At 41.4% G+C, this 288358-nt stretch overlaps 1 protein-coding gene across 1 annotated transcript; it reads left to right on the top strand.

Annotated features, from left to right (window-relative positions):
- The first annotated feature begins 96745 nt into the window (after positions 1–96745).
- Positions 96746–256454, top strand: UNC5D (unc-5 netrin receptor D). The gene is made up of 16 exons (XM_065398784.1): positions 96746–97007; positions 106032–106175; positions 117148–117251; positions 176048–176228; positions 177373–177540; positions 179615–179779; positions 190392–190424; positions 198980–199165; positions 203851–204228; positions 209083–209167; positions 232306–232474; positions 233803–234030; positions 237061–237210; positions 243763–243927; positions 248394–248572; positions 256250–256454. Exons 1-16 carry the CDS (start codon positions 96854–96856, stop codon positions 256452–256454), a joined length of 2694 nt encoding a protein of 897 aa, XP_065254856.1. The 5' UTR covers positions 96746–96853.
- The last annotated feature ends 31904 nt before the right edge of the window (positions 256455–288358 follow it).

The following is a 288358-nucleotide window of genomic DNA, read 5'->3' as shown; positions in this document are numbered from 1 at the left end:
CTCCTGGTCAAATTTTACATAGGCACACATCCATAGGGTTTTCACCATCCTGTAGCCCTTGACTGGATGAGTAAATTGCTGAGAACAAGATGATCATGAGTCTTTAGTCTACTCTTATTTTTCCTTGATTTACCTGAATTCACCTCTGCTTTGACGTGAGGATCTTCACATAAGCCCAACAGGCAGACAACTACCTCACAAAGCCCTGTTCCAGACAGCTGCCTTGGAAGCCTTTAAGCATTAGGGTAATCAAAGTCAATGGGAGTTTTTCCTAATGACTGATATTTTCTCCTTACAACACCCCTCTGCAAGCTTCTGGTGGTCTGAGGATTGAGTTTCTCTGTCCACTTGTGTCCTCTGTTGCGTAGCAAAGAGCTGCTTCTATACCATATTCTCCTCCTGAAACGATTTTTATGCTTCTCTCTCATAGGCCCTCTAGCAAAACAAAAGATGTGTGCTTAATTATTCTCAAAGTTATATGTTAAATATGGACGTTTAATCCTAAACAGAGATTTGAACTGAACACTTAAATGTTGGTTACTACTCCATGACATATGGCTACATTAAGATAAAGAAAAAATGTAGTTTATAGTAACAGATGGATTGGAACTATACTTGGATCTGTTGAATGTTTTTTTTTAATATTTAATTTACAATGAATCTTTAATATATCATTTAACTAAGTGTTCTGTCATATTCTCTTTAAATGTATGATGCCTTTTCAAAATAATTGTCTAGGAGATTTCATATGAATATTGAATGGTTAAAATTAAACAGTCATTGGGATATGAAAAAAAAGTAATTTCACTGAAATTTTATGCTTCACATACTTTGTGCAGTTTGGAATGTTGCATTTAAAAGAAAATCAGTTTTATTGTCTTTCCTGCATGCCAGAAAACAAAGAGTGAATAGAAACAACCCTAGTGACAATGCAAAGCACATGAAGCAATTATGGTACTGAAACATTTTTGTTTCTTAGCACTGAAGTCCAACAATATTTATCAAACATCATAAGATGACTCAGTCAGTAGTAGCTGTCACCTACATATATATATTTTGCGAAGAAGTCAGTTATCAAGCATTAAATCACCATTGTCAGTCGTGTCTGTAATGACTCCTGTGTAATTTCCACAGAATTACCTGCACTACACTTGTTAAAACATTTCATACAAAGTTTATTTTTAATTTCAAAAGACTATTAAAAAAGGAGAGAGAGAGACAGACAGTGAATGTGGCAATTATGCAGCTTTCTGATTTATACCCCACACTGCTTTGCCATTGGATTTATACATCTTAATCATGATTGTAACACCTGGGGCCCATTAATGCTGGAAGAGAGAAAAAAATTAAAGCTATAGTACCTGCTATAGGCAGGCCTCTGCTTATTAAACTCTGCATTCACTGTTCTATTCAATATACATCTCAAAGAAGCAGTGAAGGCCAGTACAGGAAATGTTGGGTTGCAGGTACCAATGTCCTTGACCTGTCTAGACCCAAATAAGAGCATAATTGTTTACATTTTGAGGAATTTATTAAGCAATTTAATTTTCTTTTAATTGAAAATTACAAAACATATTTTTAGATAAACAGGGTAGGGGACTCTTTTAAATGTCAAAAGGGAGGTGATAAATGAATCAAGTTAGAATCGAGAAATAAAAGAGGACGAGTTTAGGCCGACAGGTGTTCATACTAGTGTGTTACTTAGTTGCAAGTCTAGACATCATGGGAGTAAAACTCTGAGTGGCCAGTCTATGACAGTGCTCCCACCAATGCGAGTGCAATGGGATAATTCCTGAAAATGCCCCATTTAAAGAAGGCCTCAGCAGGGCCGGCGCAACCCATTAGGCGACCTAGGCGGTTGCCTAGGGCGCTACAATTTGGGGGGCGGCGAACGCAGCGGTATTTTGGCGGCGGGACCTTCCACTGCCTCTGTAGGGGGCAGCATTTCGGGGCGGGACCTTCCGCCGCCTAGGGCGGCAGAAAAGCTGGCGGCGCTCCTGGGCCTCAGTAGTTTTCTAACCTTGCTTAGGGGAGATTGGCGCTAACATTTGAGAATAAGTTGTTTAGAAAATTAGGTGCACTTCTGCACATGCTTACCTTGACTCAGATAAGACTTGCTGGATAATTTAGATGACACTTGGGGAGCTTCCTAAGTTAAGTGGCTGCTAGATGCGGAACGTGCCCCTCATGTTTTTCGCTGTATTGCCCTGGAAGAAATCTAACTGTTTTCAGAATTCAAATATATGCGGTCATTTACAGTTATTAGTATGTATAGAAGCCACAAGCAAAATTGTGCTAAACACTATATAAACACAAAATAAAAGGTAGTCCTATACCCTTCAGTGCTGACCGTCTAAGTACACAAAACAGACAAAGGATGCGAGGGGGAAAAACAAGGACAGAGAGGGAGAAGTGATTTGTTCAAGATCACACATCAGGTCAGTGGCAGAGATGGGAATAAAACCGAAGTGTGCTAAATCCCAGGCCTGGTCTACACCTGAAACTTAGTTTGACTTAGCTTCACCACTCAGGGCGTGTGAAAAATTCACCTCCCTGAGAAATGTATGTAAGCCGATTTAAGCTTCAACATAGACACTGCTAGGTAGATGAAGAATACTTCCATTGACCTAGTTAATGCCTCTCGAGGGGATGGATTTACTACAGTGAAGGAAAAAACCCTTCCATCACTGTAGCAAGTGTCTACGCTACAGCAGCAACAGTGCCACTGTAGCACTTTCAGTGTAGACATATCCCCAGTACAGCGCCCTATGCACTAGACTGCATTACCTCCCCATTGACTTCAGTGGGTCTAATCACATGTAAAATTCAGCACATCCATAAGTGTTTGCCCTATTGGGGCCTTTGTGTGTATCCCAGCCACTGCAACTGGAGTGGAAAAGCTTGTCAAAGGTATTTCTGAAACCATGAAATGACACATTATGGGTAGGGAGGAAGGAAGTAAAAATGACATTTTAAAAAAAAGCAGAATGATACGCTTTTAAAATTAAAGGGCTGAAGCAAATTAATCATTTTAGAACTGTCCACTGTTTAACTTACTGCAAATGGCTCTTTTTTTTAATCAAATAATTAAATTAAGAGAAAAAATGCCTTTCATCATAATAAACTGAACCACATAATCACTGTGTCTTAATACTGTGTCTACCAACCAAACACTCAGAGATTGACTTGACCAATTACTATAATCCTCCATATGGTGGCTGGACTTGTTGGGTGTCCTAGAAGTCATCCCTGCTCAAATTCAATCCAGGATCCTTCTGATTCAGGATCAGCAGCTATGTCCAGTGAAGGAAAAGTGCGCTTGTTGGTGCTGCATTGAATGCGCTGACATGCTGGGAACATTGCCTTCTGTTTAGTAAAAATGAGTGGCTCTTTCTTTAAGAAGCAATGTAGTGGCTCAGAGTTGTGCTTCTTTTTATGTCAACTTTATTTTTAACACAGATTTTTTCCTGTGTAACAAGCAACCTTGGGCCATGTCCCTGTAGGCTTCTCTGCACAGGCGCAGGTTTCTTCCAGTGGGGAGCAATTTGCAGAATCAGGGGCCTGATCTGCAGTTTTGTTGGTGTCAGCAAGCCCCTGTGGAAATTTTAACTAATATATCTAGTGTATTAAGACGACAAATTTAGGCAGCAGAGGGACACACCTCTGAGTTTTTTATCTTAGTTTCTGCTTTTTATATAGTAAGCCAGAGATGCATTTTGAGTTTCTGGACAGGCCCAAGAGCCAGGGAATGGAGAGAGCAGATAGGTAGATTTAAACAACTGTAGTTGTTCACCACTTGAATGTTTAAATCCTAGTTATCTCCTTGTATTGAGTCGAAACCTTTCCTCCCTTTTGTGTTATCACTATGAAAAATATAAAGATGAATCCATCAACACAGACACTTCCTTATCTCAGCTGAGCACTAGGGTTACCAGGATCAAGGCTGGCTTCACACTTTGGCATATTTTATTTTCTTTAGATTTTTCTTAAGGAAAAAGCAAACAAGGAAGTGACTGAGTGATTTAAAGCCTTTTTTTTTTTAAATCAAATCAAAACAAAACAAATGTACTTAGGTGGAGAGATTCTAAATGCTATTATGTGGAGTTTTACTATTAAGTTGGAAACTTAAGTGAGCACAAAGAACAATTAATTTGTAGAACTCATTGCTGTGAGATGTTGTGATGGGCAAAAATATAACTAGGTTCAAAAAAGAACCTAGATAAGTTCATGATGGTCCATCAGTAGCTATTAGCCAAGATGGTCAGGGATGCAACTCCATGCTGATGGTGACTCTAAACCTCTGACTGCCAGAAGCCGGGAAGGGAAGACAGCATGGTCACGCCAGCTTCCCTGTTCTGTACACCACCGATGAAGCTCTGGTAGTGGCCACTGTCGGAGACAGGGTACTGGGCTAGATGGACCATTGGTCTAACCCAGTATGGCCGTTCTTATATTATTAATATACCCCTGCATTCCCTACCCTGAAGTACGGTTTGCTAATTCATTTTGTACTTCTGTGCAAAGTGTTTCATAAAATGTGAATTCCAGTCACGATTCACTGTTTGCTCCAATTTTCCTCTGCTCCATTTGTCCTTCATACACTTTTCCTCCTCTTCCCCTCCACAGCTTCCATGTTCTCCTTTCTGAGCCTTTGTCTTTCCAGTTAGCTAATCCCCTTCTAACTAAACCCCAACCAAAAAAATAAAGATAAAAACAAATTGTGGCACTAATATGATGTCTGCAGGCCCTCATGTGGCTCACTTTGCTTCTGTTACATTCTTTCTCTTCCCTTCACTTCCCTGCCTTTGTCTTGTCTTATTAGACTGCAAACTCTTTGAGGCAGGTACTGTCTCTTACTACGTGTGCTGCACTGAGCCCAATGGGGGTCTGATCTTGGTTGGTCCTTAGGCACTCCTGTAAGAAACATAAAAAAATATACAAAAGGCATAAAGTTCAGATGCTATTAATCTTGGCCCCGTTGTCAAAAGTGGCTACTGATTTTGGATGCTTCTGATTTTAGGGGCCCAATTGAGAGACTTCGGATCTGATTTTTCAGAGCTGAGGAGCATCAACAACTCACTTTGAAATCAATAGTACCTGTGGAAGCACAGCTTCTCTGAAAATCAGAGTAATACAACATACAACATGGAATAGAGTCAACACAGAATGCCAGAATTCTGTAGGTTATACTCTCACCCAAACCTCTACAATAATGTAGGGGTTTTTTTTGCTTTGTTTTTGTTTTGTTTTTGCACTGAATCTACCTTGATAGGTAGCAAATATTTTGAAAGATGTATTTTGTAAGTCCAAGTTCAGATTTTTCCATGCATTAAAGTCTTTGTCTAAGGAGACCTATGGAGTTTTCGAACAGAAGCGTTCCAGAATCCAGATTACTATATCTGGGTCTCTTAGCTAATTATTATTATGGCTTTTCAGTTAAGACAACATCATTCAGTTTCTAGAAAATAACAGTACCACTCAGGTTAAAATAATATATAATCATAAAACAAAATGGTGATGCAGTTGGCTCTTGAGCTGTCACTTTAGTGTTTAAAAAAATGAAAAATAAGTGATGCTTGTTTGATTCACAAACTCTCGGATTAATGCTCTTCCACCTTCTCTCATGTGTGAGTCACAGCGCAGGTGCTGCATGTTGTTCAAAATGAAATGTGTCACTTGTGTGTGTAGGAGGGAGGACAGCAGGGAGGAGGTACAGTTACAGTAGAAAAAAGGACTGTTTTGTAAAGGAGTAATGCATTGGAATATAAGGTATAAACCAAAGCTTTTCAAGCACAAAAAAGATACCCACAAGGAACCATGCTGCACTGCCTGATGGTTAGAATGTAGAGAGAAGCAGATGCAGTTCATTCAGTCAGCTATCTGATCTTTTCTATATTGCATGGAATATAAAGGAAACAGTACAATCAGATTTATGTCCCTGGAGTTTGGGAGTTGTCTGAAATTTTGGTTTTAGAATTGTGTGTTGTTTTGTTTTGTTTTTTAAATAAGTTGTTTTCAGTGTTGTTGTAGCCATGTTAATCCCAGGATATTAGAGGGGCGAGGTGGGTGAGGTGATATCTGTTATTGGAACAACTTCTGTTGATGAAAAAGCCAAGCTTTTGACAGGTCTGAAGAAGAGTCTCTTTCACTAGGAGAAGCTGGTCCAAAAAAAGCTATCACCTCCCCCACCATGTGTCTTACATTTAAAAAAAAAGAGAAACAGTCAAACTTTTTCCTTATTGTACAATTCTTTTAAAAAAATCTTATATATTTTTTTTACAGTCTAGTTTTACTAGTTGGGATTGCATTTGGTTGCTCACGGGGCCAAATTCTCTGCTGCCATAATAACTCAGCTGATTTCAGTGGTTTTAAAAATGATTCCATTCTGAGCCTATGGGGAGTGAAGAGGCCCAGAATTGATAGTATAAAATGAGAGGCGTGGAAAAGGTCAGGAACAAGATGAGGTGAAAAGAGCCACCTAGGATAAGAGCGAGGGAGGAGCCAAGCAGGTGAACAGTTAGAAGTTTGGGAACCATTTCACTTCAGTTTGCCAGCAGATCAGGCCATTTGCTGCAGCTCCAGAAAGGAAAAACAGGTGTACCCTGCAGGTGGTGCATGGTTTTTAAGAAAACGTCCTCCATTTTAAGAGGTCTTTAAATCAGTTCCCCAAAGCTCTATTATTGTTCATGCCAGTATTCTGCCTCCCACCCCGCAGGTGATACTTGAGAAATGTCAAGGTATTTAAACATTGACTTCTTTGTTAACAGCATGCTTCTGGCATAGCACTGTTTAGCACAGGTGTTTCTGTAATTGTGATGCAGTGGGAAAATTCACGGTATGCAGTGATTCTCGCACTTTCCACCTGTATGAGGTGGTGGCAGGGGTAGAGTCAGCAAACCAGAATGTAAAATCAACGACAGCCACAGGCTTCTTCCTGCATCCCCCAAAGCTGCTTTGTCCAGCTGTGTTTCTGCATTGCTACAAATAATCAATCTTGAATTTTAAAAGGATTGAAACCACTTTATATTAAATTAGCTTTGAAAAAGGAACTCTCCTAGACCATCAGTTCTCAACCTGGGATTTGTGGCCACCCTGCCCTTCTCATATGGCTAAATGGAAAAGAGAGGGTGTCCCAAATAGATCTTGGCCACATGGTAGGGAAATGCCAGGGAAGTCCTGGTATGGCAAAGGTTCCAACCCTCTGACCTAAACTACACAATATAAAAATATATTGCCTTTCAGATGAGAGATAAAGCTGAAGTCCTGACCACATGTGCACATCCGTGGACCTGTGGACTTTGATGAATAGCTAAGAACTCTCATGTCCTGGGTAAATTCCAACTCAGGTACTCTCATTCTGGCCTCTAAATTTCCCACATGGTTTCAGTTGCCTATGCTGTTTGCTTTCTGCCATGCATTATAGCTGGGATATCATGCACATCCCTGACCCATCCTGTAGGCAGTTGTATTCCAGTAGTACTGTGGAGATTCATACATTTCAGTATACAAAGCACCCACAGTTGAAAAGAAGGTTGAATAATCTGGTTCTACTGGGAGAAAACCCCTTTAGAAAATACTGTGTCCCCCCATATGGGAATAACAATGACAAGGTATTCTCTGCTTCCTTCCCTCCCAGACCTCAATGGGGCTATGGTGTGATGTTGGATAAGACTCAAATGCATATAGATCGGGGTAGGCAACCTTTCAGAAGTGGTGTGCAGAGTCTTCATTTATTCACTCTAATTTAAGGTTTTGCGTGTTGGTAATGCATTTTAACGTTTTTAGAAGGTCTCTTTCTATAAGTCTATATTATATAACTAAACTATTGTATGTAAAGTAAACAAGGTTTTCAAAATGTTTGTTTAAGAAGCTTCATTTAAAATTAAATTAAAATGCAGATCTTACGCCACCAGCCTGCTCAGCTCGCTGCCAGCCTGGGGTTCTGTTCACCTAGGCCGGCAGCGGGCTGAGTAGGGCCTGCGTCCGGGACCCCAGATCTGGGGGTGGGTGTTTCAGGGGTCAGGGCAGAGGGCTGGGGGTGTGTGGGGGTGGGGGGGGTTCAGGGCAGAGGGCTGGGGGTATGGTGGTGCAGAGCAGAAGGCTGTGTGTGGGGGGGGGTTCAGGGCAGAGGGATGGGGCTGTGGGGGTGCAGGGCAGAAGGCTGGGTATGTATTGGGGTGTGGGGGGTTCAGGGCAGAAGGCTGGGTGTGTGTTGGGGTGTGGGGGGTTCAGGGCAGAGGGCTGGGGGTATGGGGGTGCAGAGCAGAGGGATGGGTGTGTGGGGGGTTCAGGGCAGAGGGCTGGCGGGTGTGGGGGGTGCAGGGCAGAAGGCTGGGTGTGGGGGGGTTCAGGGCAGAGGGATGGGGGTATGGGGGGTGCAGGGCAGAAGGCTGAGTGTGGGGGGGTTCAGGGCAGAGGGATGGATGTGTGGGGTTGGGGGGTTCAGGGAAGAGGGGTGGGGGGTGCAGGGCAGAAGGCTGGGGTGCTTGGCTCGTGGGGGTGCTCCCAGCCCCCTGCCCTGAGCGGCTCAAGGCAGGGGGCTGGGAGGGATATGCCCTGTTCCACCCTCTTCCCCCAGGCTCCATCCCTACCCTCTCTCTGCCTTCTCTATGGAGCTGCATGCACGCTGCTGCTCTTCCCCCTCCCCCTCCCCCTTGCTAGTGCCATCAGCTGATTGGCCAGGGAGGGAGAGGAGGCGGGGCAGGAAAGCACCACGCTGTGGGAAGAAGCGGGGGAGGGGGGAAGCTTGGCTGCCGCAGAACCAAGCTTCTGCCTCCTGCCCTGCAGGGGAGAGCGGTGGGCGGGGGGGCTGAGTGGGGCTGGGGGCCGGGACCGCGGCAGGGAGCTGCGTGCCACTCAGAATCGGCTCGCGTGCCATGTTTGGCATGCGTGCCGTAGGTTGCCGACCCCTGATATAGATCCTAAGGCAGCTGCTGTAGGACTGAGAAGTGACATGGTCAGGGATGCCCACTACCAGGACTAGCGGTGAGGACTGTAGAATTATGGTCCTGGAGCTCAACATACTGCTTGATCTGTAGGGTGAATTAGAAAAGTTCCTGCTCTTGATGTCATTGCAGCTTTAAACAAAAAATGCCACTCTTCCTACAGCACAGGTAGAATTGGAATGATAAGGCTTTAGAGTGTGTGTGTGTGCGCGCATGCACGTAAAGTATCTACCTGACAATCAGAGAAGCACCTTCTCACTAATGCCCTTAAAGTGTGCAAGTGTAAATGGGAAGCCTTATTAAGGGCCTTAGTGAGATGGTGTTTCTCTTGCTAACGTCAGGCCTACATTTCACTCTAGTGTTATAGCAGAAGTACGGGAGAATCTCTCTAACCCATACTATCCTGCACTGCAAATTTATAATCCATACAGCATGTTGGTGACATCCTCCACCTTTCTGTGAGTTATTAGTAGATGTAGCAGTGAGGCCTTGTGTTTACTGGTTTAGCAGACCTCCTGTTCTGCAGAAATAATGTAAAATACCCCAAAGTGCTAAATTCTCTTTCCATTTCTGCCCCCCTTCCAACAAACAAAACAAAAACCCAATTAAACAACCACTAAAGAGCAGACACTCCATCAGTCCACCAGGGGCCTTGCTGTGGTCAAGCTGGTGAAGTGGAAGGCACCTGGATATAGCGATTGCTTGAGAGTACAAACCCCTCAAATATATTGGATATTAGGAAAAACTTTTTTCACTAGGAGGGTGGTGAAGCACTGGAATGGGTTACCTAGGGAGGTGGTGGAATCTCCTTCCTTAGGTTTTTAAGGTCAGGCTTGACAAAGCCCTGGCTGGGATGATTTAGTTGGGGATTGGTCCTGCTTTGAATAGGGGGTTGGACTAGATGACGACCTGAGGTCCCTTCCAACCCTGATATTCTATTATTCTATTCTATGATTCTATATATACAGAGAGAGAAAATAGATCACATAAATAAAAAAAATACTAGTAAACCCAACCTACCATTGATGGTAGCGATCAGTCCATCTTGTGATACATCACGGCTGTTCTTTTTGCATGTATTCACTTACTGGGTAATTAGTAATGTCAGTAAAATTCTGCTGTAATTTGGTTCTGTACAGGCTCTATTTTGCTGTCTGTCTTCTTCAGAAGTTAGGTAAAAACAAGACCTTTTTTTGTTTTCTAGCTAATGCTATATGCATAGTATTATACACCATTCGATTACAAGGTATAGAGGCAAGGGATTAATTCTGAAGTGGCATCAGTGTGTCTATCTTTTCTGATGTCCTATCTGTAATAAGCAAAGTTTACACTGAGGACTATATATATCCGATATAAACGAGGGGCAGATTTACAGCTTCAAAAAAGGTTAGACTGTCCCTGACAAATGAAGCTCGCAAAGGCTCTGAAACAGTAATTTGCCAGCTCCTCTGTTGCATCTTGGGATACACACTTTTGTGATTTTAGTAGGGTGTTTAGCAGGATTATTGTGTGTGCTTAAGAATAATCTTTAATTAGATGGCATGTTGAAATCATTCTTCATGAAGAATGAAGTTGAAATGTAAGTAGCATTATGAAAAACCTTAAATACTAATTAACCCAGTATAACTATATCGGTATACAGATGGTCTTAATGTAGTTTAAGACTTACAGTAGCTGGCTTCTTTCTGTTTCTTCTGCAGCCCTCAGCTTACTCTGTCAATATCCTTCTCTTTAGAGCTGGTAATCCAGTGCTGTGAACTTCCTGAATGCAGTGTTGACTGAGACCACTGCATTCATTTTTCATTTGTAAACTAGGTCAGATTTTATTATAGTTGGTCAAAAAAGAAATGTCCATCAACTTGGTTTTTGTGACTGAATGAAACTGTTTTTCATCAGAAAACAAAAAGTTTCCTGCAGTTTTTGACCAAAATATTGTTTACAGTTGCTGGAAAGAAGAAAAAAATATGCTGTTTGGTTTTGACAAAAAGCCCAACATTTTAATTTTTCCGCAAAAGCCAGGTGTTCTGTGGCACAAAGTTCAGGTTATCTTTATTCTGGTTCACAGAGCTCAGAATTAACACTGTACCTTCATCCACCAGACACCAGCTGTGTTTCCTAACTAGACTCAACCCCCTGCCCAACAAACACCCATTAGTCTGCACAGATGCAAGTATCTTTAGCTGCTGACAACTTTACTGGTGCTCTTAACCCTCTACTGCGCCATGACTTAAAAATAAAAAATCGACAACCATTTTTAAGTGTATTCTTGCCCTCCACCTGTTATTTTGTTAAATAACTATATAAAATATTCTCCCTCCCACCCACTAGCATGCTATTTAAATATCTTTTAAAAAAGTAAAATATACTTTAAAAAAAAAAATCACAGGGAATCCCCTGCTCCCTCCACTCTCCAAAATTTCAACAAACAAAATGTGAAAGTCAAATAAAGGGCAAGGGACCCAGGAATATTGGAACTGTCCTACTTAATCAGACCACTGGTCCATCAAATCCAGTATCCCATCTTTGACAGCGGCCAGTACCAGCTGCTTCACAGGGAAGTGCAAGAATGGTTTTATGCTGCTGCCCATCACTACAATATCTGAGCACTTTTCACATAAAATCAGTAGCATTAATGAAGTTCCCAGTGGACCTCATGGAGTCCAACCTGGAGCAGGCAGTTATAGGATGACCTAGCCATGGGGAAAGTTTCCTCCTAACTCCTTTTAGAAGCTGGTGCAAACATGGAAGCAGAAAGTTGGTAGTCTTTCCAGAACTCTTTTGGTTGGTCTTTACTTTCCTCTTTTTTCCCCCTCCTCTTTTGTTTACTATTATAATTCTGGCTTGTCATAGTATCCACTGTATTGTCATATTATCCATAGAAATACCCAACCATTTTTTTTAAATCCTGCTAAGCTCTTGGCCTCAGTAATATCTTATGGCAATGAGTTCCACAGGCTAAATGTGTATTTGTACGGGGTGAAGGGAGGAAGTATTTCCTTTTATCAGTTTTAAATCTGCCTGCTGAACTTTGTGGGATGTTCTCTTGTTCTTGAATCATGAGATAGGGACACTAATGATCTTATTGTGCCAGATATAACACTATCCTGCAATGTCCTAGTTAAACTTTATTGTTTAATACCTTTGGGGTTCATTGTATTAAAAATGCAATTATTTATGTGTTATGAGATTGTATGTAACTTCTCTAGGAGGAGGGGGCATACTAATGTAATTCCTCTGGTTATCAGCCATTTGAAGCTTCACCCTGGGGAAGGGACCAGTTGTCTGGCTGATTACCTATTCAGTCTCTTCAAAGGTTCAGACTGGATTCCCTAAAGACCAGCAGAGAAACAAAGGACTTTGGGATAAATGCCTGAGTTTAATGACTCGGTGCCTTCGTTCTGATCCAGCAAAGGGACAGGACCTTGTTCTGGCCAAGGAGAGTGCTCCAGTCCTTTGGCAAGGGTTGGAAGGAGCCTTTGTGGAAATGGGTGTGTGTGTATGATCTTTGGTAAGTTTATATGCATGCATATAGGTTCTTTTAAGTGTGTAATATGCTTTCGCTGTAGTGCTTTTACCTTAAGAATAACATATGCTTGCCTAGAAAGAGCTATGTCATACCTTATAACTGTAGCAATTACACCCTGTACCATCTCTGAGGAAAGAAGAGAAGCAGGTCTGCTTCGGCAGACTGCCTTTTGCTGGGAATAACACAGTGAAGGCAGGGAACTGTTCATCTTGGAAATACCCCCAGGCAGGAGGAAGAGGTACCCGGGTCTCCACCCAAGAGAGGTGGCGCCCCAGGGAGGTGGAAGTCTGAGAGTGAGTGCTCTTGCTGGACCACTGAGGGGAAATATGGGTACAGTGGCCCTGGACAGTGACACTTGTGAAAATGCCCTGTTGGAATGAAAAAAAAAAAGGTGTTTAGTGTGCTACTTAAAAAGGGGATGAAGATAGAAGGCTATGTCTTCACTGCAAGAAAAAAAGTGTGTGTTTTTACACAGATATAGCTTTCTGGATGTAAAACCCTAGTAGAGACAAAGCACAGGTAGTTTGCACTTCAATATAGCTTGTTGAGCTTAACCTGGAGTTTACCTTGCCTAGCAACATTAAGGGGGGGGGGGGACCTATAGTGCCTTTTCACCACTAAGATTTTTACATCGAGATAGCTGTCTTCAGGGTAAAAACAGACTTTTTTTCCCCCTTCAATGAAGACCTAGCCATGGACTGGGACATGTGAGAGGAGAGAATGAGTGACGTGCCCTAGGGCCTGTCTACTTAAATGAGGTGTGGTTCTGAATCCCTGGTAGGCTGCTGAGATCTGACCAGGGCGGTGGTTTTCGGTGCTTACTAAAGAGCCTGTAATTGTTTTTATTTGCATTTTGATAGACGTTTTGCAGTTGGTTTCAATGGGTACAGGATCAGGGCTCAAATGTCCCCCGTTACTAAAAAGTGAGTCTCATTAAATCAAACAGTGACAAAGAAAAAAAGACAAACTTGAAAGCTTCTCTCACCAACAGATGTTGGCCCAATAAAAGCTATTACTTCACCCACCTTGTGTCACTACAGAAAAAAAGAGTAAAAGACAGAACAGTGGAATCTAGAGATGGAGAAGTCAGTGCCAGGCCTTTTCTCTTCCCAAGGCAGGGCAGGACTGTTCCCAAAAATGTATTCTCCAGCGCTTTGTCCAATTCTGCTTTAAATGACTCTAGCAATAGGCTATTGATTTTTCTTCCTGCTAAATTTCTTTTGATTTGCTTCTGCTTTCATAGTGCTCACAGGCTCATTGTGTCTTTTCATTGGGTATTGCTTGACCACTTGAATCTTGCTGTTTTGGAAGGGTAAAGCAGAATCAAGAAGGAAGTGATGGGATGGTTGCTTTGGCTGCTGTGTTTTTCTACCTCGCCATGCTGCAGAATAAAGTAGAGTGAATTCCTCATAGGGGATTATGCTCTTTTTGCCTTACATTGTTAAAATGAGAGATTTATAGAGTTGAAGGCCAGAAGGGACCACCAGACCATCTAGTCTGACCTCCTGTATATAACATGAGCCAGCATCCTCACACTAAACCCAAGGACCAAAATTAGACCAAGTATTACAGCCCTTAGGAGACTAAACTATTATGTGTCACAGGCAGAGAGTAGGATGGACTGTGGTGCACTGGTGCCCAAGGCCCCTGCAATGGCAGGGGAATGTTTAAGTGAGATATACCCAGATTATTCCAGCAAGTGACCCACACTTCATGCTGCAGAGGAAGGCGAACTCCCCCCCCCCCCCCTCCGGTGCACCCCCAGGGTCACTGCAAGTCTGACTTAGGGAAAAATTCCTTCCCAACCCACATATGGCTATCTGTTAGACCCTGAGCACATGAGCAAGAACCAGCCAGTTAAGCATGTGAAAGAGAGAATGTTCAGGGATTTCTCAGACTATCAGGCCACCCTGCCCAGTGACCCATCTCCGGCTGTGGCCCTCTCTGATGCTTCAGAGATAGGAGACCCAAAAAAACCACTCAAACCCTCACCAGAATACATTGGTGGGAAAAAATATAGGCCTGGAATCTACAATAATATCCCTGGAGGCCACTTGCGTGGATCGGATTGTGAGATTAAGGCTGTGGAATTTGCCAGGGCTTCCATTTAAAAAATGTATTTACATCTCCAGCTGAGTCACGCTCCCTATGTCCATTCTCAGCCAAATAGTTCTCAGGTGGCTGGAGCAAAGTGTGCTAATGGACACTAATGGTGTAATGGACTCTCAGGTGCTCATACCATTGTACATACAAAAAACTCTAAACCAAGCCCAAATCAACAACTCCACTGTCAATAAGAAAATTACAGTAAAAATACTAATTGTCCTACATGGAACTGATCCATATCCCATTGAAGTTAATAGAAATCTCTTCATTGACTCAGTAGGCTTTGGATCAGGTCCTGAATTCCCATTAACAGGAGATACTTCTGATTTTTCTCAGTTTTCATGAATTCTAATTGTCTCGATGGCAACAAATTTCACAATAATTTAAAGCATTTCACCGGGCACAAGCATGCTTCATAATTCGGGGATACATTATCCACAAGCTAATATGAAATATAACCCAAGTAAAAAAATAAAATAAATAGCAGCCTCTGTACATTAGAACCCAGAAATATGGAGGTAATTGTTTAAAAATAAATAAATATGCACTGTAAATTCCAGTTCCTGTTATGAATACCATATGTTTTAATTATAAAAGTGATACTTTGGCAAGAAACAGCAAGTGCAGTTACCAGCCCTGTGATAGGGAACACGTTGGCTCAGCAATGTTCATAGAGGCACATTTCCTAGGAAAGCACAAAGTCCCATATTCTACGGAGGAGAACCTATTTATGTGCAAATGTTGTTGCAAGGCATAAAACTCTACTTTACCAAAGAGCGCAAACTTGTAAATCCACTGGCTGCCTTTAAAAATGACTTACTGTGCGTGCTTAATAGCCAGACTGAGGAGTGATCTACTCAGTTAATTGTTTAGAAACCAAGATACTTTCATCAGGACAACTGACTGAGGATATTTTTTTTTTTTAAGATGAGGGGAGGAGATTAACATTTCAAAATAAATATCAACCTATTGCTGACAAAAATCCAGCGTCACTAGAGTTCTGGAGTTGTGACCTGTTTAGAATTTTATTTGGGGTTCCCTTGATTTATTTTGTTTGAGTAGCAAAGAAATAGAGAATATTGTGTTGAAAAGGATTCCGGTTTGTACTTCATCAAAGAGGGTGGGGCTGTTTTTGCATTAATTTTTTTTAAATCAGCAACTGAATGAGACCAGCAGGACTGAAAAGAAAAGAGACAAAGACAGTTCCAATCAGAAACATACCACCAATAGAGAGAGAGAGAGAGAGATGTCAGAAGTGCCTACTAAGCCTTTCTCCTCAAGTATTCTAGGACAACCTCAAATGTCAGAAAGTGCAGCAAACCTGGTACTTGCTGCTATGAAATGAATAGATTGAAAAATCGTGTGGGGATAATGTGAATACTAGGAGGGCTTGTGCAACTGAAGTAATCCCTGGCTAACAGGTCTGTGTTTTTACATCTCGAAATACAGTTTGAATTTTGTTCTCTATCAACCGATGATTTAAAAGAGTGTGTGGGTGAGGATGTTACCTTAAAAGAAATGGAACTCTATACAAAGTCCCATTGTGGCAGCTTGTGAAATAAGGGAATCCAATTCTGGCCCTACATTTTAGCAACAGTTTTGTGGGAATTTAAGCGATGCAACTTCTACCAACTTCAATGAGACTCGTGAGTCTGTTCACCATTATATTTCGCCCATCTTGTGCCAGTGAATCTGCATTGATTTCCGTGAAATTGCAATGATGTAAAACTGATGTAGCGGGCAAGAGACTCAGACCCAGTTTGTCTCAATCCCTTGGAAATGTAGGCCTCCAACATAACATTTGGAAAGGCATTTTCTCCTTTTCTCAATACTGTTTTTCTAGGATTTTAGTGTAACCTAACATTAGTGCTCCATTATTAGGCTAATTAAGAGCCAAATGTGAAGCTGTAGAGTATAGGAATTGGGTAGTATCTCTTTAAATAGTTGGTAAGGCATTTAGTGGGCTGGTCCCCAATCTTCCAAAATAGAAGGCTTATTAGAGGGCTTACAAACCATTTAAAGGGATATTACCCACTTCCTGTGCACTACACGCTTAATATTATAAAAAGAACGAAGACACAAGAGACGTACGTACTTTATCTGGTAAGCACTAGGTGAGTAGCCCCCCAATGACTTCAGTGGGACTACTCATGTGGGTAAGTGCTCATCAGGGAAAGTAAGGGCTGTATAACCTGGCCCTGAGAATAGTTCTGTATCCACTACATGGGTGAATTAGAAATGATGGTATATTTGAGAGTAGAAATAGCCTTCATCTCAAACAAAGAAAACTATTGTGAAGGTCCAATATAAGCTTAGATCAAGAGACGTGATGGTTAAATCTGCTGTGATGTACAAAATTCCACATACTAAAAGGAACATCTCACTTTTGCATCCAGCCAACCTATGCGATTTCCAGGACAGGTGGGACGAGGGACCATTTGTTAAGATTCCAGGGTATGAGAGGGAAGGTTTGCCAAAACACTCTTTCGTTGTTACTGTAGCTTCAATACACATGCAGGCAGGTTTCTGCCAGAGTTCTATGTCAGAGAGGAAATTGCATTCTGTCCAATATAGAATGTTTTATCCAGAGCATTCATGACTTCCTGAGGGTGGAAAATATTCCTTTAGTATTTTCTTGTTGCTATTTAAATAATGGATCCTAAATCCATGTTTAAATTTGGGGTAGCAATCATCAGTAAAGGGGAAATAAATACTCCTTTTATGGTGCACGGAGTCCGACTCCAACTTGAACTGCTTAGTAATTTCAGCTCCGTTCTGCTGCTGAGGAAATGAGAACCTGAAATCTACAAGGTAAAATGCATCATCTTTCATGAAATGTACAATTGATACTGAGCTGACAAAGTGCACTATATTATTAAATGGTTGATTTGCCTTGGCATTTCTTTAGTGCTGTGTGTGACGATCCTTAAGGGCCTTTCACACAGTGAGAAATGTATATTTGACAAGCTTGCTGTATAGCTACCTGTCCTGTAGCATGATTACAAATATATAGGGGACTTAATCTCTACCATTTAATCTCTCTGAATACACTGGAGAGGAGATCATGCTGGCATGAAAACAGACAAAAGAACTCATGGCTTCAGGCTGGGGGACTCTTATTTTTTTCTTCTTCATTTATATATTGACAAATGCAGTCCTCTAAATTTAAATAGCAATTTAGGTGAAAACTGCAGAGGCAGGGAACAGTAATGCACCATATCAGCAACACTGCAACCACAGTTAAACTCTGTAATGGCATGCTGGAAGTTATTGAGCTTTTTATCTGTCTGAGACCATGTTAGTGTTGTATCTAGGATAATCAGAAACAGAAGGAACTAAGAAAGATTAAAAAAGCCCATCAGCTATACCAGCTCTCCTTTTCCAGAAAAGACCCATTTTAAAGAGTAAGCAATGGCTGCAGCAGAGGGCAAACCAGGAGAGAGTCATTAAAACACAAGAACAAAAAGAGTTCTGAGCACACAAACCCCACAAGGAAAACAAAACCTTCAAGGTGTGGAAGCCAAATTAAACATAATAAGAGTAAAGGGGGAAAGTCAAGTAGTTCCTTTTGGTCAGTAAACAAACCTAGAGAGAATAGCTTTCCAATGTGTTGATGTTCTGGCAGTTCATTAATCCCAGTGAAATCTTTCTAAAGTTTCTGATGCGTGGATTCCATTTTCAAATATCTCATTAGCTGCTCTATGGATTAAACACTGATGTTCACTAGTGAAAACCCATGGCTATCGCTGATGGATATAATTGGGCTATAATGGATTTTAGCTGCTATTCTAATCTCACAAAAAAAAAAAATTGCATCAGACTGCTCTCTTCTCTCATTCTGAAGTGTTAAGAAGTTGAGTCCCACCAGAAAGAGAGAAGTCTTGAAAGATGTAACATCCTGTCCTTAGGGGCCTAATTTTGGGAGGTTCTGAGCACCTTCAGCTTTAATTGAAGTTGGTGGGCTCTGTAGGAGCTCACTATGTTTGAAAAATCAACCCTGTGCCTTTTTTTTTATTTCACTTAACTTCAGATCAGGGTGTGTACCCCTTAAGGTTCATTAGACGGATCAGCTACATTCTATAATATAAAATCACTTACAGAAAGGTTTGAGATGAAGAGTGCACAGTTACATTGGTTTCCCAGCAAGATTTATCCACTGCTAATACGACTTAATACATTAAGTCAACCAACCTAGGCCCCAGATGTGTAGACCCTCATACTAATGTGGAACCCCATTGGTCAGTGAACATTTGGGTGTGTATGCACAACCCTGATCATCTTGTATGCGTGTGTTGGTGGGTATTTGTGTCTCATGTGCTTTGTGACCTTGAGGAAAGTTAATTCTCCTCTATATGCCCCTGTTTTCCCTCCCTTTGTCTTGTCTGTTTAGGTTGTAAACTCTTTGGAGCGGAGACTGTGTGTCTTAGTGTAGCATCTGGCACAATGGGGCCCCCTATCACCTGTGGAACCTCTTGGTTGCTGCTGTAATATTACAAAATAATATTAATGAGATGGGCCTGGAGGATCTGAGTGCTCTCTCACCTGTCACTGTGAAATTCTGCACGGCTGTGGAGAATAGCATTGCAATAGCCTTGAAGTTTCTAAATGGCCATGGACCAACCATGTTTTACCCCTTTTTCTCTTACTGGCAGAGTTATTGCAAGCTGCTACCATTTTTCAATAGCCTTAATCGAAAACATGGGGAGAGCTGTGTGACCCTCAATGCCAGAGAATAGACAATGGATCCCACAATCCCAGCAATAAGGAGAACTTTGTAATCTTGCAGCATCTGACTGCCAAAGTGACCTTGAGCTAGTTGCAGCTCCTTGGTCAGCAGCCAGCCATGGCATCCCTTGTGCTACTTGCAAACAAGAATTAGGAAGCCTTGTTTCTGGAGTAAGAACAGGGTACCTCTAGCAAACCTTTTTTTTTTTTTTTTTTTTTTTTTTTTTTTTTAAATCTGCATTGTGGTGATGGGTGATGTGAAAATAATGCAAAGTTTCCAAATTGCTGTTCTGTTCATTGTATGCTAGTTGGGCCCAGGAGAGAATCCGCTATCTCCTTCAAATGATTATGCAAATATGACTAAGTATCTGAATACCTATTCCCACTTTTTATCCTCTGTAATCTAATGCCTCCCTTGACGCAATACTGTTTCAAATTATCTTCAGTGAGTAATGACTTGCATTTAGCATTTTATACCAAACTGTCATATAGATCATTTTGTGTAATACTTTACATAAATTAGGGATGCTCTCCTATGGCATGGACGCTGCTGCCGGTGTTTTTTTACAAGATTAAAAGTGCAAACAACACAAACCTGGTGTAATTTGGAAACAAACAAACACAATAAAATGGCAAACTTGGAGTCATGTATTACATGTTAGTTACAGTAAATTACAGTGCCATTAGTTGAGGCCATTCAGCGAGGCTATCCCTAAGCATAATTACTTTTCGCAATGTAAAATGCTAGCTCATAGTCATTACCTCTTTTAATGGCTGTTCAGTGGCCTATGTAGAATGGTTGATGGGTCTCTGGAAGCTAGTAGACTGGTGTCCTCATCTCAGAAATACATACGTTCGCATTACTTTCCTTGTTGGCTGACCCAGGAAAGAGGTGAAAGATTGAATGGGCCATGTTAAAGAACTTCCATTTTATTCCTATAGGAGGTCTCTGCAGGTCAAGGTGGAGGCATAGGGTGGAATGCTGTTTAGGGGGAGTTAGCATTGCTGCCACACTTTGTGTAGGAGCAGGCTGTGCTTATCCCTACTCATGGTCGTTAGCAGCTTACTCTGCAAGGAGCCCCATTCATTTAGGGAACTATTCAACAGGGGTAAGGATAGTAGAATCATTTGTCCCTCTGTATCATAAATAGAACCTAGCCTCTAGGCTATGTCATTCTGGCAACTTTCAAAACTGCACTTAAAATTAATTTTATGATTCCCCTTCACAAGAGAGTGTGAGTGAGATTATAATTAAATGGGAAAAACGATAAAAGGAAGTGCATCCGAAGAAGTGGGTTGTAGCCCACGAAAGCTTATGCTCTAATAAATTTGTTAGTCTCTAAGGTGCCACAAGTACTCCTGTTATTTTTGATAAAAGGAAAAATACTCAGTGTTTCCAGTTTGAGCCTGTTAATTTTTATAGCCTTTTATTTGCTTGAAATAGAAGATTTCCCCCCCGCCCCTTGTAGGATACATGTTAGATTGAGTGGTTGTGGGTTTGCTTTTTTTGTTTTGTTTTTCTTTATATGTGCTGTGGCACTGTGGGAGGAAGCAAGTCATGAATAATCAACATCTTGGGGAATGACCTATTGCATATGTTTACAACTCTGTTAATGAAGTCTTTGCACAGAATCAGTCACCAAAGCTGACACCATATTGTAGCATGATTCAGGGGAAGTGAACACTTTCTTATTCAGCATAAACTAGTGAATAAGAGTGCTGCTTCTCTTTCTTGTTTTTCTTTAAGCAAAGTTCAGGCTGTTCATAAAAACCTTCGCTACCTACTCGGAAAATTTTTCAGCGTTTTATGTCCAGCCTACAGATGCAGAACATGAAACAGATTCTTTGACATAAATAGAAGCAGGGCACTACAATAAAGGAATATTTTCTTGAAAGGAAGAATTATTAGAATAGGAAATAGTCTCCCGGGGGAGTGGTCGAAGCTCTTTAATCTATAAATGCAACTGAACAAAATGCTTGAATATACTTTAGTAAACAGTGATGCGTTTAGGAGTAAGTTCATCCCAGAGCAGAGGACCTATCCAAGGCCCTATATTAAGTGATGCATAAGTGATGCATAAAGAAGCTTGTAATAGGACTACACTTGGGTGGATTTCACCCATACAGAGTGGGATGGACAAGATGACTTAAGAGTAAAGTGTGACAAATAATTTTTTTTTTCAAGATTCATTGGCAGTTTTGAAAAGTTGAAAAAATAGTTTCAGGCCAAACTAAACTTTTCATTTTAATAAAATTGAAGAGTTTCAATGATGACCATTTAAAAAAATAAAATTAAATGAAATTTTGGAAAAAAAAAAAAAAAGAGGAGTCCGGTGGCACTATAAAGACTAACAGATTTATTTGGGCATAAGCTTTCATGGGTGGTAAACCCACTTTTTCAGATGCACGGAGTGAAAATTACAGAAACAGGTCCAAATAAATCTGTTAGTCTTTAAGGTGCCACCGGACTCCTCGTTGTTTTTGTGGATACAGACTAACATGGCTACCTCTCTGATATTTGAAAAAAAAAATTCATTTCAAACCAAAAAATCAAAATGTGGTGTTTGGAAAATATCAAAACAAAACATTTAGATTTTTTTTCCAAAATGCACAATTTGCCAAATTTAACATGAACTTGCAAAACATTACAGTAGTGCTGAATCTACATTTTTTCACTGGAAAAAATGGCTGAAAAATTTCACCCATCTCTACTTGATAGGTCTCTTCCATCTCAGATTTTCTTTAATTCTTGTCTCCAGTGTCCATATTTTCGTAGGTTTCATACTGTTGCATGGTTGATTAAAGCATGTGCATTCAGCTCATTTCGTGCTTCTCGTGATGTTCAATTTTCCAGCTTGACGTGATCACATTTCAAGTAAGTATCCTCCCTAACGCTTAAAGGTGTTGCATACATTAATAATCACTGATGAAGAAATTATTCACATGATGTGTTTAAATAGTAGATATGAAAAACAGAACCTTAGGAAAGAGTATATAGTTTGTAACTGAGATGTAAATCAGTGGTTCTAATTGTTTTTAATAATAGAAAAGGTGGAGAGGGTCTTCGCAGGAGAAAACTGTTGGGGGAATGTGACAGGGAGTAGTAGTTTGTTTTAAAGTTGGCATTAAGTAACAAGGTAAGTAATGTAGATCTGGTCAAAAAATAGTGGACATTTTAAATGGAAAACATTGATCAATGGTGTAAACAAAAATAATACCACCCAGCTCTTTTATAGCATTTTCCTTAATAGATCTCAAAGCACTTTATAAATAATGTTTTTTTGTTTGCTAAAGTTATTTTGAAATGTTATACTGCTCCTCTGTTTTCTGAGGAATAAGTCATTACAAATTCAGTTTTAAATCTTTTAACATTAAGCTTGTAGTAAAACACGTTTTCACACAAGCTGTTCACACACACGCACAGTTCGGATGGATGTCTCAGCAAATGGACATGTGCTAAAATGATCTGTTCATGCATAGCGTTGAATGGAGGTAGTCCAGTATATTACAAATAAAACTCTTCAAGTCCATATAGCTATACCAGCTGAGGTTCTGGTCCACATTATATTAGATTAGTCTCAAGATTTAACATTGAATGCATTCTCTATTCATAATTTTCTCAAGTCTCCATGGTCTAAAATGGCATAAAGTCACGTTTTAAATAGTTGCTTAATCTTATAATCCTCCTGAGACCCATTTTCATGGCAAAACACTGAAAAACTATTTTTTTAGTACTTCTGTCACATAACAAAATATATAGTTGATTGCTACATTCTGAACTGGAGAAAGTAAACCAAATGCTAGAGTGGCTGGAGTGTGTTGCATTCAGAAGCCTGCTATTTACAGTAGATATAGCATATGAAAAGTCCTAGTCCTCACTGTCTTCAGATATATTATCCCATGAATACCAGACTGATGATAAATGCTAAAAGTGGAACATTTTTTTGTCTGAAGAAACTTTTGATAGCAAAAGATCAATGTTTTTAATCCATAAGAAACCATAAAGACTTTGGTGATTTTATTCGAGGCTGGGTAAAGTGCTGAGTCTTCATGGTATATAGTGTGTTTGTTGGACTTTTGTATGCAAAAATGCTAATTTTTTCTTCAAACATAAACAGAGTGGAATTTAAATGAGCTCACAGTAAGTGCTGCACATACGATCTGTTGCTGTTGATATTGTAGGGAACTGGTTTGTTTCATTTCAATGTTCGTTTGGAAGTAAGGTCATCATAATGCAGCCAATGCTGACCAGAGAGTAACATGTACACACAGCAGACTGGAAGCTTTCCAGACCAGAATTTGGCATTCCTAGTTCTTTTAAACTAGCTGTTGACCTCGATCTTTTCAAGAATTGTACATTTGTTTGCAGACCATCACAACATGTTTACCCCTCAATAAATAATATGGCAACATGAAATAAGGGAAGAATATGCCAAGCAAATAACAGATCCTTACCCTGGAGAACTTGGCAAAGCACTACTTTGATTACAGTCTAAATACACTATAATTAATTGTCGACACAGTGCTCTGTGCTATTACATGACTCAGCAGACGCAGTCCCTGCCCCACAGAATTTACAATCTGGATGGCAGACAAAACAATGGAAACAATGTCCTGGGTATAGAATAGGTATAAAACAACATGATTATAACAAATGAGATGTGCTCATTTTAGCATCCTACTAGTTTGGCTTTTAGGGTAAATCTACAGTGCGGGGGGGGGGGGGGGGACCACGGCAGTGAGTCTGAGTGTGAATCAACTGATTTGGGCTTGCAGGTCTTGCACTAAAGAGCTAAAAATAGCAGTATCGACATTCATGCTTAGGCTGGAGCTTGGGTTCTGAGCCCTCCTGCTCCCTGCACCTCAGCAGGTTTTAGAGCCTGGGTTCCTGCTTGAGTGTGAACATCTACACTGCTATTTTTAGTCCCATAGCACGGGCCCCACAAGAACTGAGTCATTTGACTAAGCTCTGAGATTCAGTGCTGTGGGGTTGTTTTTGTTTTTATTTTGCAGCGTAGCTGTACTCTTAGATCATAGTTGGAAGGGAAGAGGAGCAGCCCGTGGCAAACATTAGTTGGGAGGATTCTAAACTCTGAATGGGTGGCAAAATGGCACAAAGATGGGAGATGGCAAAGGAGGACTCAAAAGGAATAGATAAAGTATTGATATACAGAGGGGGTGGAGGGTTGGACAAAACCAAGGCAGAAACTGGCTAGAACCAACTTCTGCGTGTGTGTAGCAGAATAAATTGCTCTGTTGTCAGAAAGGAAAGCTATGTCAAATGGTGAGAAACCTTCTTAATATTTAAGAAGCAGCCATCAGAAGCTATTAAAAAACCCTTTAAAATTCAACATGCAATGGCTCAAAAGCAAGTTCAAACAGTCAAAGACAACGGAAAATAGTCACATTCTAGGGGTACTGAAAAGTGGAGTTGTGTTTTAAAATGAAGACAGACGTTAGCAAAAAACAGGAAAGCAGGCTTGATTAAGGATATAGTGGACCTGGTTTTAAAATTAAAATCTATTCTGAATCTACTATTGTTAATCTTACTTCATGCTTAACTCAGAGTGGTTCCAGCATGAATCTTCTCCCTGAAGGAACTTATCTTCAAAACCGGTCCCCTGCTCAATGAAGAAAATGAGTCTGTCTCTGAGCAAATCTGGGATCATGGTTTGGGCTTTGGGATCCAATAGGGTCTGAATTTGCAGAGATGATGGTGTCCACACCCTTGCAGGCTCTGCTTACATCATTCTTAAATACTTGTAGCCTGACTTTGAAATAGGCTAAGCTACTGCAGCTTCCGATGACTTCAATGGCAGTTGCAGGTGCTCAGCCCCCACTTTGGAAAATTAGACCCCTGGTGCACTTGTTTGTTCAAATAAGGATATCCCAACTTAAAAACTTTTGTACCATCTACAGAAAGTCAATTAATGTTCTTATCTCGTGAGAGGTTTTAGTTACTGCTGTTAACTTTTCAAAGGAGAGATTGAGGTTGTCGTGTCTTTCACTAAGCATTTATGTGTAGTGTGTTAATAAAATTTTAATAAAGCCTATCAACAGTGAGTCCTGGTCTACACTACAGACCTATATCAGTATAACTACATTGCTCAGGGGTGAAAAATCCACATCCCTGCGCAATGTAGTTAGACCAGCCTAACCCCTCCCTTCCCCCCCCCCCCCCCCGGAGACAGCGCTAGATTGACAGGAGAGCTTCTCCCATTAACATAGCTCCCATCTCTTGGGGAGGTGGATTAATGACGCTGATGGGAGAAGATCTCCCATCGGCATAATAGCGTCTTCACTAAAGTGCTACAGTGGTGTAACTGTGCTGCTGTAGCTCTGCACGTGAAGACATGCCCTAGTAAATGCTCTCGTTTGCTACTTAGTTTCAATTAATAGTTGCATAGTGCGCTATTTCACACTCCACTTGGAAACACTAAACATTCATACATTGTTAGCTGGTTGGAAAATCGGGGGGGGGGGGGGGAGAGCAAAAAAGGCTTTTGTGAAATGTGTGGATGTAAGTAGTGCGAATTGTTCTAGTGTTGGATAACAAGGTCACTCTTTCCTGACTGATGCATGTGTATAGTTTTTTGTTTTGTTTTGTGTTTTTTATAAAGAAGAAGAAAACAAATGTAGAACTCCATTTTACTTAAGTGAGGTTAGGGAGTCCTGTGCCATAGATTTTTTTTTTATTATTTTATTTTTTATTTTTTAGTATCAGTCTTCTTAGAAGGGCTTACTCAGGTCACTTATATTGAGGATTTGGTATTCTTTTTAAGTAGGATTGATGTGAAGAAGAACCTTTGCCTGCACGATTGATTTTAGTTTCTCCGGCAAATCTGTTTGAAAATAGTTAGTGTGCAGAAAAACTATACAACATAGAATGGATGCATCAATACAGAATGCGTGTCTTATTTAGCTTGAAGTAAGGGGTCAATATAATATATACATAAGTCTCCCCCATGCTAAAAATTCCTTTTGTTTTACCTTATTAATGTTCTTTTCTGTATTTGTGTCCTGCAGTATTTGCCCATGTCAAGGGTACCATAAGATTGAACAGTGCAGCAGGATTTTTTTTTTTTTTAATTTTATTTTTTAGGAACAGTTTAAGGGTCAAACCAGAATGTTATACTTCAATTTTACTATAGCACAAACTACAAGAAGTAACCAATGGTTTTGTTGGCAATGAGATTGTCGGTGCAAAAGAGAATGGGCCAGCCTCTATATATAATAAGGACCAAATAGAGGGCGAAGTCTGAGAACAAGGGATACCAGAAACATAGCACAAACAATTTAAACAATTTTCCATAAGCTCAATTTCTTAATTCAACATTGGAGGTCCATTGTGTGGCAAAAGGCTTACTCCTACCAGATGCTGAGCACTTCGGTCCTGATCCACCAATGTACTTAAGCACATGCTTAATTTTAATCATACCAGTAGTTCCATCTGCTTAATGCTATGCATGTACTTAAGTGTTCTAATGGATAAAGACCAGGGTGTCAGCTCCTTGTAGGACTGAGTGCAAAATTCGGAAGTCTTTAAAACATAGTCAAAAAAGCTCTCATTGACTTAAAAAGTTGATGTTTGCCCATCATGAATAAGAATCTGTTGTTATTAATTTAATAAGGCCTTGTCCCTCAAAGTTCTAATGAAATCAGTGACACTGCTTGAGGAATTTGTGCCTTCCTTACTCATGCTGAATTAGTGCCAATCTGGCCTTTTATTAATATGAGAAGAGGAGCATATGACTTCACAGGGAAGGTAGGAGAAGCAAAAGAACAAGGTAGGGGGGTCTTACTATTATTAATTGGTAATAATTAATAATGAATACCTAGCTCTCGCAGAGTGCTCTTCATCAGCAGATTTCCAAGTGCTTTACAAAGAAGGTATGTATGATTATCTCCACTTTATGGATGGGGAAACTGAGGCACATATATGTTAACTGTATTGTGGTGATGCCTAGGAGCCCCAGTCATGGACCAGGACCTCACAGTGCTAGGCACTGTACAAACATAGAACTATGTTCATGTGGTCTCTTGAGAACCTGCTGCTGCTGCCTTTCAGAGGTATCAAGCACCAGTTGATTTGAAGTTGAGGTAGGGGTTGCTCAGCTGCTCTGAAAGTCAGGATGCTTGAGAGTAACAATGTATATTTTATAAGAGTCCTTGAAGTTGGCTTTTAGCAGGGTGTTAAGGGAGGTGTTGTGGCCCCAGGCTGTTGGGAAGGGAGCTCCAGGCAGAGGGGAAAATAAGAGAAACAGGTTAACGCAAGATATCCTGTTGTCCAAGCATACTTTCTCTTTAATGTATGTATTGCTTTTATTTTCCTTCTATTATTTCTGGCTCATTGCCTATGCTCAGTGTCCATAACAGTGAATTCAGAAATAATCTCAAGATGTTATTATGGCGACCCCTGCACATTCACTGTTTACTTACAGATCTCGCTGCCCCAAGGGAAGCAGTTTCTACTGGAGACTCTGCAGATATGTGAAACCACTGCTCGTATTTCATTCCAGTCCCTTCATGGGATGCCAGGAGCATTTATGATGCTTGAAAAATGCCATTGCATGCCCAAATTTGTACTAGTGAATATTAATAAAAGGCAATAATTCTCACATGCTTTCTCTCTTCCACACTCACTCTTTCTGTATTCCCCCCTTTCCTTAACTGTTATCCTGGGGATAGGAGGGGTTTTATTACCCACTGTGTCATTGCCAGGAGGTGATATTTCACAGCTATAGTATTATTGCCTTAAAATGTGACATTTAAGAAACAAACTGGAATAGCCCCGATGATTCTCTTAGTAGCGTCCATGTTTAGCTGTCCCTATTTAAATAGTTAGGTGGGCAGTGATAAAGCATATTACCTTTCCAAAAAAACTGCTGAAATACTGAGTATGTGATTTCTTGTTGGGAGGGCAGGGAGTAGGGAGAATAACAAATGTGTAGGTCACTGAGGGGAAAGAACATATTGGCCATACTTGGCCAGACTAATGGTCCATCTAGCCCAGTATCCTTTCTTCTGACAGTGGCCAATACCAGATGATTCAAAGGGAATGAACAGAACATGGGAATTAATCAAGTGATCCATCCCCTGTCCTCCAATCCCAGCATCTGACAGTCAGAGGCTTAGAGACACAGAGCATGAGGTCGCATCCCTGACCATCTTGGCTGGTAGACATTGACATTATCTAATTCTTTTTTGAACCCCATTATAGTTTCCCTAGCAATGAGTTCCTCAGGTTGGCTGTGCTTTGTATGAAGAAGTACTTCCTTTTGTTTGTTTTTAAACATGCTGCCTATTAATTTAATTGACTCCTGATTCTTGTGTTACATTAAGGGGTAAACAACACTTCCTTATTCACTTTCTTCACACCATTCTTAATTTTATAGGTCTCTATCATATCCCCCCTTAGTTGTTTCTTTTCCAAGCTGAACAGTCCCAGTCTTTTTAATCTCTGCTCATGTGGAAGCTGTTCCATACCCTTAATCATTTTTGTTGCCTTTCTCTGTACCTTTTCCATTTCTAATATATCTTTTATGAGATGAGGTGACCAGAACTGCACACAGTATTCAAGATCTAGGTACACTGTGGATTTATATAGTGGCATTATGATATGTACTGTCTTATTATCTATCCCTTTCCTAATGCACAAGGCAAAGAGGGTGGTTGTGTGGAACAGCAGGAGAGGAGGTTTTGAGGGAGGGAAAGAATCTTGCCTTATTTTAGGGGGAAAATGATTTAAATTTCATGTGCAGATGCTGAGCCCATATTGGAAAGTCAAACATGCATATTTTTCCAGTGGTGTGCTACTCTGTGGAAGAGGAAACTATGAATCCTGTTTAAGCGTAAGAAATACATAAAGGATGCACCAGTAAGTTAATACAGTGCCTCTTCCCTTGTGTTAGGCCTGAACTAATCATTAACATATAATAATAATTATTATTAATAATAATTAATAAAATATAGTCACTAGCAGCCCCATCTGAAATTGTATTCCTGTTGTGTTAGGCACTGCACAGATAGGTAAATGAGAGTCCTTGCCCCAAAGCACTTGTAATCTATATAGGCCAGGGTCAGAGAAAGGAAGCATTATTATCCCGGTTTTACAGATGTAGGATTTAGGCACAGAGAGATTAAGTGACTTGGCCAAGGTCATACAGAAAATCTCTAGCATGACTAAACTAAACTCTGGGCTTTAGGGTCCCCACAAAACCATGCTCTTCACAATTCTGAAAAACTCTGCTAGTGAAACCCATCAGCAATGTATTGAAACAGGCTTTTCTTGTGACCTGAGGCTTCTCTGCAGCCATCAAGTGTCTTCTACTTTTGAGCTCTGGCATTTCCCAGGAAAATCTCATGGACAAAAATAAATCAATCCTGTATCTCTGCAGATCAATTTACACCAAAGGGTTGAAGAGGAAGTCAGAGGAAAGAAAAAGAAAAGTGTGCTCATGTGACTGTTAGTTACTCTGTGGGGGAAGTCATGCAAAGATCGTAAGTAGCTGAGCAAATTTTTAGATAAAGTAGATGGGATGGAATGATTGCAGCAACCAATATTAACAGAAGAATCCTCCCTCCACCCCATGCTCCCTACCAAATATAACACACACTGCGGCAACAAATAGACTCATCAGTATTTACTTTCTAATCGCTACATTCTGTGAGCTGCAATGTTCATGTACAGTGAAAAGGTTGATTCACAATCAGCTCTTCAGCATCCTAAGTCATGCCAATTAAACTGCTCATCAAATTTCTTACCTGAGGAAATGTTTAATCTTAAATCTAATTAATAACCAGCTACTGACCTATTTCCCTATACCTTTTAAATTAGAAACTTACTGGATGGTTTTCTATTATTTAAGCAGGCCAAGATTTTCAAAAGTGACTAATGATTTTGCGTCCTGGAAAGGGGCCTGATTTTCAGAAAGGGCTGAGCACCTGCCTTATTAGGAGGAAGGATTACACAGGGATTAGGGTGCTAGCATGGGACTTGGAGAGACTTGGGGTCTGTTCCCTGCTCCACTACAGATTTCCTGCATGACCTTGGGCAAGTCAAATAGTCTCTTCTTGCCTCAGTTTTCCATCTGTAAAATGAGGATAATAGCACTGCCCAACCTCTCAGGAACAGTGTGAGAACAATACATTAAAGACTGAGACGTGCTCAGATCCTAGGTAATGGGGACCATATAAATACCTTAGCTAGATATTGAAATCTGGTGCCTCAAATTAAGGCAAAATCAGTAAAGGAAGCAAGATTTGTTTGATAATTAGATACCATCCCTCCCTCTGTTGTATCTGATAGGGATAAAGCTTCCACAGTAAAATGACATGGAATAATGTTAAGTGTTCTAATACTGTAGGGTTATTGTTATATTTAGCTGCGTTCCAGTTCACACTTTTGGGGGATTTATTTTTTTAAACCATTAAAAAAATTCTTTGGTACTCTTAGAAGTTTGGGTGAGGGGCTAGAAAGATCTCATTAGAGTTCGCTAAAGCAATTTTTTCCCTCCCCACTGATGCTTTTATGGCTTTTCCCAACGGTGCTTGACTGTGTGTATGTTTCATATATTGCATTGCTAAGCATAACTGGAGAGCATGTGAAAAAAATGAAACTCGGCTCAAAGTGCCCATAATTCCAGCTCATTTGTGAGTGATGAGTATGGAATCTGCAAGCACTATAAGAAAATGCAAAAGCAGATTTTTTTTTAAGATAATTTTCCCCCCAGTGTGGAAGTGTAATTCCAGAATGAAATATTGACAGGCTCATAATCTCCATAGATAATGTATACCATCTTATCTGTTTGGGTTTGTAGCTCAAAATACTGAATTTGTAGAGAAATTGTAGCTTGTTTCATCTGGACTCTAGAAGTGGGCTTCATAAAATGAATGATCAGTGAAACTCTGATAGAGCTAGTTCACTAAAAATAGTTGTGTAGTCATGGCAGCACAAGTGGCTAGCTGCCCCAAATAGGTGCCTAAAATCTCAGATGGGATTGTACTGGAGGCAGCTAGCCCCTCTTGCTGCTTGTGCTGCCACGGCTATACTTCTATATTTAGCACACTAGCTCAATCAGAGCTAGCACAGGTATATGTCCTTGAGCTGAAAATGACACCTTCAAGCTCCAGTGTACACGTAGCTTTAGGCAGAGAGAGAAATGAGGTAGAATCACCATAGGCTGACTTTCTATAGAAATGCTAGTCATGATGTTGTACCTACATGTACATGTGAGAGAAGCATTTCAGGATATAGAGTGAGGGGTCACAGAACTCAAGTTTTTCTCCATTTGTGTGTTTACTAACTTTAGAACTAAATTAACCCTGAAGTATTTTAACTGAACTGAAATAGTTTTTAAATAATTTCTTTTTTTCTTTTAAGCAAAAAAGTGTGTGTGTGTGTGTGTTAGAGCAGGTTGAAGAAAGGGGAAAATGCAAACATTTCAACTAATTTTTTCCTGATTTTTTGTGTGTTGAATTTTGACATCTTTATATTTTGAACAGCTCCGTCATTTCCATGGGCTGTTTTTATTTTATGGTACCAGTTTCGCTGAAATCAATTCAGACACAAATGGAATTTCTGGGGGGGAAGTTTTTCAATTGACACTGTCTTAGTAACTCGTAGGATCATTGTAACACTTGTACTGCCATAAACTGGGCTCTGTGGTAACAGCAAGATCAAAAAAGGTAGCTGTTCACAGTATTTATGTAGAAATCAGTGTAAATGTAGAATAGTTAATTTGCAGCAAGTTGTAGGACTAGGGAAAACACATCATAATGTCCACAATGTGTTCAAATTTGCCTCATCTTTAGAGTTCTGATTCAAAGCCCCCTGAAGTCGATGAAAAGATTCCCAGTGGCTTTAGATCAGGCCTGGTAAGAGGCTGGGCCACATGTCTTCATAAAGATCTTATAGCAAAGAGCCAAGACCTCATACAGCCATATTCCTGGTAGGGACTGGGAATCTACCCATCATCTTAGGGTTTTGACAATATTATCTGAGCACCTCCCAGATAAATTAGTTTGAAATAGTGCTGTATCTACTAGACTCGTTCACCAGGTGATGGGTTCTGTAGGAATAGTAATATTTAAGATTTAGCATAGCAGGAGAGGATATTAGGCATATTGTATTGTCCTTTGGAGAAAGCAGGGACAAGGTAAACCACCTTTCCATTCCTTAATGTACCTAACTTTGGAGAAGCAGTATGGTTAATTGATTGTCCAACTGTGCTATCTGAAGGCAAAGTAAGATGTAATCTATTCTACTCTACTCTGCATAAGTTCGTATACACTCCTCGTCACCATTGTATATGAGCACCTACCAGTAGTGCAATAATTGACTAACTGATAGAAGGCATTACAAGTGACAGATTTCTCATTATCTTCTGTGTGTGGTGTAGGGTTTTGTTTGGTTTTGTTTGTTTTAATTTGTACATGTGTGTTTACTGAGCCAGGAGAAAGCCTCTCACCTGTAGGGTCAGTCATGCTCTTTCTGCCCTTACTCTAGTATAGAATGCAAAGAGGAAATGCAGTTCTGTCGTGTGAAACAAATCCATCACAGTTTAATTTTCCAAAGTGAGAATATGCTGCAGCGGTTGGTTTTATTGCCTCCCCTCTCTAGCATAACTTGTGGCATGTTGGCACTTGACTGCCTTTGTGTAGACTTTGGGCACTATGACTAAGACTTCAGGGAGAAGGCTGGAGAGGCAGCTGTGACCTCAAATGCATAACATTAGTAAAAATAATACAGGTCATTTCATGCCAGAAAGCAGAAATCTGCAGATAGCATATGTCCAGCAGCTTTGCCATCCCCATCTCAAAATAAATTGGTGTTAAATGCACACAAGACGTCCATCATAATCACTCACTGTGCTAATAAAACTACTTATCAGCTGTGTATGTATTGTCTACAAGTAGTGTGTCTCATGCACAATGGGTCATATTTCTTGCAAAAGCTCAGCATCACACTTAAAACAATTGCATGTATTCACTAAAGGAGCCACCTGTATTTGGCAGCATCTTCCCTTATTTTTGCCTACAATTTTTTAAAAACTAAAACAGATTTTAAATAATGTCTTTCTCACCCCAGACTGCTTCCTTTCCTCCCTCCCTCTGTGACTGTTTTTTGGAGTCAGTCAGTGCTATTCTATCTGGGCATGCAGGGTTGACACTCCTTCCAACATACTGCAACTTCTTGAACCCTCCCTCTCTCCTTTTCTCACCACTCTATTGCCCCTCAGCATCACTGCAGGCTGCTGGTGACATTTAGAAGGTGCCGAACACCTTCAGCTACTATTTATTGCAATGGGATTGAAGGGACTTCAGTACTAAACAGATTCTGACCCTAAGGGAGTGATTGCTAGTAATTTCAGACTCTTATTTTGCAAAGATTATGCATGTGCTTAACTTTTGGTGCATGAGTAGTCCTATTCAACTCAAGAGAATTACTTGCATTGAAACTGGTACATGTGCATCAGTTTTTGCAAGGCCAGGGACTTGGGGTCACATTTTCAAGAGCCCAGCTCCCAATTAGGAACCTAAATAGGAACCCAGTTTTCCAAAGTACTCAGCACGTAGCACTTCCCATTGTGACCGTTGGAGTCAGATGTTCAAAAAGGCTCCCCACCCACCCATCAAGCTTGCCTGCAAATCTGGCCCTTTGTTTTGGTTCTGAAATGGGAGCTGAGCTACTTTCAAAAATCTGGCAGCAATCCCGGGTGCTGAGCATTTTGGAAAATCCAGTCTTTAGCGCACATGGCTTTTTGCTGCTTCATTCTCTTCCTATGGGGGAAAGGAATTAGATTTTATATCAGCAGGATAAAAACTCAATAAGCATGCACCATACAATACACATTACTTACAAAACTAGTCAATGAAAAAGCCCACTAGATGAGAAACCCCTACTTCATATAAGAATGGTCTCCATTGACTGCAGTTATAATCTCCCCCCCCTTCCCACCCGTTCTATTTAATGTGTGTGCACCTATTTCTTTTCCTGATATTTATTCTTAATTAAGTCTTTTCTTAAAAACAAAAAAGTGTGTGCCTTTCGGGGCTAAACTCAATTTAATTAACAATATATTCTGCCAGACTCTCAGATATTATTACACTTGTATTTCTTGCCTGCAAGACACACTCTTCTTATTTGTACAGTTAACAGACTAAATAAAACCATAAAAAGGGTAATATTTTTAACTCCAGAGTTTTGTTACCCCCACATGCACCTTTTAATGTTTGAAATTAAACAGCAGGGAGATTTAGGCTGAATGTTTCAAGGCCATTATAGTTAGCTATACCTCGGAGATCCATTCAGCACTTCAGTGCTAACAGAGCACTTAATCCACGTCATTGGAGAGACTCTGGGGTGTGCGCCCAACGGAAGGCATTTATTTACCAAATTAAAAGCACAGCAAGTAAAAGCCTGCGTTGTATTTAAGCACATTTTATCGACTCCTATTCTGTTGCTATTTACTAAATTTTTCACTGATGGAAGATGATGAATGAGCTGATTGCTTGGCTTTCCTAAAGGTGAAATGCATTTTCTCTGATTTATTCCTCTCACATTGACAAAACAGCTTTTGGTGTAATTGGAGACTATCCAACTACAGCTAGATTTGTAGAATTCAGGCAGATTCTCTCCTTTATTATACTCAAACAGGTTTAAATCACATAATGGAGATTCTGGCAGGTTTCAGATTCAGTGTCAAGTTCGACATCAATGCCAATATTACATCTAAATACACATAATATGAGTTGGAGTACTTGTGGCACCTTAGAGATTAACAAATTTGTTAGTCTCTAAGGTGCCACAAGTACTCCTGTTCTTTTTGCGGATACAGACTAACACGGCTGCTACTCTGAAACCTGTCATAATATGAGTTGTGTATATGTAGTTATATGCATTCTTGCTCTCTGCCTCCCCCCTCCCCGCCACATCCTGACTTAGTGCAAAGTAGCTTCACTGTAGTCAAGGTAGCAGATTTTCACCAGCCAAGGATATTTTCAATATGCTATGCTAATTTACGCCAGGTGAGGATGTGGCCTAGAGAGAGTGTGTGTGTATGTATATGCACACGAGTTGTATATCACATGGTGTGTGACTGTTTCTATTGTATTATATATAAATATATTTATGGTAATTGAATATTTGTATTAAGTATATATTCTAATAGTTTTTCAGTGGTTAATAAGTTACATTTAAAGGAGAAAAGTGAACTAGAGAATATGATAAATAGAAGTAAAGTAAGCACCAAGAACCCAAATCTGTGCTGAGCTCCCAATACCTGCAATGGGAGTTGAATGTGCTCGGGCAGCCCTCCATATTGTCAGGCACTTACTGGTTTTAGTCTCTACTAAAACAACTTTCTGGTAGAGCCATTTGCACGGTTCCTTTTGCAGTTTCTATTAGATATGATGGTATTCTTCAGTTTCTATCCTACAGTCATGCAGAGTTGCTGTGCACTGAAAAACAGTGAACAGGTTTCTTCCCAGATGTGGCTGCATTTCAGGGGCAGATGAAACTATCCCCTCCCAGTGTGTATTTCACAGCTATTGACTGAAGAATGAAGTGCCTCAGGGATGAAAGTTGTTATTTGTTGATGAGGTGGATGGTGTGATACTGGGTGTATGCATATAACTCTTATGGATAATCAGTGGGGTGGTGGTTTACATCCCTCTGATGGTTAGAAACCGATTTAGTTAAGCCGTTGTAGACACAACTGGAGGAGTAAATCTCCCACAATACAGTATGGACCCCCACTGCTGATTAAGAAACTGACTTGAGTTAAATTGATACATGGCACTCCTGAAATAAGAGTAGCCACACAAGGAGCTTGCAGCAACTAAAGCAATTTAGTTAAATCTGTCCCGTTTTCCTATGTAGACAAGACTTAAGACTTCATCTCTTCCATGTCTGGCCATTGATCTCCATATCTGCTTTAGATGTGCCTGTGAAAAGTCTTGGCAAAAAAGAGAATGAGATAAATAGTCTTGATAGTGGTGTGGCCTGGTGTTTGAGACATGTCTGTTTCATATAGATGTTTATAATATAGTTAATCCCATAAAACTTCTCCACCTCCAGTAGGTCCTCCCCATCTCTAATTTGTATTAAGTCATTTGTTCCACATTCCTCCCCATCCCCGAAATCCCTTGTGCCATGATCTGTCTTTTTCTAGGGTTCATCATGTTATATATGTCTTTTCAGACACCGTTGCTAGCTGAAAGGCTAAAATAGAGCTTTCTGACTTGAGAAATAAGTCTTCAAATCTTAGAACAGAAGTCCTTTCAATCACAGAGTGAGTGATAAACATATTCGATTAATAATATTGCTTTTCATAGGCAAGAAGGGAGAAATTGAGTCAAATTGCAGCTAGATAACAGGCCAATTTTAGCATCTTGCAAATATGAAAAGCCAGTATTGTTCATAGGATGTTTGCACATCATGTCTGAGTAATGCCCTGTCATCCTCATTGCTTGTCTTAAAAGAGATGGAGAACTTGTTTGTTCACATTTGGTAGGTATAGGGCTCAGTCAAGAAACCAGCTTGCTTTCATTTCCTAGCCCAAGGAATTGACCTCAGTATGTGTGCGTGTGTATGTATTGAGATATAAAGGTATGCTGCAGGTTGACTGAATCCAAGAGTATTTGTTATTTCTTTGAAATGGGCCTTGTGGGTGAATAGGCTAAATGCGTCAGCCAGTTGTTGTTAGGGCATGATTTCACCTAGTTGGTCAAGCGTTTACAAGTTGTTCCCCTCTCTGTGCAAAAACCTTAGCCTTATGACTTCTCTGTAAGGGCGGTAATGTTTAGCCCAGGGTTACGTGCAATGCATATCAGCTCGCTTTCCCTCAATTTGTTTCTCAGTTCATGGTGAAGATAATACGTAAAGTGGAGTTAAACTCCCTGAAGCAGCTCTGGGGTGCAGCATGTGCATCTTTCATATTGCTCATGATTTCAAGTTCTTCCATGCGAAAAAACAATTCATATTTTAGAATTGTACTATGTGCACAAATTTTACTATTAAAGCAGTATTTCCTAAGTCTCATGTAAATACATATTTTTAAAATGTCAATTACTTTGCCTTGGTGAAAAGAATCAAAGTATTTTTATGACTGACTTTCTATCTTTTAAGCCCTAGAACTTGGGACACTTCCAGAAACATATGGATGAAATTGAGAGTATTGATAATCCTGTGCTAAAAGGGTCCCATCATTTGTAGATTAATTAATTTAAAAAATCATAATTGATCATTTTAAATGGGTGGCTACATGTTCATAGCCTTAAAAAAAATCTCTTATTGAAAAGGTTCACTTGTTTTGAGCTGTATCTATTATCTTCTTGCTCTAAAATGGTATGTTTCTCTCTGTCTATATCTTTATATTTTGTTTGTTATTTATTTGTATTCCAGTTGGAGACACCAACCAAAATCAGGGCCCCATTGTGCTAGGTGATGTACATAGATGTACCAAGAGAAAGTCCCTGACTCAAAGAGTTTACAATATAAACAGACAACTCAAAGAGCGAGAGAAGAGAAATAGTATTATGCCCATCTTACAGATGAGGAGCCTGAGGCTCAGAAATATGGAGTGACTTGCCCAAGGTCACACACAGTTTGTGACAAAGCTATGGATTAAACAGAGATCTGAGTCCCTTAACCACAAGACCATCCCTGTCCGAAAGTAGTATCCTTTCTCCTGAAATAATTCAAAATGCTGTTGGTTTTAGGAAGTTCTGACAGTGGGGAAATTTCGGAAGCAAATATGCCTGTCATTAAACAGGAAAATCATATTAAATATGGATGCAAACTCTTTGAGATGCTAAAAGTTTTGTTTCGTCATTTAACAAACTTAATCTGGTGTTATGCACAAAAAAAGTCAGATCACAGACCACCAGTGGGATTTTTAAAAAATATATAGATTAGATAATTTATTTAAATATTTTTTCTGTGGTTCCATGATTATATCATGCAAATCTTGTCATTGTTTGAATGTGTGTTTTTAAAAATCATCAAGCTTCCCTCTTCCTGGCAGAGTGAAGAGAAAAAGAGAGATTGCATTATTGTTAATTCTTTTGGGAGGTACTATAATGATTGAGACCAAATAAGTAGGTAAATAGACAGATAAATAGTACATCAGGGGTTAGCCATCTGTCTCTGTCTTGGTGAGTCAGATGTCCATTGCAATAGATTTTTGTTTAGCAGCATCTGCTTATTAAAAGTAAGCCAAAAACAGTGTCTTCAAGACTTTTAGAAAAGTTCTTTTAGGATCAGGTTGCGTTTATAAGAGGGAAAAAGCCCTATGCACTCTTCTTTTCCTTTTAAAGGAGTGAAAATGCCTTTGGCTCAGGCAGAGTATAGATCCAGAGCAAAGGCTTTGTAAATTATTAATGAGACTATGGTGATCAGCATTTTTTTTTTCTGCTGTCAACTCCCAGTGTGAAATGTGTGAGTTGATATGGTCTTAGCATAACTAAACACCAGACATACACAAAATTGCTAAGAGCACTTAAGTATTGGGATAGTTTTCCCTGCTGTTATTGCAGCAATTCCTCAATTTCCTGATGTGTGGTCTAAGGTTCTGAGTTGGAACTCCCGGTGCAGTCCTGTTTGCTATATAACCGCGAGATCCTAATTTAGCTTTTGCGAGAGTTTATTTTAAATATACAGTATTCTGGAATTAAGAAAGTAAATGTCACTCTTCTTTTGGGCAGGGTGTCTGTATGCTGCCGTTTCGAACTGGAACAAGTTATACTTTTTATTTGCTGACTTCTCGATATGCTTAACATTACCCTGATTTCTTACTAATTTTTTTTTTAATCAGGGATTCACAGGGATTTGAGTGTGGAATCATTCAGAGACTAGCTGGGTTCTAAACACAGCCCCAGTGAGCAGTAGTTTGACAGGTGGGTTGGTCTGAGTGGTGATTCTGGTGCACTCCTTTTCTTCTGTTCTAGAATCACAGGAATGTAGGGTTGGAAGGGAATGAGTAGAGCGGGACAATTACCTCCCTTGTCTTACATACGACGCTCCAGTTAATACATCCCAGAATGATATTGGCTTTTTTCTCAACTGTGTCACATTGTTGTCTCATATTCAATTTGTAATTCACTATAACTCCCAGATCCTTTTCAGCAGTACTACCACCAAGCCACTTATTCCCAGTTTTTTAGTTGTGCATTTGATTTTTCCTTCCTAAGTGAAGTATTGTGCACTTATCTATATTAAATTTAATCTTGTTGAATTCAGACCAATTCTCCAATTTATCAAAGTTATTTTGAATTCTCATCCTGTCCTCCAAAGTGCTTGCACCCCCTCACAGCTTGGTGTCAGCTGAAAATTTTATAAGCATACTCTCCACTCCATTATCCAAATGATGAAAATACTGAATAGTACCCAGAGCCTCATTAGATACATTCCTTCCCCCACTTCCCCTTCCTCCATGTGGCAGTGAACCATTGATAACTGCTTTTTGAGTACAGACTTTCAAACCATGTTATAGTAATTTCATCACCGCATTTTCCTAGTGTGCTTAGGAGGATGTCATGTTACACGGTGTCAAAAGCCTCGTTTCTATTGCCTTCCCCCTCTTCTTGCTCCTCTCTTTCATGTGATCCTTTCCTCTCCCAATCTGCCATTGGTATGATGCACAGTGTCAGAATATCGCAATAAACAGACTAACAATAAACTTCTAGAGCCTTATCCAAAGTCCATTGAAATCAAATAAAATGCTCCCATTGACTTCAGTGGGTTTTGGAGCAGGCTCCTAGACCTGCCATGCGTACAGCCCACCAAACGGCTAAGCTTGGCAGCAGAAACCCCTTACCTAGAAAATGTGTGTCACCCCATAAATGTCAGAGTCTCTATCAGTCTGCAGAACAAGAGACCCAGATGCTTCTAATCCTGAGCAGAGAGCTGCTTATTAAATCCTTTAGACAGTAAGATTGTCTATTATTTTTAATGATGGCCGAGGACATGAATTTCAAAAGGAAGTCTTATCACAATCAAGGCTTAGCTTCTTTTCACACCTGAAACTACAAAGCACTAATGAAGAAGGGCAGCAAATAGGCTACTGCCTGGATTTAGTTAGATCTAATGTATTCCCTTTTTAAGTGCCTTTGTACTTTCTCTCAGGTCTTCCTTGTTTTCCACGTTATAGTCACCCTAGTGCCATGCTCAGAAATCTTAATACTGCAACTGTACAGAGAGACCCCCTTGCTACCAAAACTAGTTTTTATTATTCCTTGTTTTGGAGCAATGCTCGTTGGCTGGGCATTTCAAAGGAGCCTATAGGAGTTAGATTTCAGAGTAGCAGCCGTGTTAGTCTGTATCCGCAAAAAGAATAGGAGTACTTGTGGCACCTTAGAGACTAACAAATTTATTTGAGCATAAGCTTTTGTGGGCTACAGCCCACTTCTTCGGATGCATAGAATGGAACATATATTGAGGAGATATATATACACATACGAGCATGAAAAGGTGGGAGTTGTCTTACCAACTCTGAGAGGCCAATTAAGTAAGAGGGGAAAAAAAACCTTTTGAAGTGATAATCAAGATAGCCCAGTACAGATAGTTTGATAAGAAGTGTGAGAATACTTACATGGGGAGATAAATTCAATGTTTGTAATGGCTCAGCCATTCCCACTCCCTATTCAAGCCTAAGTTGATTGTATCTAGTTTGCATATCAATTCCAGCTCAGCAGTTTCTCGCTGGAGTCTGTTTTTGAAGCTTTTCTGTTGCAAAATTGCCACCCGCAGGTCTGTCATTGAATGTCCAGACAGGTTAAAGTGTTCCCCTACTGGTTTTTGAGTGTTATGATTCCTGATGTCAGATTTGTGTCCATTAATTCTTTTGCGTAGAGACTGTCCGGTTTGGCCAATGTACATGGCAGAGGGGCATTGCTGGCACATGATGGCATATATCCTATTGGTAGATGTGCAGGTGAACGAGCCCCTGATGGTATGGCTGATGTGATTAGGTCCTATGATGATGTCACATGAATAGATATGGGGACAGAGTTGGCATCGGGCTTTGTTGCAAGGATAGGTTCCTGGGTCAGTGTTTTTGTTCAGTGATGTGTGGTTGCTGGTGAGTATTTGCTTCAGGTTGGGGGGTTGTCTGTAAGCGAGGACAGGTCTGTCTCCCAAGATCTGTGAGAGAGAGGGATCATCTTTCAGGATAGGTTTTAGATCTTTGATGATGAGCTGGAGAGATTTTAGTTGGGGGCTGTAGCCCACGAAAGCTTATGCTCAAATAAATTTGTTAGTCTCTAAGGTGCCACAAGTACTCCTGTTCTTTTTATAGGAGTTAGTGACTCAACTGCATTTAAAATGAGAGTTGAGTAAGCAACTCCCTTGAAGTCCTTTACTGGTGTAGCTTGATCTATAGATTATGAATAAGAATTTCCAGTTATGACTTTAAGGGTAGATGGGTTCTTGTCCTCAGATCAGGCCCAGTATTGTTAAAATTATTCTGTAGTTGGGAACCCTGATGTGCACAGGTGCAACACTCAAACTATAGGAACTCTTTTGTATTGACAACTATATAATTTATTAATACATTTAGCAAAGTCACACACACTCTAATTCAGTAAGGTGGGTAGAGATAATACAGAAAGTACATCTGAACATCCATACTCACACCATCCCTTGCAGAATAACCTGAAATGTTAGCCATTATCTTCCTCATCACTGTCACCTTCCTCATCCTCACCAGTGGCAGTCATTCTGGGTCCTCCCAAGTGCTACATCTCTCTCTCCTACTACCCCAGGTTGGGATGCCACTTTTATAATATGTTACGCTGATGTTACCATCTCTAATGCATATTCAATAGGTGTTTCTCCCCTCTTTCTTATTTGTATTTCCTCCCCTTATCAATGTTAAGGTGTCCTTCTTCTATAGGTTAGTGTATTTATGATTTTAACTCATCATATACGTCAATTCATTGCCATGGCGCTCTTGCAGATGGATGATCCATCCAAAACCTTCCAGAAGCTGGTGTTAGTTCATGTTCTGTGGTTGGCTGATGTCATTATGGACCAAATTCCCCCCTACACTCTACTTCCAGTTCCCCAAAATGTATGGGTTACCTAAGTTTATCTATGCCAAGTTCATAGGCCTCAAGCCTCATGCTAACTGCTGAAGCCAATGTCTTACAGGTTACAAGCCTGTAGGTTCCTTGCATTACCTCTGACTATAATAAAGCAGAATATAATGCAAAGCAGTGACTATAATAGAGGTAAGATGGCCCACTGGGCTACACTGGTCAAGAAATATGTAACAGATCTCCTGAGCTCATCAGGTGTATCCAGAGTTCTGTGACTGTGAGAACTGATGCTACTTTATTTTTACTCTCTCTGAACACAAGCCTCATTCTGGTTTAATCTCCTATTTTAGAGTTGATCCAAAGCCCATTTAAGTCAACTAAAAAAACTCCCACTGACTTTCAGTTGAGTTCAGTGGACTTTGGATCAGCCCCTAACTCCCTTGAGTGCTGATAACCTAACCTACATCACAAATCCAGTCCATCTCTCCTGCAATAATCAATGCCTGTCCATCTATGCAAATACAGAGAAAATTGAGCTAAAGATGGAACTTTACTAAGTTTTTCTGTTATGGAAATCAGTGGAATTAAATTAGGAGGTAGATTGAAGTCTAGGTGTCATGTTTGAAGTGTTCATGGAGTGGCTGTTTCTGGAGAGGTTCCAGTTCTTTCTTTACTTCTGTTTTTGACTGTTTTTTTCTCTTCCTTTTGGGTGGGATGGTGGTAAGAGAGAATAGTTTCTAAGTGACAATTTTAATTGATAAAAGAACATATAGTAAATGCCAGGCTTCCAAATGGTGGTAATTAGCTTTAACTTTTGTCTACTGAGCGCAGAAACACCTATAATTTTAAAACAGAGCTTATGAAAAGGTCTGCGGGGGACACTTGGGTTAGCTGATCTACTTCACTGAAGCTTGCAACTAATAGGGAGTCTCATCTATTTTTGCTGCCTTTCCCTGTCCTGGTAATTCGGAAAATAGATATTTTTAGGAGCTATTTCTGGACACCTAGTTTTAAATGCACATTGTACCTCTGCTCTATGCTTGGAGCCAGATTCTGCTATGTTTGCTCACATTAAATAGTACCTTACTTCACAAGTAGTGCCACTGAAATCGATGGGACTATCTGCAAAATAAGGTACTACTCAATGTGAGTAGGTGGAAAAATTCTGGCCTTTATTGATTTATTCTTAATGACTAATATCTCAATTTTATGACCAGTAAAAGAAGAACCTAAAAAAAATGCAAATTAAAGATGAGTAATTGCCCTCCAAATGGTGTTTACCCATGAAGCACATGAACAAAATATAACGTCCAGCACTTGCAGTAGGCTCCAGTATCTTAGTGTCCTGTAAAAAGGCCACATTCCAGAACTGTGTTCATATAGAGGCCTATGTTTCAAAATCTTTTATATATTCTGGACAATCAGATACTATGTGCACAGTAGTAACATTGTAGTTCAGTATACTGGTGAAAATTCAGAAGCAGAGTGTAAGGTATTGGGGAGTCTAAGTGAATTGGTGTAAATTGTACATGTTTTCAGCCTCTCTCATCTTGAAAATTCAATCTACATTTTCAGCTGTAAGTATAAGGTGGTTGAACTCTCATTGGAGCAGGGTCAGATTTTTTATTCTGTGTTTGTACAGCACCTAGCACAATGGGGTACTGGTCCAAGCCAGGGGATCCTGGGTGCCACCATAATGCAAATAATAATGTTGTGATGGGGGGCCACATGGTCCAGATTTCAAAAGAGCTCAGCTGCTTTTTAGGTACCTAAAAATATGGGCCAGATTTTCTGTTCATTTGCTGGGTGTAAAGCTCTTCTGCAAACCTGGCTGTATAAGTATTTAAATATGATACTGTTGTCGGTATGGCTGTTTCCATATTTGTGTCATATATTTTGCATTAAGAGCCTGATCCAATGTCCATTGAGTTAACCTGCAAAGTTCTCATTATCTTCCTGCAGGATTAGATGCTAAAGTCCGGTGAACAGTCCCACATTGTAATCTGTTCTTCCATACTGTATGTTCAGTTTGTCTTTCATTGTACACGGTCCCTTTAACAACAGATGCCCTATCTTTGTCTGATTAGTATATGCCTTCTTTTCACTCCCTTCAGCTCTTCCTTCTTAAATTGAAAGGAGCAACTGCTTCCAACCAATGAGCAGGGTCAGCAGAGGACCAGTAGGCAGTGCAGCTATCCTTCCAAATAGACCAAAATAGACCCTTGTCCCACCCACACTTAGTTCCCAGTGTTTGCTGAATTCGAGTCTTGGTGCCATCTCACTATTATTGCATTAGATTTATTTATATTGAGCCATATCAGGAAAATAAGGTTCTAGACACTTTTTAGGGTGTTTATTATGATATAGAAACTAATCCTGCTTCACTTTAAGATTCTTCCGCTGATATTTCTTTCCTGGAGATTTGTCCCATGTTTTGTACCTTGGCAGACAGAGTTAGAGGTCATCAGATAGTACATTAATAGAAATAAAAATTTAGACAAAATATCCAGGGCAGGAATATGTGCTGATTCTTTAAATGATAGATGCATGAACTAGGGGAATGTCTCTAGATCAGCTTTGGGATTTTCATTGTGTCATCCCCATGACATCACTTTACCTGCTAATGAAAAGCATGGCAGGTGAGGCAGGACAAAAACCCAGCTGGGCATCAGCTGGAAGAGCTGTCAATATAATTGGCACCTTATCCATCAAAGTACTAGCTGAAAGTTGGTGTTTGTTACAGCTAATAAAGCACCATGTGTCTTAACGGTAGAGGAATTGAACTTAAACATCATGCTTGTGGAGTTCGGAAGAAATGGATCTGAATGCCATCCTCAGTAATTTTCTTTGACATGCTGGGGGGAAAAAATTTATAAAAATAGAAGGGTACCTGAAGTGTATTGCTCTTCTTTGCAGTGGAAGTGCAAAGGCTCACAAGACACACATGATCAAACTCACTAGTCCAGAAACCTTTTTACCAAACCCAATCCTCTCATTTTAAATAGGGGGAAAACAGGAATTCTATTGCATATCAAGTATGGTTCCCATCAGTTGCTTGCTGTAGTGCTACATGAAGCTACCTGGAACAGCAACAGCACAGATACCATCTGAAGTCTGCTCTGTATTGGGAACAAACTTCTGACTAAATCTGTCACAATCATTGGTATGTATTATTCATCAAATTATGGGAAGGGAATTCATTTCTTGCCAAACATCCTTACTACACTGTCAAACTGGGAGCATCTTGTTTCAAATCTGGACCTTCCTGTTGTGCTAATGAGGCTCCTGTTTTGATAGTTCATGTTAAGAATATTTGTAGCTTGATTTTGATAGTAGTGGACAATTTGCCTGTAACTGACAAATATTTGCATTAAAGCTGCCCACTAGATATTTCTTATTTCCATTGTGTTCTTTGGACAAGAACAACTAGAAAAAGAACATTTCATCAGACAAGGTAAAGCCTTTTGTCCTTCCCCTGAACAATGTGAAAGTGTGGTGTGAGAGAATGTCAACATCCAATCTCCTTCACATCCTTATGAGTCAGTGTGTCCTCCTTGGACACCTGAAAACTTTTTTTATTTATTTATTTTTCTCTGTCACTCGGAGCAAAAACACAACTGTCAGGCTAACTTATCAAGCAGCATTTCCTCATGGAGAAAAAGAAATAGAGGATGTTAATTGGGCAGTACAGCAGGAAGTTCTACTTTAGCTGAGTCCTATGCAAAAAATAGGAAAAGAGAAATATCCTTTTTTTAAAACAATCTGTCTCCAAGCTTGCTTAAGGGAGAGGTTAGATCGTCCCTTGGGATGTTGGCCTGACATTTTGAGAAATGCTGGAGTAGGATTATTCATGTTTCTTTACTCAAAAGAACCAATTTTCACATGGGGAAATGTTCTTGATCTCAAATCTTGCAAAGTGGTCTTTTGTTAACTTGTCTTCTCTGTAAAACTGTCTGTTCTATGGAAGACCAAAGTGCACAGTGCTTAGTCAATTTACTTGCAATCCCTAGGGTAGATAGGGTTTAAAATAATGAAATGCAGTTGATGACTGGCTAGACCGCAACACAAATTATTTTTGCAATTGTTGTTTTGGCGGTCGGTGTGTGTGTGTGTGTGTGTGTGTGTGTGTGTGTGTGTGTGTGTGTGTGTGTGTGTGTAAAAAATTGTGAGTGTTTAGCAATGAACTGGTTATACCACAGCCTACAACTTTACTTTTGCTCCTTAATGTTACAAAACCAATCAAACCTATATTCTACTATGCTACTTGAATAGTGACATATAGTGGCAAAAATGTGTGATACAGACGGGCCATATGTCAGGTTGTTAAAATTAACCATCTCCTTTCCTTTGTTTCTGCTGTATGGGAAGATGGGCTATAAGGGAGGAGAGGGGGTAGGAGGTTTTTGATGGATGATATGTCAACATGTGAGGCCTTATTCAATTATAGAAGAAATATTAGTAACCCACTTTAGTTCATAATTGGTACAGGTATTACCATCTAGCAAAAGTCAAAGAAGACTGACATGAACTAAACATCTAGTCCCAGCTTAGACATAATTTCACGTGACCGTTGTTGTCTCCAAATTGTTAAGCAGAACTCTCTCTTTTGGGGCAAATGTGAGTTTAAAACTGTAATAATTTATAACATTTCACCCAGTGTAAATGTGTGACTGTCAGAAGGCCATAGCTGAAGGAGTCTAGTTTGAACAAGGACGTCAAGAAATGATCCATGCACCAAGCAGCAATAGAATCTCATTTTTGGTAGGGGCAGGGGTCCTTAAATAATCATCTAGACATGCTATAGTTTGGGACCTCCGTCCCTTTGCTTTTTGCCTGTTATGGAAAATAACCACCACAGGGTGTAATAGACGATGAAACGGGTTACCTTCTGTAGGTGTTGAATAGGGCTCTATAGAAATTATGCTAGATATCCACCTCTGTTAAAATAGTCTAAAGGACCATATTGTCCCCTCCCATGTTAAAGCCTGTGAGATGAAACATTCTTCTGGAAATCCCCCAACATCATTGCATCTAGAAGGGGGCAGGGAGCAGCTCACCCTGCCACAAGTAAGGGTTTGCAGTCCTGTCACCTCCAGACCAGGCAGATTTCTGAGAGACCAGGGCCATCCAGATTGAGACCACATGTTCTGCACCAGGGTTGGCCCTGGTGGTGGTGCAGCTCCATTAGAGATGCATCACCAGCCTTTCCCTAACCCTCCCCCCTCTCCCAGCCTTAGCTGGGTTGGGACCTTTCTGGGTATTTCTTGTCCATATGTGACTTTGGTCATGCTGCTTGTTGATAAATTACTTCGTAGCCACTTGTGTTTACAGGATTTAAAAATATATTTGCCCATTGGAAAAACTGAAGTAATGGATCATTCCTGCTGGGCTTTTAATCTTTGAAGGATTTCCTTAATTTTTGTTCAGGGTTTAGTAACAGCTGTCAGGTATTGAAAAGAAAGGTGGGGGAAGGATCACAAAGGAAATTTTTTATTTGCTCAACCAATTAACTAGAGGGCACTACAGAAAGCTTATCATGTTTTGGTGCAGAAAACAGTGTATGAAGACTATAATAACATAAATGAATTAAAATGCCTTGCAGGTCTCTATACTAGTACAGTGTGCTAGTATATTTCACTATTTTAATTTTAGTTGCATGGAGGGTAGCATAGCAATTAATTCACAAAGAGGGAGTGAAAAGTTAACACATTGCTTCTTTTTAAATGCACCTTTCTCTCTCTCTCTCTCTCTCTCTCTCTCTCCCTTTTTCTGCCTTTCTATCTACAATGCCTTTCCCATTTTCTGTGTGTGCATTCTTTCCTCTCTTCATATTTAAGACTTAATTAATGCTCCCGGATCCAATAATGTTATCGTGATGCAACAGACCACAACCATGCTTTCTATGTTTTTCTTATTAATTGCACCTACATTCAGATAAGCACATATTGGATGGAGGCTGGAACATCCTTTTATGGCTATCCATTATAAATTTTGGGCTTTATATTGAAGCAGAAGCAGCCCCATGCAGTTATGTCTTTCAGTTTCAGTAAAGACATTAAAGTTGAAAATATTTATTTCACTTAATCATGTATCTGCAAAATACACCTACTTCCTATAGCCTAGTAAATTCCAAATATATTTGAATTAATCAGAACAGGTCAATAAAGCTACAGGATACATTGAACAGAAATAGTAGTAATAAACAGATTGATTTAATATCCTTGGCAAATACTGATAATAGGGTAAGTAAATATTGAGATGAGTCTCATAGTGTTTTAGGCCTCCAACCTTCCATCTCTCAATTGGTCATCCACTGTTAGCAAGAATCCGCAATTCCTTCAAAAGCTTCTATCTAAACTGGATGGAGGGGTCTGTCAGTGGGGAAAGGGTTCCATTATGGCTCACAGTCAGAAAAGGACATGCAATGGATCTGAGCTTTCAACTCCTTATTATATTGGTAATTATAATTAATAGTGGAGACCACAAGGATCATAATTAGGTTCTGTGTCCTTTGGGACATTAAGTAAGAAACTACCAGATGTTGCTGAGACCTGATTGTATTACGAGGATGTGTCTGGCAAGTCAATCTGTTTTGGAGAGTGTATGGTAAGATTTGTACCTGCAGCATGTTTCACAAGTACATTTTGGTGCACATAACTTGACATACTAATTTGTAACATTACTCCTTCTAGAGCATTTTTACTCATTTTGTTTTACTCTGTTGCCTAAGCTTTCCTTCCATGTTGTGTTTGAGTGTGTGAATTCATTGTTAACTCTGGAGGAAATGGGGGAATATATAAGCCATTTTTATAAGCTATTGCTCTTTGGGGTTTTCAGCTAGGATGCTGTTTCAGAATTAGAATGATTCTCATCTATGGAGTGGGATCTGGGTGCATGAATAATACTAAGGGCAATGCTGCTGCAGATAAATAATGACCAGTACATGGCATGTGGGTTAAGGAAGAGCTCCCCAGTCTACAATGCCATTGCAACAGTGAGTGGGAAGTAATGTTAACGCAGTACAAATACATTACAGAACCAGAGAGACTACAGCTTGTTATACAAAATTATGCTTGCTTCATGGTTACCTAGTCCCTCCTTCCTCCATTTGCATTTTTCATCCACCTGCTGCATTTTATCATAATCTTAGATTATAAAGTCTTTGAGGGTAGGGGTGGTTCTCTTCTTTTCAGCTATGTGCTTATCCAGTGTCAGCACGCTGGGATCCTGATTATTGACTGTACTAAAAATACCAATAAATAATAATATAAAATGCAAATATATCATTTGATTATTTAAATCACATGTGTATAGAGATAATCACAAAGAGAACGTTACTTATGTCCTTTAGAAACTTTTAGCATATACATGCCCAAGATCACAAAAACCTAAGATATATCAGGCAAGAAAGCAACATTTAAAAAAAAAAACAAGTGAAAGTTTATATTTTGTAAATTTTCCTTGCATCCAAAACTGCATCATTAAGTTACAGAGAGGTCATGTGCTGTAGTTAAAAACAGCAATAAGTGGAGTTCATGAGATGAAGATTCATTCAACTCAGAAAATGGTCCCTGCATCTTTGAGAAGTAGGTGTTAAGGATTTGTTTAAATAGAAGTTTCATTTTAGTAAACCGTTCACCATAGAGAGGAGGTCACTAGGTGCTTTCTTTGAATGGCTTCCAAGTATCTGGCTTTCTTAAAGAGACTAGGCCTGATTTACATTTACACTAGGGCCCTTTTACATCAGTCTGGCAGTGTAAAGGGGTCATACTGTAAATGAGAATCAGTATCTAAAACTCCATCAGCGCCACTCAATCAATGCTGAAGCAACTTTATCCCTCCTGGGTGATGAATGCATACAATTACATAAAAATAATGCACTTTTAGTAACTGAAGCTTCCTTTTATGAAATTGTCACTTTCTCCACCTCTACTAAACTGCATTCTTAGAAAATGCAGGAGATGGGGGGTGGGGGTGGGGTGGGAATAATAGATGGAGAGCTTATTTGTTTCTGTTCATTTTTGACACCCTGAGTCAGATGCCCAATTCTTGCGAAAATTAATACAAATTGGTTATCAAAATTTCTTAGACAGCTTTGAAAGTTTTGGCCTGTGTGTCATATTTCTATGGGAATTTCTTTTGTTAAAGTTTGACCCAAATTATGATTATGATTTCTACTAGGGTTCAGATTATAAACAGTCTATTAAGGGTTAATAAATGGTTAATCCGTTGTTATGGAGACCAAGTCAATAGGTTGCTTATATCCATGTTTTTTAATAATCTGTAACACTTTCTACTGGTATGCCTTTAACCATCTATACTACTACTGTCTGTAACATCTATTGAGCATCAGAATTTGCTGATTTGTCAAAATTGAAACATTTTGTGAAAGACTGTTCAATTTTGACAAAGATCTGTTGGACCTTTCCTGCCACCTTGCCTGCCTGGTGCCTCAACAGTCCAACAGCTGGGCCACTTGGGAACCCCAGGTCTTCCAGGGTCTGCATCTCTGGGACAGCCCACCAGACAGACTTTCCTGGAGCGAGCCAGGGCTCCATCCTCTTTCATGGAGAATTTCAAAATTTTTGTTCTTAGTTCTGAATCTGAAACCAAATTTTGAAATATTGAAATCCTCAGTGAAACAAAATGATCCTTTTCCTCACAGCTCTACTTACTATATATAAAGTTCGATCAGAATGATAAATACCTGCTGCTATACGGTACTTTATAGGAATTTAGAAATCTTGCATTGCCCTCTTCCTAATTTATTTCAGTCTAAATTGCATGCCATATAGTGTGGGCTGAATGTATTTCACTGGAATGTGTTAACACTGAATCTTTTGTATTTTTTTTTTTTTAAGTTTGAGATACCTGAGGAAGCAAAAGTCAACTACAGCATTCTTTAACTCAATTTTAATTAGATCGTTAGGGATTTAAGGCTCTGTTGCTCAAATTACACTGTGGCACCTCACTCTTGGCTATTGAGTTTATTTAAATTGCATTTCAAGCTATGCATTACAGCAGAGGTTTTAAGGAAACTATCAGCATGAAAATAAAGGGCATATCTTTGGAGAGCTTTGTCTCATTTTAGGCTGAGGGAATCTGACACTGATTTGCATAGCATCTCTGAGATCTAGATTTATATAGCAGTGAACTATCCATTGCCCTTAATATTGGGGAAAATCCTATACAATACCTTGCACATTTATCAAAATTGGCTATATCCCATGCAAGGACACTCGGGTGGAGTTTTAACTGTATAATCCATTTTATGGGTTGCTGTCTTTTGATGTCTATGGTTAGAAAGACAAATTAATAAAATCAAAGAATAGTTAACTTTTAAAGGCAATTAGTGATCTAGAGTCTGGTTTTTAGTGAAGCTATGGGTGCTTAGCACCTTTGCAAATGAGGCAGTTAGTTTTCATGTAAGATTTTATAGGTCCTACTATGGATACCAGGTAAATTTTATGGTAAAATGTTGGAAGACTAGTGACAAAGTTAAACTTAGAAGTTTAAATATTTCCATTTACAGAAAAATGTGCTGTGAAATGTCACACTAGCTATTCAGCTCTCTAGAATTACGTAGTGTAATGTTTATCATCATGCCTTTTAAATTCTAAAACAAATATTTTCTGCCTAATCATTAATGATCTATGCAAAATTTCTTTAGCACTTTGAACTGATATCATCACTCTATTGCCGGTGCTGGAACTAGACTGTCAGCCTATGTGTATGTACAATACTGAGTCCATTGTCCTTTTAAAACTTGTGCATTTTGTAAACCCTTTTCCCTCCTTTCAAATGGGAACCACTGGGTCTCATAATGTTGGTCACTTAGATTAGTTGGGCCCAATTAATTCTTGGCATCACAATATTGGCTTCAATGGACTTATGCCAGGAATGAATTTGGCCTCCTGCCTTTTGTTATATGAAGATTAAAGTTTTCTGTAATGAATTGATTAATTTAAGGGAGACTCTTTATCTATTTCTTCCAGAGGTTGCATTTGTCAGGATTGGATAGGTAAATAGTTGCCAGTCAGTGCCAGTGTGACCTGGGGGGAAAAAAACAAAAAACCCCTGAAAATAACTAATGCAGAGTCTATCTGTAGAAGACTCTTTCTGCTTAATCTCTTGATGAGGTGCCTCTCAGCAAATGCATAGTGGCTTTATGTGATTTCTGGCATGTAAAACTGTATATTTTCCAGGATGGAGCAAAAGGTGCAACAGAGCAGCATTTCCAATTAATAAATTGTGCTCAGGAATCTAAACTCCCAAAAGCTGGGGGAGTACAATGGAAATGTATAGTATAACTAGAGCCAATGTATAAGGTAGGTAGAAACAGGAAGAGTTCTCTCCCCACCCTTGCCAAGGAGGAGTGGGTGAACACTGTTTACCTAAGCCAGAGGTAGGAATGGGGAGCTTTCGTCTGCTTTTAGCAGAGGAATGGTAGCTGTGCTTTCCCTCCTTCCCAGTTCCTCTTTACTTTAACCCTTGATTATAGCCCATCCCATTTCAGCTACACATTTATTCATCTCCACAACTCAGGCGCTATTTTTAATTTACTCATATTTACTAAAACTACCAAAATATCAACTAGCACTCAAGTATTCTAAAGCCAAGACCCTCCTTGATCCCTACCACATGCCTACTCAACCCACCTGTTGAGAAAAAGCCAGGTTTTGTCATTGCAAAGTCATTGAAAGATCAAGGGCCAGATCCTCAGCTGGTGTAAATCAGTGCTGTTCCATTGAACTTAGTGGAGCTACGTCCATTTACACAAGCTTGGCCTTTACAGACGCCCCCCGACTTACGCAATCGTTCCGTTCCGGAAAGCCTTGCGTAACTCAAATTTTGCGTAAGTCGGAAACGTATACCTGTACGTTATGCAAAAATTTCCGCAACTCGAAAATCCTATTTCTGGCTTATGGAACTTTTTCCGTAAATGCGAATTTGCGTAAGTCGGGTCTTGTGTTACCCGGGGAGCGTCTGTACATGCCAAATGAAGAGAAAAATTCCACAATTAAACATGTCTCACTTAAACCACTATCCTGCTCACCAGACAGGGGTCATGTTAGCTTTCTCTTAAGTATGGATATTAAATCATGATATAGTATGTACTACTACTTCCTGTACTCAAATCCATGCAACTGTGTTTCTTTATAGCAAGGAATCACCCAAAGGAATTGCATCTATTTTAGTTTTGTATCACAATATAATGGGAGGTTGGGAAAGAATATGTGTAAATTATTTGTAAGCATGTGGCTATATCTCCTTTTTTCAGTCAAACTACCTGAAAGGATTAATTTAATTTTCTATATTCCTGAGAATAAATCTCCAGTTAGAGAGAGGTGTCAGTTGTTTTGTATTCTAATAGTCTGTAAGTGAGACATTGCTGTGGACTAGTGTCAGTGTGTTGCATTGAGAGACCTGACTTCAATTTATAGCATAATCATATATGGATAATAACTTAAGTGGATTGAGTTTCTTGATCTATGTATGTAATGAACTGAAAAAAAATTGAATTCAGTAATGGAGATATTGTGATCTGATGGTCCAACAATAACCTCTTGGGTTGTTTATTAAGATATTGTAACTCTCTGTTTTATCTCTTGCATGCACACCTTTAAAAAGCTAAACAGAAATGCAATATTGTTCCACCCTTACATGCTCGCTCATGTGTGCATGCGTAATCTCTCTCTCTCTCTCTCTCTCTCTCTCTCTCTCTCTCTCTCTCTCTGCATAGCTGGATACTGCTCAAAAAAGCTTGTCTTTTGTGCTTTTGGAGTTGAACTACCAAATATCCAGATACTAATGATTGAAATGCCATATACACTTTTTTTCCTGTACTATAATTTACTTTTGACAGTGACTGATTGATGTTCAAGTTTGATTCACAGCAAAGTTACTATATAAGGCATGTAAAGAAAATAAATGTGAAATGCCAACTTTTTAAATAGGTGCAATATTTTAGGTAATATCACAATTAGCATGTGGAGGCATAAGAGCTATTTCTGTGCACAATGAAGACTGTATTTAATAACGTTCTGTATACACCTGGGGAGTGAGGTCTAGCTTTTCCTGTTCCCACTTCCTGCAGCACTAGGGTTGCCAACTTTTTATTGGCACAAAACCAAATACCCTAGCCCTGCCCCTTCCCTGAGGCCCCCCTGCCCTGCCCCTTCCCCAAGTCCCCGCCACCCGCTCACTACATTCCCCATCCCTTGGGGGGAGCAGGAGGCTCCCATTGGCCGGTTCCTGGCCAATGGGAGTTCGGAGCCAGTGCTTGGGGCGAGGGCAGTGCGCGGAGTCCCATGGCCCCCCCGCCTAGGAGCCGGACCTGCTGGCCGCTTCCAGGGTGCAGCACGGTGCTCCCGGACAAGTAGGGACTAGCCTGCATTGGCTATGAAGCACCGCCCGGTCAGCGGTGCTGACTGGAGCAGCCAAGGTCCCTTTTCGACTGGGTGTTCTGGTCGAAAGCCGGACATCTGGTCACCCTATGCAGCACCTATTCACTGCAGCCTGTGTTGGGTGGGAGGGGTGGGATCGCTGCTTCATGTCGTGTCAGATGAAACCAATAAATTTGCGGGACTTTGATATAAACCCATATGTTACTCCAAGATTGTGCAATAAAACCTTCATTATCTTATTGAATCTCAGAATGAAAGTTTTGACTTAGCCAGGTTTGAGTTTTGAGTTGGTTTCAGTGGAAGATTTTACAACCTCAAGTTTCATTGCATTTTTTTCTACAATTCTAGTATGTGTTTTCTCTTATACATAATGCAAAGGGAAGAAATCTGCATTTAGGCCTTGATTCAAAAGAGCACTTAAGTACAGGCACTTGTGTTTTACTGAATTAGGTCCTTATCAGTTCTCTAGATTAGATAGTATAGAGATAAACTACTCAATTCAATCCCTATTTTATCAAATTCAGACACTTCTATTGGAAGATGTGTCTAAATCTCCCCTAGACTACTTAGAAAATCTCAACTTGGATCTCCATAGATAAACTTGGTCTTAAAAAGATTTTCTCCCTAAATTTGAGTGAATGCTAACATGCCTGTAGCATAAATATAGGCAATGTTGTCACAGCCATGTCAATCCCAGGATATTAGAGAGACAAAGGGGAGCTGGGTGGGGAGTGAGGTAATATATTTTATTGGACCAACTTCTGGTGGTGAGAGAGACAAGTTGTCACGCTACACAGAGCTTTCTTAGATTAACATAATTTTTGGCAAAGAGTCAACATGTTTTTTGTAAAGGAAAATCATGCCTCTCCAATCTACTAGAATTCTTTGAGGGGGTCAACAAGCATGTGGACAAGGGGGATCCAGTGGATATAGTGTACTTAGATTTTCAGAAAGCCTTTGACAAGGTCCCTCACCAAAGGCTCTTAAGCAAAGTAAGCTGTCATGGGATAAGAGGGAAGATCCTCTTATGGATTGGTAACTGGTTAAAAGACAGGAAACAAAGTGTAGGAAAAAATGGTCAGTTTTCAGAATGGAGAGAGGTAAATAGTGGTGTTCCCCAGGGGTCTGTACTGGGACCAGTCCTATTCAACATATTCATAAATGATCTGGAAAAAGGGGTAAACAGTGAGATGGCAAAATTTGCAGATGATACAAAACTGCTCAAGATAGTTAAGTACGTAGCAGACTATGAAGAGATATCAAAGCATCTCTCAAAACTGGGTGACCTGGCAACAAAATAGCAGATGAAATTCAGTGTTGATAAATGCAAAGTAATGCACATTGGAAAACATAATCCCAACTATACATATAAAATGGTGGGGTCTAAATTTGCTGTTGCCACTCAAGGAAGAGAACTTGGAGTCATTGTGGAGAGTTCTCTGAAAACATCCACTCAGTGTGCAGCGACAGTGAAAAAAGCCAACAGAATGTTGGGAATCAGTAAGAATGGGATAGATAATATGACAGAAAATATTATATTGCCTCTATATAAATCCATGGTACACCCACATCTTGAATAATGCGTGCAGGTGTGGTCGCCCCATCTCAGAAAAGATATACTGGAATTGGAAAAGATTCCGAAAAGGGCAACAAACATGATTAAGGATATGGAACGGCTGCCATATGAGGAGAAATTAATAAGACTGGGACTTTTCAGGTTGGAAAAGAGACAACTAAGGGGGGATATGATAGAGGTCTATAAAATCATGACTGGTGTGGAGAAAGTAAATAAGGACGTGTTATTTACTACTTCTCATAACACAAGAACTAGGGGTCACCAAATGAAATTAATAGACGGCAAATTTAAAACAAACAAAAGGAACTATTTTTTTTCACACAATGTCAACCTGTGGAATTCCTTGCCAGAGGATGGTGTGAAGGCCAAGACTATAACAGGGTTCAAAAATTAACTAGATATGTTCATGGAGGATAGGTCTATCAATGGCTATTAGCCAGGATGGGCAGGGATGGTGTCCCTAGCTTCTGTTTGCCAGAAGCTGGGAATGGGCGACGGGATGGATCACTTGATGATTCCCTGGTCTATTCATTCCCTCTGGGGCACCTGACACTGGCTACTGTCAGAAGACAGGATACTGGGGTCGATGGTCCTTTGGTCTGACGCAGTATGGCCTTTCTTATGTTCATAAGCATGATGGTAAAAATGCTCTGCATACCTTTTCTTTGCTGGTATCTGATGGAAGAATCTGTGTGTAAGACTTCTGTTAATGTTGGCAGTAGTTGTGTGTGCACTTTTCCTAGGGTAGAGGTTTACCCAATGTTTTTAAAAATTGCAAAATAAATTAAACATACTGAAATTTAACAGCCCCGTGTAGCTGTGTGTGTGTGTGTGTGTGTGTATATGTTGGGTTTTTAACACCGTTCCCAAAAGCACTATCAGCAATTGTACAGCATGCTTATTTCTTGGTTGCAAACAAAACAGAAACTATCTCTCTAGTCCAGTCTGAAGTAGAATGTGAATAACTCAGCAGTAAGCATCTCCTCCAGCGGTTGAATCAGCAGTTGGCCACATCAAAGCCTTCAACCTTAATCATGACAATTGATTTGTGAATTGATTTGGGGGAACCAGTTCTGCAGTTCATTCAAACTGATGGGCTCAGTAAATAAAATGCTAGTTTAGCTAAGAATAAGCACTGTACCGCAGGTGCAATTATGAACAGGGTATGACTCTATTATATTTATTATTGCCCTGTTGCATGAGCAAAACCATTTTGGTCCAAGGTATGATAAGCAGCTATGTTAAGTCAATAATTGTACTTAGGAGGAAATGTAGTTTACACTCATCATTGGTGGGCAAATTGGAGTCTTGGTTTACTGCAGGTTAGTTTCCCCCATGGAAGTTTCTCTCTTTGATACATTGTAGCACAGGTAATGGCAATTACATTCTTGCCAAGGAAGCAAGAGTAGCTAGATTTTGAGTCTCTCTCAAGCAGCACCAGTAGCCAGAGAAACATATAGTGCAGGTTTTCAGTACATTTCTACTCTTAAGAAATGAGGGGACTGCACTTTGGTGTGCTGTTGTAAATCAGAAATAACTCCATTGAAGTCAATAGTTACACAGATGTAAATGAGATAAGAATCAGGCCCATATATATTAGTAGGCTTATCACTTTCTGTAGCAAAGGCCTTGTCTACACTACGAGAGTACTTCGATTTTAGTTAATTCGACTATGTGGAATCGATATTACTAAGTCGAACGTGTGTGTCCACACTAAGGACAGTAATTCGACTTTGTGAGACTTTGTGAGTCCACACTAACGGGGCAAGCGTCGACATAGGAAGCGGTGCACTGTGGGCAGCTATCCCACAGTTCCCGCAGTCCCCCCTGCCCATTGGAATTCTGGGTCGAGCCCCAAATGCCTTCTGGGTAAAAAAATGTGTCGAGGGTGCTTTTGGGCGCCTGTCGTCATCCGTCCGTCACTCACGCCCTCCCTCCCTCCCTCCCTCCCTGAAAGCGCCGGCGGGAAATCAGTTCGCGCGCTTTTCTGATTACTGACAGCGCGGACGCCACAGCAGTGCGAGCATGGATCCCGCTGCGACCATCGCTGCAGTTGTGGCAGTTCTCAACGCCTCGCAGCTTCTCCTCCACCTGTACCAGAGGCAGCTGCAGATCAATCATGAGAGGAGGCTACGGCACCACCGTGACGGCATGAAGTCGGACACTAGCTCCGACCTCTCTGAGAACATGAGACCCAGCGCCCAGGACATCTCGCTGTCACTGGGTCTTGTTGATACTGTTGAACGGCGATTCTGGGCCCGTGAAACAAGCACGGAATGGTGGGACCGCATAGTGCTGCAGGTCTGGGATGAATCCCAGTGGCTGCGCAACTTTCGCATGCGGAAGGGGACTTTCCTCGAACTGTGTGAGTTGCTGTCCCCTGCCCTGAAGCGAAAGGACACCCGGATGCGGGCAGCCCTGACTGTCCAGAAGCGAGTGGCCATAGCCCTCTGGAAGCTCGCAACGCCAGACAGCTACCGGTCCGTCGCTAACCAGTTTGGTGTGGGCAAGTCTACCGTGGGGGTTGCTGTTATGCAAGTAGCCAGGGCAATCGTCAAGCTACTGCTATCTAAGGTAGTGACCCTGGGAAACGTGGAGCTCATCAGAGATGGCTTTGCCGAGATGGGATTCCCAAACTGCGGTGGGGCTATAGATGGGACTCACATCCCTATCCTGGGACTGGACCACCAGGCCAGCCAGTACATCAACCGGAAGGGCTACATTTCCATGGTGCTGCAAGCACTGGTGGACCATCGGGGACGTTTTACCAATATCTATGTTGGATGGCCTGGCAAGGTTCATGACGCTAGGGTGTTCAGGAACTCTGGTCTGTGTAGACGGCTGCAGGAAGGTCTTTACTTCCCGGACCACAAAGTAACTGTTGGGGATGTGGAGATGCCTACAGTCATCCTCGGGGACCCTGCATACCCGCTAATGCCCTGGCTCATGAAGCCCTACACTGGCGCACTGGACTCAGGGAAAGAACTATTCAACTACCGGCTCAGCAAGTGCAGAATGGTGGTGGAGTGTGCTTTTGGCCGTCTCAAGGGGAGATGGAGAAGCCTACTCACTCGCTGTGATCTCAGCGAGACCAATATCCCCATTGTGATAGCTGCTTGCTGTGTGCTCCACAATTTGTGTGAGAGCAAGGGGGAAACCTATATGTCGGGGTGGGAGGTTGAGGCAAATAGCCTGGCTTCTGATTACGTCCAGCCAGACAGCCGGGCGATTAGAAGATCCCAGCGGGACGCGCTGTGCATCAGGGAGGCTTTGAAAGCCAGGTTCCTGACTGAGCAGGGTCTCCAGTGACTTTTTACTTTGTGGACACAGATGCTGAACCTGCCCCCATTTCTTTACCCAGTTACTGTTGACTATCCTTCCAAGTTACATACCCCCTTCCCCACCTTCCCAACAAATAAAATCTGTTCCGTTTTGTTAATGAACAAGGTTCTCTTTTTTACTGTTTTCGCGGGAATGTTTTAAACCGGGGACGCAGACTGTGGCGGGGGGCGGGCTTAGTGTTTTGATGCAAATGATGCTTCTAAAGTCCGGGAATGACAGGCTCCGCAGTGCTGGATTGGTTGTTTCAACGCAGCCTGCCAGCAGTCCTGGGCGGGACTGCATGTATGTGTCGGCCAAGTGACTTTCTGGCAGGGGGCGGAGGGTAACAGATCCCCTGCTGCGTGACTCTGTGATCCAGGATAAGGACCGCGGCATAGGATCTCTAGCTGCCCTCCCCCGCCACAAAGTCACAGATCAACCCCCTCGCACCCCAGAACATGAAAACCGCCTCCCAGACTGACCAGGGTAACTGGTGACTGTACTGTGTATGTGTCCTGATGCTGGACCTGCCCCCGCCTCTGTAGCCTGCTACAGGTGACTGTCCTGTCCAAGTAACAAACCCCTTCCCCCCCTTCAGACAGAATCCCCTCCAAAAGACACTCTCGGAAACAGTACTTAACAGAAACAGATGTTTTATTATGAACCGCACATGAAAATGGGGGGGAGGAAACTTGGACGTGGGCTAGTGTGAGATGGGTAGGAAAGGACTTTTCAAACTTTGGAACGAGAGCCTTCCATTGCTGCAGCAGTGTGCAGGGGCCGACTGAAAGTTTTAACGGCCCTTGCCGCCCCTCCTTCTTTGTACTTTTGGTGAGGGGGGTGTGGGACTTGGTGGCGGGGGAGGGCGGTTAGAGATAGACAGCAGCAGGGCTCTGTCCTCCTGCCTCCGGTCTTGCAGAACATCCACTAGGCGCCGGAGCGTCTCCGTTTGCTCCCTCATTAGTCCAAGCAGGGTTTGAGTAGCCTGCTGGTCCTCCTGGCGCCACCTCTCCTCCCGTTCCATGACTGCTCTGTGCATTTGTGACAAGTTCTCCCTCCAATGTGTCGTCTGGGCTGCCTGCTCTCGTGAGCAGTCCATAAGTTCATAAAACATGTCTTCCCGCGTCTTTCTCTTCCTTCTTCTAATCTGCGCTAGCCTCTGGGAGTGTGATGCCAGGCTGGGTTGGGAGACAGTCGCAGATGTGTCTGTGGGAATGGGAAAAAGGGAGTAAATTCCTGAGACAGATAAATGAAGTTGCTAACAAAGAACATAGTCTTTCTCTGTGAACAACACCATGCACTGGACCTTTCACATGCGCACTCAGGACAAGGTCGAATTTTCGGCCTTCGCCTTCTGTGTCTGGGGTCCTGCAGTTGCGATCAGAGACGCGTTGCAGGACACCTCTACTTCTGCTGCAGGAAAACATGGTAAGCCGTAGACTTGTGGCAGCTTAAAAATGTAATAGTAGCACTGGGCTCCTTTCGCACTGAATGCAAGGCCACTCTCTGCTGGCAGCAATCAGGGAAGCATGAGCTCTGCCCCTGTCCCACCACCTCGCGGCTGTCCCCGGGAAAGATCCCTGTATGCTGCCCCTCTGCCGCCTCCACCGCGTGGCTGTAAAGCAGTCCCAGTACTAACATTCCCCTCCCTAATTTAAAGCAGGGCGTCATGTGTGACATTACACTCATGAGGATCTCGGAGACCGAGAGGGAAGGATGCTGCGTGAGACCATGCAGAGGCCAGGGCCGTATGCCGCCATGCTGTGCCGTGCACTGATCCCGGACTACCTGATGGACTCATGGCGTGGGAACATGTGTTACCACGGGGGACCGAACAAGATCGCCCTGCCGCGGAACCTCATGCGCATGCTGGAGCGGTACCTCCAGGAGAGCTATGCCGAGCTATCCCAGGAGGACTCTCTGTCCATTCCCGGGCACATTGACCGTCTTTTCATTTAAGTTCAGCATAAGGGACTACAGAGTGGAGCGTCCTGTGGTGGCCTAATCATGAATATCCGGACATTACTTGATTTTCTATACATAGTTAGGAGTAAATAGTTCACTAAGCCAACTAAATCATGAACAACAAATTACTAATATAGTTAATATTCCTGTTTTGTTATAAATAAAAGTTTCTATGTTTAAATGAGTGACTGAAAAGCCCATTCTTAACAATATAAATATTCCAGTTATGTTAAAATGAAATGTTTAGATGTTTAAAGCACTCACTGCTTGATCCTTCCCCTGATTCGGTGTCCGGGGTAACGGCTGTGGACGGTTGGTAGGGGATCTCGGTAAGGGTGATGAAGAGCTCCTGGCTGTCGGGGAAATCAGCGGTGCAAGCGCTGTCGACTGCCTCGTCCTCCTCATCTCCTTCCTCATCTTCCCCGTCACCTAACATTTCCGAGGAGGAACCGGCCGTGGACAATATCCCATCCTCGGAGTCCACGGTCACTGGTGGGGTAGTGGTGGCGGCCGCACCTAGGATGGAATGCAGTGCCTCGTAGAAACGTGATGTGTGGGGCTGGGATCCGGAGCGTCGGTTTGCCTCTTTGGTTTTTTGGTAGCCTTGTCTCAGCTCCTTGATTTTCACGCGGCACTGCGTTGCATCCCGGCTGTATCCTCTCTCTGCCATGGCTTTAGAGATCTTCTCGTAGATCTTTGCATTCCTTCTTTTGGAGCGCAGCTCTGAAAGCACGGACTCATCGCCCCACACAGCGATGAGATCCAAGACTTCCCAATCAGTCCATGCTGGGGCCCTCTTTCTATTAGATTGCACGGCCAACTCTGCTGGAGAGCTCTGCATCGTTGCCAGTGCTGCTGAGCTCTCCACGCTGTCCAAACAGAAAATGAGATTCAAACTGGCCAGACAGGAAAAGGAATTCAAATTTTCCCGGGGCTTTTCCTGTGTGGCTGGTCAGAGCATCCGAGCTCGAAGTGCTGTCCAGAGCGTCAACAGAGTGGTGCACTGTGGGATAGCTCCCGGAGCTATTACCGTCGATTTCCATCCACACCTAGCCTAATTCGATATTGCCATTTCGAATTTAGCGCTACTCCTCTCGTTTTCGAGGATTACAGAAGTCGAATTTAAAAGAGCTCTATTTCGAACTAAATAGCTTCGTGGTGTGGACGGGTGCAGGGTTAATTCGATGTAACGGCGCTAAATTCGATATAAACTCCTAGTGTAGACCAGGCCAAACTGTCCTGATATAGATATTTAATTAAACTGTTACCACCACTATCACTTGACTTTTAAAATGAAAATAAAATTAAAAACACATTAATTTGATAACATCACTTTTAATGTTACAGTCAATTGTTAATTGTCCATAAAATAAATCCTATTCAGTTAATCTCATGTATTATGTCATTAGTGATGTCAGTAAAGGTAATACTGGGTTTTAAATTCCCTTTCATCTTAAAACAAATAGTTTCTCTTGTTTTTATTCTGTTTGTTGTCCAAAAAAGAGTGAAATGAGCAAAATAGCCATTCATTTTTATTCCTCATTGATTTCTAATCAGTCTGCTTAATGGATCTATCTTGTTAGCATGTTGTTTGGTCACAGATGCTTGAAAGATCAGTTTTGTTCTTCTAGAAACATACTGTTTGAAAATTTAGCAAAGCATTCATTGCTTGTTTCTACAAAACTCTGAATTTGGGGATTGACACTGTCATAACTGTAAAGGGAAGAGTAACAACCCTCCTGTGTACAATACTATAAAATCCCTCCTAGCCAGAGATACCAAAATCCTTTACCTGTAAAGGGTTAAGAAGCTCAGGTAACCTGGCTGACACCTGACCCAAAGGACCAATAAGGGGACAAGATACTTTCAAATCTTGAGAGGAGAAGGCATTTGTTTGTGCTCTTTGTTTTGGGGGGTTGTTCGCTCTTGGGACTAAGAGGGACTGGACATCAATCCATGCTCTCCAAATCTTTCTGAACAAGTCTCTCATATTTCAAACTTGTAAGTAACAGGCAGGCAAGGCATGTTAGTTTATCTTTGTTTTCTCAAATTGTAAATGTTCCTTTTGCTAGAGGGTTTACCTCTGTTTGCTGTAACTTTGAACCTAAGGCTAGAGGGGGTTCCTCTGGGCTCTTTGAATCCGATTACCTGTAAAGTTATTTTCCATCCTGATTTTACAGAGATGATTTTTACCTTTTTCTTTAATTAAAAGCCTTCTTTTTAAGAACCTGATTGATTTTTCCTTGTTTTAAGATCCAAGGGGGTTGGATCTGGACTCACCAGGAATTGGTGGGGGAAAGGAAGGGGAATGGTTAATTTCTCCTTGTTTTAAGATCCAAGTGTTTGGATCGGTGTTCACCAGGAAATTGGTGAAAAAGTCTCTCAAGGCTACCCAGGGAAGGGTTATAGTACTTGGGAGGAAAATATTCTGGGGGGGAGGTAGACAGAGTTTCCCCAAATGACTCATAAATAATTTGGGTGGTGGCATCAAAACCAGATCTAAGCTGGTAGTTAAGCTTAGAGGTTCTCATGCAGGTCCCCACATCTGTACCCTAGAGTTCAGAGTGGGGAAGGAACCTTGACAGACACCATAGTTTCCCTTTAAACCATTACAGGTAATTTTGTGCATGACTGATTTGAATTGGATCCCTACTAAATGGAAGCAAGATATTACTACATTACAGTATGTATTATGTGGGAGTGTGAGAATAACAGCAGCTAGAAATCCTTTCACCTGGGGTCTTTGGCCTGATATAACTTGAGTTCTCCCATATGCGGAGCATGACCTTTATACCCCAGCTTGGAAAACATCTCCATGGCTGTTTTTGGAACAGAGTTGCCAAATACCCATTCTGTGCACTGTTGGGCCAACCTATTTCTGACCTGTGTTCCAGCTGTGGGTTTGAAGTATACCAGAAGCTGCCCAGTATGCCTCCCTCAAAGCTTGATCCAAAGTCTGTTGACTTCAGAGGGCTTTAGATCAGGCTTTTTAATTCCCAAGCAGTGCATTAAAATATGAAATAGTACTGCACGTTTCTGAGTTAGTCCTCATTAGATGGAATCCTGCACCATGTACTGAAATATACTGGTGAATCTCACTGAGTCAAACATCTCAATTTCTATTTTCCCCCCCTCCCGGAAGACATATGTCAGAAAACGGAGGGGGGAGGGTGGAACCCATCTGATAGTCTAACTGGATTTTGTAAAAGAGGAAAATATCAAATTGGCAACAAGTAAACATCATATTGCAGAGCTCGTCCCTAATAGAGTGTGTTTGCAACATTGCCTCATACAAATATATACATATATACACATTTCAAGGTTGATGAAAAATGCCAAATTAAACATAAATGTAGACATAAATTAGCATTTTAAAGAAGAAATACCAGTCTGCCAGTTGCTAATAGCACAGTCAGGCATGAATGTTTGTTTTTCTTTCCTCTGAGAGCAATAGAATTCTCTATGCTCTAGAAATTATTTTGGGGAAGTTCTGTCACCTGTGCGATACAGGAGGTCAGATTAGATGATTGCAATGGTCCCTTCTGGCCTTGAAATCTGTTTATCTTTTTTTCCCCAGGCTCCGCAACACTAGTGGAGTCTCTCCATGGCTATCAATGCATGCTCAGGAGTGCAGTAGTCACCACAGCATCTGTGGGAGCAAATGGCCAATAGATAAGTATAGTATGGAGTTGGTGGCAGTCTGCAGCCTTGAAATTCTGTGCCATATGGACTTATTCTATTACCTGTTGTGATAGAGCTGCGGAGAGGAAGCAGGATTTGCCCTGAAGACAGTATTTTTACTGATGAAGAGAGTAATAAGATCCTGTGGGGGTTCAGGCTAGGTTTCCTAAAATGATTCATCCACCAAATTCAGCAACAGCAAAGAGATTGGCACTGAGTAAGGAGAAGAGGAGCGACTGGAAGTCAGGGAGAGATTGGAACTCAGATAGCAAGCCCAGAGCGGGAGACTAGAATTGGCTGGACAAGGAGACTGGGACTGGTATGGGAAACCTGAGGAGTGGAGACTGGGGCTGGGCAGGCAAAGAGAATGGGATTGGGATAAAGAGCTAGAGGTAAGGAAGCGATGGGACTGGGACATGGACAGGTTGGAGGGTGTGGGGTAGAAGAGCTCAAGCTTAGGGGACACGAGCAGAAGAATCTGTGCACACTTCCCTCCAGAGCCTGGACTAGAGCCCAAGATTCCTGAGTCGCACCGTTCCTCTGCTGTCAGCAAATATCTGTGAAACCCACTGGCAAAGTGTCCCATCCTCCTCTAGTGCTAGACTCACATTCAGGATGTCAACCTAATGTTGCTATCATTTACTTCATTAGGTCAAATGATAAGAGGTCTGTGGGGAGAATCTAAGGATTCCAGCTCTACTGATGGGCCCACGTGGGTATCAGGATGATGCCACATGGTGAAATTACTGGGGCTTTTTTCCAGTTTGCTTTTTAAACACCTTGGAAATTACACATACATGTACACACACACGTGCACACTGTTAAAAGAACATTAGTGAGTTTAAGTCAAGCATTCAAAAGTTAGTAAATGCCAGAATCCAGGTTGTCTTTGAATCCTTAATTCAGCCCCCTTGTGCATATGCATTATGATATACTTTTTTAAAATTACATGATGGGGATATGTGTGGAAGTCTTATTGTACCACTGGAAGCCTATAACAAAATAGCTACTATGTCCTTTGGGGATCTCAACGAACTTAAAAGCATTACCGACTTCACAAGGCTGTTGTGAGGCTGGGTTAACCTTTATTTATGAAAAGTGCTTTGTAAGACTTAGGTGGGGTGCACCAGAGAGGTTGTTCCAAGGTCATACAGCAAGTTGGTGAGAGTGTAGGTCTCCTGATGGCCTACTCCTGCTCTAAGCATGGGACCACAATCTCCACCCATAAGATTCTCTCAACACATGAACGCCTTTGGCAATACCACATATTCCCTGTTATGCCTTGAGAGTCAAAATCTTTTTATTTTCTGGTTTGATATTCTTTGCACATTGCATGCTGGAAGCCTTTTTGATACAGATTTGCCTATTTAGAATGCCAATTAAAAAAAAAACTTGCTTTTTTTTCTTTTTAAAGATTTGTATTCCTTGCATACTACTTAAAGAAAAAAACTAGACATTAAATAAATGCATGAAAGATTCTTCAAATTTGTAATCCACTTAATATTTAATAAATGCAATATATCATTTTTTATAAATATGTATAACTAAGATATAGATAGATTCAGAATGCATACGGGATTACAACAGGATAACACATTCATCTCTGCTGGCAAGAGAAAGGCCACTAGTGTTTTATGAACATATTAATCCTCATTGGTGGAGATAAATGCCCTACCCTGCTGCAACCAATTATAAATGTGGCTTATGCAAAGTTGCTCTTCCTAATTTCCCCAATGTGTAAGTTTCACATGGAAACTGCTGAAGGGAAGATACCAAAAACATCAATTATGTATTAAATTTGAGAAGGAGAATAGTGCTGGTGAAGGGTGCTGGATTGATAACCCCTCTGTACAAAGGAAGAATGGTGCAAATGTGCCCCCAGGATGTTTTCCCAGCTGATGTGCCTCTCTTCCCTGAATAGGGGGAGCCCTCTTTAGGGGTAAAAAGGGAAGTTTCCACTTGGCCGTTGGTCTTTTTGATGAGGCTCCTAACTAGTCCCACTGGAACTTGGGCCTCTGGTTGGGCTGTGTGAAGTGGTGCTGTTAGTTCCAGGCCAGCCTGGTAGTGTACAAAGACCAAGTGATGGTGAAGAGTCACTGCTTTTGCTCTTCATCCACCTAGGTAATGTTTGGTCTGGTGACTGAAAGTGAGAAGCTGGTGTATGTTTTGACTTAAAAATCCCGACGTTACTTGGGACCGGCTCATTGGCAAGATTGCCTCTCTCCTCATTTCATAGTGCTGCGGTTGCAGTCACAGTCACTTGAACTGGAACTTCCTCTCTGTAAAGAGAAGTAGCTGCCAGCAGTGTGCTTGTCTGTGAAGTACCTTCAGCTATGGAATTAAATCCCCGTTCCTAGATCCAAAAAGAGCCTTACTCCGTTGACCTTCAAGACTCCCTGCCTGGCTCACCTCTTTACTTGGGCTGTGTGGTGAAGAGCAGGGCAAGATAAAGAGGTGGAATACTCTTTGGCTTTGATTCTGGTGAGGTTGGGTTTTTTTTTAATCAAAAGGAAGGTAGAGGGATGGGTGTGTCTGTAAGTAACACTCTGATTTGATTGTACTTTGTCAGAGGTGCATGGAGCCCAATACTGTCACCTTGGTCACAAATCTAAATGGTTTAAATACATTTCAGATGGGGGAGGGAGTGAAGGGTGCACACATAAATGTCATTGGGGTGTGTTTGAGTGCACTGTCACATTTAAGGAAATGAGATTACATCTTCTACTTGGCTTAATACAGCTGTAAATTGCATACACACATAGTTTAAATAACTCAAACATGCTTCAAGGTTACCTTCTTTGACTCTACTCTGTGAGTGTAAGCTATTTGGGGCAGGGACTGTCTCTTACTATTTGTCCCTACAGCATCTGGCATAATGGGATGCTAGGCACTACTGCAATACTAAATCTTCAGCACTATAAATAGATTTTTTTTTACACTATTATGTTGCATTTGTATTGGTGGTTTCAAACACTCACGGAAAAATTTGGTCTGTTCTTGTTAATCCTGCTCTCTTCTAGTCTGTTCTTATCCTTTCTTTAGCACCCTTTTCTACAGGCTACAGAGGAAAAGAATGATTGCAATGCAGTTGTTTTGTTACTTACCAGACCACGTGCTTCTCCAAAAAGACAATAGTTATTCATAAAAAAATAATTAGACTAAAGAAAAGAATTTCAATTATGTTTCTTCTCTTGGAAGTTTGAAGAGAGAGAGGGTTGTTGTTTTTTTTAGTCTGGCCAGGTGCCATTTAATGAATTTGGAGGGGGAAAAAATACTGTGGCAAATCAATTATGTTCCCTTCCTTTTCATCTGCACTCATGGAAAGCTTTAAACCACCCAAGCTGTACCTGATTGCATTGCAGGTGAACAACTGTTGCTCTGCTATTCATCGTTCATGTTTCCAACTTGGTTAGATTATTGAAATCATCTTTTGCAGTACTGGGGCCAAGTAGCACTCAGGATGCTAACAGGTATCTATCTTCCTCACTACCAGTTGTGATTCCTTCCTCTTATGTATCCTTCCACACTGCTTACACAATATCATATCTGATGTCCGTCTCGTCAAAGGAGTTTGGTGCTGTTAGTAGATGGACAAAGGGTTGATCTTACCCCTTTCACGGTGAGGATAAACTACAGCGTGAAGTCCTGTCAGTGAACCTGTGTGGTATGAGTGTCCAAAATAGCACAGGTGCCCATTGGAGCGCTAGGCCTTGGGGAAGGTGGGGCAAAGAAATACAACTCCCCCTTGCTTCCTTTTTAAGTTCAGATGATGCAGGTAGTGAGGCAGCATGGAATAAGGAGGGTAATAAATAGAAGAGAGCCCCAACAACAACTTTTATATCTGGGGAGGAGAGCCGCTCACCAGTAGAGCTGATTGGAATTATTTTGGTTGAAATTTTCTGTTTTGAGGACGTATTGCCAGGAAGGGTTTGAGAGAGATCTGGGATGCAAATTGGGAGTGTTTGGGGATAGAAAAACACTGTTCTGGGTCAGCCAGAGCAGGGACTTGAACTTGGGTCACCCACATCCCAGAGGTCAGCTCCCCGAATCACTTGGTCTGTTTCTTTCCTATATTCCATGTTTGTGAAAATATGTCAAAGGTTTTCTTTTTGTTCCAGTGCAGAATGAAAACAAACCTTGAAGTTGCCATGAAATGGAATGGTTGTTCTCTGAATGGTTCTGCTCACCAGCTCGTGAGCTTTCTGCGTGCCCTCTTGAACACACTGGGACTATTCTGATTCTCTCGTAGCGCACCCATATCACTCTCACTCCCTCAGTTCTAGAATCTCTGTTGAAAGAGTTAGCACTGAGCCCCTTAAAATTCCAGTTTACAGGACACAAGAGAATTTGGTAAAGTGGCCAGAGAAATATCCATTTTATAAAATGTGCGTGCATGCACACACAGATACATATATATATATTTCACACTTGTCTTGATTTTGAATCCTATTCAAATACTTTCATTCACATTACTCGTATCCCGAATCTCTGCAACTCCTTCCATGCCAATAAGCTGGGTACTTCATGCAACCCAAGCCCTTCTAAATAACGAGGGAATTTTGTACACCACATAGTGCGGTTTAGTGGTTAAAAGAGGCACTGGAAATCAGGACTATGGCATTTTGTTCCTGACTTTGTGGCTTGATCTGAGTCACACAATTCCTTTTTATAATGATGGCTTACCCATCTCTAATATTAATATGATAATACTGAGTTACCCAGATTTGTTGTCAGTCTTATTTGATGCAAGTAATATGCTCTCGGAGCTGTGATGAAAGACAATTATGTTTTTTTAACAGGTGCGTAACTAATAGTTTCAAAGAGAAGTAGCTAGTTTTAATATCTACAGACTGGTGCAGTGCACATATAAATAGAAATCAAGGTTTTAAAAGATAAACAGGAGTTAGTTTGCAGCTAGAGATTTTGAGCACACCGGTTTTGTGTGATAATATTTTAGATTTATTTCCACAACTTATTGCACATTCATTTTTTGGAGTTTTCATTGCAGAAAATTGCCAGGAGGAATGGATTTTGTCTTCCTCAGCTGGCAGAACAATTTTCCACCTGTCGCCCAAATATTTGATGAGCAGGATTATGGTACAGCCACTGAGAGTGTATACTTTATATCCATAGGAAGCAAGAGGGTCTGATGAAACTAATATCCTGATATCAGAGGTTGACTTGCTGAGATGTATATGCAGCACTTATGACTTTCAGTATGCACTGACAATTTGAGAGACCTTGGCTGCAAAGACATGACGTGCACACATGATTTTTGGTTGGGCAGAATAGTAAAGTGTGTTTCTTCTTTCTCTCCCCCCCCCAGCAACCTTATATTGCCCAACAGTTTCTTTCTTCAGAGGAATACTTGCCCTCTTAAATTAACTACTGCAGCACCTGGATTTCCACTAGAGGTCTTCCACATGCTAGCTAGACCCTGAATCTAGTTGGATTGACATATTTCCTAACTGCAGCCAGAGGAGCTATGGAAGCAGGAAGCTTCCAGGTTTAGCTGCGTTTATGGAATGTCCTTTAATTGAAAACACATTGTGACTGCTCCCAAGGTTTCTTATCACTGGGGGTACAGAGAGTCTCTCTAAGATAATTTTCCTTCATAAGCGTAGTTACTTGCAACTAGGCCAGCTGAATTATATGGCACTTGAACATTCATTTCAGTGGATTCCTTTTGATAAGACATATTCCTAGTAAAAGACCTGATGCTTTGAATGATTTTGGGGAGCTGCTTTTGCAGTATGAGGGAATGAACCTTGTAAATAGAATGGAAACAATTTGGGTGCAATATAATTACACCAGCCTAAAATCTTCACCACCATCTTAGTCAGGCTTTTCCAATGAAGTGAAAGTGATCACTAAAGATGATTCTGGGGTTTGAAGTTGTTTGATTTGGAGTATTTAATATGAATAATATTTTATTTGTGCTTCAGAACATCTAATGCCAGAGCTGGAATATATAAAAACAGAGAGAAGCACAGTGGATTTTTCTTTTCTTTTCTTTTTTCCTGGTTGGAAAGGAGACAAGCTACTGCAAAAAGTTATTAACTTATTCAAAAGCATGTTTCTCCATTTAACAATTCTCTGCCCTGGAGTCAGTATAATTCACATAAACAGTCCAGAAATATTGTTATTTCATGTGTATTCCAAGTATAACTGGCATAATTATCTTTTGTATTTGGCTCATTAAACGTTATTTTTTAGTGAATCACTGCTGGATAATTGTCACATTGCAGTGAAAAGAAGTCTCCGTAGGTGCATTGAAACATTACGGAATTGTAGGTGTATAATCTTCTTGTATCCTTAGTTCTTTTTCTGGAGAGAGGAAACTGCAGTACTATGAAATCAACAATTGCCAGTTAATCCAAAGATTTCCCTTCCCATCTTAAGTATAACCCACACCCGTTGAGTGTGGCAGCTTATTCCCTTTTAATGGTAACTGGTCAACATATACATTGATAAGCACATCCTTGGCTTTTAGATCCAGAGGTCTTCAGTTCAGTCACCACTGCTGACAACCGGTCTGTGGTCATGGCATTACATAAGCACAGTACCACTATAGATACCACTCTTATTTCAGAAACAGTGAACTTTGCTCCTCAAGTGTATAGACAACAGAGATATAAAAAAAACCTGGCAAGTTGGCTCATGGGGGAATCTCTAAGCTGATGTGCTTAGTATTCTTTAAATCTGTAAACATCCTGTGTATAAGGCAGTATTACTATTATATGTGTTACTGTTGATGCTGTGGATAACTTATTTCACCAGCACTAAGTATAGTACAACAGTACCCTGATTGCAAGTGACATTTAAAAGTGTTTCATTCCTTAAATTAATAATAATTACATGCAGTGCACTGCAGCCCTGCATGTAATTATTGAATTGATGAATTAATTTATCACTATTAGTAGTATGATAGTGCCTAGAGAAGCCAATCAGGGCCCCATTGTACTAATTGCTGTTATATAAACATAGTAAGAGATGGTCTCTGCCCCAAATACCTTACAGTCTAAATAGGCAAGGCAGACAAAAGATAGGGAACGGAGGACTATTACCCCTATTTTACAGAGGAGGAACCAAGGCCCAGAGAGATGAAGTATCTTGCCCCAGGTCTTATAGGAAGACTGTTATAGGAGAGCTGAATTCAAATTCTAGGCTCTGAGTGCCAGTCTTGTAGTTCCTCTCCCCTGTTCTAAGATGTGTTTGTAGGTGCTGTGAATCCAAGCTGAGTCTTCTGTTGGAGGAAAGGTGGAGATGTTAACCCTCAAATGCATGACAGATTGTTAACCCCTTTTATCCTTACAAATTAGAAGGGAAATTAAAGGAGAGTAGATTCTAACCACATTCTTGCATTTAGATGTTGTAATGTAATTTATGTTGACTCCACTGATGTTGTGCCGCTATCTATACATTATATGGTCATATCCGCAGACTTATGTTAGCACTGATATATTTTTCTTTTTAACGCCTTGACATTGTCCCATTGTCTCCACAGCCATGCATGGACATTTATTTTCTTTTGTCTTGATATTAGAAAGTTATCTCTGTTCAACAGCAGTGACATCTTTCTGGTTTTCCATTTTGACATTGTATTACCATATTACACTTGTAGAGGTATTGTCTTGGCCACCTAATTATGATTCCAACCCCCACTGAAATTAGAAATATACTAACATGTTGGGGGAAGAAAAATTGAGTAAATAATGTAAATACTTCAGAACCAATTACACATTCCTTCCCCATCAAAATGGTTTAGCCATCTCACAACCTTTTGTGAAACACCTCAGTTCGAGTGGCTACCTCTAAGGGACAAAAAACCAAGACATACAGGATGATCCTGATTCTAAAAAACTGAATATCTGGCAGTGTGTACTGAGCACCTTACAGATTTCTGAGGACAGCTATGTCAAAAAAAAAGGGACGATAGCGGGGACACCTTGACAGGTGGGAACCCTGACTTCAGTCAGTTATGCACTTTTCTCCGTGCTTTTCATACCCATTTTGAGTTTCCATGTAATGTTCTCCCAGAATCTTATGATGTGCCATGTTACCAACAGCCAATATCTTAAATTCACATCAGTGTTGTTATAGGCAGACTCAACTGCATTTAAAATCAATGAGCGTGCCTGCACAAAATTTCACTGTCGACAAATGGTGCCAGAGACTCCATGAAATTTGCTAACAAGAAGGGGAAAAAAACAGGTTAAGTTTTTCTCATGATAAATGTAGTTTAAAATCTTTGTTTTTTTGTTTATTCCATGTATCATCATAGGGCGCAACTCACTGTTGCCACCTTATGTCGTCATTTACATCAGTGCAAAGTGGGTATGTGTCATAACTATAAAGGGAAGGGTGACAGCCATACTGTGTACAGTACTAAAGTCCCTCCTGGTCAGAGACTCTAAAATCCTTTTACCTGTAAAGGGTTAAGAAGCTCGGGTAACCTGGCTGACACCTGACCCAGAGGACCAATAAGGGGACAAGATACTTTCAAATCTTGGGGGGGAAAGGCTTTTGTGTGTGTCCTTTGTTTAAGGGGTTGTTCGCTCTTGGGACTGAGAGGGACCAGACATAAATCCAGGTTCTCCCCATCTTTCTAAACAAGTCTCTCTTATTTCAAAATTGTAAGTAAAAGCCAGGCAAGGCGTCTTAGATTTACTTTGTTTTCTCAACTTGTAAATGTACCTTTTACCAGAGTGCTTATCTTGTTTTGCTATACTTTGAACCTAAGACAGAGGGGATTCCTCTGAGCTCTTTAAGTTTGATTACCCTGTAAAGTTATTTTCCATACTGATTTTGCAGAGATGATTTTTACCTTTTTCTTTAATTAAAAGCCTTCTTTTTAAGAACCTGATTGATTTCTCCTTGTTTTAAGATCCAAAGGGGGTTTGGATCTGTATTCACCAGGAGTTGGTGAAAGGAAGGAGGGGGGAAGGGTCAATTTCTCCTTGTTTAAGATCCAAGAAGTTTGGATCTGCATTCACCAGGGAATTGGTGAAAGGTTTCTCAAGGCTTCCCAGGGAGGGAATCCATCGAGAATGGTGGCAGCGGGACCAGAGCTAAGCTGGTAGATAAGCTTAGCAGTTTTCATGCAGGCCCCTACATTTGTACCCTAGAGTTCAAAGTAGGGATACAGCCTTGACATGGTGGCACAGCGGTGGGATCGTTTTAAACCCAAAAGCCAGTAAGAGATTTTTTTTTCCTTCTAGCTGCTTGGAGAGCAGAGCTGAAGGTAGATGCATATCTTATCTCTCCTTGCCTGAAGGCAGAGGTGTTAAGTTTTTTTTAACAAGGTCCTTTGTTAAGAGAACGGTTCAATCAGTGAGCAAACTTTGATCTGGTAAAGGTAATTTACAATCTGAATTGTTTTTTTTTTTCTTTTTACATCCTCGGGAGTAGCTTGTTAGAAAGTCTCTGTTAACTCAGCAGCACTCAGCAGGAGCCTGAGCTAAGTACATCCCAGTTTCAGTCAACTGCAGAGGGGTGTGACCCAGCACAAGAAAACCAGGAAAATGACTACCAAAGAAGAAAAAGCTAAAGAGGAGGCCCACAAGAGAGCTATGGAGCTGAAAGAAAAAGAGATAGAGCTGAGAGACAAAGAAGAGAAAGCCAAAGAGGGGGCCCACAAGAGAGAGATGGAGCTGAGAGACAGAGAAGAGAAAGCCCAAGAGGAGGCCCATAAAAGAGAGATGGAGCTGAGAGAAAGAGAAGAAAAAGCCAAACAGGAGGCCCATAAAAGAGAGATGGAGCTGAGAGAAAAAGAGATGGAACTGGAAGCAGCAAGGACTAGGCAGGGTGCATCAGACCATCCTAACAACTCCTCTCCAGGTACCACTTCCCATCCCAGGAAATTCCCCACCTACAAGGCAGGCGATGATACTGAGGCCTTCTTAGAAAATTTTGAAAGGGCCTGCCTTGGATACAACATCCCTTCAACCCAGTACATGGTAGAGCTGAGGCCGCAGCTCAGTGGACCCTTAGCAGAGGTGGCGGCTGAAATGCCTAAGGAACACATGAACAGTTATGAACTTTTTAAAAACAAGGCCAGAATCAGAATGGGGCTAACACCTGAGCATGCCCGTCGGCGGTTCAGAGCCCTAAGGTGGAAACCTGATGTGTCATTTACCCGACATGCCTACCACATTGGGAAAAATTGGGATGCCTGGATATCAGGAGCAAATGTTAAATCTACGGAAGAGTTGCCCTTCCTATTGCAAATGGAGCAGTTTTTAGAGGGTGTTCCTGAGGAAATAGAAAGGTACATCCTAGATGGGAAGCCCAAAACTGTAACCGAGGCGGGGGAGATTGGAGCCAAATGGGTGGAGGTGACAGAAAAGAAAAAAGCTAGTAGCAGTTGGAGCGAATATCAGAAGGGGCAAGCCGAAACAAAACCTTATCACCGGGGACAACCCAAGGCCCCACCCACATCCCAAGGGAAACCCCAGACGCCTTCTCACCCCACCACACCAGTCTCCAGCAACCAACATCGCCCCGGTGATACCTTAGCAGGGCGATGTTTTAAATGTAATGAACTGGGGCATATAAAGGCTCACTGCCCCAAGAACCCCAACCGATTACAGTTCATTACACCCCAATCACACCAAAGAAACCCAGACCCAGATGCCTCTCTCATACCCTCGGAGCGAAGGGAAACCTTGAGAGTGGGCGGAAAGAAGGTTATCGCTTGGAGGGACACTGGGGCACAAGTGTCAACTATTCACCAATCCCTAGTGGACCCCAAACTCATCAACCCTGAGGCTACAGTGACAATTCAACCCTTCGTGTCACAGTCTGTAACCTTGCCTACAGCCCAGTTGCATGTCCAGTACAAGGGCTGGTCAGGAATGTGGACTTTTGCAGTCTATGACAATTATCCCATTCCCATGCTACTGGGAGAAGACTTGGCTAACCATGTGAAGCTAGCCAAGAGGGTGGGAATAGTCACCCGCAGCCAGGCTAAGCAAGCTTTCACCCCCATCCCTGTTCCTGAGCCGTCCACCAGGACCCCGTCTGTGTTACCGGAGACCCAAACACAGGTGGTGGAACCGGATCCCCTGCCAACGACTGCAACAGCCGTAGTGGATCCAATCCCAGAGACCCAGCCAAAGCCAGTCCCAGAACCGGAACTGGCAACGCAACCAGCACCAGAACCATTGCCAGCACTGAGTCCAGCGCTTGCAACCCCGTCTACAACTCCAATGCCAGAGGACACCAGCGAGCCTAAACTGGCGGAAGCAGCAGATAACCCTACCCAAGAGGCTCAACCAGAGCCTGAAATACCACATAGTGCACCAGCGGACAGCGGTTCACAGTCAATGGAAAAAGCCCCAGCACCTACATCGCTTCCAGAGGGACCAAGCCCCAGTCCACAGTCCAAGGAGGAACTGATGTCTCCAGCATCAAGGGAACAGTTCCAGGCCGAGCAGGAAGCAGATGACAGCCTTCAGAAAGCTTGGGCGGCGGCACGGAGCACCCCACCGCCTCTCAGCTCTTCTAACCGATCCCGGTTTGTTGTAGAAAAAGGACTTTTATACAAGGAGACTCTTTCTGGTGGGCACCAGGAAGACTGGCATCCTCAAAGACAGTTGGTAGTTCCCACTAAGTATCGGGTAAAGCTCTTGAGCTTAGCCCATGATCATCCCAGTGGCCATTCTGGGGTGAACAGAACCAAAGACCGGTTGGGGAAGTCCTTCCACTGGGAGGGAATGGGCAAGGACGTTGCTAATTATGTCCGGTCTTGTGAGGTGTGCCAACGAGTGGGAAAGCCCCAAGACCAGGTTAAAGCCCCTCTCCAGCCACTACCCATAATTGAGGTCCCCTTTCAGCGAGTAGCTGTGGATATTCTGGGTCCTTTCCCAAAGAAGACACCCAGAGGAAAGCAGTACGTACTGACTTTCATGGATTTTGCTACCCGATGGCCGGAAGCTGTACCCTTAATCAACACCAAGGCTAAAAGTGTGTGCCAGGCATTAGCAGACATTTTTGCCAGGGTAGGGTGGCCCTCCGACATACTTACAGATTCGGGAACTAATTTCCTGGCAGGGAACATGAAAAACCTGTGGAAAGCTCATGGGGTGAATCACTTGGTTGCCACCCCTCATCACCATCAAACCAATGGTCTGGTGGAGAGGTTTAATGGAACTTTGGGGGCCATGATACGTAAATTCGTAAATGAACACTCCAATGATTGGGACCTAGTGTTGCAGCAGTTGCTTTTTGCCTACAGGGCTGTACCACATCCCAGTTTAGGGTTTTCACCATTTGAACTTGTGTATGGCCGCGAGGTTAAGGGGCCATTACAGTTGGTGAAGCAGCAATGGGAGGGGTTTACGCCTTCTCCAGGAACTAACATTCTAGACTTTGTAAGCAACCTACAAAACACCCTCCGACACTCTTTAGCCCTTGCTAAAGAAAACCTAAAGGATGCTCAGGAAGAGCAAAAGGCCTGGTATGATAAACATTCCAGAGAACGGTCCTTCAAAGTAGGAGACCAAGTCATGGTCTTAAAGGCGCTCCAGGCCCATAAAATGGAAGCGTCGTGGGAAGGACCATTCACGGTCCAGGAGCGCCTAGGAGCTGTTAACTATCTCATAGCCTCCCCCACCTCCAACATAAAGCCTAAGGTATACCATGTTAATTCTCTTAAGCCCTTTTATTCTAGAGAATTAAACGTTTGCCAGTTTACAGCCCAGGAAACTGATGACGCGGAGTGGCCTGCAGGTGTCTACTATGAAGGAAAAAGGAATGGTGGCGTGGAAGAGGTGAACCTCTCCACGACCCTGGGACGTCTGCAGCGACAGCAGATAAAGGAGCTGTGCACAAGCTTTGCACCGATTTTCTCAGCCACTCCAGGACGGACCGAACGGGCATACCACTCCATTGACACAGGTAATGCTCACCCAATTAGAACCCCACCCTACCGGGAGTCACCTCATGCCCAAGCGGCTATACAAAGGGAGATCCAGGACATGCTACAGATGGGTATAATCCGCCCCTCTACCAGTGCATGGGCATCTCCAGTGGTTCTAGTTCCCAAACCAGATGGGGAAATACGCTTTTGCGTGGACTACCGTAAGCTAAATGCTGTAACTCGTCCTGACAACTATCCAATGCCACGCACAGATGAGCTATTGGAAAAATTGGGACATGCCCAATTCATCTCTACTTTAGACTTAACCAAAGGGTACTGGCAAGTACCACTAGATGAACCCGCTAAGGAAAGGTCAGCCTTCGTCACCCAGGCAGGGGTGTATGAATTCAATGTACTCCCTTTCGGGTTGCGAAATGCACCCGCCACCTTCCAAAGACTTGTAGATGGTCTCCTAGCAGGATTGGGAGAATCTGCAGTTGCCTACCTCGATGATGTGGCCATTTTTTCTGATTCATGGACAGAACACCTGGAGCACCTGAAAAAAGTCTTCGAGCGCATCCGGCAGGCAGGACTAACTGTTAAGGCTAAAAAGTGTCAAATAGGCCAAAACAGAGTGACGTACCTGGGGCACCAGGTGGGTCAAGGAACTATAAATCCCCTACAGGCCAAAGTGGATGCTATCCAAAAGTGGCCGGTTCCAAAGTCAAAGAAACAGGTCCAATCCTTCTTAGGCTTGGCCGGATATTATAGGCGATTTGTACCACACTACAGCCAAATCGCCGCCCCGCTGACAGACCTAACCAGAAAAAAACAGCCAAATGCAGTTCAGTGGACTGATAAGTGTCAAAAGGCCTTTAACCAGCTTAAGGCAACACTCATGTCTGACCCTGTACTAAGGGCCCCAAACTTTGACAAACCGTTCCTAGTAACCACAGATGCTTCCGAGCGAGGCGTGGGAGCAGTTTTAATGCAGGAAGGACCAGATCAAGAATTCCATCCTGTCGTGTTTCTCAGCAAGAAACTGTCTGAGAGGGAAAGCCACTGGTCAATCAGTGAAAAGGAATGCTACGCCATTGTGTACGCGCTGGAAAAGCTACGCCCATATGTTTGGGGATGGCGCTTCCAACTACAAACAGACCATGCTGCGCTACAGTGGCTTCATACCGCCAAGGGGAATAACAAAAAACTTCTTCGGTGGAGTTTAGCCCTCCAAGATTTTGATTTTGAAATACAACACATTTCGGGAGCTTCTAACAAAGTGGCTGATGCACTCTCCCGGGAAAGTTTTCCAGAGTTAACTGGTTAACAATTGTTCTTGTAATGAAACATAGTTAGTTTTTATATAATCAGTAGTATGTCTAAAGGTACATGTGTCTTGTTAACTCTGTTTTCTCCTAGAACTCCAGGAAGAAATCACAGCCAGTGTGGAACCGAACGTCCAACACTATCTGTGATTTGGGGGGCGTGTCATAACTATAAAGGGAAGGGTGACAGCCATACTGTGTACAGTACTAAAGTCCCTCCTGGTCAGAGACTCTAAAATCCTTTTACCTGTAAAGGGTTAAGAAGCTCGGGTAACCTGGCTGACACCTGACCCAGAGGACCAATAAGGGGACAAGATACTTTCAAATCTTGGGGGGGAAAGGCTTTTGTGTGTGTCCTTTGTTTAAGGGGTTGTTCGCTCTTGGGACTGAGAGGGACCAGACATAAATCCAGGTTCTCCCCATCTTTCTAAACAAGTCTCTCTTATTTCAAAATTGTAAGTAAAAGCCAGGCAAGGCGTCTTAGATTTACTTTGTTTTCTCAACTTGTAAATGTACCTTTTACCAGAGTGCTTATCTTGTTTTGCTATACTTTGAACCTAAGACAGAGGGGATTCCTCTGAGCTCTTTAAGTTTGATTACCCTGTAAAGTTATTTTCCATACGGATTTTGCAGAGATGATTTTTACCTTTTTCTTTAATTAAAAGCCTTCTTTTTAAGAACCTGATTGATTTCTCCTTGTTTTAAGATCCAAAGGGGGTTTGGATCTGTATTCACCAGGAGTTGGTGAAAGGAAGGAGGGGGGAAGGGTCAATTTCTCCTTGTTTAAGATCCAAGAAGTTTGGATCTGCATTCACCAGGGAATTGGTGAAAGGTTTCTCAAGGCTTCCCAGGGAGGGAATCCATCGAGAATGGTGGCAGCGGGACCAGAGCTAAGCTGGTAGATAAGCTTAGCAGTTTTCATGCAGGCCCCTACATTTGTACCCTAGAGTTCAAAGTAGGGATACAGCCTTGACAGTATGAAATGCTGTCGAATGGTGGTAGGGTTTTTATTCATGTTATACACTGGTGTACATGACTACACAAGGAGCAGGGCATCAGAGAATCGGATCTATACCATCCTGAGATACGCAGCAAGGTTCATTGTAGAATTTATGCACTGTTCAGTTCTTTGTTCTTATCACATTCTAGGAAGCTGCTCTTGGGTTTATGGAGCTGGGGAGGAAGGTGAGGAAGGAGGACTGGCAGCTTGTGCATCAGTTTTGAGTTTGAGTGCAATTCTATCTTAGACATCACATACATGAAGTTTTATCTGAAGAAGCCATGTTCTGTATGCAACAGATGCAATGCCAGCATGGTCATAATATATATAGTAGAAATTTCGACATTGCCACAGATGCTGGTGGGTGCAGAAATGTGCCAGTGAAGCAAGAGCTCAGTTCTTAGAGTGGGAGACTGAGCTGGGAGACTTTTACTCCATGAATTGCTTTTAACAATGTACAAAGCATTAAAAAGTGTTTGTTTGTAAGATTAAATCTGCATCACAAACCTTATGGAACCAGAAAAGCAGCAAGCATTGAGGAAACGGCTGCAGAGTTGGAGGCTTGACCCAACTAGTGCCATTTCACGTTTTTGTAACCTGTTGTTACACGGAGGAAAGAGAAAAATTGTTCTCCTCAACCTCTGAGGATAGGACAAGAAGCAATGGGCTTAAATTGCAGCCAGGGCAGTTAGGCTGGACATGAGGAAAAACTTCCTAACTGTCAGGGTGGTTAAGCACTGGAATAAATTGCCTAGGGAGGTGGTGGAATCTCCATCATTGGGGATTTTAAAGAGCAGGTTGGACAAACACCTGTCTGGGATGGTATAGATAATACTTGGTCCAGCCTTGAGTGCAGGGGACTAGATGACCTCTCGAGGTCCCTTCCAGTTCTATGATTCACCATAGATAGGTACAACGCCTGGTGAGCCATTTAGATAGACCGATTGTCCATTCCAATGAAGCAGTTGTGTGTCATTTAACAAGGTAAATAGTAAGTGTGTTCTCCTCCAGCATATAGGGTTTGAAAAATATGCCATGAAACACATCAGCATGCATGTTCTATTGCTGACCACTCTTGCTCTTTTCTGTATTGTCAATCTTTACTAAATACCATGTCCCTGTAGGCTTTAGTAAATCCATGTATTAGAGGAAATAACAAAGGTATTAAAGGATTTTATATGGGCATCAAAACCTCATACTCCCATCAATGTCTTGAGTGACTTCCAAGAAAACCACATCATTGCATAGAGGGCAGGGTCACCTGATTAAGAGCATGTAGACAAATCCCACTCCAGTTGCTTTTCTGACTGAATAATGATTTTGGTTTCATTACTAATACCATTCCTTGCATGAGTAATTTACATATCCTATAACATATGAATCTTTCCAATCCTGTTTTTTTTCCTACACCCTTTCTGTGCTGCTATCTTCCATCATCTTGCCATAGAAATGAATTGAAAGTCAGAAGGCAGCTGGTGCCTTTAGTTTTACAGTAAGTGATGGAGCGTAGGTGGTTGGAAGAGGGACTGTAAGGAACAAATAGTATCAAAAGAAACTAACAGTACAGTCAGGTGTTGTCTAGAGGGGTTTGAATAACAGTTAAGAGAAGAAAACATAGAGTCTGGAACTAAAGATCAATACATGTGATAGGCCATAATAAGGGATGTGATAATGGAGAGAAGATAGACCAGTTTATTGGAAAAGTATATTGGACAAATGAGGTGGCTACGCAATGGGGTTTTCTGGCATCTGAAAGGATCATAAGAGGGAGACAGAAAAACGTAGTGCCTTGGAAGCAAAGAGGAGGGAAAAGATTGGTTTAGGAACAGAGAACTGAAGTGAGAAGAGCATGGATAAAAAGAAAGAACATGAAAGTCTTGGAAGGTAATGGGGAGCAGAAGAGAATAATAGAGAGGGTAATATAAAGGAGAACACCTAGGGATACAACATGTACGACATAGATACATCAGAGGGGTAGCCATGTTACTCTGGATCTGTAAAAAGCAACCAAGAGTCCTGTGGCACCTTATAGACTAAGGCCTGGTCTACACTAGGAGTTTATGTCGAATTTAGCGCCGTTACATTGAATTAACTCTGCACCCGTCCACACCACGAAGCTATTTAGTTCAACATAGAGGTCTCTTAAATTCGACTTCTGTACTCCTCCCCAACGAGGGGAGTAGCGCTAAATTTGACATGGCCATGTCGAATTAGGCTAGGTGTGGATGGAAATCGACGCTAATAGCTCCGGGAGCTATCCCACAGTGCACCACTCTGTTGACGCTCTGGACAGCAGTCCGAGCTCGGATGCTCTGACCAGCCACACAGGAAAAGCCCCGGGAAAATTTGAATTCCTTTTCCTGTCTGGGCAGTTTGAATCTCATTTCCTGTTTGGACATCGTGGCGAGCTTAGCAGCACTGGCAACGATGCAGAGCTCTCCAGCAGAGATGGCCGTGCAATCTCAGAATAGAAAGAGGGCCCCAGCATGGACTGATCGGGAAGCCTTGGATCTGATCGCTGTGTGGGGCGATGAGTCCGAGCTTTCCGAGCTGCGCTCCAAAAGACGGAATGCAAAGATCTATGAGAAGATCTCTAAAGCCATGGCAGAGAGAGGATACAGCCGGGATGCAACGCAGTGCTGCGTGAAAATCAAGGAGCTGAGACAAGGCTACCAGAAGACCAAAGAGGCAAACGGACGCTCCGGATCCCAGCCCCAGACATTCCGTTTCTACGAGGCACTGCATTCCATCCTAGGTGCGGCCGCCACCACTACCCCACCACTGACCGTGGACTCTGAGGATGGGATATTGTCGACGGCCGCTTCCTCGGACATGTTAGCGGACGGGGAAGATGAGGAGGACGAGGCAGTCGACAGCGCTTACAACGCTGATTTCCCCGACAGCCAGGATCTCTTCATCACCCTTACAGAGATCCCCTACCAACTGTCCCCAGCCGTTAACCCGGACACAGAATCAGGGGAAGGATCACTCAGTAAGTGTTTAAAACACCTAAACATTTATTTTTAACAGAACAGGAATATTAACAACATTAACAATGGGTTTTGCATGATTACTTTGCCCTAGGCGCTTAATGGTTCAGTCCCTGGCAGTGCAACTACTGAAAAAAATCTAACAATGTCCGGTTTAGCATGATTGTTCTGCCCAAGCCACTCTACTGTTTAGTCCCTGCCAGTGCAGCTACAGTAAAATCCGGTCTATATGTCCGGGGATAGAGCAGAAATCCTCCATGGACATCTCCACGAAGCTCTCCTGGAGGTAATTGGAAAGCCTTTGCATCAGGTTCCTGGGGAGAGCGGCCTTATTGGGTCCTCCGTAGTAGCAAACATTTCCGCGCCAGGAGACAAGCAAGTACTCCGGGATCATTGCCCTGCAGAGCATGGCGGCATACGGCCCTGGTCTTTGCAGGCTTTCCCGAAGCATCCTTTCTTTTTCCGTCTCTGAAATCCTCATCAGAGTGATGTCGCTCATGGTGACCTGCTTTGAATTAGGTAGGGGAATGTTAGTATTGGGACTGCTTGCCTGTTCCTTTCCAGAACTGTAACCGGCGGTTTACAGCCACGCGGTGGAGGCGGGAGAGGGGCAGCATACAGGGATCTTTCCCTGGGACAGCCGCGAGGGGGTGGGACGGGCAGAGTTCATGCTTGCCGGATTGCTGGCAGCAGGGACTGGCATTGCTTTCAATGTGAAAGGAGGCCAGTGCTACTATTAAAGTTTTAAGCAGCCACAAGTCTACGGCTTACCATGTCTGCCTGCTACACAAATTCCGGTGTCCTGCCCCGCTTCTCTGATCTGCACTGCAAGACCCCAGGCACTGAATGCGAAGGCCGAAAATTCGACCTTGTCCTGAGTGCGCATGTGATAGGTGCTGTGCATGGTCTTGTTCACAGAGAAAGACTATGTTCTTTGTTCACAACTAAATTTATCTTTCTGAGGAATTCACTCCCTTTTTCCCATTCCCACAGCTGCGACTGTCTCCCGACCTAGCCTGGCATCACACTCCCAGAGGCTAGCGCAGATTAGGCGTAGGAAGAAGAGGACACGGGAGGACATGTTCTCGGAACTTATGGGCTGCTCCCGAGCCCAGGCAGCCCAGCAGACCCAGTGGAGAGATAACTTGTCCCAAATGCACCGATCACACATGGAACGGGAGGAGAGGTGGGGGCAGGAAGACCAGCAGGCGACTCAAACGCTGCTTGGACTAATGAGGGAGCAAACGGACACGCTCCGGCGCCTTGTGGATGTTCTGCAGGACCGGAGGCAGGAGGACAGAGCCCCGCTGCAGTCTATCTGTAACCGCCCTCCCCCGCCACCAAGTCCCATACCCCCCTCACCCAAAGTCCAAAGAAGGAGGGGCGGCAGAGTCTGTGAAAACTCTCACTCTACCCCTGCAGACTGCTCTAGTACTAGAAGGCTCTCATTCCCCAAAATTTGACAAGTCCTTTCCTTCCCGCCTCACCCAAGCCCCCGTCCAAGTTTCACCCCCCAGTTTCATGTGTAGTTGCTAATAAAAAATACGTTTCTGTTAATTACTGTTTCCATCATGTTCTTTTAGAGGAGAGTCTGTCTGAAGGGGGGGAAGGGGGTTGGTAATTGGACAGGACAGTCACCTTTACCAGGGTACAGAGGCGGGGGCAGGTTCAGCAGCAGGGCACACACACAGTGCAGTCACTAGTTACCCTGGTCAGTCTGGGAGGTGGTTTTCATGTTCTGTGGTGGGGGGTTGGGGGTTGCTCTGTGACTTTGTGGCGGGGGAGGGCAGTTAGAGATCTTATGCAGCGGTCCTTATCCTGGATCACAGAGCCACGCAGCAGAGGATCTGTAACCCTCCTCCCCCTGCCACAAAGTCACATAGCCCCCACACACACAGAGTCCCGAACAGGAGGGGTGGCAGGCTCCGTTGAAACAACCAGTCCACCACTGCAGAGCCTGTCATTCCTGGAGTTTAGAAGCGTCATTTGCATCACTACAGTACACCCGCTCCCCACCACAGTCTGCGTCCCAGGTTCAACACTTTCCCGCGAAAACAGTAATAAAGAAAACGGTGTTCATTAACAAAATTCAAGTGATTTTATTTTTAAACGTGTGTTGGAAGAGAGGGAACGGGGTATGTAACTGGAGAGGATACTGAACATTTAGTGGGTAAAGAAACGGGGGCAGGTTCAGCTTCTCTGTACACAAACTTAAAAGTCACAGGTTACCCTGCTCACTCAGGAACCTAGCTTTCAAAGCCTCCCGGATGCACAGCGCGTCCCGCTGGGCTCTTCTAATCGCCCGGCTGTCTGGCTGGGCGTAATCAGCAGCCAGGCTATTTGCCTCAACCTCCCACCCCGCCATAAAGGTCTCCCCCTTGCTCTCACTGAGATTGTGGAGCACACAGCAAGCTGCAATAACAATGGGGATATTGGTTTAGCTGAGATCACAGCGAGTCAGTAAGCTTCTCCATCTCCCCTTGAGACGGCCAAAAGCACACTCCACCACCATTCTGCACTTGCTCAGCCGGTAGTTGAAGAGTTCTTTTTCAGTGTCCAGGGCGCCAGTATAGGGCTTCATGAGCCAGGGCATTAGTGGGTAGGCTGGGTCCCCGAGGATGACTATAGGCATCTCCACATCCCCAAGAGTTATTTTGTGGTCTGGGAAGTAAATACCTTCCTGCAGCCGTCTAAACAGACCTGAGTTCCTGAAAACACGAGCGTCATGAACCTTGCCCGGCCATCCGACGTTGATGTTTGTAAAACGTCCCCTATGGTCCACCAGTGCTTGCAGCACCATTGAAAAGTAGCCCTTTCGGTTGATGTACTGGCTGGCCTGGTGGTCCGGTCCCAGGATAGGGATGTGAGTTCCATCTATAGGCCCACCGCAGTTTGGGAATCCCATCGCGGCAAAGCCATCTATGATGACCTGCGCGTTTCCCAGGGTCACTACCTTTGAGAGCAGTACCTCAACGATTGCGTTGGCTACTTGCATGACAACAACCCCCACGGTAGATTTGCCCACGCCAAAGTGGTTCGCGACTGACCGGTAGCTGTCTGGCGTTGCAAGCTTCCAGAGGGCTATGGCTACTCGCTTCTGGACAGTCAGGGCTGCTCGCATCCGGGTGTCATTGCGCTTCAGGGCAGGGGACAGCAACTCACAAAGTTCCATGAAAGTCCCCTTCCGTATGCGAAAGTTTCGCAGCCACTGTGATTCATCCCAGACCTGCAGCACTATGCGGTCCCACCAGTCCGTGCTTGTTTCCCGGGCCCAGAATCGCCGTTCCACAACATCAACATGACCCATTGCCACCGTGATGTCCTCGGCGCGGGGTCCCGTGCTTTCTGACAGGTCTGTGCCACTCTCAGACTTCAGGCCCTCACTGCGCTGCCGTAGCCTCCTCGCCTGATTTCTCTGCATCTGCCTCTGGGAAAGGTGGATGATAAGCTGCGAGGTGTTGACAACGGCCATAACTGCAGCGATGGTCGCAGCGGGCTCCATGCTCGCAGTGCTGTGGCGTCCGCGCTGTCACTGACCAGAAAAGTGCGCGAACTGATTTCCCGCCGGCGCTTTCAGGGAGGGAGGGGCGGTAGTGACGGACGGATGACGACAGTTACCCAAAAGCACCCTCGACACATTTTTTTTACCCAGAAGGCATTGGCGGCTCGACCCAGAATTCCAATGGGCAGCGGGGACTGCGGGAACTGTGGGATAGCTGCCCACAGTGCACCGCTTCCAATGTCGACGCTTTCCCCGTTAGTGTGGACTCACAAAGTCGAATTACTGTCCTTAGTGTGGACACACACGTTCGATTTTGTAATATCGATTCCACATATTCGATTTAAGTAAAATCGAACTACTCTCGTAGTGTAGACATACCCTAACAGATGTATTGGAGCATAAGCATGCGTCTGACAAAGTGGGTATTCACCCACGAAAGTTTATGCTCCAATACATCTGTTAGTCTATAAGGTGCCACAGGACTCTTTGTTGCTTTTAACATAGCTATAGATACATATAAAAATGTTCAGAATTGCTCGAGATAGAACACTGTGGTCAATACATTCAACATTGAGTTTGAAAGTAATGTTCTGGTCCTTAACTTTAAAGCTATTCATTGACTAAACCCAGATTATTCCGCTAACTGTGATTGACATTCTATAGTTGACTACTCTGGATTTGTCAACAACAAGGGCAATATTTATAGTGCAGAACTTTCTCCATGGCTTTGGAATTCCCTCTGTGCAGAGATTAGAATAGCCATATACTCCATTTGCTTTCAGGACAAGATGCAGGACTTGTCCCTTCCTCACAGCTTTTTCACAGGAAAGAAAGACGGGAGGATAAATTTTATATAATCTGAGGGCAGAGTAGGGAGAAAATCTAGAAGATTTACAATGATTACACTTTGTGGTGGACCCACATAACTCTTTATGTTGCTTAGATACCTCACTCTGAATGCAGAGAAAGCTTTGCTTGCTGCTTATGGCATCAACAGTATCTACCTGTCTGTTTTTCTCTTTGGGAAACACACTCAGTGCGCTGAAAAAATGTTTCTATGACTTTGTTTGTTTGTTATAGCGAACAAAAGGCATTTCATTGGTATCTCATATGCCGTTTACTAAGCATATTCACTGCAATAACACAGTACTTGGTTATGTAGGATTATATTAAATGGAAAAAAATACCATATCATAGTCTGTAAACCTGACAAATGCAGGATATAGTTTTCTGATAGGTATCTAGCATTGACTATAATGAGGTTAACATGCATATTTGTTTAATTCTGAGAAGTTTCCCTTGGTTGGGGGTTCTGTGTCCTATCTTCCCCTACCCCAAAAAAATTCCCTAACATTTCATTTTAAAACAACACCACTTCCTTAATTTGCAAAAACATTTACAACAGTCAGACTTTGCTTCCTGTTTAAAATGGCTCATTCCAAGCTTTCAGTGTAACCTCTGAATTATGTCTTCCTAAGATTTTAAATTTTAACAGATTTACCTCTGCTGATGCTGCTATCAAGGTTTTAAAACATGACCTGACAACTAACAGCAGCATATTTGTTCTATAAAGAATTTAGTGTTTGTTCCTAACTTTTTTTTGTTTCTATTATTGTCATAAAAAGATTTAAAGTCCCCATTGTATTAGTGTGCAGAACATAAAACACAAAGCGCTTCCTGAAAGGTAATTTTCCAAGAATGAAAAATACAAGAATCGTGTTTGATTGTTTGGTCTTCTGTCATTCACAGTTGCATTAAAACAACCATTTTTCTGTAACTATGAATGGCCTTAATCTTGAAAACTGACAGTTATAAATGAAAAGCAATAATAATTTGAAAGCAAAACCCTTCAGAAGTTCCACCAGGCTTCAGATGAATTTGAAAACAAGTCGATGCACAAAAAAGATGTTGCAGGGGAGAAAGAGGCGGAAATTAAATAAATGAATAACATTTAGAAGAGGCTTTGATTTGACCAAAAACTGCTCTGGTGACCACAGCCAGAACATTGTTTTATTTATCTTGAGATGCGTGTGTGTGTGTGTGTATTTATATTTCACATGGCATAAGGAATAATCTTGTAAACTGATTTATTTCTTAGGTCCTTATCCTGCAAGGTGGCTGAGAGTAACAGAATCTGGGTCTTACAAGAGTATAAGGTTGTGTCTTCCTATATGCCGGTTCATTGCTAATACAATGGGTCACTGATTTTGATTGGGGTCTCTGAGGGCTACTATTATATATAGATATAGCTAGATAAAAAGATACATGTCCGTGTGTGTATACATACAAAGTCACACATCCAATATATTTACTTTACTCTAAATTTATTCAGATCATGCCTATCTAGCAGCAGGGACCTTACAGTGATCTGCAGCAACTATGCCTCTGAAAACAATGAACTGCACTCAATTCAGACTATCAGAAAGGGAGGTGAGAATTGTGTGATAGATTTGGCAGGTTCAATACATTTTTCCTGTTTCAACTAAGTCCTTTTAAATTGTTTTTAAGGAGAGTTGAAATGTCTCATAATACTCTGTCTAGTCTTGTTTTGCTATTGATTACAGTAGCTGAACTCTTTAGGACTTCGATGTGAAGTAACATTTTAGGCCAAATCCCGTTTGCCTTAATCACGCTGCTCCCATAATTTCACCTTCCACTGAAGCATGTATGACTCTGTGGCATGGCATCTGCTAAGCACAGCCTCAAAATGAGTAGCGGGCTGAGGGATTCAATTTGAAATCAAAAGACCAGATCTTTCTGAGGTCTCTAGGAAATGGCCCATCAACTTGAACAAGTGGTATTTCGTGCAGTATTTCCGTAGGGTACCAGAAACAGTGGGCTATTTTCTTATTTCATTGACACTGCTATGACTCTAGAGATCTACTGTAAACAATGCATTGAATGAACTTCATCCAGATTGACAACAGTCTAGAAGGCGACAGATTCTGACCCAGTACCTGTTTTTACAGGAAAAGAAGAGGTTGTAAACCCATGCATGCCTAGGTGCATGTAATGGCAGGTCACTTGAAGAAGCAGTGCGTATGATATTCTAACATACCTGAACTTCCATAGGGAATGGAGGGATGTATTGGACAATCCCAATGGCCCTTTGCAGATGACTAAGGCTGTAAGGAATGAACATTTGACTGTGGAGAGCTCTCCATTTTTTATAAATTGGCAGAAGGTAGTTGCTAGTGTCATAAAACAGTGTGTTCAGTGATTTAAACTTATACCCATTGTTCTCTTTGGACACATTAATTTACTGTATAGATCGGGGCGGGCAAACTTTTTGGCCTGAGGGCCACATCAGGTTTTGGAAATTGTATGGAGGGCTGGTTAGGGGAGCCTGTGCCTCCCCAAACAGCCAGGCGTGGCCCGGCCCCGCCCCCTATCCGCCCCCCTCTGCTTCTCACCCCCTGACAGCGCCCCCCCCAGACTCCTGCCCCATCCAACCCCCCCGTTCGCTGACGGCCCCCCCAGAACCCCTGCCTCATCCACCCCCTCGCTCCCTGTCCCCTGACAGCCCCCAGAACCCCTGCCCCTGACTGCCCCCCATCCAACCCCATCTCTCATTCCTGATGGTCCCCCTGGGACCCCTGCCCCATCCAATCACCCCTTCTCCCTGTCCCCTGATCGCCCCCGGAACCCCTGCCCTAACTGCCCCCCGCCGCCCCATCCAACCCCCCCCTCCTTCCTGACTGCCCCCCAGGACCCCTACCCCTATTCAACCCATTCCCCGCCCTCTGCCCCAACCCCTATCCACACCCCCGCCCCCTGACCACCACCTTGAACTCCCCTGCCCTCTATCCAACCCCCCCCCACTGCTCCCCGCCCCCTTACCATGCTGCCTGGAGCACTGGTGGCTGGCAGAGCTTCAGCCGCGCTGCTTGGCTGGAGCCAGCCACGCCACCGCGCAACACAGAGCACGAGGTCAGGCTGGGCTCTGCAGCTGTGCTGCCCCAGGAGCTCACAGCCCCACTGCCCAGAGCATTGCGCCGGCAGCGGCGCAGTGAGCTGAGGCTGCGGGGAAGGGGGAACAGCAGGGGAGGGGCCAGGGGTGACCCTCCCGGGCCAGGAGCTCGGGGGCCCGGCAGAAGGGTCCTGCGGAACGTAGTTTGCCCACCTCTGGTATAGATTCTTCGAAGGAGTGTGAAACCTCATAATATCAGCCCTGCTGCCTACCAAAGCATGGTCTTCTATTTACCCTGAGCTGCGCTGTGCTTCTTAATGTTTTCCAAAGTGCTTTGAGATTCTTTCTTGACAATTGTATAAGTTCATCCTATTATAGCACATAAATCATTTTAAATAAGTGTTTTAGTACGGAGGCAGTCAAGAACTACAGGCTGAGATGCAAAAGGGATATGCTAAGAACTGGAGACGGAAAAAAGCAACAAGGGGAAGGAGTATTTGGGGGTTGGTGGTGATGGAAGAATGAGAAGAGATGAGAGGATGAGAGCCAAGATAAAAAGAGTAAGAGAAAGGGGCACTGACTTTGAAAGTGAACAAAGCAGTGTATTTCTCAGTCCTTGGTGTTAACTCCCTTTTAGCATCAGGAAGTGTTAAAACTGTACAACAGGAGGAGCACACATCCCAAAATCATTGCTAAATTATGTGCTTCAGGAGACAGGAGCATTTGTTCAGCATGCTGCTGTACCTGTTCCAGTCCCTGGGAGCTGTCACCATGGTATTTCATGTATTCATCAAAGATTTTGCACTGTGCTTGCCAGGAAATGTCATCTTAATTAGGGTTAGAGTGTGAAGTGCAGTGTGTGTGGGGAGGGGTTGAGAGGAAGGGCAATGCTAATAGATGGGATATAAAATATTTCTACTTTAATACAGGTCAGGAGTATTGCAGAACAATTCTTCTGTTTGAGCATGGTAATGGGGACCACAGAGAAAGTCCCGTGTATCATAAATCACATTAAATATTTCATATATAAAAGTCTGGTTATTGTAGCACATTCAAATGGGTGTGCCTGCAGTTCTCATCTAATTAGGTAACCATATGGAGACAAGTAACATCTCCATAAACAAAAACCAAGGAATGCAATTCCTTAGTGGCTTTCCTTGAGATTAGGTAACTTCAGAGGCACAGATTTGCTTTCCAGCCCAACCGTTCATACTGTTGGGTAATGAGCTCTCTTGCTTACATACACTAAGGATAATGGAAGTCCTTATTCACTGAAGTCATTGGGACTATATTTGTCAGGTGCAGATTTGCAACATGAGGCCGTACACTATAAAATGCGGTGTGGAAATGATTTCAAGCAGATACAGTGTAAAAATATTCCAGGATCTACAAGTGAGCGATTTGGGGCAGGATACACAGGATTATTACCTCCTCCTCAATATATTTGTTTCATTCTCCTTTTAAGTACATGTAATCTAATGCCAATTCAAGCCAAGATGAGTCTTCTTATTGATTTATATTGGCATTGTATTACAGTCATTGGAAAGTGTCATCTTGACTTTCCATTGACTTGTAATCTAAAGCCAATTTAAGTTGAGAGACAGACACAGCTTGGCTTGAATTGGCATTCTTTCACGCACTAAATGGTTTCTTTAGGGGTTATCTTCCTGCACCACAAATGAAAACCATTCTACTGAGGATGGCAAGATCAGTGTTCAAAGGATGACTGGTGGATAGTTAGTGTGATGCTGATTTAAAAAAAAAAAAAAAAAAGATTCCAGAGGCAATCCTGGCAATTACAGGCTGTTAAGCCTAACTTCAGTACTAGGCAAATTGGTTAAAACTATAGTAAAGAATAGGATCATTAGACACATAGATGAACACGATTTGTTGGGGAAGAGTCAACATGGCTTTTGTAAAGGGAAATCATGCCTCACCAGTCTATTAGAATTTATTGAGGGGATCAACAAACATGTGGACAAGGGTGATCCAGTGGATATAGTGTACTTGGACTTTTGAGAAAGTCTTTGACAAGGTCACTCACCAAAGGCTCTTAAGCAAAGTAAGGAGTCATGGGATGAGAGGGAAGGTCCTCTCATGGATCAGTAACTTGCTTAAAAGATAGGAAACAAAGGATAGGAATAAACGGTTAGTTTCACAGTGGAGAGCAGTAAATAGTGGGGTCCCCCAAGGTTCTGTACTGGGACCAGTGCTGTCAACATATTCATAAATGTGGAAAAGGGGGTAAACAGTTAGGTGGCAAATTTTTGGAGATGATACAAAATTAGTCAAGATAGTTAAGTCCAAAGCTGACTGCAAAGAGTTACAAAAGGACATCACAAAACTGGTTGTCTGGGCATGATGTCGGATGAAATTCAGTATTTATAAAAGCAATTTAATGCACATTGGAAAATATAATTCCAACTATACATACAAAATGATGGGGTGTAAATTAGCCGTTACCAAGAAATATTGAAGTCATTGGATAGGTCTCTGAAAACATCTGTTCAATGTGAAGCGGCAGACCAAAAAAAACAAACAAACAATGTTAGGAACCATTCGGAAAGAAATAGATAAGAAGACAGAAAATATCATAATGTCACTATATAAATCCATGGTGCGCCCACACCTTGAATACTGCATGCAGTTCTGGTTGCTTCATCTCAGAAAAGATACATTAGAATTGGAAATAGTACAGACAAGGCAACAAAAGTGATTAGGGGTATGGAACAGCTTCCATATGAGGAGAGATCAAAAAGACTAGGACTGTTCAGCTTGGAAAAAATATGACCGAGGGGGATATGGTAGAGGTCTATAAAATCATCAATGGTGTGGAGAAAGTGGATGAGAAAGTGCTGTTTACCCCATCATATAACACATGAGCCAGAGGTCACCCAATGAAATTAATAGGCAACAGGTTTAAAACAAACCTAAGGAAGTACTTGACCCAACACATAATGAATCTGTGGAGTTCATTGCCATGGGATGTTGTGGAAAACAAAACTATAACTGGGTTCAAAAAAGAATTAACTAAGTTCATAGAGGATAGGTCCATCAATGGCTGTTAGCCAAAATGGTCAGGAAGCAACCCCATGCTCTGAGTGCCGCAGAAGCTGGGACTGGACAACGGGATGGATCCGTTGATAAATTGCCTTGCACAGTTCACTCCCTCTGAAGCATCTGGCACTGGTCGCTGCCAGAGACGTGATACTGAGCTAGATGGACGATTGGTCTGATCCAGTATGGCCATTCTTATATCCATTAAATTTAGCCACTGGTGAGGTCGGTTGGAGGATAGACTGATAGCAATATTAAAAAGAGATGGTGTTGTAATTTGACATGATACATTGTATGTATGTTAAAAGTGTAGTGGTTAGTAACACAAGGTCTTCCTGGGCCACAAGGAGAAAAATTGCCCCAGTTCTTGCCTCAGTGGGGAATCAGCGATCATTTTTAGCTGACTTTTCATTGGTAGCAAGCAACCAAGCATCTGAGAACCTAGGAGGAAATTATATCCTCCACTGATGTCAATAGGGCCAGGTTTTCACAGTATCAGTCCTTTGCCCCAAATGGTGAACACAGTAAGTGCTTGGCACATGTTAAGTCTCTGTGTGGACTAGCTAGGATGTGAATCTGTAGTGCACTAAGTCACTGCATGGAGTCCACTATGTTGCACAAAAAGTTCCGTAGTGTGCTTTGATCTACTGCTGTTTCTCTTTCAGTGGTAGGTCAGTGTGCACTATGAGACTTTTAATGCACAGCATCAGGGTCCACATAGCAAATTAGCATGTGGCAGACTAGTGTGCTATAGATTTATACCCCAGCTTGCCATGCACAAAGTCTCTGTATAGACAAGTCCTAACTAAGCAAAATTAAGGCTGGGCAACGTAACTACTAAAGTACAGTGTGTGTTCTCATTATTTGACTAACTCTGTATGTGAATAATTAACAAATTGTTCACTGTTCTTTCCCATCCATTCACCATCTACTAGATTATTTGAAGATAAGCAAGGGTATCTGCTTTGTAAGGCATTCAAGACATTGATGAAGGTTTGATGCCCATATCAAATCTTCTACCTTTTTGTTATTTCTTCCAATGCTTGGATTCAGTAAAGCCTGCAGGGACATGGTATTTATTGAAGATTGACATCATGGAAATTGACAAAAATGGTCAGTAATAAAATGCTAAGAATTATGATCTATTTTATGAAGTGCATTGTGAATGTAACTTAAAACATGCCAAAGATCTTCTCTGGCCCATCCAAAAAACGTTTGTTTTTCTGATTGAGATGTCTTTACACTACATCTAAAGACATCTTGGTGTGTGTGTGTGTGTGTGTAAGATATCTTTACATATAAAATAATATATTACTTTATATAAATATAAGTAATGTATCATAATTAATATATTAATTATAAAACACTATATATAAACATATATTCATAATTATAATAGCGTAAATACATTATATCATAATTATGGATATAATGTTAAATAGCATTTATCATCCGTGTGTTGTGAGCATGCGCACACTCACAGATGAAAAATGATGAGGTATGTATTATTATTAAAAGTAACCACTGTATTCTCGCTATTCCATAATATAATAGATCTGTCTTCTTAAAAAAATTGTCATGCTATTTCATTGTAATTTACCTTTCATCTAATTTCATCTCATTATTCTTATTTAAATCACATACACCGCCGTCAGCTATTCCTTTCTCTTTCACAGTGTGCTCTCTTTATCTGCCTATGGACTCTGTTCTCTGTTATCAATTGGCCATGCTGTACATATTCAGTCCTTTTTAATCTTCCTTCATAAATCAGGCCCTACTGATTTATTTTTGTTGCTATTCTCAGAGTTCCTTCACAAAGCTGCCAAGCCATTGAAGTAAATATACAGGGACCAAATCCCCCTTCCACTGAAATCAACGGGAGTTTTACCATTGACTCGAGTGGGACCAGGATTTGCCTCAGTTAAAACAGAGTTGTAACAAATAACAGGCTTGTATTGCAGTACTTTTCTCTTGCCCTTCACAGTCTTGAGCATCTGGTTGACTAAGTGTGGGAGTACAGAGGGTAAATGGCCTTGCCCTACAAGGAGTTGAGCACCCTCAGGTCCTACTGACTGTAAAACGAGCAGAGGACGCTCAGTACTTCTCTGGACAAGTTCAGCATCTTGCAGGTTCTGGCTCTATGAAAGCTGCTAGGTGAGATCTTTCCCTTCCTTGGTTACCTTTAAAAGGACAATAATAAATGGAATCAATCTCAAAGTGTGTTGAAGTTTCTTCAAACCCTGTTAGAGGTGGCTGTTTGTTTATTCCACTTCCAGGATGCTAAAATAACACTGGTCGTATCAATAAACTTCTGTATGGTTAACGTGCTGATCCCTGTTAAATCTGCAACAACTGCCTAAAGGAAATTAAATGCAGTATTTGAGAGGAGGGTGTTCTTGTGGTTAAGACACTGGACTGAGACTCAGGAAATCAGGCTTTAATTTCCAGTACTTCCACAGACTTCCTATTTGAGCTTGAGCAACTCAATTTCTCTGTGCTTTGGTTCCCCATCTGTGAAATTGGGGATAATGATACTTCCTTTGTGTGTCTTGACGGTTTTTAGATGGCAAGTACTTTGGGCAAGGGGCTCTTTCTTACTATTGGTCTGTACAATGCCTACCATTCCAATCACAATTGAGGCCCATAGGTGCTACCATAATACAACTAGATAATAAGAAGTTTCCAGATATTATTTAGGCAGCAAAATGACATGGCAGAAATGATAGAAAATCGAGTATTAACTGAACCCAAACCAGAAGTATTCCTATTGAATTATGGGCTAACATGTAAGTCATTGTCACCTCTTATGGGTTCCAATATGCAAAAATTTCCTTTCTTCTCTCCTGTCAGGAAATGACAACAGTGAAGCCCTTCCTGAGTCTCTCCCATCCGCTCCTGGAACATTGCCTCATTTTATGCAGGAACCAGATGATGCTTACATCATTAAAAGCAACCCCATTGCCTTGCGATGCAAAGCCATGCCCGCTATGCAGATTTTCTTCAAGTGTAATGGTGAATGGGTCCACCAAAATGAGCATGTCTCTGAGGAAAGCATGGATGAAAGTACAGGTAAGACTGGGACTTATGTGTTCATGTGAAAATATCTTAGAATACATTGCTTTTTGGCAAAACACAAAAGGCAGAGGGGAGAAATAGGATGGAGAGAGAGAGAGAGAGAGTGAGATTTAGAGGGGAAGAATAAAGGGCACCTCTTTCAGAAAGTTGAGGACAACAGCGCTTAAAAGATAGAAAGGGAGAGCCATGAATGGAGATAGTGTAGGAAAAGATTAGCCCTGAAATGTATAGCTGTAATTAACTATTCTGGCTGAATAGACACAGAGAAAGGGAGAGAGGAAACATGAGTGGGGCTGCAGGAAGTAATAAGTGTAAAGGGGAATGAAGTTTAATACAGTCAAAGTTTTAAAGAGGAGGTTAGGGGCTTGATCCTGCTGCTTTTCTTGCCGCTGATCTCAACGAGAGCAGGATTAGGCTTCGAAAGAGAATGACTGAGGGGTTTGGAGAGAGCAAGAGTCCCTGGTATTGTAGTTCATGCTACAGGTGTCTTAACTGCAAGTAGGGAAAACCTGTGCATTTACGGAACCCCTTGTCCCTACCCAGCGGGGATGAGCTTGGAAGTCTGTGGCAGTGCTACTAAACTGTATGGCTTGAATGCTTTTTTTCCCCCTCTGTGGGATATTTGGCAGCTAATGAAGTTAAGTGGGAGCATTGCATCTTGTAAAAGTGTGTGTCTGAAAATAGAGAGTGAAGAGAAGGAAGAATGCTGAAAAATGATCAGCAGATTTTATCATGCTACTAGACCATCCTATAGCCCCTCTCATTTAGAGACATCTTGATAAGTATTGCAAACCAATTTAAAGCGGCACCCTCTTGTAATTTCACAATTCTGTTTTCTTTATTACCTTCCTCCTCCTGTTAAATTCCAAGATTGCTAGGCAACTCCATGTCTTGGAAATAGCTGTGTAGATATAACATCCTCTCTGTCGGTACAGTAAATTCCTTTTTGGGGGAAAAATGCCACCATTTAAAAAGAAGTTTCATATCTAAAATGCTGGTGGTGTAAGGCATTCATGTGTAAGTGACAGATTCTGAAGAGATTACACACTAAAGGCTTTTTGTAAATGCTATTCATGAATGAATTTTAATCTTTACAGTTACCTTTTTGAAAAGCATTTAATAGGTATAACCTTTACTTCCAAAGGCATTTCTGAATCAATATAGAAGAAATGTCGTTCCTAAATGTTTTTCTTCCATATGGTTAATGGAAATGTGTCTTGTCCACACTGCAATTATGTTTTCTAAGCCTTGGACTAATAGCAAAATTGATTAAGAGAGAGCAACATAGATTTTTTAAAAATTGCACAGGTAACATTGAGATTTTTGAACTTAGTGGCTCAGGCAATTACAAATTGGATATAGAACCTAAAAATTGCAAGCTTGAATGCAGCCCAGCATTAGAAAATCACCAAAAATTGTTACTATTTGAACATGGATATGGTCAGAATCCTTTTTGTTTGTATTTTCAGAATCCAAAATGCGAGTGAAGGCTGCATACACTGAGCCATAACCATAAATTAAACTTTATTTTGGGACACTTTTGAGACAAATGAAAAAATAATTTATGGGTATTTTATTCTTTTTGTAGGTTTACATCTTATTCTGAGACACTTAATGGCGGGTGGTGGTGGGAATGGATGGAAAGCTCAGCGGCCTTAAATTGAGGGATAGACCTGGTGAAATTTTTTTCAACTACTTGTTTATTGCCATTTTTGTAACTTAGTGTAAACTTTCCAAGAGCACACAAGTCCTGCTGACTTTAATTTTTTTTTACTTCTGCTCTATTTATTGCTGGGTGTTATAATGCAGATGACCAGATCGGATTTCCAGGTGTGCCTCTTTGTTCTGAGATTTGACATTTTATACCTCTAGTAGAAAATGGTACCAGTGGAATCGCCAATTCAAAAGCTAGAAAGGAAGATTCCAATAATTCTGGGAACTATACTTGTGAGATAGTGGGTACATGTGTATTACAAAGGAGTCTATAGGTGTGACGAACACTGGGTAATAATTGCCCAGATGTGTCTCTACAACCCTGCGTGTTCTATCCCTTTGGGCTAAATCAGGTGGTACTGGTACCTCCTTTGTTTACTTCCAGAGGAATCTGTATACAATTTACAATATATGCTAAACTGGAGAATGCATTTATTGCAAGACTTTAGTTCTTGGTATCTCTGCTCAAAGCAGAAGCTGTACTACTTTTGAGGTATATGGAATATTATTATTTATTGTTGTCTAAAGGGACTGCAGATTGTGGCATACTGTCACCGTCTAATAAATACAGTCTGATTTAATATAAGTACACTTTAATCTTGTTGCTAGGTTGAAGATGCAAAAGTCATTTTAGCTTCACTTAATCATTAGATGGGTTTTTTTTAAAAGGTAGTAAGAAATACGGCACCTCTTTTTTTAATTATCCATATTTAAATTACTGCTACAGGTATTCCAGCCTGCAGGCACCTAATCTGCAGAATGGATGGATGTACTCTTAGCTCAGGAAGCCCAGTTGTGCTAGCTGTGGTATTAGGCAATATGAGCTGTGATGTCCCTTTAATCTCAAAGTTTCTTTGCATTTTAATGAGATGCACAAAATGTAAAACTGTATTTCTGTATCTAGATTCTCAATGACAGAAAAATGACTTTAATTCTCCTTGTGTGGTCCACAGTTTCTGAGGCATTCTATAGTCTTCAACAATTGAGTTAACAAAGCATTCACTTCTCAGGACATGTGGCGAAAATGCCGCATGTCTGAAAGCATGTGACAGGTCATGAATGTGATTGCTTGTTCTGATTCCTGATATTTAAACCTGAATAGTATAATGGCTGCTACAGTGATTTGTCCTAGTTCTTATCTGAGTCACTCCTCCAAGGTTTAGACACTAGCAAGACAGTTACTGGCAGGCTGGCATGGCATTTTGGGTACTGGGCAGCCTTCAGTTTTAGAGTGGTATTTGGAATTATGCCAAGAGTGCACCCTCGTCATTCAGAGATAGTCCCTAGAACTTGTGAAAGCAGATCACATTAAATGGAAGTGGGTCCTTCCCTCCCTGCCTTTCTGCTGGCAGTGAGTGTGAAAATTGCTGAAGGGATAAACATAAAGATGATGCCCAAAAGCAGCAAAACACAAAAAACAACAACAACAACAACAAACCCTCCCAAAAACTCTACATTTCTAAAGAGGAAATGTAATAACAAAGCAAGGAATATATCTCTGCATATTCCTCCCAGCAACTCCTAATCAGATGTACACAAGAAGCACTTGGCAGTGGTAGCAAAGGCACAATGCTACTGATGGGTTTTATCTACAACTCATTATTACACTTGTATAAAAAGGTAGGAAGGACAGCTGGTGGTAGGCATTGGGCTTACTTTGGCACAGCAATGAATATTAAATATGATTTCCCAGATTTGGGTATTACAAAGCAGAAATAATAGTCTTAGAATAAGACAAAGGTCTTTATTAATTTGAAGAGTAGAAATAGTATGAAGGAAGGATGGCCATTTGGTTAAGCCTGAGACACAAGAGGACCTGGGTTCCAGCCCAGCTCTGCCATAGCCTCCTTATGTGACCTTAGTCAAGTCACATCATCTCTCTCTGCTTTGGGTCCTGATTTGTAGACTGGAGAGAGTCAAACTTCCTTTACTGCACCCTAAGTCTGTCTTATTTATTTACAAGGTAGGGAGTGTACTATGTGTACAAACAATGCCTAGCACAATAAAGACCCAGTCTTAGGCCATGTCTACACTATGAGCTAAGGGTGGGATTCCCCTGCTCATGTACTTGTACTCATTCTCTCTCATTGAATTAGCATGAGTATGAACAGCAGCATAGCTGTGGTAGCGGGGAGGCATGGCTGAGTACATATCCACTGCGATTGTATGCTGCTGCTAGTGCCACCATGGCTAATTATACTCACACTAGCTTGATGAGTATGTGCATACAAGCAGGGGAATGACGACTAGCTCACAGTGTGAGATGTAGCTTTAGTTGGGGCCTCTAGGTGCGTCTGTAATAAAAAAATTAAATTAAGGCATAACTTCTTTCTGATTTTTTATTTTCACTTGAACGTTCCAGAACGTACCTCAAATTATTTTTAAAATACTTCATCTTTGGGGTTCCCAACAGGATCAGACCTGTGAAGAGTAACTAGAGTTTTCTTTTCTGATAAATAAAAGGATTACAGCAATAACTGCTGTCAGCATTTTTCTCATTTAAACAAATAAAGCTGACAAATGATGAAGTTCTGTGCTGCTGCGTTATGTTTAGTGCATACAGAGCAATTATTCATCTGCTGCCAGCATTAGTCTATCTGCAACTAAACCATCCAACAGCACAGAAAGCTTATTAGCATATCAGTACCACAATCATAATTTTATATTCTGTAAGGCTGTACTGTATAACAAAAGATGACGGTTATAATTTGCACAATAATTTAAAGGGTTGGACTTTCAGTGCTTATTAGAGTTATGCAAGTTATCAGATACAATTCTGCTCGTGTTTATGACATGCTAGCTTTTGTTTGCATGGATTTTGGGCTCTGCCTATGACATTTCCTATGAACAATTTTGCTGGTATCTCTTGAGATGTAGGAGGTAGGTGGATATACCTTCTTGGTACTATTGGGTGAACTGCAGTACGTTCCTCCTGCCACAAATAGGACTACTTTGTCCACGTTTTTCTAAAATAGTTGTAAATAGGATGGTGCTCAGATGAAGAAAAAAGTATTTCTAAGCATTTCCCAAGTATTTTGGATGCCTCTCTTGGGACATCTTAAAAGGGTCTAATTGTTCAGGAAATGCTGAGCACCTGCCTTGTTAAAACCAGGAACTTTTAATGTATCTCTGCTTAGGCACTCAAAAACATTAATCACTTTTGAAAAATTTAGGCTCTAGGTTGGAGATAACATATCTTAACAAAACTTAAGCCATAATTGGCTAAATCCAGAATGATGACTGCTCAAAATTTCATGGTAGTAATAAGGAGTCATTTCCAGGCCCTTACTAGTCACGTTAGAAGGAGAATCTCTGTAAGTTGGTAGCAGTACAGGGACTATGAAACACTTTAAGCAGTTCTGGACGAGTCCAACTCTAACAAGTCGCTGCTGTATATAGCATGGCTTTATCATGTGCAGCATTAGGCAGATATATACATCTGAAAGTCATCTGATATGGCATGGGTGCCCACACTTTGACCAGTTAAGAGCTGCATTGGCAACTTGCCTTGATTCAGGATTGCCCCAATGGAGCCTATTGCAGCTGCCCTCATCTTTAAACCAGAGGTCAACCTACATACGTGGCTGAGCATGCAAGGCTCCATTTCTCTGAGCTGTTCCAATTGAGATGGGGCATTTTCATCACGGGGCGAACAGTCTCTTTGCCACAGTGCTGTGTAACAGAGAGGGGAAGCTGCTGATAGCACTCCCTGGGCTGTGTTTGGTTCATAATCCCTTGCTGTGTTTCCATCATGACAGAAGATACAGCTTTGTTCAGAACTGCAACATCAGTGTGCGTATTTAAACAAAACAAACAAGAAAGATGTTCGCTTGCTTGTTACAGAATGAGCATTTGAGTGACTAATAGGGCTAATGAGACACCTTTATAAAAGGTCACAGGTTTGGCCATGCCATTGAGTAGTGTGACAAAGCAAATAGAGTAAGTGAAAGAAAGTAAAATGTTCTCTAACAGCTGCTGGCAAAGTAGCACAAATTTTGTTTTGCTTTACAGCATTTAAGGCTGATTTGACCTCCCCTCTAGTATTCCTGGTGGGCCTTATCTCTACTGTTTATTGAAGGAACAGGTTGACTTCCTAATGCCTTTCAGAAGTGAAATACCCAGCTGTTAATGATGCCTGAGATTAAGTGGAAGCCAATTTATGGAGTTCAGGTTTAGAAATTCCTTGCTGCTTTATAAACTTCACAGGCATGAAATATTTTGAGATTGAGTTTCCATTCATTTCCAGCCAAGGGGAAATAAGTATCTCAGGATGGCACAGGAGGGGAGAGAGAAAAAAGTGGCAGGAATGAATGTGCTCCATTTTCAAATTAATGCTTTTATGACCAGCTATCTTTCAAATTATTTGTGATGCCTTTTTACTGGGTTTGGATTATATCTCCACTCCCCCAGATTGTCCTACAGTGAGTGTCAAAGATGTGGCTAACAGCCACAGCCTATCAGTCTAGGGAGGGAAGGATGCATGGACCCTGACTCGCCTCTCAGTCTTGTGTAGGAAAAGCGAACCTCCCAATTCCACTGCTAGTGTAAAGGAGAGGAGAAACAGGGCCACACTTTGTAGTGTAACGTTATTTCCCCCTCTCTGATTTGTGGCTATCCTTAGCATATCATTTTACCCTGGAGGTGAGATGGTGTCTTTCTTGAACCAAGCTGGAAATATCTGGGGTCCCCTGAAATGCCCTTTGCAAACAGCAGAAAGGATGCAGCTGACGGTGGTGCTCTGTTCTGAAAGAGAATGTTAGACAAGATGACACAAAGCAATCTCTGGCCATAGCGACAATAAGATGAAAGCAATCACATTTAAAGGGCATTTGTAGGGGAGTGGACACAACCACAGAATCTACTTCTGTGAAGTGTAACTATACCATGAAAACAGTTTTCCCGATGGACTCGGTATTAGAGCTGGTTTAAAAAAAAAAAAAGGAAATGTTTAGATTTCAACAAGATTTTTAATGGAAAAGTGTTGATGAATCATCTAGTCTTATTTCATTTTGATTAGGTAAAAACATTTAGTTTAATTACATTGTAAGTCAAAATAAAATTAAACTAAAAGTATAATATATACATTACAATATTAATGTTAATTTAATTTCAACATTATTGAAACAAATATTTTGATATTTCCAAATTGAAATGGTTCAGAATTTCCAATCTGTGAAAAAATTTGAAATATTGGCATCATTCCAAATTGGAACAAAAACAAATTTTAAAATGTCATGATTTCCTATAGGTCAGAAATTCAGTTTTCTAACCAACTCTGCTGACTACCTCCTCCATTCTCTTGCAGTAGCTCAGTAGAAGTGGATTATGGGATTTTTTTCCTATGGCATTTGGCAGCTTTGCTGGCTGCATGGTTTTTCATTTGCTTTCATCATCAGTCCAATTGTTCTGTGCTTTTGTGGAACTGAAAATATGAGGATACCACTGTTGCTATATAGTGTGTGTGTGTGTGTGTGTGTTAGTTCTGATGAGAAATATCACCTTTCTTGTTTGTCCCCTGGAACTCTATGAGCTCCTGAAACCCACAGAAGAATCACCATAATGAATTGTCTCTCCACTACTGCCGCCTCTTCTTCCCAGTCCCATTTTGCTAGAACCAGAGTTAAAACCTCCTGAGACTTCAAAGGAGACCATCTCCACTCTCACGCACAGTGTTTCTTACATTAAGTAAAACAGCTGTACCAGCAGCATGTATCAGAAATGGCAGGTCTCGCTAAGTATGTCCCATACATGCTCTCAAGCCTGATGTCCAGCATCTCTGGGTTGAAGGAAGCTCCTGCTGAATATCTCCCATGCCCAGCAGATTATGAATGCTAGACTATAGCAATTAGAGAGAGAACAGTTAGCTCTCTTCCTGTTTATTCTTAATTCGGCAATCCTTTCTCCTGGTCACTGTCTCACTCTTTTCTCACTTCTTTCTGAGTTATTTGCATCTTTCTGGTAATGAAAATGAGCCTCCTATAATACTGTAAAAGTTGAAAATGAACCTGTTTGCTCATGCTTCTCCTAGAACTAGTGCAACTTGGAGGAAATATTTGTAAACTTTTGTCTGATGTATTATCAGCACAGATTATTCACCCCCAAAATCACTGGGAATTGTATGCCCAAATACAGAACCAGTGCTAGAATTTTCATCTGGGTAAAATGTATGGTCTGCATTACAACTTGTGTCCGGTACACCTTGCTCTTCATTAGCTCACATAACAATATGGAAGATCCCTGTTTGCCTTAAAATAATTTATGCTGTTTGCTCCCACAATAAGATATGTTCTTCCAACTCTAGAATACTAGGATCAATGCATTTAATGTTCATTATAATTATTATGGGCTAGGAGATTCAAGAAGGACTAATCCCTTAAGAACTGTCTAAGGACAGACAGATAAGTGGGCATAGGTTAGGGAAAGGGGAATAACAAATTGAGACTCGTTTTAATATATACATCCGCTAGATTTACCCTAGTTAGCACAGCACCAATGGGCCTTTAAGAGGGACTTAAATGTAGGACCGCAGATGAACTCAGGGAGGTTGTACCATGCACAGGGGCCTGTGGAAAGAGTCTGAATAAAACAAACAAGATGCTTGTCTGAATGGTATGAACACCATCGTCTGTGATAATTGTAAAGAAAGACAATGCTTTAAAATGGTGGCTGGTTTACTTAACCCATCAATACAAGAAAGACTGGTCAGCTGGCAGGGCATTCTCCACCAGGACCTCAGACCTCGGGAACTCACTTCTCCCCAGGACTGCAGCAGCCAGACTTAGACAGACACCCTGGTGCACAGTGCAAGGCTCATATTTTCTCCCTTCCTCATGAGTGTGGGTGGGTTGTAACTTCGGCAGGGATTCAGTGGGGCAGTCAATCAGTTCTTGTCACACTTACGGTGTTTAATTTGACCGGGCGTTAATTGACTGGCCTGTCAGTGTATTTTCAGTAGGTTGTCAAGAGGGCTGGATGGGGATGCACTTTTATTGTAGTTTATAAACAAATCCAATCAGTAAATAAAAACATTTGGAAAGCAAAAGCAGAAAAGAAAAGATTTTTAAGGCAGATATTACATTATTCCAAAGCCCAAACTCGGTCGATAATTCTTCCGACTTGTGCATTCTGACCTACTCAGCTGTTCGGATTTAATTAGCAGTAATATGTTATTGTCAAACTAATTAAAGCTTTGCCTTGATTAAAAATGGAATTGGTTAATTAAAGAGAAAAGGTTTGGCCAACCTTAGCTTTATGCCTGAGTAAGATGTCCTGTATCAGCTAATTTTCTGTATCTTTCCTATTCAGGCTTGAAGGTTCGAGAGGTGTTCATCAACGTGACAAGGCAGCAGGTGGAGGATTTTCATGGGCCAGAAGATTACTGGTGTCAGTGTGTTGCATGGAGCCATTTAGGGACCTCAAAAAGCAGGAAGGCATCAGTCCGCATAGCCTGTAAGTGGAATCAGTGTGTGCTATTCAAGCTTTTGCTGTTATGCTAGGGTTAAAGGTAACCGGGCACTAGGAAAGTATTGTCATTGCTAGCGCTCCCTGTGAAATACTACAGGAGCGTCAGAGAAAACACACCATATTTGTTCTGATGCTGCCTTGTCGGAGCTCCTTTTTATTTTAATGTTGGTTGATGATTTTCTTTGAAGTGTATTCAGCAAGTCTGTTTCTCTTAGAGATTCTGCTTGGATTGCATGCACACAGGTGCAATGCAAAAAGAAATGTTAATGCAAATTGAAAACCTGCTGGAATGTGCCCTATTGCTCTGTGCTGATGACAAGGGTCTAAAGACATCTGCAGAAGCATTCAACAATGTATGTCTGCTACATTTTTCAGAAAAATATGCAAGAATACATTAGAGGCTTTTGTGTTCTGCTATTCTAAATCTGCTTTTGAATATTGAAACACATCATTGATTGTGTGGGCTGATGTCGGGGAAGCAGGATGAGAACAGGAAAATGGGGTGATTTTTTTTTAATTACACAGTCAGCAGAAAACAAATGAGAAGAAAAATCTACAAAGAAAAGGGGTAAAAACATCCCTATTAGACCTGAGACTAGGGTACAGCCTGCCAGACATTTTAGAGTCCCTGGAAAGAAGAGATTGTTCCTTATGGGAACAAGCATATCATTTACAATAAAAAATAAATAAAAAGAGCCCTTGTTTTTAAGACCTTAAAAGAGCCATTGAAGAAAAGGTCAGGTAAATCTAACTAAGGGTATGTCTACACTACGAGAGTAGTTCGATTTTACTTAAATCGAATATGTGGAATCGATATTACAAAGTCGAACGTGTGTGTCCACACTAAGGACAATAATTCGACTTTGTGAGTCCACACTAACGGGGAAAGCGTCGACATTGGAAGCGGTGCACTGTGGGCAGCTATCCCACAGTTCCCGCAGTCCCCGCTGCCCATTGGAATTCTGGGTCGAGCCGCCAATGCCTTCTGGGTAAAAAAATGTGTCGAGGGTGGTTTTGGGTAACTGTCGTCATCCAACCATCACTCCCGCCCTCCCTCCCTGAAAGCGCCGGCGGGCAATCAGTTCGCGCACTTTTCTGGTGAGTGACAGCGCGGACGCCACAGCACTGCGAGCATGGAGCCCGCTGCGACCATCGCTGCAGTTATGGCCGTTGTCAACACCTCGCACCTTATCATCCACCTTTTCCAGAGGCAGATGCTGAGAAATCGGGCGAGGAGGCTACGGCAGCGCGGTGAGGACATGAAGTCTGAGAGTGGCACAGACCTGTCATGCCGTGGACATCATGGTGGCAATGGGTCATGTTGATGCTGTGGAACGGCGATTCTGGGCCTGGGTAACAAGCACTGACTGGTGGGACCGCATAGTGCTGCAGGTCTGGGATGAATCACAGTGGCTGCGAAACTTTCGCATGCGGAAGGGAACTTTCCTGGAACTTTGTGAGTTGCTGTCCCCTGCCCTGAAGCGCAAGGACACCTGGATGCGAGCAGCCCTGAGTGTCCAGAAGCGAGTGGCCATAGCCCTCTGGAAGCTTGCAACGCCAGACAGCTACCGGTCAGTCGCGAACCACTTTGGCGTGGGCAAATCTACCGTGGGGGTTGCTGTGATGCAAGTAGCCAATGCAATCGTTGAGCTACTGCTGTCAAAGGTAGTGACCCTGGGAAACGTGCAGGTGATCATAGATGGCTTCGCCGCGATGGGATTCCCAAACTGCGGTGGGGCTATAGATGGAACTCACATCCCTATCCTGGGACCGGACCACCAGGCCAGCCAGTACATTAACCGAAAGGGCTACTTTTCAATGGTGCTGCAAGCACTGGTGGACCATAGGGGATGTTTTACCAACATCAACGTCGGATGGCCGGGCAAGGTTCATGACGCTCGTGTTTTTAGGAACTCTGGTCTGTTTAGACGGCTGCCGGAAGGTATTTACTTCCCGGACCACAAAATAACTCTTGGGGATGTGGAGATGCCTATAGTCATCCTCGGGGACCCAGCCTACCCGCTAATGCCCTGGCTCATGAAGCCCTATACAGGCGCCCTGGACACTGAAAAAGAACTCTTCAACTACAGGCTGAGCAAGTGCAGAATGGTGGTGGAGTGTGCTTTTGGACGTCTCAAGGGGAGATGGAGACGCTTACTGACTCGCTCGGATCCCAGCGAAACCAATATCCCCATTGTTATTGCAGCTTGCTGTGTGCTCCACAATCTCTGTGAGAGCAAGGGGGAGACCTTTATGGCGGGGTGGGAGGTTGAGGCAAATAGCCTGGCTGCTGATTATGCCCAGCCAGACAGCCGTGCGATTAGAAGAGCCCAGCGGGACGCGCTGTGCATCCGGGAGGCTTTGAAAGCTAGGTTCCACAGTGAGCAGGGTAACCTGTGACTATTAAGTTTGTTTACAGAGAAGCTGAACCTGCCCACGTTTCCTTACCCAGTGAATGTTCACTATTCTCTCCAGTCACATACCCCGTTCACCCCGTTCCCCCCCTTCCAACACACGTTTAAAAATAAAATCACTGGAAATTTGTTAATGAACACAGTTTTCTTTATTACTGTTTTCGCGGTAAAGTGTTGAAACTGGGACGCAGACTGTGGTGGGGAGCGGGTGTACTGATGGAAAGGACGCTTCTAAACTCGAGGGATGACAGGCTCCTGCTCCTAGAGTGGTCCGCAGTGGTGGACTGGTTGTTTCAACGGACCCTGCCACCCCTCCTGTTCGGGACTCTGTGTGTGGGGGCTATGTGACTTTGTGGCAGTGGGAGGACGGTTACAGATCCCCTGCTGCGTGGCTCTGTGATCCAGGTTAAGGACCGCTGCATAAGATCTCTAACCGCCCTCCCCCGCCACAAAGTCACATAGCCGCCCCCCCCCCCCCACAGAACATGAAAACCACCTCCCAGACTGACCAGGGTGCCTAGTGACTGCAATGTGTGTGTGACCTGCTGCTGAACCTGCCCCCGCGTCTGTACCCTGGTAAAGGTGACTGTCCTGTCCAATTACCAACCCCCTTCCCCCCCTTCAAACAGACTCTCCTCTAAAAGAACATGATGGAAACAGTAATTAACAGAAACATATTTTTTATTAGCAACTACACACTTAGGGGATGAAACTGGGACGGGGGCTTGGGTGAGGCGGGAAGGAAAGGACTTATCAAATTTTGGGGAATGACAGCCTTCTGGTACTTGAGCGGTCTGCAGGGGTGGAGTGAGAGTTTTCACGGACTCTGCCGCCCCTCCTTCTTGGGACTTTGGGTGAGGGGGGTATGGGACTTTGTGGCAGGGGAGGGCGGTTACAGATAGACTGCAGCGGGGCTCTGTCCTCCTGCCTCCGGTCCTGCAGAACATCCACAAGGCACCGGAGCGTGTCCGTTTGCTCCCTCATTAGTCCAAGCAGCGTTTGAGTCGCCTGCTGGTCTTCCTGCCACCACCTCTCCTCCCATTCAATGTGTGATCGATGGATTTGGGACATGTTCTCCCTCCACTGGGTCTGCTGGGCTGCCTCGGCTCGGGAGCAGCCCATAAGTTCCGAGAACATGTTGTCCCATGTCCTTTTCTTTCTACGCCTAATCTGTGCTAGCCTCTGGGAGTATGATGCCAGGGTAGGTCGGGAGACAGTCGCAGCTGTGGGATGGGAAAAAGGGAGTGAATTCCTCGGAAAGATAAATTTAGTTGTGAACAAAGAACATAGTCTTTCTCTGTGAACAAGACCATGCACAGCACCTATCACATGCGCACTCAGGACAAGGTCGAATTTTCGGCCTTCGCATTCAGTGCCTGGGGTCTTGCTGTGCAGATCTGACAAGCGGGGCAGGACAGAGGAATTTGGGTAGCAGGCTGACATGGTAAGCCGTAGACTTGTGGCTGCTTAAAACTTTAATAATAGCACTGGCCTCCTTTCACGTTCAAAGCAATGCTCCTAGCGTTGGCCAGTTCCTGCTGCCAGCAATCCGGCAAGCATGAACTCTGCCCCTGTCCCACCCCCTCGCGGCTGTCCCAGGGAAAGATCCCTGTATGCTGCCCCTCTCCTGCCTTCACCGCGTGGCTGTAAACCGCCGGTTACAGTTCTGTAAAGGAACAGGCAAGCAGTCCCAATACTAACATTCCCCTACCTAATTCAAAGCAGGTCACCATGAGCGACATCACTCTGACGAGGATTTCAGAGACCGAGAAAGAACGGATGCTTCGTGAAAGCCTGCAAAGACCAGGGCCGTATGCCGCCATGCTCTGCAAGGCAATGATCCCGGAGTACTTGCTGATAGCCTGGCGCGGAAACGTTTCCTACTACGGAGGACACAATCAGGCCGCTCTCCCAAGGAACCTCATGCAAAGGCTTTCCAATTACCTCCAGGAGAGCTTCATGGAGATGTCCCATGAGGATTTCAAGGACTAAACAGTAGAGCACCTAGGGCAAACCAATCATGATAAACCGGACATTGTTAGATTTTTTTGCAGTAGTTGCACTGCCAAGGACTGAAACGTTAAGTGCCTAGGGCAAACGAATCATGAAAAACACACTGTTAATATTAATGTTCTGTTCAAAATAAATGTTTACATGTTTAAAACACTTACCGACTGATCCTTCCCCTGATTCTGGGTCCGGGTTAACGCCTGGGGACGGTTGGTAGGGGATCTCTGTGAGGGTGATGAAGAGATCCTGGCTGTCGGGGAAATCAGCGTTGTAAGCGCTGTCGACTGCCTCATCCTCCTCATCTCCTTCCTCATCTTCCCCGTCCGCTAACATCTCCGAGGAACCGGCCGTCGACAATATCCCATCCTCAGAGTCCACGGTCACTGGTGGGGTAGTGGTGGCGGCCGCACCTAGGATGGAATGCAGTGCCTCGTAGAAATGGCATGTCTGGGGCTGGGATCCGGAGCGTCCGTTTGCCTCTTTGGTCTTCTGGTAGCCTTGTCTCAGCTCCTTGATTTTCACGCGGCACTGCGTTGCATTCCGGCTGTATCCTCTCTCTGTCATGGCTTTTGAGATCTTCTCGTAGATCTTTGCGTTCCGTCTTTTCGATCGCAGCTCCGAAAGCACGGACTCATCGCCCCACACAGCGATCAGATCCAAGACTTCCCGATCAGTCCATGCTGGGGCCCTCTTTCTATTCTGAGATTGCATGGCCATCTCTGCTGGAGAGCTCTGCATCGTTGCTAGTGCTGCTGAGCTCGCCACAATGTCCAAACAGGAAATGAGATTCAAACTGCCCAGACAGGAAAAGGAATTCAAATTTTCCCGGGGCTTTTCCTGTGTGGCTGGTCAGAGCATCCGAGCTCGGACTGCTGTCCAGAGCGTCAACAGAGTGGTGCACTGTGGGATAGCTCCCGGAGCTATTACCGTCGATTTCCATCCACACCTAGCCTAATTCGACATGGCCATGTCGAATTTAGCGCTACTCCCCTCGTTGGGGAGGAGTACAGAAGTCGAATTTAAGTGACCTCTATGTCGAACTAAATAGCTTCGTTGTGTGGACGGGTGCAGAGTTAATTCGATTTAACGCTGCTAAATTCGACATAACCTCCTAGTGTAGACCAGGCCTAAGAGTTCATCTCACTTGTGAACTGGGCTAATATTCCACTTCCTGGGTACTTTTATAGAGACTTGAGAATAACTTCCTCTTTCTTCATGTGGCAAGGGGAAGTTGTTCCTTATTTTGCTGTTTTCACATTTTGCCATTGGCTTGGAAAACCAGCAGCTGTTGCTCCTAAGGTCATGCCATCTACTGTACTTAAAAAAATATAGTGACAAGCACAACATCTGCTTCCCAAATTGGAGGACATTGTGAAGAGGATCAAAACTTCTTGTATTATAATATAAACAACAGTAATCTACTTAAGCAGCTATACTGTAAATTAATGCCAGGGTTGTGAATCTGGCTAACTTGCCAAGGCTAGCTGAATTCTGTGTTCTAGATGTGTATAACATATTATCTCTGGTCAAAAATTTTTGCTCTGCTTGTCAAAATTTTAAATACAGTAGAACCTCAGAGTTATGAATACCAGAGTTATGAGCTGACCAGTCAACCACACACCTGATTTGGAACTGGAAGTACACAATTAGGCAGCAGCAGCAGACCAAAAAAAAAGGAAATACAGTACAGTACTGTGTTAAATGTAAACTACTAAAAATAAATGGAAAGTTTAAAAAAAAAAAAGAGAGATTTGATAAGGAAACATTTTCTGTGCTTGTTTCATTTAAATTAAGATGGTTAAAAGCAGCATTTTTCTTCTGCATAGTAAAGTTTCAAAGCTGTATTAAGGCAGTGTTCAGTTGTAAACTTTTGAAAGACCAACCATAATGAGGTGTTCACAACTCTGAGGTTCTACTGTACTTCCAGTATTTTTCATGAAAAACTTTAACTGTTTTCTGACCTGCTGTATTAGTCTGTATAGTTTATGCTCTGCTGTTTAAACTATTTCCAAAACATGCCATATATGTCAGTTTCTTGCCCAAAGGTGGGTTTGAAAGGCACTCCAATGTGCAGAGAAGCAAAGTAAAGAATGAATTTAGAATATATTTCTTTTCAGGCTATGCTGGTGACGTTGCATTGAAGGTTAAATTCATCCCAGATTCATTCCTAGTATTACTCCACTAAAGTCAGTGTAGTTATTGTAGTCACCACTGAAAAATCACTATTTTCCAAGTTAGCACACACATTGCCATTATTTCTTGTAACATGTATAGCGAAAGGCTGTGGTTTTGCAGATACAGCTCATCTGGTCTGACAAATGTTAATTTCCTTTAATGGCAGTCACTGTACCGTAGATTAGAGATGAATTGTCCTAACCGCCCAAACAGTATCGAAGAAACATAGCTACCAGGCAGGTTGCACAATGCCCGTATTTGTAAAATACTGGGGAGAAGGGGCAGTAGTTTTCCTCAGGCTGGGGAGCTATTTCTGTCTCAGCCCATCTCTGCTCCTCATATCAGAATTGCTACACTGCAGTGTTATCACTCACAATCAACAGATCATTATCTCGATGCAGGAGAAACTAGGAAACACAATAAACAGCATTATGGCAAGGAGAAACATTAAAATCCAATGGCCAAAAGGACAGTACCCGAATAGGAGTGTTATAATACAGAGTGTTGTATGACTGGAGGTACTCAAAGCTTCATCTGGTTTTCACTTTACAATTACATCTGGTGCATTTTTCTCATGGAGGGGTCTGAGCTGTGTTTTTGCAGCATTGCTGTTAGTTGAGGATTCAGGAATATACTTTCTCTAACTCTCTTGTGGTCCCAGTTTATCTTTTACTTTTAAATCACTAATTCTGGTTATTAGACAAATACCTTACATTGTTAATTAATAAGTAAGTAAAAAGGTCTGTAAAAGAAGGAAACAATTGCTCAGCTTTGATTTGCACTTATTATGTTAGGATTCTTGTAGGGGACTGGGAGTGAGAACTGCTGGATTCTGTTTCCAGCTTAGTCTTTGACTCACTGGGTGACTTTAGACAAACTACTTCTCCTTTCCATGCTTTCAGCTTACCCATCTGTAAAATGGGTACAATATTCCTCTGATCCAAGGACCATAAATGCTCTGCAGAATTAAGTAAGAATCATAAACTCAAATGACTATGAACACATTGAAATTTTGCCTTTACTGTGTATTTCCTTTTTGGCCCAGATGAAGATTGTTTTGGAGTTTGCTTCTACAATTATGCTTCTTTGGCAGGACCAATTTAAATAAAACAGTTGGGCAAACTAACAGGACAACATACCAACCCCCTGATTTTTATAAGTGACTGATTTTTCATTGGCTGATTTAGTTTGAATGTGTAAATTCAATTTTTATTTCACTGCATTAACTGTCATAACATTCAATGAGCTGATAATTCCCCAGTATTGCTGAGCTGCAAAAGACTATTATTCTGAATTGAATTTTTATTGACTTTTCTCTGTGCTATGATTTTTTTTTTCTCCCCTAACGTGGCAGAGTGAAAAGAGAACGAGGAATGAACTGAAACAAGTGGATTGGTTTAGCTGTCTGGTTTTTTATATACATCATGTCAATCACTGTGGAATCTGATCATCTGCATAATACATACCTACCTCTCATAAGTAATTTAAGATATTTTACAAATTTGGCAAGCATTCCGGACCATGTTCTTCCCCATTTCTGTGTCCTGTAACATACTGACCACAGGAGAGCTGTGCACCTGAGAATGGTATTGCTTCATTCACCATTCCCTTTTCTTGCACTAGTGTTTTTGTGGGGGGTGGGATGGACAGCACAAAAACACTTCCAGAAATTAGAGCATCAAAGATGGTGGGACCTTGAGCACAGTTCAGACGAGCAAAATGAATAGTCTCTGAATAGGATTCTGTAAGATCCCACCATGTGTTTTCAGGAGCTCACTTTGTCATGGACCTGTGTCAGGCTGTCTCTGATGAACAACCCAGTTGCTTAACTTGGAGCATGGATTTTTGACTCAGGAAATATCCCCTAGGGGACCACAGATGAGAACGTGCAGATCTAATTTGTGATAGTGCAGAGAGCACTAGTATTTCATTTCAGACCTGGATCACAGTATTTGTTGTTACACCAGTTCAGGTGGCCTTCTGTTTCACTCAGAACCTGTGATTCTGAATCGTAAGTTTAAAGCAATATTGCAATTTATAGTTTTCTGAAATAGCAGGTAGCTATTTTTGTAGAGCAATTTGGAAGGCAGAGAAACAAAAAGCCCCTTGTGGACACAGTTGTATTCTAAGTATTAATGAATAACTCTCTAAATAGGTAACCAATACTTATTTACAGTGCCCTACGTGGGGAAAAAAAACATTAAAAGGGAATCATAAATGTGATATTTGCATCTTTTTCCAGTGAGTCGCTGACTTGCTAAAAATAAATCTTAATGTATTTATAAAATGTATAAAAGTGTAACTGATTCAGGGCCTCTGCTACTTAAGGGGGACGTATTTCATGAAGTTGTAAGCACTGGAGAAAATTAAATCAATAAATCCACATTGTGGAATTTGAGGCACTCTGTTTAAAGAAAACGACTTTGTCTAACGGAAACATCCTCACTTGGAGTACATGCTGTAAATAACCTTCCTTCTGGTTAGTCTCTCATGTGCTTGCACGGCTGCAAGGAATGTGTCGTCTATTACCGGGCAAATCCAGACTCTGGCACAGGGATCCCCATGGGTAAGGGGTTTCTTTCCCAAGGCTGAACATCAGTGGTGGAACTGCTTGGGGAGGCTGCTCCAGTCTAATCGAGTATCCTCTGCAGTGCTAGCCTGGGAGAGGTGGGGAAGGAGGACTAGAGGATTTGTGTAATAGGAGATTTATCTGTCACCTGGGAGTCTCCTTGGGGAAGAAGTGGAAAGCTTTCCCAAGGGTGTGGAGAAGTGATGGAGGCAACTCTACCCTAAGAGGGTAGCCAGTAGCCCTACCATCACCTTGAGTGGAGAAATTTTTCCAACAGTGAATGCGCTGGCCACGTCGGCCTTTCCTCCAGTCAAACCTAAAGCATGACCATCGGAGGAGTCCCCACATATGTGGGCTCTGTGCCAGTGGTGTGCACCCTTCCATGCGTCCCACCTGCAGACCTTCCTTTTGCACGGTAGAGCTTTGCAGTTCCTCTTTGCATTTGTAGAAGTAAGATCAGGATTTGCCTTTGTGGAATTATATCCCAATATCAAGGAGGACCAAAGGAGTATTGAATAAAATGGTTATTAAAACACACACATGGGGATATAAAAATGGGGTGCAGAGGTACAGCACCATTTAAGCAATCAAAATATGATGTAAGTGGGACTTAAGTGAATCTTAGACCTTGTGCTGGCCCCACTGTACGGGGTGAATTTCATCCATTATGACTATCCTAATTTGCACTTTGGGGGAATCCTTCTGGGCAAGCCTCAAGTTGCTTTTCTTTCCTTGTCATTCATATTTGGTTGGTTGTTGGAGGGAGGCTGTGTGGGTGTTTCTTTGTGCATTTGGTACTGGATGGGTTACTTGTGTACCTTCTTTCCTGTCCACCCTCTTCCACTCTTTTCCTGGTGGGTCCCAATGCTCGAGCATAGCTATAGCCAGATTTAAAAATCCCCAATGTCTTAAAATAGTTTTTAAAAACCTGCCAGTCCCCATAGAGTACCATTATTCTTCCTTCAGCCCTTTATTAACACTGTTTAAAGTTCTAACCCACTAAGTTGTTGACCAGACAGTATGTAATGGTGTCTATCTTGGAAGATATGGGCATGTTGTCTAGTGCTGGGGGAAATTGTATAACTTGCTGCAGTGTCTGCACAGATTTCATATTGCTAGTTACGGTTCTGTGCCTCCTTTTCAATTGTGTATTTATTGCCAAGTGTCCAAAGAACCTTTGGACACTATGTTTTATAAGTAAACATTTTTGCATTAACAAATCCAGTCAGACATGAGGATAGTTAATGATGGAAGTTTTAATGAATCATATCGCCACAAAATACAGATCAGCTTCATTTGTTTTATTTTAAAATAATATCCTTTGACTTATTAGTATTGACTGGAAAAAACTGTTTTTAAAGTTGTGTTTCAGTGTCACTACAAAGCATTCCTGGAGATTATTCTTCACCTTTTGAAAGCCAGAATGGTTTAGGGGGGATGCGTACAAGGTGGGAGGGAGGAAGTTCTGGGTTCTAATCCTGATTCACTTGTGTGGCCTTGGACAAATCACTACTTTTGGTCTCTGTTTCCCCATGTGTAAAATGGGGATAAAAATATTTATATACCCACCTTCCAGAGAGGGATATTCGTCAATGTTTGTCAAGTGCTTTGAACATATATAGTGGTAGAAAATTACTAAGCCTTATTGTTAGTATCTTCCACAACATCTATATAAAATAAACTGCATGAAGAATGGCTTTTGGAAAACCTCACATCCCAGCAGCTGAGCTTGAAACTAGTTCAAGTAAACTGCATTGGTGATGTAACAACTGCATTCACCTCTTTTCAGATTTACGGAAAAACTTTGAGCAAGACCCACAAGGAAAGGAGGTTCCTATTGAAGGGATGATTGTTCTGCACTGTCGGCCACCAGAGGGAGTACCTGCAGCTGAGGTGAGAGAGGAGACACTGGTTTTGACATCACTGTTATTAGCTAGTCTCTTTTGGACTGGATATATTTGAAGGGGAAGTGGGGAAGTATCAACTAAAGCCTGTTCCAGGTGTTTGTAAAAATCCAGTGCCATTACAATATTCTACTCTAGGGCCTCTTGACATGTTGTTAAAGCCAGTTCCAATTCAACTTTTTATTGTCAATGAAGTTGTGCCTAAGGAGTAGAGTAACGGGGAGGTGAAGGCACAGATATCCATAGAACTGGCCTTTTCACCCGTGAGAAATCGAGGATAACTGGATTTAAATATTTGGTTTAGAGACTAAATATGTGAGACTGCACGACAGTGAGGCACCAATCTGCTCTTACCTGTCAAATGCAGAGAAATAGATGGTAGCCTCTGCTTTGAAATGGTGAAAGGTGAGTATAAAGAACGGATGGAATAATAACGGCGATACTTTGCACTTCTAGCATCCTCGGTGTTCAAAGCACGGCGCAAACACTGATGTGGCTGGACACTCCACTATGTCCAGTAGTGCAGCAGGGTAAAACGGTCTGTTTTGTACTTCTGGTTGTTTTACGTTTTTTTACCCATTCTGAAGGATTTTGTTTTTAAAGCCATTGTCTTGATGTTATTTCATTATTCCACCTTCAGAATGAAGTGGCAGGTGATTTTTGAGGCTTCTAGGTTGTTGTTTTTTTTCCAGATGTAATTACTTAACAAAAACAAGTGCTTATTTGAACATTTCTCTTCCCTCCCCATCACTTAACCACCCACCTCCAAAATAACAGTTTGGAGTAGCACACACAGTTTGGGGTAAAATAGTTAGCACCCCACATACATACTCCCCTTCTCTTAATCCCTGTCTGTTTTATTTTAAAATATGCAAGGGGCCAGAATTCGTGCCTGATCTAGGGGGGAAAAGTGACTCTAACAAGATGCACATAGAATAGCACTGTTCAATCTCACTGCTTTTATGCTGCTCCTCTTGCGTGTGTGCATCGTCCATTAGGGCTAAGCACTTGTCTTCATACCTGTCTTCAAAATGTCAGGGACACAGTAGATGCTTTACATATAAACTCTGGTGTAGCTCCATTGAGGTTAGTGGACTCGAACTAATGATGATTTTGGCCCTGTTGATGTTACTCTCTGCTTCCTGGTTCAGAGGAGGGCTTGTCTAATAGCCCATGTAAAGCAGTGGGCTAACTAAATGATGCCTAGTGAAATGCTTGGCATAGCTATTTGGAGGGCTGTTGCATTATAGATGGAACTACCTGCCTTTCTGAATAGCAGGATGTTCAGCAGGGGTGGACAGCAGTCCCACAACTCGGTGTACGGTACATCAATAAACACAGCTATGTAACTCCTGTGGGAGTTACAGTACTAGCTAGCTAGCTAATCCACCTTTGGGCTCGGAGCTAAGAGTCTGGGCCTGCCCATGCTGTATTGTGCTGTATTTACTCTCCAAAATGCCAGAGCTGCATCTGTAATGCTGCTATTTAGCATCCTTTGATAAACAGAGAAACTGATATCAACTAGAAGTCATTTGTCTTTCAAATCACTATGGTATCTACTAATTGGAGGGACAAAAGAAGCTGGGAAAATAAACCGCAAAGAAAGAAAACACAGTCTCAGAGTTAGATGGAAAACATGCTGGGCAGATGCCATCAAAAACCCAGGAAGAGTTAAGAAATGAAGCAAATTGGGATACAAATTAAAAGATCTTGCAGGCTGGTTTAGAAATAAGGGTAGTGAGGAGGGGGAATGTGTATCTACACATCTAGCACTCATTTCTCTATCAAGAGAATTTCTGCTACTACATCCACCCCAATGGTATCTAATTTCACCCACTGCTCAGTTTACTATATCACATCCTTGAAAGACTTGTTTTTTTGCCATTAATTCTCCAAATACATAGGCTCCAGGGTAAGCAGAAAGTTTATAAGTGATAAATTAAACAAATTTCAGGCATTTTCTTTGGAAACAAAAGAAACAAATTTTAACCCACCAGGTAAATAAATGCTATCCAACCTAGCAAGTATGTATGCTGAACTGAACAATTATATAAATTTGGCTATTTCCCGTTGCAGATAGCTAAACAGTCAAAGACCATTTTCACTGTTGGAGTTCAGTAATTTGAAAGAAAGGGGATAAGAAATTATGGTGATTCAGAGCCAACATGTTTTGAATTTTATTGAGGTTTTGAGAATTATGAGCAATTTTCCATTTGAAAATAGATATCCAACCCTGGAAAGTGTGATAATGGTCAGTAATTGGTGATTCATTTCTATGCAATTGCTGCCTTTTAAAACAAACTGGGCCAAAGATGCCCCTGATGTAATCCCAATGGATTTTCCCACTGTGCTGTCGTTATTGTTAAAGCATTAAAGATTAGATACAATAGCATGTTCTTTTCTGACTGTTCAACTACATAGCAACACTTCTACTACCAATATTGAATTCCCCCCTAAATAAAATGATTGCTCAGAATAGTAAGTTTCTATAGTAGCACGTAAAGGCTTGGATTAGCATATTTAAAAAACCCTTGCCTTTTGAGGATGTACATCATATGAGGCTTAGAGTGGGACAAGGCTTTCAGATGTTGGGAGATTGAAGTTATTGCCCCTCACAGCAGTGTAGGATGGAGAGAAGAAAGTATATCTGCTTTGGGGCCATCTGGGAACACTGGGGTGAATCTTAGCAGAAGGGTTTAATAGTGTCATTCCAGTTGTCCAGGTCATTTATTTGTATATTAGAATTTAATGCTGATGGTCTTTATCAGTGCTGTAAGGTGTTTTTATTTTATTATGGCACTCAGAGTTTTTGATATAGGCATTTCCCCTCCCTCCCCCAGCCTTAAATTGAAATTGACAAGTTGAATCCTTAAATCATAGAATCGGAGATGTAGGGCTGAAAGGGACTTCAAGATGGTTAGTCCACCCCGCTGTGCTGAGGCAGTACTAAGTATACCTAGACCATCCCTGACTGGTGTTAGTCCAACCTAGTCTTAAAAACCTTCAATGACTGGAGTTTCAAAACTGCCTTAGGTAACTTGTTCCACTGCTTAGCTATCCCAGTATTAAATCCAAATCTTAAAATGTAAAGTCAGGAGAGGTTGTTGGGGCAGTTCAGGGTTGGAGGCAGGAGTAACTGAATGACTTAGGTGTTCAGAGGACCCCAGTGTTCAAAACTCACAAATTAGGCTCCAAAAATCATGAGATTGACTTAAAAATCATGAGATTTAAAAAAAAATAGAATTTGGGTTCTTTTTATTTGCCTTCCTCTTTTTGAGGCTTTAGGGTTCACATTTTAAAGTTTTTCTCCATAACCATGAAGAGTTAGCTTGCATTAGTCAAAAAATGTAAATTCCTAAGATTCTCAAGTTATCTCATGATTTTGGATGCTGAGGCTTTAGGAAAACACTAAATAGTAAGACTCTCAATAAAATTGCAAGAGTTGGTAATATCAGTATAGGTTCAGAGCCAGTCCATGCAGAATATTGACTATTACATAACTAATTTGCCTGGGTTTATCATTTTTATTTACCTTACGCTTATGGGAATGGTACTAACTAAAGATAACTATTTCACCATTTGATACTCATCATTATTTAGACAAAACCTATTTGTTGTTTTCAGAACAATTCATTATTCCAAACTCTGCTGCTTTATTCTCCCCAGTTAAATAGAAAATCTCTCTTTCATAAAAAGTTAGGAATTATGTCAGATGAAAAGCTGACAGTTTAATGGTTTTCCACACATTAAAATTGCACAGCTCTCAATAAACCCTGAGTTACTGAGGTTGGTCGTAAAATGGTTATTGCTGTTAATAAAGCCTGTAAATCTTAACAGGTCATATTTGCTTTGGACAATAAAACTTCACATAAAGGCTCATTGTGTAAGGCTAATTCTATTCACATGAAGGTAAACAGCCTACTTAAAATAATTCAGTGTCTTTGGAAACTGGATACCAAATTCAAATCAGAACAGATCATGGTTTGTGGCAATAGTCCTTGTGGCTGTAAACTCATTAGTTCTTTGGGGCAGAAACTGCCTTTTTTTGGGACCGTGGTCCACAACTGGGGCTCCTGGGCACTACAGAAATACAAACAATTATTATTATTTATTAATTCTCATGCACTAAGAAGGGTTAGGGCTGTTCAGCACTTGGATGGGAGGCTTTTAAGAAGCAGCCAAAGCTTCCTGAATGGTGTCAGAGATTCAGTCCATTTATACGGTTTGCACCATTTTTTGATGAAAGTTTCCTGTTTAAGCACTGAGAGTTGGATTCAGAGAGGGGAAAATACCGATTAGATCCAATTTCGATAGCACCTATTCAGTCAACTCTGACTCCAATTCCTGTGATTTTTATCTCCCTGCCAATGCAGGACTGTTCCCTGAAATACGGTTTCTGAAGTTTGACTGAACAGTTTCCAAGGTCCGGCACATCCACTGCTTCCCTTTGGAGGCTGTTTATTTATTTGTATTGTAGGGATGCTGAGAGTCCCTGGTTGTAGACCAGCATCCCATAGTGTTAGATGCTGTAAAGACACCCAACAAAGAGATGGTCCCTTCCCCCAAAGCGCTTACATTTGAAGTATTAACAGGAGACAATAGGTGGATAGAACAGGAAGAGGGAACACAAAGATGGTTAGGCAGCTGGTGTGCTGTGCCTGCTGCTTTACATACCATCCAGTTTTGCGTATTTTATAGGCAACATAGCACAGGAAGAGTTTTCAGAAAGGATTTGAAAGAGGAAGATGGGTTTGTGCTTATTTCCTGATCAAATGCATTCTCCCTGTCAGGAAGTCCTCTCCGCATCACTCTTCAAGATTCACTCTAATTTTCCCCTTTCTTAATTTCATCCTCTTACTGCCAGTTTGAATCCCCTTTTGCCACCCCTAAATATTTGCACTCCATCCTTGATGTTTACACCCTTCAAATATTTGCAGTTTCATTTTGCCATCTTAGCTGAGTTTAATATATAAGGGATGATTAAAAGAGCTAAATATGGCTCTGAAGCTGCAAAGAGCTCCTTGCAGAATGGGGCAAGAGGCTCATAAATTGATCCCTGAAGCCCGTTGGGGATTGTGCATCACTCTCACTGGTAATGTGTAGTACTCAGAGTTCAATAAATAGAAGGGATTTCAGATGGGATTAATAAATAAATCAATAGCCGAGTCCTATATAAAGGCAAAGTTACCCATTAACAGAAGCTATTTATGTGAGGGAGAAGGCGGGGATTTTCAAAGGCAAAAAGGTGCACAACTCCCAGTAAAAGAGAGGCTTCCATTGGTGCTTCTGAAAATCTCTCCATTACTCTGCGAAGGATTTGGGGGATGCAGATTTTTAGAAGGACGTTGTACCCAAGAACACACAGCAGAGGCTTGGGCAAGGCAGAGAAGAAAGTATGCACTTCTAATCTAATGTGAGTGTGAGAGAAATGGCAAAGTTGTTCCAAATAGTGGGAGCTGCAGGGGAGAAGGCTCTTGAACCAACAAGTTGAATAGAGAAGAGACTAGTACTAGATCAGAAGGGGAGTGAGGTGAAGATGTGTGTGTTGAAGTCAAAGAAAGTGAGAAGGGTAATTTGTTAAGTGGAACCTGCAATGTCGGAGTCAGTGGGATTATTTTAGACTGGGAAGGCTGTGATTGTATTACTACTGAATGTTTTATAAAGCTGTTATGTGTTAGACTGAGCTCCTCCTGGGGAGCCTGTTACCTTTTATCCCATGCTGCAGAGGACCTGATAATTCTTTTGTAAACAGTTTAAGCTTTCGTGCGGATTGTGCATGAAAACTCATTCATTTGGGCTTATGGGCTTTGCGTGGGATGACGCTTTCCAGATTGTTACTGCAACGTGAAGGTTGTACATTACTCTAATCTGAGGTGGCTATAGCAGGGAGGACTAATGGAGGATGCAGCTTACATCAGGGATCTGGCAATGGTGACCTTTTCAATAATTAGTATTTGATTAGAATGTCTAACATTGTTACAGAAACCTAATGGACTCTGAAGAAAGGAAAGCATTGGATAAATATACTAGGATGTTAGAGACCGGAAGGATCTTCACGAGTAATTTTTTCGAAATTCCTGTTGCCACAAAGTAACTATGAGTAGTCAATGGGCTACTAAGGTATTCAGAAAGCAGGTAGCCACAACAAATCTGTCCCAACTAAGCAAAATTGGTCTGTAAGTTTAAACAAAGTGTGTTTCATAGCAATTTTGTAATTTTCCAGGGCTTTGGATTAGGCCCTGTGTAACAAGGTGAAGTTTGGACAAATCAGTAAGCATGCAAAGGGAACCAGTGACTCTAAAAAAAATAATTGGGGGCCATGATTAATCAGCTGGACTTGAGCTTCCTGTGTGATACTGTGGCTAAAAGGACTAATGCCATCCTTGGATGTACAAATTGAGTAGGATGAGGAAGATTATTTTGCTTATGTATTTGGCACTGGGATGACTGCTACTGGAGTACTGTGCCCAGTTCTGGGGTCCACAATTTAAGAAGGCTGTGGAAAAGTTGGAGAGGATTCAGAGAAGAACCATGAGATTGGTTAAACAATTGTTAAACCTGCCTTACTGAGAGAGACTCAAGGAGTTCAATTTATTTAGCTCAACTTATCAAAGAGAATGTGAAGGGGTGACTTGGTCCAGGTCCATAAATACCTATATGGGAACAGATATTTGAGAATGAAGGACTCTTCAACCTAGCAGACAAAGGTATAAGAAGATCCACTGGCTTAAAGTTGAATCTAGACCAATTCAAACTGAAAATAAGGCACACATATGTAAAAGTGAGGGTAATTAGCTATTGGAACAATTTACCAAGGGTTGTGGTAAAGTCTCCATCACTGGCAAGTTTAATCAAGACTGGATGTCGTTTTCTAAAAAAAGATGCTCTAGTTCAAACAGGAATTAATTCAGGGAAGTTCTGTGGCCTGGTTTATGCAGCAGGTCAGACTAATCACAACGGTCCCTTTTGGCTTTATAATCTATGACAGACCTAGGCTTTTTATGTCATTAGAAATTCCACAGTTGCATATATCAGCATTTTTCTAAGAGTATTGTCTATTTTTGGTACAGACATCCCTTTTTTTTCCCCAAGGAAACTTTATGGATCTGAACCCAAATAGAAAACAATGTAGAAAAGCGATTTCACTCCCATTTCCTATCATCATGCCAGTATTTGGCCAAATCCCCTATAAAAAGTTCTGATTATTCTATCCACTAGGTGAAAATTCAGGACTATTATTTTTCTGATGAGCCAGCATGTTGTGTGGTTGAGCTAGTCCCCAGATAATCGATCGATCTCTTTATTTCTGTGACTGACTGATATAATCAAACCTCTGATCACGCAACACTCGTCAATAGAAAGCAAACGCTTTACAACTGGAATGAAATTTAAATCCAGTTCAGTTAATCATTTGAGCATGTCCATTGCCAACAATATAAATCTTCATCTCTAGGATTATTTCTTCTGCAATGTAAAGGTGCTGAAGATCAGCTAGAGCTAAGTGTGGAGGTGTTAAAAATAAGCATTCTTGCCACAAATGACCCAAACCACCACTTATGTGTGGTCGCCTTCCCCAAAGGAAATGGAAAGCAGGGTTTCTCCATGACAGCAGTTGTCATGCTTCTGTAGGAGAAATCAGGATAGATACATGTGATCCTTTGGAAGATGGGGAGCTGTTCTTTCCCTTTCACCATCCTTCCTTCTCCCTGCCTCACGCTGCTTGCAACCAAGTGATTATAATTAGTGCTAGCTATTTGTTTGTCTATGTGAAAAATTAGTTAGTGGATCTCCGTGCATTTCCTAATGGATAGCTGTCTGCATTACTAAATACATTACAGTAGCACTGATTGGCAGCATTAGCAGAGATGCTAAGTATTATGGGGCTATGAAAAGGCCAAAGAACATGTGGGCATCGTGACTAAACTACCCTTTCATCTTTAGAGAGAGTTCTCCCAGGCCAGCTTTGAAATCGTTTGGGGAAGCGTGTATTTCTGCTGCTCATGCAGCACCTCTTCCATGGATAAACAGGAGTGCAGTGTGCAAGGCTATTGGTGAAAGGTGCCAGATTCAGAATACTTCAAATGTTAATATCCAAGAGGAGGAGTTGGGAGAACATAGTTCAAAAGATTTGGAATATGTGTTTTGCTTGTATCAAATTAATTTATAAATACAAGAAGCTACTGTAGCATTGTCAATGCTCTGTGTGTTCACACAGTTTAGTTTTAGTAAATAGTCTTTAAGCTGAATTACACATTAGTAAAAGCAAATAATCAGGTAAGCCTACAAATAAGGAACTGCAGTACTATAATTCAGGTTTAACGTTGCACAGGGATGAATCAAGAGCTCAAAATCCTGCTGAGGCAGCACTGATTTTAATGTTGCTTCGAAATGCACTATACTACCCTGTCCTGATTCATTTAGCAGCAAATTTCAGTTGCCTGTGTCAGCTAGGACTTAAATAAAAATTATATAAAGGAGCATCTCTTTAAATATGTGATTTCTTCCCAAGAACTCAATTGCAAACTACATGGAACGAAAGTAGTCCTTTGCATATGAGATGCGACGGAATGTGCCTGTTATTAATAGTACTAAAATCCTCATGCAGCAACAGTTGGTAAGAAGACTGAATAACTTATGTATTACCCATTGCCTTCTCATTTTAGATAGGTTAGGTGGCCCCAGGAGAATATGAAGACATTCTAAATTCTTCAGCAATAGAGATGGGTGTTTACCATTACCATATGCCTCTGCCTATAGATGTGACAAGAAAAGCCCACGCACCATCTGTCCAGGAGCAACTTAGCTCTGTTCCTAGAATGTATTGCCTTTGGAAAGGGGCTACATGTGCTTCCAGGAATTAGATGTCCTCAAGTTCCAGCACGTTCAGCATTCGGCACACATTCCATCTTCCCAGTTGGGCATATGGCTGTGTCCCCATTATCTGGATAAGGTGAGGCACACTCTGTGCCTCTCCCCATTTGGAGGTAGCTGGATTTCTGTGGGCATTCTTGGTGCATTGCCACTGCATTAGGAGAATTAAAACAAAATAAAATGAATCTTCTTCTCATGTGCTGGCACAGCAAGTAAAATGGAGCTGGTGAGCAGCTGCGCTGCAGGCATCAGCACCCAACCCAAATCGATGCAGTTTTTATGAGAGTTGAATGCTAGAATATTTTTTTTTTAATGTGTCAGTCTGCACATCTGATAATCCTCTGCTATGGCAAATGTTGATTTAAACATAAGAGTCTCTGCTGGCATGAGCATGGTGGGACTGGAGCCATTCCTTTTACTGTTGATTCTGAATTGGCCCAGGGAGAAAACCGTTCTGGCTCCCAATCCCCACAATAGATTCTCCCCATAGATATGTTTAGGAATTGTGAGCAATAGGGGTCTCATTTAGGTTGGAGTGCAGCAATATTACAGTCCCAACACTCTAATGGCAGTGCTGTTAGGCTGCCAGGTCGGGCTCAATTAACTCTGGTCCTGATTCTCCTCTCATTTATACTGTTAAACCCCATTGACTTCAGTGGAGCTACTCCTGATTTACCCTGGTGTGCTGTCAGTGAGGGGGAAATGAGGCTCAGTTCTCCTCTCCCTTGAGCCGCAGGACCGATAGCTTAGTTTGCCAGAGCAACATCTTTATCCTTGCCAGTGTTTCGTCATTCAGACCTATCCCCTCACTACACAGCTAACATCAGTGCTTGAAGAAGGCTCGCCACTGCTGAGTCTTTGCGATGCAGGCTGCGGCTACCCAGAGAGGGGAAGAACTTCTCTCCACTCCACTGACATTTCAAACACCCCCTGTGACAGTGATGCACACTGTCTGCTGCATGAGAAGTAAAATGACATGGAGTTGTCTCTTCCAATGGTCTGACCAGTCTCTGTCCTGCTGCTGCCACAGCTGACCTTGCTACCATTGGCCTGATGTATTATGAGAACCAGTAGGGAAGCTTCCCCAGCCCCAGTGCATGAACACAAGTTCAGGTGTAGAGAGAGCGTGTGCATGTGTGACACCTTCCTGATAGCAAGGTGTGCATTAGAACCAACACCATGAGCATCTTGAGCCTGGCGAAGGTGAAAATAAGCATCCCTGACCTGCTAACACAAAAGGTTGTCAGCTTCTCTTGGTAAGAGATCCCGTGAGGCACCAAATGGATTGTTAAAACACAAATTCAGTCCCTTTTTGTCTAGAAGCCCCTGTGGTTTCTGAAATGGAGCCTGCCATGGAGTTAACTTAAAGGATAGCTTCAAAGGGATGAGCAGAAGTAGCAGATTGAAGCACCCTGTAGGCAAAGTCGGATCGCTTCTTCATTTACAGTCAATCAGTGTAAAGAAAACAGGGCTCGCCAGCGAAGTGGCAGATTGATTTTAATCCGGCTCTGTTTGGCTTTGGAAGCCCTGAATGGCATAGGCCCTGGCTATATTCAAGGAATCCTGCTTGAGTCCTTCCTTGCAGAGATATCTTTGCTGTCACACTAGTTGCCCATCCAGGAGTTCTACCCTGGTTGCACCTTGAGAGTGGAAGTGCGAGAGGCTGCACCTCTCTCACTCGCCCCCGGGATATCCTTATCAGCCCGTCCCTAAAAAGTAACAAATATGCTTGTGTTCATGTCTGCCAGCCCCTGCATAAGACTGTCCTTGGCGTCTGTTTAAACAACGTCATGAGCTTATTTGTGTTTTTATACTTTTTTTGTTTTTAAAGAGGTTTTAACTGTATTGTATTATTGTGCATGTGCTTGGCTGTGTGTGTTGCACTGTATAAGCTGCTTATTAATTATTACTTCCTTGCATTATTGGTGGACAAGTCCTTGCACTGTTCACGCTATGCGCCGTTTGCATTCTGTATTGCATTAATTTGAGCTGACCTTTAGATTATGCCCCTTGCCTAGGCTGAGCTATGTTTTCCATCTTTTATTGGGGGCAAGCTAAAAAAAATGTACAACCTTGCATGAAACACCTGCTGTTTTCAATATTAGCCAAGGCCCTGAGTCCATGAGAAGGGAAATGTGGCCATGGGTCCAGACTTGTCTCTGGCACGTGAAACACAGTTCAGGCTAAAATAGGTGTTCACTATCTGGAAAACAGAAGTCAGCAATAACTATCCTAATGTATTGTCCTGTCAGTTTTCTACTCTTTTCAGAAGAACAGTTTACTGGCGTGATGCTACCCATGCACAGGGAATCAGGTTTATTATGTGCATGTCTGTTTGGAAACAGGTCTTCTGGCTGTAATCTAGTTTGACTGCTCACTGACTATTTCTGAATTCTTTGTTTTGACAATACTCTTTATCTGAGAAGCACCATGTCAGCTTATGCTGCATCCCTCATGCTGAGCCTGCTACTTCTAGGTCAGTTGTAAAATGTTGTGCGAAATATATCCCGGCATTCAGCAAGGACAGAGCTGGCACGCCATACCCTTTCAGCTAATTCAAGATATAGAAAAATTATAGGGGCTAGGCAATGATGGCAGATATAAAGTATTCCAAAGACTGCACCATACAGAAAAGTCCAAGACCTCTGTGAAGATACATAGACCACCATGCTAGTAATAAACAGCCAGTAGGACCCAGGAAAAAAAAAACCCTTTCAAAATAAGGTGACCATTTATTATCAGTCAGACAGCTGTCTATAACTAGCTTAGAGAGCTAGAATGCTATTGAGCAGAAAAAAATGGGAATAGAAGGGTGCCTGCAGCTGTAAACATCCATCATGCAGGCACGAAACCTTACATGTTTGTAGTCTACCAGCCCAGGCCCATTTTGGGCACTAAGGGGTAACCCATCCTCTAGAAAAATGTCATTGCTACCACACGTTAGGAATATATCTGGTGGTCATCATCAGTGTGGATGTAGATGCTGGAGGAGGTGTAGTTTTTCTATATAACATCATGTTTAAACGTTATCAGGCATCCAATCTGAAAAAAATAATAAAATCACAAAAAAGAGCCAGAACTTGTTGGAAATATAGTCTAATTTTGACAAAAATTGGAAGAAAGCTTCTAAATATAATTGATAAAATGCAGCCATGAGCTCAAAATAGTACTGTTTTGGAAAGTTTGAGAAATATTTAGCCCCTGGTGATCTATTTTATGCATTTTCCTGTATTTTTTTTTGCCTTTGGTTAAAGCTAAAGTATGTAGTCACATGGCAGTAGGAGCTTGTTTGTACCATGGAATACATCAAGATATTTGTCATCATTTGTAGAGTGGACTGATGTGAGAACAGATGTCAGTCCGCTATTTTTATGAAGTTATGCAGATAAGATTCCTACCCCTAAATTATAAAATATATATTTTTGATGTTTTCTCCTTGGCTGGCGACATAAGTCTAACACATATATGGTTCAACTGTGATTATCATCTTACTATCTCTGAATACAATGACAATACATGTAAACTACTTATATATCAGTAATAATAGTTAGTAGTAGAAGGGCTGTATACTGTCTTGTATGACTGTATTATGTGAATAACCCCTACATGTAACTATCAGCTACTAAAAGTTTAATGCAACGCCCCTTCAAGCTGTATTTACTCACAAAAATAATCATTTGCAGATAGTTGAAACATTTGTACTCCCCCTCAGAATGCGTGTCTGACGTGTTCAATGCTCTGTTGCTAGGCTAATCACTGTCACAGTTGCATGCATCAGCACACACCAAATCTTCTGTGTGGCATTTGCATATCCTTGTTGCACAAGTGCTCTCACAGCTGCACTAAACAAGTGGGGGAAAGTGTCTGGAGCAGGTACCAGCACTATCATTTAGGAAGAAGACACATGAAGATACTGAACTGTTGCATGATTCCATGTGCATGACTAGATAATTTACAGATGGCAGTGTCTCACTTGTTTTGTTCTTCTTAGCAACCAAATTGTAGCACACGTTATCCAGAGATCCTTGCTTCTTACCACTGTAAAATAATGATACTAATAGGCTGCTGACTCAGAAAAAGCTGCAGTTGGGTTGGACCGCAGTTACCTACCTTCAAATCTTGCTACTGGTACTGAGCAAGGACAACTTGATTCAGCTACTGCTTGGTCCTTCATTAACGTTCTGGTTAGATCAGGTCTGTCCATGCCATGAGTTCAAAATAAAAGTACTAATTTATAAAGCTATCAACAGCCAGAGATGTAGGTACCTCTTGAACTGTTGGATCATCTTTGATGTGTGACCATGTCTGAGTGTTTCTGCTCTTTGCCCTGGATATTAGGAAAAACTTTCTCCCTAGGAGGGTGGTGAAGCACTGGAATGGGTTACCTAGGGAGGTGGTGGAATCTCCTTCCTTAGAGGTTTTTAAGGCCAGGCTTGACAAAGCCCTGGCTGGGATGATTTAGTTGGGGATTGGTCCTGCTTTGAGCAGGGGGTTGGACTAGATGACCTCCTGAGGTCCCTTCCAACCCTGATATTCTATGATTCTAAAACTGCTCACAGTGTAGGTAATGGGAGAAATCTTATAAATGACAACATGCAATTAGGTTACTGACACACCACAGCTGATCTTTCACACTTGTTTTTGGGATAGAAAGAAATCACTTTTCTTTTGCACAAAGCTGGGGGGGAAATGAGCAGTCTGCACACAGAACATGTATGACTAGCCTTCCCCTGATCTGACCACCCCACAATTCAAAATCCCCACAATCAAAATATGATTAAGATTTTCACTTTGGTTCTACAATGTGGGGCCGTTGGGAGCAAGACATGGGATGCCAACAGGTACAAAAAACAAACAAAGGCTGCACTAGACAGAGTCAGACTGGCTTGGAAATTTTTATGTGAGGTGCGAAGGCCTTGGGTACTATTTGTGGTGCAAATCTGGGGTCATGGTCAAGCAGCTCCTGAGATACAGCTCCTTTCCCTTCCTGGCAAATAACATGTATTTAATTTTTAAGTGCTCTAAAAAGCAAAGGCAGAGACAGGATGCTTTGAGAACTGGTATGCCAGCTGAAGCCCCAGAATACCAGCTGGGGTACAATTTGGGGGGGCCTTGGATGAATAGATCCTCCCCTGTCCCCTAGCCTGTTTTTTATAATGGGACAAACTACCCAGGTAAATCCAGCAGATTTTTAGTTGGAGGCACAGACAGCGGAGCTGCAGCACTGAGCTGAGAACGAATGTGCTCCGTATGGGCCACAGGCCCACAATGCAGAATTCAGGGGAGCTGAGAATAGGTACATTCAGTCCACAACATAGGCACACAAAGGGCCCTAGATGCCTAAGTCCCAGATTTAGTCAACACTGGGATCCGCAAACCTCCTGCTCAGCTGCCACCCACCCCTATAGCCCCCTAAGCTCACTTGACAACTACGTTTTTGCTCTAAACGTTCCCTAGCTGCTTATGTTCTTCTTCGAGAGATGTCCCTGTGGGTGCTCCACTCCAGCTGTTGGTGTGCACCTGCGCCTTCACTGGGAGATTTTTCCAGCAGTACTCGCACAGGCCACGCACACACGGTGCCTGCCTCACGCGCCAAAATAATGCATGCACGTGGCCCGTTCTCCTCAGTTCCTTCTCTGCTGTCCCCGGCCTGAGACGGAACTCAGCAGTCTCGCTCAATTATTTCTCACTTTAGTTAGTTGTTTTATACAGTTTATCTAGTTTTTTTAGACAGATAAGTTTCATTTCCCCTTCTTCTCTTCTTCTTTTTTTTTTTTTAAATCCTTCCCAGTTTTTCTCTGTCAGCTAGACAGTTTATACTATGCCTGGCTCTCCAGGTTTTAAGAGATGCACCTACCAACCTTCTTTCCTAAACCACATGCGAACACTTTTGAAGTAGCAATGCACACACTCGACATGCGCAAAGCGTTGTCCTTTTATTTGGATAGGACTAAGCCCTTTAGGGCTTCCCCTAAACTTTTCATTTCAATCGCAGAACGATCCAGAGGCAAATCCATCTCTATCCAGAGAATATCCAATTGGATAGCAGACTGCATCCGCCTATGCTCCCAACTAAAGAAGATGAATCCTCCAACTTCTGTTAGAGCACACTCCACCAGATCTGTGTCAATGTCTGTGGCATTCTTACGTAACATTCCCCTCACAGATATTTGTAAAGCCACCACCTGGGCTTCGGCACATACCTTTGCTAAACATTATGTCCTTACTCAGGGACCTCTGACCGACATTCAAATGGGCTGAGCTGTGCTGTCTACAGCTTTCTTACCAGAGCCAAAGTCCCTACCTTGTAAGGAGATACTGCTTTTCAGTCACATGGCGTGAAGCACCCACAGGGACATCTCTCGAAGAAGAAGAGGAGGAGGAGGAGGAGGAGGTTACTCACCTGTGCAGTAACTGATGTTCTTTGAGATGAGTGTCCCTTTGGGTGCTCCACTACCCACCTTCCTCCCCTCTACTTTGGAGTTTGGCGCATGAGGCGGGCACCGCGCATGCACGGCCCGTGTGAGTACTGCTGTAAAAATCTCCGTGTGAAGGCGCGGGGCGCACCAACAGCTGGAGTGGAGCACCCACAGGGACACTCATCTCGAAGAACCTCAGTTACTCACAGGTGAGTAACCTCCTCTTTCTGCCCTGAGCATGTGTCCTGCGACCTCATTCTAGGCACCAGAGGCCGAGCTCATGGCTAAGCCCCTGCATGATTCTCCAATTGAGGACAAAGAGGCATTGCTCTGCCCATCTTCCCTGTGGGGCTCAATCTGGTAGGCAGGCTCAGATGGCACCTAACTCCAATCAAAGCGGTCGGGGAGGAAATCATGTTCAGCTCAAGGTTTAGGGTAGTCAGCCAGCATATGGGACAGCATGGGTCAGTTTCCTCTCTCTGTCTCTTGAGGAAAAGGGATTTGAACAGGACTCTGCCACCTCTCAGATGGGTATCCTGAGAGAAGAAGCAGGTCTCCTTCATAACAGGATTAGGGTACTCAGTTGGGATGTGGCCCAAATAATATTTAATTCAAGTGGAACAGCTTTAACAGTCAAGACTGAGGGGAGCCCCCCTTCTTGCTATCACTCATATTCCAATCATTAGGGCACTCACTGGGTGATAGATCCCTCTTCAAATTCCTTTGCCTCAGGCAGAGGTGGAAATTGAAGCAGGGTCCCCTACATCACAGACCCTCCCTTATTATACACCACAGACTAGAGCACACACCCTGGCTGCAGGAGATGCCTCTTTGAGGTCCTTCATCAAGAGCAGAGGCGGGATTTGAATCCGCAGCTGCCATAACCTAGGCGAGCAGTCTGTTAAACGATAGCGCTGAGAATGGGAATGCTGTGTGAATGCCGCAAGCACTGAGATCTAGGTGGGGAATGCAGAACAGACACCCTCAGTGCCAGCCACAGCCTTGCACCCAACACCAGTGTGGGAAATTGAGAACAGGCAGTCTCAATGTCTGCCCTAGACACAGAGCCCTGACACTGGGGACTGGGGGGGTCTAAATGGGTGTGTGAGAGAAGCATTCTGGAGCTCCCATTTCCCCCACACTCCTGCTTCTTGGGAGGTGGGGAGAAGAGCTCTAAACTCCTTTTCCACTCATTTCTGTGGGCACTCAGCTGCTGTCTTCAGACATTTCTTTTTTCTCCATGCCACTGAAAGCTGAAGTACAGTCACATCCATTGACAGCATGAATGTTTGGCAGTATAAGGCACATGTCTGTTCCCAGCTCTCCAGCCACTCTATGCCTGGGAATCAATCACTTCTTTTGGCCAACTCCAGTTTTGAAATAGAATTCATCTACCCCAAGAATAGAGCAATATCTTGGACTCAGAGGTTGTATCTTTGTGCCCAAGTTCCATGTTAGCACCCTGTTTACTCTGAGTGTTTGCTTTGCATGAGCGACTTACAAGAACATGTGCAAATCAGTTTCCTCGTGATCTGGTATTGCAGAATAGTTGCCAAGCACTTCTTTCACTGCTAGGGCAATGTCATGAAACCCACCAGCAAGGTGCACTTCGACCAGGTGATAATCTCTGTTCACCCTTTACGATCCAATCAGTGAGGAGAAAAATTCAAAGACTAAGGGTATGTATACACTACGAGAGTAGTTCGATTTTACTTAAATCGAACATGTAGAATCGATATTACAAAATCGAACGTGTGTGTCCACACTAAGGACAGTAATTCGACTTTGTGAGTCCACACTAACGGGGAAAGCGTCGACATTGGAAGTGGTGCACTGTGGGCAGCTATCCCACAGTTCCCGCAGTCCCCGCTGCCCATTGGAATTCTGGGTCGAGCCGCCAATGCCTTCTGGGTAAAAAAATGTGTCGAGGGTGCTTTTGGGTAACTGTCGTCATCCGTCCGTCACTCCCGCCCTCCCTCCCTGAAAGCGCCGGCGGGAAATCAGTTCGCGCACTTTTCTGGTCAGTGACAGCGCGGACGCCACAGCACTGCGAGCATGGAGCCCGCTGCGACCATCGCTGCAGTTATGGCCGTTGTCAACACCTCGCAGCTTATCATCCACCTTTCCCAGAGGCAGATGCAGAGAAATCAGGCGAGGAGGCTACGGCAGCGCGGTGAGGGCCTGAAGTCTGAGAGTGGCACAGACCTGTCAGAAAGCATGGGACCCCGCGCCGAGGACATCACGGTGGCAATGGGTCATGTTGATGTTGTGGAACGGCGATTCTGGGCCCGGGAAACAAGCACGGACTGGTGGGACCGCATAGTGCTGCAGGTCTGGGATGAATCACAGTTGCTGCGAAACTTTCGCATGCGGAAGGGGACTTTCCTTGAACTTTGTGAGTTGCTGTCCCCTGCCCTGAAGCGCAATGACACCCGGATGCGAGCAGCCCTGACTGTCCAGAAGCGAGTAGCCATAGCCCTCTGGAAGCTTGCAACGCCAGACAGCTACCGGTCAGTCGCGAACCACTTTGGCGTGGGCAAATCTACCGTGGGGGTTGTTGTCATGCAAGGAGCCAACGCAATCGTTGAAGTACTGCTCTCAAAGGTAGTGACCCTGGGAAACGCGCAGGTCATCATAGATGGCTTTGCCGCGATGGGATTCCCAAACTGCGGTGGGGCTATAGATGGAACTCACATCCCTATCCTGGGACCGGACCACCAGGCCAGCCAGTACATCAACCGAAAGGGCTACTTTTCAATGGTGCTGCAAGCACTGGTGGACCATAGGGGACGTTTTACCAACATCAACGTCGGATGGCCGGGCAAGGTTCATGACGCTCGTGTTTTCAGGAACTCAGGTCTGTTTAGACGGCTGCAGGAAGGTATTTACTTCCCAGACCACAAAATAACTGTTGGGGATGTGGAGATGCCTATAGTCATCCTCGGGGACCCAGCCTACCCGCTAATGCCCTGGCTCATGAAGCCCTATACTGGCGCCCTGGACACTGAAAAAGAACTCTTCAACTACCGGCTGAGCAAGTGCAGAATGGTGGTGGAGTGTGCTTTTGGACGTCTCAAGGGGAGATGGAGAAGCTTACTGACTCGCTGTGATCTCAGCGAAACCAATATCCCCATTGTTATTGCAGCTTGCTGTGTGCTCCACAATCTCTGTGAGAGCAAGGGGGAGACCTTTATGGCGGGGTGGGAGGTTGAGGCAAATAGCCTGGCTGCTGATTACGCCCAGCCAGACAGCCGGGTGATTAGAAGAGCCCAGCGGGACGCGCTGTGCATCCGGGAGGCTTTGAAAGCTAGGTTCCTGAGTGAGCAGGGTAACCTGTGACTTTTAAGTTTGTGTACAGAGAAGCTGAACCTGCCCCCGTTTCTTTACCCACTAAATGTTCAGTATCCTCTCCAGTTACATACCCCGTTCCCCCCCTTCCAACACACGTTTAAAAATAAAATCACTTGAATTTTGTTAATGAACACCGTTTTCTTTATTACTGTTTTCACGGGAAAGTGTTGAACCTGGGACGCAGACTGTGGTGGGGAGCGGGTGTACTGTAGTGATGCAAATGACCCTTCTAAACTCCAGGAATGACAGGCTCCGCAGTGGTGGACTGGTTGTTTCAACGGAGCCTGCCACCCCTCCTGTTCGGGACTCTGTGTGTGTGGGGGCTATGTGACTTTGTGGCAGGGGGAGGATGGTTACAGATCCCCTGCTGCGTGGCTCTGTGATCCAGGATAAGGACCGCTGCATAAGATCTCTAACTGCCCTCCCCTGCCACAAAGTCACAGAGCAACCCCCACCCCCCCCACCACAGAACATGAAAACCACCTCCCAGACTGACCAGGGTAACTAGTGACTGCACTGTGTGTGTGCCCTGCTGCTGAACCTGCCCCCTCCTCTGTACCCTGGTAAAGGTGACTGTCCTCTCCAATTACCAACCCCCTTCCCCCCCTTCAGACAGACTCTCCTCTAAAAGAACATGATGGAAACAGTAATTAACAGAAACGTATTTTTTATTAGCAACTACACATGAAACTGGGGGGTGAAACTTGGACGGGGGCTTGGGTGAGGCGGGAAGGAAAGGACTTGTCAAATTTTGGGGAATGAGAGCCTTCTAGTACTAGAGCAGTCTGCAGGGGTGGAGTGAGAGTTTTCACGGACTCTGCCGCCCCTCCTTCTTTGGACTTTGGGTGAGGGGGGTATGGGACTTGGTGGCGGGGGAGGGCGGTTACAGATAGACTGCAGCGGGGCTCTGTCCTCCTGCCTCCAGTCCTGCAGAACATCCACAAGGCGCCGGAGCGTGTCCGTTTGCTCCCTCATTAGTCCAAGCAGCGTTTGAGTCGCCTGCTGGTCTTCCTGCCGCCACCTCTCCTCCCGTTCCATGTGTGATCGGTGCATTTGGGACATGCTCTCCCTCCACTGGGTCTGCTGGGCTGCCTGGGCTCGGGAGCAGCCCATAAGTTCCGTGAACATGACCTCCCGTGTCCTCTTCTTCCTACGCCTAATCTGCGCTAGCCTCTGGGAGTGTGATGCCAGGCTAGGTCGGGAGACAGTCGCAGCTGTGGGAATGGGAAAAAGGGAGTGAATTCCTCAGAAAGATAAATTTAGTTGTGAACAAAGAACATAGTCTTTCTCTGTGAACAAGACCATGCACAGCACTTATCACATGCGCACTCAGGACAAGGTCGAATTTTCGGCCTTCGCATTCAGTGCCTGGGGTCTTGCAGCGCAGATCAGAGAAGCGGGGCAGGACACCGGAATTTGTGTAGCAGGCCGACATGGGAAGCCGTAGACTTGTGGCGGCTTAAAACTTTAATAGTAGCACTGGCCTCCTTTCACGTTCAAAGCAATGTCAGTCCCTGCTGCCAGCAATCCGGCAAGCATGAACTCTGCCCCTGTCCCACCCCCTCGCAGCTGTCGCAGGGAAAGATCCCTGTATGCTGCCCCTCTCCCGCCTCCACCGCGTGGCTGTAAGCCGCCGGTTACAGTTCTGTAAAGGAACAGGCAAGCAGTCCCAATACTAACATTCCCCTACCTAATTCAAAGCAGGTCACCATGAGCGACATCACTCTGATGAGGATTTCAGAGACGGAAAAAGAAAGGATGCTTCGGGAAAGCCTGCAAAGACCAGGGCCGTATGCCGCCATGCTCTGCAAGGCAATGATCCCGGAGTACTTGCTTGTCTCCTGGCGCGGAAATGTTTGCTACTACGGAGGACCCAATAAGGCCGCTCTCCCCAGGAACCTGATGCAAAGGCTTTCCAATTACCTCCAGGAGAGCTTCGTGGAGATGTCCATGGAGGATTTCTGCTCTGTCCCCGGACATATAGACCGGATTTTACTGTAGCTGCACTGGCAGGGACTAAACAGTAGAGCGGCTTGGGCAGAACAATCATGCTAAACCGGACATTATTAGATTTTTTTCAGCAGTTGCACTGCCAGGGACTGAACCGTTAAGCGCCTAGGGCAAAGTAATCATGCAAAACCCATTGTTAATATTGTTAATATTCCTGTTCTGTTAAAAATAAATGTTTAGGTGTTTTAAACACTTACTGAGTGATCCTTCCCCTGATTCTGTGTCCGGGTTAATGGCTGGGGACGGTTGGTAGGGGATCTTTGTAAGGGTGATGAAGAGATCCTGGCTGTCGGGGAAATCAGCGTTGTAAGCGCTGTTGACTGCCTCGTCCTCCTCATCTTCTTCCTCATCTTCCCCGTCCGCTAACATGTCCTAGGAAGCGGCCGTCGACAATATCCCATCCTCAGAGTCCACGGTCAGTGGTGGGGTAGTGATGGCGGCCGCACCTAGGATGGAATGCAGTGCCTCGTAGAAACGGCATGTCTGGGGCTGGGATCCGGAGCGTCCGTTTGCCTCTTTGGTCTTCTGGTAGCCTTGTCTCAGCTCCTTGATTTTCACGCGGCACTGCGTTGCATCCCGGCTGTATCCTCTCTCTGTCATGGCTTTTGAGATCTTCTCGTAGATCTTCGCATTCCGTCTTTTCAATCGCAGCTCCGAAAGCACGGACTCATCGCCCCACACAGCGATCAGATCCAAGACTTCCCGATCAGTCCATGCTGGGGCCCTCTTTCTATTCTGAGATTGCATGGCCATCTCTGCTGGAGAGCTCTGCATCGTTGCCAGTGCTGCTGAGCTCGCCACGATGTCCAAACAGGAAATGAGATTCAAACTGCCCAGACAGGAAAAGGAATTCAAATTTTCCCGGGGCTTTTCCTGTGTGGCTGGTCAGAGCATCCGAGCTCGGACTGCTGTCCAGAGCGTCAACAGAGTGGTGCACTGTGGGATAGCTCCCAGAGCAATTAGCGTCGATTTCCATCCACACCTAGCCTAATTCGACATGGCCATGTTGAATTTAGCGCTACTCCCCTCGTTGGGGAGGAGTACAGGAGTCGAATTTAAGAGACCTCTATGTCGAACTAAATAGCTTCGTGGTGTGGACGGGTGCAGAGTTAATTCGATGTAACGGCGCTAAATTCGACATAAACTCCTAGTGTAGACCAGGCCTTAATTTAACTTTGGAAACTGGTATCATCTTCAAGCGTTGCTTTGATAATAGTGTTAACGCAGTGGGGTTCCAAACATCTTGCATTTGGACATTCTCCAGGAAAGCTCTCTCACTGATTTGATTGATTTGTCATTTGCATAATTGTCACCAACAAAAGCAGTATATTGACATTGTAGTCCAAGTATAATGTTCAGCAGCTGATCATACAGCTCCCCAAAAGTTTTCCACTTGGCAATGTCAGTGTACGCCATCTGCAGAAGCATCATGAGGTCAATAATAGCTAATGTTGGCTCATCGGATGCTGGTAGCTCAATCATTGACAGATTTTTCTCCAGCCAAGACAGTGTGTTGCTCTTTTGGGTCTTTCTTAGAGAGTCATCCAAGTTGAAGAGGGAAAGTGGGACTGGTGCCAGCACATGCTTCATCAAACCCTGGATAGCAACATCTCTGGACTGGTAATAACTGTCAGCTTGCTGACTATCTGACAATTAATAGTTATTACTTGTGCCGTCTGCTTCTTTTTGTTTGTTTGTTCGACAGTATTGTTAAAATTACTAAATGATTTGAGATTATGCCTTTTATGGAATCTACCTCACCCCTTTGAAGCTTACTGGTTACAAGCTGCTTCATTTCTTGTGTGCCATTCTGTCTAATCATGCACAAACTTACTGCAGTTTCAGGATCCCCTACATCACAGACTCTCCCTTATTATACACCACAGACTAGAGCACACACCCTGGTTGCAGGAGATGCCTGTTCAAGGTCCTTCATCAAGAGCAGAGGCAGGATTTGATGTTGCAATGTTCACAAGTGGCTCTCTGGAGGGGGGTGGGGGAGCCAAATCCTTTTAGCATTAAACCTGGAACAAGCCCAGACAACAGTCACAGCTTTTATAATATCTTGGACAGAAGTTTAGTCTTCAGCCATGTGCTTGGTGGTAGCTTCTTTGTGGAGATCTGTTGCTGAGATTACATTTGTTTCGTCATAGCTGTTACAGCTGCCTTAAAATGTAGTACTCGGTGAGAGCCATATCTGTGTGCAAAGATTCTGATGCTTCCCAGTCTGTCAGGCACCATAGCTCTTAATCCCAGAGTTGCTGAACAGAAACTTTACTCTTGCACCACCATGCTACAAGGCCAGAGAGGGAAACTGCAGAGGATACTCAACAAAAAGAGGCTACACCCTCTGACTCAGCAGGATTAGCTGTCAGCTGCTGATTGGTCACCTTCTAACATAAAGCTTCCTCTTCCTGCCACACCCCTTGTCTGAACAACTAGTTGCGAGGTCTGCTGCTGGCTAGACTCCCAAAATCAAGCTCATACCTCCTTGTCTGGTTCCCACTCCTTGTTTCCATTACCTTGCCTTGTTCCTGCTCCTTCAGCCTGATCCAGGTATTGACTCTGGCTTTGACCCTTGGCATGACTTCTGGCTCCGACTCTGGGTTGACCCTGGCATGGCTTCTCCCTCTCACTCCGGCTGGGACCTTTGGCGCAGCTTCTGGTTGTGACTCTGGCTGTGACCCTTGCATGGTTTCTACCTCTGACTGACTCTAGCTGTGACCATGGGTGTGACTCGTGACCATGACTGTTCTCTGGGCTTCGCCTATTAGGTCAGACTGCCCATGTACAGACCCTGATGCAGTCCTTGATGAGAGATTGCTCAATGGTCAGGTCATGCCATACACCACTTAAAGGGTCTGGCAGTCTGGCTGCTCCCTAATTATCAAGTAGGGTGTGATCTATATTTGGCTTTTCCTTCTCCTCCAGAAGTCTGGATTCTATTGTAGTTACACATCCCCATCTAGCATAATTCACATGACCACACTAGAAGGTAAGTGGCATAATCTCTGCAAATGTCAAAAGCTCCATGGACTTGTTATTGTCTTTCTTTGCTACTTTGAAATCCATCAGTAGTTGGGAGAAATCGTTATATAGTTTTCCCAGAACAGAAATGTATATGAATAGTTTTTTTCCTTAGGTAATGTAAGTGTCCCTGAGCTGGCAGAGCAATTAGGTACTGTTCATTAAGTCTACCAGATCAATCTGTGCTTCTGCTCTTTTCTCTGTGTACTTTCTCCATATCTTCAAATGCTTCTGTACACTTTGGAGCTTTTCCCAAGATGTTTCTTCTGGGAGAACGTAATTGTTCATGGATTCACCAAGTGCCACCCATTTCAAGCAATTCATTACCTCATTCACAAGTTTGTGGATTCTAACATCCCAGTTGTATGCTTTCCCTCTTACAGTATGGCTGATGACTGAAGCAGTGTAGATGTTGGTTTGAAGACATCCGTGTGGAAGCCCACTTTCTTGCATCAAAGTGCCTATATCACCCATGAAATTCATTGCATGATGCATGCCTCCCATCTCAGGGTGGTCATTGTCCAGTTCATTTTGATTCTTCCATTTAATCAACTCTGCTTTGCAGTAGATTATTTTTATCATATCTGACATAGGTCCAGTCTTGGCTCAGAGTCGAATATATCCTTAAAATATTTCATCATGATGCATACTGTATTTATGTCAGTTGCTGGTGCAGGACAATAGCCAATGCTCATAGAATAGCAGACACACATTTCTCAAATCAGTCCATTTTATAAATAATGACAAATATTTTGATGTACCATATATGGTACAAACAAGTTCCTACTGTCATGTGACTAGACTTTTGCTTTAACCAAAGCTAAAAACTGGATAGGAGAAGGAAAAAAAATCCAGGTTTAATGTATTCATAGAATCATAAACTCTGGGTTAGAAGGGACAGCAACTGTCATCTAGTCTAATTCCCTGCCAAGATGCAGGATTTGTTGTGTCTAAACCATCCAAAACAAATGGGTATCCAGCTCCTTTTGAAAACCTCCAGTGAAGCAGATTCCACAACCTCCCTAGTCAGTCTGTTCCATTGTCCTACTGTTCTTACAGTTATGAAGTTTTTCCTGAAATTTAATCTAAATCTGCTATGCTGTAGATTGAACTCATCGCCTCTTGTCCTGCCCTCTGTGGCAAGAGAGAACAACATTTCTCCATCTTTTTAATGGCAGCCTTTCAAATATTTGAAGACCACTATCATATCCCTGCTCAGTCTCCTCTTTTCCAAATTAAACATATCCATTTCCTTCAGCCTTTGCTCCTATGACTTGTATTCCATCACTTTGATCATCTTTATCGCTCACCTCTGGATCCTTTCCAGTTTCTCTACATCCTTTCTATATGGTGGTAACCAAAACTGGACATAGTACCACTCTACTCAGCACTGGTTAGGCTTGAGCTGCAATACTATCACTTCACATGACTTACATGCTATGCCTCTGTTAATGCAACCTAAAATTGCGTTTGCTTTTTTTGAAACAGCATCACATTGCTGACTTGTGTTGCAGTTGTGACCGCCACAACTCCCAGATCCTTCTCAGCAGTGCTGCTGCCAAGCCAGTTATTCCTCCATCCTGTATTTGAACAATATTGAACAATTCGTCATCATTGTAGGCATAAAGAAGCATGTGTCATTTTACAGATCAAGTGCATCTTTCTTCACTTGCTGTAGTATGCCTATAATATGTATATTCACATGTTCACCTATATGCAAATTCAGTTTCCTAAAAAAGAGAGAGAGCGAGAGAGAGAGACTGACAAAATGTTGTATTCCCATTCTATAGTTGACCCATAGAGACTACTTGTCTGCTACTGCTTGCAGCTAATGGATGTTGTAAACATCTGTGCTTTGAGAGAGTTCTGGGTTCCATCCCCACTGACAACCCAAACAGAGGGGAACTATGTTATTAATGCTCCAGATGATATTACAGTAGAACCTCAGAGTTGCAAACACCAGAGTTACAAACTGACACACCTGATTTGGAACCAGAAGTACACAATCAGGCAGCAGCAGCAGACCAAGGGTGGGGGGGGGGGGGAGCAAGTACAGTACAGTACTGTGTTAATGTAAACTACTAAAAAAAATGGAAAGTTTAATAAAAAAGATTTGACAAGATAAGGAAACTGGTTTTGTGCTTGTTTCATTTAAATTAAGATGGTTAAAAGCAGCATTTTTCTTCTACATCGTAAAATTTCAAAGCTGTATTAAGTCATTGTTCAGTTGTAAACTTTTGAAAGAACAACCATAACATTTTGTTCAGCATTACGAACATTTTGGAATTACAAACAACCTCCATTCCCGAGGTGTTCATAACCCTAAGGTTCTACTGTATAGCTAGGCTTTATTTAGAAGGTATTTATTTGTAAGTGTCGTTTTTTGAGACTGTAAAATCTCTACTCAAGTCTCCAGCATTCCATCCATGTTCTGTATCAGAGCACAAGATTTAATAATACTTTTTCTTTAAATGAGCAGGATTTTATTTACAAAAGAATTGTACATTATGACATTGGGTACCTGTGAACACTCAGCCCACTGCACAACATCATAGGGTATAGAGAAGAGAATGTTTTAGCCAGGATTGCATGAGCAAACACCTACTCTTGAAGAGCTTTGAGAAGAATCTTTATCGATAGCCGGTCAGCTCAACGTGGATATTAGAATTCTTTTATTTATCGCAGAAGGAGAAAGGGCTGAGTTGATTTTGCTGATATTCAGATAAGTGGCTCTGGAGAATATTTCAGACATGATGCTTAGACAAACGGCGTGTTCCCACATATATCTATCTTAGGGTTTTCCATAACACTGTACAACCATAGTATCTAGCACTGCACAGGTACATTAGATCTGGATGGTGTTAAAATGGATCTTCAATGGCCCACAGCTGGGCGGATTGTTACCAGTACCAGTGAAAAACTCGGGTACAGTATGCTTAGTGCATAATAATTTATTTGAGAAGGAATCACACAAGCAGTTAAGGTTACACAGCACACAACTTTTCCAATAAGCCTCAGCTCCCCAAGCATAAACCCTCAGTAACTATGTTGGCTTTACACAGTATCCTGATTGGCAAACAAAGTAGGTAGCGCTACCAATCCTAGATGGAGACTTCTTCTCGTCTCTTCTTCCCCTCTCAAGTACTTGTTCTGTCAAGGGTCCCCCAAAGCAGGGTCTAGGTCACCCTGAGCCTTTCTGGTTCTAGAATCCCGCAAAGGTCCCTTGAAGCAGGTCCTAGATTACCCCGAGCCCTCTGTCTCCCAGCATCTTCAGATGTTAATTGGGGAACTAACTTAGCTAATTTACTTTGCTTAGCATTTATACCTTTTGTTCCCAAAGGAGTCACGTGTGCCAGAAATATGCCCTGTGCCTGTGGGTGCTCATTACTGGTTTTCTCTAATATTTTAGAAGGGACTGCAAAGCAGACAGACCAAAGCTCAATCACCATTTACCCTCTCACCAATCAGTCACTTAAGCTCTTAGCATGATGCCATCCACAATGGTCATTTTGACCCAGGTCTGCCTGTTCCAAGCCCACTTATCGAATGTTTTTACATATATTTTGTGAGCTGGTCCCCCCCGGCTGATATATTCCAAAGTTTGATGTTGAAACATACACACAGATCAAGCCTTTATTAATCATTCAGGTGCAGTTTTAACACTTCCAGTAATTCTCCACACCATTTATATAATGCTAAGAGAATCCTGCTCCCAGAATCCTCTAGCAAGTTCAGGCATGCCAAGCCATACCAAACTCATGGTTACCACATTTATTCATATCAGTCACAGCAATTCATCATAATTTGGCACCGGTCCAACAGATGGTGTGATCCTCAGTGTATTTCATTGGAGTCTTCTGCTTGTCTTTTCCCAAATTCTAGGACTTTTCCCCCCCAATCATCGCAGTTGTGGTAGAAATGGTTTATCAACAGAGGTTTTTGCAGTGTACTTGTTTTAAAAGTGATTATGTGTAGCGCCTACTCTCTTAGTAACCTGTACTTATCTGGTGCTCAGACATTCCAATATATGCAGTATCATGAAGACTGTAACCAAAGAGTCATTGCAAAGGGATGTCTGTAGATACCCTTCTGCCAGCATGGCTATTTTTATTTTCCCCTGAACTTGAACTCTGCTGAGATGTGTATATTTATCAGTGACTTTCAGCTCATTAAAGGATTTGTACTGTAGCTGTGTAAAAAATAATAATTAAAAAAACCCTTTTGTTCATATTTCTTAAATTGTTTTACACTGAAGCCAGAATTGCCATATGGTTCAGATGACAAGTAGAGATCTACCCTCTTTCACTGCATCCATCTTTCTATTCATGTCATTCATATATTCTTGCTGAAGTGCCATGCTTCTGTAGAGTAAAACATATAATAAAACCCTTTGTTTCCTTTCCCAAACATCCACTCAAGTGAATTTCCTTGATATAGTCAGTCTCCTCAGTTGCCCTTTACATTGGCTTCTTCTCTAGATGTTGTTCTATGTACTTCATACTGTCTGCCATTGCATTTCTTGAAACACCTCTTCTTTAAAAAGAAAAACAAAACAAAAACCTTGTATTGTTTCCTTTGCTGTTGCACTTGGCAAACCTCTCACTCGTGTGTGTGCTGAATATTTGCATTTTGTATCTCTCCTATGTTCTCTTTGACATTTCCCCCATTAAGTATAAATAACGTTCACTTAGAATATTGTGCTCTTTCAGGCCTTGTTCCTTCAATTGGATCCAGGTGCTTGTGAAAGCCCCATTGGCTTCAGTAGGAGCCTTTATGAGTGCAAGAGAGTATCTGCATGGGACGGACTTCAGGATCGGGGCCTTAGTTTGGGATTTGCTGTTCACCTGCATCCTTTTTTTTTTTTAATTTACACCAAGTGCAAAGTGAGTTTTAGATGCTTCCAGATCAATATCGTAATATTTCACCCCCACTCTGTAAGAGAGTATGAAGCTGGGATTTTCAAAGGTGTCTAAGGGATTTTGGCACACCTGGGTGTCAGACTACCTTAGGCTTCTTTGAAAATCTCAGCCTCAATGACTATTCACGGTGCAGGTAATGGTGAACTGGGCCCTTGGTTTCTAAATGCATATCCAACCCAACTTCTTGCAAAATGCATAGTGTATTGCAATGCTCAATGCATTGCAGTCTTGCCCTTAAATGATATAATGTTCATATTTATTATTTTCACTACATAAAGCAATTTGGTGAGACTTCAATATCCTCGGTACTGGGGATATTGTACTGAGTACTCAGTCTGTGTTGGTATATTTTTGCCAAAGGACCTTTTATCTCTCTGGTTCTGAAGGATATAGTGAGTGTTGGAGCAACTGTGTTTCAGTGACAAACTCATTTACTTTCAAAGTAAAACAATGAAGTATGTGGACAGCTTGATTCTGTCATTGTTTGCAGCTCTGTATCAGCTAAGGTGGAACATCCGGAATCAATATGACTAATGGATTCTGGCTCCTAGTGACAGAGTCAGCAAACAGGATAAATTATCACATCCTCTCTGGTTCATTGATGGTAATTCCTTCTGACTGTCTGATCTGTGATAGCCATGATGTTCCGTTTTCTGGTTGCTGTCAAACCAATCTTGAGCCATGAGCTAGAAAACACCTGGTCAATATCCAGTTTATCAAGTTTTGGGTCATCTCCATGTTTGTTTGTTTCATCTTATTACTTTTTCATTGAGCAAAATCTTTATTTCTTTGACCATAGGAGCAAAGAATGTGTTTAACATTGTAGTGTGCAGTGTTCCATTAGTTTTATTGACCTGAAGGATCCCTTCATTGTTTGGCCTTACTGTTGTGATGCATAATCAACTGTTATTTCAGCTAATCTCATCAGGGTGGTATTGTGTGTATTATAGAGGTATATTTAGACCACCACCTAATCAAGACCAAAGTGATTTTTTTTGCATGTGACAGACAATATATATAAATATTAAATCTGCAATACATGTGTCTAGCTGTTCAAATAAGCAGACAGTACACTCATCTGGTTGCTATTTATCTGTCATAGGTACTTACTTAATTAGCTACACCTGTTTCATGTTTTTGTAGTAATCCACTGTTTTTAATATGATTTTAAATATTTTAAGCCTCAAAATTTTTTTGTTGTAATGTATAGGAATTGGGTAGAATCCATGTAAATAGTTTGGGAACCCCCTAGCAAGCCTCCCAGTCTTCTATTACAGTGTGTATATGTAGCTAGATTCTTGTAAATTTATATATAGCTTGTAAACATGGTTATTTGGAACCTAATTGTGTCCATGTGGTTTCCTCATAGTCTTAGGGTATGTCTACATTGCACGGTCAACCTCTTACCAGGTTTTAGCCTTAATTCTCCCTTATTGTCCACTCAGAAAATTCTGGTGTGTGTGTGTGTTGGTGATAGCTTTAACCCGAGCTATCATACCCAGCTCAGGGTGTGGATTAGAACCATTTTTAACTCAGGCAGGTACCTGTCTACTTTGCAGTGATCATGCAGGCTAAATAAATTGAGAGCTGATAATCCTCCAGTACCTTCCCAAAATGCCCCTTAAAGGACAGATAGGTTCTCCTGCAATTTACTGGGAAGAAGTCTGAGAGCATCTCAGTATAAAGAACCATGGGATAAGCCCCCAGACAAACACACATGAGTGTAGAAACAGCGAGGACACAGTAACATGGGTAGGACTTTGCAGTGGACAAGCTCACACCTAGGCTTGATTAACCCTGGTGCCCAATGTTGTATAGGGAGCCAAAGACTCAACAATCCTGTATGTTAATAACACCATCAATGTAAAATAACAAAATTATAAATATAATGTACTTTTCCAACATTTATACAGCTTAATTTTCCTCCAAGATGATTGAAATGCCAAAACTACACACTTCCCTCAGTTTCAAGTTATCATCATTTTCTGGTTCCCTCCATATGTCTAACGATTAAGATTTCAGAGCAGTTCAGGGTGTTTTAACTACACATCTTCCATCAATTTTAATGGAAGTTATGTGGCTCAAAGCCCAGCATAGCTTTGAAATGTTCAGCCTATCATATGTTGTTGATGTTTAAAGAGCTCATCACAAAGCCCATTGGAATCAATTGAAAGCTTCCCCCATTGACATCATGGGGCTTTGGATCAGACTTTCTACGCACAAATCAGCTGCCCCAAATCCTTGGCATTGACTTCTTTGGGAGTTGAATCAGGCCTTGAGTTAAAAATATCAACCTAGGGGAATCTTTAAATTTAAAAACAGTTTGGGCCTGATACCCATGTGAAACAGACGTAACTGTTGTATCTCAAGTGGAATCTCCATCTGTAGAGGTTTTTAAGGCCCAGCTTGACAAAGCCCTGGCTGGGATGATTTAGTTGGGGTTGGTCCTGCTTTGAGCAGGGGGTTGGCTGAGATGACCTCCTGAGGTCTCTTCCAACCCTAATCTTCTATGATTCTATCTCCCATTGAAATCAGTGGAGTTATTCCTGCACTGATTTAACACTGGTTTAACTCCACTAACTTCAATAGATATCCCTGATTTATGGGCTCTTTATGTTGAAACTCCAAACTAAACATGAAGATTTGGTGATCAACTTTTGCAAACTTCATAGTCATATTTTACTTGCCAGTCCTACATGTTGGGTATAAAATGACTGGATGGAATTTGCACATCTCTACTAGTGCAATGCTGCTATGGTTTCCCTGCCCAGTAGAAGACTTATTGATGTGAGGAAGGACTACACGATTAAGTCCAGGGGGTCAAATTTCAACTTGAATTGCATCTTGTGTAATACCACTGAAGTTGTTTGGGTTGCATGAGATATAAATCAGGGCAGAAATTGGCTGTCGTGTATTAAATGTGATTCTAAATCCCATTTATTATAGATAACCAATCTCTCGCATACAAATTTTTGAAAAACACACAATAGTCCATGAGCGTCAGTGATAACTTGCAAATCTTTTCTCACCTTCTCGGTCTGAGTTGTGATGTTATAAAACGGCATCTGTTGTGCTCAGATGTATAGCTGTATTACTGATGAACATAAACTTGTGTTGATTTGAATGCTGTGCAGTGGTTTGTACAGTACTGTAAAATATCTTTGTCATTTAATTTTTTTAAAGTTTTAAATGTGCCTTACAAGTGCTACTTTTTCAAATGTTTAACATAGGTTTTGACATTTTAATGGACTGTTGTAGATGTTCTAGAGAATGTCTGCATAAACTCTGATGGTTTATTTACTGCTGTTGCTTTTAATGGAAATGTAAAATATTTTCTCTTCTGGGCAGTGCATATTCCACTGCGAACACATCAACAAAACATGAAATCTACATAAAATGCAAAAGCGGCAAGTATCCCAAAAGTAGTGAGAGTCCTTGCTGCATATTTTAGACCGAGTGCTGTATTTATGGGACCTGTAGACATACTGTAAAATGTATTATGGCAGGATAACCATATTGTAATAAAACAATGTGGTGCTTGCAAAAAAGGATTGTGAATTATTGCCTTCATTGAACTTTGTTTCCAGTTATAGAAAGCAGAGTGTGATTACTAAATGTGAACAGCATGCATTTTATACACTTAGTTATAGATCTTGGGTCTTGTGTGTCTGGAATATCAATATTTGTTTTATTTTTAAGGTACATTAGTTACAAATACAATAAGTGTCTTTCATTTCTCACCCAAGACATTGTACTTTCAGGTGTGAACTCAGGGCATGCAATATGTCTCAATGATTATTTATATAAATGCAAGCTGATGCCAAATAAATATCTACTGGATGGATGTTCATGTAGGACTCCAGATGTGAATATTTTTGATCTAAAGAAATAAACAGTTATACAATGTGTATGTAGCTTTGTAAACACACACATATGCTTGTGCCAAGGTGCATGTCCAGTGGGTAAATCTGTATCACATGAACCTTTGATTCTTTCTAGATTGAGTTGTCAGTAGCCAGTGGCTGGTTTATTTATTTATTTTTCCATTTGATAGCTCACAAAATAACATCATATTGAGAAAAGAAGTCTTGGTTCACTAGAGCACCACTTTCAATCTGAGTGGCAGCTATTGATTTAGTCAGGGAGGGGTTTTCTGTAAGGAATAGACACCATTAATTCAGTTAATTCTTTGCCACTTAAAGAATTACTGTACTTCCACCCAAGAATCCTAAGAAATTCAAATTATTAGCCCACCTACCCTATATGTACAGCAGTAAAGGCTGCACATAGATCACAGCAGAAGTTACTAGACTAATAAAACTGACAGACTGCAAGTATGGCCAAAGCAGTTTTGAAACCATCTAGAACTCAAAGGTCTATTTGAGTCCTTGCTGTATTTAGAAACATCAAATTAGCCCTTGTTCTAGCCACACATCCTTTTATCCACATTCTACACACCCTGTTGAAAGAAATCCAGTGACCTTTAAGCATGGATTCTACTGTACCAAATCAGTACAGCAGCTTAATCGCTCAGTTTAATTATTCTAGTAATTCTTGCTCTAATTTTGGTTGATTCACCACACACACAGGCTACTGCATGTCCTCAGCTACTTTTAAGAACTACTTCATCATAATTTTTTACAGTTGCCTACACGTACAGTGGAGAGTGTGCAATTTATAGCCATTGTGGATAATTTATAGTGTATTGGTCATGGGCTGGTTGACTTAAGGGTACAGCAGTCTTCATTTAACAACATGTGGCCCCCTCTTTACCTGTAAGACATTTGCTAAACCAATACTATTGGGTTAAGCCTTATAAATGAGAGATGGCTGCATTCACAGGAAGACGGCCTAGGCAAAATAAAACACTGAGGTTTTATTTATTTTATATATTGTTTCATCTTCAGTCAAATCTGACCTACATTCCTTGCACTTCATCACCTGTATCCTTTGAAAGAAATGTCTGCTTCAGTGCTATCTTTCTTTCTCTTTTTTTCTTGCTAAAGCTCTTCATCTTTAATACCCTGGGCATATTTTAGTCAACCTCAATCATGGATTAGGTATTACAACAGCAGACGCAGCAAAGAGCCTGGAGTAATACTCTGTAGAGGTTCAAACAAAGAGCTAGGTTTCAAAGGCAAAAGTCTTCTGATCATCAGTGCTTGTAGAAGCTTTTTTAATACTATTTCTCAATATCATAAAACAAAAAAGGGTTAGATTTCATAGTGATGTAGTATAATTGGAGATTGATTGAAGCAAGGACAGGTTTTTGCATAGCACTGATAGTTTTTTTTTAAATGTTACAAGGAGCATTTTGTTTTCTTGGGGTTTTGTTTTTGTTTGTTTAAGCAATACATAAGTCAGGGCAGTACGGGCTGTGATATAGATTATTTGGCACCTGATGGTGCAGCTTTAGTTAATGGACAGATGTTTTTTCCATTATGACCCCCTGATTCATCCACGTTTTCCAGGGTTTTATTGAGGAGCTGGTTCTCATCACACTGGGCAGCAGCAGTTGTGAAATGGCACAAAGCTCATCCTGTGGATTCAGCATCTAAAAGGATGAACATTAAAACAAAAAAATGCTACGATTATTTTGTTGTGATGGTTAATCATTTTACTGCAGTGAAACGTTCTCGGTAAAACATAACCCCACAGCCAGATATGCTGCAAGGGTCTGATCCCCCGCACACGTCATACATGGAAGCGATTGCAGGGCTCTTGATTTTTTTCTGTTCATTGTAGTAAAATATTAATGAGATTAAAACTCCATTAAAATCATTGGGGCTATGCCTCTTTACGCCAATTGTGGATCTGGTCCTGAATAATATATATGCTGGGGTTTTGTATTTATAATCACATGTTCAGGAGAATAATGGTTCTTTAGCATCCCATCAAGCCCAATGAATGCTCTGCCTCCATTTTCAGTATATCGCTGGAGGCACAAATCCCTGTTGTTTTGAATGGTGTTGGCTTGGCATTGTAACAGTTCTTGTTGATATTCTCAGTTGAGGCAGACAAAATTATAACCTGGCTAAAATCCTAGTAGTCTGCTCTAGTGTGAGTGTCTGTTTCAAATAATAGTGAGCCAAAGATACAGAGGGCAGAAAGGGGGTTAGACAAAGGGTTAATGCCACGCATCCTTATTATGTGTTGTGGCTCTGGGTATGATTTTTCTGGTAGGGTTTTTAATCAATAGCATAATGTTTGGATCTCTTCTTGGAGCAGAGAAGCATCGGCTCTTGGAATGGTTCTAAGTCATTTCCAATGGTTTGGTTTGTGTGATGAGTTTGAATGACTTGACTTGCAAATAGGATGTCAATAGAAGTGACGTTTTCCGGTTATTTGTGTAGGGTGTTTTTTCTCTCTTTTTATACCATGCCCCACCCCCAACATAATAAGTCATTTAAAAAAATCTTCCCTTCACATGATGGTTGGAGCCTTCAGACCAGTGCTGGTTTTGAGGCATTTCATTTAAGCTCAAAAGCAACTACTCACGATTTAACTCTTCACCAACCACATACTGTTATTTTTAACAGGAGAGTTTCCCCATCTGTGCAATAGGACTAATAAGAAAGGGACGGGGAGCCAAGAACACCTGGCTTTCATACCTGTTTCTACGACTAATTTAATCTGTGGTACAGAACAATCCAAACTGTCTTAGCTATATTCATTTCTAGTGTGGTTCCATTGATGTCCATGGAGTCATACTGCAATAAGCTCATCCATATCTACACCACAGCCCTCTCAGGTATATTTATAGTTGCACCATTTCTTGTTGCTCCATATCTAGTTTTGTTTTATTAGGCTCCTTCCTTCTCTGTGTGTAAAGCACTGAATATACTTATTGTTTATATGCAAATTATTATTAGAATTTACTCACGTGTAGGGTTGCTTGAATTTGATGATGTCAACTCTTTACCTTTAAAGAGACACTTAGCCAAATTCTGTTCTTAGTCACTCACTGATGTAAATCCATAGTACATTTGAATTTGTGACAATCATAATGATACTTAGCTTTTATATAGTGTTTTTCACTCATAAATCTCAAAGCACTTTACAAAAAAATAGGAAGTATCGTTATTCTTACTGTACAGCATGAGAAACTTGGACACAGAGAGGTGAAGGGACTTGTCTAAGGTCAAACAGCAGGTCACTGATAAAGCCAATAATAGAACTCAGGACTCCTGACTGTACATTCTGCACCCTATGCACTGAGCTGCAGTGTCCACCAGTTTAATTGGGAGAATAATTGGCTCACTAAGTTTCCAGTTATTTTCTTCTCTCCTTTTTGGACGTTTCACGTTACAGGAGTGCTGATTCTAGGAATCCATTTCAAGTTTCTCTGTGAATGGAAGATATGATCATATGTAGTAAAATGTTGGCAAATGTATTTTTCCCTGCATTGTTGATTTGTAATACATACCTAATAATAAAACCATTGCAACCTTACAGAGAGCTTCAAGAGCTGATTGGAACATTTTTTGCTTAATGGAATTTGGCTGAAATATGGTGGTTTGTCAACCCAAAACATTTCGTGGAGACATATAAGTAAGGATAACAGGAGTACTTGTGGCACCTTAGAGACTAACAAATTTATTAGAGCATAAGCTTTCGTGGGCTACAACCCACTTCTTCGGATGCATATAGAGTGAACCATATATTGAGGAGATATATATACACACCCATACAGAGAGCATGAACAGGTGGGAGTTGTCTTACCAACTCTGAGAGGCCAATTAAGTAAGAGGAAAAAAACTTTTGAAGTGATAATCAAGATGGTTCAGTACAGACAGTTTGATAAGAAGCAAGTGTGAAAATACTTACAAGGGGAGATAGATTCAATGTTTGTAATGGCTCAGCCATTCCCAATCCCTATTTAGCCCTGAGTTGATTGTGTCTAGTTTGCATATCAATTCCAGCTCAGCAGTCTCTCGTTGGAGTCTGTTTTTGAAGTTTTTCTGTTTTAAGATAGCCACCCGCAGGTCTGTCAAAGAATGGCCAGGCAGGTTAAAGTGTTCTCCCACTGGTTTTTGAGTATTATGATTCCTGATGTCAGATTTGTGTCCATTAATTCTTTTGCGTAGAGACTGTCCGGTTTGGCCAATGTACATGGCAGAGGGGCATTGCTGGCACATGATGGCATATATCACATTGGTAGATGTGCAGGTGAACGAGCCACTGATGGTATAGCTGATGTGATTAGGCCCTATGATGGTGTCACTTGAATAGATATGTGGACAGAGTTGGCATCGGGCTTTGTTACAGGGATAGGTTCCTGGGTCAGTGTTTTTGTTCAGTGATGTGTGGTTGCTGGTGAGTATTTGCTTTAGGTTGGGGGGTTGTCTGTAAGCGAGGACAGGTCTGTCTCCCAAGATCTGTGAGAGTAAAGGATCATCTTTCAGGATAGGTTGTAGATCTCTGATGATGCGCTGGAGAGGTTTTAGTTGGGGGCTGAAGGTGACAGCTAGTGGTGTTCTGTTATTTTCTTTGTTGGCCCTGTCTTGTAGGAGGTGACTTCTGGGTACTCGTCTGGCTCTTTGGCCAAACCGGACAGTCTCTACGCAAAAGAATTAATGGACACAAATCTGACATCAGGAATCATAATACTCAAAAACCAGTGGGAGAACACTTTAACCTGCCTGGCCATTCTTTGACAGACCTGCGGGTGGCTATCTTAAAACAGAAAAACTTCAAAAACAGACTCCAACGAGAGACTGCTGAGCTGGAATTGATATGCAAACTAGACACAATCAACTCAGGGCTAAATAGGGATTGGGAATGGCTGAGCCATTACAAACATTGAATCTATCTCCCCTTGTAAGTATTTTCACACTTGCTTCTTATCAAACTGTCTGTACTGAACCATCTTGATTATCACTTCAAAAGTTTTTTTCCTCTTACTTAATTGGCCTCTCAGAGTTGGTAAGACAACTCCCACCTGTTCATGCTCTCTGTATGGGTGTGTATATATATCTCCTCAATATATGGTTCACTCTATATGCATCCGAAGAAGTGGGTTGTAGCCCACGAAAGCTTATGCTCTAATAAATTTGTTAGTCTCTAAGGTGCCACAAGTACTCCTGTTATTTTTGCGGATACAGACTAACACGGCTGCTACTCTGAAATAAGTAAGGATGGAGTTTTCATGAGAGAGAAACACTCTGCAGTCTGGTGGTAGGCCTGTGATGTGCCCAAACTGAACACAGACACATGTACCCATTTCTCTTTTTGTGAAAATATTTGAAAGGTTTTGGTTTTATTCCCATGTGGAACAAAACAATTTTAATCCTCAAAAGTTGCAGCAAAATGGAATTGTCATCTTTTAGTCAGCTCTAGAAGCTACCCTGCTTTTGATGGATTTTAGCCAGCCTGTTAATAGTATTTTTACATAGGGTTTATCATATTTAATCTGGAGGAATACTAGAAAATAGATTTACCCAGATAAAACATGTTTTGAGTATCTGAGTCAGAAGATGGATTTCTAACTGGTGCCTCGTGAAGGCCCTTGCACTTTACATGCATTCAGTATCGCTCTCCAGCCTTCCAGCTCATCATAACCGTCTTTCCACTCCCCACAGCCTCATACACAAAATCTGTTGCGTTCCAGGAGAGCAATCAGAGTCGTAGCACTTAAGACAAAGAATGGCCTAGATCCAAGCTATTTATTCTGAGATCTGCTTGTGTTAGACCAAGTACAGTTGTGAATCTGTAATGCTCTTGTTACCTGCACTGAATTCTTTTTATGGCTGAACCCAAGCCTTCCTGTATTTGGCAGGCTCAATCAAGTGTCCCGGTCATATTTGCTAGTCAGGGGAAATGTGAAGTGCACTCTGATATCTTGGAGGCACTTTTTTTCTGAAATGTGCTTATTGTGTAGCAAAGTTGTTAGCCTAGTATAAAGATAATTAAGTTCCAGGAAAGCATGTTGTTCCATGGTCCATCTTGGGAATCAAGCTATCCTGAATCTGGCTATTGCATATCATGCTCCAGTGGAAACTCCTGTTCTTTTTGGTGGGAAGTGGAGGGACTTGGCCAACCTGCCTGTCATTTGGCAGTGCACCACGTTTTCAGAAAATGCCATGATGAGAGCAGTCAGTTCAGGATGTGGAAGCTACAGGAGTGCAAGTGATGTTTTGTCTTGGGAGAGATCTTTCTCCTCACTACATCAAAGGGCCTACTGTGTGCGACACCTCCCCCCTAGCAGAAAGTAACGGGTGTGCCTGTCTTTTGAGTTAGTGGTATCACTCCTTACGTCAACTAAAGTCTGTCACTACAGGGTGGGGGGACAGACTTCATTGCAGCACAGAACTCTGCCACTTTTGCAGAAGGAGTAACTTGTTTAGCTGGTAGCAGTAGCAGGCTGTTACCTGTCATTTGAACCAGTGTGATGGTTCTCGGGGTACCCAGGACAGTGACTCGCCTTGTTACCCCCCCCCACCTCCAGCATGAGGGAGACTTGCTTGTGTTTAAGTGGGTGTCATCTCCCTAATATCACCAGTCTGTTAGCCAGCCAAGCACTCTCCTCTGGGCTATGCCAGCCCTTACTTTGCCTTGCAGGCTATATAATCGATGCACCCCAATCCCCAATTCCCTTTGAAGCATTTCCCTGTGAGATCCAGCCCCTGACACTGGCTACTCAGAATTACCAAGTCCACTGTCCCCAAGGGAACAGCGTACACAGCTTGTATGATTCAACTTAACATCACCCCCTTGCTTAATATCGTAGCATTTAGATATATTTATAGTGAAAACAAGAATATGTTTATTACCAAAGGTTCAATATTCACGTGATAGTGAGTAAAGACATTTGAAACAAAAGGTTAAATATAAAACAAAATAATAACTTTATTTCTAGACTCTAAACTATTAGGTTTACCTCTTGTCTAATGAAGTTTCTCACCCAAATCCTTTTGCAGGTGACTTCAGCCAAGGTAACAGAGATCCTGTTTCAATTAATGTAAACACTGTCCATTTACTTCCTAGGTGCAGGATAAGAGGGTGTCATCTTTGCCTTCTACTTATACCCCCAGAGTTCATTGTTTTTACTCAGAGGCAGCAGAACACCCCCTAGTTGCTTGGTTTTCCTGTCTGCTCTTCCCTGTTGCTTTCACATATCTTCTATAACTTCATATGTAAATGGGCATCCGTTGCGTTACCTTACAAAGCTTGATTTACATCCAACAGAAAGACAGGTGAATAAACATCTTTTGTCTGACAGAACCAGTTTCTCCTTGTCTGCTGTGATACAGAATCTAAGAACATATTTTCAGTCTATATACATAACTCCTTACATACTCTCTGTACATACATTTCGCAGTGATATCAATGGCCAGTGTGACCTTGGATTTCATTTAAGACCTCAAACAACATTCGTTGGTAAACCAGAATATACATACCAGAATCAGGAGATTCTTTTAAACCCCTTGCCAGTTGACATCAAGAGGTTTTGGGCCACACCTCCGCTCTTACAATGATGCAGCAGGGTCAGCTACTAGATGATCCGTAGCATTGGGTCACAACCCTCTTGCCTGGACAAGGCATGTCCCATGATATTACCTCTTCCTTTAATATGCACAATTTCCAAGTCATATTCCTGGAGGAGGATGCTCCAGTGTAGCAGTTTGGAGTTGGTACCTTTGGTTTGGTGCAGCCATACCAATGGAAAATGGTCTGTTAGGATCCAAAATTTTATGTTAAATAGTTAGGGTCTTAACTGCTAGATTGCCCACACAATAGCATAACATTCTTTTTCTCTGACAGAACAACTCTGTTCAGTGGGTGTCAATGTTTTAGTTAAAGTGATGGGATGCTTTTTTGTTACTTTTCCCTGTTTTGCATCTGCACCACACCTAAACCTGTGTCTGATGCAACAGTACACAGTTCAAATGTTTTTGTCAAAATCCAGACTAGCCAGAACAGGCTTGCCTGACAGGATTTTTTTTTGCCTTGCCAAGATCTTTCTGACAAGCTTTTGTCTACACTACTTGATTTGACTCTGTCTTTTTGCACAAGTTTGTGGTAGCAGATGCAACTTCACTGAAACCACATACAAATCAGTGGTAGCAGTTAGCCAAGCATTTAAAAGACTGATCCCGTTTTTTAGTCAGCCAGCCAATAGAGAGGGAAGCAACTACTTTACAAGCATGTTGTATTTATGGCCACCTGCCAGCCTGAAGTGGGAAGAATCTGAGACTATAAATCAGAATCACTTCTGTGGCTGCCACTAGACTACTAGGCTGAACTAGATTATTCATGGCACTTTGTTCCCCTATTCTGTCAAATTCAGGGGATTGTGGTATCTGTCCTCACCACAGATATCTGGTACAATGGTATTTATCAGCCCTTCTATGCTTGGGTCCTCAGTGCTATTTCCTACTAGCTGTTTTGCTGCTTTTGTACATTACTACTGCAGCTACTGGATACATCTTCGTCTCTACAAACATGTCCTTCATTTGAAACATTTGTGTATGTTCCCTCCTGAGAGAGAGAGAGATAGATAGATAGATTCTGGATTCCGTGCAAGCAAATGAACATTACACCTATGGTTCCTTGCAGTAGAGAGCACATTTCTACTTCTGAGTTTTGATTCACACTAAGCAAGTCAGTACACAAAGGAGCCGTAAAGGTCACAAAATAGAAATGCTGAAGCAAAACACATTCCTGTTTAATGGGATTGCTGAAATGAGAGAGAGAGAGAACCTGGTGGTTCCAGTCTGACTAGATAGTTCCTTTTATAGCTGTATGGATTTAATTTTTTCCAGTCCTGCATTGACCTATATGTATATGTTTGATGTTATTCTTTTCATAAAGTGTTCTTAATGCTGAGTACTTAAGCATAAGAAGATGTCATTTAGTCTTGAAAGGTTATAAATAAAAAGAAGCTATAGGAAATTGTGTGAAGTAATCCTATAAGAATTTGCGAAAGATTTCTGTGGGTGCATTTGACAGGGAAACATTGGTGAGGACATTATCTAGAGCTGTTCTTCTGTTCAGGGACAAGTAGAGGCAGGGGAGTTGTTAATTAATATTGTGGTAGCACCTAGAGGCCTCAGCCCCAGTATGCCTGTGGCTTCATCCCTGAAACTTGAGGTTTAGACCTTCAGGACATGTGGTAACTTCCCATTTCCTGCTGAAATTTAACACTTTAACTGTGTTTCTGAATTTACGAAGAGCATCTAGCCCTCTTGCCTGTGGAACTATGTTAATATCCCTTTGGATGGCTTTTCAGTGTGCTTTGAATACCCACACTTCAGTACTGAAAGCATAAACAGACCCCTGCCACTTGAGTTAAAGGATTAAATCCATTAGCTGGTAGAAGCAGCAGGCTATTATCCTCTGAGCAGCCACTGAAGGGGGACACCCCCTGCACAAACATGTTGTACTGCCACATGAGCAACTTGGATTCAGGAGCCAACACTGCAAGATTGCTTCTCTTGCTGCTGGAGTTCAGCCATGTTATTGAGATGATTTTTGGGAGGGGTGGCTGTTCTTTCAGCTTCTCTTCTGGTTAATTGGTGAAGTGGCATTGACTGGGGGAATATTTGCCTGAGTCATGTCAGTCAGGGAAGATAAGGCCAGTGTGAAAGAAACAAGGTTGCAAAGGGGGGTGAGATTCATGTGGAGGACTGTTGCTTTACATGTAAAGTAAAGCAAAGCATGTAAAGTATATGCAAATAGTGCTTTACATCTGCATAATATTTCACACACTCCCATTTTATGGCTAGGGAAACTGAGGCATAGAGGATAAAGCTACAGGGAGAGTCTGTCTCCAAGCAGGGCTTAGAACTTGGAGATTCCTTGATCGGTGTCAGGAATATACTATACTGTCTCAGTCAGAACAACGGATGAAAGGAGGTCCCCGGGTAACTGAAGGAGAGTGAGAAAGGCAACAAACTCCTTTTGAATCTGTTTTAGGCTTAGGGCAGGCTCTGGCAGAGGACTGATACCATAATTTTCATGCAGTAAGTCAGGCTACATTAGCTGTTTTTGATCCTCTCCCATTAGTGCCCGTTTTGCTAAATTGCCCGGTGGTCGCAGGAACAGCTGGTTTACTTACAATTGTGACTAGTACTCTCATTCAGAAGGAGGGGAGGGAGCATGAAGATGCAAGATGCCCTTGGAGAAGGGCATTTCTATATCCACGGCATTTTACTGCAGGTTTGAAGGTCAGATGTGGCAGATGCCCTGATAAAGTGTAATCTGCACATTCCTAGTCACTTATGCTTCTTGGTCTGTTAGATGACTATGCTGTTGTTTGCTCTTCACCTTCCTCTCATCTCTTGATTTTTGTGATTCCTGTGCTTCTCGGTCCTCGTGCTACCTTGAGGCTGCTCTCTTACAGCTTAATCTTTTTCAACTTCTCTTCCATTCCTTTCTCCCTATACTTATTGACAATGCTACAAATGTGTGGCCCGTTCTCCAGCCCCCTTTTCCCTTTAACACACTCTCTTTAGGTGACCATATCATATTCCCTTGTTTCAACTACTACTGCTAGTATCTGTTCACCTCTCTTTCTAATGACCCATTTCCAAGAGTGTCTGACATCACTGCCTGAATCTCTTGTCACCATTCCAAACTCAATGGGCTGTAAGTGTACATAGTACTCTACGGTTCTGATACAGTTGGGATAACCGATATGCATGTCACAATGGGACCTAAATAAATCAGTACGCTCTAAAGATTTCTGAAGCTGTGTTTTTGTTGAGGTCACTGGGGGCATGTCTACACTGCAGTTAAAATCCCAGCCTGTGCCAGCTGACTTGTGCTCATGGGTCTTGGGTTAAGGGGCTGCTTAAATGCGGTGTAGATGTTTGGGCTTGGGCTGCAGCCTGAGCTCTGGGAACCTCCCACCTTGCAGGGTCCTAGAGCCCAGGCTCCAGTCTGAGCCTAAACTTCTACACCGCAATTGAACAGCTCTTTAGCCTGAGCCCACGTCAGCTGGCACGAGCCAGCTGCGGGTTTTTAATTGCAGTGTAGACATACCCTGGGTGTTCCATCTGGAGCAGCTGCAAAATTGGGCTTTTAAGATACAATCTTATCTTGGGGGCGATAGCATCACACACTTTTGTACATGAATTTCCTTTGCAGAAAAAGCGTAGGATTCTTAATGTCACAGCAGCCAAGCATATATTGCAATTTCCTGTTGGGCTAGTACAGGGGAAATTGCTGGGATTTCTGTGTCTGCTACAAAACCGCTGCTTAGTACAGATCAGGCTAACTAGAGAACATGCACACAGGAAACATTATGTAGTATTTAAAGAAGACTTGGAACGTCCTGGGTTCTGTTCCCATCTCCATCATAGATACGCTATGTGGCCTTGGACATGTCACTCAACTGGTCTGTATGTTTCAGTTTCTACATCTGTAAAATGGGGATTGTAATACACCTCTACCCCGATATAATGCGGCCCGATAAATACGAATTCGGATATAATGCGGTAAAGCAGTTCTCCGGGGGGGCGGGGCTGTGCACTCCGGTGGATCAAAGCAAGTTCAATATAACGCGGTTTCACCGATAACACAGTAAGATTTTTTGGCTCCTGAGGACAGCGTTATATCGGGGTACAGGTGTACTTACCTCCAGGGGTATTGAGCTTAATACATCATAGGTTTATGTAATAATAACAGTACTTGCCAATTCTATAGTACTTCTCCTCAGTGGAACATTCCTTTGCAGTCAAGGCTAATGGGAAAATAATTTTTAGTTTATATGTAGTACTCTACACTGCTGTCTCTTTACAGAATCACTGATTCCGTATGTGTGCCAATGGGTCAGAACCATACAGGACAAATTAGAATACTGAGCAATAAGGATGTGTATTGGCAAATACTGCCAGTAAATAGCCACTTATTTGTATCAGAAATATTGTGGCCTTTCCTACCTGTTTGAGAGCTTTAATTCTGATCAGTGTTTCTGAGTGGAAAATAGTGATATTTTTTCCCATTTAGTCCAAAAATTTTAAGTGTAGGGTCAAAATTTGATAAGGACAAAGAGATAATTTTAAAGAACAACAGAAGGCTTTCTCTGTGGAATCTTGTTTCTGCTCCAGCACTTTCTGTCAGTGCCAAGAAAGATGTTTTAAGTATTCAGGGCAACTTTTTCCTCCATTAGGGGCACTCTGCCATTACTCAGTGAGGTTGCAAGAGGTCAGCAGATGTCTCCACCAGGAAGTGGGAGCACATAAATGATCACCCGTTGGGGACTCAGACTGTAATGCATCCACTTTTCTCCAAGGCTCTGGACAGATTGAACAATAGAAATGTAGCATTCACAGGTAGCCTCTCAGGAGATGGGTAACTCAGGATATTGCTTGTGTATTGTTTAGAGACCTCTTCATTACTAATGCTGAGATGTTCCATTTGGTTTGGACCAGGATTTTAAAGCTGGGTAGGTCATTTGAACACTCATTCGATTTAAATTTATATATTTAGGGTTAAATCTTGGCTCCATTGCAATCAATGGCAAAACTCCCATTTGACTTCAATGGGGTTAGGATTTCATCTGCAGAGCCTGATTCTAAAATGTGTCAAGCACCTTCTCCCTCCATTGAATTCAAATGGATTTGAAAGTGCTCAGCACTTTGCTGGATTGGACCTGGAACTTCTCTCTTCTAAAGGGAACCCTGCTTCTGATAAAATCAAGGTTCATCTGGGTTCAGATTATGGAATTTACCTTCCCCTTAAGGAGCAGGATTAACGTGATGTATTTTAGTAAACTAAAGCAGCGGTATCTCTATACAAGGTGATCAATCTATCATTTAATTCATTGTGTTCAATTAAGGAATACTAGGAGCATCTTGACCCATATGCAAAAGAAGAAGGGAAAATCAAAATACAATCCTTTCTAAAATGAACATTGTCACTATGCAATGAGTTCTTGCTGTAAGTGGAATCCCATTTTCTGCATTTCAATGCATTGAAACAACTAGGGATATTGAGCCAAATTCTGCTTTCAGCTACACCATCATCAGTCCACAGTCACTCTGTCATAGCTAGCGAATCTACAACAGAGGAAAATCTGATGCTTTTGTTCTGCATCATTACATCGGATTTCCAATATAAAATGATATTCCATGATATCTAATCTTCTAAAAAGGGAGAGTGAAAGACACTCAACAAAATATAACAAAAACCATATGTGAGCATGTTAAAGCAGCGTGGTCCAACACATTCCTAAATTGCAATAGAAACCAACATTAACAAACCATGCAAAAACAAAGGAGGAAACTGGTTTTGAGCTTCACCCAACAGGATGTCCTAGGTTTGCTCTGGTGTGTGTTAAGGATGAGAAGGCACCAGAGTCACAGGTTTTCAAAGAGAGTGGCAACTGAGATCAGGAAGGATCTTTGGGAAAAGCATCCAGATGGTCCCTTGGATGGGCTGGTAATTAACTTCTGTAAATGTTAATACTAAAAACTTGAAGCACATCAGCAGGACATTGGGCAGTTAGCATGGTGTGATCATCAATGAGTCTTGTTTTTCTGAAGGTCTTTGAGCAGACGGGCTTTCATGTCCTTCAGTAATAACAATCTAAGTGTGTTTACTCAGTGTTGGCCATAAAACAAAGTGTGTTCTAATAATACAACCAAATGGTCCCAAGTATAGAAACCCGCAACTTTCAAATTCATCAGAGATGTAGTGTCACTTTTGGAGCATTTGGGGCTGAGAGACTGCTGCAGAAAACTGGTTAAGAGGCAGCCCAACTTACAAAAATCATCTCATTCTATTTGTGTCTCTCACTTCTGAAGTGGGAACCATCATCATTTTCTGCCTCACTGCAGAAAGATGGAGAATAATAATAATAAATAACTTGGTTTGTAAGGGAAGAAACCTCTTTCCTTTCAACAAACGTCCCTTTACAATTACAGTGGTTTGGAGGATTTCTGTTAAACTTGGAAAAATAATTCAAACTCTCCAGTGTGGGAAAGCAAAACAAGGACAGTGTGGCAGATAACTCTGTGCACTGAAACTTTTCCCCTTAATGGGCTCAGCTGCTTTCTACTGCAGACATATTTGTCATGTGAGGTCTAGCTGCATTTTTTTAAACTACACACCTTATGCTTGTCTCCAATATAGGAAGGGTTTCCTGTGGTACCATTCTGCAGATGTAATATGGTTGTATTTGGCTAGTAAACAATCGGGAGCAAGCTTAATAAAAAGGCAAAACTAAAACATTGTAGCATTACAGGTTTAGAGGTTTTTTCCCCCTCCAAACATAAATCTCTGCCTATTTAAATTACAAAGGGAATGTTGCAGGAGAAAATACTACATTATTCTAGCAGCAAATGTGATGCTCAGTTGCACTTAGTATGCATCTGGACACATATCCTAAATGTAACTCATTTGTTAACCAATAATTGTATTTCTTCAGCTGTAGATATAGTGCCTGAGTTCAAATACTTATTCCCAGTGTGCATAGGAGAAAGATTCATTAGTGGATCTTAATGACGTTTCCATTAGTAAGATCTTACCTGCAGTATTCTATAAACAAAAAATGGTAATGTTTGAAGATTACTGTTTTCCAAAGAAGTATTGTATCAGGCATCGTAACAGTTAAGCCATAACTCTGAGAATAATACATATATAGTCCCTTGTGCTATTCTACTCACTGCAGAAGTAGTGAAGTTGCTGCTGTAATCAAGAATAGGGGCCCACACAAACAACCAAAAGGAAGTAATTTATCGCCTATGGTCCCAGTACATTTATCATGATGCTACAGAGTGCTAGAGTTAACAATCCTGTTTCTGAACTGCAGGTATATGTAGGTCAACCATCTTGAATAAATATTCCTTGTTAATGAACTTGTGGGCTTCGTAAGAATGCTAGGATTTAAAAAAAAAAACAGCAGAATCAAATGAACATGTGAATTAAATAGTTTAAGATTCTCATACTCTTGCTTTGAGAAAACCAAATACATTGAAAGACAAATGCTGACAAGAGTGCAAGCCTGCTTCCACTGAGAACAATAGCAAAATGAGGCAGTGTTACCCAACGGTTGGGACACTGGTCTTGGACTCAGGAGACTTGAGTTCTACTCTGGGCTCTACCACTAGTCTGCTAGGCAAGTCACTTAACTGCTCTATGCCTCAGTTTCTCCAGCTGCAACATGGGGATAATGTCATTCACCTGCTTTGTAGAGTGCTCTGTATAGGTAACAGTAGTATTGTTAAAACTCCCATTGACTTCTGTGGTGCAGCAACAAGTCCCAATTTCAAGACTTTAAACATAATAGTCATAGGTTTAAGTCAGGGTAAAGACAGTCACTACTTACCCTGCTTTGTTACAGTAAATTTTAAATGTTAATTTTGATCCACCTCTTATTGCTGAAAAGATGTTTTGTCTCCCAGTCCATCCAGTTCTTAACAATATTGGATGATCCAGATAATGGGCTTGCTTCTTCACTGCCTTGCACCTTTGGTAGCTATTTAAAATTTGTAAAAAATGGGTGTGTAATGCTAATTAATCAGAGTGTCTTACACTCTCTTTGCAGAAGTCTAACAATGACACTAGCTGCAAGGCAGGGGGAATCAAAAGTAGAACTTTGTACAATTCTAATAGTTTCCATTTTGTGGGTGATAGTATGACATAACCCTTTTATTTTTCTAATACATGCCAATTGTTTTCTATCTTAATGCTTCTTCATATTGCTTAGGATACACAAGCAACAGGTATTTATGCTGCTGAAGGGATGAATTTTAAAATAGAAAATAAGTACATTTTTCATTTAACTTTTTGTAATTTTGCCAGAAAATATAGAGATTAGGTGATAAAGTTTCTAGGTTGACGCTGAAAACCTGCATGCTATCTAAATCATTCAAAGTTCATGACCTATGAAATCAAGTTGATGGTTCTGATAAACATTTTGAGTTGACAAGACTCCTGTCTTCATTTAATGATTTTTGTTTCCTCTTCCTCTTAAGTTTAATAGGGCCAATGGTTCCTATTCATAATGCATTTTTATATCCTAACTATAGATTGAATAGTGATATTATCCTTGTTCTGCTTGAATAGTATATATGGACCTAAATGTATCAGACTGATATAATAGCACGTGATCCTGAAAACACAGGCATGCATAGTGGTTACTTCAGTAGATACCGGAGCTGCTCTGTAATAATTTATGAATACTGTATGTTGACCTGGTTCCTGACTTGTTTACAGTGTGAATATGTTGGTTTAGTTTAATAGGGGGATAGTTGTAAGGAAAAAACAAACAGGAAGGCAAACATTGGCTAAAAACAATCTACCCTTTGGCAAACACATAGAAGTTGTTAAGAGACATGTCTGAACTATTACCTTTGAAGATTTGACCTCCTGGCTCCAGCCGAACTTACAAAACTGGATTTGATAAGCATGGACAAGGTCTGGGAACCAAAAGATCAAAGGGCAGTAATTGTTTAAAAAGGAAAACTCTCTGAAGATAAGGGAAGTTCTTTGAGGGAACCAGACTGATATACAGGACTCACTGGGATGTTTGAAGAAGGCTTCCCCTGCCTAGGATACCGTCAGGGGATAGACATGCATGTGGATTGTTGTTTTAAGATCCTTTTAATCTAAATGGTTGGTTTCAACTGCAAAATAAACAATACTGCGGTTTAAAGAAGGCTGTTTGGTCAATATATACAGCTCTGTTCACAGACTCCCAAAGGGCAGAACTGTAGGTGTCAAACCCAGTTGGGCCTGCTGGGTAAGCACGGTTGATACATTGGGCAATAGCCCAGGGTCCAGTCTAAGAGTGGGAGACTTGGGGAATTCCACCTCAGGAGAGGAAAGGGCCTGAGACCTGACACCTGAGGAGATGTTCTCGGAGAGACCAGAAAGTGGTCATAAGTGCAGCTAGTCCAAAGCTGTGACACTTACTACCATGAGAATTCCTGTTAAAAACAATATGAATACACAAGAGTCTATTCTATTCAGAATCTTTTCGCCATACTCATCACTGTAGTATGTGAGCACTACACTTGATAGCAATTGTTCAAAGGATTTGGCCTTTATTTCTTTCAAGAAAATAAAGAATAAACTGGTGGAGGGTGGAGGAATTGCATTCTTTTGTTTTTGTTTTTCTTAATGTCACATCATAATGTTTGATTGCAAGCATATAAAACGAAAGGACACTGCAATCTCTTTGTTTATAGCTTTTGGTTTCACTTACTATATGTGCTCTGTGATGATTTTCTTATCCCCAAGAGCTTGGTAAAAATGAGATATTGCATATTGGGATGACATCTGCAAAACATTGCAAAGACACCCCCTCCCAATATTCTTATCTTTTGTATCAGCTACATTTATAATTACCTTGTAAATGCCTGTGCATTGAAAAACAATGAAGTCCAACTAGCAGCACCATGGACAGCATCTCTGGAGCCTTGAGTTATTTGTCTATCTTTCAAACAATCCTGATTCACAGAATCAAGAAATACACTTTTAGTACACATTGTACACTTTTAAAATAAGGTCTGTGAAATGCTATATATCTTTTGTTTGCAGGCTGTCTAGCTAAAGAAATGCACCAAAAGAGCCTCATCTAATTTGCTCCCCTATTCACCTGAGCTACAGTCAGGGGACTTGGGGTTTCAGCTTCAGCCAGGTCATTTATTTCTTGCTCACCAGAAAATAATTAAAGTAAAATGATCCATGAGCATTGCCTTACTGGAAAAGGTACCATATAAACCCACATAATCATTTTTGGTTTTATTAGTGCTGTGTCATTGTGCCGTATTTCCATGAAGGAAAGGCATGGAATTCCAATTCAAATGTGATTCTTATTCCTGCAGAAGGAAAGTGCCTATGAGGTGACTCTTTGCTTTCAAATTTGATCATCTTGAGAACCTACAGAACAATGTCCTAAATGCTATGATTTAGTCAACACTGAAAGCCTCCATACCCTGAACATTGCAACTAAAGATGAGCTAACAGATCACAGTGTTTGAAATTATTTATGGCTATCTTTTGTGATCCCCCCACCCAACTCCCTAATTCCAGTCTATTTGGAATATTCTGTGGATGGATTCATTTTTGGTGGTGGATTTCAGAGCCCTGGCTGAGTAATGGTAAATCTGTCACTATGAAGCGGGTGTAACACAGTATCTGAGATAGGGAGGTTTGGGCAGCAATGGCATGTGTTGTGCCTGAGCATCACCATCCTCTGTCTTTTCTTAGAAAATGCAATAGATGGGGGCCAGTTAAAGGGAAATATAAAGAAAATTGATGGTGTAGGAAAATACCTACACAGGCCTTATAGAAGCTCACTATTACACCAAACCATACATAATATCTTTCCAGAGACACGGTTCCCACACCACCTCCCTGCAGTTTACATAAAAGCTCAGTTTGATTTATGAGTTAGTTGGCACATCAGATTTTTGTAATGAGATTATACATTCAGTCTAATGACAGAAACATATGCTTACCAGAACAGTATGATGGCACCATGATTAACTGATTTAGTAACAGCATTCCCTCCATGAAATAGTTTAGACAATGCAGTAGGTATAGTTGACCCAATCTTATACTAGGGATTTGCAATGAAGGTTAATGCCTTTTGATTGTATTGATGAAATACCAATGTGATCATAAAGGTAGATATGAATGGGTTGGATCTGGCATGAGGGATCTCCTTAAAGGTCTCAGTAATTAGAGTACCTGGTGTGCCTATGCTCACCCATTGTAACTGTGCAGTCATCAGGGACTCTAGAGCCAGATCTCCCTTCATTATAAGAAGGATTGGGGCAAAGCATGGAGCTCTGGTATAAGCATCTCTTGTATTATTTATATCATGATACCCATGCAGAGAAAGTGTCACTTGAAACAGCTTCACGATAGTTGTTGTTACAGGAAGGTGAGTAGAATGAAGAACTGAAGGAGACAGGCCTCCAAGACCCTTGGTTACTGATTTTTGTATAGCCTTCTGCTAGTTTTATGGTGCTAGCTCAAAATTATATCTGCCAGCTTTATACCATTGATTTGAAAGTTATTGGTTGGGGGGGATGTTATTTTAAAAATGGATGATTGGTAGATAGAACAGCTGTTATTGACAAAGAACATAGGTATGAAGTACACCTGCTATACATGATTATTTCTTGTAGTTTTGTTCTCTGTATGGTCTCTGCCTTTGCATTTTGTCATTCTATCCCTCTCTCCCCCATTTTGAATCATATTGCAACAAAAAACTGCAGTAAATATCAGAGGATTCGTGGTATTTAGCTTTTACCATGTGCAGATATTTTTTAAATGGACGCATTAAAGGTAATTTCTCCTACAGAATAGTCCATGTGTTTTGGTGCCACTTATTACCAGACGTTTAGTTTTGATTCCTGCAATGAATACAAAATTAGAGGCAATGTCACAGTTACATAAAGTTGCTTTCTAACTATAATTCCATCTGATATTGTGTGTGTGTGTAATGTGAAAACAAAAATTGGGGGGGGGGAGTTGTAAATCAGGACAAAACAAAGCATGGGGAGTAGATGAACCGGGGGAGAGGGGGTTGGTGATGTGAGGTATGGAGCCTTTCATCCATAGGTCAGTGATTTTAAATTAGTCTCTAGTCAGGAGTGGCCAAATGTTATCTGCAGGATTTTCACTGATCAATGTCTTCTGTGAAACTGTTGTGTGGTCTAAGTGCCAGTTGTGCTACCTAGGTTTACACACACATAATGAAAAGACAGACCCTGCTCCAATGAGCTTGTGACGGGTTGGGTCACAGAGACCCCCTTGGGACTGTCACCTGATGTGCTGAAACTACCTCTGAGCCCGTTTTCCACTGCCAGCTTGGGACTCCAGAACCCTGTCTTGTTGATCCAGACACGCAAGCCTGCTGCAACACAGACCCAGGGTCTGAACCATGCCCCCCAAGGCTGCAGACTTTAACCAAAACTGCTCAGCAGGTTTCCTATCTCCAGCACCCAGAAACCCAGCTCCCAGTGGGATCCAACCCCCAAATAAATCCGTTTTACTCTGTATAAAGCTTATACAGGGTAAACTCATAAATTGTCTGCCCTCTATAACACTGATTAATTCCTGGGGGAGCAAACAGCTATGCATATCTCTCTATCACTTACTCTGGGTTTAATAATAAACAAAAGTGATTTTATTAAGTATAAAAAAAGAAGGATTTAAGTGGTTTCAAGTAATAACAGACAGAACAAAGTAAGTTACCAAACAAAATAAAACAAAACACAGAAGTCTAAACCTAATACATTTAAGAAACTGAATACAGGTAAATCTCACCCTCAGAGATGTTCCAATAAGCTTCTTTCACAGACTAAACTCCTTCTTTGTCTGGGCCCAATCCTTTCCGCTGGTACAGTTCTTGTCAGTTCCAGCTCAGGTGGTAACTAGGGAATTTCTCAAGACTGCAGCCCCTTGTTCTGTTCCACCCCCTTTTATATCTTTGGCACAAGGTAGGAATCCTTTGTCTCTCTTTGGGTTCCCATCCTTCCTTCTAAATGGAAAAGACCAGGTTTAAGATGGATTCCAGTATCATGTGACATGTTCACATGTCCTGTGAGACTTCATTACTCACTGGCTGGCACCCAGGTATACAGGAAGGCTTACAAGTAAACAGAGCCATTTACAACCAATTGTCCTAGCTAATGGGAGCCATCAAGCTTCCAAGCCACCATTAATGGCCCACACTTTGCATAATTACAATAGGACCTCAGAGTAATACTTCATATTTCTAGTTTTAGATACAAGAATGATACATTCATACAAATAGGATGAACATTCAGTAGATTATAAGCTTTGTAATGATACCTTACAAGAGAACTTCTGCGTAAAGCATATTCCAGTTACATAGTATTTACACTCATAAGCATATTTCCATAAACATATGGAGTGCAACGTCACAGAACTTACAATCTAAGTATAAAACAAATGATACCCTTTGCTTGCCTTATCCATTGTGTCTACCTGGTAACGGAGAGAGAGTTGTGATTAGTGTAATTAGCAGCAGTCATCTCGCAAGCAGCAATATATCTAAGTGTTTTTCTAAAGTGCCATCCACCATAGTGTCCAGCACTGATAGAATGTATTTGTCTTTAAAGCATGAAACTGATCCAAAAATCTTAATATACTTTTGAAGATGCAAATGATGGCTTGTTGCATAAGGACTTGAGGCAGCAATGGTGTTGGCTTAATTGATAAGAGAAGGTTAAGGGAATATTTACTAATTTTCCCAATTTAGAAGGGAGACTGTTTAAAAACCTGTAAAGTAACAAGGTAATAGGAAATATTGTTGCAGCTATTAGCCAGATGTTGACCTTTCCCATCTTAAGATCGCACAGCATTTATCTTGGATCCAGAAGGCAATTGATTCTCTCTTCAAGGGGAGCTGACATTCTAACTATATTATCTCTGATATATGTGTACTCTGGTTATTGACCAAATGAGAAAGTCAGATGCTGTAGGTAAAGGGCAGGATAGTTTAATCTAAATGCAGAGGTACTAAGGTCTTTTGTATTCTGACCTATAAAATTATCATTTGTGCCCAAAGGACCTCAAGTCTGCATTGTTCCTGTGGGTTATTAAATGTCTATATATTCTCAAACAAGATACACGAGAGAGAACAGAAAATCCAAGCATATTAGTCGGTCCTGCAAGTGAATAAGCTGTTCTAATTGCTGTGGAAGGGATACTTCATTTTGAATCTTAAATCAGTTAGTGGAGATTTGATTTAAAATTTAAAACTTGGGGAGGCGACAGTGGTGCGTGCGTAACATAGAAAATCGATTAAAATAAAAATGTTTTCATTATTTCTTCCTATGGCAATTTTAAAAATGGTGTCCCCTGAAATCCTGTGAAACTGGAATATGGCAAGGTGGGGATGGTGCTTAGGAACCAGAGTGTGCAAATAACCAGAACAAGGGGAAACTGATCATTCTATTCTTCATTGTCCAAGCTGAATAAAATGTAAAAAAAGATTTGATGTAAATTAGGTATTTAGTAATTTTGTTTTAATAATCTTGAGGCTGTGATTTTTATATTGCTCATTTTATTGAATGATATAGACAATTGCTTGAAGTATTTCTGAAATTACAAGGTAGCCCAACGGGAAGTAGTAGTATTTATGTGTACTGTAGTGGCATGTAATCATGAACCAGACCCCATTGTGCTAACCATCAAGCATGTAAGAGAGACTGTCCCTATCCCAAAGACCTTACGATGTATCGAATTAAATAATATAGTTCAATAAGGATTTCTGAATGTAACACTTCCCAAACCTGTATCCTATTCAGACAAAGACCCATCCAATATGACATAGCGACTTAAACTGACAAAAAATATCCAGTCTCCACCCAGGGTTGTATGCAAAAAACTTTTGTCTGCATCACCCTCTTGAAATATTCCTCTAAAGAGAATAGAGAGCCCCCCAGGTGTAAATTGGCGTACCTCATTGAAGCGAACAGGTTTATGCCTGTTTAAGGGCCCAGTCCAGCACCCTTTGAAGCCAGCAGAAAGCCTCCCAATGACTTCAGTGATCTTTGAATCAGGCTCTAAAACCCACTGAAGATTTTGGCCTGTAAGATTTTTTTTTTTTTTTTGCCATCTCACTCATGAGAAGCACCTTTGAAAAGGACAGGGTTTAAAAAGAGTCATGCTACCTTTCCTAACTCTTCTCCGCAATGTCTGTCTAATCTGTATTGCTGCCATCATCAATATTCTGATGGACATTTACAAGTCCCCAGGGCACTTTGAATTTGTAATCGGGAAATTGGAAGATGCGTGTCCATAATATTTATACGGGTACATATTTAAATATGATTCATATGCATACATTAATTTGATTACATTTTTTGCACAGGCTAAGCATTATTAGACTTCATCACTTAAAGCATCTCACACGGTTGTTTTGTGCCTATGAAGTTGGCACTGAAATATTTTTATGGTATATTTTCAATAGACAGAAAAATGGATGAGCTTTTTAGTTAGTGCACTCTTTGTCTTAAATATAACTAACTCCCACTACAATCTACCTGCGATATGCTGTGCTTAACTGATTTCATTTTGATAGTGCTGTAAGCTGGTCTCTGATAATTGCCTTCTGTAATTGGAACAAATTTATGATTATGCTAATTCATCCTCTGCCACCCAGTGTAGAGAAGCTGAGTTAATCCATATCTGCCCCTGCATTTCTTTTGTAGATCATTACATGATTAGCCTTTGGTGGAAATTTATGGGAACATTTTAATTCTGAGCAGGCCTGATTTCTGGGGAAAAACATTTTTATATATAAATTTAAGTTGCATTATAGACAGTCATTCTGAAACTTAGTTCATGAGTCAAGCATTAAAGATCTTCAGACAGTCTAATCCTTAAAAAGGCAGCTATTTTCAGCATATTATAAGCAATTGCATGACATCCACTGATGATAAAGCAAGGGAAGTTAAATGCTAATGAATTTTAAGTCAACTCTTCAGAGATCCCAGGTTAAAAATTCAGAGTTAGTGTTTCCATTTGGATATGGAAATGTGGTGAATTATCTCACACCTTTGCTTTTTGTGTCCTTTGTGGAGAAGTTATCTAAAGGGAACCTAGATCACTGGAAATGGTAAAATAAAAAAAGCCAAGTTAGCAGTTCATCCTTTAAAAAATTGCTTTCTAAACTCCTGCTGCTTTAGAAGTATTAATCAGATGTGGCAGAGGCACCTTTCTGGTTTAAAGAAAGTACTTTTCTAGGAGAAGGGGGTCTTGCAGTGGTGGCTGGGATTAGTGAGGAGAATTCACAGTGCTGTCAAACATGCAGATAAAAAGCAAAAGGCACTGCATGCCCTCTCTTACAAATCATCTTTTGATTGCACATCTCTCAATGCTTTCACGTTTATGTTCCGTCTGTTTAATGTTCTCCCTTCACACTGATCATCATTCTTTTAAATGCTTTGCATTAATGTAAACGTTTTTCATTCGCAATCTCAGGCTCAGTAAACAATGGATCACAGTGCACTCTCTCTCTCTCTCCTGGAAAATATTGAGTTGTCTAGAGGAAAAATAGCATGAGGTCCAAAAGTGCTGCTGTAACAGAAACCAGGAACTAAAAAAATTGATCTGATGAGAGAGTCAAAATGTAAAATATATATATAGTTGTAAAATCATGCACTCCAGTCTGCACTAGCACTATTCACGTTTGTCATTTCATTTAAATATCACTAGACATGTTTGTCATTTCCTTGCACATAAAGTGAATGTAATTCTGACTGTGACCATTGGAATTCTGCCACTTGACTTGTTCTGGTGCTGTAGGTCCACAGTTTAACAGTTGCAATCAGACTATTCCTCATCAAAGAAACTAGGGATCTAAGTTAAAGTTAATTGCATGGAGGAAAATGAATAGTATGTGGATATCAATTCACTGGATAGTTTCCTACCTCACTCAGACTAAAGGGAACTGTAATAAGCCTGTGTAAATACATCTAAAGAATTATCATTGATGGAGGAAGAGTATAACCAAATACTCTCTAGGTGGTAAAAAAGGAAGTATAGCCCCTAAAGCTAAAAATGAGGAAGACACCTTAAAAGGTACCTTCAAATACTGCTTACACATCCTATGTAATCCCAGTAAAATGAATAGGCCAGAACTTGAACCTGAGGCCTTGTCTACACTACAGGGGAAATTCGATCTAAGCTACGCAATTTGAGTTACCTGAATAGCGTAACTCAAATCGACGTAGCTTTGATCTACTTACCACAGGGTCCACACTACGCGATGTCGACGGGAGATGCTCTCCCGTCGACTCCCCCTACTCGTCTCGATCTGGTGGAGTACAGGAGTCAACGGGAGAGTGATCTGCGGTCGATTTAGTGGGACTTCACTAGACCTGCTAAATTGACCGCCGATGCATCGATCGCCGCTTGTCGATCTCCCGGTAAGTGTAGACAAGCCCTTATTGATTAGGCATTGGTAAAAGGGAAGTGATTCTGTTCAGGGATAGATGTCAGCTGAAACACCAGTGAGAATAAATGCAAGGAGTGGGACTGATGAATTAAGGTGTCTATAACTATGTGATTGCTATCCAGACTGAGCAATAGAGGAGGTGGCTTCTAGGATGTGACCGAACATACCTTAGATGTTCATCCACCATTGTGTAGTTTCTCTCTAAACATTCAGTCTGGTCTCACATGCAGCACACAAGTATATGTCCCAGAAACTGTCCTTAAGTTTCCATGAAAGAGAGTGTTAATGAAAAATGTTAAATAATGGTAAGGTTTGAAACACAAAATCCATAATTAATGTTATGGTGATGGGAGCATTATGAGCACCTAAATACATAGAAGAGTTTAGAATGCTTAATGCTAAACTTAACAATGATGCGGTATCTTTAACTCATCTTGCTGTGATTTCTTTTTTGCCTAATAGCATATGTTAAAAATAGAGGAGGAAATGTACCCCAAGCTTGAATTTTTCAGATATTGTGTTTATAAAATATGTGACATGACTCAAATGTGCATCCAGTGCCTTGCTTAGCAGACCTGTATACTAGTCAATACATTTCTTATATCCATGGGTATCATATAAGAAAAACAGTGCCATAAACCCCGTCTCCCTTCAAAGGCTGGCTTCCATCTGACTGTGCCATGTTGCAGAGATGTTACGAACTATGGGTATGTCAGTTGCACACCTTCTGTCCCCAGCTAACCAAAATGACTAATGGTACTGGAAGAGGAACCTGCTGTCTGGCATGAAATCTAATTGGCTTTGATGGTCTGCTTTTGCAGATTTGTTTATAAACTGGAAAATCTACAAATTGCAGACCATCTGCACAGAACAGTGTGCTAATGAATGCCTGTAGCCTGCAAATCCATAAGCTCATTACCTCAAAGTTGCAAGTCCTTCCACAAGTTCCCAACTGAGGTTATCCATCTGAACTGAGACTTGGAAGGGTATTTGACTTCAGGATACAACCCTACCTCCTTTAAGTCTGAAAAACCTGTCTATAAAAATGAGACACATTTGTTCAGCCTCTTAACAGGGTCTAAAGATTCCACTTCTGTTTTTAGTTTCTCAGTTCTGTAAAACACCAATTCACCATGCCTTAAATTAATATGTCAGTCAAACATTCCAAGTGGAGAAGTGCCTTGCAGATAGCTTCTGAGTAACAATAACTATCCCTGGGTTGTGGTTATTTTCACTGTGCATCTTTCTCTCCAGCTGTCCTGCTTCATTCTCTTCTCATCTCCCTACCCACCAGGTGGAATGGCTTAAGAATGAGGAGCCCATCGATTCCAACCAGGATGAGAACATCGACACCAGGGCAGATCACAACCTGATCATCCGCCAGGCCCGTCTGTCTGATTCCGGGAACTACACTTGCATGGCTGCCAACATAGTGGCCAAGAGAAGGAGCATGTCTGCAACAGTCGTGGTGTATGGTCAGTGGAAATATGTAATAATATTTACTGCCTGGATTCTTTGCATCAGTAATAACCAGTGGGTTGCAAATAAAGATCATATTTGTTTGTACAGTGCCTAGCACAATGGGGTCCTTGTCTGTGATGAGGGCTTCCAGGCACTCCAAGAGTATAAATAATCCTTTTTCCAGTTATTAATAAGGTCCACTTATAAGCCTGGCCAAAGAAATAAGCCTTACATATGGTGCTCTTAAGCCCTGATTCAGGAAAGCACTTAAGCACATGTCTAAATACCATTCTGAATAGCGATATGCTCAAGTGCTTCCCTTAATTGGACCTATGTAGCATTATACAAACACTAGTTAATGAATCTACAGGCTGGTCTTCACTACGGGGAGATTGACGCTGCTGCAATCGATGCAGCAGGGGTCGATTTAGAGGGTCTAGTGAAGACCTGCTAAATCAATGGCAGAGCGCTCTCCGGTCAACCCCGGTACTGCACCTCCTTGAGAAGAGTAAGGGGGAAGTCGACCGGAGAGCATCTCCCATTGGCGCAGTGCAGTGAAGACACTGGGGTAAGGCGACCTAAGCTACGTTGACTCCAGCTACATTGTTCATGTAGCTGGAGTAGTGTAACTTAGGTTGACTTACCCTGGTAGTGAAGACAAACCCTTAAATGTTGTGTGGCACTGGTAGAAGAAGCAGAAACATTTATTTTCACCACTCCCTGTTGCTTACAGTGTTCATTAAACTGGAGAGTGACATTTTATTGATGAAGTCAGAGGCATGCTTAAACCATCACTTTTTAAAAGAACGATTGTGTTTATCCTTTAAGTGAAGCATATTTGAAGAGTACTGACGTGCCTGCCTCCACATTCCCTTCAGAGTCTCACTGTCAGTTAGTACACCTTCTGGCATATAAACCCACCAAAGGCAAACACAGCAGTTCTTTGACACCGCGTCCTTTATGTAATTGCATCCTGGTGCTATTTAGGTGGTGATGCCCCTATTTGGGCTTGGAATTTACCTTGCAGAATATATATATATATATATATATATATATATATATATATATATAAAAATCTGAGAACAAAAAGATCAGAAATGAAGACTTGATGCTTAAGTCTTACCATGCCATCCATAATGCCATGCATGTGTGTTGCAGTGAATGGAGGCTGGTCGTCATGGACTGAGTGGTCTAACTGCAATGTGCGGTGTGGCCGAGGCTGGCAGAAGCGATCCCGGACCTGTACCAACCCTGCTCCGCTCAACGGGGGTGCATTTTGTGAGGGAATGTCAGTGCAGAAAATTACCTGCACTTCACTTTGCCCTGGTGAGATATCCAAGTCTAACTTTAAATGTCACACCAAGAGAGCATTCTCTCCATCTGAAGTGCTTGGTGGCTACCTGTGTATGCAGAGTTACTGGGATCAAAGGGGAATTGGGAAGGCATTTGTTTAGACCGAAGTTCGTAGTCTGTGCTTTTTATCTTTTTGTGCAATAGCAAAAGTGAACTCACCTGGGTGCTTAGGCACTAAACAGTGATTGTTGTGACATAAAGAGAGGTCTCCACATATTCAAGGACTGGTCCCCCTTAAAACTGGGCACAGCACTCCATTCCTTATCTCCTGAATGTAGGGCTTAGTGATGTTGGTAACTTTAGCAGGAGAAACACAGAACCCTGAGCTCAGGACATAATGAGTAAATAAAGGATGATCTGGTTTTCAAATGCTTTGCTTTAAAATGCATTTTCCCTTTTTATACCAAGCTCAGGTTATAACTGAAGCACAGTTATGTCCCTTGAGACAGTGTATTGCCTCTCTTGTTCACCTGAAACACAATTCATCTGATTTTGGGAAAGAGGGGTGTCCAACACATGTGGGTAAACAAAGCTGGTGTGTGTGTGTGTGTGTGTGTGTGTGTGTGTGTGTGTGTGTGTGTGTGTAATTTTAGGATTGAATATTTTTGTTGGGCCTGATCCTTACCTCATTTAAATTGGTGCAAGTCTCTCCATTAACTTTTATGGCCTTTGGACTCAGTATTTACTGATTTGGGATTTAAAAGAATCGTAAGTGCTTGTGTTCACCTGACTTGTGTGTGAGAAATGTAGACAGGGCACTGTGGAATGCTTTTAAGGTATGAGTCGGGATGGAGAGAACTACAGATAAGTCAGAGACATACTGATCCTAGATCTCACTCAGGGCATTAAAGAGAGGCCACCAAAGTCATCTATGCTCTTTTGGTAAATGTCAACACTGTTCCTGCTCTAGAGCTGTGTGAAGACTCCACACACCAGCCTCCTTAGAGCTGAATTTTGGATGAACACTAGGAGCTAATAGCTGCATTACAAAGAAATATCTGTCAGATTCCCTCTTGCAGTTTTTTATTGGCTGTAGGTGATGGTCTTTACTTCCTGCCCTAAACTGTTAGCCTAAATAGAGCACAGCAGCAATACCTATGTCTACACTAGAGACCTTACAGTGGCACAGCTGTACCACTGCAGATCTCGTGTAGCCACACTATGCTGATGGGAGAGAGCTCTCCTGTCGGCATAATTAAACCATCCTCGACGAATGGTGGTAGCTATCTCGGCGGGAGAGCATCTCCCACTGATGTAGTGCTGTCCACACCGATGCTTCTGTTGGTGTAACTTATGTCGGTCAGGGGGTGGTTTTTTCCCACCCCTGAGCAACATAAATTTTACCGACAGATGTGCTAGTGTAGACATAGCCTTAGAAAGATGCTGCGTTCCACCCCAGAGGTGACTGTGTTTCAGTGGTGGATATCTGTGTGTATAATATGGGAGAGAAGAAAATTAGAATCCTAAAGATCTATAGGATCTTTCTGGATAATAGGTGCTAGATATGTGTCATCAGAATGGCCTGCATCTTTAAAATCAGTATTATGTAGGTCTTATCCAGAAATAAAGCTCATCTTCTGTACACACATCTCTTGAGTTTGATAGTGTGTGCTCCACGTGCTAAGTCCCCCTGAGTAGGGGACTAAGGGCTTGTCTACACTACCGCGTGGGGTCGATCTAAGATATGCTACTTCAGCTACGTAAATAGCGTAGCTGAAGTTGACATACTTAGATCTACTTACCACAGTGTCTTCACTGCGGTAAGTCGACAGCTGACGCTCTCCCGTCGACTCCGCTTGCGCTTCTCGTTCTGGTGGAGTACTGCTCAGAGGTCAATTTATCACGTCTAGACGCAATAAATTGACCCCCGCTGGATTAATCGCTGCCCGCCGATTCGGCGAGTAGTGTAGACAAGCCCCTAGGTTTCTTTAATAGTAACCCTGAACACATCTGAATAACCAGTGGAGCAGGTGGAGTTCAGTACAGTCTGATCACACCAGTGGTCAGATAACACATACTGATTATGTGTATTTTTCTTCCTGTTTAGTGGACGGTAGTTGGGAGGTGTGGAGCGAATGGTCAGTCTGCAGCCCGGAATGTGAGCATCTGAGAATTCGGGAATGTACAGCTCCACCTCCAAGAAATGGAGGAAAATTCTGTGAGGGCTTTAGTCAAGAATCTGAGAATTGCACTGAAGGGCTTTGCATTCAAGGTAGGTGACGTGACAGTGACCCCTTGCATTAGCAGCTATCTGAAGGTATTTCCTTCTGAAAGAAATGCTGGAGTGTGGGGCTCTAGAATGCAACACCATAACTCACAGTCAAGTCTGTAGGAGGCTCGTGGCTGAAATCCTTACAGACGTTGGAATACATTTTCAGGGAGTTGTGTATCTGCTAATTTGAAATTCACTTGGCTCTTGGCTCTTTGTTATGGCCTGAGGCAAAGCCCCCTGAAGTCAATTATAAGGCTCGCTTTGGCTTCAAGGGCCTCTGGGTTAGGCCCATAGTGAATAATTTATCAGGATTTAGGAAGTGTAGCCTGTACAGGCCAAGTTCACTTCATCTTTACAGCACCAGGTGATTCTGGTGAGCGGTGTAAAAATTCTTCGTATGTGTAAAATTTTGCCCCAGTGAGTCACCCAGCAGAAATGTATCTTGCAGTACTGGAACACATCCTTTAGCTTTCCAACTTCTCATGGGATTAAATGGGTGAAGCACCAACATGTGTCTTGTTGGTGTCTTAGATACTTTGGGTCACATTCAGTTCTCATTTGCACCTTTGCACATTTCATAGGTGTAACTAAGGGCTGATTTAGGCTCTGCATGTTAACTGTGAACTCCTTGCAACAAGATCCTGATGCTTTTTGAATGTTTGGAAAGCATTTAGCACATTGTGATTGATGCAATAACAACTAAGGATCCAAGAAAAATCAGTGCTGCAGCTGAAATATCAGCCTAGAGGTGCAGAACATCCGGGACAGCTGCATATTCTTGAAATAAATGAGAAATTAATGAGTTTATTCCTCTGTTCCATTCAGTTCCATATCCATAAAGCACCTCATCCCGTTATAGCAATAAAATGGCAACTTTGGGAACAATCAGGGACTCTAGGACTGAAATAAGTGAGTTGAAAAAAAAACCCCAAGTTTGTTTTATTTTTAAACGGTTTACTTTGTTTCGGTTTCCATGGCAGTGTCTTCCCCTCCCTCCTTAGCCACAACAAGACAAGTGGAGAGCTCAGGCTCCAATCTAATCCAGTTAGTGTGGCAGTGTACGGTAGTGGATAAAGCACTAGATTGGGAGTCAGAAGATGTGGGTTCTATTTCTAGCTCTGCCGCTGACCTGTTGGGTAACCCATCTGTAAAGTGGGGATAATGACCTTCCTTATGTAAAGCATTTTGAGAGCTATGGATCTATTGCTTTTTTTTAATTAAAGGGTTCCTGACACCTGTGTTAGTCACTCAGTGTTTGAACTCACTTTTTATTCACTATAGTTTATAAGTAGTTTACTGCGGTTTTATTGGCTGGTAAAGGGAACTTCTCCCATGTAGGTCCATCCCCTGTAGGTCAACATGCCTTGCACAGAACTGGCACTGGCTGTTGTGTCTACCTGTGGCATTGAGCTCTTGCAGACTTTCTCTAAGTTTGCAGTGCTGCTTCATCACTCAACAGCCAAATCCCTCCCTAGTGCAGCTCTGTTGAATTCAATGGCATTTACATTACAGTTCGGATGTGATGTTTGGCCTGAAGTCTCTAGCTTGCACTGCTTCCCCTTCTCACCACCATGCCTAAAATGCCTCTAACAAATTGGGCATCCTTTCTATATAGGCCCAACATCTGCTAGCTGAATGAGAGAGCAATACTCTGATCCGGTATGGTGGTTTCTACTGGTGTCTTTCCTCCAGTAATGCTTACTATCCTACTTAGAAATTCAAAGGAAGAATTAAAGAAAAAAATACATTGTGCCTAGTCAGTTGCATAAAGTGGTACCTTCATAGATCCCACCTGGGAAACAGCTCACTTTTCAGCATGAGATTTGATTATCCTTTATTTTATGGCCATTAGTAACCTTTGTAGATAGTGAAGCTTAAGTAGGGTGACCAGATGTCCTGTTTTTAAAGGGACAGTCCCGTTTTTTGGGACTTTTTCTTATATAGGCACCTATTACTCCCCACCCCCGTCCCGTTTTTTCACAGTTGCTATCTGGTCACCCTAAGCTTAAGATATAAAATTATCTAAGCTAGGATTTTCAAGAGAGTTTGTATTTCAACACCTACACCCCTTAGTCATGTTATCTCGCATTCATTAGCTGAGATTTCCAGTGTTACAGCAGAGTCCCTCCAGCTTCTGAGGCATTAAGTTAACAACCATTAATTGGTTAAGAGGTCATAAGAAGGATTAAAATTTGTTTGTTTTCCTGGGTATAAGGAGAATAGTTGGTGAGAATCTGTGGGATACAGAATTCATTCTTCTTTTGAGGATCAACCTGTGGTGAATATAAGATGCTCATTGTTTTTTTCCCTGCTATGCATGAGATGAACGCCCTTCCCCACAGACGCTTGCTACATCCCGCATCCCTTCCTGTGTATTTCTACAACATGCATATTAGTATATCCATTGAAAATCAATTACAAGCTGTTACCATGGTGTGACCTGTCAGGAGTATGTGCTGGAAGGGGCATACAAGAATACAATCTCCTTGTGGTTTGTACAGGGCCGAGCACAGTGGGGCACAGATCCTGACTGGGGCATCTGAGGATTGTTGTATCATTAATAGTGTGTGTTATCTGACAGGTCTCTGTTGTGCGGCTTTTCCAACCATTTCCAAAGGGTTAATTTCCCCTTTCTTAGGCATTCCAGTTCTTTCTGAGAAGTCCATCTAGCTGCAATCCGTAGCCTTGTCTCTGAATGCCCCTGCCAGAAGAGATTTTATTACGATGAACCCTATCATGACTGTCTGCAGTGAATTATCACTTTAATATTGGTGCAAGTGCCTCTTAGATGTTGCAGGAACACAGAAACTTAGGTCTGTGCCAGCCAAGTGTTTCCTGAGGATGACACCTGATACTTGATATTGACTCCAGGAGTTTAAAAAAAACAAAACAAAACATGTCTTCAAAAAATGCACTGGTAAAGCTGGGTGGAGCTTTGTGTAGAAGCAGTGATCTCAGCTACAAGAGACTCCGCAGACACATTTCTATGGTTAGAGGAGGGGGAATCTGTCTCATATTATATTTGAATTCTATCCTGGACCTAGCAGTGAGACACCCGATAAACTTGGACTTGTTGCTTAGCTTCTGTACTGTCACAGTTCTCAAATTTAGGAACAACAGCTGAAAACCAGACACACTTCAAGTGGGAATATTTTCCATATCAAAGAACAAAAGTCTGTAAGATTCTGCAGAGTGAATCTCACACACTTAGGTAACTAAGTTAATTGACTGAAAATGTGCTCAGTGAGTTCAGTTTCTCTTAATAACTTACCTTTAGCTGTAATATATGCATCTGCTGCTGCACCCTGTAATACAGCATTCAGACTGGAATTTGTATGGACTGTACCTTCAGATTGTAAGTCCTATTGGCAGGAACAGAAGGTTCTTGGGATCTGGGCAGTTCTGAATGGTGCATTTTACCTAATCTCATAGAAAAGAGAGTTTGACTCTTTCCACTTGTTCCACCAGCTACAAACACAGTAGCTTTGGGTCCTGAAGATAAAGCAGATTTCCTTTAGAAGGGATTAGCACCTTGGTTTTGCAGAGATCTGAGTTGAGGAAATTCCACAATTGTGATTGAAAGCAAAGAAACTTCAGAATGTAAAGAACCTGTTGCCAATCCATCTTCCTTGTCAAGAAACAAAGACATAATAATAATATTTTTTTTAAAGTGACTTATGCTCCAAGACACAAATAAGTCCACTGATTACAGATGCCGGTATAGTGCAGCACAGCCACTGTATTTACTTTTTCTCTTATTAAATTTAAGTGAAAGGTGTCATATTGACAACCCTGGGCAAGACACAAGTCCTCTGTTTATCCACAGAATGGATATAATACAGCTTTAGCTGGTTTTGCCTTATTCACTCTGCTACCCTGTTAATGTGCCCCAGTGCTTACCAGGAGGAACTCTAATTCTCAGGGATAAAAGGAAGTTCATATCCCAGACCCATTCAGTTCCCAGGCAAGGGGATCAGTTAATGTCATTGATGGTGGTTTTATGATGTGGACATTTATCTAACTACAAAACTGGAAAGAAACCCAGCAGCTCCTTTCACATGGGCTGCCAAATAGCTGACACATGGCAACAACCTTTGTTCAGTAATGACCTAGTTTATTTAGTGTGTTGTTTGGTTAGTTGACTTTACTTGGTTTGTAAATTCTCTGGGGCAGGGACCATCCTCGTGTTCTGTGTTTGTAGAGTGCCTAGCATAATGGGATCATGGTCCATGCCTGGGCCCCATTGGTGCTACTGCAATACAAATAATACTTTTAGAATGTCTACCTCATCTGGCTAATTGCATCACCGTAAACAGGAAAAAATGCATTGCCAAACTTTACTGCAATTATTTTCAGACTATCTTGCCTTTTCCCACAGAATTCTAATACTTCCATGTGGCTTAACATTTAAAGAGACATTGACTCTATACACTCAATTTTTTGTATAATTATTTTACTCTAGCCAGTAATTAACTAAATAGAGCAGGCCTGGGAACAAATCGTTTGAAGCATAGCAAAAATCTTCTGCCTCTGAAGCAGATCGGTTTTTTGCAGAGAGGACTTTTCATGAGTCAAGAGTGTGATGCTGTTGCAAAAAAAAGCAAATGTAATTTTGGGTTGCATTAGCTGCGGCATAGCCTGCAAGTCATGGGAGGTGATAGTACCACTCTACTTGACACTGGTTAGGCCTCAATTGGACTACTGTGTCCAATTTTGGTCACCAGTATATAGAAAGGATGTAGAGAACCTGGAAAGGATCCAGAGGTGAGCAACAAAGGTGATCAAAGGGATGGAATGGAAGTCACAGGAGCAAAGGCTGAAGGAACTGGGTATGTTCAGTTTGGAAAAGAGGAAATTAAGGGGGGATATGATAGTGGTTTTCAAATACTCGAAAGGCTTCCATAAAAAAGATGGCAGGACCAGAGGCGCAATAGGTTCAAACTACAGTATAGCCAACTGAGATTAAATCTCAGGAAAAACTTCCTAACTATAAGAACAGTAGAATAATGGAACAAACTTCCTAGGGAAGTAGTGAAACCTCCTTCACTGGAAGTTTTCGAAAAGAGGCTAGATAGCCATCTGCCTTGGATGGTTTAGATACAACAAATCCTGCATCTTGGCAGGGGATTTGACTAGATGACCCTTGCAGTCCCTTCTAACCTTATGGTTCTATGATTCTATGAGTTACAATGTCTGTAAAATAGTATACACACAGAATTTGAATGAGAAACCTTAAAGGGGCATTGTGAAATAATTTTGGATCTCAATGCAAGCTTTATTTAAAAAGAAAAATTGGGTGGTGATGGGAGAATAAGGTTAAAAACCTTATGTGAATAAATTTTTTATCAGTTTAAAATATGTGAATGAGTTGGAGGTTTCTTTGTTGGTATGCTTGGGGCGGGGGAGGAGTTGTTAAATCATTGTTAGGAGTGAGTCACGATAAGAATTGTTTCTGTTTCATGTATTTGAATGAGCACAAGTAAATGAAATTTAGTATAGTGTTTGGTGCAGCTTGGACAGTGAAAATGAACTAGTTATTTGAAAAGGATAAATGGGACGAATTGTGAAAAGCAAACTAGATTACTGAAATTAAAAGGAGTTTAAAGTAAAAGACTATTAGGAACACATGTATTGAAATCAAAGTGATATTATTTAAATGATCAGAATTAAATTCTCGGCTGGCATTGATTAATGCCTAACCTGAAAAAATATCTATAGTTGGTTGATTTACATGCAAATCTCTTGTTGTATAGATTATGGTTTCTACTCTTTTTGCAAGGAGAAAAGGGAGCTGAGGAAACTGTAATTGCACATTTCTTTTTGTTGCACACACTAGTGATTGCTAACCCAACTTTGGGGTCAGAAACAGGTCCCTAGGTGTTGAATCTGAGGTAGAACAATTTGGGCTCAAGTCTGGTCTCAGTATTCTCATCCTATATAAGGAGGAACTGTACTGAAAGTTGATGATGCCAAGTTGTTGTAAGAGAGAGGAGACTGAAGGCCACTGATTTAAAAGGATTTACTACAGTTTTATACCAGTGGAGCTGAGATCAGCTCTGGCCCAATATATGTTTCATTTTTTAAATAGGTTGCTCTCCTGGTTTTGATGGAATGGCAGGTGGTGGGGAGCATGTGTTTGCTCCAAAACTTGAATCTCCATAAGTGTTAGTTCAATTAGACTGAAATATTAAGTGTCTCTTGTTTCTTTCATCTTGGAGTGTGATATTATTACTCCTTTATGGGTTATGCTGTATGTATATAGTTATGTCAAATTATTTTTAGGGCCATAATTGCTTTCTCAGCTAATAGGAATTGATGCAATTATTCCATCTGGTTTTTATTTTCCTTCGTGTTCCAATATGTGCCTTTCCAGCTCTGCTATACGTCCCATAGGGAATTGTGAAGGAAATGCAGTGCAGTGCTTCAGAAAACTAATCTCTTGGAGGTTATTTATCTCAGGCACAACTTGTTAACTTTGTTCCTTTCATGAGGCAAAAATAGAAATGAAACATTTCTGTGGTTAACAAGTATGGACTCTTACAAAGGCAAGGTTGGAAACCTCAGTTGCAGATAGTATATAGCCCCTAGCAGATCTTTTCAGGTAGGAAAAGTTCTAATCCTTAGAAAGAATTTTCAAACTTTCATTCATTAAATGAAAATTTCAGTGACCAGTTGGGGGTCAACTCTCAGGTTCTTGGATCAGTCCCAGACAGCAGGTACCGGGACTGATATAGAGGAACCATCTTTCAATCCTTAAATACATCCTTCCTTCCCAGCTCATCTGATTCTCAGTTGGCTTTAGGTAGATTTCATGAGAGTCCAGTTCTCAGCTGAAACAACAGTTCTTCAGGAAGTGAAATCTTTGAGGTGGAACAAGGAATAAAGTAACAGACTAAGGACCTTCCCTCCACAAAAATGAATCCAAACCATGTTAACACACAAACTTTGGACAAACAGGAGTGAATATGGTTTTCTGAAGATGCCTATACTTGTTGCTTACACAGCTCTCATTTAAAATAAGTAAGAGCAGCAAGGCTAAATATTAGCTATTTAAGGGGTCTAAAAACCCTGGAGGGAGACTGAATGATTACAGTAAACTGGTAGGGTTAAAATGGGGCTGAATTAGCAGGAAACTGTTCCATCTCACCACTAGAAAATGTCTCCCAGGGGAAGTTTGGAAGCTTGCTTGTGTTGTTTTGTCAGGGAGACAGCCTAATAGAAAAGTAGGTGCTAGAAATGGGGAACAAAACTAACCTTTTCCTCAAATTCCCTTGACATTTACCAAACTAAACCCATTTTGGATCTTGACGTAAATGTGATATTCTAGAATTCATTTTTCCCTTTCCATTAGGAGTACAATTACTTTAGGTTTACACAATGCTAACTAGTATGAATGTTGATAATTGAAAGGGCAGTGTAGAATGAGCATGGCTGGCATATTAATAGGAATTCTAAATATAAGTACATATGAACTTATCAAGTCCTAATTCTTGGTGTCATTTTGATACACACCTTCTGTCTTTGCTGGAGTCTACAGTATGTCTGGCAAATGATTGATCAACCTGCCTTCAGCAATACAATATTTTTTCTGCTTTCCAAATTCACATGAGTTGCAGATTGTGTTTAACCATTTCAACCATCTGGAAAGTTAAAATTACCTTGTGTTAAATGTTTGCTTAAATAAGTATTATAGAAGACAACGTTGGAAAATAATTTCTTGGTCATCTATTCTATTTGACTTCAGTATCACAGAATTTATCTGTATATTAAACCCATACGTTTTTGGTCCAATCTCCTCTTAAATACTTAGTGTTGGGGGTCTCATCAAGTACCCATATCAAGTTCCCCCATAGTATGCGTGGTAATATACCATACAGTGTGAGTGTGTTTTAGCAGTATTCACAGACCAGTCAGTCATAGCCAAAGTGCAAAAATTTCATCTGTTGTCTGTCATGGAACATGACATGAAGACATATATTAATGCCAAATTCATACAGGATAGGTCAGGAGAAGAAGTTTATGGTGAAGAACTTTGTAGAGTAATTAGGAGAGACCAGAACAGTTGTAGTTCAAAAATTGTTAATTGTCAGAGGTACAAAAATGTCCTGTGAGGTCCAGCAATAAGGATGTGACTCTAAAACAAGCTTTCAGACCAAGAGCAGCAAATCAATGAAATATGTGCCAACTAAATGAAGGTTCATTTCTCCATTTGCGCCTAGTCTTCTTGCCTAAAAGGACACCAGTTTTTTGGTAAAGTAAAGATACAATATGATGGGGAATGCCTGGTTGGCATTACAAGTGCAGAAGTTATGCACTAATCCATTTTCTCTCTGTCTCTAAAAATTAGATAGCAGATTGTCTTCCCCTCATGAACAGAATGAGGGTGGAGTTTTATGGGTTTTTTTACTTACACACACACACACACACACACACACTGTGTGTGTGTTTTAATTAGAAAAGGTTTCCATGGCATCACCAAGCTTGCGAAAAGCAAAGATTGACTTGTGAAAGCAAAAATGACAGATCACTTTGGTTAGAGCCAGTCCTAAGTTTTTGTCAGTTTCTTGTGCATATGTTGCTTATTTCAGTGGTCATTCCATACTATTATTCTCTGTTGTATAGTTTCCTTGGTTGGTTTATATATAGAATCCATCAAGAAGGATTGATTGTGTGTGTGTGTTTTATTTTTATCTATTTGCTTTAAAGTTACATGTTTTATCTTGAAAAAAAACATTGATTTTTTTCCCAATGCCCACAAAAGTTTGCCAGGTTTCAAACAGATGCACTACAAGCATCCTTTGCCAGTGCATCATAAACACCAAAACATTCTGCTTTTCCATACCTCAGCCAGCCAGCCATGTTAAATTTGGCCAAATGGCTTCTGGTTCTGCCATTTAGTAGGAGGAGAACACCGAACTCCTTTCATTTCTATTAGGATCTACTGTAGATTGTAATCTGTGTTTGCAGGACGGGAATGTTTGTTTCCATCTCAAATTCAATGATTTGTGGTTCATTCACCATCTGTGCACCCAATTTCCCATCATAAAGCTTTTTAAAGGAAAACTGTACCATAGGGGTCAGCATTTAATTACAGGGCTTAAAAATGAGACTTTCAAAACGAATAATGGTGGACTTCCCTTACTAGTTTTGTTTAACCACTGTAGCACTGACCCTTTTTATTGTCAATAAAAATAACAGACACTACCACACAACCAATTTCCTGTCTTTGTCATGCATTCAAATGGTAATTTCTAGACCAGTGGTTCTTAACCTTTACTGCAGCCTGCACCCCTTTGGTTCTCAAAATATGTTCTCACACCCCTTATCAAAAATCAAAATATTTTTCTCGCACCCCTTAAACCTAAAACATATGTTCTCGCACCCCTTAAACCTAGATATCTTTTTGTATATTACTGTATATTACAGTAATCATTAAAAAGTTTAATGTTAATAAATACATAGGTTTGATGAAACAAAGTAGTTGTACTTACGTGCCTGTGCTTAATTTGTGTTTTCGATGATTTACCTTCTAAAAAAATCTGACATGTCTCGCACCCCCAGAAAGGGCATCTCACACCCCCGGTTAAGAACCACTGATCTAGACTGTTAACCTGACCCTGACAATGGCTAATACCAGTTGCTTCAGAGGAAGAAACCCTATAATGGAAAATTATGGAGTAGCTCACTTATTGAGAAAGTTTTCCCAATGCCAGGAAGCTAGAAATAGATTTATACCCATACCTCTATTATTTCATCCTAGTCATATGTGTCTTTTTAAAATCCTACTAAGCCCTTGGCCTCAATTATATCTTCCAGCCATGAATTGCACAATTTAGTTATGTACTGATTATAAAAAATACTTTAATGAAAGTTACTCACGCAGATAGTCTCTCTGAATTCTGTGAGATATGGGCAGTAGGAGTGGGCCCTAAAATGCAGTGGTGTGTGTGTGTGTGTGTGTGTGTGTGTGTGTGTGTGTGTGTGTGAGAGAGAGAGACAGACAGACAGACCGAGACCAGCACCATTCCGAATATAACAAGACAATAAGCACAGTAATTTCTAAAATCGGTAAGGCAATGAATAATTAATGTATTGTGTGAATGACTAGTATAATATATACTTATACACACACATGCTTGTATTTTTGTGTGCTGCATATATAGGCACATAAGAATGAATATTAACCATGTATGTACTTTTGATAGCTAAACAAATATTTAATAATTAATCAGTTTTCCTTTTAATTTTTATTTCATTACATCATCTTTACATTGAGAAATATAGATGATTCTTGACTAACTTCATCTGAGCTCGCCAGGAGTTAGTTAAGAGTAGTGAAGTGGGTGGGTGGGTGTAAAATAACCAAGAGAGGTAACAAAGAAACTAAAACAACCAACTGAAATGACTGGAAAGAAATACCTTGGAAGAGATTTCTTTTAAATGATGAAGGAAAATATATGGACAACATAAAAAATTCATATTGTCAGCAAACAAGGAGAAAACATTTCATTTATAGAGCGAGACAGAAAGTGATATGGGAAATAGATACACTCCATGTAAATTTATTAAGTGCAACTTTCTCTCTCTTTCTCTTTCTCTCTCTCTCTTTTAGATAAAAAACCTCTTCATGAAATAAAACCCCAAAGTAAGTTGTTTTTTGTCTTGTAAATATATATATTTTTTCATTTTCTCTTTCATTCTGCTTTATTTGTTTAGCAGCTAAATAAAACAAAGTTGTATGAAAGACAAATGGATTAACAAAAGCCTCTTCTTAGTAATCATAGATTTTAGATTAAATATAAAAAAGTGACTATTCTTCAGTAGTTATGAATCAAATCGTGGGCCCTTTCTGCAGTAATGCTTATCTTAGAATTGCTCTCTTGAGGTCTGTTGTGGTTTTATGGTTAAAACTGGACCAAATGAAAAATGTCTATATAAACAAAAGATTTTGCCCAACCAGCTGAAATTTTTGAGTTTTCAGGTTTCCCTTTTTACAAAAACACCCCCCAAATGTCCAGAATTACAGTGAAGATATTTTGATTATATTTTTGACCTAATTATATTGTGGGGGAAAATCTGTTTTCTGAGAAGCACTAGTTCTGAGTCTGAATGTGTGAAAATTTCTTTTAATTCTTCCAGTGAAAGAGTCCCTATATGTGCATATTATTTATTTGAAACTCCCAGATATAAAGGCCACATTTTATAATGAGCCTAAGTGAATTAGGCACTTAAATCCCATTTAAAATTTACTGAGGTTTGGTCATCTAACTATTTGGCAATCCTTTGGCAATCCCAGCCCAAAGTATATATTCTTAGGAATACATAAAGTAGCCTTTAGATGTCAAATTGACGGTTAATTTTCATGGGGCTTCATACAGGGAAGTTCAGTAAACACAGTTCAGAGTATTTTGCTATGTTAAAAAACAGGGATTTCTAACCAAAATGATTCTTTCGTAATGCATCTCATCACTGATAGTCATTATATCCACACATATTGAGGATATATAACTTAGTTGCAAAAATGTGATGCAATAAAAGTAATAATAAAGAAGAATAATTATCCTTCTAGATAGCTGCACCTCTTGGCAGGCTGAAGGAACTTCGCCTTCAGTTTCTCATCTTGTAACACATTGGAGTTCTGTGGGTATCCTACATAACCATCCTTATTACGCTTTATTGCTTGGATTGCACAGAGTCCTTGAATAAGAGCATTTCCTCTGTGCTTTTTCCAATTATGAAATATTTCTATGGATATTCAAAATCAAAAGCAAACTGTAAAACATTCCATGGTTGGCTTGCATTTTCATACCCTTCTAAATTTGTCTTAATGGGACCATCCCCGTTCTGCCCCGTACTGTTGATCTATTTTGTAACTTATCTTGAGCAATTGTTGCATTTTTATCTATGCACCTCCTTCTTAATTATTGGATCCTAAAAGAGAATCCATCAAATTGCTTTAATTTCTGATTTATTAAAAATAAAACCTTAATGGGGGTCAATTTTAGTGCATGAGGCTCCTAGGGGGAATTAAATGGTGTTTCTTTAAGCTGTGAGGCTAGAAGTACATTATATAAATACAGCTTGTTGCTGTTCAGTGAAAACAGGGGCTTAGTTTAAGACTACATGAATCATCATTGATGCGAAATCAATCAGTTATGAAGATAATTAAGAAACAACCTGTTCTGCTAAATAGCCTTACACATGGTTCTCTGGCTTTGACTTGTTTCATATCTGTTAAGTCTTTCACATGCTCAAAGAATGATCGTATGGAGATACAGGTTTCCAGAGGCTGGAGGGGACAAAAAGAGAGTAAAATGAAGGGAGAGGGAGAATGAAAGCTAGAGAAATCTTTGATATCTCCTAACAAACTGTAATGGCAAACTGGAGGAAATGTGTGCCCTCCATGGCTCATGGAAAGCACTTATTGTAAATGAGATAATTTAATCAATTACATTTCCTAATGTACTAAACCAAATGTTTCATTTTCTGCTCCTGCACATCTTAAATTATCTTCAGGTGCTTTATGAAACTTAATCATAGTTAATAGAAACTTCATTACCATCAAATATGCTTTCAATAAATATTGTGTAACAGTGTCAGGAGATGGAGTGAAATATTGGTTATGATTACCACAAACACATACCCTGTAACAAAATCATAGAAACTTATTGCTTTAAGAAAGTCACTGCCTCCTCTGGGTCAGGAAGATGCGGTTCATTAAATAATAATTGGTTGACTTCAAGTGTTATTTTCAGTTGAATCCCATCTGGAAAAAAACACAAAGTACCAAAGTAAAAAAAATTCCACAGTTCCGTTTTCTTGAACCTCCATTTTCCCAAGGGAAAGAAATTCTGCATAAAAGGCGAGAATGGAAAAAGAGATTAAAGTGTTGGGTTTTTTCATTTTCATTTGTTGTTTGGAAACAAATAATAGTGCTCTGAATAGAAATGAAAGAATAAACACTTCTTTTTATAAGCAGCATTGTCCCTTGGAACAAAATTAGTACCATTTTGCTTTTTTAAATTGTCATACTTAGTGAATTCTTTTTTTCCCTTCTGATTCTTAACTGTTTGTAGTTTTGCTGTTGTGTCTTTTCATCCCTGACTAAGAAGTAGTTGTGTGAATACCTGAGTATCACTTTCAGGTCACATCTAATGCCAAAAAAACCCCACCACTGAACATCTTGTTAAAGATAAGGAATCCTAGAAAACAAAAAACTTATACCAAGAAGAGAACCACCAAATTTAGGTCCCAGTTGTGTTTTTAAAAATATATATTTTTCATTAAAGTAAATTGTTTTTGTTGTTCTAATGCTGTTAGTATTTTTTTCCAAATCTTTTTTTATTAGTATTTGAATATTCTCCTCAACACTTGTAATCCAAACATGGCAATCTTGTGCTGAAACCAAAAATGAAACTGACTGATCTATTTTATTGTCTAAGATGAGTGAAAATGAGAATGTAAATTATCTAAGTAAATATGTTTGAATAATGTAAGAATTAAGAATTATAAATTACAATTAGTAACATAGCTGAGGGATTTTCTTAATGATTTTTACCCCAACAGTGTTTAAAATATGACAGCTCTTTAAAATATTCTCAGTTTTACATATCCTGTTTTGACAGTGAAGAATAACTTCTGAACTCCTGTTCTATACATCTATAGCCACCTGTGCTCTACACCTCTGGCAGCAGCGGATTTTTATTATTAGCAGCGGTATGCATGTTTTAGATCAGAATTTAACCTATTTTAAAGGAGGAGGGAACAAATTAAGATTTTCCACTTTTTTCTGTAGAAAAGGGATACTTTTTAAAGGTTATATGTTTAAGACAACTACTGGATTGGTCAATGTAGCTCTCAAAAGGATGGGAATGTAGAGGTGGGGAGCTCATACACTTGTTAACTGATTACTTCTACCCCCTGGGATATATACCACTCCAGGATGTTTCATAATAAACAACACATCTCCTGGCTTACCCAACATACCAATTATCCACAAAAGTTAATTCAGGAATAGAGTATCAGAGTTAATTATCTAACAACAAAGATTGCTTGGGGACAGATAAGTGAGAAGAAATTGAAATGTAGTTGATTTGTAGACTTCCTTTCTTGTACCCTGGTATTAGAGATTGAAACTGAGGAAAGAAGGTTACTTTTGTGGTTAATGGCAGGGACTCAGGAGATCTGGGTACAATTCCAGGTTCTACCACTCTGTGATATTGGGCAAGTCTCATGATTTCTCTGTGCCCCGGTTCCCCATCTGTAAAAATGGGATAATGATACCTCCTTTGTTGGTCTCGTCTATTTGGATTGTCAGATTTTTGGGGCAGGAAATGTCTTTTACACTGTTTATGTATGTCACCTACCATACTGGGGAGGGGGAGAGTCTCTCGGCACTAACATAATTCATAATAAAATGGGCTCAAAACTCCACTGTAAATTTTCTAGCATGACAAACTTTCCAAAAACTGGTGTGAGCAGACTTTGAAACATTTTCATTGTAGTTATGGCAAAAGTTTGGGCACATCGTGGGTCAAAACTGGGTACTTGCCTAAGAAAATATGCCATAATTACAGTGGTGGTTTGCAAATATTGACTATTGAATAGCAGGTTAAATCTTCCCTCCATTTCCTGTTCTGTCTGACAGCTGCCAATAAATGCTAACTTCTCCAGTCATGCTAGGAAAGAAAGCCAATCCATTTCCTAACATAATGAGAGAGAGCAACAATTTCTGTTTGTGCGGAAGGAAAAATGTAGTAGAAATAAAAGAATCAAATGTCATAAAGATACCATATGCTCATTATAAAATTATTTCCAGATATTTTTAAACCTTATGTGGGCTTGGGTTTGATTTCACCCAAAATTAAAAACAAAACAAATCACCAAATTGATACCTGACTCTTTTTTTTTCTTGAAACTTTATTTTTTTAAACATCATGACCTTAAGGATGACTAAAGTCATCCTTGTTTTGCATCATTTCATATTCCTTTCCACATCTGTTCTTAAGCATCTCTCTATAGCTGATCTGTTCTTAGTCATAGAGATATTCTTCTCCATCTGCATCAATAAAATATTACTCAGGGAAGAAGCTGACCAAAGATTGCTAACTATCTGGAGCTGTAGTTCCAGAAATATTTTTCTTCCTTCATTTTTTTTTAAGAACCCAGGACCTCTTGGAATATCCCTTTTTCCCCTTTGCCACCATCTAAATATTAAAACATACATGCTCTGTCTCTTTCCCTTTCTACTGCTGGTCAAAAAAAAAAAAAAAATTGGTGGGGATCATACACCTTTCACAAAAATGTTTTTGCTGTTCTGTTGGCAAATTTTGAAAGGGATGAAAATTTGTATCGCAAAACTTTGAAACTTGAAAAATGTTCAGTAGCTGTATCTGGCTAAAAAAATGACAAAAAAAAAAAAAGGTTGATAGAAATCTCTCTTTTTCTGGCCATTATTTCACTGAAACTTGAAATCCCCATACACATATATCAAAATTGTGAAATTCTAAAAACTTCAACCAGTGCTAATGACTTATACAGTAATACACGAGCTTTATTTCTAATAGAGCTACTTGGAAAAGGAATATTTTTCCCTTCAAAAATATTAAAATTTTAAAAATAAAGAAAAGCCATTTTGATTTGTAAAAATACAAATTATAAACTAAACAGAAACTTTTGCAAAAAAAAAAATCTAGTTCTGATTTTAAACCCCCCCCCCCGCCCCACACACACACACACAAAATAAAGAAAAGTGTAGACAAGAATAATTTGACCATCTCTTGTTTCTAATGTTCTTTTTTAAAAGTCCCATTTGTGGCACATTGTCAAACCATTGACAGCATAGGCTAAACATGGTCATATTGTACCCATAGGCTGCTCTGATTGGCAGCTCAGATTCTTACACCATCACCATATAGCCAATTTTGAAACAGCCCTGAAAAATCCAATCTAATGCTTAATGAGAGAGGCATGACCAGCATCATCAGTCCAATCAGAGAGACACTAAACTCCAACGGCTTTAGCAAAGAACTAGAGAATGAACCCTACCCAGAAGTCGCTCACTTTAAGTTCCTTCAGTGTGTCCTGGCCCTCTCCAGGAGCTAGAATTCTGAATTCAACTCAGAAGAGACACTCTGTTCCCCTCACGGCAACTAGCAATGGGCTTTGGAGCAACTCCCTTCCTGGAAGAACTCCCTCCACAACAGAAGAGCCTCAGTCAAGAAGATACTGCCCCAAGCCTTATCCCAACAGAAACTAGGTACCGAAAAAACCCACCCTCCACAAACTTGTGCTGCAGAGGCAATTTAATTAGCTAGAAATGATAATCTACAAGTAAGATTGTTGATGGTTATCTTCATGAATGACTGAGTGTACTTCATATATCTTCAACATTATGTCCTAGCCTACATCTCCCCTGACACCACAATCTGCCTTCTTTTGCATATGGACACTCTGACCCAAAAGAAAATTATGTTTTGTGCAATTATGAAAGTCAAACAAAGGTGGCATCTGATAGAAATACAATAAATGAATGATCATTTCAGGACATTAAACTCTACGAAGACCTTGATTTTTTTAAAATTTGTGTTATAGTGTTTAAGTTTCCTCAATACATCGCTTTGCATCTACAATATCCCTTGTGGAGTTGGATGTTGAAAGTCCCAGAAACTATTAGCCACCCAGAGTAGGGGAAATCCCTTCATACAACAGATCTGAACTCTTCACAGATGTTCCTGGACCACAAGCTAGAAATCTTTAGGGGCATATCCCCTTTAAACTCAGGTACACGAGTATGTACTTGTTGGAGATTTTCTGCCACTGTTTCTGGAGTGGCCACTGTAAATATAAGGCTTTTTTCCAGGGAAGAGCCTGACAGCCACTCTGATTTGCCCTGAGAGTCTCTGTCTCTTTACTAAGGCTAGGTCTACACTGCAGCGGGGGTCCGACCTAAGATACGCAACTTCAGCTACGTGAATACCGTAGCTGAAGTTGCGTATTTTAGGTCGGCTTACCTAGCGGTGAGGACGCGGGAAAGTCGGCCGCGCTGCCGCCGACTCCGCTGCCGCCTCCTGCCGAGGTGGATTTCCGGAGTCGACGGCAGAGCAATCAGGGATCGATTTTACCGCGTCTTCACTAGACGCGGTAAGTCGATCCCCGAAAAACTGATTGCTACCCGCCGGATCGGCGGGTAGTGAAGAGTAATGCAATCCAAGGCGAACCGGTTTAAGGTAAATGGAGATTCTGTGAGCAGAGTTTGCTTTACATCTCTGAGTACTTGGCTTGGATTCTGTAGAGGACAGCTTGATAACCAATAGCCCATTGCTTCAGCCTACTTAAAGCAGCGTGTATCTTAATTTCAATTTTTTTTGCTGCTGGTTGCTCCTATTGTACAGCTCCCTTGAAATTAGGGGGCTGTCAGTATTCCACTGGAGCATTTGGCAGAATAGCTGGTGTGCGTTCCTGGCAAGTTAAGTGTCCAACATTTAGTTTACGTAACTAAGTGGTAAACCAGAAAAAGCAACTTTTACAAATTAGGTCCCTGCTCACAATTTCTCAACACACGTCATCAGCATCCTTCTGTCCTATTTCTCTTAAAATTGTCTGACCATCTGGTTCTTACATATAGTATAGGGTTTGAGGGTGAAATTCCTACCTGTGCAGAGCTCGGCACAAGAGAATGCACTACATAAACCCTCAGACTAAGAATTAAGTGGTGCAAGGCCATCTACTGGCCTTCTATACAATACTGCATTCTTCCTCTGTGCTGTTACAATGCTTCACAATGTATTCGCTATTTACTGCTCAGTTATTGAAAAGTTCGGTCTGAATTTCCGATTCCTACTTATTTTCACTCGGATTTGTTTGTTTAAAATAATACACTTTCTTCCAATATGCATTTGATAATGCACCTACCATATTTGTGAGACAATAAAAGCTTTACAGAGTAAATACATGACCATTTCTTTCTCTAAAGCAAAGTTCAGCATAAGGGGAATTATCTAAGGGCCCACAAAGTGTCTTGCCAAGTGATTTAATTTCATGGTTCTTGGTCTCAACTCCCACCCGATCATGCATACTTGGACCTAGACAGCTCTGTTATTGCAGGTCTCATCTGGGCTACCCTCACCTGCTACCAAAGTTTTAAAACATAAAAAACTTCATCATAAGCAGCCCAATACATAAGCACTGTTTGGTTTCATATCTGTTTTTAATGGCAAAGAGCACTTGCAGGAATTCCCGATGATGGCTCAGATTCCATCAGTTCAGTAGGACACTACCAAACCCTGTAGGCTGACTCCTTAGCTTTCTTGTGTGTTTGAGAGGTGGTAAAGTAAAGTAAAACCCACAGGAGAGGGTGAAATATGAAATCTTTACTTCACCAATCATTCCATCAAGTTTGCTCTCTCCTGGATGAGCAGCAGGGCTCAACCCCAAACCCGATGTCCCTGGAGACCAGTGAGAGACAAGAGTTGATGTTGGTGCTGGTCCTGCTTTGAGCAGGGGGTTGGACTAGATGATCTCCTGAGGTCTCTTCCAACCCTAATAGTCTATGATTCTATAAGAGGCATTTTGTTCCCTAACAGCGCCTCTCCTTGCTATAGTTGTGCTGGAGTCTCCTCTTTACTAAGACAATGTAACTCAGCCCTTAATCTCCAATAGGCTGGAATGGGGAATGATGCTTGTCACCCCCACTGTACCCACCCCGCTCCCCAGACCTGTGGAATACACTGCTGTGGTGGGGGCTAAGCTAGGATGAGATTTGCGCTCAGTTCTCTTCACTCATGGACCTGCGAATGCTGAACCCTCCAGTCACAGGAAACATCAGATGAAGTGCCAGCCATTTCCTGGAAACACCTGATGTTCCAGTTGTCTCCTGTTGTGTTTTGTTTTTTTTAACACCTTCCCTGTGTGTTAAATAATCGTGAAGGTTTATGAGAGTGAAAGAGAGGAAGAGAAATTAAACAAACACCCACGCATGGCAATTTGCTGGGCAGGAGGACACCCCAAGCCCTCACTACACACCATCCAAAAATCTCAGCATATTCCTCACTGAGAAACATTAGTCTTGAGATCTAGTCTGAACCCAGCTTAATTTTTACCTTCCCAAATGCACCAATCAATCCTCATGTGGGCAGTTTGTGGAGGGGAGGCAATATGAGTGTGTGTCGCTAATCTGGTGCCTACATTTTCTCCTTTCAGATATCGAGAACGCCAGTGACATTGCCTTGTACTCAGGCCTGGGTGCTGCAGTCATTGCTGTAGCTGTGCTGGTAGTCGGCATTACACTCTATAGACGGAGCCAGAGCGAGTACGGGGTGGATGTGATTGATTCATCCGCGCTGACAGGAGGCTTCCAGACATTTAATTTTAAAACAGTCCGGCAAGGTTAGTGTTGTGATTTCATCATCTTCCCTCGCAGCTTCTGTTGAGAAAGAGCATGCAGCCTCTGGAAGCATGAGACCTCCACGGGAGGGTGGAATTGGCTTGTGCAGAGCAAAGCGAGTGGTCTAGTGGCAAGGGTTGGGCCTGGTGGTTGGAATTCTAGGGTCTTTTCCTGTCTCTGCCACCAATTTCTGTGTGAACTCAGACAAGTGACTAATCTCTGCTTGCCTCAGTTTATCCCTCTGTATGTGTGTTAGAAGTTGAGTATATTATTAGCTTCTCCTACTGCATTGACAACTAATAAACGCAGAAATCGTTAGCATTCAGTAAATTCCTACTCGGTTCCTATTTCTTCTGTTTTTGGTTCCCAACTGAAAGTGGTTAAATTTTCATTTGTTATGTTCCTAATTTAAACAACTCATTTCCAAGCATTTTATGCTACATTGTTTGCATGTAAATTTCTATATCCTAAGATATATAGAATAGCCGAAGATGCACAGTTGTGAAAATATATTTATTTGGGGGTTTTTTTGTTAAAGGACTTTAGAAAGTCACTGGTAGATTTTACAAGACATAAATAAAACCCCATGCTAAAAAGCAGTCGGTTTCCTGGAATATTTCCTTGGACAAAAAAATGAGATTTTGAACTAAAGCGGTGATCATTATAAAAACTTGTATTTCTTGCTTCGGTACCAGTATTCTAAACTAGATGCTGGCCTTATTGTAGGTGGGTGGGTGTAAAAGTGGCCCAATTTTTTTTTTCTCTTTAGGAAAGTGAAATGTTGCAATTGGTGTATGTGTGCGCGTGAGTGCGCGCACACACACACACATATTCTACTTTCCAAGAGAGACATGCTCCACAGAGCATAAATAAAAACAACTTTGGGATGCAGAGGAATTTTATTCATTTATTTGGAAGTTCAAGTTGCCTGTGAAGAGTGGTATATAATTTGTAATATCTTTTCCACATTATCTGAGATTGAGTTTCCAAATGAAATAAGAAGCTAATTTGTTATAAAAATCTTGTTTTGGGTTTTGTGTGGGAGATTTTGATTTGGTTTTAATATTGCACAGAACACCTCAGTCAGAGGCACCATAAAAATGCCCACACAGACAGTTTCTTATATTTGAGGATGCATTAGTTCAGTTGCAGCTACTTTGGATGTTGTTGGAGTTTTTAAAATGAATACTTGCAAACAAACAAAAAGCCCCCAAACAGTCTGAGATTTCACATGTATTCTAACCCTCACCCCTCAGCCATACCTATAAATCACTATTTAAAATATTTTAGCCACAAACTTAAATGCTTTGGTGGATCCAGGTTTTAAGACTTGGATCCAAACTCCATTGATTTCAGTTTGAGTCTTTGCATTAACTTGAGTGGCTTTGGGATCTGGCTCTTAGAACTTAGATACATATATGATTTTCTGATTTGTGGTTTTTGTTCTTAGGCCAATTACAGCTTTAGTTTCTTCAGAATGCCACACAGATAGGAATGAGATTCAGATACTCGGATAACATGGTGATGAGCATGATATAAAAATCTAGACAGAGAGACCTCTAGGGACTATAGAATCCTCTCTCAAACACTGGAAAAAACAGAAAACATCTGGCTTGTTGTTTTTTCCCCCCCTCCTCAGTGTATCTCTTGCAAATTGTTTTGGTGGGATTTTATTGGCATAAATTTTAAAACTGGAAACCCTAAATATATAGAGCCAGATTCTGTCTCCCCAGACTGGCTCTGTGGAATGATACAGGTAGCTCAAAGAAGCCATAACCTAGCATCAGTCTGTATGGAAAGGTGACCTTTAACTGGAGTAAAGCCAATGTACTCAGCTCCCATACCAAGATGTAAGGGACATGTCAGAGGTATGTGAGGTGAGGGGAAAGAGCAGCTCTAATCTGCAATTTTTAGCTGTTGAACAGTCTTTGGGAACAATGGCCATATGGCGTAAACTAGAGCAGCCCTTGGGCAACTCTGTTTTATGTTGAGGTAGTTGCAGATTGACCCAGAGAATCATTTTGACCCAAATATGGCAGGGAGAATCCATCCCATATTATTCATGATTTGATTTCTTCAGTTGACAGCTTCATGTGATATCCCCAAACCTTAACCTTTCTAGTTAAGAATAATCTCTTTTTAGTAATCCCTAATCCATTTAGAGGAAGAGTCTAGTTCTTCTGACATTAGCACGCTGGAGGTTAGCAGTAGGAGGGTTTTAAGTACATTATGCTTAGAGAAGCCTAGAAGTTTTTATCTAATCTATCTATCGTGTTTAATTGAGGAATGGTGCAACTTGCTTAATTGCCTTCTTCTGGATAGGAAAGAGTTGGTGTAGCTGGGAATTCTTTTTACATTCAAAGCTAATCAGCTGTACGCAAACATCCAATACACTCCAGTTTCTTTAATACCATCTGAGCTGGAGAAAATATAGTAAGAATATCTGCTGCTGTGTTATATTGACAGCAACATCATTTAAAAAAGAAAAACCAAAAAGCCAGGTCTTGGGAATGACTCCCCCCCCCCCTTTTTAAGATGCCGAGAGCCGCAAAGAAAGGCTTAAAAATTATGCTTATTTTCATCTAAAGAGAAATCATACCAAAGGCAGCAGCATCTGGTTAGAAATATGCATTAGAGCAGTCATTACCCACAATGAATGAGCAGCTAAAGTGTCTATTGCCTTATTTATCAGTGGCGCTGAGGAAAATATTCAGTGGATGCTAGAACTGCAGAGGACATTTGTCTGCAATTCAAGTTTTTGTAGCAGATTAGACATGGATCTGTTGACCCAAACTGAAATGAAAGGATCTGCAAGTATGTGAGAATGGAGCTTTTGAGGGATCCAGATTCTACACTTTTTGAGAATGATTAGTGATGGTAGCAGTCCAACTTAAGACATATTAAAAGGCCTAATTTTCAAAGGGTGGGTAGGCTCAGCACTTTTTGAAAAATCAGATGCTTTTTAAATGTCTCAAGTTGGGAACCTAAAAATCACAAGTCCTTTTTGAAAATTGAGGCCTTAAATTTATCGATTCTCCTCCTCTTTCACCTGGTGTTCTCTGAGTCAGTCTGCACCCAGAATTAGATTTGGAGCCAACCTTTTCTGCATAATTGTAGTCCCACATTTCTAGTCAACCTAGTTTCCTTCAAGCCTGAATCCATACCTTCCTATAGGCTCACTAAAAGAGTAGGTGTTCAGACACGTTTTCATTTGGTTTACACTTGACTCCTTGGTTACATGTGCCTTGACACGGCCTGGAGCATAGAAAACATAGAGTTCAGGTATACTTTAGATCTATTTCATTGTTTCATCTCCTTTGGGACATTGCCACATGTGATTCTGATTTCTGAGAGCACTGGAAAACGAGAGGAAAGCTGGATGGGTGGTAGTGAAGAGGTCAGAAGGAGGATGCCAGTGTGATGAATTCATGCACGTTTCTCTAGGAATTATCAAAACAAGGATAAAACCTTGCATCTCAGAGTCTAAGTGTTCTGAGAACGGTACTTTTTATAGACATCTCTTAGCCTCTGAGGCTGGCTTGTTTTAAAGTTTTAACTTGATCTGGCAAGAAGCACAAATCCTTCAATGGACTTTGTAACAGCAGATCCTAGGCACCTGCATATATCCACTTGACTGAGGTTCCATGTGGGCCTGGGATTTTTTTACCCATATCTACCTATATGGAGCTCATTGCAAGATAAGGAACTAGATCAGAAAATATTCTGCTTTAACATTTCTGAAGCCCAACAGAATAATTTTCCAGCATCTGTTCTGATTTTATTCTTTGTTATATTGCCTGGATTGCTTTTAAAAGTTTAACTGCAAACAGAAGAGGGAGACACATTATCTTCTAAGTGCAGTTTTTTTATTGCCAATATATGAGGTGGATATGTTGCAACAAATGATCATTAGATGCCCATGGATATCAAGGGCCAGATCCTCAGCTGATGTGAGTCAGCTTTGCTCCGTTAAAGACAAAGGAGTTACACCACGTAAGAGTCAGGCGCCCAAAATTTTGTAGTTAATATAGAGCTGACACCATTGTTTTCCAGACTGGCCTGTGAATTAGTACCCTAAAGGAACCTATAATTTGGGCTAAAGTGAATAACAAAAGAATTAGTACAACAGCCTTTGCAAAAAGTATATTGTGCATTTCTAGTACAGCGACATTTATCTGAGGATCTCCGAGCACTTTACGAACATTAATTAAGCCTCACAACTCTCCTCTTTGTGTAGGAAAATGCTATCCATCTTTATAGATAGGGAAACCATGGCACGGAAAGGTGAAAGGGGGGATTTTTGAAAGCACCTCACTGACTTATGAGCACAAGCCCAACTGTAAGTTACTAAGGTACTTTTGAAAAAATTCCAGTTAAAGTGACTTGCCCAAGGTCATACAGTGAATTAGGAGTCCTAGGTTCTATTCCTGATTTTGCAACTAACACCCAGCCCTCTACTTTAACCACTGGGCCACACTCTGAAATTGTAAGATACAACATAAAATGGAAAGGTGGGTAAACAGACTTTTCCCTGTGTGGGTGTGGAACTCCACCTCCCTCCCCTGTTTTTCCATTACTCAGATTAAATCCTGGTATGTAGGCATTTTTCTAGGAGCCACTATGCACATAACAGTTTCCCTTGCTTGTAAAATGGTAACTGAGTACTCAATCAATTTCCTTTCATCAGGTAACTCCCTGCTTCTGAACTCATCCATGCAGCCTGACTTGACAGTGAGCAGAACGTACAGTGGACCCATCTGCCTGCAGGACCCCATGGATAAGGAGCTCATGACAGAATCTTCACTCTTTAATCCCTTGTCAGACATCAAGGTCAAAGTTCAGAGTTCATTCATGGTTTCCCTGGGGGTGACGGAGCGGGCCGAGTATCACGGAAAGGCACATTCTGGAACGTTTCCCCATGGGAACAACAGAGGCTTCACGACAATACATGCCAGGAACAAAACTACATACATTCAGAATCTGTCATCTCTTTCAACAAGAAGTGAGCTGAGAACGACTGGCATTTTTGGCCACCTGGGTGGCCGTTTAGTGATGCCAAACACAGGTGGGTGAATCATTTTCTTTTGAAAGCATACAAGAAAGATGTGACTTAAACCCTTTTGCTGTATAGCATTTCATTATATAAAGAAGAGAGGAGCTCACTTATTGGGAAATGTGAAAACTACAGGAATCTTTTTCACACAGAAGAGAGTTGTTACTATCAGATCATTTAGTAAGATTACAACCAGGGCCAAATTCAGAGATGAGGGTTTATTACATGTTGATAAATTGGCATTGTGTTTGAGCTGTTATAATCCAACATCTTCTCCTGACTCCTCTTACCGGGTTCTTGATCCCACCATAGAGCTCCTCTCAGGGTCTTACACTCCCCTTTCCAATTTGTCCCTCACAGTCTAATTATATCAATGACTGATCCAATGAACAGACGATGCTACAGAAATATCTGTGGGATATCATAATGATGAGAGAGCATTGAGGAGAGCCACTGTTCTGAATGAAAACTACTGTGTGTGGCTACACCTGTTGGTCTAATTAGTTTGTTGCTTTTGGATTTTCCAGGGTTGTTGTTTTTTCCCTTCTAAGTTAGCTCTGTTCTGAAAGGACATCTCCATAGTGCATCACTTCCGAGTTAACTGCCAGCTCAGTACTGGGTTGAGCATCAGAACTTTGCTTGAAATAGAGGAGCTAAATTTGCATCACTAATAGATGATGTTTGCTTTCTGACTTTTGAGCTTTGTAACTTAGTGTGAGATTCTCATCATAGCTCTGCTTGCTAGTTGCTAAAAGGAAATGGAGTTTTTTAAACTTGCAGCCACTGTGTGAAACCAAATTAGAATCAAATAAAGGATATTAAGATTGCATCACTGCAACATATTACACTGTGCCAGTGCATTTATGTGGTGCTGACTACACCTTTTGGAGTTGTGAAATGGAATGTGTGTCAGAACTGGCCTGATGCCACTATTTCCAGCTAATTGGGCACCTTTTGGATTCTAGTGATCCTAGAGTTGAGATTCACTTTCGACTAGAGTTTGATTTCACTTGACAACTTTTGTTCTGTGCATCCAGGCCTGTCTCTTACTGTTTGTTTGAATGAAATGCCATTTCCAGCCTTCCTCTTCATATTTCATTGCCACATTGTATTCAAGGCAGTTGTTTCTCCCTGGACGATTTGGATGTTCAGGAATGAACATTACAAAGATAGCAAGACAGTGTAGCTATCAAAAGTGATGATGGGCAAAGGAATTCTTATTCTGCATCAAATTACTTTAAATAATGCTCATCCCACAAAGCAAATAAATTCCAGGTGTATTTGGTCCATGTAATTTACTTTTTCCCCCTCTACCACTAGTCTGAAATAAAATCTTGCAGACAATTGCAAATCACAGTAGCATCTCGACGTTTCAGGATTTATCTGAAGGTATGCAAGTGTGACATATTGAAAGAATCTGGAATCTATTATTTCCTCCCTCATTTATGTTGGCTTTACAACAGTGTAACTCCATTATGGCCACAATGGAGTAAGTTCCAATGTACACCATTGTAAGAGGAGCATCAAACCATAAGCTGCAATGGCTGTTGTGCATATGAACTAAAAGAAATGAAAATCTTTATAAATCCAGTTTGTTTTTGTAGGTGATCTCTCCATTATGAGTTTCTCCTGATCAAAAGCACCAGCAGATTCAATTTGGCAAACATTTGTCTTTAATGTAGCATTGACTAAAGGTCCTTAAGGAAACCTTAAACAATAATTGAGCTTTGCAAACTATAAGGAGCTTTACAGATGACAAGATTCATAATATTAATAGATATATAGGTGGATAACGTGGGGGCAAAGAAGAATGCACAGATAATGCCATTTTAAATAATTGGTTTACTCCAACAGCTTTTTGAGATCTAGCAAAGCTCATTTTAAAGGTTAAGAAAGTCGTGCATGCATTTGTTATGCAAAAAAAAAAACTAAATAGAGAACTCAGAACAGGTTGTTCTGTTGTCAGATCAAATAAAAGGCTGTCAGGTAGCAGGTGTTCCCCCTCGCCCCCCCTGCCCAAATCAAAGCTAATTGCTGGAGTGACATGTCAAAAATAGAAACTTTTTCTAGGCCCTAGAGTGTCAAGATATTAGACAGACAATCTATCTTTTTTTACTTCATAACTTGGAGCTCCCTTTTTGATGGCACAGATATTCAGCTGCATTCAATCACTGTGTTCTGATTCCTGTGCTTTTTCTTCTGGGTTGAAAGATGGTAGCGGATCTTTGATTGAGGTGAAGCTGTGATAATTTCAGGCCACCTCTGAGCTCTGTGAGTAAGCTTAGACTCAATTTCCAGCTCTGTCTGAGTGACACTTGACTTCAAGTTTGCGACTGTCAAACTACTGTTGTACACATCCAACAATGCGGTCCTGGCCCTTTCAATTTCTTCCTATCCTGTAGGAAGGGTGTGTGTGTGTGTGTGTGTGTGTGTGTTTCACCAGAACTCACTGTTGTCCAAAGGGGTTCACCCTGCAAAGAGGCAGACATGTTTAAATGCTTCATAACTGGGAAATTTCAAAGCACAGAAGGCACCTAACCACTTTCCACTTTCACTGGGAATTAGCTGTCTTAACTGTACTTTGTGCCTTTGAAAATCCACCCCCTTAAACATTTGTGGATTTTCCCAGCATCACAAAAGAGCTAACTTCTCTCTATCCCATTCTAATGGAGGAAAATGGTTGCCCTGAAGTTAGCCCTAACTATCAAAGTGTGTGCCTATAACAATACAGGGAGAGCAGTACCTAGGGGATTATCATAAATACGGCATCTAACCAATGTAATGATGGCCATGCCTCTCTAGTATTGATATTAAAACCTAGTTAATAATGAATCTCATTGTCAGGAGGCTCCAAGCAGGGTTTTTTAATGTGCCTCATTCTTAGCACAAGTGAAAGAGACTAATGATAACCAGCATGTTACTGAATAATGTTCATAAATTGGAAGCACAAATAACTTATTTTATAATGAGTCTTGGGCTGCATGACTGTACAGCAGCTCTCAGGCTTACAGGAGCGCAGCTCACGCAGCATCGGTAATGTTATTAGAAGGATGCCATCTCTGCATTGAAATTATAATCACCAAGTTGTATGCTTTCCTACTCTTGCATTGGTTCTTCTGATGAAAGAGAGGGTGAGAGGTTCATTATTTGAGGGGGAGGAAGAAACCCTGAGGTTTTATTTTTGCAAAGGATTTTTTTGTCATGCATAACCAGTTCATTTCTTATCATAAACAAGAAGATGCATTAAAGAGAAGAACTGTGCTCTGTGGGCTCTTATCTGTTAGCTGATGTAAAAGATTTACTTCAAAGCAATTGCTACACACAAAAGAAAGCTCAGGAACTCCACATGAACTGTGGGGCTGGGTTGGGCTGAGTGTCCTTGGCTTTGCAGTGGACTGTATACACCTAGGAAAAAGCTACTGAGGATTTTAAATTTGGATTATTTCTTTTTAATCTAAATAGCTATATCATCTGACCATACAGAATAAGAATAAAGTCAGTGCCAGAAGTACATTCCCTAGGGGACTAGATGGCTCTGAGAACTTTTAATGGGATACAGTCATTCACCTTTGTGTGGCTGGAGTTGCATTCAGACCTAGTTCAGAAGTGACTGAAAGTTGTTTGAATCTGATGGCTGCATTAAATAAGTTAGTGGTTTTATTATGTCCCCACTAGGAAATGGGTTTGAGAACACCCTCACAACTGGAACTAAACAGAACCTTTGCTGACAGTCTCAGCAAAGGGGCTAAGGACTGAATGAGCCCATGAGACTGAAGTCCTCTCATTTCCATAAAGGAGTCCCTTCTGTGCAGGTGGCATTGATGGCAGAGTGGGCGAAAAGTCTTTCTATACCTAGGGATGAAGAGAAGAGTTCAGTCATCAAGGTTATGCATCCTACATCAGTGGTTCTCAAACGTTTTTTTTCATGGACCACTTGAAAATTGCTGAGGGTCTCAGCGGACCACTTAATGATCTATCCAAATGTTGTTTGTACCATTAGCAAACTATTGTAAAGCGCTATATTAAATAAAATCGGATAAAAGCACTATATTAATAAAAAACCTTAATAATAAACAACATTTTTTGTTCTACAAATAAAAACACACAACTCATATTTTAATATCTGTAGTCTTACCTTTCTAATGCGAGGGATGTGCCCTCTCTCCCCCGCCGCAGAAGCCCCTGAGCCTCTTTCTCTGGCCGCCGCAGCCCTGCATGTCCCAAATTCCCCCCCCACTTCTTACCCCACTGCCCTCTCCCACCTATCCCTATTCCCCCCAAGGCCACCACCTCACCTTACATGTGCATCTTCTCCAGGGTCCAGGCACCTAATTAATGGAGCCACGCCTGCACGGCTCCACTAATTAGGTAGGTGGCCCTTCATTTTCTCGTGTGCTGCCACTCAGGCACGCACTTTAGAGGGAACAACCCCTGGACCACCTGAATGGAGCTCGCGGACCACTGGTGGTCCATGGACCACAGTTTGAGAACCTCTGTCCTACATAATTCACTGGTGCAAAAATACCTCAAAGTCTGCTCTTTCAAAAACTCACATAATGGCAGGATGCCTGCCCCACTGTTTGTATAAAGCCTAGCCCAGTGAGGACCTGATCCTGATAGGGGCCTTTGGGAAATACTGTAGTACAGACAAATAAACAAACCAGTTTAATAAGATGTATTTCCTTAATTTGTTAATGGCCCACCCTGTACTACCATTTTCAAAAAGGCTTTTTGCTAGGGTAGTATACATTTCAAGGGGTTATAGTTCAGAAGCAATTTGTGAGGTTTTCCTTTATGTCCAAAGTATTTCCAGAAGCTTTGGATTTGGGAAGTCCAACAATAACCTCTAAACTTGTTCTGTTGTAGGAGTCAGTTTGCTGATACCACATGGAGCTATCCCTGAAGAGAGCTCATGGGAAATCTATCTTACCATCAGTCAAGGGGAGTCCAGGTGAGAAACCAATTAAAAATCACATGGCAATACTGTCCCCCCAAAAAAGCATAATCCCAGCAAATACTTTTCTGATAGCCATCATACCAATTATTGGATTATGTGGGCCTCATTCCACCCTCTTTTACCCTGGTATAATTATTGACTTCATAGGAATTACTGGGGTAAGCAATAGCACGATCAGGCACTTTGTATGCTACCACTCTGAAAACACATTCAGATATGAGAACTCTGTTGAAGGACTGGATAACTCGGGGGAACTGGGTTTTTTAGTAAGGAATCTTGCACTTCTAGGTTAGCAGTCTGACTCTTCCCATTCCTGATGAATAGTTATCACCATCCTATGGACATTCAGTGACCTATGTGAAATGAATGAATGGGTTCTCAGTCAAGTTCTTAGTGCATAGATAGTCCAGTTCCTAACTTATAGATAACTCTGTTCTGAAGTCACTATCAGAGACTGTAGTCACAGACAGCCAACAAGAGAGCAGACTGTCACATTGCCCCAGCAAGAATTGAGTGGACCATGGAAACTGAACTGCCCTTTGACCATTAGAAGTGTGATCCTTGTGCGTTGCATTTGGCAAGGTGGTGAAGAGGGTGTTTGAAGTGCCTTTGCCCTGCATTATTTCTCTTTTGTGGATAAATAAAGGAGTTCATTCTCCCAGGCTTTCAATCCAGCACCATTGCAATCACTTTAAATAATTAGAAACAGAAGGAAAAGGAAAGTTGTTACTAAGCTTTTGATAAGTTCAGGCAGCTGATTTTTGTGCAGCTGTATCATATGTGCTGCCATTATCTCTGCCACATAAAATATACCTAGCTACTCTTTTGGACCTTTTCATAAACGAGATGGCCATTAGACATGGGGGGGAGGTCTGAATTCTGCTATCATTTATGCCAGGAGTAACTATATTGTAATCAGTGGAGTTTCTCCAGATCTACATCAGTGTGAAAGTAGAATTTGACCAAGGGTCTCTTACCTCAGATTAGTTTTTTTCCCCTTTTTGTTACGAAGGAAAACAGCCAGAGAAACAGATGGTTTTAACAGATTTTGATAGCTGTTCCCATAAAAGGATTTTCTGTTTCCCAGTGGCTTTAACTTTTCACACAACATAGGTTATAAAGAATCAAAGTGCTCTATCAGTCAGTTGTTTTTCAGAGCCCAATGGATTTTGCTGATGTGCAGTGCTAAGTTTGGCACAAGTTATTTTCTAGGTTCTGCTAAGTTCTGTCTGGAAACTGTTCTCAAATACCAGGAGACTCAGTAGAATTACAAAGTGAAATTTTACTTAATAGAATCTAGTAACTGAAGTGAGCACACTTAGGTCACAAATGTAGCATATTGTCACAATGCTAGTACAAGGATTTGAGGGGAGGCAGGTGTGAAGCGGGTAGGGTGCTAGCCCTACTTCTCAATTGTCACTAATTACAGGACAATCCTTAATTTTTAGAGCCCAAATTCCTTTTATCTCAAATGCAAAATTGTGAAACAGAATAAATCAGGTCCGTGTCAGGAACCCAGTTTACAGTATTGAGTTTCTAGGTGATGTTTATTCCAAGTCAAATAATCCTACTACTGCATTATTTTTCTTGTTCCTTTTGGGTCCTTGTCCCTCAGCTGAGTCTCAGCAGGGTAGTCCTTGTGGGGATATCTGTGACTTGAAGGGGCTTGGCAGACCTTAGGAACTGCATTAGTCTTAGGTTGCTTTGAGAACCTGGGATGAACCATACTAACGTTCATTAGTTAAAGCTTCTTAGTAAGGCAGATGAGTTTACACGCATTCAGCAGATGGGCAAATTGTGATGGAAAGATAAAACCAAAAATTTCCAAGTGTGTCTACTAATTTGAGGTGCCCAACTTGAGAAATGTAGGATATGTGGGTGCTCAGCACCTCTAAATATCAGGCTGGAGGTGTTTTAGATCGGATACCCAGAATTAAAGTACCTTTGAAAACTTGTTCCTAAATATCTTGCCTGAAATCATAATGGTGGAAGAGAGACAGAGGGAAAACACCCACACCCATCTCTGACTCTAAATTATTCTCCAATCATTAGACAATACTCAGGGCCTTCTGGACTTTTAACAGTGCTAAGTGTTATCTGACTGCTAGCCACTTCCTCCCTTTAGTGCCCCCACTGTTGCACATGAGAGTTATTTTCCTTTCCACATATTCCCATTTGAGTGTATTTGATATGCACATGAGAAACTGGCATGTTAGTGGGTTGTTTTCTTCCCCTTTTACTGTACATATTGACTTAGAGTTGCTCTAGCTTCTTGGGTAAATATAACTTGTCACTTAGTTTCCTCGGTGATGTATTTACTCAAGAGAGTTTGTCACAAGAATTCTGGTTAATATATACTACTGAGGTGTATTTTTCTAAATTAAGCAAACTTGATTTTATCATTAAATAATGTTAAGATTAAAGATAAAAATCAGTAAGCCCAGGACACTTAGAATCTTAAATTTGCCTTTTGCTCCTACTACTAAGCCACAGTCTGTATCATTTAAAGGCTTGTTTGCACTTCTGCTGAGTATAACTTTCCTTTTTCTCTTACTGTTTACACTGAGATTCTTTATTTTGTGATCCTGACAAATCTCTGGCTAAGCAGTGTCAGCCTTGTACTCGGATGCGAGATCTCTAAGGTACTGTAGGAAACAGTGTTGGCAGTTTAGGTTTTTATATCCGTTCAAGTCACCTAGACATCACTTTGCTCTCTGAATTAGGCCTGGTCTACACTAGGAGGTTATGTCGAATTTAGCAGCGTTAAATCGAATTAACCCTGCACCCGTCCACACAACGAAGCTATTTAGTTCGACATAGAGGTCTCTTAAATTCGATTTCTGTACCCCTCCCCGACGAGGGGAATAGCACTAAATTCGACATGGCCATGTCGGATTAGGGTAGGTGTGGATGGAATTCAACGCTAATAGCTCCGGGAGCTATCCCACAGTGCACCACTCTGTTGACGCTCTGGACAGCAGTCCGAGCTCGGATGTTGTGACCAGCCACACAGGAAATGCCCCGGGAAAATTTGAATTCCTTTTCCTGTCTGGGCAGTTTGAATCTCATTTCCTGTTTGGACATCGTGGCGAGCTCAGCAGCACTGGCAACGATGCAGAGCTCTCCAGCAGAGGTGACCATGCAATCTCAGAATAGAAAGAGGGCCCCAGCATGGACTGATCGGGAAGTCTTGGATCTGATCGCTGTGTGGGGCGATGAGTCCGTGCTTTCGGAGCTGCGATCGAAAAGACGGAATGCGAAGATCTACGAGAAGATCTCAAAAGCCATGACAGAGAGAGGATACAGCCGGGATGCAACGCAGTGCCGCGTGAAAATCAAGGAGCTGAGACAAGGGTACCAGAAGACCAAAGAGGCAAACGGACGCTCCGGATCCCAGCCCCAGACATGCCGTTTCTACGAGGCACTGCATTCCATTCTAGGTGCGGCCGCCACCACTACCCCACCACTGACCGTGGACTCTGAGGATGGGATATTGTCAACGGCCGCTTCCTCGGAGATGTTAGCGGACGGGGAAGATGAGGAAGGAGATGAGGAGGACGAGGCAGTCGACAGCGCTTACAACGCTGATTTCCCCGACAGCCAGGATCTCTTCATCACCCTCACAGAGATCCCCTACCAACCATCCCCAGGCGTTAACCCGGACCCTGAATGAGGGGAAGGATCAGTCGGTAAGTGTATTAAACATGTAAACATTTATTTTGAACAGAACAGGAATATTAACAATGGGTTTTTCATGATTAGTTTGCCCTAGGCGCTCTACTTTTTAGTCCTTGCCAGTGCAGCTACTGGAAAATAAGGTCTATATGTCCGGGGATAGAGCTGAAATCCTCATGGGACATCTCCACGAAGCTCTCCTGGAGGTAATTGGAAAGCCTTTGCATGAGGTTCCTGGGAAGAGCGGCCTTATTGTGTCCTCCGTGGTAGGAAACTTTTCTGCGCCAGGCTATCATCAAGTACTCTGGGATCATTGCCTTGCAGAGCATGGCGGCATATGGCCCTGTTTTTTGCTGGCTTTCACGCAGCATGCGTTCTTTCTCTGTCTCAGAAATCCTCAGCAGAGTGATGTCACTCATGGTGACCTGCTTAGAATTAGGGGAATGTTACTATTGGGACTGCTTGCCTGTTCCTTTACAGAACTGTAACTGGCGGTTTACAGCCACGCGGTGGAGGCGGGAGAGGGGCAGCAAACAGGGATCTTTCCCGGGGACAGCCGCGAGGGGGTGGGACAGGGGCAGAGTTCATGCTTGCCGGATTGCCGGCAGCAGGAACTGGCCAACGCTAGGAGCATTGCTTTGACCGTGAAAGGAGGGCACTGCTATAATTTAAGTTTTAAGCAGCCAAAAGTCTACGGCTTACCATGTCAGCCTGCTACCCGAATTCCGCTGTCCTGCCCCGCTTCTCTGATCTCCACTGCAAGACCCCAGGCACTGAATGCGAAGGCCGAAAATTCGACCTTGTCCTGAGTGCGCATGTGATAGGTGCTGTGCATGGTCTTGTTCACAGAGAAAGACTATGTTCATTGTTCACAAAAAATTATCTTTTTGAGGAATTCACTTCACGGGGGGGACGGAGTATGTAGCTGGAGAGTATAGTCAACATTAACCGGGTAAAGAAACGGGGGCAGGTTCAGCTTCTCTTTAAACAAACGTAATAGTCACAGGTTACCCTGCTCACTGAGGAACCTAGCTTTCAAAGCCTCCCGGATGCACAGCGCGTCCCGCTGGGCTCTTCTAATCGCATGGCTGTCTGGCTGGGCGTAATCAGCAGCCAGGCTATTTGCCTCAACCTCCCACCCCGCCATAAAGGTCTCCCCCTTGCTCTCACAGAGATTGTGGAGCACACAGCAAGCTGCAATAACAATGGGGATATTGGTTTCGCTCAGATCAGAGCGAGTCAATAAGCTTCTCCATTTCCCCTTGAGACGTCCAAAAGCACACTCCACCACCATTCTGCACTTGCTCAGACGGTAGTTGAAGAGTTCTTTTTCAGTGTCCAGGGCGCCTGTATAGGGCTTCATGAGCAAGGGCATTAGTGGGTAGGCTGGGTCCCCGAGGATCACTATAGGCATCTCCACATCCCCAACAGTTATTTTGTGGTCCGCAAAGTAAATACCTTCCTGCAGCCATCTAAACAGACCAGAGTTCCTGAAAACACGAGCGTCATGAACCTTGCCCGGCCATCCGACGTTGATGTTTGTAAAACGTCCCCTATGGTCCACCAGTGCTTGCAGCACCATTGAAAAGTAGCCCTTTCGGTTAATGTACTGGCTGGCCTGGTGGTCCGGTCCCAGGATAGGGATGTGAGTTCCATCTATAGCCCCACCACAGTTTGGGAATCCCATCGCGGCGAAGCCATCTATGATCACCTGCACGTTTCCCAGGGTCACTACCTTTGACAGCAGTAGCTCAACGATTGCGTTGGCTACTTGCATCACAGCAACCCCCTTGGTAGATTTGCCCACGCCAAAGTGGTTCGCGACTGACCGGTAGCTGTCTGGCTTGCAAGCTTCCAGAGGGCTATGGCCACTCACTTCTGGACAGTCAGGGCTGCTCGCATCCGGGTGTCCTTGCGCTTCAGGGCAGGGGACAGCAACTCACAAAGTTCCAGGAAAGTTCCCTTCCGCATCCGAAAGTTTCGCAGCCACTGTGATTCATCCCAGACCTGCAGCACTATGCGGTCCCACCAGTCCGTGCTTGTTTCCCGTGCCCAGAATCGCCGTTCCACAGCATCAACATGACCCATTGCCACCATGATGTTCACGGCGCGGGGTCCCGTGCTTTGTGAGAGGTCTGTGCCCCTCTCAGACTTAATGTCCTCACCGCGCTGCCGTAGCCTCCTCGCCCGATTTCTCAGCATCTGCCTCTGGAAAAGCTGGATGATAAGGTGCGAGGTGTTGACAATGGCCATAACTGCAGCGATGGTCGCAGCGGGCTCCATGCTCGCAGTGCTGTGGCGTCCGCGCTGTCACTCACCAGAAAAGTGCGCAAACTGATTTCCCGCCGGCGCTTTCAGGGAGGGAGGGCGGGAGTGACGGTTGGATGACGACAGTTACCCAAAACCACCCACGACACATTTTTTGCCCCAGCAGGCATTGGGGGCTCGACCCAGAATTCCAATGGGCAGCGGGGACTGCGGGAACTGTGGGATAGCTGCCCACAGTGCACCGCTTCCAATGTCGACGCTTGCCCCATTAGTGTGGACTCACAAAGTCGAATTACTGTCCTTAGTGTGGATACACACATTCGACTTTGTAATATCGGTTCCACAAATTCGATTTAAGTAAAATCGAACTACTCTCGTAGTGTAGACATACCCTAAGTGTTGAAACAATGCCCTGATGTGTTGCTAGAGCACAACTGGTTAATTCCATATAGTTAATTCCATATAGTAGCTTGATGCTGTTTATACTTCATCATGTAATTTTCTGACTTGTTTTCATATTTTATCATCTGTTCCATTACCATTAAGCACAAATTCTGTTTTCTCAGTCTGTGTTACCAAGAACTGTTCTGAAACCCAACTTCCCTTCAATCTTTGCCTGAGGCCTCCAACAAATTTCCCTGCTTTAGCTCAGTAGGTGCGAGGATTAGATTTATTAGTTTTTCCATCACTACCACTGGTACAAGATGCAGTGGGACATTCCAAACAACATTCTTACAGTGTAATTAAATAAGCTCCCACTTTTTGCATGTTTCTTTAGCTTCCTTCAACTGCGCTTTCATAATTTACATTCCAAACTGAGTTGAACAGACAAGTTGCAATAATAATTTCAGTGGTGAATTTCAAGCTTGCTCTTTTTTTTTTTTTTTTTTTTTGGAGGGGAGGGGATGCACCCTCTGTATAGAGGGGCCAGAAGCAGGCTTATGTACCTCTCAAGCCCTATTTTTAACACTTGAATAGTGGTCCAAGACTGGCCAATTCCTAGAGGTTTGTCTCCATGAAGCATTATGGGGATGGAGATGCCTCTTGTGTCCAAGGAAAGGAGCACTTTGACTTTGTTTAGGAATCTGGGACTTTCTTCTCTTTGCGTGGGGCGATAGACTCTTTATATGCAATTGTTTTCTTTTTTTACATCACTTCTTTTTTGAAATATTGTCCACTTTTCCTGTACCTATATTTAATATAGAGTAAATATTTGGTTACAGTAGCTTAGATAACTAAATAATTGCAGGTGTTTTTCTTTAAAAACCAAGAGGAAGCGCTGTCTGAGGATTTTAAAGTCCAGGGATATTTTCCAAAACTTATTGTGAAACCCTTTTCTGCTTTTCTCTGATATCTGAACTCCTTTGTGAGAACTTTTATATTCCATCCCCATCTGCTACCATAGTATTTTGATCATTTTCAATGAAATATTAAGATATGTGAAGGAAAGGAGGGGAAAAGCAGCTGTTTCAGCTGCAAGGATTATACAGAAGTGAATTAAAATGGGTTAATTAAATACAAGTAGCAAATTTTGCCTGCTGTTTTATTTTTGTGGGCAGAAGCAGGGGTGGTGAGAACCAGACCAGAAAATTACCATAGGGAGATTTTTTTTTTTATGCAATCCTATAAAATGAAACAAATGCAAACATTGATTTATTTTTCCATTATAATACAGGCAATGTTTCCTTTTCAAATAACTGAGACAGCATTGTTTCAGCCATCTTAGCTTTGCTGGAATAAAACAGACTTGTTTAGCAGCAGCAGCATCCTGTACTGATATGCAGGGAACCTGGTTGCCTTTTGTTGCTCCTGGGTTTCTTGTTTCCCATGGCAGAAGAAGCTGCAATCTCTGCAGAGTTGATACTGAGTTACAGTTCTGTATCACTTTACTGACCATATGCATTAAGCAGCCACCTCTTGAGTGAAGGACATCAGCCATGTGGACAGCTCACTGTACAGCAGTGGATGAAAGGTTAAATTATGGGTTCAGGAAAAGGATGTTTGTTCCCTTTTCCTTACAAAAGTTCTGCTCTGTGTAGTCATTTATGATTCAATAGCAGTTCTAGTAAAGTTTCATCCAAAAGACTGTCCACCCTCCCTGGTTTTCAGATATCACAGTCTAATTTGTTGTCTACGTTAGGTGGATGAACAGATGTATCTACTTCTTAAGAATGAAGGGCTGTGTTGACCCTTGAATGTGTGGTTCCAGGAAGCCATCGGGGGCAGGGATCATGTCATCTTGTGCATTGGTTAAGGCGGAGATCGTTCAGTATATTAGACTAGTCATCATTACTATCACCTCCTTCTTTCAGCCCCTGTGGGGAGAAGGTAGACATTAAAAGACATTCTGAATTAAGCCCAGATCTTTCCCCCTGCTCTGTTTCCATTGCTATCATTTCAAAAACCAAACCATAATTTTTGTCCCATCATCTGTGCAATATACCAATTCTTACCACAAATCATCTGTGTCGGCTGTGAATTGGTGTCATACAATCCTCTGGAATGTGGGTCTTGTGCTAAATCTAGAAGAAGAAGAAATCCATGTCTTAAAATGTTCCAGAGTCTTGAAGCACAGTGCTCCTGGCCAAATCAGCCATGGAACCGGTGATCTCTCTAAAAGGAGTCCAAGCCAAAGGTCTGATGATCATAAATATGTTGTCTGTCACGTAGAGCCTCAAGGATGGGGCTGGCTGCTGGGGCTTTATAACGGATGCATTGAAGGGCTCCCTGAGAGTAAAGAAATAGGCAAGCTTGCTCTCAAAATACCATACTTCCTTTGATGCTGGCAAAATACATTGGATATTGATTTCTCAGAAAGTAACAAAAACCCTGTTGATTCAGGCCCTAGCAAGAATTAGAGTGAAACATCTCTTGCCCCCTTGCTTAATTCTCTCTCTTTAAACCTCCTTAAGCCGCTAACACTGAGCAAGAGCCATACTGTAAAAAAAAGCCAGCAATCTGGTGGCTTGCTCCCTGAACCAAAAAGTCACATCACTGGAGTTACCCACACATAGCTGGGAACTGTGGCTGGTTGGAGTTAGTGCAGCTAGGAATATGTTATTTGCCTGACAGTGCTGGGGATTCTTCCCACTACTGATGTCTCTTAGTGAAATAAATTAATAGGCACATAGAGACGGGGATGACACAGAAAATCTGGATTCAATTCCAGCTCTGTCACCAATTATTTTTATGGTCTTGGACAAGTCATTTAGTTGTCCCTTTCCTCAGTTTCTCATTTGTAATATAGGCTAGATCTACAGTTACACCTAGGTGACTGGCATGCAGGTGTGAGCATCCTCATTGCAAAGCCATATCTGCAAAAGTATGTCCTCACTGCTTCTCGCCTGAGTATGGCTGGGACACAGCCAATGGTTCTTTGTGCTGAGATGCTTTAGGATTCTTTCCCAGTCAATTGTGTCAATACCTGGGGGAATTGTGGGAAGGGCACTGGAGGACTATCAGCACCTGGGTGATTTTTCCCTGCATCTTCACTACATTGCAGGGGGGTTCCAGCCTAAGTTACAGTGGAGCCTGGGCTTTAAAAAAACCCTCCCCCTGGGCTTAAGGGACCTCCAAACCTGGCTCAGAGGTTTTGCTGTGTAGATGGCAGGGAGGAGGGGGAGTTCTGATTAAAACCTAGGTAAGAGCCCAGTTTCACTGTGCCGTGTAGTAGACATACCCTTGGAAATAATGAATCCTTTCTCCTATTCTTTGTCTGTCTTGTCCATTTACACTTTAAGCTCTTTGGGGGCAGGGACTGCCTCCTACTGGGATCCTAACAGAATAGGGGTCCAGTTAGGGTTGCCAACTGTGACTGAAGCTATTCTGGGAGATTTCCCCCCCCCCCCAACATGACATAATATTTTCTTAAAATATCCTATTAAAATCTCCTGGATTGCTTTCAGTATTCACCAGGAGATCGATGCCGATTCTGGGAGACTCCAGGCCAACCCTGGAGGGTTAGGTCCAGTCTCGGGTGGCACCTCTTGGTACTACTGCAATACAAATAATAAATTAACTGCATTCAGAAGCGAAAGACTGATCGATATAGGCTACTTGTTCTTCCATACAAAGAGTTTGCACTCACTTAAAGGAAAAATAATAGATCTATTAGGAGCAGCATACATTTCCTTTACCCTTACTTTTGGGAATAACCAGTGATGTGCCAGAGTGATGTGCCATCATCAGTAATGTTGAAGTATTGGAAGTGAATCTGTAGGACTGGAAAGCCAGATGTCGTGGGATTGTCTGCATCATAAGGAATAACAGGATTTCTTAGCAGACAATGAAATTTGGCAGTGCTGTGAGTATTTTGGCAAGAGACTGATTGAAATCCTATTCCCTATTGAAATCCCCCCTTAAAAAAACCTGGGTCCTGGATTTCCAAGTGGTTTTTGACCACTTTATGTGATAGGTTCACTCTTACGGAAGGGTTTACATAACAACTTCTAGGCCGCTCTCAAAAAAAAAAAGCAAGATGAGCATGTTAGGTCACAAAATGCTAAACAGTACTTCATTAGTAGTGACAGCAGCTCCACACATCAGAGCACAGAAATGATTTAAGAACCCCTAATCAGCTGTAAGATTTTAACTAGAAATTGTGCTTGCATTCACAGCAGCTGATTCCTGAACCCCACACAATCTTCACAGCTGTTCATGCAGAGGTGCTGGAGGGAAAGGAGACTTTGTGTGGTCCTCTTGTCTCTCACATACTAATGCTCCAAAACAACCTGCTGCCAACAGCAAGCCCGGAGAGATTTAAAAGAAAAATAAATAAAAATTACATGCTGGAATTCAATTAGTTTGTTGGGGAGGGGAGGAGAGAGAAGTTTGCCAGCTGTGTCTCCTCCAGCACTTCACATTCAATAGTCAATACCATGTCTTATTGGGGTTCAGAAAGAATAGGACAACTGCTGTAATAAAAACACTCAAAGCGCTAATGGTTTTTGCATAGCCTTGACAATTTGGCATTCAAGCTTTTGTTTCTTGTGGAAGAACCACAATGCTGTGAGTAAAAACAATTAAAAGGGAGTGGGGAGAAAGAATAAAAACTGAAACTAATGAATACAGCTATTCAGCTCTGTTGAGGGACTGAGTGTGACGTGCCATGCCAAATCAATCCACTCATTCACCAACACAAACAGCACCTCCAGAAGTGGCCAATACCTGACATGCATGGGGGGGGGGGGGGGAATTGCTATACCTCCCCATTTCTATGACTTAATTAATGTGTGTAAAGTAGTATGAGATGCTCAGAGCGAAGGTTCTATTCAAGTGCAAAATATTGTTAGCTTACAATTACCCAGATTAGAGTAATAGAAAGTTATTCAACACAGAATATAGACCAAATACAAACAATAGGGATAGCCCAATTATTACTGGGGCAGATTCTGCCCCCAAGTGTTCAAATCTTGTCTGGTCACAATTTTCTTAGGTCTCTTTTTTTTGTCCCTTTGACACTCCATAGTACAAATTGCTATAATTTTAACAGTGTATTTTAATACCACACTGATTGTAATATGAAAGTGATGAGAATAGCCCAAATGAGTCTTAATTAAAGATGCAGCTGAAAAGATAACGATGGATTGTGTTCGCTAAGAGGTTTGAATAACATGAACCTTCCTTCACTAAGGGGAAAACCACCGGTTCATGCATCCGATTGCATTTTGAAAAGGGGCTCCACATAGTGTAATTATGCCTTATTTGTGTGCGTCCTTTCTTTTATTGCCAGTTCTTCTGGAAGAAATAGCAAGTCCTATTAAGGTGATTTATCATAAACATCATTTCCACTCCAGTTAAGTTCTTACATTTACTACTTTAATTATGCTGCAATTATCACCTGTTGAACCAGAACTCTGTGCTTCAAAAGACTGCCGAGTGACATGGGACCCAGTAACTACTGCATTATCTTAGTTGTAGCAAATATAAAATGGTGCTCATTTCCCCAAATGAGGTGACTGGTTGCACACTGAAAATGGGGCACATAAATGAATACCATTGTGTGTGCTCAGATTAGAGACAGATGTATCACATCCAAATATAAGGAGGAAATAAGATCACTCACTACACAGTATTAGAGTTTTGAGACATTCCTTTCCTGGCAGGGCAGTGGAATTGTGTTTTAAGTGTTCATAGAATTCTCCCAACAAAACAGGAGAAATTTGGCAGGAGTAATAGAATTTTAAGGCACAGGGCTGTCTGTACACAAGTCTAGTGGCCCATACCTGAATTGCTCACCTTTCTCGAACAATGCTCAGTCTGACTCTAAAGACATTTGGAGGAAAAAATGTATGTAAGGTCTTGGTATCCCAACATAAGTGTATCTGTCTATGTTAGGTACTGGTATAGTTTCTATTACCATATTATCTGAGCATATCTGGCCTGTATCACTTAAAATAAAATATCCTGTACAGGTCAGGTTAGCTCCTTAGCTTGTGAACTCAGAGCAGGGGCCGCTGTTTCTTAAATGTTTGGAAAATTATTAGCAAGTTGTGGGTGCTACCATAAGTAGTAATGTTGTTTAATTTACACTTTTTCCAATACGTAAAATGTATTTAACTATTGATGCTAAAGCTGCACTGTTTCCAGAAACACCACCCATATACATGTTTATAGATATCTGTAATAGTCCGGTGAGGGGGTCGTGCCCTCTCAGGGGCCGTCGGGAGCCAGGCCGCCTCGCTACACGGCCCCAAATCAGTCCTCGGGTTCGGGAGGTCTCGGGGTTCCGCCCCTCAGGCGGGGCTAAACAGAAGGCAGCCTGCCGCTGCCAGGAGCTCCAGTCCTCCGTCAGGGCTGGGCAGCACCAGTCCTATGCTCCGGTTCTTGCAGCCGGAGCTGGGCACTAACAAAGTCAGAAAGCCCTGGCCCTTAGTCAGGGCGGGGCAACAAACAATAGTTCAGGAGGGCTCAGGTCCTTGCAGCGGGAGCTGAGCACTAACAAAGTCAGAAAGCCCAGGCCCTTAGTCAGGGCGGGGCAACAAACAATAGTTCAGGAGGGCTCAGGTCCTTGCAGCGGGAGCTGAGCACTAACAAAGTCAGAAAGCCCAGGCCCTTAGTCAGGGCGGGGCAACAAACAATAGTTCAGGAGGGCTCAGGTCCTTGCCGCGGGAGCTGAGCGCACAAGCAATAGTTCAGAGCTCAGGCCCTTAGGCAGGGAGTGAGCACACAAGTAGTGGCAGCCCAGGCCCTAGGTCAGGGCGGGGCAGCAAGCAATCAGTCTCTCAGAGGCCCAGGCCCTTAACCAGGGGCTGGGTCAGTTTGTGGCAGCCCAGGCCCTAGGTCAGGGCGGGGCAGCAAGCAATCAGTCTCTCAGAGGCCCAGGTTAGGGAGGAGGAGAGACTGCCACCCGGCGTGGGGTGGCAGGGGGGAACACAGGCCCACCCACTCCACTGTGTTCCAGACCGGGGCCCTATCCGCAGCAGTCCGTCTGCCACGGGGGTCAGTGGGGATCCTGACCGCAACACACTGACATAGGCTCGGGGTCTGCTATCCCCAGGCCACTTCCCATCTCCTCCTCCATAGGTACCTGCTCATCGCTGGGCTCGGCAGCGGGGTCCCACACCATGGGCTCCTCGGTTTGTTGAGGGCTGTCTAGGTCGGGCCGCTCCTCCGGTCTCGGGTCCGGCTTATGCTCGGGTCGCTCCTCGGGGTACCGCGCTCGGGGTAGGCTCGGCCAGTCCACCTCGGGGTACCGGGCTCGAGGGAGGCTCGGGTAGTCCACGTCAGGGTACCTGGCTCTGGGAAGGCTCGGGTAGCCCACGTCAGGGTACCTGGCTCTGGGAAGGCTCGGGTAGCCCACGTCAGGATACCTGGCCCTGGGGAGGCTCAGTCCGTCGGCGTCAGGGTACCTGGCTCTGGGGAGGCTCGGTCTGGCAGGAGCCCGAGCAAGAGCGTCTGTCCTCTCCAGCCGCTCGGCCCCAACTGAGTGCCGGGGCCTGGCTTTTATACTTCCGGTCCCGCCCCTTGACTTCCGGGGGGCGGGAACAGGTGGGGGTGGCTCCGCCCACTTGGGTGGCGGTTCTGGTTCCTCTCTCTCAGGGGCACTCGGGAGCCAGGCCGCCTCACTACAATATCCCAGACTGTCACAGGTTGGAGTAGAATGAATTAAAATGAGGTCAGAGTATGGAGGTAGAGGCAGAAAGGAGCTGATTGAAAAGATTAGAAGAAGAAAAGTGGAGGAGGGAAAATTTCAGGATTCAAGGTTCTATTTGCCTATTTCTCTCTCTGACATTCTGGTTTGATTGCATTCCAACAGAAGTGTGATGATTCCATGATAATCAAATGCAGTAACCCACACTGCATGAAAAACTGAATGTATTTCAGATATTCATTGAATTGTTACTTCCTAACCTCCATATAAGGTATGGACACTGCTTTACACTGTGTATGTGAACTGGCCATTTAAAAATCGATTTGCACGTAGTTTGTAAGCGTCTAATTTATTAAATCAATCAATTCTTCATAAATGTGTGAGAAGACAGATTAATTCAGGTTTACATATAATATGTAACTTATGCAATATTTCTGTTGACTTTTGTGTTAATGTAGAACTTGACACTAAAAACTGGGCAAAATTCCTCACCCCCTACCACATTTATTGCCCCCAAAACAATAAATCATCACATTTCTGTTGTAAAGGGAATGGTGCATGACTGCAGATTGCATATATTTTGCTGTTTGTTGTCAAAATATTCATTTTTAAATTGATTTTTTAAAATAATTAATTTACTTCCTTTTCCCCCCAAACCAGTTCTGGTGTATATATTTAACGGTTTGAGGTAAAAAAAAAAAAAGCACATTTATGAGTCTGAAGTAACATGAAAGTTAGTATTCCTGTCACCCAGAGACTGAATTACCATGGGAAATCCAGATTCAAGGCACAGATCTTGGGCCTCCATGTACAGAGCTAGAGCTCTTTGGCTTCCTTTCTCTAGGCACTATGGTTCATTCAGAGCCAAGATGCCGTTAGCTCTGTTACCTTTATATATCACATTGATTGGTGGTCTGTTTTCAGCCAGTAACAATAAAATAGCAAAACAGGAGTAGTCAAGCGTAATCCCTCTCCTCCCCTTCTCCACTAACATACCTTGCATCCAACCCCACTGAGTTAAAGCAAAGAACCTGCTAGGGCTTGAGTGTGTGCACGTCTTTAGTCCCACTCCCATCTTTCTGGTTTCAGTGCCTTTGCAATATGTAAGGGGAGAAGAACATGTGGCCTGTAGCCCCTGCTGATGATCTGCCTTCCCTCTAGAAGATACGTGAGCAGCCACTTCTACAGCTAACATAAACAATGCTTTTAATGGGCACCAATTCTTCTCTTGGAAGCTAGATCCTCTCCATAACATTCTCACACTGACTTCAGGCCTAGAAGCCAAAGTCCATTTCAGGATCCAGATCTCCCAGCTCTGTAGCTTGGAGATTGAAATAAAGACTGTATTAGTTTTTGTGATAGGAAATCTTAAAAACTGTTCCTCCCTCCCCCTCCTCCCCCCACCCCCCGTGGGCAATAATTCAAAACACGGCAGCATCAGATTCAGTGAGAGCACTAGGATGTCAGTCACAAGGGATGGGCCGCAAACAAGCAGGCAGAAGTACTGGGAATTACTTGACTGATTGTCCCAGCATTCACACCAGTGAGTACAATGTAGCTAGGTTTGAAAGGATTAGATTTTTCAATAAATGTCCGTTAACGTCGATTTCGCCAATCACACGGTAACTGACGAAAAAATATTTCCTTCAATAATAATCAAAATGTACAGATAGGCAAAGTAAAAAAAGTTACTTTAGTATGTAATAGTGTCTGATATAAGGATATCTACTTTGCGTATTTTGGCATGTGATGTTGGCAGTTTGTTATAGAAGTAACTTTTCATATTGCAGTTTAAACAACGTCAACTACTATTAAATCATTATTGTCTGACCGCCCCATAATTTCTCGCAATTGTGAAAATTTAAAGAGATAAAAATAAAAAATTCTTAACACATAATTTGGTACCACTGTGAAAATTACACTGCCCTACAGCCAAAATGCTTCTGAAATAAATGTAGTCAAACTTTACTAATTCTGGGTCACTGAGAACGAAAATGATGCTTAAAATTGTTGATTGGCTCTAGTTTTCAAGATATGCTATTGGGTCAGTATATATGACCCTTGACTTGGGAATGGCGGAGGATAAGTGAGTTATAAAGGGAAGGGATCTCAATTTAAACCAGAAATGACTAAAATACATCTTTGACTGGATCTATGAATAAATCTATGACTGGGTTTGGACAGTACTTGCTTTTTAGGCAAAACAATGAATGATGCAATCTGAAGCTGGTATTGCGTCATACATGATATGAATTGCATCATGTTATTCCTAGAAGTCATGGATGATGCAATCATAACGAAGCTTACATCACTCTGCTGAACAAATTGCCCTATATCAGCTCTAGAAATCATACAGTGTCGTGCTCTCTTATTTGTCAGTGTTTGATTTTGCAAAGGGACACATTTCTGTTTGGCCAAAGTGAGCAGAGATGCCTCGTACTTGTGTGAACAGTGCAGATAACTTCTGCTATGTTTGTGGTGAAGTGACTTTTGCATCACAAAAGCGCAGTATAACCACTATGGTTAAGAAAGCCTATCACCTTTATTTTGACTGCAAAATTGGAGATCAGGACAAGAGGTGGGCCCCACACATATGCTGCAACACTTGTGCAACAAATCTTCGCCAGTGGTTGAACAGGAAAAGGAAATCTATGCCTTTTGCAGTGCCAATGATTTGGAGAGAGCCAACAGATCATACCAGCAATTGTTACTTCTGCATGGTGCCTCCAGTTGGGAAAGGTGTGTCAAAGAAGAAAAAGTGGACTGTGCATTATCCAAACATTCCATCAGCTATACGCCCAGTACCCCACGGAGAAGGACTGCCGGTTCCCGATGCACCAGAATCATTCTCACTTGAGTCAGATGAGGAAGAGGAAGAGGAGGAAACTTCTGGTCCTGAACCATCAATGTCACAGGACCCACATTTTCTCCCATCCTCCACACCTCACCTCATAACACAAGGTGAACTGAATGACCTTGTCAGGGATTTGGAACTACCCAAGAATAAGGCAGAGCTGTTGGGCTCCAGACTACAGCAGTGGAATCTCCTGGCAGGTGATGTTAGGGTTTCCATGCTCCATGACCGTCAAAAGGATCTTGTCCCATTCTTCTTCATGGAAGGTGATCTTGTAGCCTGCAACAACATCGATGGTGTGATGGCAGCCCTCAACATCGTTCACGATCCAGATGAGTGAAGACTGTTCATTGATTCATCGAAGACGAGTCTTAAAGTTGTTTTACTGCATAATGGCAGTGTTTTGCCATCAATTCCAGTTGGTCATGCAGTCCATATGAAGGAAACCTATGACAACATGAAACAACTTTTGAGGTGCATAAACTATGACCAACATCAGTGGCAGCTTTGTGGCGATTTGAAGGTTGTTGCTCTCTTGCTTGGTCTGCAGACTGGATACACAAAGTACTGCTGTTTTCTCTGCGAATGGGATAGTCGTGCAAGAGATTCCCACTACATCAAGAAAGATTGGCCACTCCGACAGTCATTGGAGCCTGGGAGGAAAAGTGTTCAGCATCCACCACTTGTTGAATCAAGGAAGATTTTGTTACCACCCTTACACATCAAGCTGGGTCTGATGAAGAACTTTGTCAAGGCCATTGACAAAACACAAGCAGCTTTCAAGTACCTCCGTGGAAAATTTCCAAGGTTAAGTGAAGCTAAGATAAAGGAAGGTGTCTTTGTTGGTCCTCAGATTCGTGAACTTCTTCAAGATGATGCATTTGACCATGCACTGCGTGGCAAGGAAAAGACGGCATGGAAAGCCTTCCAGTTAGTGGCAATAAATTTTCTCGGAAACAACAAGGCAGACAACTACAGGTTGTTGGTGGAAAACCTCCTCAAGGCATACAAAAGCCTTGGTTGCAACATGTCACTAAAGATACATTTTTTGCACTCTCATCTAGATTTTTTTCCACCGAACTGCGGAGCAGTGAGCGACGAGCACGGCGAGCGATTTCACCAGGACATTGCACCAATGGAGAAATGCTATCAGGGCAAATGGAGCCCATCAATGCTTGCAGACTATTGCTGGACAGTGACAAGAGATGCTCCATTTAATGAATACAAGAGACAAGCCAAGAAGCGCCGAGTAGACACTGAATAGGACTAAACTATGTACATAATAGTTTTTTGCCTTTTGTTTCATAATAAATTTTATTTATATAACCCTTTTGCTGATTTTTAAAGTGTTACATAAACAGGACAGGTGGAAATATTATCATGTAAAGCAACCATAAACACATGAAAAGACCTAAGTTTACAATTTATGATTAAAACTCTACTATCTACACAATATACATAGACATAAAATGTAAAAACTTAAATATCTTAGAAACAGTAGCCAATCAGTTGTTTTAATTGTCATATTTGAATTCAGCACATCAAAATACATAATAAATAGCACATTTTATCTCTGAAGCAGACGACTTCTCAAAAATTGTAGACCAGTGTTACATCAATAAAAATGAAAATATACTTAAAATAAACACCCATTGAAATGATAAAAAAATTGAAATCAATGTCTGCCAAGTCTAAATGTAGCCACTGAGGAAGGCATGCTGGTAAAATAAAATTAAAGCCAGATCCTCAGCTGTGCTTAATGTCTTTTTCAGGTTGTTAAGAATGTGATAATCACACACCATTGGCTTATTTATGTAGAGTTATTGCAGGGCCTGAAAGAGCAGTGGCAAAAATTACTGTTAAATTTCTCTCTGGGATATCTATGGTTGCTTCCTCTGTAGGTGGAATCTGGGAATCCACCCTCTCCTAGGAGTCATCTTTTCCTTCAACTGTATTTCTTAGAGACAACTTCTGCCTCACTTCTGATCTACCTGCTTGTGTGTCTGTTCCATTAGAATATGGCGTTCCGTATCAAGACAGTATGTAACATATTTAAATGACCTCAATACTGCTGATAGGCATGGTGTTCCAAAAGATGGGCTAGAAAGGTAATCATACCAGCATTAATCTATCCTACAGCTATGTTAGAATAAGAGAAAAATATTATGCTGCAGTTATGTACCACAGCTTAGAAAGAGAACCATAGATTCATTGCTCATATTAATTCATAAACAAAGAAAACACATTGTGCAATGTTTGAAGACTCGGGAAATGTTGCACAGTGTAGTGGTTGGAGCCAGGCATTGTGAATGAGGACTCCAAAGTTCTCTCTTTCTGTACCACAGACTTGCGCCGTGACCTTGGGCAAGACAGTTAAGCCACAATTCATCATTTCTCTCCACCATGCATAGTTGTGCAAATTGGGTGGTAAGATGCTACCAGATGAGAATAGTAGCACAGTGAACTAACTTTTAATCATTGCCTGGAACCCAGTGTCATCATTTACACCAATGCCTCGGTTTTTGATGCCCAATTCGAAAACACTTTTTTGCTTGTTTTCCCAGAGGTGCTGAGCTCTGAATGACTTTATTTGGAGTTCTGGGTGCACAGTGCCCCTGGAAAATCAGGTCCAAAGTGTCAATATTGGGAAATTAAAAACTGAACCACCCAAAATTTGAGGCCACCTCTTTCAATTTGAGTTTTAACCTCTCTGTGCCATCTGTAAAATGGGAAGGAATAACATTTGCCTCATGAGGACTTTGTGAAGCATCATTCAATATTCACAAAGTATTTGATTTCTTATGACACCTATCATATGAAGATTGCATTTTATCTATTTCATATTAATATGATATAAGTTTATTTCTTTGCCCTAGTAGTTGTTGCTTTTATTTTATTTTTATTTTTTTGAGTTAAGGCAAGCCTTGCCTTATTTTGTGGGGATTTGTAAAATTAAAAAATGGTTCCATTCTCAGCAAAAAAATATTCCTTTATTTTAGAAAGGAAATGACATTTTTTCAAATTTTGAAATTTTAGTTTGATCAAATTTGATCTTAAAACATGGAAATTCCAAATTTGTAATTGAGATGTCCCCCCTCAACCCCCCCCCAAAAACCACAACCAAAAATCCAACATTTCCTCTGAACTGTGCAAAAGGCAGAATATTGTAGAATAAAATAGGAAATTATTCTCTGTGAAACCACATGGAAAAAATGGCTATTTCTGCACAGCTCCATTGCCTATTTCTCTTTCCTTTACTGGAAACCTGATTTTGATGGATTTTGAAGGATTAGATCTGGTTACTGATTTGTTTACTATGCACCCAAGGGAATTTTAAATACCTGCATCTTGTAATGTTTCCCTTCCCTGCCTTGCTTAATAAATAGCCCTGAACTGCATCAGATTCCTAATACCTTGTCAGTTGTTATAGAAAAGACTCCTGCTATTTGCAGTAAGTGTGAAAGTTCATCTAATTAATTGATTTCAGTTCATTTGGCATTAAATAATTCCCAGAATTCCCATATGTTTGTACAATATGTGCAACAGGGGGAATGATTCTCTGAAAGCAATTAAATTGCTTGTTTCAGAAGAGCTTGTCATTGGTCATTCACACACATCCCTACTATTACTCAGTCAGCAATTACACTGAGCCACAGTGACCATGGAAGGCTGCCAGTGACCATTATTGAGGCTATTCTGTTTTAGTGATTGTAGCTCACAGTTTACTTCTTCGGGAGGAGTTTTAGGCCACAGGTGCATTGTCCCAGTCCATTTCACATCATCCTCCAGCCAGCCGGACAGACGTCTTCCTTTCTTTTTGTGAGAGTGTTTTGTTTTCTTCTTGACACTTCAAAAACTTGACTTATTGTGAATCGTCACCAGTAGCCTGACTAAAACTCTCGATTCACAGCCCCTGCGGGTAAATGTAGTGTTATTTGCAGCTTAACCTATATTTTGTTCCCACTATGGGAGATGAATTATCCAACTTTGTGCTGGAGGTAACTTTGGCAAACGCCCTCCTTTCTCTTCTCTTCTCTCCCCCCCCCCCCCCCCACCTGTATTTTGTGTGTTTGTCAGCAGCATCCATTTGGCACAGGAGGCAAGAGTTGAAGGATGTGTGCCTGTTGAGAGTGAGATAGGATAGAGATGCACCTACCAAGTTAAATAACTAGGGTTTAACTCATTCTCTGGAAATATGCTATTGTTATCACTTCCAGCAGCAGCATCAAAACGGAGATAAGGAGATAAAATGCACCAGTCGTTCCTGAGTTACAGTAGAGAAGGGAATAATTGAACAACTTACCCAAAATAAATAAATAGCAGTTTGTCTTGAAGGTTTCTAATAATTCCAAGATCATTTCTATGAATCTGTAAGAAACTCAGTGCATCTTTTATGAAAGTTGTTTATGAATGACGTTTTGTGCTGTTGAGAGAGGTTTCTTCATAGTACCCTTAGGTTTATTTATTTATCTCTGTTTAAATCAAATGTGATTGGTAAAGGGTAGCATTCCTTGCTGGTTGATTTCATTTATTTAATTTTTCAAATGCTTTCAAATTACTTTGAAATATTTGAAAGAAAATACTTATTTACTTTCAAATATTTAAATTTATTTATTTTCCTAGTAGTGAATTATTGTGACCCATTCATGATTCTTGAAAAAATGTGGTAGTCACAAGCATAATTAAAGTACTTTGGATGAATACATTTTGAGACTCTGGGTTGTTTCTGAGCCATTCATTTGGAATACTTGCATAAGCTTAAGGATTTTGCTGGATTATTTTTAAATTCAGTGGGACTACCGATATATGGAACATTAAGCTTGTGCTTAAATGCTTTACTGAAGCTCCGCCTGTTTGTGTTGTGTTATTGGTTATCAAAGCCATGTGGTGATGGTGAGTTTCGGCTCCCTGATTGGATGACAGACTTTATACAGAGGAGAATGGCAGACATACCGAATTATGCGCTTCTTGTTTGACTTTTTAGATAAACAAACGTAACGATTTCTCAACTCGGGGGATTCGTGAACAATTAATATTTTGACTCCTGTAACAGCAGAGCAGAATCAGCCTATTTATTTGTGAATATATTTGTATACCCAGTTTTTTTCATTTAAGCCTCAATCCTTCAAACACTTGAGCACATATCTAAGTTTATTCACGTGAGTAGTCTAATTGACATTACTTAGATTGTCAACTCTTTGGGGCCAGGGACCATCCTTTTGTTCTGTGTTTGTACAGTGCCCTGGTCAATGACCAGGGCTCCTGTGTGCTAAAATGATATAAATAATAAAAATCATGAGTAAGGTTATGCACATGATGCCAATTCTTTCCTGTCTTATGTCTATGCAACGTCACTGTCTTCAATTCTATGGGCAGATTTTGGCCAACAGGTATGATAACATTAGTAATAAAAACACAAGCCACGAGGTTGAGACATGGACCCAAAATACAGTCCTCTGATAAAATAAAGACAGGGCGTAACATTTTAAATGATGCCACTTTTGTCTAAAAATTGAATCAGACCCTTTCTATCACTTCCATTTCATTGTTTTGCATATGCATTTACAATCCAGAAAGTGAGGGAAAATTGATTTGTGTGGGATGGAGATAAATTTAGGTCTGAATGGATGAGCAGGGAAAGAGATTCATATCAGATACTGTATATTTATAACTTAATGTCTGTTATCTCTCTATTACCTATTTTGTTCTATCGGCAGAATATAAATATGTTCTCAAACCAGGAAAATCATACTCAATCTGGGAAAATTTGTGAGAGGCTGTATTTTTACACCATAATTTGTTTTATCTTTACTACTATGAAAATATTGTTGATGACAAGAAAAGAATTAGATGGTGATATTGCCAGCTGGTGCATAAAATAAGCCTTACTTACATAGAGTAATATTAACATTGTATTTGATTTATTCAAATGGAAAAGTACTTAAAGAAACAAAATCCTGAACTGACCAGTGGAGGATGGCTTATATGTGGCCTAATAAGTGTCTTTCACATCCAGCTTCAGATTCTATACTGAAATTAGCACAGTAGTTGGTTTTCCGTTTTGTCTGTAGCCAAAATCTGAGTGCCTCGACCATCTGCTACACAAATATTTTAAATATCTGTGTATTGCAGTTAACATAAATTAATTCCATTTTGATAAAAAATGCTAGAAAAGTGTTCATTCCTTTTAAAAAAGACTTTGAGATTTTTTTTTCTTCTTCTCATATTTATTTACATGTGAAGTCTACAGCCAGAAGGCACAGAAGTTCTTCTTGGTCCAGAAGTCACATGTGGCCCTCCAGATGTGACTGTCACCACTCCTTTTGCCTTGACTATACCGCATTGCGCAGAAGTAAATTCTGAACATTGGAATATTCACTTGAAAAAAAGAACACAACAAGGGAAATGGGAGGTAAGTTTAAACTGCCCCTCTCCAAAGGCCCTACTGATGATGAAAATATAAGATACAACCATCCACGCTGAACTTAGAGCTAGTCAAATGGGGATGGTGGGAAGAGACAAATCCAGATGTTTTTAAAATCCTTTCCCCCCACTGAAATTCAAAACTGATGAAAAATTTCGCTGCATTTTATGATCTTGTCCCTGTCATGTGATTTACGTTTAGCTTCCCAAAGATCACATGACAGGGGTCAGTATCAATTGACTCCTGTTGTGTCTGCTGTTTCTAAGCCATTAAGAAATTCAAGTAGGTCTAAACTCTCCTTGGAGACCCACCCATAGCTAAACCTGACCAGTTGGGCAAAACTTTACCATGATGGAAAGAGAGGTAAGGAATTCCTTAAGAACTGAAGCATAAAGTTTAATATTTTTACCCAACATTTCTAGAGTAGAATCTTCTTGGACCTACATATTTCATGCCATTGTATAATTCCATTTAATTGGTTGCCTCAATGGATTACCCTGTGTCAGTAATGTGTACAGGTTTATTATATGCTGCATAAAGTAGTTCCCATTTTCAGTTCAAGCTTTCAACGTATCAGTTGACTCAATTGAGTTTTCCCATTTTTCCTCAAGAGGTGGAAAAGCCCAATAGTAAAACCATCCATGACTTTCTTAACCTTCTCTGCCTGCCCCTCCCCAAGGATTTTATCCTATTTGTTGCACTTCTCTGCCTCATTTCAAGTTCAACATAGTTCTTCTATACTTGATGCTGTTGCATTCAGTACACAGTCGGTTCCATCAGCACTGGTTGCCAGTATTCAAGGACTACTGAGGAAGAATGAAATATTGCAGTGCAAATTCCCCAAACCATTTATCTCATGACAATACAACACAGCAAAAGGGTACGTGAAGACAAAATGTTGTATTTTTTTTTACCAGAATAAACATTATCTTGATAGATGCTATAAGAGGATGTTAGCTGCAGACTGTTGTTCAAGGTTTGCTTATTGACTTCCATCTTCAAGATAATTTCTTAACCTGACATTAGGAAAAATCAGCTAGGAATCCAAGAACACTTAAGAAGATGCTAAAATTACTTATGCATCATGATTATTACATTCTGCGCACAATGGATTCTGCACAATATATAGCCATAAGTGCTGCTGCTGACTCAGGGCTAGATTGTGAACACTTGAATGAGTAAAGTCTATGCAATCTTTCCCATAAAGTATTTTACGTTTCAAACAAATTAGAAAAAATGAAAAGAAACTAACAGAAATGTCACAGCACCTGTTCTAAAAAGCCGCCTGATTTTGAAATATGGTTTTCATTATATAGGAAGTGATGTCCATGGAAGAGGAAACTACTTCCTGCTACTGCCTATTGGATCCTTACGCCTGTCACATTCTCTTAGACAGCTTTGGAACTTACGCTCTCGCTGGGGAGCCCATCTCTGACTGCGCAGTTAAACAGCTGAAAGTGGCAGTGTTTGGCTGCATGTCTTGCAATTCGCTGGATTACAATCTGAGAGTGTACTGTATGGACAACACCCCTTGTGCATTTCAGGTACATTATTTCAACTCATGAATTTTATTTTAGTTATTTTTCTACAGAATTGTGATCATGTATTATTTCTATTACTGTAGCACCTTAAAGCCCTCGTCATGGCCGAGGACCCCATTCCTCAGCCCTATACTAACATAAAACAAAAAGATGATCCCTTGCCCACGGAGCTTTATGCTGCCACGTGTCATATGTGATTTAATTCACTGGCGAGGTCACTGGACTGGAACTCAGGAGACCAGGGTACTACTCCCGGCCCATCCACTGACCTGCAGTGTGTCTTTGCTCCCAAACACTTAAAGTGTGGGAGAGGAAACAGAGGCACAGAGATATGAAGTGATTTACCGAGATGCTCTCTCAATATGCATTTGCGCTGCACCAAGTACAATGGGGTGTTACTGTGTGATACAGATACTAAAATATCGGTCGCTTCCCCTGTGATGTGTAATATTCATCAGGGTCATTAACCTTTACATTCTCATTAGTCATTTCTCCCTTTTTTTTGAATTGCAGCAAGAATTGGTAGGTGTTTTTTGACCCTTTCCATAAGAGTTACACAATAATTGTGCATACTATCTTTTAAAAACCTCAAATGGAACCCTGTGGTAGTTAATCAAAATTAATTTTGATTTTTTTCACATGGTGTTTCTGTAGAATTTGCCTTATTTGGAGTTTGCCATGGCTGCAGCTGTAATAAAACACTTGTCGTTCGGGAATAGAGATGAAGACAGTTGTGACAGCTGATTTTTATTTTTTTTCCGATTCGTATTTTACATCACAGAAACATGGCTCTCTTAACAAAGCACACTCTAATATCACTATGTTTTTAATAAAAGAAAAGCCACCAAAGAAAAGCTAGTGGTAGCTAGAGAAGTATGGTAGCTCTGCACTCACTGCCGAAAGATGGATGGTATGTACAGCTAATGTCTAGTAATATTTGTATGCAAGGTCAGAATTGGGCCTTAGAATTTCATTCAGATTTATCAAGACAAAGGCACATATACACACCCCTAACTTGCACTGGGTCAGAAACTCAGCTGGTATAAATCTGTGTAGTCCATTGACGTCAGTGGAGTGACAAGAATTTTAATCAGCTACGGAGTCTGTCCCATTGTTGTATGCATGTATGCCATAATAATGAATGTTCAAAACAGTAATACTACAGGGCTTCAAAGCACTTTAGCAAGCAGAAATTCCAGAAACCAGTATTCTGCAACAGAAGAACTGTGAAAATGGCACATATGGGAAAACCAGAAACAAGTTTCTTATCCAGAGCAAGAGCAACCCACTATTGTTTTTTTCAGACTCGTTCTTATAGCAGGCTATTCTCTTGCTGAATGATTCATCCAGCCTGAACTTTATTGAAAGAAAACAAACAAAACAAACAAAAAAGCTTGATTTAATAGGACCATTTTGGTTCAAAAATTGCTGCTGCATTCAGAAAAAAACAATGAAGGAGACTAGAGGGTTTTTCCCCCTTAATGTTAATGAAAATAAATAAGTAAGACATGTCTATTTATAATTTAGATCTTACTTATTCTTAAAACAACTTTTAAAAAAAATCACCATTTTTTCCACTTATAGAAACCAGCACATGTTGTCTGCACATAATAAAACTATTATATATTTATGAAATTCTATTTTCTCTATAAATATCCTATGTCAGTTCAGTGCCAGCTTGCTTTTAAATATAGAAATTGAGTAATTATCAGAAAAAACGTCAGCAATAGATAAATAGAAGCACTGATCTGAGTCAGGGCTACTGGGTTCTGTTGCTCATTTGCAGTACAAGCTTACATTCCTCGTTTGTGAAATGGGGATATTCCTGCTCTTAATATAGGTGTTTTTAGCAAAATCAACGAGGAGTCCTTGGGGCACCTTAGAGACTAACAAATTTATTTGGGCATAAGCTTTTGTGGGCTAAAACCCACTTCATCAGATGCATGGAGTAGAACATACAGTAGGGAGGTATACCTCCTTGGGGCAGGAGTAGTCTCTCTTGATACTCTTGGCACCATCTGAGGTACAAACAACACTAAAGGTGACATCATGGAGTAACCACAAGCCCTGAGTAAGGTTGCACTGCTCCAGGGACCAAACTGTAACTGTGTCGAGATTGAATCTCTGATTTCCCCCTTCCTCTAGCAGGGAAGTAAACTGTGCCAGCACTTTTCCATGTACACCTTACTTCCCCCTACACTCTGCCTCAGCTGCTCTGGCCAGCATGTCGGAGATACATTAATGCTCCCCCCCACAGGATGAGGAATGGCAGCTGTACGATATCTGTGATCTGGGCAGTCTCCACAGGTGCACCCTACTCTGCTACTATTATTTGTATAGGGCTAAGTTGTGACCCAAGAAGAAGTGTAGGGGACTGACGTATAGGAAAAGATCCCAGCCAGACCAGTCCAGATGTGTGAAGCTGCAGCTTTGACAGGTCCCAAACCAAAGGAATCATCAGGTTTTTCCCCTCTGCTATTCTTTGACATGTATTATTTTTTCTGTAGAACATGGATGCATGTGGCATTTAACACATGGGGTGCAATCCTTGTCCCACTCAATTGAATGGCAAAACTCCCAGGGCCCTATTTATAAAGGTATTTAGGTGCCTAAAGATGCAGATAGGAACCCAGTGGCATTTTCAAAAGTACCTAGGTACCTGACTTCCATTGATTTCTGTGTGAGACAGGTTGATGTGCTCAATCCAAATCCTGGGGGACTGGCATCCAGGTCACAAGAGCCACCATACAAGCAGGGGAAAAAGGACTGATTGATGGCGGAGAAGGGGCAGTTCGGTCCCTCTGCCTCAGTGTGGTCCCTACTTATCAGTGCCAACTCACCTTATCAGGGCTATGCAGCACAGACTGCATTGCTGCTGCCTGTTCTGTTGTAGCAGCACTATGGATTCATTTTCCAGGGCTGTCTGTCTGGCACCTTTAACGAGCATGCACATGTGTTTACTATTGATATTTTCAATAGTAAAGACCCAGTAAGCCTCATCTTTGTTTTGTTTTTTCTTCCCGGCTCCTGTAGGAAGTAGTTTCAGGTGAAAGACACCAAGGAGGACAGTTGCTGGAGGAACCTAAGTTGCTGCATTTCAAAGGGAATACCTTTAGTCTTCAGATCTCCGTTCTTGATATCCCCCCTTTCCTCTGGAGAATTAAACCATTTACTGCATGTCAGGTACTTGTCAATATCATACTTTTTAAAAAAATTCAGAGGCAGTATGAATTTTTACCAGTAAAGGTAGAGTGCAGGCAAGGTAGCTGCCTCTTTTATTTTGTTTTCCTAAGAAAAGCGTGGATTTAATCTCTGAGCAGCCAACAAAAATGCAACAATGATTGTGAGAAATAAGGAATGAAACATGTCCTGTAAAGCACAGTGGTTGTAAATTTCTCTCAGCTTACAGAAACATGCTTTTATTTTCCCCCACATTGCATTTGGCCCCAGCTAACTTCCTACATTTGGGCTCAACATCATCATTCCCGTTAAGAGCAGTTTTTCGATATCAGTAATTGAGTTGTCATTCCTGGACTTAATGCAAACAGTGAATGATCAGCTGAAATGGAGTGCATGTCTGTATGCATTTGAATGTCATGGGTTCAAACCATGGCATGTATACATTTAGGCTTAGAAATGATAGAGCAGCAAGTTCTCCGGCCTGTGGTGCATTAATTAAAGAGGCTGTTTAAGATGGGAAGAATAAATCAAAGTGAGGGAAAGAGCCTATCAAATGCATTGGTCCCTGAAAATTGTAAGCAATATATTGGCACAAAGTGTGTTAAAATAAAAGAGAAGAGCTTAATTGGTATGTCATTTCACATACCCTGCAAGCAAGTAGACAGAGAAGAGGAAAGCAGGGTCTCTTGTGATCTCTGGGCAAAATTTGCCCTAAATGTATAGGCAGATTGTCCTAAATATCAGCAAGACTGAGCCAGAATGCAAGCCCTATGCTAGAAATACAGATCATACAGCATGAAGGTAATTTATGCCACGTAACTTAAGTGGAGGAGGAAAGAGAATGATACTTCTTCAGAGCAGGTTGTGGGAATGACAAAGTATCTTGTTCTATGATGATAGGGTTTTTTTTGTAAACTATAAAATAAACAATCATAATCTATAGGTTCACCTCCCACTTGTGTTAAACACACATTAAAATGTGTAGTTATATGTGCATTACTAAGCTTTTCTGCTAATCACAGGTTAGGGTTTGCTTACCCATAGATAAAGGCACTACAGAGGTCAGTTAATATCAAATCTGCATCACCTCCTGATTAACCCATCCCAGAGAGTAAAAACCTTGCAGTACAATCAAGAATGATTCAAGGCACCATTAGAAATAGTTTGCTTACAGAAGACTCTTCTAATAAAGGTGGAAAGCAGTTGCACTCATTACATTTGGGGTACTTTGTGCTGATCTCGTCAGACTGACTTAGTAAGAGAGGGTGGAGTGTCTTTCACAGGTTCCACTATAAAGAATTAGTATCATTTAAATGTCCAGTATATACAAGAGCAGATCTCTTAGTGACACTGGTGTGGCTTAAATGAATTTGCACACCCTGGTGCCTACAGCAAAGCCAACACATTACAATGGAGAGAATTCAGTCCCCTTTGCCACAGCTAGTGCAGCAAAACAACTCATTTCAACAACCTAGAATTCTACATTTTAGTCTGACGTGGCTTATTGCATGGACATCTGCAGTGGGAGGCTGCAGTTACATAAGAGCGAGAGAATCAACCATTTAAAATTAGACTTGATGATAAAGTCTAGCCAGGGAAGGATAATCTAGATGACCCACTGGGATCTTTAAATACACAGAAACATGGGGAAGAGAGTTGGAAAGACTTCAGTGAGAGTTATTTCTGGCTGTTTATTTCTGCAGAATGATGTCTTTAGGGCATTATCTCCTTGTTGGATGTGAGTCCCCAGTATGTGCAAAGTGGTGAGAGTTAGTTGGAGGCCCCAAAGCATTTTGTGTGTGGTTCAGCACTTTCTCTAATGCCACATACAATTTCTATGAATAAATATATTGTTTACGGTGTGTTAAACCTAGGTATCTGTGTACTCTGCTGGCAAGCAATATTCTAGTGCTTCCAGGCCAAATTGAGCTGCAGGGTGCTGTTAAAACAAGTCCGGATAGCCATGCAAATTTCTCCATATTTATCTTTATGGGTTGTAAGGGCCTCACTTTGCTGGATCTAATGCAAGTGGCACCCTCCAAAATAACTATTAAATGTATTGCTGAGAGATAAAAATATCAGATGAGGGAGCCATCTCCCAAATAGCAGCATTTAAGTAATAAGTGCTATGTCTGCTCTAAGAAGAGTGCAGAATGGGATGGTTGGAATCAGGGACCTGCATGAGTTTTACATGTAGTGCTCCGATTACCCACTCTTGCAGCATTGGCGGCAAACAAAAGTGTCTTCAAAACTTCTGTCATCGAAATGGATTTGACAGGATGATATTGAAGCTGAATAAATATTTGCATTTTATAATTGTGTGTAATTTGAACGACTTGGATGGCTGAGAAATAATATTGTTTTTTAATAGGAACTGCAGCACAATTTGCACTAACTTCATATTCTCTGCTCAGTGAAACGTGGTCTGTGATGAATCTTTAGATCAGCTGACAGCTTAGATTTGGGCCCTGCATGAACAAATAAATGTCACCAACTTCTGTCCTCTAGATAGAAGCCCAACCCTGACCCCTAAGATCCGTTTCTCCAGGGCACCACACATTTCTCTCCAATTTTGACTCCCTTTTTATTTCATGTCCCACCCTCAACATTTCCCCCCAAAACCAAGGAGGGCTGAAAGAGGCTCATGTTGACAGCACTCAGAGTATGCTTGACACTTGACAGAGCTATTAAAAGGCCCTGTCCCAAAGAACTTATCCTCCCCTTCAACAAAGTCTGTTACAATCTTTGTGGATGTGACCCAACAAGCGAGGGTGAGTGCTATTGATACCTCAGATACAGATTATAAAATCTCATACTTCAGGCCATAAACCAATCTCTTACATCAGAGACCAGAATGAGACAGACATGGGATAGTCTGCTTCCCACAGTATGCCTCCTTACTTGTGTGTAAGTGCTACCTTTAGCGCTCCAAATGAAAACAAAGATGATTACTCTGGAAAAAAACTCATTACAGTCACTCCATTTTTAATATTTTTTTAATGTTTTCTTTATCACCATTGGTATCTTGCTACTGACTCAGGAGCTAAATGTAGCAATGGATAGATAGACCTAGGGCAGATCCAGACTGGCAATTCCCATGTTCCTAGCTTGCAGATAATTGGGTTTGGTGTGTGCATCTTGATTGTTCCATTCAGAGAGAGAGAGAGAGAGAGAGAGAGAGAGAAATAATTCAGTTCTTGGAAAGCATGTGGCAAAGTTGGAAGGGATTTGAATGATGACCCAGTGGTGGCTTCATAAGTAGACAGGGATTTTGTTCCTTGCAGAGTGGGCAGTATGCAAGAGGCGTGGAAGTGAGATAAGGAGCATGTCCATGCCCTACTTAGCACCCAGACAGAGCAGCACACAGCTCCTGTCAGGCAAAAAAAGGCACCCGATTCCTGCCTAATGCTAAGATCCCGATTTAGCATGGTCTGGGATTGCTGAAAGCGGTGCCCGGTCTCCCTTATTGTAGCTTTTGTGATGCCCTAAGACCACCAGGTTTGCCTAGACTGTGGCTGCTTTAACTTGTGTTTTGCAACAGTCATCTGCATAACTGCCTGGAAAACAGGATGTTGAACCTGAATCAGATAATATAGAGGCAAGGGCAGTATGGATATGGGCACTCAGGTCCACCCACTTGAAATTAGGAGGAAGGAGGAACCCGTATCTGAGTTTCCAGTCTAGAAAAACTTTCTGTGAAGTAACTGAATGCCATGGCAACATGTCATAATAAAGTGTCACCCTATGGTGCACTGCCAGAGTCGTGCCCAGCAAGCACACTGATGTTAGATCCCTCTCTGTGGATTAGGGAGAAGGAGGTGAGCTGAGTGTGCTGCTTTTTGTCTTTGCAATGGCAGGAGGCGCAAAGCCTGTGGTAGGATGCTTTTTACAAATTGTGAATCAAAAGGAAAAGCGGTGGAGGTTAATCCCACAAAAGATCCAGCAGTATCAGAGGGAGAGTTTTCCTGTAATATACCAGCTGCATTTGGTCATGTTGGGAATCCCACAGGAGCAGACACTTAAAGATTGGGCTCCCTCCCACCACTTTCACAAATGATAGGAGAACCCCTCTAGAGGGTGTGTGTCAGATCAGGATAAAGCTCAGACAAACAAGGTATGAAGCCAGGCAGCCACCTTCCTTAAGTAAAAAGCAGCTGTTTTTCCCAGCACCTTGTGTGTCTTGGAGGATCCAGAGCCTGTCTCCTGATAGGAGATGATTTACATTCTCTCCATCTGCTAGGAGCCTAATTATAATGGGGAATCAAACTAAAAGCATTTCCACAATACTTTAAACACTCAGAACTTCACAATACTTTGTCCTCTTGTATTACTTTACACATAATTCTTCTCAGCTCAGCGAGTTCCCACATGAGTCCCTCCCCACTCCGAACGAAAGCAAAGATGATTACTCTGGAAAAATCTAATTACAGTTGCTCCATTTTTAATATTTTTTTAATGTTTTCTTTATCACCATTGGTATCTTGCTACTGCTATGGACTCAGGAGCTAAATATAGCTCTTCTAATTATTACTTAGTGCATCATTTTGTGTAAACCCTGACAGTCTTGAGAAGATGCAGAGTTAGCTGCATTTCAGGGGTGAGTAAAATGATCTCGAATATGTATCAGCCATACCTGCCTTCAGAAAGGCGCAATGATATTTTTGTTTGGAAAGTGCATTGCTATCTCCAATGGAAGCGGGAGGTAGATGTACAAAGTATCATCATATAATTAGTTTCATAGGGGATATAGGTTGCTGTGAGTGCACCGAGTCTTATATACAGATAATCAAGAAAAAGGGGTTCCCCTTGGATAGAAATGGTATAGAGAAGGGAGGTAAGGAAGAGGAGCTCATGTGTTTTCCACTGAAATGATGTATTAAAGGTCACACTTTATGTTAAGGTTCAATTTCTAATTAACTGATAAGAGGGTTAATATATGATTTAATGAGGATTAAATTATAAACACTTGATTAGAGTCCAGCAGCTACATGGTTGCTTATAGTCAGCTATAACATCTTCTACTGATGTGAGTATAGCCACTTAAAACACACTTATGTCTATAATATGCTTTAGCATCAATTAATTTATTAACCCTTTACAAATTGAACCATAATATTAAGTATGACCAGATTAAATCTGATTTCTGTTCTTTCTTTCAGTGGCCAGCTCCAAACACTTCTCAAATCACGTCTTTCTTTCAATATTTACGGAGCTAAAATTTAAAGAGAACACAAGCAGGGAAACCAACACGGGTGCAAAATATTTGAATGTGCATTTGAAACCCAATTCTCTTCCTTTATGTTAAGATAATGGCTCAGATGAGCCATTTAATGCTTATTCCCCCAAATATCAGAGGGGTAGCTGTGTTAGTCTGGATCTGTAAAAAGCAACAGAGAGTCCTGTGGCACCTTTAAGACTAACAGATGTATTGGAGCATAAGCTTTCATGGGTGAATACCCACTTTGTCAGATGCAAGGTATTGACGAAGTGGGTATTCACCCACGAAAGCTTATGCTCCAATACATCTGTTAGTCTTAAAGGTGCCACAGGACTCTCTGTTGCTTATTCCCCCAAACACACTTTCTAATTTGTTGTGACTTCAAACAAAGTCCATTAAATTTAAAATATTTTAATTACTTTCCCTGTTTAGATGATTGCAAATGTTGAGGGAAAGTTATTACAGGAGTCCTGTATCCTTGCCTTACAGAGTGGGGTGAGAGGGCTAATAGTTTTCTTAGAACTTCAATGTTGTGAAAGGGATCCTAATTGCCCCTATTGGGCATATGCTCTCCTGTGCACTTCCAGACCCTCATCATCATAGGAAATCAGGGTAGCCAGGAATGCCTGAAGTTTTATACTGACCCATTACAGTAAGGGTTGTGTTGTGCATAGATGGTATGAATTCAGAAAAGGAGCAGTATGAAATGGTCCAAAAAGAAAAAGATAGGGAAATGTCTCCTGCATTCAGCCTGTTTTCCTTTTAATTTTAGCCTAACTGTGAGGTGCAATGTGCTGTATTTAAGTCTCTCGAGAGAAGTGTCTGAAGTCCCATCACTCAGATTTAAAATTGGACTAAAGGCAGCACTGGAAAATGTGCTGTACGGATTGATCTTGCACTGGCTCATGGAAGACTGGTTGACCTAAGTGAGGGGTCTCTTCCATCTCCAGTTTCAAGGATTCTGTAATGCTTACTGTGAAAGCTAGAGAGCCCCACGGTGGGGCAAGAATTTGGAATTCTGGAGTCTGATGGGGTAATAAATAAACTCCTCTGAGTGAAATACATTTCTTATTTTGTTAAAAGTTAAATTCTCTCTCATCATCCATGTTGCTGAGTGAAATTTAAGTTTGCAGTAATTTTAACATTGCAGTTTTCAATTGGAATTGACATTAATTAGTTTTGTGCTACTCGACATTCACAGAGACATTATTACAAAAGCAATTCCAGCAAAATCGTGTATATAATTATTATTTATCTCCTGCGTTACAGTTGTCACAGCTTCTCTCTCTCTCTCTTCCTTCTCCTTTCTGTTTCTCTGGGATGCATTTCTTTCACAGGAAGTTCCTTTCTCTCGTGTGTGGTGCAGTAACCAGCAGCCACTGCACTGTGCCTTTTCACTGGAGCGTTACACTCCCGCAACCACACAACTGTCCTGCAAGATCTGTGTTCGGCAAGTCAAGGGCCATGAGCAGATCCTACAGATCCAGACATCTATTCTAGAGGTAACTTTTTCATCTGGTTCTGTTCCCTATTCTGTCACTAAGTTGCTGCGTAACATTGGAGACAACCCCACAAATCTGCCTCAGTTTACCCTATGTAAAATAGTGTTGCCTTTATAGCTGTAGCCAGCATTTCCCTGCTGGAGAGCTGTAGCTTTTCAGCTCAGCTTCCCAGTGGAGGAGAGGTCATTGATGCAGAGTCTGGATATAGTAGAAGAGTAACTTGGTTTATTTACACACCCACACCAGTCATTGAACTGAGGTGGTCAAAAACATGTAGGCAAATCCTGCCATTCAAGAATCTCAATTCCTAATGAGCAAACTTTCCCTTGTTTTCTGATTAAAGTCAATTCATGAGGCAAAGGACAAAAATCTGCTGCTGCTCACACAATTCCCAAACTACCACCACCACACAGCATGTCTTACCAAACCTGAACATTTGCTCATAAGTAGAAGGACTTGGAAGACTGCGCATAGCATGACCACCTGGCGATGATTGTCATAACAATAGGTATCTCATCTATGCTTTTGGGACCTGCTTTATTAATGTGAGAAAAGCATTGTGAGATTTCTGGGCAAAAGGCACAATATGCATGTGCAAAGGTACATAACTAAAGGCATTATGCAGAGGAAGGGGGACTAGATAGGACCATAAGTAATACTACCATACAAAGATAATTTACTGCGGCAATGACAGACTGGCCTGAAGCAAGTAGGTATTCACAAGTACAAAGGAGAAGAGGTAGGGCACATTGTATTGTGCAGATGAGCGCAATGAGGCATGGACAGATTTTAGCCACAAGGCTATCCTTTCCTCCCCCTCCTTAACTCCAACTCTAGAATATGGTTATCTGTAGGCAGGTACGCTCAGATAGATCCTGATTGTGCAGGAGGTCCTTGCAGGATTGTGGCCTTATCATGTTAACTCAGTTTCTGGATTTAGTGCTGGATTTTTATTTTGGGCATCCAACGTCTAGCAGATCATCATGTTCAGGACTAACAGTTTCTTAAAACACCTGACAGCAGCATAGTACTTAGATGCCGTGACTTGATTTGCATTTGTTACCTTAATGTTCAATAAGAGCTTGTTTGTGATCAGCATGGAAAAGGACCTCTTCTGAATAATATGAGAACACAGGCTTCTCCTATGAAGCCTCGTGTTACGTATAATACATAATCTCGGTGCTGGATTTCAGGGAAAGAATATGAATTGTGGAAGAGGTTATCAATATTAGAGAGAGAGAATGTTGAAACTTTCAAGGATATGAAAACAAACTTTACACGGCACTTATTTTGTCCCAGAGGTTTCTTACAAATACAAAGGTGACAGAGCAACAAATTTACAATGTGGTGAAGCCCTTTCAAAAAACAAGTGTAAAATGTGGTGTTCATTATATGAGGCCCTTGTGGTTAATGCATTGGATTGGGACTCCAAAGACTGGAGTTCAGTTCCTAGCTCTGCCAAGCACAGACTCCTTGCATGGGAAAGTCACTTAATCTCTTTGTACCCTCAGTTTCCCACCTATAAAATAGGGATAGTGGAGGCATTTTCTGTCATGTCAATTTACATTGTAAGCTCTTCAGGCCACTGGACTGTCTGTCACTGCATTTGTATAGCACCTAGCAAAATGGGGCATTGATATTGTAATTCAGATAATACATAGGAGTAATGTTTTCAATTAGCTTGATTTTTTCATATCTCCCTTGTTTGCCATTGGGGATTTTTGTTGGGTCTTTGTTTCCCCCTGCATGACTCAGTCCAACAGTCATGAAGGCCATTCAGTTTGATATAATTGTCCCTTTTCATGATTTCATAATAGTTGATTATTAAAAAAAAAAACACAATATGGCCAGCTCAAGTCCCCCACCTATTTGCCATAACTTCTTGCAGATTTCTGTCATCTATTTTTCCTCAGTTTAATGTTGCAGTTGTGGTTTTTTAAGGAAGACTAGCTGTCCATAAACCCCAGGTGCATGTTAGAATAAGAAAACTTGCCATATTAGTGAATCTGTTTGAAGAGGGCATTCTATCTCCAAAGGTGATGGAAGGAGGAGGATAATTTGACTGCAAAAAAAAAAAAGGGGGGGGGGGGAGGCCTGAATACTTGAACTTCTCATTGCTTTACAATTCCCACAGCTAACCAGATAGCAGTGGCTTATCTCAGAAGTGCAGGGTATGAAAATCTACTGTTCTTCTGCATATTTAATTTAAACAATCAGAAAAGGTGATGTATCTACAGCATTCCTATTACTTTGCATGGATGCCTTTTAGGATGTATCATAAATGTTATATGACGATACTGGTAACATCACTATAATTTAATATTTATACTTCAGTAGCATCCAGTGGGGCCTCAATTCAGAATGAGGCACTATTAATTCAGATGTCTACACACACAGACAGTCCCTGCCCTGTATAGCTTAAAGTCTCATGAACTGAAAAGAGATGAAGATGGGGAAAGGATACCATGTTGAAATGTGAATTAAGTCAGAAAAGCTTGTAAAACAGAGGAAATTTATATCTGTATCCATGTTTGTTATTTCCAGATCATAAGTGGAAATACTTACTTTATAGTATGCAGTATAGTTGTGTCGGTCCCAGGATATTAGAGAGACAAGGTGGGTGAGGTAATATCTTTTATTGAACTGACTTCTGAGCCACGCAGAGCTCTTCTTTAGTTCTGGGAAAGAAACTCCCAGCATCACAAGAAAATGCAAGTTGGAACAGATTGTGTAGCATAAATAGTTAGCTTATATTGTAAGAGACTATTCAAGGTAGAGTGGCCTGTTAACACCTCTGCGGTCATAGGAGATTATGGCTTATTACAACAATCTGTAACCCGCTCAATCCATCATTTTTGGTGTCTAGCACAGTAATGAATTTAAGTTCTCAGGTTCATCTTTTGAAAGTGTGGTGCAGGTTTCCTTTGAGGATGAGGACTGATAGGTTAGATAGGATGGTTTTATCAGTGAACACTTTTCATAAAGTGATCACTCTGTCTTATTTTCTTGTGCAAGTTCATTCAAGAGCATAGTGATTGTCTGATTTCACCCACATAATTGGTATTGGGGCAATTACTGCACTGGATGAGGTATAGCACATGTTGTGATAGGCAGGTGTATGGGGGGCAGGGGTTGGTCATTGTAGCAGTGGACTTACATATGCAGGTTTTGCATCTGTTGCACTTTGAGTTGATGTCTCCTGGTTGTCAGCACTACAAACTGCACCTGGGATCTCCAGTTCAAGCTGGGCTCTGTCTGCCTCCAAACCAATAAATATCACCACTAGTGATAAGGCAACCTGCAATCAAAACAAATTGGATAATGATGCCGAAGGTGGAATAGAATCCCACTCATTCTCCCATAGCTGTGTTGCCTCTTGAAAGTTTAACATGAGTGAAAACAGTACACTCAAGCAAATATAACTCAGCACCATCACTTCATATTTATTTTCTTCTACATTCATTACCTCTTTGGGTGTTTGCCTGAGTAATAAACACACCTGGGTCAAAATAGTCATGACAAATTATCCAACCAATTTAGACTTTTTTCCTGTTAATTTATGGGTCACAAACATAGCACAATTTTATGAATTTGGTAAACATATATTTTATTTGATGGGTTATTTGCAAACTGCTTTTATGACCAAAGTACTTGTCGTGAGTATTCATTTGATTATTGATCACCAGTCATGAGTTATTATTTCTGCTTCCTTGGATGAACTTTTTTTCAGCCAGAAGTACTTCATAAAAGGTTATATTTCATTGCATCAGGAAACTAAATTCATTTCTTAATTAAGTGAATCTTAGCTACTTCGGGGATTATATAAATACCTAAATGCAGAAGATAGTTGTCTAAAACAAATGGGTAGGTTGAGGGGACTATAGGTCTGAAAATCTCTGTTCTCAGTACAGCCCAGTGTGTGTGAATGTTTAAGTTCATGAGCAGAGAATAAAGGACAAATTGAAATGCAAGTAATTCAGCAAACTTTCTGTAAACAAGTTTAAACACTCAGTGGGACTGGAAGGGACCTTGATAGGTCATCTACTCAAGTCCTACATTTCTATGATTCTATTTGACTGTTTCAACTAAAGTATTTCAAATTTGGCACATTGTGACATAATCAGAAAAGAAACAGTACATTCAATCAGTACATGGCATTATAGCTGTGTGTGTCTTAATGCTAAAAGGAAAGTTATTACTAATCAGTGTTGACAAAGAGAACGGTCCAGTGGTTAAGACACTAACCTATAACTTGGGAGACCTGTACTTAAGTCCCAGCCACACCACAGACTTCCAGTGAATTTCAGGGAACTCACTTAATCTTTCTGTGCCTCAGTTCCCAAACTATAAAATGGGATAATAGCAGTGCCCTACCTCAAAGAGGTGCTGTACAGCATTCATGTACTATAAAAGGACCTTAGATACCTGCTGATCTATTAACCGTTTTGTTTTTATCTCGTGTGTAGAATGAGAGAGAAACCATCACTTTGTTTGCACGTGAGGACAGCAACTTCCCTACACAAACTGGTCCAAAAGCCTTCAAAATCCCATACTCCATTAGACAGAGAATATGTGCGACATTTGACACACCCAATGCTAAAGGCAAAGACTGGCAGATGTTAGCACAGAAAAACAGCATCAACAGGTAATGGAAGGCAAGTTTGAAAGGTGAACATTGACATACACAATGGGAATAATCTGCTGCTATGATTTTTTGTTTGTTTGCTTGTCTAAAATATATTTGAATTAGAATGACTATACTTTATCTGGAGGAGAGAGAGGTTGCTGTTTGCAGTTCATACATCTGTTTTTGTGATTAACAATTGAAGTTTACCCTGAGAATGTGTGTTTTGGGCCAATCCTGCATGGTATTAACTTGAAAGTTCAGACTTCTTCATCTACGTTCTGGAACGTCTTCTCCAATACATACACATGCTGTCTTAGCAAAATAGGCAATTGCAGAAGCCAGGGAGATTTCTACATTGCTGTGTGATAAAGATAGTTTGAATTGGAATGTGAGGAAAAAATTACATTAGTCTGTGGAGAGAACAGGCCAAATAATTTTTTAGTGTGTGTCAAACCCTAAGGGACGTATGATATACTAACTGATACTTTTGTCAGGTTAAAAAAGTATGTTTAAAAAAATTTCCCATCTGTGCTACCCATAGTACAGCATTATTAAATGTGAGAGAACATCAAATTTATGCTTCTTGTTTGTTTTTTTCCACTTGATGAAAATGGACTAGTTAGTCTTACTTTCTGCTTCTCATGAAAATAGTACAGGATAATATTTAAATATGTCCAAATAATTGGTTTTCATTGGTTGGGTGAACTTCATGAGAACATCTCAATGTTACAGTGGTCTAATAAAGGCAAAAATTAAGAAGGCTAGTGAGAAGCAGGATGGTTTATAGGTTAAGATACTGGAGTGGGACTCAGGAATCAGTTACTAGTTCTGCCACATATGCTCTTGGATATAGTGAAGCAAAGAAAATAATCTCTCTATGCCTCAAGTCCTCATTTGTAAAATAGGGGGGCTCAGACAAATACTGATTCCTCACATGGGTAAGTCCCTTATTATCCTCCCATTTGCTGTCAGATACCCAAATATCCCTTCCCTGTAGTTAGGAACATGAAATAACTGTATAAAGTCTGACACAATGTATGGTAACTCTTGGTAAATTTTGACTTTTTATAAAAACAAATTCTGCAAAGACTTTCCACTAAAGCCTAAATCTTTGCTCTAAACCACCCAACAGTTCACCTGGATGCCTAACTTGGCAGCACTCTGTATAGCTGATGTTCAGGATAATCCCTTTGCTCCCTTGTGCTAGTAATTCTGACTAAGCATCTCCCCCCAGTCTAGTTGAAGCTTACATTCCAAAGGTGCTTTCATATTCCCATTTTCAATACTTACAGTGTAGAGCTGGTTTTCATTTACTTTGAAAATACTTCAACTGCAAGCTAAAGACCAGAGAAAGAACTATGGAAGTGCAGTGTTGTTTTGTTATTTTAACATTTTAGACGTTTCCCTTGCTCTAACTGTTGGTTGTTCCTCATATTCCTTTGTTACAGAGCAAGAGTTGGTACTCAGTAAAAGCTCATAAGCAACAAGCTCCACTTCTTCTGAGGAAGGGATGATTTAGAGAGCGTACATGGTATTGTAACTTAACTCTCAACTCTTTTCTTCTCTTAAGTGAAAAGTCTTAAGTGAAGAAAAGAGGTAAGAGAAGAAAAGACTTACGTGAAGAAAGAGGGAAGAGTTAAGTGAAAAGTGGTAAGTGAAACAAAGACTAAAGAGAAGAAAACTTAAGTGAAGAAAAGAAGAAGAAAACTCTTAACTCTTCTCTTACCTCTTAACATTTCTTCTCTCTTCTCTTACCTATTCCCTCTTACCTCGTTTCTCCTCTTAAGAGAAGGAAGAGTTTTCTTCTCTTAAGAGGGAAGACTTAAAAGTAGAAACGAGGTAAGAGAAGAAAACTCTTACCTCGTTTCTACTCTTAAGTCTTCCCTCTTAAGTCTTTTCTGCTCTTAAGTGAAGAAAGAGGGAAGAGAAGAAAAGGTAAGAGGGGAGAGTTAAGAGCAGAAAAGACTTAAGAGGGAAGACTTTAAGAGTAGAAACGAGGTAAGAGTTTTCTTCTCTTACCTCGTTTCTACTCTTAAGAGGGAAGACTTAAGTCTTTTCTGCTCTTAACTCTCCCCTCTTACCTTTTCTTCTCTTCCCTCACTTAAGTGAAGAAAGAGGGAAGAGTTAAGTCTTTTCTTCTCTTTTGTCTTTGTTTCCTCTCTTACCTCTCTTCTTCACTTAACTCTCCCCTCTTTCACTTAAGAGTTAAGTCTTTTCTACTCTTCCCTCTCTTAAGTGAAGAAGAGAGGTAAGAGTAACAAAGACAAAAGAGAAGAAAACTCTTAAGTGACAGAGGGAAGAATTAAGTGAAGAAGAGGTAAGAGAGGGAAAAGTTAAGTCTTTTCTACTCTTACCGCTCTTCTTCACTTAACTCTTCCCTCTTTCTTCTCTTAAGTCTTTTCTTAAGAGAAGAAACCAGTTAAGTGAAGAAGAGAGGTAAGAGTTGAAAAGACTTAAGTCTTCCCTCTTTTCTCTCAAGTGAAGAAGAGGGAAGAAAAGAAAAGACTTAAGTCTTTTCAACTCTTACCTCTCTTCTTCACTTAACTGGTTTCTTCTCTTAAGAAAAGACTTAAGAGAAGAAAGAGGGAAGAGTTAAGTGAAGAAGAGCGGTAAGAGTAGAAAAGACTTAACTTTTCCCTCTCTTACCTCTTCTTCACTTAAGAGTTTTCTTCTCTTTTGTCTTTGTTACTCTTACCTCTCTTCTTCACTTGAGAGGGAAGAGTAGAAAAGACTTAACTCTTAAGTGAAAGAGGGGAGAGTTAAGTGAAGAAGAGAGGTAAGAGAGGAAACAAAGACAAAAGAGAAGAAAAGACTTAACTCTTCCCTCTTTCTTCACTTAAGAGGGGAGAGTTAAGAGTAGAAAAGAAGAAAACTCTTAACCTCTTTTCTTCACTTAACTCTTACCTCTTCCCTTACCTCTTTCCTCTCTTACCTTGTTTCTACTCTTACCTCTTAAGAGAAGAAAACGTAAGTGAAGAAAAGAGGTTAAGAGTTTTCTTCTTTTCTACTCTTAAGTGAAGAAAGAGGGAAGAGAAGAAAAGGTAAGAGGGGAGAGTTAAGAGCAGAAAAGACTTAAGAGGGAAGACTTAAGAGTAGAAACGAGGTAAGAGAAGAAAACTCTTACCTCGTTTCTACTCTTAAGTCTTCCCTCTTAAGTCTTTTCTGCTCTTAACTCTCCCCTCTTACCTTTTCTTCTCTTCCCTCTTTCTTCACTTAAGAGTAGAAAAGACTTGAGAAGAAAGAGTTAAGTGAAGAGAAGACTTTTCCCTCTTTTCTTCTCTTAGGAGTTAAGAGTAGAAAAGACTTAACTCTTCCCTCTCTTACCTCTTCTTCACTTAAGAGTTTTCTTCTCTTTTGTCTTTGTTTCACTTAAGTCTTTTCTACTCTTCCCTCTCTCTTCTCTTAAGAGAAGAAACCAGGTAAGAGAAGAAAAGAAGGAAGACTTAAGTCTTAAGAGAAGAAAGAGGGAAGAGAAGAAACCAGTTAAGTGAAGAAGAGAGGTAAGAGGGAAGAGTTAAGTGAAACAAAGACTAAAGAGAAGAAAAGAGGGAAGAGTTAAGTGAAGAAAGAGGTAAGACTTAAGTGAAGAAGACTTACAAGAAGAAAGAAGAAAGGTAAGAGGGAAGAGTTGAGTTAAGAGACGAAAACTCTTCCCTCTTTTCTTCATTTGTTTCTTCACTTAACTCTTCAGTCTTTTCTTCTCTTACCTCTTCCCTCTCAAGTCTTTTACCTATTACCTCTTTTCTTCTCTTAAGAGTTGAGAGGGAAGAGAAGAAACGAGTTAAGAGGGAAGAGTTAAGTGAAGAAACAAATGAAAAAAAGAGGGAAGAGTTTTCTTCCCTCTTTCATTAAATGAGACCAGTGCAATATGGAAGAGATTAATATTTTTCATTGTTTCAATTCCCCCTTGGTACCAATACTTTTTGAGGAGACAGTGTACTTGCAATGTTTTCCTGTTCATTAGAGACAATTTGATAGCTTTTCTCAGGTACTCTGTGCTATAAAAAGCAAATCTTTCCATCCGGCCCCATGGATTATTATTCTAGTCTCAGAATTCTTTCTACTGAGTGAGTAGTTTCTACTCATTTAAAATTAGTGTCCAACGCAGAGAAGAATAGGCTGGAGGAAATAAGGATGCACTGGCAGGGGGTGGGAGATGACTTAATACACTTCACAGAAGGATGACTTCCCCTTTGATCTTCCCTTAGGAGCAGTGTCTATTATTGGGATAGATGGGATGTGAAAGCATGTGCATTGCTAATGGAACACACTGTTTTAATAGACAGCATCTCTGCACAAAACATATGTTTGGAATAAGATGTAAGCTCCTATTCAAATTTTCACTGTTTTCAACCAATGTCAGCCAGCCACTTGACCTTCGAAGGATGGACATCACCTGAGCTCCCACTTTGAGCATAGGTTAGGATCTCATATTGGAATAGCTGACCCTGCCTTACTGAGAAATGGCATGTCTTTCCAAGCATGTTAGAAAGTATCCAACTCTAGTTTGCCGCTGGTATTTTTTTTCTTTATAGTCCATGCACAATAAATCATAGCACTGGAAGGGACCTTGAGAGGTCATCTAGTCCAGTCCCCTGCCTCATGGCAGGACTAAGTATTATCTAGACCATTCCTGACAGGTTCTTGTCTAACCTGCTCTTAAAAATCTCCAATGATGGAGATTCCACAACCTCCCTAGGCAATTTATTCCAGTGCTTAACCACCCTGAGAGGAAGTTTTTCCTAATGTCCAACCTAAACCTCCTTTGCTTCTTGTCCTATCCTCAGAGGTTAAAAAGAACATTTTTTCTCCCTCCTCTTTGTAATAACCTTTTAAGTACTTGAGAAGACTGAGGGGGGACATTATAACAGTTTTCTTTTCCAGACTAAACAAACCCAATTTTTTCAATTTTCCCTTAACCTTTAATAATTTTTGTCGCTCTTCTCCAGTTACTCCACATCCTTCAAGAAATGTGGCACCCAGAACTGGACACAATACTCCAGTTGAGGCCTAATTAGCGCAGAGTAGAGCAGAAGAATTGCTTATCTTGTCTTGCTTTTAACACTCCTGCTAATACATCCCAGATTGATGTCTGCAGTGTGCTAGCCATTTCAAAGACACAGTTTGTTTACATAGCATCCAAAGCCACAGATATATTTTTGGAACAAATAAATACAGGGGGCTTCACTTTATTTTTACATTGTTTTTTCTTTTGCATCATTATGATTTTTATTACTAATGAAAAGCCTGGAAAGAGTGTTTCCAGCATTGTCAGCAGACGGAACACAGAATTTACCAGAGCCATAGTTATTATTCCAGTCTACAATACACCAATGGCACACCAGCATAGCAACAAGCATGAACAAAGTCATTGTACACTACTTCCCCTCATTAGCAAAAATACCCTTGCAGATAACTTTCTGATTGTGCTGCAAACTCTACATTGTGTATCAAAGCCCTGATGCTAACATTAAGTTGTTGTATAAAATGCAGATACACACAATAGTCTGCAGGCAGTGATCATCTGAAAATTTCAAAGTACGGCCACTCATTCACACACACAAGCAAATTCTGACCTTCCATCTTTCAAAGGCAGTGGCTCACAGAATCCAGGGTTAAATGGAGCTTCTCTGAACATATTGGTAGCAGTATGGTGGAGAAGAGAACAGGAGAAACTGACACTCTCACACACACTCCCCAATCTTCGTATGGTAAAGTTTTTTTTTTATCCCCACAAAATAATTCCACTAATAGATAGATAGATAGATATAAAAAGGTCAGATTCTGACTTTCCTACATTGAGTAGCATCTTACTCAGCAAGTAGCATATTGACTTCATTGGAACTACTCATCAAGCCAGATATAACTCTACACCTGACAATGCACAGAAATCATTAATTCTACTTCACTATAGGGATTTTCTATATTAAGAGTCATATATCTATATAAACACACAGTTCACTATTCCTGTATAACATTCTGCCATTTAAAAGTGTTGTACACACTGCAGGGAAAAAAAAGAAAAAAACACCAACAAAACCTGTGAAAAGAAGGGGGTTTCGTCTGTTCTTTTTCTACCCTCGAGTAACAGCAGGTAGAAGGTGTTTGCTTAAATGTTTGCCACCAAAGTTTTTTCTAGCTGTGCCTAAATGATAAATTGCTCAGCTATACTATGCTTTGTTTGGAGGAAGTTAAATTCTCTTCCATTATTACCTTTGAATGTAAACTAGCAAAGCACATCTGCACTTTTTATTTAACTCCACTCTAGTTTGCAAGTGGTTGGGTCGTTAGGATAAACTGTACCGTTACTTACATTGAAATCATCACAGCAGGGGAAATGCTTCCCTCAGCTGCTATAGGATACAGCAGGGGCTTTTCTCACATGCATAGGTGGAACTGAGCAAAGATGACCTGATGTGTGTGTTGATTCATTATCAGGTTAGATTTTTTTTCAGCAGGCTTTCATCAGTAAATATTGATTTAAACTCCAATACCGGAAGGTTTAGTCATAACATTGTGGCAGGAATTATGCGATAAAGATCTATGGGTAATTACCTAAGAGGGTCGCGTCCTGGTGGCAAAGCTCCTTTGTTGTCCGCAGTGGCTGAGGGGAGTTCAATGCTATGTAATAACAGATGTGGGCCTTTTAGGGAGATGCGTGATGATTTCATCGGCTGAATGGATTCTGCATTAGAAAAAATCCAGTGGGAAAGGCAGCATACAAAATTGCAGTCTAGTGAAATGATCCAGTAGTACTTGGAATAAGCATTTAAGTTACAGTTTTGACATTTCATTATAGAAATAAATAGGTCTATCAAACCTTAACATTTCTTTTCTATTCTATGATTTAATCACTTTCCTCTCCTTGCTCGTGTGTGTATATTACATACACACACAATATAAAAAGATTAGGCACATGTATATTTGCTTTTCAGACAATCATCCACGTATATCTATGGTGCTGACATACATATATACAAGTGGATGTGTCAAAGTGAGGTATTATGGCAGAGGCTTAGGATAATATGCATTTAAAAACCAGTTTGCAGAGCATTATTTGCAAGGAACTTGGCAGAACAAAGTTCCATAAATCATGAGCATGTATCTTTTAAGAAAATCAAAATATACAAATGAAGAGTCCCAGCAAAACAAATGATACCCATAACTCATCACCACAGATATCAGTAAGAAGTCAATTTCTTGACACTCAATTGCATACACACAAATATATTACATATATAAAGTTTACCTATACTACCTCATAGAGTTGCTTTGCTGCCTAAATTATGTAGCATTAGTGGCCATGGCAAATTCTTAATATACACACACATCCTCATTTATCCTTCTCTGATAAACTGAACCCATGTCAACTGAAGGTTAGGCATTTCCATGCACTGCTACTTCCTCCCACTTATTCGAGTCCTGTATTTATGACGCTGGGCGGGGGGGGGGGGGGGGAGAGGGAAAGGGTGTCTCAAATTGTTTTAGAAAAACAAAGCTATATTGTAAAGAAAATTGGCATTTAAAGAATCTGGCAGCTGTCCCTCAACTGTCCATACAGTTCACTTCATTGTCTAAAAATGTATCTGTAGACAGACATGATAGAAAGGAATTGATGCTGTTACCTCTGAATGTGAAACTGACCTTCTGTCTAACCCTTTTGTTTTACCTTGCCTCTTCCTTTTTTTTTTTTAGGAATCTCTCTTACTTTGCTACACAAAGCAGCCCATCTGCTGTCATTTTGGACCTGTGGGAAGCCCGACATCAGCATGATGGTGACCTTGACTCTCTAGCCTGTGCCCTGGAAGAGATAGGACGGACACACTCCAAAATCTCAAATATTACAGAAACTCAGATTGAGGAGACCGACTTCAGCTACAGCAGGCAAAATGGACTTTAGTCATCTCTTTTCCATTCAAGAACCGATGGCCAGCTTTGACTTTGACATTAGCAAATTTCTACGAGCAGGGAGGAAATAAGGGTTTTATGCACATTGCATACAGGGAATCAGACCTTCATTTCTACCACCTGTTTTTTATTTGGAGGAGCAGAAGAAACCCCAGAGTAAATCACCACAGTAACAAGGAAAATGCAATCATCTCTGTGACTCCACAATCCTCCCAGAATTAAAACTCATGTGAGAGTAATGAAAATAAAGTCTACTTTTCTATGATTCCCAGGGGGTGAGAGGGTGGGGAAGCTATAGATAACGGTAGATATTGTGACACTGTATTATTTAAGGAACAGTAATGCAACCCAGAGAAAAATAAAGAAGGCAGTGACGATAGAATCATAGATTATTAGGGTTGGAAGGGACCTCAGGAGATCATCTAGTCCAACCCCCTGCTCAAAGCAGGATCAATCCCCAACTAAATCCCCAAATGGCCCCCTCAAGGATTGAACTCACAACCCTGGGTTTAGCAGGCCAATGCTCAAACCACTGAGCTATCCCATGCTCTATGACCAAGAAATTATTGAATATTTAGAGCCACTAGACTCTCTGGGTTTCAAGATTCGATCACGTGGCTTGATTCTCCATTGCCTTGCACCTTGTCAATTTACAATTAAGAAGGTACAAAATACTTCCATGCTGATTTGGTAGCACTGTGCATTCACTTTATACCGGTGTAAATGAACTCCATTTATTGCAGGGCTACAGAAAATCAGATCCAGGGAATTGGAACCTATACTGTTTCATTTATGTAACCAATCTCAACCAGCCAATCCACTTCAAAATGTGATCATGTAATTAACGTACACATTTGCTGCAGAATTTTCCTGGCCCTTCTAATAGCAAAAAGTCCCCCAAACTCTTATAAAAGTGCTGCTTTTCACTGCATAAAACTTGGAACAACTTCACATAACAACCAACTGCAGTACTGGGAATAGCCACACCTGTTTTAGCAAATTTGACTTTTTCGGCTTTGTACTTTTTTTGCATTGCTCCTAATTTCAGGACTATCAAGGCAGTAACTATTTCCACCTGAAACCAGGCCAAAATCAAAATTGCAATGTTTGGCTTGGTTTCTATCAATCAGAAACAATAAATCCAAGGGCACATCCAGACATTGGCCCACTTTCATCCTAAAGGTTTTGTGCTCTGTGGCAGAGTTTCACAGTCTTAAAATCTGAGCTCAGCAGAGTTTCATCTGGTTTAGTGATGTTGACGCCAACAACAAAACAGTTGAGATAGGGAACGTTCTCTGGCTTTCCACCATTCTCTCCCTCCCCCCCCCCCATCTTTAACTTCTTGTAGCTTATTTTTAAAACAAACCAAAAATGCTGTCTCTCGCATGTGTGTTCTAATGGACATGGTGCAGAACAAGGTCTAAACAGTATTTCTGTCCATGAAATCTATTTTAAATCAGCCCAAGGGCCAATTATGGCAAACTGATCATCAGTATTGGTCGTGTGGGCTCAAGTCTGTATAGTTCAGGAGCATCAGTCATTGGAGCCAATTTTATTATAACAGTTTCAAGAAGATGCAAGAGAATTAAATATATATATTTTTAATTTTCTCTGGCAGATTTTACAGACAGGGCTGGGAGCAGCTTGACAAACCAAAAAGTAGTTTACAGAACATACACCCTAATGATTATCTGAAGCTATTTCTTCAAATAAAATTGCAGCTGTGGTTATACAATTAACAATCCCCTTCCAAGCAGTGACTTAGCAAGTAGCTGTTCATTTTCACTGACCTCCAATATAAACCTTCCTTGCTTCACCTGCTCACCAGTCTAGAATAAATATTTAGACAACCCCACTGAGAAACATGGGCCTGAAATATTTCTTGCATTTCATGTCAAGCAACATATTGTGAGAGGTTTGTGGTGGTGGTGGTGGTTTTTGAAGAGTACCTTCCTTTTGGCAATGGGAAGCAGTGATGGCTCTTAAGCACATTTAAGATTAACAAAATTCCAGCCTATTCCTCAAAAAAGTAGCAAACCTATCACTGTTGTCATAGCACATGGCTCTCTCCTTTTGTCTAATACAGAAGAGGAACTGAAGTTACTAGACACAAAATTCCAGAAGTCAGGGATAAAAAGTTTTGGCCATGACACCAAGAGAAAAGAAAAGTAGTTAAAATGTACTGCAGTTTTCTTGAAAATGTACTAAGGTAAATTTCCAGCACTTAACTTTTCTCTCAACTTCTACCCATACACAAGTTTATTTTGGTAACTAACCTAAGCTAATTTGAAAAAGCAATAATCAAACTAAAGATTCCTAAAGTCTCTCTCTATATGCAGTAATGTATTTGTCGTTCCAAAAGTTCTGAATGTGTTTCCTTTGTGTGCATCAGACCTATTTGAAAATCACTAAGCATATAGGGGGTAGAGGGAGCTGCTCCAGGGACTCTGGAGTGTAAAGCTTTTCTCAGAAAAAATTGGTGTTTACTGTATAGAACTGTAGCTGTTTCTAAAAGAAATGCCACTCAGAGCAGCTGAACCCTGCTTACTGATATTCATCATGTGGATAAGGTTACTGAATGCCCTGTGAAGTCTGTTTAGCAAAAGTTGGTCCCTTACTAGGAGTCAGAGAACGTGCACTGTTTGAGTTGTTCAAAAGAGCTTCTGGAGAAGGTCTTCATACTAACGGGAGCTGGGTTGTAAACCAAAATCTACAGCCTGATCTAACTACCTTTGAAGTCAAAGATTGTCTTACCACCATTGATTTCAGTGGGCTTTGGATTATGCACCTGAAGAGGACCAGCTCTGAAAGTCAGTTTCTTGTAATCATTTAGATGCATAAAACTCAGACTTCAGGCTCTGGCCTGAGTTGCTCAATAGTGTTGTTTTTCTGTTGTTTCCTTTGGGTTTTGACCTTATTTGCTCATTTTTGCCAAATTTCCTTGTTTGTCTTTTGTGAGTCATTTTCAATTAAGAATACCAACCTTTTTCTAAATGCATGGTGGTTCTGATGCCCTTGTAACATGCAAGCAAGCTGGAAATGGAAATGCCACAGAATGAGACCTTAATTTAGAATTACAATAAAAGGAGTTGACTGCTGATCTCAGAGTTGAGGTTCAAGTGGTAACCAGATTCCTGGCCAGCTTACCTCCAATGTGACCCTATCCAGAGCATGTCAGAGTCATAGCAGGATGAGACATTTCTGATGAAATAAGATTGCTCCTGACCCCTTTCTCCATACGTAAAATCACTCATCTCACCCCACCCCAAAAAAACAACTTTTGATATTTGCAAAATATAGTCACTTATTTTTGTGCCCCTATCCACTTCCTAGTTTTGTCCATTATGAGGAATAGATATGCCATCACTGACAGTATTTTTCCTAATCACGCAAAAGCAGGAAGGTGCCGGAAATCTCACTATTTCCAGACCAAAGAGTTTTAGAGAAGAGTCCCAGTAATCCTCTCCTCTAGACTGAAATTTAAAACCATTTGATGTTTACCCAGCAATACTGGAAGACAACCGAAAACAGTCCAGGTATGTCTTGAGTTAGAACAACCAGGCAAGAGCCTGGCCTATCTCCCCTCCGTGTCCACACACGAAACCATTTCACACTTGAGTTTAGTGGTGCTTTAAACACGAGCTAGCTGGCCTAGCTAGGGGTACAGACTAGATCTTGGGTGCCGATTTTGCTTGAGCTAGTAACCCACTTTGCATTAAGGACTCAGGCTAACTTCTTAGAGTGCTGAGAGTCCTCCAGTGCCTTCCCACAATTCTATCACATGCCCAGGTTAGACAAGTTCCTCCACAATTCACTAGGGGGAAAAAAATCCAAGCAGCTCAGCCCACCGCAGCACCAAGGGATATGTCCCCAGGAGTCATAGCAAGAAGCACAGGTGTTTGCAAAAGTAACACACTATTTATTGTTCCCTCACTGCTGCTGCAGTGTGGCTGCTCTTACCTGTACTAGGCTAAACGCAGTTGCTCAGATGTGGGTGCAAATCACCCCGGATAACCCTGCAGTGAAGACATACTTTCTGATACTTACTGTGATTCACTCTTTGTGATCATTTGTGTTAAGGTTACCAGATAGTTTTCTTAAATAGGGGAGGATGATGATGAATAATCAGATGAATATGAGCTCCCAGGGTGACACCGTAGCCAAGAGAGCAAATGTAATCCTTGGATACATAAACAGAGGAATTTCAAGAGGAGTAGAGAAGTTATTGCACCACTGCCAAATACAGAGGTAAAAACACTTTGAGCTCCTTGGGTCTATCAACATCTTTCTTGAATTGTGGGCACCAGAACTAGATACACTATCCCAATCATTCTCATGGCTCTTCTCTGAGCCATCACTATTAGCTTAATAAAGAGAAAGTTAAGTAGATTGAGGGATTAGAAATCATGTCTAATTGGTGACTTGATTACAATCTATATGTACCTACATGGGGAACAAATATTTAATAATGGGCTCTTCAATCTGTCAGAGAGAGATACAACACAATCCAATGGCAGTAAGTTGAAGCTAGACACATTCAGACTGGAAATGAGGCATAGGTTTTTGTTTTTAAACAGTAAGTAATTAACCAGGGGAACAATATTTAAAATGAAGATTGGATTTTTCTGAAAGATCTGCTCTAGGAATTATTTTGGGGAAGTTCAACAGCCTGGGTTATACAGGAGGTCAGATGAGATTATCACAATAATCCCTTCTGGCCTTGGAATCTATAAGCAAATACTTTAAAGATGAAAAGTGTTAAGTGCTTTACTGACATATGCTAATTTCCTCAAGTTTCCTCCCTTCTTGTATGTATTAGTCCCATTTTAGAGATGGAGAAACTGAAGTTAAGGAGCAGATTTTTAAAATAGTAAATGAAGCTCAGCTCCCATTTGGATACATAAATGAAGTACCCAGCAGCTCTCATTAACAGCATGTTTACTTACATAGCATAAATAGTGCATGTTAGCCTCCTATTTTCTGTAGCATAAAGCAGTTGGTTCTATAGGAATACTGTACTACAATGTGTCCTATATAGTCTTTCCATAAAAACAAACAAACCTCTGACAAGAACCATCATCTATATAATTTATACACAAATACCATCTAAATAGCATGTGTTGAGACCAGTGGGAGTTTCCGGTGCTGAGCACTTTTTCAAAAAGTCTTAGCACCAATCTTGGCATCTAAATAAAGTGTCCAGAATTTAAAATCTAGCCATTCATGACTTGACCAAGGACACAAGTCAGTGTCTGAGCCAGGATGAGAGCCCAGGAGTCCCAAATTCAGGCCTCTCTGAGAAGAAGAATTAACTATGGGGAGCAAAAAATGGAGACATAGTCCTGTATTGCACTTTAAAGTTCTCTCTAGTGAGCTAGATTCTGATCTAGTGAAAAAGTCCAGTCTAATTTACACCACTTGAGTACAGTATCTGCCCTTATGTGTTTTCCTCCCCCTAAACACTTTTTTCCCAGATCTTTCAGTACTGTGGCTCATTTAAAACTAATAGTTGTGCTTTTAAAATGATTTACAATTATGCAACCAAAATGGTGCACTTCACAGCTTCAGTAGACTGCAGCATCATAAAGTTAATTTACAATTTTTACAACATTGTAGATTTGTAGATTTAAATGCAAACTAGTAAGACTGCAAAAGCAAAGGCCTTCCTTTCCTTATGGCTTAAAGGATTTTAATGTAAACTTCATTTACCAGTGCAAGAAGTCCCATAAAACTAGGAGGGTACCCCCCGCCCCCCCCCCCCACACACGTTTTTTTCGAAGGGATGAAAAGGAATTGACACAGTTTTCTTTAAAGGCAGGGAACTATTTTTATCTCTGACAACAGCTGTTATCCTTCTATGTGGCCTGTACACGTTTTTTTTTCCAGCAGATTCTGAGAGACGATAGTAAGCCTTGATCACTAAAGCAGAGGTCCCCTCTTAGGATTAAAAGCTTTATACATCATATAATAAAGTCCCTTCCTTTCTTTTTCTCTTTGAAAGACAATGCCACAGGAAACATTTTGAAATACATAGTAATTGTTTAATTCCAAATAATGCTTTCCCACTGCCAAAGTATAGCCTTGATATAAAATGGCGTTGAAACATTGGGGGGGGGGGAAGTTGTGGGCTTTTGCTGCCAATTTGACAATGCTCCCCATACAGAAACAAAGGGCTGTGTTATGGCATGAATAGTAATTAGCTGAATATAAATGGGAAGTCATCTCAAAGTCCACAACCACCATGAAAGATCTGAAAACGTCTTTCTAGTCCATTATGTCACTAATTCGAATGATTTCTCTTTATATAAACAGCCCTAAGTAATTTACTCTTCGCTTTTTGCACAGTAGTAGAGCTAATCACATTATTCATTGACAATTTTCGCTCTTTTTTCCTGTTTTAGTATTTGCTGAAAAATTTTCCCCATGCGGGTTGTTCACTTGGAGTATTTGTGGTATGTAATTGGGCAGACTTGGTCATGTGACATTGTTTCTCACTCCCTGAGCAATTAACTCTTTTCAATATAGAGAAGTAGCAACCTGATAAAGAGCATGCAAACATTTTTGGATGGATATACACTAACCGGGTTAGGATTACAGTATTTGTTGGGGAATCCCTAAAGATTTCACAAATTTTAGCATGATACATGAATAACAACTCTAATACGTGTAGTGGCAAACCAGACTCAGCCCTCCTATTTGCAGAACTATTAAAAAATAAATTCCTGAATATACAATCCAGCTCTACTCTCACCTTATCCAAACTGATATGAACAGGAGTGACATCTACTTTCCAACAAGAGGGAAAAAATGCTACTTTTAAGATTATGGCAAACTCTCCAAGAGTCCTTTGATATTATTAATCATAGCATAGCTGATGTTATAGTCAAGAGTCACAATGGAAAGGGGAAAAAAACGTGGTCTCCATATTTACCGTTCTTTAAAATAAATTCTAGACATTTGACAGCATATTTTTTGTATTAGAGGTAAATACTACAGATTCTGATTGTGTTTCTTGTGTGTAGGGGGTTGGTAGGGTTGTATTGTTCTTTTCAAGCTATTGCAAAAGCTGCTTTTAAATAAGCTGTTCAGTTGTATTGAATAGCTGGTTTGTGCTTTACAAGGGAGTCTGTGGGAGCCAGGATCTGAGGGTTAGCAGCCTCAATGCCTTGCTGTCACAGGATAACTAGAGCTAAAGTCACTTGTGAAAATTTAGCTAAGGGATAGATAGGGTGGGTTAGAAAACCACCCCCGAATTGTTATGTAGTGTACCGTAATCAAACAAGACTATACAGTCACCTAGTGTAGAACTGTGGTTTTGTTAGCAGCTACTTAGTTTGTCTGCCTTCTGGTGTGATTACCCTGATTTGGAATGTCATTTGCAGATACAGTAAGATGTCAACCCACATTGCCTGGGGAGTGTGCGTCTGTGTATATATATCCCACCACCTGATCCCAAAGGGAAATGTACAGCACAAACTGAAGTTTAGGGGGCTGTGCACCAAGGCTGGTGTTTGGGTTTTTGATTTGGAGGGGGTTTGGATGCAGATGCAAATAAATCTTCCCCAAAGAAGAAAAACCTATTCTGACAAATTCTCACCTTCACTGAAAACTGATTTTTTAAAAAAAAAATTCCTTATGTCCACCCATTCAAGTTTGGAAGTTCAGTGTACCATTGGTGAAGTTTTTGAAAATTTCTTCAACCATCTGTACAGCTAAAATTTCAAATTTCAATTTTTTAAATTTGTCTAAATTTCGCAATTTGAAAAAAATCATCCAAGATTTATTCTTCCCCCCCTCCCGGCACATACACACACTTATTCCACTTTCAAAAAAACAAATCAAAACAAAAGCAGGTGTTACTAAATCTTACAGTGAAATTCTTTGCTGCATCACTAACCCCAGTTCTTGTCTGGAAGATGAATTTAACTCTGTCCCAAATTACATGGATTCCACATTGGGGAGATGGCATGCTCCTAGAAGATATTTTGGGATGGGAAAGGCTGATCTCATGGGATTTGTCACTTGTGAGATAGAGAAGGCAAAAAATTGCTGAGAGTTAAATTCATCTCAGTTTACATCTAAATACAGAAGTGTGAAATATACACATTTAATAAACTTTACATCCCCAAAATTGGATATCGCTCAGTCATATCTGGACTTAAATCAGAAGTATTGTGCAAAGTAGAGCAAGTTGAAAAATGAGTGTTATGGGAGGAATTTGCAAAAATGTCCATGAAATCACCCCTCCCTTCTGTCCACTTTGAACAATGAAATTTTATCCAAAAATTCCAAATCTTTGACCAGCCCTTTTGCTAACAAAAAAGGAGTTGAGAGGGGAAAGAGGAATTTCATGAAAATGTAATTAAATATTTCCCAAAATTTTACTAAAGTTTTGATGAAGATATCAAAATTCAAAAAATTTCAACCAGCCCTATTCTAAAGGTACTCCTCTCTTACTCCCTTCGTTTCTGCATTGAACAGGGTCTGAAAATTAGCAACTGGTTCTGTCTCCTCTCTCTTTCTCTCTCTCCTCCCACCTTTTCAAGTGTGTTTGGTACTGAAAAAAAGAGCCCAAGTTTGAATGCTTTCTTTAATATGAAACTGAAGGAGTAAGGCAATGAGCCAGAAGATCCACAAACAAATGCATGGCCTTGGCTTCATACCACACTTTCTGTGCCTTGTACTATCAATATCAATTCTGAATGTTGTACAGTCAATACTTGGGAAAGACTCCTTGGAAAAGGCTGCACTGGCTTCTTTTTTCAATCAGTGTACATAAATATAAATATATATATACATATATATATATATATTTGGTAATGCCAAACAGCTGTGTTATATTGTATTGAAAAAAAACAAAATAATGGACAGTTTGGATGTTTTATGTAGAGTTTGCAAAAATTGTATGGCTATAGCCTTTTGAGATAAATGTACAGACCTAAATTACTGCATATCAGTTATTTATGAATAAAGAGTCTTTTATTGACATCTTAGAGCTCGCATATTGGAACATCTTTCTTTATCTCACAAAATTAATGTGCCACTCTTAAGTAATCGAATGCTTTTGTGGTTTTACAGTGAGCCTCAGACAATCTGTTAGAGTTTAGACAGGATAATGGAGTACAGTGGGGGTCTTCTTATGAAGAAGTCATTTTCCCCCTCATATACATGCTGTTTACATGACTATGACTAGAATTGAAGTTCACACAACATAATAGGGATAGCTCAGTGGTCTGAGCATTGGCCTGCTAAACCCAGGGTTGTGAGTTCAATTCTTGAGGGGGGCCACTTAAGGATCTGGGGCAAAATCAGTACTTGGTCCTGCTAGTGAAGGCAGGGGGCTGGAATCGATGTCCCTTCCAGTTCTATGTGATAGGAACAAATTCAAATTGTATATGGAGATATACCTGTCTCAAAAGATCACAGTAAGTGGGTTCTGTCATAACATGAATGCATAATTGAAGACATTGTGTGATGAACTTGCTTGTATTATTTATATTCCCATAGCACCTACGAATCTGTCTCATGGACCAGGATCTGATTGTACAGTGCCTAGCATGAAGGTGCCCTAGTCTGTGACTAGTACAAACACATGCACTGTTGTCAGTCTTACACTAGCTGGAATATGCAATATCTGCCTGTGTGTATATTGAAGATTCCTTCTGGTGGTTCAACTTGCTCCTCTACTGCCTGAGCAGTTAGTGGTTGCACCTTAAATTCTGTACTGCTGGAGCCAAAACAATTAATTCTTTCCCCTCTGTTGCACGCACACACCTTTTCATTTATGAAATTGTCACCCATTACACAGATAACTTATTTTGTGAATATTAATCATTTATCCCAATTCAGAGAACAGATAAATATCCTCCGAGCAAATAGAAGGTCCAGTCCTGTTTCCCTCAAGTTTAATAGTCCCCTATTGTTTTCAAAGGCACAATACTGCGTCATGTCAGGGTGGCAGAATCTAGGCCATAATAAACCCATAGCAAACAGTAAACCCTTCCAACACACACAACCCCCTGGTAAGAAAGCCTTGGGTGACTGTGATGCACATTGTAGTACCATTATAGAAATAGCCCTTTCTATTACACACTAAATCTGTATCATTATGATAAGCAAACTTCTTCTTCCCACAAATTCTCATCATATTTCTCCTAGCTGTTAGCATCACCATGTATCTGTGCTGTTAGGACACTAACTCACTGCTGTGCCTGCTGCAGGATTTGATAAGATTTTATTGGCACAACAAGCTATACGAGCATAGGCAAAGTGTAAAAAGAAGGGACAGATCCCTCCAGTTATCGGTCAGAGGAACGTAAAACCAACCCAGGACAGGGCTACACAGTGTTTGAATCCCCGGGTCAATTTGCCAGTGCTGTCCAATACTGATTTGGAGACTGGTTGCCACACAGTGCAATACAACTTCTTTCCTTTCTCTCAGGGTCAGGTACAGTTTTATGTGTCTGCTTTGTGATGGAAAGTCTTTTATCATGCCTGATAGTTCAGGAAACCTCACCCTTTTCCTCTTACTTGAGACATTGGAGTAGACAGTGAGGTACTGTTTTGTTATTGCTGATTTCCATATCTTTAATACAGAACCAGTGCTGCATCCCACCAGACCCTTACTATCCTGGGATCTGCACCATAGAGCAGCAGCTCTGTTTATCAGCAAGTTAATAGAACCAAGCTTTTCTCCAGGACTATTGTACCAAAGGATCTCCAATGTTTTCATTAACATGTAAAATTAAATGTCATTAATTTAATAGATAAGCACAGCACATTTATGAATAGCTGGATGCAGCAATGCTTAAGTAAGCGATTATAAAATGCATCATTAATGCATACTTAACAGAGGATGCTAGGACAAGCTGTTATAAATCAAGACAAATTCTTCAAATATTTTATTACATGCATTTAAGTTATTATCAACCATGCTATCATATGCCATATAATGTAATGGCCACACTTTATAATAAATGGAGCCATCATCGTAAATGCCTTTGATATTCATTGTCGTATTAATCATGATTAATTATGTTTATATGGAGGTAATGTCTAATATTGTAAGAAGTCCATTGTATTGTGGTTTAATGAACAGCCACTTAGAAATTATACTGCAAGTGGAGGTTGCTGTCAGGTTATTCCTCAATAGAATGATGGGCTCTGCTGAACAAAGAACTGGGGTGGCAGTCTCATTAGTTACATGCCACATCCCCTCCGTGCATGCACACAGCTCATTAGCCCATATTTAATCCACCAGAGCCAGATATTCAAAAGAGCACCCAACAGCTCCCATTCAAGCACCGACATACATGGCCAGATTTTCAAGAGAACCGGGGAGCCCTCACTGTGCTCCAGGAGATCCCGCCCCCTACACTCTGGGAGATGAGCACTTTTTAAAATATGGCTTCCAATGCCTATCATGGCAAAGGCGAAAAATTTCCACTACTTAGTATACTAAAGTATCGGGGCCAATTAAAGTGGCTAACACTCAAGAGGTCAATATCTGAGCTGCACAGTACAATAGCAGACAGAGGAGTCAAACAATGGAGCAAAAGAAGTAGTAATTTCTTATTAACATTTTCATAAAATAGCTGTTAAAAAAAGACTCAAGCTAGATACCACCCTAATACTAACTGGGAGGGGTTTAAATGGAGGCAGCAGGTTTAGGTAGGTGTCACATCTCAAAGGGAACAGAAGAATGAGGTACTCTAACTGGAAGCAGAAAGAGGATTGGGGGATTCTGCTTGAAAGCCAGGTGGGGGACCATGTCCACATTGCAATGTAAGACCAGAGTTAGTGGAATTTGAGTGTAGACTCTCATGCCCGGCATCTGCTAACTCATTTGTGACCCTAGGTTAGGAATTTTTACAGCCTGGGTCCCAACCTGGAGCTCCAGTATCTACACTGCATTACTCAGGCCCAAGTCCAACTGCCCATAACCCAGACTTTCTAGCACCCTCCCAAAATGTGACCACTCTAGCCCTTTGTCCTCTGGACAGTCAAGTTGGGTGCACAGTCAAGATTTCCCACGCTGCACCATAAACAAAGAAAGTTGGGATTACGGGATGCTTTTGGCCAACTCCCAGAGTACGAGTCCAGTAGGGCTGCTTCTATATTGCAAACCAATAGAGCTTGAAACCCTCTGCCCCCACAGGGTCCTGAGATACTGGGTCTGAGCCCTGGGTTAGCATAATTTCTGTGTGTGGGGGGGGGGGGGGAGGGGAGGTAGGCTTGAGCCTGAGTTCGAACAATGGGCTTACACTGCTATGTAGACATGCCCAGCTGTTATATAGTTGTTTTTATCTACAGATCTCAAAGGTCAGTATCCCCACACTTGACAGATAGGGAAACTGAGGCACAGAGCAGTAACTTGTCCCAGGTCACTCAGCAGGCCAACAGCAGAGCCAGGAATTGAACCCAGTTCCCCTGAGTCTCAAAGAGTGGTGGCAGAATACAGAGTTATTTTGTGTTATTACAATGATTTTATAGGCGAAGTGTAAAAAGCAAGTTAATTTTACTAAGAGATGGCTCCTTTCTCCTGGTCATAATTCATTGCCTTTTCTGGGATAAATTAATCTGCTTTTCTTTCCCTCATAAAGTCTGACTGTTTGGGAACCAAATTATCAATCACCGTGTAAAAAAGAAAAAAATTTTTAGCTCACCTCTCCCCCCCCCCCCATTTTCCCTTTTCGTATTACCCATGCAATAGATTACAGTATATTAAAGGTGCCATATAAAAACAATTTATTAGAAAGTTTACCCGGTGTTCCTCACAGTAAAACTTTAGGGTTATCGCACCCAATTCCAAATAGATTCTTTCTTCAGTGACTAAAGTTTATTAATGCTAAGGGCTGTGGGGCAAGTGGATGGGGATGACATTGGTCAGCAAGTTTAATGTAACCAGTGGGTCCTAGTGCAACAGTATTTTTTCCTGGTATTTCTAACCCAACCAGAAGCAGTGGAATCTTGGGGGGGAAAAAATCACCTAAAATCCCAGGCCCAATTTGTGTGACTTACAACGTGCCAATTCTGTCACTCTTGAGGTGTTTGGCCAAATCCAAGTCCAGACCTTTAGAGGTTCACATCTCATCCATGTACATGGCTTAATTTTTGAAGGAGATGACATAATGACATGCTAGGCCATTTATCTTGGCAGTTCATTGACCACTGAAACATTTACAAGCGGTGTCAGACTTTTATCCCCAACTGTATCCCAAAGGAGAAACCTACTATACACCTGTAGACTTAAGGTCCGGCACAGTGTTGGCCTGCACCTTGTCATCATTTACACTAGTGTGAAGTGAGTTTAAAACAATGCCATTGAGAGGCAGCCTGGTTCAGAGGATAGGATAATAGACTGGGACACTGACTTGGGTTCTAGTCCCAGCTCCACCGCTGACCTGCTGTGACACCTTGGGCAAGTCACCTCACTTCTCTGCATCCCTGTTTCTCCTCCTGCCCTTTGCCTGTCTTGTTTATTGAGACTGTAAACGCTTTAAAGAAACAGATTGTCTCTTACCACGTATCTGTTCCACATTTAGCTTAACAGGGCACTGATCTGCTATATATAAATAATAATACCATTCTCATTTGATGCAAATGACCACTCAAGATGCTGGGCAAGAGTGAATCAGGCCCTTAATATCCAGCATCACTCAGGAGAAAAGACCACAGCATAACAGGTTAAATCTGTTACCATTTTGAAGGCTAAATTCTTTTCTTTTAAAACAGCCTTTTATGTAACCCAATATTAGATAGGTATCTTTCCCCACCAGAGTAAGGAGGTAATCTTTACTGATGCAATTAAAAACACAATTATTCTCATCCCCCACGTTGTATGTACTTAGAAATTGTTGGAGTATTAAGGCTGATTAAAACATATGTTGTTGGTAGATACCTGTTTCCAACGCTCATGGAATGTTAATGCACAGGCTCAAGCATGATACAACACTGGTCTATCTAAGAAGAGAGTGGAGACAGGGTGACCCTTGGGCACTACCAGAGGTAGATAAGTTCCCTACAACTGTAGGAGGCCATAAACTGGAATGCAAACAACTAATAACCTTTATTTAATACATTGAGGGGCCCATCGATACTGACTAGCAAATCCATTTCAGTCTCTAAAAGCTAAGCATATGACACAGCTGGAGTGGGAGAGATGGAGATATACTGATGCACTGTAGTGAGATGTGCTCTGTTAATTACTTTCTTAGGACACTGCATTGAAGATATGTAGCTCTCCGTAGAGATCAGTGTGGGGAGTGAAGGGAAAGTTTTGAGGACCCTGAACAGATGCAGTAATAAGTCCCTTTTTTAAGACCACATAGTACTGTCCAAGACTGGCTCCCAAACTCCTTATTGTCGTCTTTAAAGGGAACAATTGGGTTGGTCTGTAATCAGCAGCCTCATAAGAGATATCCCTTTTCTGTATTCATTGTCTTTTCATTGCCATAAAACATACTACATGACACAATCCATTTCAGGCATATCTTCAATTCTAATTTCATCAGTATGTGACTGTAAAATTCACAGCAGATAAAAGCCATACACTAGGGGGAACACCAGTTAATTTACCAAGTCTATGCTCAGATGTGCTCGGATGGCAAGTAATGAAGGAAGTCAACAGAAGAGAAGCCATGTTAGTTTGTGCTCTACTGAAAATGCAGAAAACTAAACGAATATTTGCCACATTAGGAAAGGACTAAAAGTGACCTGGTTATTTTCAAGCTGATTGGAGGATGTTAAAAAGAGATGGTTGAAAATTTTCAATTTTAAAATTATTTTGTCAAAATTTCAAAAAGCAGTAGTTTTTTTTTTAAATCTTGTTAATTTTTTTAAAAGCTCCAGTCTTACAATACTTAACCATAAAGGAACAACAATATGGTTATCAGAGACGCCCTTTAAATCAGGTCCTGAAATTAAACTGATGAAAAAAATGTCCAGTCTGAAATATTTGCCCATAAATATGGAAAGATCTCTATGTAATTAAATCCGCACTGAGTGAAATATTTTATAATGGCAGTAAACCTGGTCCGAAGATTACTGCCTATGTCCAGTAAAAATTATGCTGGATTTCTGCTACTACTCTAAACTCTGAAATACTGTACTTGACGTAGATAATATTAACTCCTCTGTCCCCCTACAAAGAAAATACAATGTTGAGCGTACAACACAGAAAGAATATGTTAATTTGAAGAGGGATAGCTGATGTAAGGAACAGCTAGGCAGAGACTCAGTTTTAACCAAACATATAATGATGTGAGAATCTGCAGTTTTCAGTCTTTCCATCCTTCCCCACGGAGCCTAGGTGAAATAATGAATGGGGGAAAATGAGTTGCTTTCACAACTATAGCATGTATGGTCACTTGCATAGTTCACTGAATGAACCCCCTGTGATTCATGATTGACATAAAATTTCTACAAGTTCCCATGGTGGAGAGCCAAAGCCTCTGTTAGAATATGTTCCAAGCAGCTGTTTACGAAGCTATCACAGAATGTTTGGTGAGAGGGGCAGCTTTGGTTGGAGAAGGGGGACACTAGGGAAAGGAGGAGTTTGTTTGTTTTAAGGCCATTTGGTTGCTTACTCAAATCCTCGATCCCTTCTGTTGTGACAGGAGGCAGCTCTGTAGAGAGCTACTCCCGGTTACAAACACCACAGACTAATTTCAGCTAAACTGAATAAATCCCAATCTGTCCTCTGTTAAGAAGTTGTGTGCATTGTTTGTTTGTTTCTCCTTTAAATGGAAAATATTGGTTTGTTTTTACTTATTTAATGCTGAATCTAGGATGTGCTCAGTTTCAGGGCCACGTCGCCTTTATTTCAGTTTAGATTTATTTTTACTTTGCAGTATGGCATGTGTGATGCCTAGGTCCATACCTCTAGCAGTGGCCTATACATGTAGCCTCCGAGGAAAGTAGAACCTTAATAATTCATGTAGAGCCAAATGAGCATTGTTGTAATATTTGGTGGTGTAGGTTGGGAGGTGGGAATTCTTATTAAAGGCCTGGGTATGCCAGGGGCCCCTCTGTGAGACAGACTCCCTGCTCCTGTGTGGAAGGGGACTCAACTGACTCCATGGCACTGCTCCGCAACCCAGGGAGGCCTCTTCTCTTCTGGTCCCAGTGTAGGGAAGTAGAAAAGACTGCATAGGTGAGGGGCAGAGCTGATGGATAGGGTGATGCACACCACACTCTCCCCAGCACTTTAAAACTTATCCCTCAAATTTAAATACTGCCTGCAGCTGTATGACCTATTCCATGGAGCTCTCTTCTCAGGGAGGGTCCCCCAACTGACTTGGGCTCACTACGGGGCTAAAAATAGCAGTGTAGACATTCCCACTTGGGCTGGAGCCCAGGCTCTGAGACCCTCCCCACTCACTGGGTTTCAGAGCGCTCAAGCTCCAGCCCGACCAGGAATGTCTACACTGCTATTTTTAGACCTGTAGCATGAGCTCCACAAGCCTGAGTTAGTTGAGCTGGTTTTTGAAGATCACTGCCATGGGGTTATTTTTGCGGTTTATATGTATCCTTAGATAACTGAGGGAGCAGGACTCACCATAAAGGATATCACAGGCAGAGAGCTTAGAAGAGTGAAAATAATGAAATACAGTACCTAGGATCAGTGGTTGATGACAATGGTGCTCTAGCCTGATTCTTTAATGATTAATAATTGTATTGGCTGCCAATTGATACTAAATTAATGAACTGGGGGGAAAATGGGATTTTAGTCCCAGAATCTTGTAGAGAAGCCTGGGTATAGGGCAGTGACACTCACACGGAGGACAAAGCAAAGCCTAAGCCACTTTTATTAACACCATCAGGAAAGACAAGAAAGCTCCAAACCACAAACAAATAGCAATAATATAATATTGGGGATATCTTTGACATCATTCCTCACATATGCTCCTTTACTTATGTATTCACACCCTTCCTTGGGGAGCTGGTGGTAAGAGGCAAAGGACAAGCCCTGTACCTGGCATGCCAAATGAGTCCAATGGTCCAGACACCAATCCCCGAAGGTAGATGACAATGAAGAGCTGAAGGGTCAATGATGGAAAGCTCGCCCCAGCTACATGGTGGCCTGGCCTAGCCTATTATAGGGCCTGGGGGACTATCATCAATATTTATTCAGATGCCCAGTCTCCCATGTCCATATCTAACTTCCTCACACTCATAATACTGGGATGCCTTTATCCTATAGATTAACATATTAATGCCTTTTAGCTCATTACCATATATGTCAACTATTGCTAAAGCAAGTTTGTGGTTAAACATCTGCCAATGATTTTAATCCTAAAATATCCAAGCCTAGCATCAGTTCAAAGTTCTTGCAGTTGCCTAGTCTGATTATAGTACCAACTCTCCTTTTAAGCCAACTATTCCCAGTTCTCCAAAATCTAGGTTAACTGTTGGGCCATTTTATCTATGCTAAAGGTCATAGGCCTATGCTTCGATTATGCGAACCTGCTTAAGCCAATGTCTTACAGGATACCAGTCGGTAAGTTCCTTGCATTACTGCGCAGAAAAATAAAAGGCTAAGCTAGCTCTGTGGGTCAACCTGAGTGATGTCTGGCATGGTACCAAAACCGCTTGGTCTGAATGGTGGGAGCTGACTCCAGTTCTCTGTGACAAAAAGATGTCAATAAAAGAAAAGGCACAGTGTAGAAAACTAATTCAATCCATCCTAATGTATATAACAGAGAATTGGCCTGCCACAAGAAAGGAAATCAGTTGCTCTCCAGTGTCCAACCATTTGACCATCTCAACATCTTCTTTTCCATGATAGGAAATGAAATGAGGTTGTGGGGTGCCTAATGCAGGATGGTCCAATTGCAGACAAGTTGAGGGAGGCTAAGCTACTTTGGCACAGGCATATCCAGAAAAGACCCGAGAGCTATATTGGCAGGACTGCCCTTACAATTACTGTGGACAGTAGGCGACCGCGGCAAGACCAAGTTAGGGTGCTCCTCGCACTTATTGTGCACAGAAGATGACCAAGGGTGAGACCAAAGACTCAGTAAATTGACCAAATCTCAGATGACCTTAGAGAGACCAATCCGCATGACAGCTTGGTGTGTGATCATGAGTTTTGGAAAAAGGCTATAAAAGTTGACAACCCTGAATATGGAAGTGGCAAAAAGAAGTCAATCACCTAATCCACAAGGAGGGGCTAAAATGATGCTATTAAAACACTGCCCTGAGATAACTTGGCCAGGGAGCTAATGTTCCAGTGCAGGGAAATTTTATGAGAGGCAGCCAAGCAAAGAGATCTCTTAAGAACGTAAGCAGCCCTACCATGCCCCACCCCCATTCCTCAATCCCTCCTCTAAGAGCCAGACCCTTGTTCCTGGTAGTTAGTCACAATGCTGGCCAGTATTTGGCTGAAAAGAGGCTTTTCCCTGAGAGGGTAAGGATTCAACCAGGAAGTGAACCAGGCTAATCCTACAGCTGCAGTCATATATTTAATCCATATTCTTGCCTTCAAGATGTACATTATTGATTGTGTGAAGGAAAGAAATTGTCTTTCTACCACCAAAGAACACTGTGTAGAGTCCCAGATATCAAAGAGGGGAGACCATGTGGGCAGTTCAAAGGATGAGTCGAGTTCCAGATCTGTTAAAGGAGTGGCAGAGAATGCAGCCATTTTAGTGCTTTCTGAGATAAATATTCATGTAAAACACCACCCCACATGATCTTCCATCCAAGAAGCGCAAAGCAGTTGCAAACACTAAAAAAGTCTAATCCCTCCAAGAGGTAACATGGGGAATGTTATCCACATTTCATAGTGTGAGGGGAAAAAAGAGAAGAGAAGTGACCTGCCCAAGGCATCTCAAGCCATTGACAAAGCTAGACTAGGAGACAGAAGAAATTTTCTTGTGGTTAAGATGAACTGTGACTCAGGGAATCTGTGTTCAATTCCCTGCTCTGCTACACATTTCCTATGTGTCTTGGCCAAGTCGTTTAACGTGTTTGTAAAATGGGGGTAGTAATCCTTCTAGTCTATCAGACTGTAAAAACTCTTGAGCGCATGGACTGTCCTATTTGTGAAGCACCTATCACAATGGGACCTCCTCACTATCTGTATTACAAGTAATAATATGAAGGTTTGGTCATTGCTCCATATTTTAGGGTAAGCGGAGTTTTTCACTTAAAGCAACATGTTTGTTATGTGTGGAATAAAACAGCATATGCTCTCCAAAATTACAGTGCTTAAAATTAATTTCTATATTCAAAGAGTAAATTAAATTAGTCAAGTTAAAAATCAATTTTAAAAAATAGGTCCTTTAAAATGTTTTTACCGCCTCATGTCAGACCTTTTTAGATTTTTAGCCTGAACAATGGAATATCACAGATGCCTCAAAACTTGCTATTAGTGAAAACTCACTGAAATCTTGTGCATAGGCCACGTGTAAATGAAGTCTTTTAGCTCCCAGTCCCACACGCCACTAGGCCCACTTCTCCCAAAGAATTAATGAGAGGGGAGGCTGAGGCGTAGCTACTGAAACGAGTGTGACAGTTAAAAAACAAACTCGCACGCTGAAAAGGAAGCAACATAGCTTTCTGGAAATATAGAAAAATAAAATGAGGTCATTTGCTCATAAATCTTTTATTCTTGCTGTGCATTATAGAGAGCACCCAAGTTTTGTTCTAATTGTTTGTCTGCAGATACTGAGGTTTCGGTATGGGGCTTCTTTTTGTGACACAGATGCCACACTAATAAGGGGAGTAAGTCTGTTCGCCTGGTGTGTGTGTGTGTATATCCTAATCTTATTTGGTAAGTGGATGCATATTGTGCAGAAAATCCCTAGGAAATGCAGGACGACAGTATTTTCCTCTCTCTTTAGCGGGATAACCAGCTCATTAAATCTTAACATGAAGGTATTTTATTATGAAGTGACAGTTCTAAAGATTTACTTTCCCATTTTTCACCTGCCTTTTCCCTTCTGCTTATTCCTTTGTATTTGTTAATGGCCTTTCTCCAGTTATATAATCCTGTCAAGGGTATAAAAATATCACTCGGAGCTGCTCATTTGGCCTAAATCATTCCGCCTGTAGCAGTGACAAGGAAAAGTGTACGCACCATGCTTGGTGCGGTGAAGGAGTCCTGTCCTAGGCTCCAGTAATTGTCACTGTGTGCTAAGAAAGTGTACAATTTAATAAGGTCATAAAACAGAATGACATGGGCTGGAGTGATAGGTATTTTTTCATTAGCATTCACAATACCTGGCTTCGGTGGGATAATAAATTAGAGCAATTGAGCAGAAATGGCCTATTTGATTATTCAACATTTTTCAACACACCGGTATGAGCCGGTGGGCTGAAAGCACCTTTACATCACCACAGTGTGAACAGAGAGCTGAGTGTGGGGCAATTAGAGGTTTCCCTAATGCCACCAGCTAGTCCTGGATTATTTACAGTGTCAAAGAAGTGCTCAAAATCCTCTCTACAAATGCAAGTCCCTATAATTGGGTTTAGGATTTGAAAGTGAAATCCCCCCTTGAGGGTCAGCACAAGTCCTATACACCATGTAAATCCTATTTTAGGAATATAGGAATTTCCTTACTGGAATAGACTGGGTCTCTCTAGCTCAGTATCCAGTCTCAGCAATGGTCATTATCAGCTGCTTTAGAGAAAGGTGCAAGGAATCTTGCAGTAGACATTTATGCTATAATCTGTTTCCTCCTAATCTCTATTAATTGGAGATTGGCTTAAAACCTAAAACAGTTGGGTTTATATCTTTTCTAAAATGGTTTTTATTTTTTAGTATTTACTATAAGAACTCTGGACATTCTTATAATTTTGGAGGCATAAGTGGTTCATAGATCTTGCACTGGTCTTTTTGCATGGAGGTGAATAAAACCCTACATGAATCATTGCCCCCTATAAGTAGCTATTTTCTTTATGGACCCAATGGCCAATGAAGCAATCACCCACCTGGTCAGTGAGACTGTGAAGCTCAGTTGTGTGCCAATCAAGTATGAAATAAAGACTGGACCTACAGAAAGTTTTGAAAAGAAGAGGATAAGAATATGGGACATCTGACTTTGGTCTATTCAGAATAAGTATTTCTAATGTTCCCATCACAAGGACACTCCTTTTTGGCCACACTGGAGTAGTGCAGGATCTAAGACACAGCAAAGAAGCAGAATGCAGGCAGGTGAGAAAATATACACCAAATTATTTACTGTACCCTTAAGGAATAATGCTCCTGGTGGAGGATTATACGAGGCAATAAATGGTGTTTGCGGATGATTAAATGCCAACTTGAATCCCAGGTCTCAAAGCCATTGACATTATTCTCCTTGCACAGAAAAAATTAAGTTCTGCTGTACTGCAACCCTAGCCTAAATAATTGGCTTTTTTCCCTGTCAGGGTTTGCAGGGCGTGTGTTTGTCAGGAGCGCCTAAAGGCTGCAACCAAGATCAAGGTCATTGTGCCAGGCACTGTACAAAGACAATGTAAGAGAGAACCCTTATCTTGAAGAGCTCACAGCCTAAGCAGGTAAGGCAGACGAGGGGAAAAGGGAGGGTCAGATGAATGTATGTATGTGTCACTTGCTCTGTGACCCTAGACAAGTCATTTCCCCATTCTGTCAGAGACGTGGGTTCCTATTCTCCAGCTTGGCCACTATCTTAGGTACTTTTATGGTCCTCATCACCATAGTATCCAAGTACTTCACAATCTTTAATGAGTGAGGGCAGTATTATTATCCCCATTTTACAGATGGGGAACGGAGGCACAGAGAGGCTAAGTGACTTGCCCACGATCATCCAGAAAGCCTGTGGCAAAGCAGGGAATTGAACCCAGGTCTCAAGTCTTAGTCCCTTTCACTGGATGTTTCCTGAGTCTCAATCCAGTAGTTAGTCCACTAGACCACAGTGACTCCCTCTTTGAGGGGAGGTTTCGGTGTGTGGTCCATATATAGGGCTGAGAACCAGGAACTGCTCTTTTCTAAGGCAGTTTCAGTTACTGGTGACGTTGGGCTTGTGTACAATAATTTAGCTAGCTCCATGGTGTGTTGTGATGACCAATGAGTGTCCATGAAGCCTGTGTAATCAGAGTGTCCACGAAGACTGAATGTGGTTTACAAGGTGGAATAGTATTTGATTTTTCTGCATTTTGGCTGGTTGAAATTATTCTCTTGTGGAATATACATAGTCATCTGCTACTCTCTATGCCCTTCTATCCCCCAATGCAAAAGAAAGAGTCATTTTATCCATCAACTGGACAACCCTTCACTGGCATTTTCACTAAGGCCTTGGCTATACTGGTGTCTGGCCTCTGCTGGCGGAAATCCAGGCAAATCTCCAATGTCTCTGCTCTAGTGCACACACTCACTGTGGAGAGGATGAATTCCTGTAAGCCATGAGGTGCACTGGTGCAGCCCAGGTTTAAAGTACTGATGGATGTTGCTGGTAGCTGAAATTGGGGCAAATCTCCAGTGCAGGGCAAGGCCTAAAATCACCAGACTGGAGTTACACACTTTTTGCCAGAGCAGAAAAACAAACAGCCCTGTATTCCCCCGAGTTGAAAACCATCCTAAAACCAGAGTCGCCTATAGCTATTATGTCCATTATCTCTTTTCCAAGAGGCCACCTGGCAACTGTCTGAGTTTCTCAGCTGGCCACATTGATTGTGTTTATGAAAAGTCCTCAGTGTGTTTGCTCTGCCTGGTAGTGCCGCACTCTGCCAGTGCTTTATAACTTCTATTTCAACAGCTAGCAGCTACAAATTAACTTTTTGACTTAATTCAGAAGAGTTGCCTAATGATCCCCCAATAGAAGCACATGAAAACCTTTGCCCAACGCCCCAGCAATCTTCCCTCGTCAATCAGAAACGGCGTAGCAGCAAAGCAACGTATGGGTAGCCTCGCAGGCTTGGTCAGAACCATAAGTCCACGTCCTTCCAATGCTGCAGGCTCCACTGAACAGCCTGTGTGGTTGGCAAGAAAAGTAAACCAGAGACACCTCTACAGAAGTGGCCCAATGCAAAGGGAAAAAAGTCAAGATGCTATGTTGGGGTGAAGAGTAAATTTCTAAGTGATGTGTCACTGATTACCAGCTAGGAAAGATATCAGCAACTGCCACATAAATATATCCACAAAGTCCCATGTCTGTTGCACAGCACGAGGGACTCCATAGGAAAACATCTTGTACAAAACAAGGTAACTACTTAAAAAGAAGCATAATAAAAGGCAGCAACTCACTGGGGAGATGCACACAGCAATTGTTAAGGGGGTGAAATTGTTAAATTGATTCTGCACAGCAGATAGCATGCATTTTACAAACATGCATTTATATAGAGAATAAGAATAGCATCCACACAATTACACTATGATAGCTAGGACAAAAATTACAACAGCCAAAACTGAGCCCAGCAGAATGGATCACATTAATTGAAACAGTGTATTTTAACATAAAACTGGAGGAGTCTCTATATTCAGTCAGCATGTTCCACATTGCCTTGCTATCTATACATTACCCTCTCCTATAAAGCTATTTAATATGGAAGAAAGAGGAAAGAAAGAAAGAAAAATGGTGTTAGGACTGAGTAAAAATTAATTAGTTTTGCTAATATTTGCACTGATTATTATAAAAACTTTGTTGTGTGTGAAAACACTATCACCACAGTATTTTATATACATTTAAAATAAACTAATTAAAGATAAAAAAAAATTTATGGGTTGTCACATCCATGAATTTGTGGGCATAAAGGATTGTATTCACCCCATCCACCCCCTAACCTCTGAAAAAACACATTAAGTGGTGCTTAGACCTTGTGCTGACTCTCCTTAAAGGGGTGAATTTCATTCACACTGATTCCTATGTGGGAGTTTTGAGAGTGTTTTTCTCCCCTTCTATACCATATAGGATTTCACTGTCAGCAGAGGTGCACTGGCCTTTATTTGAAACATCTTGTATAAGCCACTGTTTAAGGAAGGCTCATTCATTTCTTTTGGCAATGGCTGCTACTATCTTCCAAACGAATGGTGTTTACTTTTTCCCTGTTAGCATCACAGTTTTCTTTTTCCAGTTTGATTTCTTTAAAGAAAGGGGGGAAAAAACAAAAACAAAAACCTAGTTCAGCCCAGAGATTCTCTTTTAAAACTGAACAAACATCTTCCCAATATCCTGTCAAGCTCAAGTGCCAATTTTCTTCCTAGATCTGGTTCCCTAGTGGGCAGCGACGAAAACCAGCACACACACAAATATAAAAACTAGAATCTCTTTCAGATCCGCAGTCCTCCATCCGTGGAAGGTTTAACAGATAAACAAAGCCTGTAGAATCTTCTGGAAGTCCCCTTACAAAAAGCCTGGCCTTGGCAGCTAGGCTGAAGAGACTAGAAGGAAAGATAACAAGGTATATTCTAACAAAGAGTAAATTCATATCCAGCTTAAAACTTTTATAATTCGCGCTACTTTTCCCTTGATTCAGACAGACTTGGCACTCCATTAAGCCTGGGTCCTTGGAGCTTCCTGCCTACCTTCCTTTTATTGCTTAGTGACGGTAACAGAGTATCCTCACACTATACTACAAATGATATTCAATTCTCTTTCAGCAGGATGTACTGGTAAGTGAATATGAGGAATGCAGAGGCTCAAGCATTGGAACTGAGCTGTCTCCTCAATGCCTCTCTCAATTTAGCTGCAATTAACACAGCTAATGTTCACAGTCTGAAAAGGGATGTGAACAAGTGTTTCGAGCTGGGGCTGGAGATCTAGGGTTCCCAGTCTTGTGTCTTTCACTGATTTGTTGTGACACTTCGGGCAAGTCACTCAACATTTTCCCTGTCAGTTTACCAATCTGTAGAATGGAGAAAATATGGTCATGGGCCATTACTTTATCAGTCATCTCAGAGTGATGGTGTGAAGCTTCATTGATATTTCTGGTAGTGGCGTGAGACCCCAAAATAGAATGGTTTTGCAAATCGCTAAGGCACAAAATTTAAAACCTGACTAATGCATCCGTCAGATTAACACTGGCAATGAAAATGATGCAAACAATTTAAGGAAATCATGCATTGGGCAGCTTGGGACATAATTATTGTCATGTTTAGCTACATGATTCACATCCAAAGTTAAGCACATTGAGATTTTGAAAAAATGGGAAACTAAGTGTTTTAGAATCATGGACAATGAAGATTAATATGCAGCTCTGAAGAAATAATTTAATGTGCAAGTAAACAGTGTAGTATTTAAGCTAGACAGTACTTTCCTTCACTTCCTATCCTAAACCATTGTGGAGGCTGTTAACACCCCTTTGAAGAGCTCATCCCAAGGAACTCAAGATACCTAAAATCCCATTGAATTTTAGTGTCTAACCTCCTGAGAGGCTTTTGAAAATCCCAGCTGGAATCCATGCAGGAGAGATGGCTATATTTCAGTCACGGGCAAGTACTGTCTATTACAAGGAATGTAAAACATTTGGGGATTAAGGAGATGAAAGGTACAATAACTGAGATATTAATATAATCTCTTTTCAACTGTAATAATAGTTTGTCTTTTTAGTTTTTGCAAACATGATCCATAGAAGCCTCTTGCCTCTGGTTCATTTATTAGTATTAAACCTAAGGCAAAAAGCTCTCTGGGGATACATCATTTTACAACAATTTCAAGATTATCTGCTCTCAGGACACCAACAGAGTTTGGATCTGGAGCCAAAGTCATTGAGAACATTGATGACCAGAACGAGTCCGACATGTCTAAGCCAAAGCAGACCTGGCCAGTTTGGAATACTAATTGATCAGCTAATCACATTGTCAACCTTTGAAGAGAGATAGAAAAGTGCCATTTTTGTAGCAGTGACTTAAGGATGTGAATGATTGTAAAACAGAGTGGCACATGGAAGCATAGTGAAGCCATTAAGGAAAAGGATAGTGTGTGTTTTATGTAGCGGTTCAGTTAAACTGAATTGAAGTAGATGTTTGTTCAAGATAATCAGGAATGAGCTACAGAACCTTTCACCTCCAGGACATCAGTTCAACTGGTCCTTTCTTTCACTGTGTAAATGACTGAAAGTTTTAAATCTGATGAACAGTTGGTGCCCTTTTCCAAGTGGGAAAGCATCCACATAACTCCCACCACCAAATCGCCCACTAACCCCACATAGTGGTGGTGTCATTAGGGGGGAAAAGCCAATATCTGAATAAGGTATGGAGACTGCATTCCCCCTTTTAGTCCTTTCAGGCCTTGACTGAGGAACTTTGCTGCTTGAGATGATTGTTACTCCTATTTTTGAGCCTTGCACTTTGGTCCTCACTGAGTGGTTCAGTAAGGGCACTGTTCAGTTTACTTGCACAAGAAACAAGCAAAGAGCCAGTGGTGAGGGTGCGCCGCTGTGGGAGAGTTCCATTTACATGGCTCCACAGTGCTTGATAATGCTTCCTATCCTAGTAGTATAGTGGTTTGCCCTGGACACCAAGCAAATCATCATATTGAGACATTACAATACCAAGGCTTTGTCTACACAAAGAGTGTCTCCTGCCAACATAGCTACTGCTGCTCGTTGGGTGTCGTTTAATTATGAGTTCTCCCACCGGCATAGAGTGGCTACAGAGGACACCTTACAGCAATACAGCTGTGCCGTTGTAAGGTCCATAGTGTAGACATAGCAAATCATAGCACAGGGATAATGCTGGCACCATAGTCAGCCTTAGGCTGTTTTAGCCTTACATTTTTTGGCTGTAACCATATGGCTCTCTGAAGGTTAAACCTACGATTTTAAAGGATTTGGAATGGGCAGGATGCTCTCTTGCTCTTTGTACTCTATGGGGAGGAATTGCTCTTCTCCAAGGCAATGGAAGAGATCCAACACCACTGCAGAAGCAGAACCAGCTTCTAGAGATTGGCAATATAGATGGACAGAGGTGACACTACACTGCTTGACTCTGATGGTGTGTGGATGTTGACGATTTAACCTCTAAGGCCTTTGCTTCCCCTGATGCTTAAATGAGCCGCAGGTGCCTCATGGAAAGGTCTGAAAGAAAACCAAACCATTCTGTGTAAAAACATTTCTGCTTCTGTGCATATTTCACGGTTGTTGATTCCCCCCCCCCACACACACACACACAGACACCCCGTTTTGTTATTACCAAGGGACATTTGCATGAAAATGGGATCTTTGTTGTTTAGGAAAAGCCAGCACTTGGAAGAGACATTACTGAAAGGAAAAATGAGATTATTCTAGCTGTACATAATACAAATATATATAAAAAAAGAAAAGGATCCTAAATGTTTATAATATAAATAAATGGAAAAATTAAGCATGTGTTTATATATCAAAATACACAATACACACTTTATATATAGCAACAGTGGAAGGAGGAGGATGGATGTTTTTGTGTTTCAAGCTCTGGCCTGGGAATCAGGAAACATTTCAACGTTTTTTTCTAAACATAACATTTTGATGATGTGGCTCAAAGCACATTTTTGTTTCAAAATTTCCTTCAATTTTATTTCAGAATAATTCAAAATATTAACCATGGTTAAAAAAATAAATAAATAAAGCTTTCATTTGACTCCATCCCCTCCCTCCCCCCCCCCCCCACCTGTGTGGAAGAACAGCACTCACTAGCATCCCAAGAGGTGCCTGCCACGTCCAAGCAGCACAGCACCCAGATTCCAACCCCTACATCAGAGTGTTTAGAATACAGGGCTGTGATTACCGGTTTTGTGGACAGTGGGAGCTGCAGGGTTGCCAGACACCTTTGGAAATCTGGTCCTTCATTTAGGACCTAATTAGGAGCTGAGCTCTTTTGAAAAATCTGACCCCTGTTGTGGGTGCTGAGCTCTTTTGAAAGTGTGTCCCTCAATTCCTTGCATCGCTCCCTGCATTTAAAAAAAAAAAAAACATATGTCCCCCCCCCCACGCATTACATGAAAACATTTGCTTCTTTATTGCTGAGAAGCTTGTCTGTTTCTAGCGATTTTTCATCCCCACGGTCTTCTACTAGCCACCTATTTTTAAAAAGTCAGACAGGGAATTGAGATGGTGGGAAATAAGCAACAAATATCCTGTCTTTATGGAAAAGCCAATAATACTAATAGTCCAGGAAAGATAAATGTGTTAAATACAGAGTATAGAAACCAAAATAAATGGCTTGATTTACAAAGTTTTCCATGAAGCCGCATGGGTCTTTAAAGAATCTGCTGTGATCAAAGTATGGAGTTGTAATAGAGTCGTGCAATCTCCTGTACTTATATTTTCTAGATCTCAAAGTTAAGAATAAAAATGGAAACTTCTTAAATTTGTGCTGCATTAAAAAAAATTAAAATATTAACATACAAAGAAGAATGTGCTGAGATTTTTCCTTGGATTTATTCTTTCAATAATGACTCTTCTTCCAAATGCTGGCTGCAGACTTATATGCTAAGACTGAGGCTTTGCAAATAGCAGCCGCATTAAAATAAATACAATAGTGTCTTACAGAGATTTTGGATGTGCAAGAGGATGTGGCCATAAAAACAAACAATACTGTGTGTTTTACTGATAATCTTTGAGCAACAAGTATTTGTGCCGAACAGTTTGTCATTTTCTAAGCAGGTGAGGGGACCGCAGTAAAATATTATGCGCAATTGTGCACCATTTTATACCCAGGCTTATTTTAATCCTACAATACATGGTGCTATTATGCATGCAAAAAGGTAATGAGGCAGGCAAAGGTTATTACTGGGGACACTTTTGGAATGATGAGAGTGCTACCAATGCAGAAGACTAACCTCGGGCTATCTGAAATTGAAATTTTTGGTTAAATTAATAACTCAACATGAGGCCAGATGGTAATGCTGTCTGTCCCCTGCAGGGTTGAAAACATGTCTTTTGCCTCTGCATATTCCTCCACAGGTAGGGTCCTTTTTTTATTTTTTTTAATGGCAATCAACTCAAATATGTCAATTTTGCAGAGGCATGGGAGGTGGGAGAGTGAAAGTGGAAGGATGTTGCCTCTCCTGAGCTGTTAGACAAGCTGAGTGAAATCTCTTGTTGATCATAGGTCAATTAAAGTGGCAATCCCTCAGGTAGCATTTCTTCCTATTGCTTCCTTTACAGCATCTTTGTAGCACACAGAAAGGGAAGCTCCTTCTCATCATTATTATTCTTACTGCACCCAAAAGTGTCCTAGGTGCTTTAGAGAACAGATTAAAAAGACTGGCTCCTTGTGCTGAAGAATTATAGTCTAATTTAGATGTGGCGCTGTGGGTCAGAGCAACACACAATGTGTCAGGGAAATGAGGTGAGGAAGGACAAAGGTTACAGTCATAACAACGTGCGGTTAATTCACTGTTGGTATGTGCACATCTGGATGGAGGGCCTGACTAAACTGGCATGAGATTCAGATATCAGAGAAGCTGCAAGACCTCTCTCTTTCTCTCATTTCTTCGAAAGAAAGAGAAGCAATAAATATATAAATAAATAAATGGCACGAGGAAATTAAATGATACTGCACCATTAAGCTGGCACTGCTTCTGAAATGGCCGACACTAGCAGATATCTGCACAGCTTACACAACCCCCTCAGTCTCAATGCTATCAAACCTGGACAGATTTGCTGGCAATCGGAGTACAGGGCTTGAAGATGGAAGACAAGGGGAAAAACACCACAATTCAGAATGGGGGCGGAAATAAATGAGAATTAAATATATAAGCTAGTGGGGTGTTTGGCTGCTATTGCAAATTACTGAGGAAGATATCCTTAATTCCAAACCTTTTTGGTGGGCCAGTACATGCCTCTGCTATCCAGTCAAGTTCAAGGGGGAGGTGTGGGGGAGAGAGACAAAGACGACCCAGGAAAGTCTGGTGAGAGCATGGCATTTTCCTTCTCTTAAAAAATTGAGGTGCACTGTTGGACAGATGCCAGTATTCTGCTTCCAAGGTGGTTGCTTTCCAGTGACCAGGGAAGCATATCCATGCTTGTTAAATGCTTGTAGAGCCTTCTGCATGAACAGAGTTGTATGTAAGAACATTATCAGCCTAGATTTCTGTACTGGTCAGAACCCACCAGGTTGGAAATATAGGATCAGCCCTTCTCTGATATTAGACTAGTCTGCTTCTGCATTAGGGGACTGGATTCATTTACACCAGTGCAAAGTCAGCGTAAAATGGTACCAAATCAGAATAGCAGCACTTTATATGCAACATCACCTGATGTAAATAGCTACACAAGGTGCAGTACAATAGCGAATCAGACTCAGTAAAGAGAAGTAGCATCATGGTACCACATTCTTCTCCTAACTTTGCCTCTTGCTTACCCCTACTTTCAGCCTGGCAAAGGACCAGATTTTCAAAGTGGGTTCCAGCATGCTCAAGTTACAGGTCTGTGTTTTTTACACGAATCATCTGGGGCCAATAATTATAGTTGCAAGTCAGCAACTATATTGGCCACAGACAACTCCGGTTTAAAAGTCATTTTTAACAACTTGCCCCAAGTAACCCCCATGCCAATGTTTGCCTGTGCATGGCCATCCAAAGCAGCAGGTCACATCTAGCTCTTGCGCTCACAACAAGGGAGGCTCTGTAAAGAGGAATTTTTGTAGCCTGTTCCTTTCTGTAGTACAGTATGTGTGTGTGCTCTCTAATCTCACTAATTATTCTACTAGACTTTAATGGTGTTCACAGGTTATTTAGGATTAATGAAACAAATGTCCTCAATCAAGAAGCAATTTAAGACCACATTGCTAATTCCAGTGAGTTCTGTAAAGGAGTTAAATTAATACTGGTTGACCTTCTTATTTTAGGGGATGATTTGTGGCTAGATTCTCCTGAGTGATGCCTTTAAACAGTTACAGCTTGAATGGGTGTTTCTGGCCCAGTGGTTAAAAGTAACCAAGTTACAAGAATCAGAGAGGTAGCCGTGTTAGTCTGGATCTGTAAATTAAATTAAAATAAAATAAATTAATGGAGATATCCTATCTCCTAGAACTGGAAGGGACCTTGAAAGGTCATTGAGTCCAGCCCCCTGCCTTCACTAGCAGGACCAAGTACTGATTTTGCCCCAGATCCCTAAGTGGCTCCCTCAAGGATTGAACTCACAGCCCTGGTTTTAGCAGGCCAATGCTCAAACCACTGAGCTATCCCTCCCCCCAAAAGCAGCAGAGAGTCCTGTGGCACCTTAATCTCCACATCACTACAATGAATATCAGTAACTTTCTTAAGGAAGTGCTTGCAAGCCAGGAGACGTGCATTTCCTTAAGAAAGTTACTGATATTCATCGTAGTGATGTGGAGATTAGGGTTGTGCCTCTCTCATATATTGGGTACAGTGAGCAAAGAAACACCATCTTTCTGTGATGGGTAGCATCTAAGTCAGAGCTGCTAATTGAGCAAGTCCAACTTGTGAAGCGGTATTTTTGGCAAATGTTGCTACAGGAACTTTTGTGGCTGTTCTTCCTGGCTCTTGGCTTGTATGAATTTTCAGTGCTGCTGTCTTGTGGCAATGTGCCGTCTTTGCATGCATGCGCTTCAGCAGTTGGGCTTTCCCACAGAGAATATGGGAAGTGCTACTACCACCAGCCATTATGAGAGTTTTCCTTTAGACAGAGTGACAGAGGCATGTGATTTTGGAGCAGGTGGTCAATCAGACTGCTCTGCACGTGTGCCATTTATATAGTCACTGGGCCAGTTTTCTGTATTGTGGGCCTGATTCTTATCTGATATACCCACAGTGTTGTGAATCAGGAGATGGTGCAAAATTGATGTGTCTACAGTACGGGATTAATCCGAATTTACAGAATTCGAATTTTGGAAACAGATTGTATAAAGTCGAATGTATGCGGCCACACTAAGCACATTAATTCGGCGGTGTGCATCCATGTACCGGGGCTAGCGTCGATTTCCGGAGCGTTGCACTGTGGGTAGTTATCCCATAGCTATCCCATAGTTCCCGCAGTCTCCCCCGCCCA

This window comes from Emys orbicularis, chromosome 2, assembly GCF_028017835.1.
Source record: "Emys orbicularis isolate rEmyOrb1 chromosome 2, rEmyOrb1.hap1, whole genome shotgun sequence".
Classification (NCBI taxonomy): Eukaryota; Metazoa; Chordata; order Testudines; family Emydidae; genus Emys; species Emys orbicularis.
The sequence above is the reverse complement of the archived record's forward strand: the minus strand, read 5'-3'. Positions and strand labels throughout refer to the sequence as shown.

Bases quoted from the DNA above. Each gene is read 5' to 3' on its own strand.
- UNC5D (XM_065398784.1), top strand. From the start codon at position 96,854: ATGCAGGAACCAGATGATGCTTACATCATTAAAAGCAACCCCATTGCC. The intron at 179,780-190,391 runs GTAGGTGACGTG...TCTCTCTTTTAG, and splicing joins TGAAGGGCTTTGCATTCAAG to ATAAAAAACCTCTTCATGAA. The intron at 209,168-232,305 runs GTGAGAAACCAA...TTACATGTGAAG, and splicing joins ATCAGTCAAGGGGAGTCCAG to TCTACAGCCAGAAGGCACAG.